General features: G+C 50.2%; 1 protein-coding gene across 6 annotated transcripts; it reads right to left on the bottom strand.

Moving 5' to 3' along the window:
* Window positions 1–20,771: 20,771 nt before the first annotated feature.
* Window positions 20,772–239,653, bottom strand: SNTG2 (syntrophin gamma 2). 6 transcript variants are annotated; one of them, XM_036081595.2, is made up of 21 exons: window positions 236,882–236,894; window positions 235,643–235,675; window positions 190,263–190,400; window positions 182,084–182,140; window positions 181,943–182,000; window positions 169,132–169,175; window positions 168,994–169,035; window positions 153,836–153,923; window positions 148,428–148,519; window positions 118,852–118,979; window positions 99,563–99,692; window positions 97,417–97,455; window positions 94,122–94,238; window positions 81,235–81,306; window positions 73,036–73,236; window positions 50,820–50,912; window positions 43,538–43,648; window positions 28,704–29,516; window positions 27,441–27,662; window positions 26,417–26,564; window positions 20,772–22,968 (listed from the first exon to the last, which is right to left on the bottom strand). In XM_036081595.2, the coding sequence occupies exons 2-18, from the start codon at window positions 235,643–235,645 to the stop codon at window positions 29,376–29,378; spliced, it is 1,554 nt and encodes a 517-aa protein (XP_035937488.1). In that variant the 5' UTR covers window positions 235,646–235,675; window positions 236,882–236,894; the 3' UTR covers window positions 20,772–22,968; window positions 26,417–26,564; window positions 27,441–27,662; window positions 28,704–29,375. The 6 variants fall into 6 exon arrangements, with proteins under 6 accessions (XP_035937488.1, XP_077912009.1, XP_077912011.1 ...); XM_078055883.1 differs by lacking the exons at window positions 235,643–235,675; window positions 236,882–236,894 and adding an exon at window positions 239,487–239,653; XM_078055885.1 differs by lacking the exons at window positions 148,428–148,519; window positions 153,836–153,923; window positions 235,643–235,675; window positions 236,882–236,894 and adding an exon at window positions 239,487–239,653.
* Between the last annotated feature and the right edge of the window lie 11,394 nt (window positions 239,654–251,047).

The following is a 251,047-nucleotide window of genomic DNA, read 5'->3' as shown; positions in this document are numbered from 1 at the left end:
CCTGTGCTTCGGTGTCCACTCGAGCGTCAGGAGCCGGGGCGGCGCCCATCTCCTTGGGTTTGTGCCAGGCTTCCGTGAGCCGTCACAAGCAAGCAGGTCCTCGTGAGGCGGAGCCCTGGCCCCCAGCTAGAAAGAAGGAGAAGGAGGTGTGCTTGTTGAGGAAGAAAAAGCCAGCTACAGTCACCCCTCGTGATGCTGGCCTTCTCTTCTGGAAAAGGACCTCGATCTTCTGAGGCCGCCAACCCCGTGCCGGTCAGGTGGGCCACTGAGGCCGGGCAGCTGTGGGCCATTACTGACTCCTGCCTAGACGGTGAACGGGTGCCTCTCCCGGCGTTGGGTGAGCAAGGAAACCCTGTGTAGGAAGCAGGGCTCCCCACTCTGACCCCGGGCGGACCTGCACCACGAGTCTGAGAGGGGCCCATGGCTCCCTTCGGAAGTTGAGGGAGGAAGGGTTTCCGAGGTTGCCCTCCTCAGAGCCTGCGCACCTCAGACGCATGTGGCCAGCCCAGCACGCATCCACAGTGGTTCCTCCGGCTAACGATGACACGGTTGCCAAGCCTTCCGTCCTGGTTGTCTTAACGGAGATGTAGACTCTGTGTCCCATCCAAGTCTCTCGGGTTTCTACTACATGAAAATGATCTTTCTCCTTCTCTCCCTTCTTCTCTTCTTCAGGATTTCCTCACACAGGACTGCATCTTCTCCAGTGGAGCCAAGATCGAGTTCTGAAACCATTAGGCAAAGTCACCTGGAGATTAGCGCATCAGGAGTTTTCAGCATAAGAATGCCATGATCAGCACAACAGAGACCCCAAAGGTCTAGGACCATCAGAGTCTTGTGAGAGGAACAACCAGATGCACCTCTTTAGGAGAGTCCTGGGCTTGCTGGGCAGAGCGGGGAGGCCAGCCGTGCTCAGCCTGCTGGCCTGATTCATGGCAATCCCCTTGCTGCCTCTGGGAGGCCGGGGAAGGAGACAGGCAGGAACCGCAGAGGACTTGTTCAGGGTTGGATGCTGAATTTGAGGTATAGAATGCACACATAGGCAGCAAGCTGGTAGGGTTTGCAAATACGCCGTTGGAGCTTGGGCTGGAGTCTGTGTGGAAGGATACACGTGGGAGCGGTGTCCGTGGATCTGCAGCTGGATGTGGTAACATGTCGTCCCGCGAGAGAACGTGGATCAGAAAGACAGGCTTTCCCAGTAGAAGGCTCCGGGCACCAGTGCCTCGAGGGGCGTGGTGGGCTGCAATCCAGCAACATCACGCCTGAATCCTGGGACCCGGGACTCTACAGACATGATTAGATGGTGAGGTGCAATCGCAGGATCCTTATGGGACGGAGGCAGGAAAGTCTTGCGGCGGGGGGGGGGGGGGGGGGGGGGGGGGGGAAGGGATGTGACCAGAAGCCAGGGAACACAGGTGCCCCAGAAGCTGGAAAGAGCAGGGGACAGACTCTCCCCCAGAGCCCCAAAAGTAACCAGCCCTGCGGCACCTTGATTTTATTCCCTGAAGGCTCCCTTTGGGCTCAGGACCTGCAGAACGATAGAGAATAGGTTTGTGTTGTTGGAAGCCACGATGTCCGTGGGAGTTTGTGGCAGCCCAGCCCAGGAGACGAGCATGGGTGCAGGAAGCGTGTGGACGGACAGTGGTGTTCGGGTATTCAAGGGGCACGAGGAAGCTGGCATTCAGAACCTGAGCAAGAATGCCCACTAGATCACAAGGTGTCCTCCCATCTGTCACAGCGACAGCAGAAAACACCCGTGTTGATGGGGACGTAGGGAAAAGGGACACAGCGTCCACGGGAGGCTCAGTCTAGACAGCAAATCTGTAGCATTTCTTTTAAGATGCCCTAGTCTTTTGACCCAACATCAAATTGCAGAAATAATCTACCATCTAGAAATGTGCATATTTAGCTATGCTACTTGGTGAGTTTCTTCCAAGATTAACTGAACACAATGAAGAGTGCGCCTAGAGAGCAAGGAAGACAATCACATAGAACAGGTCGAGAGATGCAAGGAGCAAAGACCCAGAATGACAACACATCGGTTTCTCAGAGACTTTGGCAGGAGTGTTTCCCGGGATGGAGCCTCAGAGAAGACACAAGGATGCAGCCGGCCAGGAGTGGGAGGGTAGGACGGGCAGTCCAGGCCCTGCGGGAAAGACCAGAGCTCTCTAAGGAGCAGCTTGCAAGCATCACAGGCTTGGCTAGCACTGAGCTAGCAGCCCCGGGGAGCACAGGGAGAGGGGGACGGATGCCAGGCAACAGGCTCAGAGAGGAGGAGGACGGTCGGAGGAACATGATGGGAAAGAATAGACTTCCTCTCCCCATAAGAAAAAAACCGACAAGAAGTTCCGAGGGAGACAAGGAAATTCCTGGAGGAACATGATGTAGATTCGGGGAAGTGGTGGGGGGTAATAGCAAGGATGAGTGATGAGTGACCCCGTCCTGGGATCCCACACCCATAACGAAAATCAGACCAGCATCACCTGTGACACATCATCGGGTCTAGGAGCCAATTCTTGGAGGGCTAGAACAGTAAGATGCTTTGGTCGGTATTGAGCTGTCTTTCCAAGTGGAGCCCTGAAGGGCCAGGGAGGAACGTGGGTCTGGGGGTCCCTGGAAGGTCCGGGCAAGCCCGCTGTGACAGGAATCACCCCCGTCCTTTCCTGGCTCCCAGAGGACGCCCCTTCCCCAGGGCCAGTCTCCTCCATTTGGGGGGATTCCACGGGGATTCTACGGCAGCCAGAGACACTCAGACCAGGAAAGTTATTTAGGGGAGATGAACCATGAGAGACGATGGACTCTGAGAAACAAACTGAGGGTTCTAGAGGGGAGGGGTGTGGGGGGATGGGTTAGCCTGGTGACGGGTATTAAAGAGGGCATGTACTGAATGGAGCATTGGGTGTTACGCGCAAACAATGAATCATGGAACACCACATCAAAAACTAATAATGTAATGTATGGTGATTAACATAATAATAATAATAATAAATAAAAGGAAAGTTATTTTCAGACAAAATGCAGGCACCCGGATAAATATGAATTGCAGAGAAACAGCACATTTTTTTAAAAAAAGTATGCATGTTCGATGTAGTATTTGGGACATACTGTACTTGGAATTCATCCAGTGCTTTTTAGAAATTCAGTATTAACAGAAATCCCATGCTTGTATTTGATAAACCCTACTGTCCCAGTGGGGGAGTGAGACGCAGACTCAAGATCAGCTCCACTGTCCAGCCATGCATGGACGTCACCTGCCAGTGGGTCAGGGCCTGGGACCTGTGTGACTGTCACCTGGGTCTACGATGTGGTCCCTGCTCCCCCCCAGACGTCCTGTTTGACCTCCTGAGAAGCGCTCTGCGGGGTCGCTGGGTGGAGCTGGCATCCACCCCGTGGAAGAGAGCCCTGCCGAGCTGCCCCGGGGACACTGGCGTTGTGGGTGTGACCGACGGCCCGCGGACAGCTTCTGTGCAGGTGGTTCTGCTGGTCCTTGACGGTTTCCCTCCAGCACAGCAAGGCATTTGGGGACAGGGGAAGACACGTCCTGAAACACTTGCATCCAGCGCAGAAAAGGCCAGGCCTGGGGACGTCACCGAGGAACTCACACTTAAGTTGTGGCGTTGAATGAGGAATGACATTCTCAGATGATCTAAATATCCCGGGGACTGAAATTAGGTCGAGAAAGTTGGTTTTTTGGAAGGAAGGGAAGGAAAAATCCTCCTCTACCCCCACGGTCTGCTCGTGGGACAAGGAATTATGGGGCCGTGAGACAGATTAACAGGAGAAACACAGAAGCTTCACTCCCCGTGCTCGGAGGCCCAGCAATGACCTTCTGACCTAAAAATGGCCCAAGGCAGGTGGCCTGTGTACTCTTCAGACAAATGACAAAGACTCTGAGGAACTGACGGGCAAGGGGCATCCAACCTGGGAGCTTCCGATCATGAGGAACTCTGAACCGGATTTGGGCTGGGGTGGCCGATGAGTAAGAAGTACTGGGGCCGTCCACACAGCCTTCTCAGCTCTGAACGTCCCACCCTGGTGACAAGCACGTCCCCCGCCTGCCGCGGGGAACCCCTCACCCGGGACACTTCCTGCTCCCAGGGGGACAGAGGAGCTTCCGAGGCTCCTCCCTACACAGCTGTCCCTTCGGTAACTGTTATTGAGAATAACCGACAGGCCCAGGTGGCCCGTTTTGGGGCGGCCTGCTCTCCGCCCCCTTGGTGACAAAGACAGAGTCCAGCCCAGGGAGATTATACTGGTTGAGTTGATAGAAAGTGAACAATTTGGCCAAAATCAGAGCCCACCAGGTTCTCCCCTTGTGAAGGACCAGTTCCTGTCATCGGTGTATTTAGCCAGAGTGAGGACACTGAGCAGGCCCCAAAGTAAACGTGCTGGAAGCGCACGCGCCCTGGGGTCGCCTCCATCCTCTCCCACTGGAGGCCCAGCTGTGGGTGCTGGGGGGCCTTGTTTTCAAGGAGCAGGAAGTACTTTGTGACAAAATCCAGAAAGAGCCCAGGGGCCACATGGCTGGTAGCCGTGGGGGTGGGTTCTGGGCAGGGGCCGTGCCCTCAGGGGATCGGATGGGGGGGGGGACACGGGGTCCCGGAGTTTAGTAGTGGGCTCAAGTGGGGCGAGGGGACCAGGGGTTTACCCCTGAGTTGGGTTACGCTAGAAATGCCCGCGACTCTCTTAGCAAAAATAAATTTCAGTCTGTTTCTCTGAAGCTACAGGACATGACGAAGCCGGCTGTAAGTGGAGACGAGACACGTACATACACCGTTCTGTGACAGACAGAAGGTGACAGATGCCGGGGAGGCGGTCAGAGCGGAGCTCCGGAGCCCACATGCCTTTGTTCTGCCAGTGGCTCTGACCCGTGGTGAGGCCCGGCCGGAAGCCGCGGGGCTGTGTGGCCTCCGGGTGTGGGCGGCCGGTGGGAAGGATCTGGGAAGCCGGCCTTCTTGTCGTCATCAGCAGCAGCGGCACCACTGCCTGGGTGTGGAGGTGGGACTGAGGTCTTCGGGGCTCACGCAGGAACGAGGGTCTGCGCCCCTCTGCCCCGGGCGTCTGTGCTCCCCAGCTGCCAGGAGGGCTGCCTGGTGGACAAGCCCGACGGGGCACAGTTAGTGCTAAAATGGAGTTTGGAACTCTGGCTTTGTACCCACCTCTTCCTAGCTGTGGTCCTCCAAGGTCACTGCTGAGACTCTGTGATTATGCATTTTTAAATACAGTGAATGCCTTGTGCATTTGGTGTGCACACACATGCACACACACATGCGTGTGCATGTAAACACGTGCATGCACACACACCTAGATGCGCACACGCCTGCATGCTCATGCACACACGCCCTGCACCCACACACACCTGCACACGTGTGCGTGCACACACACCTAGATGCGCACACGCCTGCATGCTCATGCACACACGCCCTGCACCCACACACACCTGCACACGTGTGCGTGCACACACCCCTGCACCCACACACACCAGCACACGTGTGCGTGCACACACACCTAGATCCACACACGCCTGCATGCTCATGCGTAACATCCCTGCACCCACACACACCAGCGCACGTATGTGTGCACACACCCCTGCATGCTCATGCACACACCCCTGCACCCCCACACAGGCACTTAGCCAGCAGTGCTGTACCTGGCACAGTACACATTCAAGAGGAGGGAAAATGGTTGCAGACACCCTCCCTCCGCATCTCCATGCTCCTCCCCAGGTCCTGCATGCCGTGTGACGTCCCTGACATTCCCGGTGCAGGCGTGGTCTGCCCCAGCCTGTGTCCGCGTCTGTCCCACTGAGGGTGCCCTCGTGCCCAGCAGGAAGACACTCGTGACAGAGGCGCACACTCGTGAGGTCTGTAGCACAGGCTGTGCGGCAGCCTTCTTAGAAGAGAGGGCTGTGGACTTTGTCATCAAAGAACTCATGTCCTGAGAAAGCTCACGTACGAGTTCATTCACTTGTGCTGGGGTGATTGTTTTGCAAGTTGGGTGTCAATAAACTATTCAACAGAGTGGAGAGCTCTGATTCACCAAATACTTTGGTGAATGCGTGATCACTAATTTCCAAAGAATCAGGGTGGTGAAGATCATCTTCGCCTCAGCCCTGCAGTCCTCTGCCTGCCCGTCCGCTGAGCTCTGCCGGCAGGTGTCATGCCTCCTCTGTGGGGGACACAGGGCCTGGGGCTGGGTTCAGAGCCCGCCCATCCCAACGCGGCTTGGTGTCGGGGCCGGACGCGCGGCCACACAAGGCCGCCGAGGGAAGCCGGGCAGCAGGGCGGCGCGGGGCTCAGTCGGGAGGATGCACCGGCGCCTGCCCATGAGCCGATAGTCCGTGGTCAGTGAGTCCCAGCGGGCTGGCAGGAGGGGCACGGGGACCTCTGACTGCCATCTGACTCTGATGTCAACCTACAGTCACCTTAAAAATAGCTCCTTTTTAAAAAGAAAATAAAATCCTGTGATTCAAACTTGGTTAACTTTCCTTATAAAATCGGAGTCAGAGTCAGGCGTAGGTCAGCAGGTCACCTGACAATTTGTGGAAGTCAGCCCAAACCAGATGCCCGCAGGAGGCTTTCAGTGCCGAGAAATTCAACAGACACCCTGGCGCGGCGCGGGCTCTGAGCGGGAGGCGGGAGGCTGAGGCCTGTGCTCCTGGGCCGGCTCTCAGGCGGGAGCGTCATGCGGTGGCATTAATGGAATGTGGGGTTCCTCATGCCCGTGCGCTCCGGGCACCGTCCGCCCTCTGGCTGCCTCCCTGGAAGGGACAGTGGGAGCAGGAGAGGCTGGGGCTCACTTACGTACTCGTTACTTCGGTGAACAGCTCGCTCAGGCCATGGGCAGGGTGTGTGTCCGCAGGGAGGGCATCTCACGCTCCAAGCACAGGCAGGGCAGGTCCTGCCCGTCGGGCACTCCAGTGACCTCTGTGGTATGGCAGGAGGCCTAGTGTTTGCACGGATGCCCCATGGAGGGAGGAGGAGAGTCCCTGGCCGGCTGAGCCTTCTAGTAGTTTCCAGTTCACGGTCATTCCCCTCAACTCTCCTAAGAGGATTCGGAATGTCACCAGATTAAACAAAACATCAGAATTTTGTGGACCGGGACCTGCACTCTCCATGTTTCAGAAGCTCGCCCTGACTGTCCCGGGGGGTGACTTTCCAAGAGATACGACCTTCCTGGAGATGAGACTCAGGAAAGGTCCATAATTGCTCTTACTCTTTTAGTGAATTTAAATTGCTTCGAGGGCTCAGAGAAACACTAGTGGACGTGAAGAGGGATTGCTAAATGTTCCGTGGACCGTGGTTTTATATTGTGCATGAGCACTGATGTACGGCGAGTTTAAACGGAAGGCCGTGGCTTCCCTGGGAGGCTCTATCATTCAACTCACTGCATAAAGGCAACCTAGAAAGGGAATTGTTTGGAAGATTAAAAAAAATAAATGTGTCATTTTAAAGAAGAAATCAAGAAAACATTTTGGTGTTTGTCAAAGCAACACGACACGCAGAAGCCTCTCTGAGGTCAGTCTGCAACAAGCCAAGAGTGGCTCCTGGGAAAGGCATCCAGCCTGTTTTCAGTGGTCTTTGGAAGCCCCAGGGCTACTGTCTGTTGTCAGTGTTCAGATGGAATATTCTAGAATGTCAGTAATGAGACGTGGCACCCCCACTTTCCCACCGAGTTCAGGCCCCAGTCGGCTTGGGGAGTACGTGAGGACCACTGGAATCTGGAAACGCACTTGTTGGCATGCTGTCTTTCTGAAGGTATTCAAAGGTAATAGTACACATGCGATACGCCAACAGATGGAAGTCAGAGCCCCACGAGGACAGGTCCAGTGCAAACACGCATCCTAAAGTCCCTAAGGCTGTGTGGCTCGTTACGACGTTAATAACTGCATGGCTGATCTCCATGGCCTGCGCTTGCTGCAGGTCTCCCCACCTCCCCTCCTGGAGCACGGCGGGTTTGTCCCTGTTGCACACTTAGGGCATTTATTCAAATGTGGGCGACAGCTAAATGCATCCCAGGGTCCTCCCAGGTCCCGGACCTTCCAAATGATGATCTCGGAATAATTCGGTCCTGAGAAGATGTCCTGTCACCACAGTGGGTGAGAGGCAGCTCACCTGAGCCAGGACCCTGGGGTCTCCGACGGTCACACCTTCCCCTTGCTAATGGAGCAGAGGGTGACTCGGTTTCTCTTCCAACACCTGCGCTTGCCAGAGGTTGCTAGGAGGGTGACCTACAAAATGACTCGCGGCCTCTGCTTCACAGCCTGTCCTTACCCTATCAGAGGTGACGGATGGACGACGTCCTTGTGTTGATAACGCGACAGCACGCGGGGCAGCGCTGTGATGAGCGGGGCAGATCGGGTCTCCTGTCATTGCCATTCTCGGGAATGCCGGGCCCGCGGGAAAGGTGGCAAATGCAGGCCACGTCATGTCTGAAGGCAGAGAAGGACATGGCTGGGAGACTATCAGGTGTGGCTCGTTCTCTTGTTGGGCTGAGTTCTTCACATGCTCTAAGAGAGACGGAAATAGAAAACTTCCCCCGAGAAGGAAAAGAAAAATATTGGGATTTTAAAGCATTGTTATGTTGGTAAATGCAACAGCTCAGCCAGGCTCAGAATTATGAGTGAATATGAAGCGCTCTGGAATCCATGTACATTAAAATGCACAGCTTCTCTCTCCAAGAGAGAATTTCTCTAATCTGAGCCGTGAAGGTCAGTAAACGCACTTGAATGATTTCCTGAGGACGATGTAAATATCACCAGCTAACTCCGGATTTGCCAGCACATGGCATTTTCTCAGGAACAGTGATGTGGTGCTTGTTCCTTCTGAACTAGACGCAGGCTCACGTGAGGGCAAATCCGTCAATTCAATCAATTTAGGGAAACAACAAAACAGAACAAAAATTGTATATTCAATGTCATTTTGACTAAATTTCTGTCTGAGAGAATATATGTCCTCCTTCTAGCTAGTTTTGCAGTGTGTGTGATGACAGTAAAAACAAAACAAAACAAAACAAAAAACCCTGAAAAGGTCATAAAAACAAAGGCCTAACGATCCTGTTGAATTTTTTATGTTGACTCAGTAAAATGAAGGACACATTTGTTCTTGGATTCGACCAGCAATCATTGCACATGCCTTTAGGCCCAAGGTCTGTGCTCGACAGATAGGAACAGAAGTAAGGTGTTCTCCCCGCGCTTAGCAATCGTGTCATCTCGTTAGGGAGACAAATGAGAAAGTCATTTCTGTGGCGTGTGGTACATTCCCTGTGAAAATCCTGGACGTGAATCGTGGGAACACAGAAGAGGGTGCTTGACTGCGGGTGTGACAAGGAAAACTTGTGCGAGAAGGAAGCCATGTGGGTCAGAAAGAGAGACTTCTGGTTAAAGGGGGCAGCAGGACAGCTCCGAGACAAGTTAATTTTGTTTCCTGTTCTGTCCATGGTGCCGAGAAATGCCTGGCATATATGAGCACTGGATGAATGTAAATGAGTGGAGGGAGGGATGGAGGGAGGGAGGGATGGGTGATGGAGGGAGGGAGGGATGGGTGATGGAGGGAGGGAGGGAGGGATGGGTGATGGAGGGAGGGAGGGAGGGATGGGTGATGGAGGGAGGGAGGGAGAGAGGGAGGGATGGGTGATGGAGGGAGGGAGGGAGAGAGGGAGGGATGGGTGATGGAGGGAGGGAGGGAGGGAGGGATGGGTGATGGAGGGAGGGAGGGAGGGAGGATGGGTGATGGAGGGAGGGAGGGAGGGAGGATGGGTGATGGAGAGAGGGAGGGAGGGATGGGTGATGGAGAGAGGGATGGAGGGAGGGAGGGATGGGTGATGGAGGGAGGGATGGAGGGAGGGAGGGATGGGTGATGGAGAGAGGGATGGAGGGAGGGAGAGAGGGATGGGTGATGGAGAGAGGGATGGAGGGAGGGAGAGAGGGATGGGTGATGGAGAGAGGGATGGAGGGAGGGGTGGGTGATGGAGGGAGGGAGGGAGGGAGGGATGGGTGATGGAGAGAGGGATGGAGGGAGGGAGGGGTGGGTGATGGAGGGAAGGATGGAGGGAGGGGGGGTGGGTGACAGAGGGAGGGAGGGAGGGAGGGAGGGGGGGTGGGTGACAGAGGGAGGGAGGGAGGGAGGGAGGATGGGTGATGGATGAGTGGAATTAATGAATGTGTGGATGAACAAGTGAATGAAAGAATGACAAATCTAAAGAACTGATTGGATTGTTCAGAGAATGGACCACAGGGAATGACCAGGAGACTAGTCACGTAAAATTAATCTTGAAGGGTAAATTAGGAGCAGACTGTAAAGGATCCTACATCTTTTCATGATAAAATCAATAGAAGGGTTCAATATAGCAGCAAGTGTGAAGCCTAGGAGGAAGGAAAGTCTGATGTAGTTTCCCCGGGCCGTGAGAATAAATCAGCACAGATGAGGGGCTTGAACAATAGAGACATGGTGGCAGGATGTCTGAGATGCGGGGCAGCCGAGATCCCGGTGTCTCCAGGCGCGGGCAGGTGGGTGTCCCCAGAGGCCTCTCTGTGGGGTCGAGCCGGCACCTCCCGATCTCGCGCGGCCGTCCCCCCCGCATGTCTGTGTCCTAGTCAGGGTATGCTGTCAGCACACCGGCCCCACTGGAATGTGGCCCATTCTAAAGACCTCACAGAAGTCCCTCTTGAAGGACCTTGTCTCTAAGTGCGTTTGAAGGACGGGGTTAGGACTCTAGCAGGTGAATTTTGAGGGCACACGGTTTAGTGCACAGCAGGCCGCAGGAAGCAGGCGGCAAACCTGTCCCTCCCCTGGGTCGCAGGCCCCTGTCTCCTGGCAGCCCTCCGACTCACGGCTGGCCACGAGAAGGCGCACCCACTGTTAGAGCGCGCGAGGTGGGTAGGAGAGACCGGGAGCCGCCCGGCAGGTCTGTGCACCGGCGTTCCCGGGGGGAGGAGACGCACACCCTCCCCCTCATTTCAGAAGCACACAGAACCCGCATTTCACCTGTGAATATGGTCCGTGCTTGGAATGTGGGGCTTCTTGTGACTCACAGGCAGAGGAGATTCTCCTGTCGGTGAGACGTCCACACACCAATTACACGTGTCCAAGCAGGGCAGCAGGAAGCAATCGGATTAGGGTGAGCCACCCGCATTTCAACTGCTTTAAACACATGCTCCGTGGCACCTGTCGTGGGCTCTGCTTCTGTCACCCAGGGACCCGGGCTGCGAGGACAGGCACTTTGGAGTCCTGCCACTTCCTCTTGCAAGCGAGGCACCCCCGGCCCCCTCAGGGCCGGTCCCGTGAACACCCCGCCCCCTCCAGCTGTCAGAGAGCCGAGGCCCCAGGACTTTGTCGTCCAACATCAAGAGAGGAAGCTGGTGCCCCGGGACGTGAAGCACGGCTGTGGGCCCTCACGTGGTTTCGGAGGGCTGGACCCTGTGGTTTGTGTGTTCCCACTCTTTCCCGGAGCTTTGGCGTCTTCAAGGATACACCTGCTTGCAGCAAGCCAGGGGTAGCCGAGACACCCGTCCACAGTCAGGCAGCTCCCCACTCAGGCCTCTGGGGGGCCTCCCTGCTGGCGAGCGGACACCCGGCTAAGCTGTCCCTGCAGGGCTAACAGCTGGCGGGGGACAGAGCCCCTGCCCAGAGTCGCCCCTTCCTCCTGCGGAGCTGCCACTTTGCAAAAAGCAAGTGAGACACACAATGAGGCTTCGCTTCAGCTTGCACGGGGAACGGGGGACTAAAGAAGCGGGGAAACAGCCACTCACACGCGGGTCAGAATGCAGAGGGGCACACATTTCTGGAGAAAGGAGGTGGCTGCACGTTGGTAAATGGAGGCGTGCACGCAGCTGGGGACAGGAGGGCACTCCCCAGCTTGCTCACTGGCTCTCTGCTTCTGGAGGCAGGCGGCTGGTACAGCCGGTCCAGGCTGGGCACTGGCCCCGTCTCCCGACCCACCGTCAGCTAGGCCGACCTCTGCTAGCCGCGCCGGGTGCTCTGATGTCCTCCGGGGCTGAGGAGCTGCCCGGCCTCTTTCTCCACCAGAGCGCAGGGGCAGTGTATGCTCTGCCCGATCCCAGCCCCACGCAGGCCCCGTGGAACCAGGCTTTAGGGGGGACATCCCTGTGTCTCTGTTCCAGGTGAGGCTGGGGCCTGCACACCCCGGGGTCCCGTTAGGCGAAAGTGCCCAGTGCCCATTTAGTGCATACAGGAGTGCACGGGTGGAGATGGGGCTGGGCCTTCTCATGTCCCCCCGGGCTCCTTGAGTCACAGGAGGAGTATGTGAGGTGCCCGCACCTGAGGCCCTCGCTGCCTGCCTGTGGACGTGAGCGGCTGTATCTGTCTCGTGGCGCTCTTCCTCAGTGGAATCCCTGGGCCAGTGGTTGGCTTGGGGCTCCCAGCTCCCTCCCTCCCCCACGCACAGGGGTGGACCCGCAGTCCCAGCTCTGGAATTTGTCCTGATGGCAAATGCTCAGAGGTGCGTGTGAGAAATCCACCGCAGTCTGGCTGTGAGGACCTGAGTGGTGGTCGGGGGGATGTGGGTTCCGGGCGGGGGTGCAGCCGTGCCCTCAGGCGGCAGGCCCCCCAGGCGGGGTGCTGGGTGCTGGCAGGGAGGGGCAGAGGGGGAAGGACCGCTATGCAGGCTCAGCTCTGGGGGAGACCCGCGGCCTGGACTCGGGGTGCACACTGCCTGGGGAAGACCACTCCCGACCAGCCCCATGCCCCGCTCCCTGCACGGCCCGGACGCGCTGCTCTCAGCCCTTCAAACCAGGAGGAGGATGGCATTTGCAGACCAGCAGGGAGAGAAGCCAAAGTCATTTCAAGATGTGCAAGTTGGTGGGGTTGGGGCGAGGGGGCAGGAAAAGGATTCTTTCCAAAGGGCTTTTCTTTTTACTTGTATTGCTTAAAATTTTAGCCACGAGCCATGTATTAGTAAACAATCTATATTTTTGTAAAAGATAAAAGGAGTTTTAGAAAGATCTCCTGTAGGTTTAGCCATTAATGATTGACTTGCCAGGACATGAAGACTCGATGTGGAATTAATACTCAATTCTTGCTCAAAATCCTGAGTAAATTCACACCTATCATCAAAGCACACGTCGGTTCCACCGCAACGTGTGAGGAGACTGCATTTCACTTGCTCTGCTTGGGTGATTTCACACCTCGTGATGGAGAGGTTCTTTCTCTGAGACACATGCAAACTGGGGTCATGGATAGTTTGGGTTTTTACGTAATAGCCAATCACACATCGCATGTGTTCTGTAACCCCGGAGTTTCCCTGCCGATTTTTAATAATATTTCAAAAATGAGTTTTCTGAGTGTGCGAGGCGTAGGACACAGTGTGGAGCGACTGAAAGTCTGCGCGTCCGGCGGGGAGGGCGCCCTGCCGACCCCCGCAGGTCAGGTGCGTATTTCCTCGTGCTGTCCTTGCGCAAACATGCGGTGGGCTCTCCCGGGGGGCACTGTGCAGCCCCTCGCAAGAGAATTCACAGGGACAACATGCTGTAGAAAATATGAGGGCAGTGGGGTTCTCTCCACGATCAGGTGCCCCAGACGCAACCCATAAGCATCCGCGGGTATTGGGAACACATGGGATGCACACTGTGTGACACAGGCATTCCTCGGGCACCTTCGCGGGCACCTGACACTATCTCTACTTGCAGATGAGGGACTGAGGCTCGGGAACGTGGGAGTTCCTGCCGGCGGCCGGGTCCTGGTCTGGGTCAGGTCCTGAACATATGACAGATTTCACCTGGGAACCAGCTTGTATTTGAAAATGCTGTAAACAAATATGCAAATGTTTGACATACCATAGAAATATTTAGTTCATGTTCTATGCCTTACTCCTAAATAACGCTTGCATTATTTAATTTATCCATTTAACTTTCATGGCCTAATTCACATTTAAATGACATGTTTTACCCAATCACAATCAGAAAGTGCACGGATTTGTTTGCTCGGATGTAAGTTTCTAGAAGGTGCCGTCGGGTCTCACTTAGCGGGTGGGACACACAGTGCAGGCTCAGGCTCTGTACACGTCTGTCCTGGGGCCTCTGCGGAACACAGAGGGTCACCACGCCGTCGGGCCACGTATGAGGGCCATCCATACGGCCCTGTCCTTACCAGCTTACAGAACACAGAGGGTCACCACGCCGTCGGGCCACGTATGAGGGCCATCCATACGGCCCTGTCCTTACCAGCTTACAGAACACAGAGGGTCACCACGCCGTCGGCCCACGTATGAGGGCCATCCATACGGCCCTGTCCTTACCAGCTTACAGAACACAGAGGGTCACCACGCCGTCGGCCCACGTATGAGGGCCATCCATACGGCCCTGTCCTTACCAGCTTACAGAACACAGAGGGTCACCACGCCGTCGGCCCACGTATGAGGGCCATCCATACGGCCCTGTCCTTACCAGCTTACAGAACACAGAGGGTCACCACGCCGTCGGCCCACGTATGAGGGCCATCCATACGGCCCTGTCCTTACCAGCTTACAGAACACAGAGGGTCACCACGCCGTCGGCCCACGTATGAGGGCCATCCATACGGCCCTGTCCTTACCAGCTTACAGAACACAGAGGGTCACCACGCCGTCGGGCCCACGTATGAGGGCTATCCATACGGCCCTGTCCTTACCAGCTTACAAAATCAGCGGGTCCCTCAGGGTGGAAAGCCTTTCTACTGCTGAACAAACATGTATTCTAACATCGCGGAATCCGTAGATGGCAACACGTGCAGGCCTCCATGGGTTCCTCGTAGCTGGGAGGAGCACTGCTAGTAAACCGTGGGTGGTCACGCAGAGCGCCGCACGTCCGGGCCCCGGGGCTCACCCTGCCTGGGAGACGGGGGCTTGCTCGTGCACCTGTCACTCACGGAATTCATGGGCTACCTTCAGTGTTCCAGAATGTTAACTTTCACTCCCATTCCTGGTGAATCTCAGCAAGCCGCCATCACCTGGTTTTGGAGGATTCCATCCAATCATCTTTGGGATTCCCGGGATGCTGGCTTCCCTCCCAACCCCTCCTCCGTCAGGTGTCGCGGCCACTGTCCGTCTGGCTGGAGAGCTGGTGGGGAGCACACTGGCCATGCAGACTCCCATGGGCTTCTCTCTTACTGACTGTGATTTTTCTAATTAGTGAACGTATTTTTTATCAAGAAGAACTCAAAAGCAGTTAACACAAAATGTTCGGATTACAGATGAATTCAATCTCTTCTCACTTCCCAATGACATATGATTAATCCTGCTCAAAATCATACTTCTCTATTATGTTTTGTACTTCATTACAATGAAAATCATCACATTTATTTCTTAAGTCTATCAAAAATATACATCATTATTTACTTAAAATCCTTTCATGCTAGACATTGCATAAGAAATGGTTTTCCAGATGCCTTGCTTCATTTCATTTTTGCACTGGAGGTTTTCCATCATCTTTAAATGCAGGTTTTTTCATAATCCAAAATGAACTTTATTCTTTTAAGAAGGAAGGAATAGTCTGCATTGTGTGCTCGAAGCAAATGGCCGCGAGTGAACAACACTTACACGGTTGTGTGCTCGTGTGTGTGTGTGGCTGGGTACGGGCCGTGTCACGAGGTCGCGGAGGTCAGGGAGCAGGGCGCGGGAAGGAGTGGCCACAGTGACAGAATGTAAACTGAGAAGGAAGGACGTGAGCACACCAGGGCATCGGGGGGAGTGTGGGGTGCAGTTGGCGTGACGGTGAGGAACGCGGGGCGGACCAGGGAGCAGGGAAGATGGGAAAGGATGGATAAACGAGAAATAATGAGAGAGAGATTCTTATTCAGATAATAACCGCTTGTCTTTCATAGGAACTCCAAGAGTGTTCTCGGGAAGCTGTTTTCCCTTGCTTGCTTATGGTCTGTTTGTCCTTCATGTGTAGTATCATCCCTATAAAGGACACACCACCATCACCACCATCCCAAGGCCACGGAAATAGCAGAGAGCAGAAGGGCTCCTGGCATTTGAGAACACAAGAGTCACTGGTCCAACAGAAGCCTGCCCTCCAGGGGCCCCCCCACCTAACGGCACTGCCATCCACAGGGCACACTGAGCTGAGAAGGCGGAGACATCTGGGAGAACTCCCGCTCTCTTACACATGGCGGGCAACAGCATGGCACCTCCTCCGACAACTACAAAATAGAAGGAAGGGCTGTGCAGTCCGACTGTTCCACTCGTGGGTGTAGATCCCGGAGAGCTGAACTACCTGCATGCCCTTGTTCACAGAAGCGCTGCTCACAAGAACCCAAGCGCCCATCAACAAAGGCGGTCCATCCACACCCTGCAGTACTCAGCCTGACCTCGCCCGCGCCGTGGAATAAGCCGCTCACAACAAGACAAATCCCGGTGCTTCCACTCATACGAGGCAACGTGAAATATGTATGTAATGTCTCTGCCCCATTCCTGCTAATATTTAGCCTTGTCCCCTCCATCCTCAGGCCTGTTCACCAAGTGTGTTCTTGACGCCTGCGCTCGGACGCCTAAGGGGTGGTGCACATTCGTTCCGCACCTGCTTTCTGGAACCTGCTTCCCGTTACTCTCCCCTCTGCAGGTGGATACCGTCCTCCCTGGGGCTGTGGATGCATCCAGGGCCCCTGGCCCCGTTTCACACCACACATCACACCCACCCCAGAGGCCTCCCCACACTCAGCGGCCGCTGTGTTGGTCCCTGCACACCCGCGTTGAGGTGCCCAGAGGGCCTCTCTTCTGCCTTTGCCTCAGTCTCCCCCCACAGCAGCCTGGCTGAGCACCGGAAATCTCTCCTGACTCAGACACCAGCAGCGGCCTGCCCTCCTGCAGGGCAGTTCTCGCACCTCTCAGACCTGCGCTGCCTCCCAAATCCAAGACATCACCGTCCTCAGTTCCACATGGCTCTTCCTGGGGCAGGTGATGCCCACTTGCCTGGCTGCTTGACTGCGTGGCCCAGAGCGGCACCTGCCGCCCCTCGGATGCCCCACGTCACTGTTTCTCCATCACCCTCCCCTAGCACCACCTGCCACACTATGGGTTTCTTCCATTCTTTGCTGATCGTCTGCTCTCCTGGACTCAAACGGTCACAGAGTGTTTGCAGGCCCGCTCGCCAGCGGGGTGGGGTAGCGCATTATCCTCACTTCCCTCTTCGTACTTAATCCCCCATCCTGTGCACATATTACCTAATAATGAATAATAAAGTAAGGGGTCAAGTGTGCATTTCCTTTTATTCAAATAATAAAAATGTACTGAGCACTTTCTGTGTGCTAAACTGTTTGCAGGTAAAATAAGCTCGGTTGTCAACGTATAAAGGAGATGTGTGTTTTCCTAGCACGGGTGGGCACAACACTCTGTCCTCGCAGACTTGTGACACAGCTGGTGAAGACCGGAGCAGGGAACCGGTTACTTACCGGTTCTAAGCAGCGCACGTAGCAGTCTCGTGGCTGGGGGCCCCGGCTCCCACGAGTCAGGTGCGGTTTTCCTGGTTGGAAGGTGTGGCTGTCCCGTTTCCCACCAGTGAGGCTTGTTCCACAGCGGGGGGGAGGCACGCGCTGCCGGCCCCGGACTGGTTTGAGGTAGGCCTTCCTTCCGGGGCTGGGGGCGGTGTTCTCGCCTCAGGAGCACAGCTAAGAGCCGCCGGGGTGCCGGGTCCTCCCGAACCCACACACTCTGTCAGAGGTGCTGGAAGCTTCCGAAGCTTCCATCACGAGAGCCACTCACAGGCTCCCTGAGGTTAAGTGCCCCCCAGGGTTGGCTTGCATCCACCTGCAAAGTGGCACACACACTCTTCTTTCCATGCCGTCACTGTGTTCCGGAACATTCTGTTTCTTCTAAGAAAACCTCTCCAAGGTCATCGACCTTTCCACTGGCATATTGCCAATGTTGAGAGAGAAAATAATAACTTTTGAGGGTTGATCCAAGGTGCTCCTTGCAGGAGCTCTGGAAGCGCGTTTTTGGGTTGCTTCGCACACCCTTCAGGACAGGCATTGGTGTGTTTTACAGGGCAGGCCAGGGTGGGGCGGGGACGGGGTGAGCCTGGATCTCTCCAAATCGGGGCTGCTTCCCAGCGCGCCTTGTCAATAAGCAGGCCGACGACGGGACCTCCCAACCCTGGTGAAGTCCGCATATTCTCATCTTCACTGAGTGCGATTTCTCCAATCTCCTCCAAAATCCTGCGGGGCCGGAGCTGCCGTTACTCCCGGGTGTAGGGAGGTCGTCCGCCCCAGGCTGTGCACACCCTGAACCATGCATCAGCTAGCTCAGAAAAGGACACGAGTTTCCAAATTAGAGCCTTCATGCATCTCGTGGTGTATCGTCGTGTTGGCATCAGTGAGCGTAAAACTTGACCGGTGCGCATCAGATTTTTACACAAAATCACTAATTTACCAAAAAAGCTATCTGTCTAGATACGTTTGTTTTTTTCCAGGTGAGATCTGTTCTCAGACGACCATCGACTCTGACTAAGTATGAGACGGTCCGTTCTGATCCCGTTGGGGGGTGGCAGCTGCGGTACCTGGGTTCTCAGGTAAATTCTGAAGCTTGCACAGTATCTAACTAGAAGGATCAGCCCAATGTCCCTTAACGCTGCGCTCTGGTGCATGGACGGCATCCTGGTCACAACCAAGATTGTGGGGCTGGAGTCATGGTCTGTGGGTGACGACCAACACGGCCATTTGCTCTTGTCTCCTGTTAGACCAGGAGGCCATCTTAAGGAAATCATGGAAGAAATCAGGCTTTCATTAGAAAAATCACTTTTGAGTGTTCTCAAATAAAATGGAGAACAAGCAGATTTTTTCTTGACCTTTTGTAAAGCCACATTCGACATCTTTACAGAATCAGTTCGTCGACAAACTACAAGCCCAGGCTGTTCGTTCAACTCTTGACTCCCAAGATTCTGTTCCTGGAAGACACGGTGCCTGAAGGTTCACGAAGCGTGTGATTGCCCCCAAATTGCCCCTTACAAGAGTTTCATGATGCCCGGTATTTCCACTTTTAAAGTTACTCTTTTAGGCTGATTTAAGAAACTGTGGCAAAAGACTCTGTATCAAATGCAAGTTTCTTGGCAGGAAAGTTGTAACATTAAAGCATCATCGGGATGCGTATAAAAACAGATCTGTGGGGTTAGGTGTGGGCAGGCAGGTGCTGACGGGGAGGAAGCCTGAGGCCACTGAGCTGTAGACACAACCCAGGGAAGATGGGAGTGGTGGGGGTCCCCTGCACGCTCACGCCTACAGGAGTGTCTGAGCCTAGTGCGGAGCCCCAGCGAGGGTGTCGCCCGGGCAGGTGTCACTCACAGCATCCATGGACAGTGCTCTCAGCGTCAGCACTATATAGTGAAGGCGTCTAAATCCCTCTTTTCCGGCTCAGATTTGCCCCAGACCCACCTGGTAGATGGAGAGCCTGTGTGGGACTCACTGCCGGCCAAGGCGCAGGGGGACGCCAACATACCCAGGCAGGGCTGGGCTCCCACCTGCTGAGGTCCAAGCTCCCTGACTCTGCTTAGTCTCCTTGCCTTCACTCTTTGAAGAAAATCGAATACATAGGAGTTTATTTGAATTATCCCAGATATTTTGGATTTCCAGAGTCAATATCAGGTGTCTCAACAGAGTCACGCCAGGGGTCCCAGCTTGTCGGCTCTCAGGGTGCGGCCCTCACAGGAGGACCCATCCCACTGAAGTCCTGCAGTCCCCCAGCTGGGGCAGACAGCTTGTACTCAGTCTCCTCCTTTCCGATGGCCTTATGGTCCCTCAGCCTCTCCAGAGACCCAGGATTCATACAGAGGTGTCCCTCACTGTGTTAGCAAACAGGCTCACGAGCTGCCTCTGGTGCCCAGAACTCCATTTATCTTTCTTTCTCCTAGATTTACTTCTGCAGCTCGTATTTCAGAAGAGGAGTTATATTGTCTCTGCCACTTGTGAGGTTTGGGGAGATTTATAAAGTCCCTTCCCTAGGAAGGCCCAGCCGGCCCTGCTCCGAGCTCTGGGGCATTCTGCCCGAGGGAGTGTGACGGCCCTGCTCCCACCATGTCTCTGTGGCTGGGGGGCCAGCCCCCGAAGGAAAGACTTGGTTACCTGAGTTCTGTGCTCTCCAACTCTCACAGCAGAATCATGCTGAATGAACTGGTGGATGAATGACGGGTCCCATGGCGTCATGATACCCAAATGCTCGGCAGCTGGCCCTTGCTCCCTGACCCCCGGGGCCTCTCCCTTGCTTCCCTGCTGGTCTGGGATCTGCAGACACTGAGCCACTTGCAGGCCCTTACATGCTTCCTGCCCTTCTCAACATCTGTGCTCTCCTGGTTTGCTCCCCTGGTGGCCCTGGGCCTCCTTGTCCACCTGCCCACCATGCGGGGCACAGCGCAGCGCACCCTCTCTGGGCTAGCAGGGCCCGTGGGTGCTGGGCTGCCTTCTGCAAGGCACGCTGTTGGTAAGGACCAGGTGTGGGTGGGTGCCGAGGTGGAAGCCAGGTCTCAGGCCCCCCTGCGGCCCCAGCCCCTAGCATGTCTGCGCACAGCACGTGCTCGGGAAATGTCTTCTGCGTGAAACATGAACTCTACAGCTGGAAGGCAGAATACTACAGTGTGTAAGCCCTCAGCCCACGGTGTCAGTTACCGAGGTCCCAGTGAATGAACGCAGTCGTGTTCTAATTTACAAAAACCATCCCTGGATCTGATGTGGCCCTGGGTCTGTGGCTTGCTGACCCCTGCTTTCGAATAACTTAAACATACCCATTAATTAAAACAAAAACAAAAACAAAAAACAGAGAGAGCCACTCAAATTATTTATATCCTGAGTTTGAAATTAGAGGGTATAAGTCAAGAGTGACTTTTATTTTATTTTCTGAACAAAATATACATAAGTGGACACCCGCAATTGCCCCAAAATGCTCAACGGTGGGTCCAGCTCCACCTTCTGGGCATCTTCGTGTTTAAGCCAGCTTCCGGAACTTTCCCTTTACGGCAGGAGAGAGGCTCTGGGGGCTAAGCTGGCCTTAATTTCAACAGTCCTGAGGATGTAGGATCTGATCCAATAAGGCGGAGCCGTGGCCCAGGCCTGTGGCCCAACCTTGTCCTTTTTAAATGTGTCTGGGTTCACTCTGAGCTCTTATGAAGGCCCAGGAAATCCTTCCCTCATGAAAGAAGAGGCCACGTGATGTTCCATAAAGCCGCCAGCGAGTCTCTCAGCTCCAGAGCTTCAGCGGCAGACAGCTTTGCACGGAAATCCCCGGATCACCTTGAAGCTGTCTCACCAACTATGACGGGCGGTGGTTCTCACACGTTAATCTGCAGGGCTCACGTTATTACCCACCCCCAAATCTATGAGGATAAGACTCTGTCCCAGGGTGTACGTCAAGGGTAGACACAGCCAGAGCGGTCTACCTGAAGGACACAGCAACGCTGGTTTCCCAAGGGAAACATTCTGGAGATTTTTGTTTTGCATTTGCCTTGATTCCAGTTTTATTTTACTTATTTTATATTTTATTTATTTATTTGACAGAGAGAGATCACAAGTAGGCAGAGGGGCAGGCAGAGGGAGAGGGAGAAGCAGGGTCCCCATTGAGCAGGGAGCCCGATGCAGGGCTCGATCCCAGGACCCTGGGATCATGACCTGAGCTGAAGGCAGACGCTTAACAACTGAGCCACCGAGCTGTCCCGCCTTGATTCCAGGTTTAAAGGAAAAGTTTATTGCAGGGGAAAAGTTTTTCTCAGAATGAACATGTATTATTTAATATTCTCATCTCTAGTGTATATTTACTGTTAGGGACACATGAAAAAGTGCTCAACATTGCTCAGCATCAGGGAAATCCAAATCAAAACCTCAATGAGATACCACCTCACACCAGTCAGAATGGCTAAAATTAACAAGTCAGGAAATGACAGATGTCGGTGAGGATGCGGAAAAAAGGGAACCCTCCTACACTGTTGGTGGGAATGCAAGCTGGCGCAGCCACTCTGGAAAACAGTGTGGAGGTTCCTCAAAAAGTTGAAAATAGAGCTACCATACGATCCAGCAATTGCAGTACTGGGTATTTACCCCAAAGACACAGATGTAGTGAAAAGAAGGGCCATATGCACCCCAATGTTTATAGCAGCAATGTCCGCAATAGCCAAACTGTGGAAAGAGCCAAGATGCTCGTCAACAGATGAATGGATAAAGATGTGGTCCATATATACAATGGAATATTACTCAGCCATCAGAAAGGATGAATACCCAACTTTTACATCAACATGGATGGGACTGGAGGAGATTATGCTAAGTGAAATAAGTCAAGCAGAGAAAGTCAATTATCATATATGGAACGTAAGGAATAGCATGGAGGGCCACAGGGGAAAGGAGGGAAAACTGAAGAGGAAGAAATCAGAGAGGGAGACAAACCATGAGAGACTCTGGACTCCAGGAAACAAACTGAGGGTTACAGAAGGGAGGGGGTGGGAGGATGGGGTAACTGGGTGATGGGCATTAAGGAGGGCACATGTGATGAGCACTGGGTGTTATATGCAACTGATGAATTCCTAAACTCTACCTCTGAAACTAATAATACTCTATATGTTAATTAATTTAAATTAAAAAATAATACATTCATTACAATAAAAAAATTACTGTCAAGTACCAATAAAATATCTATCCTTTTTCCCAACCAAATTCTGTATATTTTGTCATTGCCAAAATATAAAATAAAAATTTTAGGAAAGGACTCACTAAAAGCTGCCTGTAGTATTTCTACACCCCTGTCTGCTGCCAAAGCCCTTGGGAGATATTTTTAGAAATGTGAATTTGGTTTTCCTTTTGCCAGAAGCATTTCAGTTTGTTCTGCTTTAACAACAATAGCATTAAGTTCATATGAGAATGTTATATGTTTTTGTGATAAATGTCTTTACTCTTACTTCATGGGGGAAAGGCTGGGCCATGAGCTCAGGAGTCAGATGATGAGGCGTCAATCAGCTTATGGTCCTCTTGGTCTCGGTGATGTCTTTTTGTCTGCGCTGTGGCCCCTCATCTGCAGGTAGAGAAGAGAAAGGTCTGGTCGGGGGCAGGACCCTTTGGTCTTTCAGAGGACGGCCTGGTTGGGGGCAGGACCCAGGGGCCTCTCAGAGGATGGCCCGGTCAGGGGCAGGACACAGCGGGCTCTCAGAGGACGGCCCGGTCGGGGGCAGGACCCAGGGGCCTCTCAGAGGATGGCCCGGTCAGGGGCAGGACACAGCGGGCTCTCAGAGGACGGCCCGGTCGGGCGCAGGACCCTTCGGTCTCTCCGAGGACGGCCCGGTCGGGGGCAGGACCCAGTGGGCTCTCCGAGGACGGCCTGGTCGGGGGCAGGACCCTTCGGTCTCTCCGAGGACGGCCTGGTCAGGGGCAGGACCCGCGGGCTCGGAGAGCTTATAGCTGTGCCGTCCCCACCAGGAATAAATAACATCACCCCACTAAGTGCACCCGTGACGCTTCAGCGTTCTGAATGCTCAGTGAAGAATGTGAAGACCGCGTCTAGCTTTGGAGGATTGCTGTTTTGTGGTAAGAGGTAGTCTTGGATCAAGTTCTAAGCAAAAAATAAAAACCAAAAAAATCTCTGGGGACACAGCTGACTAGCTCCTTAATGACCTATTTGAGCAAATCAAGCAAACTTGCAAGAGCCCCCTAATGGACCACGTAGAAGAGCCGAAGACCAGCCAGCACTGCATCCGTGTGTGCGGTGCCTTCACTGGAAAGGAATCAACGGGAGGGGGTTTTCTTCTCCTCCTCATCCATGCGTGCGGTGCCTTCACTGGAAAGGAATCAACGGGAGGGGGTTTTCTTCTCCTCCTCATCCTTCTTTTCCTTTTCCTGCTTTTTCTTTTCTTTTTTTTTTTTTTTATAAAAGCTCTTGGCACTGACTACCATTTTGAAAGGTAGACCTGACCTTTTCTCCCTGACTCAGTCTCTTTTTAAGTATGTATTTTAATTTCAGCATAGTTAGCACACCATGTAATATCAGTGTCAGGAGGCACACGATAGTGACTCAACACTTCCTACAGCGCTCGGTGCTCATCGTGATGAGTGTGCTCTTCATCCATGTCCCCCCAGCCCCGCCCCCACCCCCTGCCCGGTGACGTCAGTGTGCTCTCTGTAGTTAAGAGTCTGTTTCCTGTTTTCTCTCTCTCCCTCTCTGTTTGTTTTTCCCCTTTGCTCATTTGTTTCTTAAATTCCAGCCGAGTTTGTTTCTCTGACTTATTTCTCTCCTCATTATACCCTCTAGCTCCATCCCCATTGTTGCAAATGGCAAGATTTCATTCTTTTTGATGGCTAATATTCCATTATATACACCACATCTTCTTTATCCATCCATCAGTCAATGGCCACTTGGGCTGCTTCCGTATCTTGGCTACTGTGGATAATGCTGCTCTAAACACTGGGATGCTTGTATCCCTTTGAATTAGTGTTTTTGTATCCTTTGGGTAGATACCCAGTAGTGTGATTGCTGGATCGTAGGGTAGCTCTATTGTTAACTTGTTTGCTATCCCGGACACTTAGGGTCACTGTGGTATGAGGTGCATTGTTACCCTGAAAGGAGAAACACAGACTCTCTTGTGTTTCTATTTCAGGGTTTGGGAAGACGTCTGAGCTGAGGTATGCGGGATACGCCCAGTGAGAGCCCGTTCCATACCAAACACAAGCACAAAGGCCTCAGCTGAAACGCTGTCTGACCTTATATTCCAGAACGCGAGGAATATTCATTATGGGGAACTGAAAAAACCCTGTTTTCTCCTCTATATATCTCAGAATGGATATTTTCCTCATCTTCTGTAGGGGCAAACAAGTACACATTTGGCCAAATATTTTACATAATTTTTACTCATTCTGCATTTTGGAACTGAGGTATATTTATTAAAACAAGGGAATCGTGTGCTTAGCACGTGGCTTCACCAAAAAGCAGGAATAGTGTTTAGAATCAGAAGCCTGAGGAACGTGCATAGGACATATGGAGTAATCCCTGATTCTGAGTGTGTTTTCATGTGAATGACGTAGATTCTTTCTTTAGTTGTCAAGCTAAGTTTCTTGATTTGCTGATTTACGAGGCTCATGCAGATCTAAGTGGAGTCTAGTATCTTCCATCCATCTTCTATATGTTTTATCAGCCTTAAGGTCCAACCTGCTGAGTAGTTCAATGCACTTTTCTTCATGATAAGTTTTCGTTTTTAAAATTTGAAATTAGGAAAAAAGGATTAAAAACTAATTTTTTGTTTGAATTTTTAAAATTCATTAATGTCTATTTCAAAGATATATCTACAAATTAAAGGTCTCACCTTTTTAGGTGTGATGTTCTTTTTTAAAGAATTCCTTTGTCAACATGTTTTCATAAACGGTTTCAAATTTTCTGTTAAAACTTTGACCTCAAAAAGGGCCAACATAGGGTGTTAATAGAAGAAACTGAACAAAGCAAAAGTCGTGTCCTTGACACACTGTGGGTAAGTCTGTAACAACGGAAGATTCATGATCTGTGTCTGAATATCAACAGCAGATCAGCTCAGCCCAAAATCCAGCCCCAAAGAAAAACAGAAAGTAAAACAAAAAAGCCCAGAGTCGTATTTCATACAAAGCATCTTATATGATGAGGCGATTATCTGTCTGGAACCAGTATGTCCGTGTCCTTCTGAAACATGGAGCAGGGCCGGAAGTCCACACCCCACACTCACCGACCCAGGGCGGGCCTGCCTGCCACCTTCGTGCACGCACCCTGACCCCGAGCTCCCTCCAGTCGTGGGCGCGTTGGCTCCTGGAGGTGCGTGAGCTGCGCCGGAGCAGGCTTCCGGCTCCTCATTGCCTGGCACCCACCGATCCTTCCACAAATATTTGTCGAATGAAGGAATCCAGTACATTCACCTCGAACTTCCACATTTTGCTCATAGAAGCCACCACTGAGCCTGGCTTGTGTCTCCTCGAATCTACAGAGTGGGCTCCTAAGTGACGTAGCATCCTCTAAAACAGACACTGTTCATCCCAGGGCTGTCGCCCGGTGAGAGCTTCACGGAGTTTTTACTGGGCGTTTCTACCAACTATTTCTCTGTTTTGCTCAGCTGTGTGTTTCCTGTGAGGCTTGTGCCCCCGTCCCCCGACGGCCAGCCTGCAGTGCTGGGGTTTGTCCGGCTTGGTGCTAGGACGCGCTGGAAAACGCCTCTCTAACACAAAGACCTCGTGGGCCCGTGGCACTCTCACGTCTGTCGGGGACTTTGACACAAACAGAATGTGCTTTTCGTCAGTGGCCTCCCACTGTCTGTCAGCACTGCTATAGTTTATAATGCGGTGTGTGGATTTCGTGCATGAACCCAGGAGGCACATGGTTTGCAGGGCAAGGGCAGACAGAGCGCGGCGGGCACTGGGTTGAATGCGTCCTGCCTCGTGGGGTTCACGGAGCGCTCCCTCCACCACCCCAGCTGGTGCTCGGGATGAGGGGTCAGGGCTGTTCCTCTCCGTACCTGGAACACGGTGGCAAATTCTCTCACGGGATCAAGCCTTGCTTGTTGTGAAGTCAGAGCTGGGGCGGGGCTTCCAAGAGCACGATGGCGGTGTCCGGGGATGTCCTCAGCGAGCACGGCATGTCCAGCCACTTTGTTGTGATTATACCTGAAACAAACGTAACATCGTGTGTGAGCTGTGCCCCGATTAAAAATAAATTATAGATAAATAAATCATTTGCCTGTCAAACCATGAGAAAATAGAGTCTGGATCCAGAGCTGAATCAATCAGTTTTACTTCCAAAAAATGTCATGTTGAAAACAGGGAGGGATGGGTTAGGAACTATCTCTGTTTGTTCTCTTGCTCCAAACTCTGAATAAAGTAAAATAATAATAGTAATAATCAGAACCGGCACGAGCTGCCAGACTCACACCTGCTCGGAAAGAACCTAGCCTCCTCTGTGTGTCTGGGTGGGTGAAGACCAGGTGGCGAAGACCAGGTGCTGTGCCGTCACCCAGCGGCAGGTAAGAAATTACAGATGGGTTTTCGTTACAGACCCCAGTGAACTAGAGGTTTTAAAAATCAGTTCCCACAAATTGTCCACAGGGATAGAGAAATAAGTCTAGCGCCTTTGCTTAGTGTTTTGGGTTTCACGGACACGTCTGGGGTATCCTGAGTGTTGGGTTAGGTCCTGGCGAGAGTCAGGAGTTTGCTGGTTAGTCAAAGGCCTTCGTGGGCTGGAACCACGTGTCTACACACACGGAGCTCAGCTCCGTACAGTAAGAGGCTCTCAGGAACTTGCTTGTGTGGCCAGGTCATTCATTTTAACTTCAAAGACCGAACGTAAATAGATCGCCTTCCTTTGATATGGAAATGTTTGAGCTCAGGAAGATTCAGACCTGGAGATGAAAAAAGTTTATGTGCACCATGTAAAGCTGTTCCTGATGTTCAAAACCATTCCCTGTAGACGTCCTTCCCGTTAGTGCAGGACGCGGCCGGGCGGCGTCCTGCCTCCTGTTCTCACACCAAGCTCGGCTCGCTCACCTCCGTTCGCACCCAGGGCTCGTCCAGCGCCAGGTGCAGCCCGGCCTCAGGCCTGGGCAGAGAGGCTCGTCGGCTTGTTTCCTCACCTGCACAGTGAGAACAAGGATGCCCCTGTGCCAGGTAGGAGGCGAGCTGAAAGGGGTCACGTGTGCGTAGCTCTCAGCAGAGTCTCCAGCACCGAGTTTCCAATCAAAGAGATCTGCAGGTGGTTCCTACTGATACCTAATTAAAATGCAAAACAGATTTAGGATTAACCACATCTCCTGAATGAAAATAATTTCCCACCCAGCACCCTGACAGCCTGGCGGGAGGCACAGTCCATGCCCTTAACAGGTCCTACTTCCAAACTAGGGCAGTAATTGTCATTTTACCGCCCCCCCCCCCCCCGCCGTCTGCCCGGGGGCCTGACGGGTGCAGCCTGACCTGTGGGGGCAGGACAGGTGCAGCAGGAATGCAAAAGGAAGGACAAGGGGCGTGTGGCCACCGTTCATTTCATACAAAAAGACTCTTGCTGTTTTTTAATTTACAAAAGTTGTGCGTCTTTTCAAAAAATTGTATGTTTGAAAAGATGCACAACTTTTTTAAAATGCACAACTTTTTGATGCTAAACTTTAGCATCAAATCTTCCTGGGAAAATATTCTTTTCGTTATGATCCAGTGAAGGTACACTTTTAAAATCTACAGTTTTCATGAAAATAAACAAAATATCTTCACGGTTTCTTCACTCTTCAGTGCAGAAGAATACCTCCTACGTTTGAGTGAGTTTGGGCCCTTTGGCAAAGGTGACGAAACCGGGAACCCATTGAATCTGGAGATGAGGACAGCCACACCCGAGAGACGCCGCAGCAGGGGGGGCGCCAACCTGGTGTCTGGCTGTACACGCGCTCCTAATACTGACGTTGGCATCTACAGAGAAACCCGTTGCCTCACGCTCCGTGAGCACCATTCTCTTGGAACATTATTTAAGATCCACTCTAAATACTCTGCCTGGGTGAGTCTTCCACAGAAGCCATTACGATGTAAACAGGAATCCTACATATAACGCACACATGTCATATGTAGATATCATCTACATGTTATCATGTGTCTAATACATGATTATAAACACTTGATGTATTACAAACCCAAACAGCTCCTTCTTCCAGACACCAACCGACAGGGGTGGGTGGGCCGTAGGGAGCGGGCAGTTTTCACTGAAGCCGCCCCTGGAGGGATGCCGGGCGGTCAGTGCCGTGCACCTGCTTTCCTGAAGGAACCATCTACCTGTTCTCCGGACGGTTCCGTGCTTCCTGTCCTCGAAGCCGTGAGACCTGAGGATGTGATCTAGGACCACAGTCCGTCTCCGTAAAAGAAGATTCAGGAGTCCGTGAGTCGCTTTTAATGACAAAAATAGAAAGGGGACCTTCTTAGAAGTAGTAAACAGTACAAAAAACAAGGAAACTACAATAAAGGCTGTATTTCACGAATTAGGAAAGTAAATTAGCACTTAAATGATGTGTTATTTAATTATATGTTTATAAAAATTTAGTAAAATTAAAAAATTGAAATTAATTTTCTTTCTGACATATTTCTCCTACTGATTTCTCAAATTAACACCTTTACTCAGCCCCTCCTTGAGAAAAAGGGGAAGTTAATGACCCAAATGCAGAAGAAACCCTTCTCTTCCAGAGAAGAATCCAAGTGGTGGGCTCTCAGGATTTTCTATTACATATTCTATGGACACACAATCTGGCTGTTAGCAATGGGAGCAGAGCGTGCTTCCGTGTGTGACTCAGAGAGACGCCCGAGCGGCACCCTGGCCCATCAGATCTAAGAAGAACGACCCGTCTCTGCAAACTAGTGATGTATTTTATTGGTATCACAACTATAGGCTCGTTATAAAATCACACAAAGTTGCAATATTTGCAGGAAAAAGTCATTTCTTAAGAAAATAATTTAACGTTCAGTGCTCAACAGAAGCACTTTCCTCGCGATGCTCTGGCGGTCCATGAATGCGGGGTCCACGGAGGCCACCTTTGCTGCTAGGAAGGCGTGAATGCAGTGCAGGACAGCCGTCAGGTCCGGGAATTCAAGTTCCTGCAAGAAAAAATAAAATGAAATGCTGTAAATCTTAGAAAAGCACGTTACAGAACATTTAACAGATTTGCTTTTTGAGCTCCAAGAAAGCCAGGTACAAACATGCATGAAATAAGGAAGGTTTAGGGTGGGAGGCAGAGTGTGATCAACACGACCACAGACACAAAGATACTGCTTCTGCTCGGACAGTCCGACAGGCCAGCCTGTTTCCTCACGTCTCACAGAGGTAATGCTCCCGCCTTCCATTTGGGCCCTGACTCCATCTGTGCGGGGTCGGGGGTCACATGACCTCAGTCTTGTCCTACTGACACTGGCCGGTCGGCGCCCTGGTGACGCTGTGATACGGATTTCATGCCAAAGATGGTCTTCCCTCTCTCCGCAAACCCCACGCAGGTCCCCACTACGTCCAGAGCAGGTCGGCATGGACCCGCAGCTGATGCAGGCGTGAGTACACCGTCTCAGGGTGCCGCGGGTCATCAGCGTCCTAACGCTTCTGAGGGTGAACACGAAGCTTCTCCAGCTGTCACCCCGCTCTACCCATGGGGCAGGAGCTTTACACATCTTGTTCTGAGTTTTCTCTTCTACTTTGGCATAATAAAATTCCAAAATAATCGAAAACATCAAAATTCCTTTTAAGAGAACTGCTACCTAATTAACACCTTAACTAAATTTTGTCAAAACCGTCTTGTGCTCTCAACTGTTGAGGCGATATCAGAAGGAAAGTTCCAACAATGCGAGGACAGCAAGGACAGCAAGCTGGCTCGTCTAGTCCCAGATGTGCTCCTTTCCCCACCTGTAAAGGCAGGATCTCTGATATTTTAATTTGGGGGCGGGACCTCCGGGGCACGAGGGAGCAGTCGTCCCCCCCGCCCCCCCGGGTAAGGACATCCTTCCCCACCACCCATCTTAGCTTTTCTGAGCTGCTCCTCTTTGTGATTCAAGATCTGACATCTCAAAAATGACTTCACGCTTCCCTTAAACGTGACGTCCACCTCGGTCCCCTCCTGGGACTGTGTATGCCTGTGCCTTCCTTCGGGAAGCTGCTCCTTTCATGGGATGGGGCCAGGATGCAGGTGGACAGCCAGTGTCCTGGGGAGGCCGACATGGGCCTGGGGAGCGGGAGCAGGGTCTCCACGCGGGTGCGTCCGGGTGCGGGAACGGCGGACCTGCCAGCACGTGGAGAGGGTCAGCAGGAAGGTGCAGCTGGCACAGAGGACTCCTGCTCATGGAGGGGTGCACCAGGGACCCTCGCGACCTGCGTGACCCCGGCCCGTGCTCCCAGCCAGCCCGACTCCAGCTATAGGAACCACAGGAGCCCCGTTACTGCTTTCCACTTTGAATTAAGTTCCTCTTTTGCATGCGAGTGAATCTTAACCTTGACAGCTACGGGACTGATTGATTATTGACCGATCACTGTTTATTTTCACTTTGAGTAATGAGTAACGTTCAAGAAACTGAGGTGCATTCTCCTTTGAAAGTGTCCTAATATTCACACGGTTACTGCAGAATTACCTTACCCAGCGGCCCTGCCGTCCCTGGCAGAATCCAGGAGCTGCCCAAACCCCGTGCCGAACTTCAACGCTAGCTGACCCCCTAGTGATGCCCACACCGAGACTCCACTCAAATCCCTTAGTCATGGTGACTTATTCCTGGAGGAAAGGAAAGCCAAGTTACATGATACAAGAACATGAGGTTCTTGCAAAGTTCACACATACTTAATTCAATTTATGTGTTTCCAAGTCATAATTACTGAGCTTCTGGAAGGGACATTTTGAAAAAAGAGCTATAATGTCCACATCATTTATGCTTCAGGATCTTGCAAATTGGAAATTGCTTCTCAGGTTCCCCACAGACTTACCAATAGGAGCACCTGGACCGGAACAAGGAGCCAACACCACCAGCCCGAAGGCCAAATCCAAACCTGACGTCCATGGTTTCTGATCCCACATGTTGAAGCCACACACAAAATCTCCAAAAGAGTCAGGGACAAAGTGAAATCACACCACTGAACTCCACACAAAACCTCAGTCCATGGTGTTGAAATCCAGGCGATTTGATTTAAAGCCTCAATTCTGACTTTTCCAGATGCTGAGTGAGGCTCCCTGTGAACAACTCACACAACAGGGGCGATTCAGGCCGAGACCAAGGTGTCTGTGGCGCGCTGGCTTCCTAGCCATGTGTCACCGCAAGGCTCTCTGGACGACACGTCTGCAGCTAGACCTGGGCGGCCCTGCTGACTTCTGACCGCACGCCCACCGGGCAGCCGAGGCCCGACACGGAGAGCCCCCACGCGGGGGAGAGTGACGTGGGAGAGTGATGGAATCCACAGAGCCGCGCTTCCCTGAAGGGCCTGATGGTGACAGGCGCCGTGAAGTAGGAGTTCTCTGTTCACGGTTCGGAGACAGATCAAAGAAGGTGCAGGTTACTGGGGGCTTTGCACGGCCCCACCGACTCAATCGTGTTGTCTCTGAGTGTGATGCCGGCGGCTTTGTCCCTCAGACTGGTCTGACTCTGTGAAGACAGGGCGTCTTGGAGGCCCGTTCGGCTGATGAACGGATAAAGGACATATGGCCCATCCGTACAGGGGGGCGCCATCCTGCCTTACGAAGGAAGGGATCCCGCAGGGACGAGCTTTGAGGACACTGTGCCGGTGGAGCGAGCCAGTCTCAGGAGGACACGCTCTGCATGATCCCCGCACGAAGCACTGAGATTCCCGGGCATGGACACAGAGGGAGTGCGCCCCCCGCACGCCGTCTCCCCGACAACCACACCAGCGCTCGGGGCTTAAGGGATCCTGAAGGCACACCGTCGTCTGGAAGAAGGAGGCGCTTCTCCGCGCCGTGTGCTCACCCTCGAAACCCGCAGCCTCCCGCGTGTTCTCTTCTCATGCACGGTCCAGTCAATCCCGTTTACAGCCCGCAGCTGCGCCAGGTGGAGACAGTGCGCCTTACAGACCAGAGGGCTGAGGGCCAGAGCGCCGGCCGCTCGCGCCTGGGACAGACACGCCTGCCTTCCACCCTAGGTCCGCCCGCTGCGCCCGGCCCTTTCCTCTGCGGCGTGTTTGTCCTAATGACCTAGATTTTTATAAAATGTTTTTAAGTATTTCATGGTGGCCGAAATAATGACTTGGAATTTGAGTCATAGCTTGCATGATTATCAACTTTTGAGTGTTTTAAGACCTAGAACTTTTCTGTAATGAGGTAAAACTTTTAGGAAGCCATGAGGATCTATACTGGGCTCCTCAAACCATGAATCATGAGGTCACCCAGACCTGAGAAAACATTTCTTCTTCCTCAGTCCGCGCTCCGGGTCTGCGCCATCGCTCACAAGACGACACTTCCCATCAGCGTACCGACATTGAAATCCCCCGTGTGTCCTCAGTAAATCTTCTCCGCTAGAAATCACATCTCCATCCACAGCCCATCGTGGTGCACAAAGTGCCTGGCATTTGTCAGAAAGTGTCTGAGCCGACGGACAATTTTCTGATGAGCGGCGGTGAGCCGCAGGTGCCGGTTTGCCTAACTGCTCCCCAGGGGACTCTGCGGGTGCGGGAGCCGCAGATGGAGCATGAACCAGGGAGACGGGGAACGGCGCTTCCGGGGACAAAGATCAGGACCTGCGCAAGGACAAGACTGGGGTGGTGACGGCCGGCAGGAGGGACGGTGACAGACACCACAGAACTCCTAGTGAGCGGTCAACCGGCAGAGTGTGGGAAAACCAAAATCCCAAACGCCCAGAGGAGCAGGTTATGGTTGGAAAGAGGGAGTCTCCCTGAGGTCCTGCTTCCCCGGGACGGCAGGGCCCCAGCAGGGGACAATCCAGCCTGTCCGCCCTCCGGTAAGAAGGAAACCTGTTCAAAGTGCCCTCCTGACACCCGCGGCTCGCGGCCCAATCCCGTGTGGAGTTTGCCAGGCCCCCTGCGCCCTCTCTGTCCAGTGAAGGTCACTCACTTGGCTTCCGATCTGATTTCCTTGAAGAAAGTGCTCATCCACGACCTCTGCGCGCCCCTGTGACTCACTTCTCCTGCTGCTGCGTCTCCAGGCCGTGAAACCTCCTCGCTCCGTTCTCTGGCTCACATTTAAACCACTTCCCCCTTCAGCAGACGAGGCAGTTATAACGTCATAAATCTTATTTATATGGAAGCTCAGCGGTATTATCTCGCCAGGATGTTAAAAAGTCTGACTTCCCCAAACAGCTCTGACGATCGCTTCTGCCTGCGTCCTCTCCCCAGAGACACCGATCTTAAAGCCGGGTGCCTGCTAGTCCAGGGCCGTCTGCACAAAGTGCAGCCTGGAGAGATCGCCCGCACCGTGGGGAGGCTGCCAGGGCACGAGGGGCACCCGGGCCTTTTCTCTGCTCCGTTCCCCGGCCGGCCGGCCCACCACTCCCTCCTTCTGGGCAGCTTGCTCTGGGTGTGGACAAGGGCCACGGTCACTGCCCCCATCACCAGGTCACCGAGAAACCCTGTGCAACTCGCCCACCCCTTCTCATGGAGGAAACGCCTCTGCCTCTGGTGTTCGCCTGCCCGACATCAGGGTCAACTGGCTGCCACGCGGTTTTGTCCTTTCTGGAAATCAGGACGTGCAGGCCCGGTCTTCAGACCACTGACTGGAGCACCCGGGGCAGCCTTTTTTGCTCCCCGTTCCATGTGGCCAAGTTTCCACAACAAGCCCAGAAAAGGCACCGTGAATGGAGATCCGTGTCTGAGGTGGGGCTGCCGAGGCCTGACTCTCGTTCCACATCCCGTTGTCTGGGACCCTCAGCAAGTCACGAGCGCGAACCGGCGCTTCCCGCGACCGCGGCATTTACACCTGGGCCGCGGTGAGGAAGCTGCAGGTGTGCACGGGGAGACTGTGTGCTTCCACCTGTCGGAGGCACTGCGTGGCTCCGGCGGCCGCGGGTGATGCCCCCAGCGAGGCAGCTTGGCGCACGGACGTTAGTTTAAGGTGGTTTCCATCTGACTACACAGCAGCGGCCACCACTCTTAAAGAAGGCCTGCGCTTCCTGAGGGCGGCCACGTTCAGGGTCGGGGAGAGGAGCTGGAGCTCCAGCCCCGCGAGGTCCCCAGGGGACCGAGTCCACACGGACGGGGGCGAGGGCCCGACAGTGTCCTCTGAAGGCTCAGAGGAGGGACGGGTCAGCGGTGTGTGCCACGCTGAATGACACTGTGTTTCAGGGAGAACCCATGGGTGTAGGCCATCCTTCTCAAAACCACATTTGTCCCAGTTAAATTACATTCCTGCTAACTGAGCAGACGCGTGGCCATCCGCGCACTCCTGAGTCTGTGGGCTCCGTTCGGACACGTCCTCACACACCTGGAAGCCACGCGACCACTGTGGCCTCTACCCGGGCCCCGCCGGCCATCCCGACCTTTGCCCTCAAGCCCCATCCCTAGCCAGGGTGGATTCCTGTGGGCCCCTGCCCCTCCTGCGCAGACGCCCTCTCATTCCTTCCTTTCCTGCTGGCACAGGTCTGCGCGTGGGGACGGCAACTAACAACCCTGTCCACACCGCTGACGACGTAGCACCAGAAATAAACTAATCCCTCTCATGACAGAAAGCCGTCCGTGCCTCAGCAGGGGCCTCACAGGGAGCCCCGGGGCGGAAGGAGGTGAACCCCAACCTGATCCAGCTGGGATGCCGCATTCAGAGGATGGTGTGTGGCCTTCAGCGGATTCCGGCCCCGTGCACTGAGAATTCTCTGACGTATTCCAGAGCACTTCTGTCCGAACTCACACATCCTCATCCCTGTCTGTGTGCCGGGGTCTGTCCGGCATCCACCCCACCTGCCTTGCACACAGCAGGCCCCCAGAGAAGGACAGGGTGGAGGAGGAAGTCCCTGTGCGAGGCGCGGGGTCTGCCTCTGCAACACTGTCATTCCCCTCCTGCCCTGAGCAGCGGGCCTGCGGTCAGAGGGAGACAACACTGTCCTCCGTTGCGCTGGGACGGCTGGGCCGTGCCCGGGATGGGGAGAGGAGGCTCCGGTTCTCGTAGCCGGTGGTGTGGAGATGTCCACCTCCCCGTAGGCCACGGTGCCTTGACGGTCAGGACCGTGGGGTCCACGCTGCCTTTGTTGCCGGCGGCAGATGGCGGGGTGTCACAGGAACTGGGCTCCGGGGGCACCGGGCTCTGCCCACTGCCTGCACCACCTGCCACACACGTCTGGGTGCGACGTACCTGTCCAGGTGTCGACAGCATGTCTGAGTGCGCGACCTGCTGGCGGCGAAGCAGGAACCTGTAAGAAGTCCATCCTTCAGCCCAGGGGCTCAGGCAAGTGCGGCCAGATTAAATTCTGTCCCCAAGTAACGGCTCCTTGTCAAATGAGATGGAAGCGCAAAGTCTGAGCTTGAAGGCAAATTGGTTTCACCTTGTTTATTTTTTACACTAAGGCCTCACAAAGGAAGTGTCTGGAAATGCAGAAGGCAGCTGAGGTTTCCCGCCCTGTGACGGGCGGCCCGCACCTCCCCAGCTGTGCTCGCAGCACGTCAGATGCCATGGCTGCTTAGAAATCCACGCAGACTCCTGGGAAGAGGGAAGCCAGCAGCGGTCACTGAACACGCCCGTGGGCCGCAGTGCTGTCGTCCCTGTGATTCTGGGCAGCTCTCGCTAGGCAGGCGGCCTGCAGCTCTGCTCAGGTTGAAGCCCTCGAACCGCCGTCTGGACAAGCGCACAACCAGCTGCGCACCGTTCACGCAGCCTTGCAGGCTCAGTCGAGAACGGGGTCCCTGGGGGCCGCCGCACCCGAGCTGCCGTGAACCACCACACTCGGTTGTCTGGCAGCAAGAAAACGGATATGCTGGATTCACCAAAATTAAAAACTTCTGGCCATCGGGACATTTTCAAGGGAATAAAGTAAAGACAGCCTACAGACTGGGAGAAAATATTTGCAAATCGTATTTCTAATAAGGGGGTTAACACCGAGACCATACAGAGATGGAACTCCTTACACTCAACCACAGAGACAAACAACCTTCTTAAAAAGTGGGAAGAGACTTGAACTGACATTTCTCCAGAGATGATACACAAATGGCCAATAGCCACGTGAAAACAAGCTGCACACCACTAATCACCAGGGAAATCCATCTACGAGCGTGGCTGCAATCTTCAACAAGAGGAAAATGACCAGTCGGCGGGGATGGTAGGCCTGGGAACGCTCCCGGGGTGCAAGTGGGAAGCCGGGTGAGCAGCCCAGGACCCCGCAGTCCCACTCCTGGGGACACGCCCAGGACCACTGAGCACACACTTGTGCACCTGTGCCCGCGGCGGCCAGAAGGTGGAGCCACCCACGAGCTCGTGGACGGGCGAGAGGTGAGTCCAAGGACGGAGCACTGTGCAGCCTGAACAGAGTGAAGTGCGACAAGTGTGTCACAGGGATGAACACTGGACAGCGCGCGTCGGACCCACTTGGGCGTGGTGCCCGGACAGACGCGTCCTCGGGGTCGGGACGTGGACTCAGGGCTGGGGGGAGGGAGGATGGGAAGGGCTGGGGATGGCAGTGGGGGTGCCAGCACTTGATGCCAAGGTTCTTAATACCACCGAGCCGTGCACTGGAAAGTAGTTAAAATGGAAATTTTATGCTGTATATATTTTACCACAGTTTTTAAACATGAAGGAAAGAAACCCAAGGGGGTCATCCATGAGGCCAGCCTGGCCACGCGTACCCTTCATTCCATTGCACAGAAGCCGGGGGATGCGGGCATGCCATGAAGCGCCCAGGCCTCAGTTTCCCCATCTGTGCAGCTGTGATGAGAGTGGCAGGGAGAAGGTGAGGCTGTCTGACCGCGGTCACAGCGATAAATCACAAAAAAACCCCGAGTTATTGCTTCTCTTGTGAAGTTTGGTTAAAGAAGGCATATTTACATCTATTTCTTTACCCACATCTTTGAATTGAAATATCATCTTTTAATTACAAAACTGATATTATTTCGATGTCCAGAATAGAGAGCCTAACAGAGACGGTCTATCAAAAAAAATAAAAGAGACAGTCACAAGAATATGATTTGGCCGACAGGGTGATAAAAACTATGACCGTAATTACCGGGAAGAAAAATAAAACCACCCGGCTCCCCGAGGCCCCCCCATAGCAAGCGTGTTGGCTGCATTTGCAGCTCACAGGGTCAAACCCGCGCCTGGGGCCGCTCCCCATGGCAGCCTTCACCACACCCGCCCAAAATCTTCCCCGGGAAATAGTCCGCAAAATAAAATCACACACAAGCAAAGACCCCTGAAATCCTGGGATAGCGGGTTACTGAATCTGCTCGGACAGAAACTGAGCATGTCTAACACGGCTTCTAAACGTCCCGTAAATTCCAAAGTGTGTCTCGGTATGCGTCTGGGTTTTCTATAACTCTCCTGGGAAAATGAAGTTCCCCCATAGGACCTGAGGCTCATTTTCAGTTCGTCTGAAAGCTGAGTGGTTAGACATCAGGTAAGTAGACTTTTCTCCTGAAGGACCCGGGCACGTATGGACCTTGGCCCGGACAGGCCACTGTTCTAAAGCCCTTTCTCTCCCACCTGTGAATGCCCAAGCCCAGCGGTCCGAGAGGGGAACGAGTCCGACCCATCCACAGGCCAGCCCTGAGGCTTATCTCCCGGGCCGACGGCACTAACGAATGTCTCCAAGCCCCTGACAGCCTGAGGCCCGAGACCTGACGTCTGCTTGAGCAGCTGCGGGGCAGGTGCGAGGCTCGGAGAACCAGCAGGTGCACCCAGGGAACCCCCTCTACTGGGTGGCCTCGAAAACAACGTGTACGAGGGGCGCCTGGCTGGCTCCATCAGCGGAACAAGTGACTCTCAAGCTCAGGGTCGTGAGTTCAAGCCCCGTGTTGGGTGTAGAGCGTACTTAATAAAAAAGAAAAGAAGAAGAACGTGCACAACAACGCTTTCCAAGGAACAGCTACCTGCAGGGAGCATCTGAACGTGGGCCGCATGGACACCAGAGGGTGGTGGGGAGACAACAGGCAGATGGACCAGGCTTCCCAGCACCAGGAGCCCACGTTTAGTGTTGTTCCAGCCATTGGAGTGGCACATCCGCAGTCCTATCCCGGCTCTGAGTCCCATCCCATCACGTCACCGTGGTGGAATCCTAACCGAGAGGAGAAAATCCATTCAACAGAAGGTCATTAAGAAATAGTAACTCAGCTTCTCGGGGACGTGTGCCTTCTTTCACGGCAGGATTGTGTCTTACGGGTTTCATCTCTGTCCCTGGTTCTGAACGTCTCCTTCACCCCACGTCCCAACACTAGCAGAGGCCCTGGACACAGCCGACGCTGGACGGTGTCTTCCCAGTGAAAGTCTACAGGAAGGCGACAACCTCACAGGCAGAGGAGTTGACTCGAAATCAGGCCGAGGCCAGCAGATGAGAAGCTGCAAGGCCGCTGGGGGTGGCTTCGTGGGGACCAGGCAGGGTCCTGTTGGCCTTCGATCTGGAAACAGGTGGAACCGTGGCTGGCACGCCCGTGTGCCCCGTGCTGGGGAGTGGGAGTTTCACGGAACGCAAAGGGAGCCTTGGCGGTTGCTGGGCTAGCTGCCTGTGCTCTACGGGCGGGCTGGCCTTAGTCTTTCTCCTGAAAATGGGGACATGATGACTTCCCAGCCAGAAGGAGGCCAGGCTGAGCTAGAGACCCACATGCTATTAACTGAGCTGCGGCGGCCACATGGCGGGGCGCTGAGGGTGTTCCATGCTGAAGCTTCCGGCACCTGTGCACAGGGTTCCAGTGAGTGGGCCGCGGACTCACGGACCTCACGGAGCCTCCCCGACGGCTGGGCCGCACGAAGTGAGAGCCGGCCGGCACATGACTACCATCTCCGCCCTGGGAACCTCCTCTCCTCGGTGCTGGTAACTCAAGGACAAGGCTTGTGCTCAGAGTCGGTTCCATGGCGTCTGTTAGTGTGAACACTGTAGTTCTGTGCCTTCAGCCACACGGGCTCCAAACCAAGACAAAGACGTCACCTAGAGCTCCAAAGTCCAACGTGGCTACTTCATTTCTGGGATTAGCCACTTAGGAGCCTGGTACAGGAGCAGAGAGAGAGACAGAGATGCTGAATGGCAGAGAGACAGAGACACAGAGAGACAGAGACATAGAGACAGAGAGAGCGAGACAGAGACACACAGAGACAAAGACACAGAGAGACAGAGACACACAGAGAGAGACAGAAAAGGAGACAGAGAGATAGAGACAGAGACAGAGAGACAGGGGGAGCGCGCTAGCCCTGTTGTTGTTCCAGCTCCATGAGAACGGGTTAGGAGACAACCCCACAGACACTCTGGAAGGGGCCACGCTCGCAGGCACCGCTCCTGCTCACACCCACTGTCACGTGGAACGCCCAGTGGCCCACCCGCGTGTCTCCACGTGGTGGCGCTGCCTCGCTGTGCCCCCCTCCCTGCACCACCTGCTTCCCAACTCCTCCAGGTCGGCCGCATCGATGACGAGTGCCGTGGTACCAACGCTCTCGGCCACAGAAGCTCAGCAGCCTCGCTTCAGGCTCAGAAACACAACTTCCTTTACTCGCCCGAGCGCTCGGACGTTTCACATACAAGCGTGCGCCCCCGCCCAGGCTCCGAAGCCCTGTCAGCACGCTGGGCCGACTCCCTGAGAGCCGAGCAGCAGGTGTTGGTGGAGTTTACCTGCTCGGTCACTTGCGGGTGACAATCACACTCCACTGCTCCTCCCGGAGACACACTCATCCTTCATTAACAGCGCGCTGCCTTCAACAAGCACGACCGGCTTCCTGCACGCGCACAGGCGATCACCCACACGTAGCATCGAAAGTCTCGGACTTTAAAGGCAATTGGAACAATTTCCTCCTTGGAAACTGATAAAAATTTTTGTGCGTGTATCTAATTTGCTCTTTCTTTGTTCATTAATCTATTCGTTTAAACACGCTTGTTAAATGCTGAAGTCAAAAAGCTAAAATCAAGCTGCCCTTCGGTGGCTCGGTCTGTTGGGAGAAGTGAAATCCTAGAGAAGCATGCACGATGCCCACACGGCTCCCGGAGCTAGGTTGGGGGACATAGGAGCTGGGGGCGCTGGGAAGGGCACTGCTGCCCCGAGGCTCAGTCCTTCTGGTCCACAGTTCATGGCAGCAACACGCGGCCAACACGCGGAACAGGAGGAAAGCAGATCCTTCGCTTCACAATTCCTTTAGGAGAAAGAGATGAGAAGAAGAACACCAAATATTTTCTTTAAAAACTGCTGCACCCCCTGCCCTGCAGCCACGGGAAGCGGCCTGGAGTCAGCGCCAATCTCTGCACACGTCCCAGGCTCGTGAGTGGTGTCCTGGGGCCTCCGAGCCCCTCAGATTCCGGGGACCCTGCGTTCTCACAACGCACTCATCACCGAGGCACTGCTCGGGCCAGACAGTCCAGAGAGTTTTCAATAAATATTAGGAGGAAAATCGTTCCACGGTTATCACTCCTTGAACCAGGAAATGCAGGTAACAGGAACACCGTCTTCTCTGAGGCAATAACCCGTTCCTGAGTGACATACCACGCCCACCCAGTACCTGCAAAAGCTGGGGTTCCCCACTCAGACGTCCGTCCCGAGGGCTGTTTGTTTAAACGGAGCCTCAAACCTGAGGGTTCTCACGGGGTCCAGAGTCCCCTTCTGTCTTTTCCAATTTTCCTGTCCCTCACAAGCTGTAGTACACGTGGATGTCGGCTCAAGGTGGCTTCTGGAAACAGCCGTTGTGTGCCCGGTTCTGCTCCTGGAGGCCCACCACATACACGTTCTCTCCTCGGCCGGGGAGCGCGGCCAGCTCTTGTCATTTGCATCACCACCTGCCCAGACCCCGCAAGGCCCTGCCAGGGCTCCAGGCAGCATGCCCACCGGCACCTCACTGCACCTCTGTCTGTCTGTGTATAGCTGGGTTCTTGTAGTCCCAACTGTACTTTTTTTATAGAGACATCACAGCAAACTATTTAAGCTTCAAGCCCTTCAAATCTTGTGTCCATCCCTGTGGCCCCACAACTTTCTAGGGCTCTGTCTTCACCAATTGAAAACAGAACCGGTCCAGTCTACAAATGCCACAAGGAAATTAAGATGTTTCAAACACATGCCCCAAATTCACATACTGTATCTCTCACACTGTCCAGTTTAGATTACCCAGGTCCCACTCTTCTCATGAATACAGATCACCAAAAGTTCACTAAACCTTAAAAAAATCAAAATAAATGCCTTTCAACCTAGTGAAACCTGTGTTGCCTGTCAAAAGGACCCTCTGATATCACAGAAGGTGCTGGATATTCCCAAAGCATGCGCCCTGGGTCAGCAGGTGCCCTGCCGGAAGCTGCTAGAATACCCACAAGCATGAAACCCTTCAGACCCACTGCGAACTGACTTCCAAAGTGTCGCCCATGCTCCCAAAGGATGCACTGGAATAAGAGGTTTGCAGGATTTTAGCAGGAAACCTGTTACCAGCTCCTCCAAAGGCCAATCAAGTACCAACCAGGTTACCCGTGGTCGCCGTGTTAATGCAGAGAAAATGCCAAATACAGAATCATCTCAAGTCTCCCCACTCCCTCCCACGCTGCTGGTGGCGGGTCTCCCCTGGACTCCGTGTGCCCCCCTCACCGCCGTGTCCTGCATCCGGACGAGGTCTGCTGTCTCACCTGCTGCCCCATCACCCCCCCTCATGACCTAAGTGCCCTGAGAGCATTTACGTTCAGGCTTTGATTTTATCCATTCCCCAAAAGTAAGAATATCAACAGTTTCTGTATAATTGCAGTTGTGCTTAAAAAGTAGATATGGCAGGTGCCTGGTGGCTCAGTCGGTGAAGCGTCTGCCTTCGGCTCAGGTCATGATCTCAGGGTCCTGGGATCGAGCCCCTCATGGGGCTCCCTGCTCTGCAGGGAGTCTGCTTCTCCTGCTCTCCCCACTCTTGCTCTCTCAAATAAATAAAAATCTTTTAAAAAAACATAGATACGGAACATTATTTCATTACACTCAATAAAAAGATGTTAAAAACTGACATCTGGCTATAACCACGTCCTCTGTGATGTGTCTTCTGATTTCATCGTAACAATGCAGGAAAGAGTTGGATCTGTTTACAAACCGTACGTGTTCGTGGGTCTCACACGTTTGGTTTTTTCTTTCTTTTTTTAGTGCCCTGGATTTATCCTTTGATTTGTCTTTAGTTATATTAAAACTGGGTTGTTGACAACACGTGTACATAAAACACGGAAAAAATCCTTTGTTGGCAGTAAAACAGCTCAGTGCCATGAACTTGTAAGTTGTGCCTGAGCTCCTTTCGTTAACGGCAGTTTGGTCTCAGTATTACAGACAACACATCAGCTGAATTGTGCATAATGCAGTTTGTAAAACTCTTCCTTTCAATTCTGGCTTCTCATGTGTCTTTTTTTTTTTTTTTTTAAAGATTTTATTTATTTGAGAGAGAGGGAGAGAGAAAGAGCATGAGAGGAGAGAGGGTCAGAGGGAGAAGCAGACTCCCTGCTGAGCAGGGAGCCTGATTTGGGACTTGATCCTGGGACTCCGAGATCATGACCTGAGCTGAAGGCAGTCACTTAACCAACTGAGCCACCCAGGCACCCTCATGTGTCTTCTTGTTGTTTTTTGGGTTTTGTTTTTGTTTTTGAGAGAGAGAGAAAGGGAGAGAGAGAATGTGTGCGGGGGGTGAGGGGCAGAGAGAAAGAATCTCAGACTCCGTGCGTCCACACAGGGCTTGATCTCACCCCTGAGATCATGACCTGAGATGAAACCAGGAGTCAGATGCTTAACTGACTGAGCCACCCAGATGCCCCATCTCATGTATTTTTAAATATCGATCTCCTGTTAACGTTTGGTAATGAACTTGTGATTTTTAGTAGAATCAATTAATATGTTTCAGTGATCCTGGTCTTAGGCTGTAAGCATCTCTATAGGAGACAGACTACCGGCTCTTCTGATGTCCCGGCCATCTGAGCTCTGAGGTGGGTCGTCCGCATGCAGGGGGAACAAAAACATGATCTGACCATTAGGTCTTACTCCACATGTGGCTGGCAGCAGCGTAAACCAGGTTCCCTACCTTCACCTCTATCTGTTTGGTGTCCAGATGCTGGAACAGCAGCTTCACTCGAGTGTTTCCGTCATCTGAAGATCCCTTAAGCTGAGAAAATTTAAATCTCCAGAGCACATTCTGCAAAAGAATGAAATTATGATTTAGAAATAGCTCACTTACGTCATTAATATCTATTCATATATTAAATACTCCATTTTTAAAAATGCAGACATCTGCTTCATTTTTTTTATCTACCCTGAGCATGTGATAAGAGCGTCCACCTTCCCCTTCTTCAGTCTGTGTGAAGTGACCTCCTCAGACTGCCCGCATCCTCTCTGTCCCTGCACTGGGCTCCAGGTGTCCCATAGTCCCGGACCCCGACCCGGCAGCACGCTTCCCGCCACCCCACCCACCCTCCCTGGCTTTCTCCTTCCTGTACGCGGCTACCAGCATCATATGATCACTGCTCCTTCTTCTGCTCGCAAGACTTTTTATTTATTTATTTATTTATTTATTTATTTATTTATTTTAAATTTTATTATGTTATGTTAGTCACCATACAATACATCATTGGTTTTTGATGTAGTGTTCCACGATCCATTGTTTTCATATTACACCCAGTGCTCCATGCAATACGTGCCCTCCTTAATACCCATCACCAGGCTAACCAACCCCCCCCCCAAAACCCTGTTTGTTTCTCAGAGTCCATAGTCTCTCATGGTTCATCTCTTCCTCCAATTCTGTTAAAATCCACTAGGAGGCCCACTTCTTGCTATAGAGCATGAGACTTGGTCCCCGGTGCAGACAGAAGGGAAACTTCATTCCCACTGACGGCCCCACCTGGGGCTCGTCCAAATCACCCCACGTCGGTTTCTCCTGCACCAAAGCTGAGAAAGGCAGTGATCACATCTTCGTACCGCTGCAAAAATAATGGGCTGTTTACTAAGGTACTTCAGAGATGAAATGTGCTTCATAAATTCTCACTGTTTAATAAAAAAGAAAGTCTGCAGCAAATAAAGACTTAGTGGTTTCTACAAAAGTTAGTCTGTGCTTACAGACGCTTCATGAGAAACGTCTTCATCTCCCAGAAGAATCCAGTGCAAGCTGCAGTTTCTAGTATATAAAAGTGCTTGTTTTTAAAGAGTGAACCATCTTTCTCTAAGCGTCACAAACGGCAAAGAGGCAGTGACAGTGGGGGGGGGGGATTCAAAGGCACTTTTGCCCTGGCAACCCCTGACCCCTCACCCCCACTGACCTCAGGGTCTTGTACTTCTTTCTTTTTTTTGAATCCAGGCTCCGTGTTTCAGGGCAAAGTGTCCAAACAAGCTCCATAAGGTGCTGGGACTCCGGAACTCCATCAGGGTCTCAGGGAACAATATCCGGGTCTTTCCTTTCAGGATGAGGAAGGTGGGTCTACACCAGCCTCAGCGGGGTTGGGTGTTCTCACTCCCAGCCGGAGGGCCTCCTCATGTTGGAATTAGGAGGTTCTGCCCAGAACTCACACTGCAGGCGCCGCTTCCTCGGAAGCAGCCCCTGGCCCACTGCCATCAGCCACCAAGCAAAAACCACAGCACAGTTAACCAGAAGGTGCACTGAGGACGGTGAGCAGAGCGCTGGCCAAGCTGCCTGGCTCCCAGGGCTCCTGTGCCTGCCGGCGTGCCCGCCTCTGAGACTCAGACAGAATGGCCCAAATCTTGTCTGCCTTGGACGTTAACACTCCCCCGCTTTCACGCGGGAACCTGTCATCAAGGGAAGCCAGGGGCATCCTGGGCATCATGGTTTTGCCAAATTCCTTGGCAAAGCCCAGACGGCTCTGTGATGAACAACAGAACCACATGTGGTTCAAATCTGATTATGAGGAAGAGCCTAATAGTGGTCGACCCTCATCAGGATAACACTTAGGAATTACCTCAAAAATTAACATCTCACGTGGTGTCAGCTGTTGAGATATTACAGACAAAAGACCTCCGCGAAAGCGCCGCTGCTGATCCTCACAACGGAGTCCTGCAAGTTTATTACTGTTACCTTCCAGCACATTCTCTCCACACTGACCCTGTCCTGAACCTGTCTTGCTTTCAAAGGAACACTGCCTTTGGAGAGCACACACCCACAGTTCACTGGTGTTCAGTTATGTCCGATTTTCTCCCACAGCCGCACTTCATCAGGGACGAGGGCGCTTTCATCAGCCACTGTGCAGGGAGCCGGGTGCAGGGCTGTCAGACTGACCGTGGGCGCACCCGCACCACACCCACAAGCAATTCTGCAGGACAAGATGGTGGGGCGGGGGAGCAGGAGGTGGGGGGCAGGAGGTGGGGGGGTTGGGGGCCGGGGGGCAGGAGGTGGGGGGGTTGGGAGGCCGGGGGGGCGGGAGGCGGCTCCAGTGCAGTGGAACTTCCTCTGCTGGTGGGCTCTTTCCGAGTCACTTCCAACTCCTTCTGAAATCTTTCTTGTACCTAAAACAGAACTTTTCCTGAAGAAACCGAACATGCTATTTCCGTGAAGGATGCCGTGTCTGCACATGTCACCTGAAAGAGGTACCAGGCCAGTAGCTGAGTTTTGGGATTGTAAGCTCTTCTGCAAAACACGTGTGGGCTCCCCAGGTGGGATCATAATGGCTGTCCGCCTGGACCTCAAGTGCTGCCCCCACCCCACACACAGGCGGAAGACGCATCTGGACACAGGGTGAGGTGGGAGGGAATCCTGGGTTTCCGGTCTCGATCTTGGAAGACGAAAGCATTTGCTGAGGTTGTAGTGATTCAACAACAGTCCCCCAGTCAAGCGCATGTTACAGGAAACACCCTGCTAGGTCGTGGGTGGTGACCGTCATGGCTCGAGTCCTTCCTGACACACCTGCCTTGTTAACTACTGACAATGAAAGCAGGGCCCCCAGGGGCCGGGTGGACAGCCCTGTGTTGGGTTCGCGGTGCCTGTGGCATCGCTCATCCTGCATGGCCACGCGGTGGGGCTCTTCCTGCCAGTCAGGCCAGACCCAAACTGACATTTCCTCTCCGACAAGAAAGTCATTCCTTTCCAGTTTTTTCAAATCTAATCTTTCTGTTCTTCCTTGTGGGATTATTGGGTTCCAGCCCAGCGGGGAATCAGGCGAGAGGACTTCCACAAGGACCACCATGCATCACCCTCAACGGAGACGTGTTACTTCTCTGCTGTGTGGAATGTCTCATCGGCAAGAAGACATTCTGGAATGCAAGCTCACGTTACAGACAAGGTCACTTCCCAACACGACCCCAGGCAGAAAGCAAATTGGGGAAAGTTCACTCTGGTCCTAGATCTCAAGCGACACTTGATGGCTCGTCTGTGGGCTGTCTCGCTTCTCTGCTGCCCGATGGCCCACAATCTGTTCCCTGCTTCTTGCTGATGTCCTCTCCGGCTTCCGATCTGGTACACCAGAAATGGGACGTCGGTTACCACCAAACCAGAGGGATCAAGAGCGAACAGTCATGGCCGCCCAGCGGGCCTCCGAGTGAGCTGGGCATGTGCAGGAACCCGTGGCTTCTGCGCAGAGACCCATGTCAGCCCCAGCAAGAAGGCGGGATGCATGCGCACAGAGAGGTCTGGTTTATTCTGGCTTAAATGGTTTGAAGATAATTTGTCTAGAAATTTAAATATATTGGACAACACGGTTCCCATTTGTTTTGTAAGAGCAGGAAAAATGTGCACAGCCAAGCATGTTTGCTTCCCGGTGATGGCAGGTCTCGCGTTTCACTCCCTTCCCATGGTGCAGAGGAACAGCTGATGTGAGCGGTTCACGTGTGGAGACAACCATTCACCTTTCCTCTGGCAAACACAGAAGTGGGGAGCTAAGGAATCTGACCACACGTTTACTTCTGAGGCTCATGTCCATGCGGGTGCCCAGCATTCAAACTGAGACCCCTACCAAAACCTCGTCTTTGTTCTTATGAACATTTGGTGAATAATACCGCCACCACATTGTGGGGCTACTTCTGACCCAGAAGTAACTCAAAATGGTCTGATCTAAAGCATATTATAGCATGGAAATATGAACTATCTTGTGAATATAGGCGTGGTCAATCTCAATCTAAATGTTTCTAAGGCCAAAAAAATCTATGTGATTTTTCCCTAATAACTTATATTAACGACATATTGAGAAAACACCATTTTCATAATTATTCACAATTATTCATATCAATCTAGAAATAATGGAAAACCTATGTATACTGAATTTACAAATGTTATCGTACATTAAAAGAATAAAGATGTGTCAAATGGAGAAGAGTTCTAAGTATTTCATAGATTTACAACCCACTGGTATACTCTTCACAGTTAAGCCGCAAAAGCTTTTTTTTTGAAAATTAATTCAAATATTGTAAATTTAAAAATTTAAAAAAGGCATACACAAAACAAGGCTCTAGAACAATTTTCTTTTTATGTTGTCACATGTTCTTTAAAATTTCCAGTTACTGTCTTAAATCACGACAAATACATAAGTATTAGGCCAAAACTTCTTACAATCAAGAAGTAAACAAAAGGAAAATGTGAAGACTTCACTTTCACGGGGAATAGGTCGGGAGAAGGCCCTAGGTCTGATCTCAGGCTCAGATGACCGAAAAGACTTCACCGGAACATTATGAAAACTGGACTTGAAGACCGTGAACTTGACGTTAAGTGGCTGAAAGGACCAGGCGGGGAAGGTGGCAGGTTCCCCCAAAGGCAGAGCTGAGTGCTCCTGGGGCTCCTGCAGGGCCAGGGAGGGAGGGAGGGGTTTCTCCAGGCCCCGACCCCTCCCCCAGGCACACAGCTCATGGAGCTGGGGGGCTCCTGGAAGGCTGGCTCCAGCACACGGAGGGCAGGGTGGTGGAGGGACGCCCTGCTGTGTTCAGGAGAGCGAGGTGATCAAGGGTCCTCGATAAACAGCCAGTGACGGTAAAAGCTTAGTCTAGTTCTGCAGCTCGTTGTCAGGACGTTTCAAGCAGCTCAGCTGCTCGCTGCACTAAGGATCGTATTCTAGCTCTCTGAACTTGTATTTGATTGATTTTAGGGCCAGCCAGGGAGATGCTGGGTGCACAGGTAGGAAGGGCCCCTCAAGGGCCACACCTGCCCCACCGCGCGGGCGTGAAATACAGCAGGGACACGGAGGGGTGTGACAAGAAGGGAGTGATGCCCTGGAGAGGGACACGGAGCAGCCGAGGAAGAGGAAGTTCACGGGATAAACAGAAGCAAGAATGTGCTGCTGAGGAGCCTGTGGGTACCAGAGCTCAGCTACTTCACTCCGTCTCCACTCCCCGGGAAGCTGCCCTTCAGCCCTGATCGGAGTGCGTGAAAGGCTAGGGGCCTGATCAGGGTTTGGTGTCGAGAGGTTCTTTCTCATCTGCTATGAGTCAGATCTTCCCGTGACACCATCCAGGGTTCCTTCGTTCACTGAGTGGCCCTGTGGTCCTGTGAACGGAAGGCACCTCTTAGGATCTCACAGCCATGCGCACCCCTGGATGGCCCTTGTGAGGGTGGAGGAGACACGGGGCTCTCGCATCACATAGAGCAGGAACATCGGGGATGGGGGGGAGGCTCCACCAGGGCCACCAGAAGGACACAGTGAGCTCTGTCAGCTCGCGGGGCACCTGGCGCTGTGCAAGCCTTGACCCTGGGAACCAGCCCTGCCGGGTGTGGACAGCCCACCCCAGGCGGGCCGGCCCAGACACATGCGCTGGGCGGCACTCGGCTCCTGGGATGGACAGAGAGCTGGTGGGCTCCCTCCAGATCGGCCTTGTCCCCCCAGGCCCCAGACGACACCGCCACATGCAGCCAGAGAGGGGGTACGCAGGTCCTCGTGGGGGGCGGTCCGGATGGCTTGTAACCTGCTCTTCACTTGACATCTGGAAAATCTCGGTTAGATTTGGTGAAACGCAGATTTTCTTGGAACACCAAGCTCTATGTCAGGCCTAATAGTTGAGAGACGGTGTAGAAGCTGCTTCCTTGTGCCTGGATGGCTGCTGCTTCGCTCATCGCAGAGGCTGGTGCCGTAGGTGACGCAGACCTCAGGCCCAGCAGCACGGCCAGCGGCGCCCGGAGCCCGTCCGGCAGGACCTGTGCTGCGTCAGGGACCATGCCCTCTCCGTGGCCTCGATGCTGACAGAGCACACGGATCCTTCCCAGTGTTCAATGTGCCTGCAAATGGGCCCCGCTGTCGTTCTAAACACTAGGTAGAGGGGCGCCCGGGTGGCACAGTTGGTTAAGTGTCTGACTCTTGGTTTCAGCTCAGGTCGTGATCTCAAGGTCATGGGATTGAGCCCTGCATCAGGCTCCACACTCAGCATGGAGTCTGCTTGAGATTCTCTCTCCCTCTGCCCCTCCCTCCTCCCTCTCCCCCTTCCCTGAAAAGTAAATAAACAAATAAACAAACACTAGGTAAAGCCCTACTGTGAAACCTCCTACCCTTTTCCTGGGAGGGAATAAAGTAAGAGCGCAGTGAGTTTTCTAGTGGAGAATTCTGTTAAGGAGGCAGCCCCTCCTCAGAACGGAGCTCCCGGCTCTGCACCTTGTTGCTGGCCATTCCGTGCACGGCAGGGCACTTACAGTGTCTGTGATCTCCCCCCGACTAGATGCCAGCAGAAACACCCCTTCAAATGCCCCCAGGGGCAAACTCGCCCCCGCGGGAGCCACTGTCTAGAAGAATGGGGAAGACATGGGCCAGACCTCTGAAAAGCTAGGGTGCGATTTCACAGGGGATCCCGAGTTGGCTGCGATGATTAACTCGTAGAAGAGAGTATCCAAAGGTTTTACAGGGAGGTCTGGAAATAAACACTGGTGAGACTGCCACTTGAGATGCGGTGTCCCCAGCTCCTTGCCGACCCACGGCCGGGCACAGGCTAAGCCAGCGGGCTCTGCGCCCCTGCCGTGTGACGCACCTGTCCTGCCCACGCGTCCCCATCCTGCATTCTGAACGAGCCCCATGGGATGACATACTATGGGCTGCGGTGAACGCTCGGGCTCACAGAGATGCTGGTGGAAATGGTGGTCACCTGTGCGGTAAGGGGAAGTCAACCACAGCTGAGCACCTGATGAGACCTGCCGGGAACGGCTGCCGTTCTCTCACCAAGATGCTCAGGTTTGAGGCCAGGCAGTAGATAACATTTCTTTCCAAAGTGTTCCTTCGGGCTGGAGGTCTTTCCCTTGAGCAGGACCCAGGAGACCCTCCCCGTGCCGGCGCGGACGGTGGTGGCCGGCACCGCTGTGCACACAGCAAACTGGCTGGGCTGGTGGCATCCCGTCCGCTCCACTGAAATGTAACAGTGCGCGTCCCTGGGCACCGCGCCGTGCCTGCTGGGCAGCTTACCTTTGTCTTACTGTCAGAACAGGTGAATCCCAACGCGAAATCCACCGTGAAACACAGCGTCTCTCCTTGCCAGCTACACGTGTATGTTCTGGACTAGAAAAGAGCATTCATTTTGAGAAAACATTCTTTAGCAAGAGTTCAACATTAACCAGGTGGTTGCAGTATCCCCCCACGATCAGAAACCAAGTTTTTAAAAGTCCTGACGTTTTGCATACGGGCAGTGCTTTCTGGGATTTTGTCTACAGGCAAACATCTCGAACCACGCAGGAGCTGGACGTGGGGCCTGCGCACCACTCTCACCACAAACAAGCAAACAGGGCCCAGCAAGTCCTCAGTCAGCAAAGCGGTTTGGAAACACCGGGATTCCTAGTTCTGCTTGCTAATGCGTTTGGAAGGACCTGGGGCGTGAGGCGCTCACTCTCCTCTCCTTGTTCAGGGCCCACTGGACTGAAGGCCAGGGCCGCAGGCCTGCTCCCCGGGAACCTGGACGTGCTTTGGGGAAAAAGATTCTGAAGAGCAGCAACACCAAAACCAAAGCACAGACCCCCGCAGGGGAGAGGCTGTGGCCGCGTGGCTCCTGTATCACCCCCCTGGCAGGTTTGGGTGAGGTCACCTCTGCCATCAAACTCAATATGAACGCCCCGTCTGCTGGGCGTGAGCGCACGGATGCTCAGGGCCGGCTTTCTCTCCTGGGCGGGTGGCCGCACACACACACAGCCCCAGGCACACAGCTCCATGCATCCAGCCACGTGGGACAGAAGCACCACAATGCCGAGACCAGGGCTAATATCTGCACGGCACTCTCAACAGAAGGAACAAACACAGGAAGAGGAACATTAAGATCTTGGGAAGCATTACTTTTCACAACCTGTGTGACGAGGCTGCAGGTAAAACCTCCCAGCCTCAGTGCAGAGGGGAGCTGAAGGCGGCGCTCGGGCCTCACCGCAGTGGGCAGTGTCTTCCATCCCGTCAAATCGGGGGACTTCCGTCAGGATGCCTTCCGGACTTTTCAGCCCCCCTCCTCCTCCTCTAGGGTTCCACCTCAGCACACAGGTCAGCTCCCTTCAGCCTCGCAGGCCGGCCATGTCCAGCCTGCGGTGACTGCTCCGTCCTCCGTTCCCAGGTCCAGCTCAGCTGCTGAGCCTTTTCTTTGTTATGGTGACCTTCATCTCAAACTGTGTGACTTATCTCCTCGTGTGGCTTCAGATCTCCCCGCTGAGGCTTTTCTGTCTTCTCATCAGTTTCCAAGGTTTGTGCTTTACTTCCTTTCTGAAGCACATCGATCACCGCTGCTTGAACACGGTTGTCAGATATTCTAACGCCCAACATCTTCGTGCTGGAAGCTATTGTCTTTTCACTCAGTTTGAGATCTTCCCGGTTTACTAAAGTCTGGATATTTTTGTATTATGAGATCCTTGAGCTCATTTAAGTCGTTCTACCTGAATATCTCTGGCTCATCTTCCATAGGGGAGGGGCTGTCCAGGGACCGCCAGGGCAGGCAGAAGTTGAGGTCCCCCTCTTGGTGTTGGACCCTTACTGCTGATGGACGGGACGAGAGTTCCAGCCCCATGAGGTGGTCCATGCTTCTGCTCCCTGACATCACCTGGCGGGCGGGGGGGGGGGGGGCGGCTATCGTTCCTGCCTGGCGGGGCAGAGGCATTTGCTGAGGGTGGGGTGGGTCCGTGGGGACGTCTGCGTGTTTGGCTGGCGTCGATCACTTACTGTGTAAAATGTTTCTGTCCCACCAGGCTGCCCTTCCTGGTCCTGGGCTGCAGGGAGCAGGCCATGGTGGGTTTTGGGGTCTGCACCTGTTGGTATTTCTGGATGGCCCCTTCTTCTGTGCCAAGTCTAGGACACACACGGGAAAGAACACGCAGGCCCTCTGCACCATACGGTCCTCGCGCCCTGAGGCCACTCACTGGCCCTCCCGAGTCACTAATTCTTTTAAAAAGGTTGTTGAGTTAGTGGCCACCACCTTATTCATTAATTTAATAAACTAACACTTAAAAATTACCTTGTTTACTACTGAGATTCCCCCCCAGGGCTCTGCGGGATGCGGTGCTGTTAGATCTGTATTTGGAGCAGATGTATGCTGGAGCCAGGCAGGGTGTGGACAGCGTGTGGACAGTGGGAGGCTTTCTGTCACCGCTCATGGCCAGAAGCACAGCCCACGTGGGGCGGTGGCACGGTGGGCGCCGTGGGCCCCTTGCAGAAGGCTGAGGCTCACACCTGTTCAGGCTGTGCAGACCACGGGCCCTAGTCCCTCCTGCGTCTCAGGTGAGGCTGTGCAAAGCCCGGCTATGTTCCCAGCGAGCCTGCGCCGGGCACCGGGCACATGTGGGGGATGAGTCCACGTGCACCTGGTCACCCTGGCTGGGAGGCTGGGGAGGCCATGCTGTTTAAGAAACAATCTTTAGAGGGAAATCGAGGCAGGCGTTGACGTGGACAGCACAGCTGTGGGTCTGAGCTGCCTTGGACCACGTAGCTTGTGGCCCCATTTGTGAGTGTGCCCGAAACCACAGGGTCTGTGGGGCGCTAGGATGGCATGACCGAGGCCTAATGCCTTTTACTCCACCTGTAAACACCACGGCCACAAACTCAATGTGCCACAGCCACGGAAAAATCAAGCTAATAAAGACCAAATAGCTCCTCACAGGAGAGTAGGCTGAACTAAATTAGGCTGTCATAAATACGGTGTCAAATAGCGCATTCAAGTTCATTTTCAAGTGTGTTAAAAAATTCACACTCTGGTACCATTAATCAAAGGCATGGAAATTAGCCTCCGAGATATTCTAGAGAGCGCGCAGCCAGGGCGTAAGCGAAGGGGAGAGCGAATGAGAAAGTGGAGGAAGGGATTCTGTTCCTCAGCATGATGAGAAGCGACTGCATGTGAGGCCGAGAACAGGTGTCTGCAGGTGCAGGAGTCCCGCGGGAGGAGGCACTTCTGACCACGGGGACAGACGGACGGCGCCCTCGGGACGAGGGGAGAGGCCCGCAGGAAGGGTCTGGTCGGCAGGTGACAGAGGGACTCGGGCCGGGACTCCCGGTCCTGTGGAGATGCAGAGCTGTGTCCTCCATGTGACTGACGACCCGCGACCACGGCGTGGCCTTACACGCACCCTGAGTGAGCAGTGACAGCCTTCACCTGCCCTGCACCACGTACCACGCGACATCCTCAAACAACTCTGGGGAACCAGCTCTCTCACGAACCCTGCTTTACAGAAGAGGAAAACTGAGGCAAATGCATTTTTGGAAGCTTCCCCAGGGTCCTGTGGCTGCAGGTGGAGAAGCCAGGCCCAGGAGCGCTGCCGCTGGGACAGAGAAGTGCGGTGTGCCGGGCAGCGTGGCCAAGTTATAAGCACAGAAGCCACGGCGCCAGGGTGGGGACAGCGGGCTGTGTGTGGCTCTGCTCTCCATGACCTGGGCCGCAGATGACATGTTTTAGCGCTCTGTAAGGATGGTGCAATTTCCATCCCCTCGGGAGCCTTCTCTGCTTAGTGGCCACCCGGCCTGGCTGCTCTGTCCACCACCGCAGAGCACGCGGCGTCGTGGGAACACACGGGAAGGGCGAGCATCCGTGAATAAAAGGCCAGTGTCCAGTGCGCCAGGAGATGCGGCCGACATATTTACTGACACTCCACCTGGTCCGCAGTGGGAGGCGGGGGCGGGCGGGGAGGCGCACGTTGCTTGTGCTCCGTGCCACGGCGGCTTTGCTCTGATCAAATTTAATTGTTTACAAAGTCCACAACCTGTAACTCTTTCCAGTGTTCGTCACTGAGGACAGTAACTTGGCGTTCAGGACCTGTGATCCCGCGCCGCGGCGAGCACGTGGTGAGGGCAGGTGCTCTCCTCTCCCTCTCCCCGACTCGTGCGCTCTCCTGGCTTCCCCGTAAACGGCCCTGTTCCCCGGACTCCCTCGCCCAGCGCACTCCGGGCGGATCCACAGGGAGGCCCCGCGGAGCAACGCGCTGCGCAGCATCAGCTGGGAAATGACCGAATTCTGTGGAAACCCCTCCGTTCTCCTCCATGGATGATTTGAATGGTGACTAGACGTCCAGAACATGTGACATGTGGAGCACAAGTCCCACGCCTGTCCCCAAAGCAATCCTTGGAGAGACCGGGACTCTCGTCCCCGGGAAGATGGCTGCGCCCAGGGTCAGGCCAGCAGGCGCGTCTCCCGTGCGCTACCCACACCTGTGGGAGGAGAGGCCGCTGCGATCAGCCCCAAGCATCCTGGACTCATCAGGTCACCTACCACCTACGTCCACAGGCCCCTTACCCTGAGAGAGCAGAGGCTGCTGGGGACGCGACATACGCACGCGGCTCCTTCTGGGAGCAAGGAACAGAGAGGCCGTGTGGGGAAAACTCTTCCTCGGAGAAGCTAACGAGCACACCGCAAATGTCCAGGAGGTGTTTGACCCACGTGACTTACAAATAAAACAGAACACTTTAGTCACAAACACAAATGTCACAATGTGGATACAGTTTTTGGAATTGGTGGTTTTGTGGACAAGGCTTTCATTTTCTGCTTGTTCATGAAATACACTTTTAAGTGAAATTTTGAAAGATAAACCCAGTTTAGCATTGCCTTCCTCAAAAATATTTAACATTCTTTTTTTGGGATCCACACATAAACTCAGAAACTGGTTTGGAGTCTTTGGCCAGAAGTAAATTGATGAGCATGTGTCCTATTTTTGGGTCCTGTGCAGGTTTTCTGGAAGATGTCTGGCCAATGGTGCTATGTATGGGAGACTGGGGTCACAGTGAGAAACCGGGGCAGGAGCTCACCGTCCCTGAGTGTTAACTCTCCAAAGCAGCATGGACGCCAGATGCTGGGGTGCGTTCCTGGTCACACCCTCTACTGCCCTCCGTCTGCACAAGGGGGGCACCGGCTGGGAAGAGCAAATGTCAAAATGCCCACAGTCCATAAAGCTGGTGTGGCTCTTCCCTCACTGGGAATGCTGCTCCGGGAAGGGCTGCTTGAAGCCCTGTAACAAATCCAGGGGCAGAAACAGAAATGAGCAGGCATAGTTCTGAGCTCCACTTAATTAAATTTAGCTGTAAGGAATTTTAGAGAAATGAAGTGCCAGGTCCTAGTCCAATATGTACGCTGGCATCTTTCTGCAAAATATTCAGAAAAGCTCATTTGTACCAAGAAAATGCTAAGTAGCACCCCTCAAAATCACATTATGTTGGCGATTCACTTTGGAGACTTGCAAACATTTACCATGGGAATGACTTGGTTCAGAGTTTTAAAACACAATTTCCACCGAAAGCATAGCCCCGATGGGTCTCACCGTGTGACTGTGCCTCAGCTCTCTGTGTTCAAACAGCCAGTGACGGGAAAACGCATGTAGAGTGGGCACACTGGGCGGGGTCTGGGCCATGCAGGGACAGCCGTGCAGGGGCGGATGGGTGGGAACCCTGACCCCAGCCTGCTCTCGGAGCTGGAGGACCCTGGATGCGGGGATCAGTGCGGCAGGTCTGCCCTCCCCCAGGGACGAGCAGGTGTGGTGGCTCGGGCAGGGGTCACAAGAGCCGTCCAGGACACTCGGCTGGCGTCCCGCGAGGCCCACCACTCTGCCTCCTTCTCTGCAGCAGTGCTCATGGGCCACATTCAGAGGTTCTGAGTTTGAGACCCGGAGCTCCTTGTAGCTTAGCTACCAGCCCCTGTGGCCACTTCCATCTTCACATCAGTATTCTGTGCCTCTCGGGTATATTCTAAGCTTAATTTGGAAAGTAGATGTGCAGTCTCTTTGTAGTAAAGGGCACCTGTATGAATGAGTAAAGGGAGCTCAATTTACGTCAATAAACAACAATACCACTAACACCAGGACATGTCGGCATCTGTTTTGACTTTGTCCCCTGCATCAGTAATGGGAAATCCACTTCGCAGTACAGACTGCTGGAGGATGTCCCGGTGAGTGATGTGCTGAAGGCGGGAGGCTTATGCTGAGTCACGCTGGACCAGAGTTTGCAGACACAGAAGCCGGCTTCTTGTGTTGGGTGCAACTGGGGGGTGTTCATGTAGTCCAGCTCGAAGCCTGGCATTCTAAATATGCTGCGTGCATTTCTGATCAAAAACAACCAGCAGCATTTACTCAGATCGGCCATGGTCCTGACTGAAAGAGTGAGGAAGCTGATAAATCATAACTGAGGTGAACACACAGGTTGTGGTGCATGTAGTAATGATGCCACACCTGTACCCATAGTAACGATGCTGCACCTGAAACTGTAGTAATGATACCACACTGGTACCCACAGTAACAATGCTACACCTGTACCTCTAGTAATGATCCTACACCAGTACCTGTAGTAACAATGCCACACCAGTACCTGTAGTAATGATGCCACACCTATACCCATAGTAACAATGCCACACCTGAAACTGTAGTAATGATGCCACACCTGTACCTATAGCAATGATACTACACCAGTACCTGTAGTAACGATGCTACACCTGTACCTGTAGTAATGATGCTACACCAGTACCTGTACTAATGATGCCACACCGGTACCCACAGTAACGATGCTGCACCTGAAACTGTACTAATGATGCTATACCGGTACCTGTAGTAATGATACCACACTGGTACCCACAGTAACGATGCCACATCTGTACCTGTAGTAATGATCCTACACCAGTACCTGTAGTAAGGATGCCATACCAGTACCTGTAGTAATGATACCACACCGGTACCCGTAGCAACGATGCCACACCAGTACCTTTAGTAACGATGCCACACTGGTACCCATAGTAATGATCCTACACCAGTACACATAGCAATGCCACCACACCAGTACCTGTAGTAATGATGTCACACCTGTACCCGTAGTAACGATGCTATACCTGTACCTGTAGTAACGATCCTACACCCATACCCATAGCAATGATGCTACACTGGTACCCACAGCAATGATGCTACACCTGTACCTGTAGTAACAATCCTACACCCATACCCATAGTAATGATGTTACACCTGTACCCATAGTAATGATGCTACACCTGTACCTGTAGTAACGATCCTACACCCATACCCATAGCAATGATGCTACGCTGGTACCCGTAGTAACGATGCTACACCTGTACCTGTAGTAACGACCCTACACCCATACCCATAGTAATGTTGTTACACCTGTACCCGTAGTAACGATGCTACACCTGTGCCTGTAGTAACGATCCTACACCCATACCCATAGTAATGTTGTTACACCTGTACCCGTAGTAACGATACTACACCTGTGCCTGTAGTAACGATCCTACACCCATACCCATAGCAATGATGCTATGCTGGTACCCACAGTAATGATGCTACACCTGTACCTGTAGTAACGATCCTACACCCATACCCATAGCAATGATGCTACACTGGTACCCACAGTAATGATGCTACACCTGTACCTGCGGCAACAATGTCACACCAGTACACGCAGCAATGATGCCACGCCAGTAACTAATGGAAATGTGTTTGTTACAGCTGCCCATACCTCGGAGGTTCCTGGGAAACCATCTGTGTTTGTATATGTTCTCTTTGGAAAAGAGAATGACATGCTCCCTTCTCATGTCTCAAAAAGGTCTACGGGAAGGTCAGCATTTCCTGTAGTCCTATGAAGTCCAACGGATGAGTTTGGTATCCATTGATAAATGCATCTATTTTAATAGTTAATGTATTTCTGGTCATTTGGGAATGCGTAGTCCCAAACAGACCAGAAGTTAATATGTCAGATTTTTAGAGTTTGGAAAATGTTTTTCTTTGAGAACAGTAGCCACGCGCTGAGCCACAAAGGCCCGTTCCCGTACTACAGGCCTGAGGGAGAGTAGTAACAGTCCTGCGGTGGGTGGGACTGCGGCCGATGCTGGGCAGGCCTGGTAACTTCCCATCTCTCTCCAGAGGCTGACTGTCACCCAGCTGGGCCCCCCGGGCCCTGGGTCAGCATTCCCAGCACTCCATTCTGAGGTGTGACCACGCAGGACACTTGGACCCAGGAACATGCCTGACCCTTCCTGGCAGCCATGGGGGCCAGCAGAACAGGTGTATGGGGATTCTGAGCTCCTGTGACGCACACAGTGACCACCTCACACACTCCCTGCGCACACGCTACGGTGATCAGCGGGGTGCCTGACATGGATCAGGAACACCTGTGACTCCACCCAAAGAAGAGCACTGGGAATCGGCTGATTTCATCTTTCCTTTTCAGGTGGGAACACTGGGCCTCAGAGATTCTGGGCCAATTCCCCAAGGTCATGGCCAGTCCAGGGACGATTCCAACACTGATCCTCCTGACGTTAAAGGGAAATTCACCATCTTCCCAGCACAGGACGCAGACTCCCACACCTGAGACTGTGCCTTCTGTCTGCTGTCATTCTTACTATTATTATTACTCACAAACAAGCATGCTGCCCCAAAGGGAAGTATGTTCCATTAAAATACAGGTTTTCATCATCTCTTAAAAAAAGGTATAAAATACTAAAAAATATTTTATAAAAATTTGTAAATTTCAGGAAAAAGTCTAAAAAACAATTGGAAGAAGAACTTATTTTTAAACAACGCAGAGATGAGGTGTCACCAGACCTGGTCCATCCTTGTCAACAGGATTCTGTGGCCGCCCACACCATCTCCCCGCTCAGCATCCTCATTGAGCTCTGGTCACCTGCAGCCCTGGGGGCTCGCCGGCTGTTTCGCGTTGTCTCCTGCTGAGGTACTGGAAGCCATGGCCACCGTCAGCACACTTGCCCGGATGCCACCTCTTCTTGTCCCCATATCCCCTGAGACATGCAGGAGGTGCATCCCCCGCGTCCCTGCTTCCATTCCCCAGACCCTCACTGTCTGCGTGGGGACAGCGTATGGCACACACGCACGGGCTGGCTGCCATCAAACACAGACACGCACACTGATATGAGGACGGTGGGACACACTGACATGGGACGGACGCTGTGGCGGGCGGGGTGAAGGCCCCCAGCACCGGTGAACAAATTTCCTTAGGTGGCAGAAGGGACGTTGTAGATGGGATGAAGGAAGGACCCAGCGATGCAAGATGATCCTGGATCGCCCTCATCAAGCTGCGTGAGTCCTGGAAGTGGAGGGCTTCTTCCCGCCTGGTCTGAGCGCCGTGCCTCGGAGGAAGGGCACCAGAGAGGGAGGCCGGCTCTGAGGTTGGGGGGCGGCGGGCTCTGAGGACAGGGTCCGGGCTGGGGGGACGGCGGACTCTGAGGACAGGGTCCCGGCCAGGGAGCAGCCGGCTCTGGGGACGGGGTCAGGGCTGGGGACAGCGGGCTCTGAGGACGGGACCCCAGCACATGCTGGTCCCTGCGCTGGAAGCCGATGTCCCTGAGCCTCCAGAGACAGTTGCTGTGTCAGCAGCTGGATCTTTGCCCCAGGAGACCCCGCAGGGCCGTGGGCTGGTCACCCCGCTAAGGCTGAAAGGCTCCATCTCTGCAGGAGCATGGGGCTGATGCGGACACTCCAGGTGTTTCGCTGCATTTGACTGGATACTTCGCATCCAATGTTTCTGTGACTTTCAGCAAATTCACTACCTTCTCCTCTCCCAAGGTCGGCTGAAAATAAACTGTTTTCTCGAATTCATCCTTGAACAGATGTGTTCTGCTCCATTTCACACCTGCCTTTCCCAAACCGTTTCTCAGGAGCGGTACCCCGGGAAGCTCCCACGGCAGCTCAAGCCGTGAAATCCAAGTGGCCATCGGTGTAGATGGACGCTGGCATCTGCCAAGTTACTCTGCCCGACTGGGAGGTGGCGCTGGCTGGGCGCTCTGGTGCGCTCACGGGCCCGGGACGCATCAGCATCTGCCAGGCTCAGGGACGTGACCCTTGGTGAGGGGCGAGCACGGCCGGACAGGAAGTGCTCACAGACGCTGGAGGTCAGGCTCCGCACCCTTCCCTCCAGCCCTCACGGGCGTCTGTGTCTCCATGCACACCCCAGGAGCTCAGAGCAGTTACTCACGCGTATCTGGGTTTGAAGACACAAAATGATACGCATCACACTTGCAGAGTTTGTGTAACAGAAATAAGCCTAAGAGAAACGAAATGTTAGTATTAGAGTAATGATCAGTTAGATCTTTCTAGAAAGTCTGTACATGAATGTATCAAGTTCAATTGTGAGGTCATTTGTGAGTCTAGTACAAAGATTGTTCAACCAAATGAATTACAATTTAAAGGAAAAACTCAATTTTAACATGAGTTCAGATGGGGCTTGAAAGTGGCATGAGTCCCATGTGACCACCCTGGGGCTTCTTGTAAGGAGAGGTGGAAAGATGCTTGACAGGAGGCATGGAGGGCTTCCCACCAGAGGCCAGACCCCTCCGGGTCATTTGTGGGAATGCTGTACATTTAAGGAAAGTAAAACGTTTAAAGAGTAATTGATGGTTTTCACTGAAATCTGGCTGCAAAACCACCAGGTGAATTGGAATTGCAATAAGCTTCCTGGGCGTAATGAAAACAATCTGAAACTTAATTGTTTAATTAAACTGGTGCTTCTGGTAATGAACCAATAATTATCTTTCAATGATCCCATAAATCTATTCTAATCCAGGTGTTAATTAATATTTCACTTGATTGTCTCTTAGGTCCTCTGGGTTTACTTTTTCCAGGAGAAATGATAAAGCATATTTGTAGTATTCCACATGGTGTTCCAAAACTCTCACTGATGTTAGTGTTTTGTTTTTAGTAACTCAAGCCTGGGATTTCTTAAAAATGTATCTGGAAGATTAATTTAAGCACTTAAGGAAATTATGTTGTGCATATTTCAATGTCAAGTGCTTTACAAACATCAATTAATTAGATTTCGTAACACCATTCCAAAAGAAAATGGTAATCATGTTAGGAAGAAGGAAACCAATAATTAAGAAAGTTACATGACTTATTCAAGGTTACTTCTTAGTCTCCTACAAATGCAAAAAGTATTAAGAAGGCAGCACATCTCTCTCGTGTGGGTGCACACACACCACTTAGGGCTAGCGAGAACGCCTTCGTAATGTCACGTTCCCTGGGCTGCCCAGCGAACAGCACCTCTGAAACCCTGCATTGCAGCTACCAGCGAGGTGGGAGGGAAGTTGGGACCGGCCGGGGGGTGGGGGAGAGCACCTTCCTGTGTCTCAGTCCCCCAGCTGAGGACATCCGGGAGAGTATGTGGCACGTGGGGGACGCTCCACAGATGGAGGGAACAGAAAAGCCTCACCTGGTGACAGGAATAACGCAACCACAGCCAGAAACTGAGAGAAGCAAACGGGCTTCGGAACAACGACAGCAGCCCGTGTGTAGGTCACATTTATGGAAAGGCTCTTAAATACTTCCTTGGTGTTGTTTGCTCTTATTTGATGACATCCTTATCCGCCTGGCCTTGTTTTCTGGGCGCCCAACCAGGAAGAAGAGGAAGCAACAAGAGAGGAGTGATGCTCTTTGGGGTGACAAATGAGAACATCTAAAACGAGATCAAACGGGGGCCCTGGGGTTGGGGGCCATGTGGGGCCCCAGAGTCCTGTGGTAAGGAAGGCAGAATGCCTGATTATGGTGCCCAGTTGCCCCAATATGACGTTAAGTGGGTGAAGGGCAGGTGATGTTTTGAAATTTACACACCTGAAAGTAATTCCAGATTTGGCTGGAACTAAAAGGGACATCTCTAGGTTTTCTCAAAAATGTGCTGATTAATGACATTTGATGAGTGAAATCATCATGGTTTTTAATAATGTCATCTGTAAATCAAATTCATGTCACAAAGTGTCAGAGGGAGTGTTACTGATTGGAAACCATTTCACCCCGTTTCTGACTGGGTGGTCGTGTGGGGGGCCAGACACTGTCCAGCCCGATCTGCTCTGCGCTTCCTTCTCTGAGGACAGCCCCAGCCTTGCCCTTCCCCACCTCACAGCCGGACCCGCCTCGAAGAAAGTCCTGCCACCGCGGACAGGAGCATCAGCAGCCCTTCCTTTCCTTGTTTTCCGGTGCAGGCCTGCTCACCGCGGAGCCGAGCGTGCACGGGGCTCACAGACGGGGTGGACCCACCTTCCATCCGGCTGGCGCTCCTGCACGGGCTTTCAGAAGACGACACAGGACAGAACCTCCCCGATCTGGAACTCTCAAGATCTTAGCACCGACACCAAAAACACAGCCATAAAAGAAGAAATCCATAAATCGGACCTCATCAGAATTAAAACGTTTGCTACATGAATCACACAGAATGTACTCTCAGACCCTCACGCTGATGTCTTCCACGCTGCTCATTCTTCTCCCCGACGGAGGGCATCCCACTGTGCTGACATACCAAATATTTCCCCAGTCCCAGGCTGATGGACGGTTGGGTTGTTTTAGGATTTGGGTATTAGCAGGTACGAAGGCTTTTGTGCACAACAAGGCGAGGAGTGGAATGGTCGCGTCTTCTGGCAGGTGCTTTTCAATACCAGGACTTGCCAGACCGCCCGTGCCAGCGGCGTGCCACCGTGCCCATTCCTCCACATTCGCACCTACATGTGGTACCGACCGCTGGTCTTTGAAATTTTCGTCGTGCTAAGAGGCGTGCTGTGGTAGTTCACTGTTTCAGTTTGCGCTTCCCTACTAATGATTCTGAGGGTATTATCATGGGGTTATTTCCTGTCTATATACCTTCTCTCATGAAGAGTTTATTCAAAAATTTTGCCCAATTTTTGTGTTGGCTTGGTGGTTTTTCTTATTGAGCTTTGAAATCTCTTTACACATTATAGATACAGGCCCTTTATGAGATGTATGCCTTGCCAATATTTCCTCCCACACTTTGGCATCGTTTTCATGTTTCTTAACAGTTGTCTTGCAAATGAGAGCAGGTTTTTTATTTGGATGAAGTGTCCAAATTGCCTTCTTAAGTATCTTTTTATATAGATTGTGGTTTGGTTTTTGTATCTGAGAAATTTTTGCATCATTAAAGGTCATAAAGACTTTACCTAATATTTTCTTCTTGAATTTTTATAGTTTTGCATTTATACTTCTATGACCCATTTTGAGTTAACATTTGTAGGTGGTGTGAGGTATGAAGCCCATTTTTTGGCATAAATATCCGATTATTCCAGCATGACTTGTTCCAGAGACTATTCATTCCCCACTGAATTATCATCCATGTCTGTCAAACAACATTGTCTATGTATGTGTAGATCTACTTCTGGATTCTGCCCCTTAAAACCTCCTTGTCCGTCTTTATGCCAACAGCACACAGTCATGACTACTCCAGATTTTCCATCATTTTTGAAATCAGGTGGTGTTGGTCATTCAATTTTGTTCTTCTTTTCCAAAGTTATTTAGGAGATACTGAGTCCTTTGCATTTCTAATATGAATTTGAGGATCATCCTGTCCATTTCCACATGGAAGCCTGCTGGGATGTTACTGGCATCTGATGTAGAGATCAATGACAGTAGACAGTGACATTATTATGTCTTCGGGCCCGTGAACAAAGTCCGGCTCTCCACCTACCCAGCTTTCCTTTACTCTCCCTCAAGCAATGTTTTGTAGTTTTCTGTTACAAGTCTTTTGCATCTTTTCAGGTTTATCCAAATTATCTCATGTTTTTGATGCTGTTATAAATATTTTTAATTGTTCCTTGAATCAGGAAATAGAACTGATTTTTCTATATTGATCTTCTATCTTGCAACCTTTTCCTGTAGCTGAACTGACTTTTCTTGCAGATTCCATCTGAGTTTGTATTGAGAACATCATGGAATCTGTGGATAAAGATGGTTTTATTTTTTCCTTTCCAATGTGGACGTCTCTTATTACTTCTTCTTGACTGGTGGCCCTGGCTAGAGCCTTTAGTCAAGTGTTAGCCAAAGTGATGAGAGGGCAATCTTTGCCTTATGCTCAGTCTTGGGGGAAAAGTGTTCAGTCTCTCGCCATTAAGTCGGATGTTACCGGTGGGCAATTTTGTAAATGATGAATGCCTTTTTATCAGGTTAGGGAAAATTTCTTCCACACCTACTTTGCTGGTATGATGCTGGATTTTGTCACATATTTTCCTGGGTCTATTGAAATGATGACATGATTTCTTTCTTTTAAATTGTTAGCCTGATAGATTAAATTGACTGATTATAAGACCAACTGTATTTTCCTAGGATAATTTTTACTTGATATATTCTTCCTCTTATAGAAGTTATTGGATTTTATCAAGTAAAATTGTGTTTAGAGTATTTATGTACATAAATATAAAGGACAACGGTCTGTAAGTGCATTTTTGTTTCCGTGTCCTTGTCTAATACTGGTATCGGGGGATGCTGGCCTCTCAGATGCCTGAAAACACTGCCCCCCACTCCCAGTTTTCTGGGTTAGTTTGTGTGGAATTATTTTTTTTTAATGTTTAGTACAGTTCACCAATGACTCTATTTGGGACTGGAATGTCCTTCACGGGAAGGGATTTAAGCAAAAATTCAGTTCTTAAACCACATAGCGCTCTTTGGGTTATTTATCTCCCCTTGAGGGAGCTCTGGTGGTTTGTGTCTCACAAGGCGTTTGTCCCCCTCGTCTGGGCTGTCAGATTTAGCGCCAATTTTTAGAAGTTGTGCATATAATGTTCCCCTACTGTCTTCCTAAGTATCTGTGTAACTGGTAGTGATATTACCTTGTTCTTAATGCTGTAAGTTGTGTCTCTCTCATCAGTCTGACAAGACCTTCATTCATTTTTTTTTTTTCTTTTTTTTTTTTAATTTTTTTTATTGTTATGTTAATCCCCATACATTACATCATTAGTTTTAGATATAGTGTTCCATGATTCATTGTTTGTGCATAACACCCAGTGCTCCATGCAGAACGTGCCCTCCTCAATACCCATCACCAGGCTAACCCATCCTCCCAACCCCCTCCCCTCTAGAACCCCCAGTTTGTTTTTCAGAGTCCATCGTCTCTCATGGTTCTTCTCCCCCTCCGATTTCCCCCCCTTCATTCTTCCCCTCCTGCTACATTCTTCTTCTTCTTTTTTTCTTTCTTAACATATATTGCATTATTTGTTTCAGAGGTACAGATCTGAGATTCAACAGTCCTGCACAATTCACAGCGCTTACCAGAACACATACCCTCCCCAGTGTCCATCACCCAGTCACCCCATCCCTCCCACCCCACCCCCCACTCCAGCAACCCTCAGTTTGTTTCCTGAGATTAAGAATTCCTCATATCAGTGAGGTCATTATCTTCATTCATTTTTATTTTATTTTATTTTATTTTATTTTTTTAAAGATTTTATTTATTTATTTGACAGAGAGATAGAGAGAGAACACAAGTAGGCAGAGAAGCAGGCAGAGGGAGAGGGAGAAGCAGGCTTCCCGCAGAGTAGGGAGCCCGTTGCAGGGCTCAATCCCAGGACCCTAGGATCATGACCTGAGCTGAAGGCAGCCGCTTAACCAACTGAGCCACCCAGGCGCCCCTTCATTTTTATTTTATAGAATCTTATTTTAGTTCACTGATTTTCTCTGTTTTTCTTGGGTTTTCTAGTTCACTGATTTTTTTGTCTGATTTATTTCCTTTGCTTACTTTGGTTTAGGCCGCCTGCTGCTGGTTTCAGGTTTAACAGAAGAGGTTAGTCCTCTGGCTTCGGCGGTGGCTCAGCACTCCGGGACTTAAGGCTGCAGAGCGCCCCAGGCTGGCCCCAGATCCGTCAGTGCTCCGGCCTCTCCTAACGTCTCCCCTCAGGACAGGCAGGAGAACAAGGGTGTGTGTGCAGCAACGGTCTTTGGAGATTCTTTAGGAGCAAAAAGGAGAAATGATCAGAGACCTTTTCTGAAACTCAAGGTACTCTGTGGAGGTGACCAGGTCCGCAGGGGCAGTCCTGACCCGGTTTTCCACGGAAGGGGCAATGCTCAGCTCCACAGAGGCGGAAGTTAACTTGGTTATCTTCGTCTGCTAGAGATGGAAGCTGCCATCTGGTGGAACAGACAAGCTCCAAGGTCGGTCCATGAGGCCGCTGGAGGTCATCGAGTGCGTGTTCTGTCTACCCAGCAATGGCATCCAGAAGCATCCTGGATGCAGTGCCTACGCTCGGGGACTTTCTTCTCAAGGGCTCTTTGGACAGCTCAAACCGCCTCTGACTTCCCTCATTAATGGAGGAGTTAAATTAAATAAAATCTTTGAGCACATGTTCGTTTTACATTTTCTTGAGAGTCACGATCTTACCTTTCACGTGTTCATTTGTAAGAACTATGCTGGCTCCAGGGGAGGAAGTGGACAGGTGGGAGCACCTGCTCTCATGCTCTCTGGAGCGCTTTCGAGGGCAGATGAGCTAGGTGCCGCACACCTGGTCTGCCTGAACAGATCCCCCTCTGGCCACACACCCAGTTCACTTGTCCCCGTCACTGGCCGTGCTCTCAAGCCTCAGCTTACCGAGAAGATGGGGGTTAAAACACCAAGCTGACCACAGCACGGTGTAGTCTGCATGGATGAGGGAATGGGAAAGGAAATGCTGGGGACTGACTCGGGGACCTGGGACCAAAACACTGACTTTCAGGGCTGCCTCCAGGCCTCGGCACTGCTGGACCCCGCGCCAACCCCAGGGGCTCTGGGACCTCACCTCCTGCTGGCAGAGGCCAGTCTCCTCCACTGGCCCGCCAAGTTGGTCTGCAGGGAGTGCAGGGAGGGCAGCTCGTTGGGTGTAAACGGGCGTGGGTGCTCTCGGACAAAGGCTGTGACTAGGGGACCCACAAGCTCCCAGTATTTCCCTGGAAAACTAGATTCCTGGACCCATTACCGTCCCCTTAGGTCTGTCTTTGCTGTGATTTGAAGTATTCCAGAAAATATCTGCAGCAATTCATTCCCATCTCCAAAAAACTAAAATGTTTATGATTGTCCAAATGCTTTTTATCTGTACAGAGAGGATAATGAAGCAAAAATGGTTTGGGGTCACGTGACAGAAAAAAATGGTGGTTAACAGTGTGAATCCAGAGAGAAACATTCATGAACATGCACAGGCTTGCCCTCTTGAGCGCCCACTCATGCAGCTCCTGGGGTGGCATGGGGGCCCCAGCTGAGCCCCAGCCGCTAACTGCCATCAGAATCAACTTCCCACCTGTGTCCCGAGCGACACCCAGGCAGAGGCCAAGAGCACACGCTCCCTGATTTCTTGTTTCTTATCATAAAATCACCACACATAATAATGACCTCTGGAACACAGGCTGAATTACAAGACTGCCCTGAATCACCCGTCTGAACGGGGCCGTAGGGGCCATTACTATGAAAGTGTGTACGACAGGCCGTGCGGTCAACGGAGAAATGCCGGAACCAAGCCATAGGAGCTGCTGGCTCTGGTCTCAGCCCTGATCCCGGAAAACCCCGCACGCCCCCTCATGTCAGCAGCTCTGATCTGGCTCCTGGTTTGCTAGCTCAGTGCGTGGAGAGGTATCGGGAATCAGCCTGCACCTGTGTGGAGGGGAGCAAAGCCCACAGACAAAGGCCCTGCGGCAGGGTGCGTGCGCAGATGCCCACCCAGAGGGGCTCCCTTCAGCGTGGGTGGGCGTGGGGCGCGCGGGCAGACGCCCACAGAGGACAGGACGGCGCGTGAGGGGCCACAGACACCATCAGGCATCGTGACGCCCCCCAGGAGGCGGTGCTGACAGAAGCGGCGGCTGCAGGCCTGTCCTCCAGTCATCCGCAGAATCCTCCACAGCGCTTCCTTCCCGCGGCACATGGCTCTTCGTCCGAACGGCAGACCCATGCTCCGTATGCCTGTTGCCATTTCAAAACCCTCAAACGAGGAGCTTGCTGACTTGAGAAGTAAATATGTGAGCAATTCCTTAAGTTCGGCTCCCTGCTTCACCAGCCCACTCAGGTGGGTCACATTTCTCAGCATGTTTCCTTGTGCTTGTAATGTTTTATGGACACGCTCGGTTGCCAATATCCTAGGCAATCTGCTCTCATATTAGAGGTTGTGTAGTCCAGCCTGTGGGCAGCATTTTCCTCTCTGCAAAGTCCCTGAGAAGCAAGACTCTGTTTGGATGCCTCTGATGACAGGGCACTCACTACTCCCCAGAATGGTCCATCCTACTTTTAAACAGCTCTGGGGGTCAGAACATCCTGGCCTTCTTTCTCTGTGGCTTCTGTTTCTGACTCAGCTCCGGACGCAGGTGCCTTGCACAGGATGGACGAGAGGGAGCCCCAAACCCACATGCTCTCACTCACCCCGACTTGGGAAAGTCTCTCTGCTTCGCGGGCTGGGTGCACCTGAGGTCTGAAGACAGCTTGGCTGGAAGAGAGACTTTAACTCCTTGCAAAGTGCATTTCCTCCCAGCTGTGCGAGTTCTATCTGGAGGAGCTAACCTTGCGTGGACCCCACGTGGTGACAGTCCCCAGCTCACAGCGGGCGGGGGGCGCTCACATGTTGCCCCACCTGCAGGTGACAGCGCGGGACAAGTGACCCCTAAATGCGGCTGGAATCAGAAGCTCTCCTGTTGGAAGGACACGATGTCTGGAACACAGGGAGTCGTGACTGAGGTAAACCTCCATGGACGGGTCACACTCCTGCGACTCAGGCTGCCTACGTAGATGTCACTTCCATTTCTTATATGGCACCAGCGAGAATGGCTGAGTCATCTTGAAATAAGCCAGCCACCAACCCCCTGTGGCCGGCTGGTAATCGCTTCCTCTAACTGAGCTTAAGGTGTCCACCCCTCTTCTACCCTGGAGGGAGGCTAACCGCACCCCTGGCCCCAGAGTGGACACTGGTCAGCAGACAGCGTTCCCCGACAAGCATGTTAATCCACGGGTTTCATGACCTAATCTGGCAAAATCAGACCCAAGGGGGGACGCTACGGTCATCCCACTGCTGGGGGAGAAGCGCCCTCCTCCAGGGAAGGTGAACAGAAGGCCGCTGCATCCACAACCAGGAGGAGAGGTGTTCTAAGCAAACACCTGAAACTCCAAGCTCAGTGGGGTGGACACGGGAAGAGCTGGTGCATCTGCGGGAAGCCCTGTTATCAGGACGGTTACAGCCCCAGTGCGTCGTAGCGCAAGGCGGGGGATTCCCGCCACTGTGGCCACAGGCAGCCGGCCGGATGCAGAGACTTGATACCGCATGTTGCGATGAAGAAAGAGATTTTCTGTTTTTCTTAAATTCTAAGAGCATATTGCTGGGATAAGTAAAAAAAAATTAGATGGATTGATGTGGACAAAATGTACAACATTTTGCACTTACAAAGCATTATGCGCACATGATGAATACATTTTTAGTAAGAAAGAAAAAACGGTGCTGACGTCCGTGTAAAACCATCTGAAGAATGTACAACATGACACCCGCCCTTGCACCTGAGCCCGGGGGGTGGTACAGCACACACAACCAGGGAAATTCTTCTGTTATTTTTGAAAGAGAGAGAGCAAGAGCGCGAGTGGTGGAGGGGGTGCAGCAGGAGAGAGAGAGAGAGAGAGAGAGAATCCCAAGCAGACTCCGCTGAGCGTGGAGCCCGACTCAGGGCTCAATCTCACACCCTTGAGATCAAGACCTGAGCCCAAACCAAGAGTTAGATTCTTAACCGCCTGAGCCCCCCACACGCCCCAACCAGGGAAGTTCTCCATTCAGTCGTGCGTGTGTAGGACACCTGGATTTCAGATGCCTGCGGGAGATTTGTAATATAAGTATGACTTAAAATATTATTAGTTTAAGAATGTCATTGAGCTAGAGCTGGGCAGGAGGCAAGCACCCAGCTTCTACAGCACTGAGCCCAGATAAGGTGCACTGAGAAACTACTGGGGAGAAACGTACCCTGAGTGTAAATCCAGACCTCTCTTTCAGAAATCCTTACAGAGAAGCACAAATAAGGAGATTAATGCAGGAAACCATCGGCCTGCAGCCTGCTGAACACAGAGAAGGAAACCAATGTCGTCCAAATCATAAACATGTAAACCTTGTCGAGCTTTAAAGCTGGGATCTGGGCTGGGGTCAAATCAAAGTCTGAACACAGGAGAGAAGCTGCTGAATCAGGCAGACACAGGACGGGGGTGGCAGCACTGACCAGTCGAGAAGCCCGCCTGCCCTGGGCCGCCTCTCGCACACGCCCCCCTCCTCTGCGCTGGAGGCAGCGTGTTGCAGGGGAGAACACGCTTCGGCACAGAGACACGGGGGGGGCTGGTCACTGGTCATGTGGCTCATCTCCGAGTGACATTGGAGGGGCCACTCAGTCCTTGCAAACGGAGTCTTCTCATCAGTGAAGGGAAAAAGAAAACAGTATCACATCTTGTTACTTTAAAAGATTAACAGTGCGTACAAACGGCACACTGCTTGGCACAGGGCACACATTAAAATTAACACAGTTTCCATAATGGCTCTGGTGTGCATACTCTAATCCTTAATTTACAGATTAAGTAAAGGTGTTTGGAGAACTATTTTGCCCACATTCACGGAGGGAGAAACAGGTCAGGCCAAGACTTGATCCACCACCTTCCAAAGGATATCCTCCTTCCTTCCCACCTCCGAGTCCAGAAAACCAAGGCTCTGGCACTGGACATCAGGACCTGGGGGCGAGGAAACCCCGTGGGATCGTGTCTTGGAAAGGCTCAAGTGGGTATGAGGATTCTCAGATTTGGGAGGCCTTGGGAGACCTTTCCCTCCTGCACAAGGAGATCCCACTCTCTCCAGGAGCACCCGTGGCACAATCTGGCCCATTATTCACAACACTGGATGGTCACCGTCACAACCACACTCATCCTCGCCCCCTCTACCCACGAAGAGATCCTCGTTGTCTTGATCCTGGATAATTGAAAATGCCTCCCCCAGAGCTTGCCGGGCACACTGCCCGCCATGTCCTAATCCAGACTTCACGTCCTCTCTTCTACAGACTGCCCCCTGGCCTTCTCCCTCCTTCCTACTTGCCCCAAGTACCAAGGACTCTGCAAAGGGAGAAGCCACTTCCTCTGGAGGGATTTCCGGCTATGAAAGCACAGTGCCCCCGAGCCCTGACCCCTTGCTCTGGACACAAGGAAGGGAGAAGAGAGAATGGAATCCACCCAGGATGGTTGGGACCCTCATTGTGTTATGACGGGCATGGGATGAGCGGGTCCTGCAGCCTCCCTCTACTGCGGAACATCATGGTGTGTCTCCTGGAGGGTGTCTCCCCCAGGGGCTCAGACGGCCCCCTGCCTGCAGCACAGCCGTGGACGCCGTGGACGCCGTGGAGTGATGCTTGCCTGAGGTAAGAACGTAAAGTTCACCTGGGCCAACAGGGGCTGTCACTCGCGCTCTGAGACTTCAGCTGCGTTCAAGGGGTCTGAGCTGCTCACAGCTGCTACGAGTCCGAGCAGGTCCCCGAGATCAGGGAGTCGGCGTTTGGTGCCTCAGGACCCTCCCACATCCGCCTGCAGCAAGCGGGTTACCGTGAGCTTCAGAACCGAATTCCAGGATGCCCAGCTCCACTCAAGAGGAGGGTCGCAGAAGAAACTGTGACGTTTGGTCTCCACAAAACATCTGAGTGTGACCTCACCACGCAGACCCACGGGTGGCGGTGACGCTTAGACACTCACAGGGAGGCCCCTGGGCCTGTGGCAGCCAGTGCACCAACCAGGAGAGCAGATGGCAACCCGGGATCTTCCCACTCCAAACACACGTGTCTGAGGGAGGGGCGGTCTTCCGCGGCTGAGCTCACAGCCTTAGGGTTACGGACATGAGGCCGGATGAGCCCAGCGCTGTCGGGTGGCTAAGTCCCCTCCCTGATGCATCACGTCACTGATTTCTTGCCTCTGGTTTGTAGGGTGGCCTCCCCGTGAAGGGGATCCTACTGTTCATGATGGTAAGGATTGAAATACCTTCTTCCTGACGCTTTCCATCGACACACATCCAAGCGTGTGAGTGATTCACCTGCTGTCCTGAGAAGGCCCAGTCTATATTCTCCTCTGGATCACTAAGACACAGAGGAGGGGCCACTGCGTGCTGTAACGTGACCATCATCTGGGTTTCTTTACAGCAAATTACTCACGCGCCGTCTGCCGAGAACAGTCTGTCGGAGCCTCGCTAAACAGGAACGTGGGTGTGCTGTCCCTTGAGCCCCGCGGAGGGAAGCAAGTGGCTCTCCCTGCACATTACATGTAGAGATGCAAAACCCCCTCACTCCTCCCCGTTGTGACCCCGTCAGCAGCCAAACACACTCACTTGGACCTGGTGACCCAGGGGAGCACCCTCGACTTTAAAAGATTCATTTCCTTCTGGAACAAATGCCGGAGCACCGAACTGCAAGGTGAGGCATCCACACAGGTTTCCCCTTAAAAGCCGGGAGTCGCTTACCCCGCTTCTCTGAACTTCCATGGAAGTAGCTCTTTGGAAAGACCTCTCCCACGCAGCCAGCTCACTTCCCAGCTCCACACTGAACAGGTGACTCTGGCCGTGGCCGACCAGGACACTGAAGCAGTAGGGCTGCGTGTCCTCAAGGCCATGAGGCCCCAGGCCGAAGTCCGCGTGCAGCCAGTAATCCTCAGCGAGCCAGAACTGGAAAGCAGAGTGGGTAGTGTGTTAGCGGGGGACGGGGGTCCCCACCAAGGGCTGGGACCCAACACTGCAGATGTCCCGGAGCCGCCAGGACTGGGACCTGGCTGCCAGCCCGCGGGGGACGGCTGTGACCCCGGCCAGCCACACCTGGGGGCACACTCAGGAGCAGGTTGTCCTCCAACATGGCTGCTGGGGAAACCAGCCCCAAATAAACACGACTTTAAGTAAATTACAGTCAAAAGCACCTTTCACTTAAAATTCTGGTAACCACAGCTGCTTCTTCAATGTTTCACTTGAAAAACAGAGATAAAGTCAGGAGACCTTCGTGCTCCAGTTCGGCATAAAGCCAGTGAACAATGAAAAGAACACGAACGCTAACCCCAAGTGACTGTGAGCTCCCAGGGCACCGCAGCGCCCCCCACCACCTAGCTCTGTCCCGAGGAAGAGGACCCCCTGCTCACGATACTTCAGAGGCTGCAGGACCAGGACCCTCACTCAGGATTGACAAATGTTAACCCAGCGCTCCTGACCACGCAGAATGAACGCTTTAGAGACACCTTCAAGAGCAAAGGTCAGAGCAGAGTGACCCTGAGGCTGCACTTCCTTCCTGAGTCCTTTCTGGACACAGGAGACGCCGCCAGCGGCTCGAGGCCGCGCTGGTCTCAGAGATCCGGTGCGCAGAGCTGTGGGCGGCAGGGCGGTGCCTGGCCGGTGTCTGCTCTCCCTGCCCATGTGGGCTGCCTGCCGGCCAGCAGCCACCCCTCCGACACGCCTTCCACGTGCACACAGGTGCACACTCACGCACACACACACAGGTGCACACACGTGCACGCACACTGGAGGACACACGAGCACACACACACAGGTGCACACGTGCACACACACTGGAGGACACGCGCACGCACACACAGGTGCACACATGCACACGCACACAGCACACTCGCGCGCACACACTGGAGGACACACGCACACGCACACACAAGTGCACACACATGCACACGCACACAGGACCACACACGAGTACACAGGTACACACTCACACACACACACACTGGAGGACAGACACACATGCACACGCAGCTGCACACACATGCACACGCACACAGGAGCACACACGTACACAGGTGCACACTCGCGCACACACACATTGGAGGACAGGTGCACGCACACACACTGGAGGACACGCGCATGCGTGCACAGCACACACACACACACTGGAGGACGCGCGCGCGCACAGGTGCACACTCGCGCACACACACACTGGAGATAACACGTGCATGCACACTGGAGGACACATGCACACGCGCACACAGGTGCACACATGCGCGCCCAGGTGCACACACGTGCACACACACTGGAGGACACGCGCCCGTGTGCACAGGTGCACACACGCGCACACACACACTGGAGGACACACGTGCACGTGCACACAGAAGCGCACGCCCCGACGTGCCCACATTGCCCTGCGCTGTTCCTCTGCGCGGGCTCAGCCAGAACCACCTTGTCCAGCGAAGGGGACGGAGGGCAGATGTCCTTGCCAGGGATGCCGGGCGGCCGGCGGGTCCGTGTTTACTGCCACTCAGGTGTGGGGGCGGGAATGACCCCAGCTGCCCAGGTGTGGGGGCTTCTCACTGTGATTTTGAGATATTTTGATCCAGGTGGGCCATCCAGCCAAACCAGACACACCCCATTCACACGCATGTTCAGTTAATTCCCCAAATGCACATGAACATGGTCGTTGGCCACATGCTTCTTATGCTCTCTGGGCACCTGTCTGCAGATCAGAGTGAGGGCTGATATGCGCAGGTGGCTCGTGGGCTCTGGGTCCGACTTCCTGCTGGCCGTGTGGACGTCTCTGTCTGTGCAGGACTGCCCGCCGTGCTGTCCGCCCGCGGCTGGTTCCCAGCAGCACGGATTCCTGCACAAGGCCAGACACCTCCTGCCTCAGGGGTTTGCGTGTGTGGGTGTGTGTGCGTGCGCATGGGTATGCGTGTGTGCGCATGTGCGTGTGCATGGGTGTGCACGTGGGCGTGCACATGGACGTGCATGTGCATGGGCGTGCGTGCACATGGGTGTGGGTGTGTGCGTGTGCATGGTTGTGCGTGTGTGCACGCACATGGGTGTGCATGCATGCGTGTGCATGGGTGTGCATGTGGACGGTGTGGCCTGTGCACCGTGCCTGCATTCCTCATTCGAAATGAACCTGGGAACACAGACTGCACCTGGATTTTGGAGCCCCTCCCGGGTCCTTCACTTCAGCCTGGGAAACAAGCCATTCAGTAAATAAAATGACATGTCATAAGCCAGGAATAGCAAGCACACTTTCAGAAATTCTGTCTGTAACTACTGAGTGTAACCATCAAAGACTGCTGACCAAACACGACACCCTCAGGAAGCGTCCGTCCAGCGAGGAGGTCAGTGGGACGGCCAGTCCCGTTCTCTCCTGTCGCTGGGATAACTGGGGAGCCCGTAGTTTCATAGGCTTGAGATCCGTCAAGACCTGAAACCTTCCTCTGCCAACTATTAGCTGTTGACCTCGGCCATTTACTTCTCTCTGAGCCTGTTTTTGAACTTTCAAATGCAGACCCGAGGAGGAGGCTGCACACACATCCTCAGCTCACACTACGTCATTACGGGTTTGCACAAAAGCACATTGTCTTTAAGGCAATGGTGAGCAGTGGGACGGTCAGTGTGAGCTAAGATCCAGCTCACATTAAATATTTTCACCCACATAGCAATTTGACTCTTTTGAATTACTTATTTAGAGCAATTCTGAGGAATTTCGAGGAGTAACGTGTTTACGACTCAAACCAGTGAGCTGAGCTCTGTATGTAAGAAATGGGAGGAACTAAAAATAGCTTTTGAACAACCTGAGATAGCCCACGACAGAACACGAAAGGATTTCAGAGATGTCTTTACTTTCTGTAACACAAACTGTTCAGCCTCACAACAAATAGTGTGCTATTAATGTGATGTAAGTGACCTTAATTCTCCATGTGTGGCTCATTCCCAGTGTTTTAGTAGCGCCTTTTTGAAATAATAACTCAGTCAATGTGAGGTCAGTGATTTGCTATGACACAGTTCAGGCTCCCCTAGACCCCTTCCCAGTCTCCTATCCACAGAGCATCTACATTAGAAAACCTAATTATAAATCCCTTTGAGATGCAAACCCTGTTAAGAGCCTGCTGCCAAGTCCACAGCCCAGGTTTCTTTCTTGGGGACCTGAAGCCTTCTCCTGGCAATGCAGACATCAAGGAACATGGTGCCCCTGACTTCAGGCCTCCATGCCAGGCAGGAGCCCCACATCCCACATCTCTGGGTCTGCTTCCACTTGCAAAACTAAAGCCTACCCAAAGAGAGAGACAGCTCACTTTTACTTTGGGTCCCACAGTTGGCCCAGGGTTCCTCTCCTGACCTGCCCCCCAGCTCTTAGAGACCCCCTGCCCTTTGCTGAAATGCAGCTGAGCCAACTGCAAAGTCTTCCCTGCTGTTCCCTGGAAGCTCTCCTCTGACAGGAGGGACTTCAGGACATTTACTCAGGACCCCCTTCCCTGGAAATCCCAACTACAGAAACCCACTGCTTTGCCGGTGATGGAGAGCAGGTTAGAAAACTCTTAAGACTTCAGAGAGATTCCTGAACATGATGCTTCCAACAAGTGAAATACAATAGGATATAAGATCAGCTGGAAGCCAAGCAAACCTGGGTCCTATCCAGCCTCCAGTGAGGTTCCGGGGAGTTACTTACCCTATGCTTCTGAGCTCTGAGCTGTGGGGGAAGATAATGAGGATCAGCTCAGAAGTAAATGGGGTGTTCAGCAAGGTTCCCGGAGGCATTCCCCAACAGCAGACATTACTATCTAGATCCTCTGCCAAACATATGAGTAAGCTTAAGTTTACTGAAAATTTTAAACTGAATATTCTTATGTTGAGAGGAAAATCCATCTACTTTCCTGCAGGATGATCCTCACTGTTGGACGGCACCTTTATTAGCCGCTCTCCAGGAGCTGTGCACAGTTTATGTCTCTTCTGCAACCAAAGCTGACCGATGCAATTTTCTCATCTATTTTCTAATGAGAGTTGAAATAGAGAACAAGAATCAGAAGAAGTAATCTAAGAAGTAATCTAAGAATCACTAATCAGTAATCTAAGAATCAGAAAAAGTAATCTTTAGAGAGAAAAAAGTCAGAAAAACAAAACTACAACTATGAAACTTAATTCCTGGACTGCATACTGATGACTGTCCTTGGAAATGGTCATTTTAAAACACTGTGCCCTGCATGCCAGTTCTTGGAATAATCATTCACTTACTTTACTCTTTGAAAGATTAATTAAATGCTTATGGATAATTTTAAGTGTATGTGTGCAGGATGATCTTCCACAACAATTAAAGGTGTGCACAAAAGGAGATACCATTTTTTGAGATCACTATTTAAGACTTCCAAATACATCACTTGACCTACAGAATACAACCTCCTTTTTAAAACTGTTAAGTGCTATAAAGTTGTCTTTACTGTTACCACTTGCACCCTGTAGGTTTGACCTCGTGCTGTAGCCGGTCTCCTGGCTAATTTAATGGTTTCATAATCGCTTCATAACAAGTGTACTGACGAAGACTTTCCCTCAGTCTTCCTGGGAAACAAGCTGGATAAAAACAGAAACGGTTGTCTGGTTTATTAATGAAGAACATCCACACAAAAGGATGATCCTCCGGAGATATCCCAATACCAAAACCACACCTCCGACATGTGGGAAGCCATATAAACAAGGTGATAAAAAGGCCAAAATGGGACAGTGAGGAGCCTTTATAAAAAAAAGATAAAAGACATTAGATCTTCCTATAAAATTCTTTTTTTGGAATATCGATGAATAAAAGTCTACACATAAGAATTGTCATGAGAACAGCTTCAACATAACATTAATTTTTTAGCATTTTGATGATGGTATTATGGGAATGTGTTTCTCTTGTGTGTATTACTACTACATGCAGCCTAAAATCCCAGATCTAAATTTAAAATTCTTTTTGAGGATATTTAAGGAGGCCAACCAAAATTTAAAACATTAAATTTTCATTCAAAACTTCTAATTTTTGATTAATGACTCCTTAGGGTCAACTTCTCAGACAAACACACTAACAATTCCATCAGGTATGTTTTTAACTTTTGACCTAGACACAGACTTCCTATTTGGATTTGCAGAGTTGAGAAGGAAACGGGGGGTTCTATGCAGGGGTCATAGCCCTCCTGCACTGGGACACAGGACAAACCCTTCCTGGCTTGTATTTCAGGCCTGTGCCTCATTTACCGTGGAGTCAAAGCTCTCCATCTGGGCTTCTTGCTGCTGGAAGAAATCAGTCCTTGATGGATATATCCCCAAATGAAGGGAGCTCCTAGCTGGTTGGACACAACTCCCAAACTCATGCCCCTGATAACGTGGTCAAGGCTTGCTGTTGGTCTTTTCAGAGGAAGTCTAGAGCTAGCCTTAATCACAGTGTATATGACTCACTTCTGAGAGCTCAGTGAAGCCCACAGGTCGACCAGACATCCCCACCCTGCACACGGGCCTCGGCAGCAACAAGCACAGTCCGGCCAGTGCAGTCCGCTCCCTGTCACGTATGGTGGGCATCGCCTGGTCTCCGCCCGCATGTATACGTCTACATATCATATATATGCTATCATGTATGTCACGTGTCATATGTTATACATACGTTTAGTGCCCTGCTCTAACCACAGAATACGGCAGAAATGATGGGTTGTCTCTGATGGAGCGCGCCAGCAGGCTAGGGTCAGAGGGCAGCCTCCAGCAAGGCGCCGCGCCCTCCAGTCCAACATCTTCCAGCAACCAAATTCCCCTGTGCTGCGTTTGGCCAGGACCACAGAGCATAGGCTGAAATCCTGATTCACCTTGTGCGCAACAGTGAGACGGATGACGCCTGGCCCCCAGGGGCTGGGATAATGCGTGTCGTTCTATACATCTAAGTGTTTGGGTTGTTTGTTTCCCAGAAATAGATCACCAACCCAGAGGCAGTTCTCTCTCTCTGGGACTTTAATTTTCATGCATGAACTAATAATTGAGCGAATGAGTTTCAACTACTGCAGAAAGGTAAGTGAAGAGGAAACATGTGAAGGCGATATAAGTAAATATTAGGATCACTAGTGGCATTATAACCAATTAATACTCTCACGGCTTTGTTAAGAGTGTTAGTCCAACAACACCTCTGATCACTGAGGTTCTATCTAGCTTAATATCTAATGACTCAAAGGGATGTGTTAGTGCAATAAAATGGTGTTTATTTACAAGTACTTGTCAAGCCGCAAACACTGCCTGGCACGCACTAGTAGTTTTGAGATTTAGATGCATATTAACATCACCATGGAAGCCTAAAGAATGAAGACAGATGTCTGGGCCACATCTCATACAAAATGGAATCTTTAGCTCTGTGTTAAAGCTCCCGCCAGGTGACTTCTGTAGGACAGGACGGAGTCACCGGCAGCACACTGCCCCGGACTGCGGTGCTGGTGAGTCCCAGCTCCTAGGACGCACTGGACTGGAAGGGACCTCACATATGCCCGGGAGGCTGTGCTGAGTGAGGACTTCACTACGGCCAGAGCGACAGCATCACACTGAATTAACACAACCCTGCAGAGAGGATCGTACAATAGAGAATACCAGTACTGCTTTCATTCTGCAGATGACGTAACTGAGGCGTAAAGAAATCAAATAAAATTTCAAGGGGTGGAGTCAGCCCGTCGAACTCTAGAGCACGCGCTTCACACACAACCACAAACCCTTGGTGGTACTCAACCATCCCCCCGCTGCCTGTATGCTGTGGGCCGGCCTGATCTCAGTGGTCTGCACGTGGGGGGCTGAGGACAGTTGCCTGCGACTCTGCCCCCACGACCTGTGGTGACAGCCCTGGGTTCTCCCTGAGCAGCAACCGGAGGCCAGACACACGGCCTCCCAACCAGCCTGGGCACAAGCCACAGCTGGGAGCAGGCCTGGGCCCACCGCAACTGCCCCCAGGCCACCAGGGAGGGGTGGGACTGACTCCCCCAGGGACCATCTGCCTTCACCTGAGCCGGCTCAGTGACCAGGACTGACTTTCTTCCCCTCATTTTCCATCTCAGGTTCCACTTCCCAACCTTTTTGTATAATTTAGTGTTTTAAAGAATTCTCTACTAGCCTGAGATCTGCTAAAAGTCCACCAGTGGGATAACTGTGTCTCTGAGGCTTGTGCAACTTGATGGAATCCACATTCACCCAGTTGCCTTCATCTCCAATCTAGCAACACATGACCACTGCAAGCAAGCAGGAGTCCCACCAGGACTCACGGGAAGCCCTGACCCTCGCCCCCAACCCCACATGCCCCGGGGGAGGCGTCAGCCCAGCAGAAACTGAGAACTGATTCTGCTGCAATGGATTCACTACTTTGGAAGTATTCAACTAAACTGGATGATACAAAAGCTTGGGATGCATGTTACAGGTAACACTTTGCCCTTCCTTAGCCAGTGAGTGCTTTCCCTATAATAGCAGGCAACTATTTGATTAGCCATTCTGGCCAGCTCAGTGGCTGATAAGAAAGCTGTTAGGACTCAGGTTTTTATCTGATATATTAAAAACAATGACAAGGACAATAATAACCAAAGATTCTGGAACACCTTACTGTAAGTGGAGGCAACTAAAATACCCTCTCTCCAGCACACGTGCACATACACACTTGTGCACACACCATCCATCCACCCACCCACCCATCTGCCCGCCCACCCATCCACTCACCCATCTACCCACCCACCCATCCACTCTTCCATCCATCCACCCATCCATCCATCTGCCTACCGACCCACCCATCCACCTTCATGAACAACAGGATGGCAACTGTGAGGATGCGAAAATGGGATGAATACAGAAGATTTTCAGGTTATCTTACTACTCCAGTGGACTCTTTGAACCCAAAGGCACATCTTATTTATATGAAAGCACTCATGTGCAAAGAACACCTACCTTGTGAAGTTTAAATAGTACCTCACAGAGGTTGTAGGTTTTTTCTGCTTGTACCCAGTCTAATGTGCTAACCTGTAAGAAATATAAAACATACACATAAACCACAAGCGTTCTCCTACTATGTGAGATAATGGGCATGTCACTTCAGTGTAGGGTGTACGCACACATCAAACTACCTCGTTGTACACTTTAGAGGTACTGCGGTTTTGTCAATCATACCTCAGGAAAGATGGAAAGATTGTTAAGTATACATGGAAACAAACATGCTACTTTTAATTGGAAAATTGTAAACATTTACAGCAATGGAGTGAGTCTTTACCTTAATTAAATTCGAAGCCGTGAGTAGGATGGTAGGAACACTAAACCTTCACGTGGCCGTGGATTTGAGTCACCTGTGCTCACCTCCGTTGGGGCACAGCACAAGCTGGTAAGGTAGGGGCTCATCTATCACACGCATTCAGGTACAGCTGCAGAATTCATTTTGGATTCTACACTGACTCAGACTGACACTGAATTCAGGAGGAATTTTAGGTCAAATTTAGAGAACTTAGGAGGGTGACCAGTTTGTGTGTGAGCGTGCGTGAGTCTGTGTGTTTGCTGGAATGTGACCTGAAGTGTGTGTGTCCAGTCTTGTGATTTAGGACTAAACTCACTAGTCTGTTCCATTCCAGGAATAATACAAACTTATTAGCTCATCAATTTAACTGAACATGTTTTTGATTGGCCTGACATTGCGTTTTACAACTATTTTAATGATAATAATGATCAAATCATCTGATTTTTTTTAAAGATTTTATTTATTTGACAGAAAGAAAGAGAGAGAGTGTGTGCATACACAAGCAGGGGGAGCAGCAGAGGGAGAGGGAGAAGCAGACTCCCCATGAGCAGGGAGCCGGATGTGGGACTCGATCCCAGGACCCTGAGATCATGACCTGAGCCGAAGGCAGAGGCTTCACCGACTGAGCCACCCAGGTGTCCCAAATCATCTGATTTTTGAGTGCTGTTTTATGGCTGACAATTCACGTTCGCATGTATGATCTCTACACTAGAATATTTCACACATAAAATCTGAAATGGTCAACACTGTAACAAATTTGGTTTTTATTGCTCACCCTGCACTTACTTTCCAGCCATTAAACATACAAATAAAAAATGAAACTAATCACGGTTCACGGTGTCTTTGAAATGTTGGAAGTACCTGATGTACTAAGTGGTGACCTTCTTGAAATCGTTCCGCTATAGAAACACCGGGAGGCAACCAGGCATTTCAAACCCATCACCTCGGAACATTTCACCGAAGAGTTAATGACACAAGAATCACAGGGACATGTGGCCACTTAGTATCAACTGACCCAGAGTAAGTCCTTACTCCTGTGATTAAAAATGCGAAAGGTAGAATACAACAGCTACAACGGCAAGAAGGTCAGTTAGAGTGATAACTGGAAGGTGATTTGGGGTACAGTGGAGCTTGGAGGCTGCAGGATGCATGTGGACACAATTTTTAACTTTTCCAGTTACAACAATGCTGCTTATTTTTGAAGAATCATGAAAATACAAAGAAAAAAATTACATTATTCAGAACGTTCCCCCTTATTAGCTTCCTCGCTGCTGGGACCTGGCACCATAGAGGCTCACGTCAGTGTGTGGGTTTGCCGTCCTCAAGCTTTGCCACATGAACGCTTCTCTGATTCAGAAAAAGCACAAAGTATTCCTGCTTTTGTTTGACGCAAATTACCTCCAAAATATCCATGATGCCCTTCGGGCTCCTTTCACCTTTTTTAAATTAGTTATAACTCTGGAAACTGTCTGGGCTGTGCCAACCCAACACTAAACCCAACCATCTCACAGGCTGGAATGATTTAGGACACGGTTGTTCCCGGGACAACAAGATCAGCATCTACTAAATTAGTAAAGTGAAAAATTATATACCAGTGTGTGTATCCACATATATACGTGTAATTAGAAGGTAAATATAAAGTTCAAAATTAGAGGTTTGGAGGACAGCGGTCAGTGATGGGATGAAATTTCTGAAGCAGACATTCCTAGAGTTTTGAACTAAACCTGAGCACAGCCAGGAATCCCCTGCGAAGCCCGTTACAAGGCATGTTCCTGGCACCACCTGATTCAGATTTAGCAAGTGTGGCGTGGGGCTCAGAGATCTTGACTTTCAAGTAAATTTATTATTGATGTATTAAAAAGGGCTCTTGAATTATGAGGCCATGTGACCCAGCAGCATCAGCATTACCTGGGAGCTTGCTAGAAATGCAGAATCTCAGGTCCCACCCCAGCCCGACCTGATCAGAACTTTGTCTTAAAAATATGCGCCGGTGATGACTCTGTTGTGGTGAGGTCTTAAGAGAACAATCCAAGGGTAAAAAGCCTGACCCCTTTTACAAGGAAAGGCAGACAGACAGACGGTAGGGGGGAGGAAGGATGGAGAGTGAACTAGGAAAACCTTATTTACACAGAGATGCATATTCAGTCAGAACTCCTTGCTTTGCAAACTAGATGCTCCCTGACGTAACCTCCTTACATCAGAGGTCCTCAGATGCAGCCAGCGTGAGCAATGTGCACGGTTTCTCAGGAGGGCTAAGATCTCCTGATAGTGAGAGAGGGATGCAGACTGGCATTCGGAGCCATCACCACACCTGCCTGTCTCTGGATAAATGCTTCCAGGGGACGGGGATGGGATGTGATCCCTTGATCCTTACACTCATTCCTGATGACTCAGAAATCAGGAAAAGGAAAAACGATCCATGCTGACACCTCAATTTTTCCAGCCAGCTGGCAACGAAAAGGGGATGATCAGAGTGAACATTTGTAACCACATGCCACTGCTACTTTTCCCAAGTCATGAGAGTTAACAGTTTCTATTTTATGCGACCATATTTGACTTGAAATGTTGCAGAAATTTTAGACTATAAGATGTAATATCTTGGCGTCTTTTGATATTATTGTGGAACACTTTCAGTGCAGCCCCAGAGGTGACACAGAATAATTCTGTATTTGATATACAACTGTCTAATATTTCTTCAGTCTACAAATCTTCAATTAAATTATTTCTTTTCAGGTAAAAAAATTAAATGATAGAATATATTTGCCTAATTGACATTCTTAAAATTGCCTCTAGTATTTCCTGCATGTCCACAGGTAACGGCTACATAATTTATATGTTAGTGCTGTAAGATGCTATAAAATTGACTGTTATTAACACATTTTAATGATGTTTGAAAACATGAGTAGCTCACGTTTTCTCAGATTCCAATTTGCAAGTCAGAAATAACAGGCTGGCAGGAAGAAGAGCAGAATGATGAGAATTATCCTGGCTTTAATCCACACTTGGGAGCACCTCCCAGAGCCTGGGAGTCCTGGGCCAGCCCCCACCTCTGGGTTCTGCTTCCTCTGCACCGGACGCCCACCCGAGATGGAAAATGCTGATGGCCCTCCCCTCCCCCGTCTCTCTTCCAGCCCTCTGTCCTTCTTTTCCCTCTTTTGCTTCAATGTCATCCCTTTGCCTCGTCTTGATGGAGCTCAGAAACCATCCTGGAGTATAGGACTTTCTCTTTCAGCTCTTCCTAAATTATTTGTCAGAGAATCTTTGGACCTTCTGAAAATGTATTCAAGTATTCTGACTTGAAGTGTTGAGACACAGGCTCTGTGAGTGTGGTCAGGCTTTCTGAGCAAAATCCCCTGGGAGGAAGGTTGGATAAGTGGGTACAGAGATAGTGACTGGTCAGGGACATTTGCCTTCTGGAGCGATCTGGTCTCATTCCACAGGGTGATGAGCAGCAGCCTCTCCTCTCCCAAGAGAGCCCTTGTTTATACGGCCAGTGAGGTACAGTCTCTCTCTTGTGCCACGGGTGCCCTCCCTTCTCAAACCTCTGTCCGTGCAGAGCACGTCGGTGCTCGCTGCACCGCCTGGGGGGTCCGCGCCCAGAAACGGGCCCGAAGATGTGCGGTGAGTCACTAGTAGTCTGTCTCAGATTCAGAAACCTCATGTTTTATGTCACCATAGCATAAATAAATACACAGACATTAAAAACTTCACATATGGTTGTTACAGATTTGGGCAAAGTAGAAATTGTTATTGGCAAATTGTCACCAGCTCCAGGATACAACGTCCAAGGTCTGACTCAAATTATCTGTAAATATTTAGGAATAAATTCACTTGCCATATTTCGTGTATTGCTTTTAAAAGGAGAAGTTGCTAAATACTAATAGCAAAATTCCATGTTAAATTTAAATGTTTCAGAGTTTTCAAACATAGTTATGAATATACAGATGCATTGATTTCCATTGATTTCCATGTAGACCAACGGAGCAGAGTAGAGAGCCCAGGTGTGGACCCTCAGCTCTACGGTCAAATAATCTTGGACAAGCAGGAAAAAACATGCAGCGGAAAAAAGACAGTCTCTTCAATAAATGGTGCTGGGAAAGTTGGACAGCCACATGCAGAAGAATGACACTCGACCATTCTCTAACACCATTCACAAAGATAAACTCAAAGTGGATGAAAGACCTCAATGTGAGGCAGGAATCCATCAGAATCCTAGAGGAGAACATAGGCAGTAACCTCTTTGTCATCGGCCACAGCAACTTCTTTCAAGATACATCTCCAAAAGCTGGTGAAACAAAAGCAAAAATGAACTTTTGGGACTTCATCAAGATAAAAAGCTTCTGCACAGCAAAGGAAACAGTCAACACAACAAAGAGGCAACCCACAGAATGGGAGAAGATATTTGCAAATGACACTACAGATAAAGGGCTGGTATCCAAGATCTATAAAGAACTTCTCAAACTCAACACCCAAAAAACAAATAATCAAGTCAAAAAGTGGGCAGAAGATATGAAAAGACACTTCTCTGAAGAAGACATACAAATGGCTAACAGACACATGAAAAAGTGTTCATCATCATTGGCCATCAGGGAAATCCAAATCAAAACCACACTGAGATACCACCTTACACCAGTTAGAATGGCCAAAATGGACAAGGAGAGAAACAACAAATGTTGGAGAGGTTGTGGAGACAGGGGAACCCTCTTACACTGTTGGTGGGAATGCAAGTTGGTACAGCCACTTTGGAAAACAGTGTGGAGGTTCCTCAAAAATTTAAAAATAGAGCTGCCCTGTGACCCAGCAATTGCACTCCTGGGTATTTACCCCAAAGACACAGATGTAGTGAAAAGAAGGGCCATATGCACCCCAATGTTCACAGCAGCAATGTCCGCAATAGCCAAACTGTGGAAAGAGCCGAGATGCCCTTCAACAGATGAATGGATAAAGAAGATGTGGTCCATATATACAATGGAATATTACTCAGCCATCAGAAAGGATGAACACCCAACTTTTACATCAACATGGGTGGGCCTGGAGGAGATTATGCTAAGTGAAATAAGTCAGCAGAGAAAGTCAATTATCACATGGTTTCACTTATCTGTGGAACATAAGGAATAGCGTGGAGGACACTAGGAGAAGGAAGGGAGAAATGAGGGGAGGGGGTGGGGGACGGGTTGGCCCGGTGGTGGGCATGAGGGAGGGCACGTGCTGCGTGGAGCGCTGGGTGTTACACGAGAACGTGGATGGTGGATCCCCACATCAAACACCAGTGATGTGCTGTACGGTGACCGACATAATAAAATAAAACAAAAAGAATATACAGACGCAGGTCCGCAGTGTTTACCATGAGCCTGTGGGACGTGCCCCTGTCCCCACGGAGGACACTGTGGACTCGAGGGTGACCAGCACTCCCCCAGTTGCCCAGACAGCACAGGCAGGCTCAGCTTACCGCCTACAGCTCATGAGAAGCAGTTCACAGCTTATTCCACAAAACCACTCTTTCCCTAGTGTTTTCAGAGTGAAACTTCTTCCTTGTCTTATAAAAGCTCTCCAGTCCCCTTTTAAAAGTACGCCTTTGTTATTTTGAATAATGCATGAAAATGATTCGTTTAAACTGGCATCATAATGTTAAGTAATGGTAAAGTTTGCTTTTTTTTTTATTTAAAAAGTTAGCATGTTTCTCATTGTGCATAAGGAGCTTGGAAGTCACTGCTCTTATGTAACAAGGGAAAACCTGAACAGACGCTTCCCGGATCCATAAGGGAGGACACAGGGCACACCGTGGCCCCAAGACAGGTCAGCACAGCCTCCCAGAGCAGAGCCTGGGTAGTGGAGTCCACTGCGGGGATCCACACTAGCAGGAAAACCACTGTCATTAGCAGACTGCTGGGGGCTCAGTGTGGGCCACCCCAAGTTAAAAACTGCAGGGCGACCCAATCACGGGGTCGGGGAGGCCCCACGACACTGTGAGATTTACCTCCAGGAGCTCAACCAGGTCCCACAGAAAACACTGGGGAAAAGTCCCGTTGGAGCCTTCTGAAATACCCCAGAGCACCGTTCTTCCCAAGAACCTCGGGGAGGCGGGTTAGCCAGAGCCACCCCTGCTGGGGTTTCATCAGAGCCTCGCTGCCCCGGAGAAGAACAATACCAAGTCCAGCCCCTCAGCCAGCCTGTCCCACAGAAGGGGGGAGAAAACCCTGAGGGCCTTTCGTGAGGTCCAGAGTGCAGGGGCTCAGGCTCACGAAGGACAGAGACGTCATCACGGGACCACAGAAGGACTACACACACCCGCTGTTTCTACCCAGAGCATCGTGTCCGGCGGCCAAGAAAATCAGCTGCCAAGAGAACTACGCCCTGGCCTATCACTTCCCAGGAAATTACTGTGTGGACTCTGACGTGCGGATTCCAACGTATGTTTGGAAATGGGTGTGAAACTCTGTCCTACAGCATCACATACACACGGAATGGCAGAAAGAGCCATGAAGGTTTGCTTTCATTTTCTGACTTTGACATTTTTGTGTTCCAGATTTTTTCTTGGTCTCTACCTAACTCCTGGACACGCAAACCCAACAGGGACACAAAAGTTTTCAAAATACTCAATTTTAATGGTAAAATATTTACATACCTGTTTTTTGCATCTAATTAAAGTAGAAAGGGAGCTGCTACCATTTCTACCTTAAAAGATGTGAACTCTTGAAAATCTTTCCAAAGGTCTGGGAATGGAGCATCCACATCCCATGGAGAAATCACAGTGCAGAACTGTGGGCAGGGAGTGCGCCACAGGCCATGCCTTCTCTCTGCACCTGGATCCAGCCTGCTACACCTGCTGTCACCCCTTCCCTTTGAACCACAAAGGACTGAACACTCCTAAGTAGACTGTCTTTGCTGTCTTGTGGAATTTGCTCTTTGTTATTTACGGGTTTCAGCCAGGAAACACTTCGAGATTTCTTGGCTTACTCTCCCCATCCCCCAAAAAACCTAAAGTGTTGATTTTTCCTTTATATTCTCTTTAGAGAGAATTTGATGGCATTTCCAAACACACAGCACAACCACTAGGCTTTACTACCTGCCAATACTTATATTATGGATTATTCAACCAATAGTCAAAGAGCATCTTCTTTGTGATCACAGAAAATACCGAGTGCGCTTCTAGCATTTCATCAGTACAGACAACTCCCACATAAATCACCTTATTTTAACCTCACTACAACCCTCTTCAGGGAGCATTTACTTTATTCTGATTTTATAGGTGATATTTAGCACCGACAGTTTAGGTCACCAGGAATTTTTAAATTACATGAAGACATTAAGAAGCATGCAAATGAATCAAGTGAACTCACTCTAATTTGGGGATGGAATATTTATAAATACCACCGCCTTCGCCGTTTCATTTCTCCGTGTGGGTGACTAGGACCGACTGCCACTGGGAAAGGGATATAGGTGGCTTCTCCCTCTTGCAACATGAAGAACCCACTGAGAAGGGTATCAGGGCTCATGTGGCCTCAGCCCCAGGGACATCCATGCACGGATGCTGCCCGCCAGATCTCTTCCCAGAACCGGACACAGGTGATTCCATCTCTACTCGAGCATCTCCTTTGGACATTGTCGGGTGTTTCAAGCTGAGGAACACCCAGCCCTCACCCATACACCCCCCATCATGCTCCGTCTCAGGAAACGGGGGCATTTTCCTCTCACGGCTGTGGGGTGGGTGTGCTTCCCAAATTCCCTGGATTCTGCAGCTTCACAGCCTGCCCAGAGATGCCATATTATGTAATGAACCATTTTATTTTTACATTTAAGGATTCAGAGGGTTGCACTCCCTGCTTTTTCGAGGGTGACTGCAACTTCATATTTCAGTTTTTGGAGAGATGCACACAAAGTTCGTTAACATCCGGCTTCGTTAAACCCGAGGCTACTGGTGAACACGTGCGGGGCTCACTCTGCCTCCCAGCGCCCCGCATCCTGGAAACTACTTCCTAGACTCATCTTCCTAGACCCGGGCTGTGCCGTCTCTTTTTAAGTAACAGCGAGAACCAAATTAGCTCCAAGGGGCCTCACGCTTCTCTTTCCATCAACAAAACCCTCTTGATCACAGGAAGTCGCTGCTGGTGACCCTGAGATGGGCACGGGGACCTGGGTGGTCACCTTCTGCAGAGATCCTGAATGAGGAGGGGCCACAAAAGAAACAGCAGCTAGGAAGTACCTTTGTTTCAAAGAGACCTGGACACCAGGGCAACCCTAGGAGGGGTCCGGGAGGGAGGCTCCCTGCGACTAAGGCAGGGCTCTGTCTCTGGGGAACCCGAAGTCAGGTCACGGCAGAGACGCTGGTCAGAGAGACACAGAGACAGGGAGACAGAGACCGAGAGAGACAGAGAGAGACAGGGAGACCAGGGGAGGGTGGAGAGGCCCCGTGCGGGCATGGCGCCGTGTTGTGGTAACCAGTCTGCGAGTGTTAGTTCTGTCCTAAGACAACACAAAGGGGGCCGGTCTCAGCAGACGAGGCTGTGCTCATGGGGCAGTGCCCCCGGCCCGGCCCGGCCCCCGCCTGCACCTCCGGCCCCAGCCGCACGGCGGCCTGCAGGGACGCCATGCACCGTGCTGCGGCAGAAGTCACCCACGTCTGAGATACCAGCTGGATTCCATACCTGCAACTGAGCCTCGTAAACCCAGGTATGAGGAAAAAGCAGCAGGTTTAACTCGAGAGTCAGACGCATCAGGATCTCCTGGAACGATTGGTCTCATCCGCGTGCCATCCTGTGCAGGCGCCGTGCTCATCTTCTGTGAGCTGCCCAAGCGAGCACAGAATGAATGGCTCCGAACTCATGTGTCAACAGATCTCCTGACTCAGCCAGCCATGAAGGAGCCGTGAGGGAGGCTGTGTCCTTGCTTCGTTACGTCTTCCCAGGTAGGTCAGCACATTTAAAACAGGTTTTGGAGGCCCACTCTAGGACACGAATCTAGACACAATACCCGGGGGGACACTCACTTCAAGCCGAGCCCCCCGCCCCCCTGCACAGGGATAGGTGGGTCTACGCAGGGCCAGGTGCCCGCCTGCGTGGGGCGTTGTGAACAGCTGGAGCTCTCCGGTCTGAGAGGGACTCAGGCATCCCGGCAGAGCTCGGCGGCCGGCCGACGCCACCAGACTCCTTCCAGAGATGACGTGGGGCCTCCTAAGCACCATGCTAGAACCAAATGTCTAGAAAATTGAATTTCCCCTTCAGTTCAGGGTCATTAATGCAGAGATCCACCCACAAGGCCTGTCCTTGCAGCTTTTAGATGCTTTTTAAGAATGTTCCAGTAGTAAATACAGTGAATGCGTGATCTCTAAGGAGCCGATTTTGACTAAAATTATCAAAAATAGCCCCCTCAGTTATACTTATTTACTATTTACCCATGAATTTCATTCAAGCAAGACTCAAATGAGGAAACAGATGAATGTACAGGTAAAAATTAGACTAGATTCTTCTATTTCCTCTGTTTATATCAAATAAATACCCCCAAAGAAATCGTGACCGTGGACTAAAGCGGTGTGGGGACCACGCACCTCACCCACACCTGCAGGACCAGAGTCTCAGGCTCTGACGACTGGACGCACAGAAGCATACTTGGGGAGCTTCGAGGGGACTTACAGACCCGTGACTTTCCTGGCATGTATCTCTGGGAGGCTGGGATTAAGTTCACGCATGCCTTGCTGGGTCACGTGTGGTAACGCGAGCTGTACCCCCTTGGGGAGCAATACAACTTGGGAGAACCCCCCAGAAAGACGCCTAACGGGTTTACCTAGTTTTCCAACAGTTGTTGACAAGGCCCTTTCCTGTGCACACCTCCTGGGTGCAGGAACCCAGGTCCCATGGAGGCCCGCTGGTGACCACGGCTACAGGTGAAATGGACGGCCCAGCCCTTCCCTGAGTCGGTGCTGGGGGTCTCCTCCGCCCCCCACCCGGGGGGCCCCTGGCCAGTACGTCAGTGTCTTCCAAGCCTCACATTCCCTGGCGCAGACAGGGGTCCCTGCCCTCAAGGACCGTGCCAGCCAGTCAGACGTGCCCCTCTGGGGCTTGAATGTGAAAACACACCACAAGTTCAGCAGAGGCCAGCAGGAATGGAAGCTGCCAGGACAGGAGAAGAGTGGTGCAGCCTCTACGGGCCCGTTCTTCCAGCGGGTGCCGGACTTGACTCCGACTTGATGTGTGGGGCGCGAGCAGACCAGAGAGGGTTGGTGACCTGCCCAAGATCACACAGCTTTATCCCCGAATCCTGGACCAGATCGCAGTCTGCTGGACGACAGTCCATAAGGCGGCAGCCGTGCTGCCCGGCCAAGGCAGCCACAGACAAGGGCCCCGCAGTAGGTAAGGAGCAAGCAGAGACCAAGAGCGAGCAGAAAGAGTGCATGAGCCTGAGACAGTGCGACTTGGGGGCTGGACAGGGCAGCAGGTGCATGCGTGCAGGAGCAAGCATTCAGGGCAAGTCCCAGGTGGCACAAGGGCCGATGCTCCAGGTCCCCGCAGCTGAGGACGGGATAAGCCGGGTCATGTTCATGCCGGGCTGGCCAGGACAGGCCGAGCTGTGCGAGCACTCTGCACGTGTGCATGCACTCCTCAGCCGTGTGTGCGAGGTGCTGCGCCATACACTCCATCTGAGCCCGGGAGCGGCCCCCCACCCGCCCCGGTCTCCAGGCATGCCGCAGCCTGCTGCCTCCCAACGACACGTCGAGCTGTGAGATTCAGGTCCGCTCACTGGAAAGATCAGCACGGACTCCCTGGAGGAGAACCCGGGGCGGACCAGCCGTGTCCGGAGAGACGGCTCTGCTCAGCGCCCCCTCTGCGGGCACAGGCGGGCAGGTCTCAGCACCCCGACACGGACTTGTGCCTGCAGGCACAGAGATGCACGGGGAGACCAAGCCCCCACGTTTCCAGCCAACAGCACGGCCACAGGCCCTCTGTCCCGGGCAGAGGCACTTCCTGCAGCTCGGGCGTCTGCTTCTCTGGAGCCCTGGCGGTGACGGAGCCATGATCCCCAGCCCAGGTACCCCTGCATTTCCTAAACATCACGTACAGGTCGTGAAGTACAGTTTGAAAAATACCGCTTTGCGAATGGGTCTTACAGACTCTGCCCTGGAATTCCACGCCAGGCCACACACTGGGAGCCACGGTGGGGGTACCATCCGCCTTCACGGGGCCCTCCCCAGTGGGAGGGAGCAGCCTGCTCTGCGTCCACACTCTCCGGCCCTTCCTGCACATGCCATAACCATCGCGGCGGAGCACAGCCTGCCGACCCGGTCCCAGCTCAGACCTGGGGCCCAAGTGACTGCTAACAGTAATTATGCCAGGACAGCACTGAGATCAGGAGGGGCCGTGCCGCTGGGACCACGGTCACCTCGGGGCTCCCCGACCCGGCCGTGCCCCAAACCCCAGGGTGCCCGGGACAGTGGTCATCCCCGGGGTCCTCAGAAAGTGGGACGAGAAATGTCACAGAGAACCTCAACTATCAGCGGGAAAAATAACTGGGAACAACCTGCGGTCCTGCGAGGGGCACCTCTGGTCTCAGGCGCTGAGCTGACCGTGCTAAACCGGGTGGAGGCGAGGCTCTTCCTCCTGCGCATCAGGGCCTGAGCCTGCCCTGAGTCTCCCTCTGTAACAGGGACCTGTGAGCATCTCTGTTAGGACTGCGGACGGACGGCCCCTCCCCTGGGTTCACCAGCCTCACTCCCCACTCCTGCAGAGCCCGAAGTGAGCCCCATGGTTAGTGCGGTTCGTTTCTGTGTTAGGTTTCAAGTGCTCTCCTACTTGTCTTTGTCAGGCAAAAACACCTAATATTACATTAGCAACAAATGTTAAAAAATATCATACATTTGTGTGAAGAGAATTCTATGATTGTTTTTTAAAAAAAATTTAGATGACTCTTTAACCTCAGTAAATTCACAGCACTAGCTTATCAAAACCCATACAACCCGGTGCCCTGGTTGTTCCAGGGACAGAAGGAGAGTGTCAGGTACGTGGGGAGGACTGGTGGTCTATGATGTTGTTATTAGGGACACCCGCTCCTGAGCTTCTAGTTTCCACAAATGTCCTAGGGTCACACTCAGTGTCAACCTCTGGGGAAACTGGGACACAGGAATTCTCTATACTGGAGGAGCAACTGCTTTAACTCCTCACTGGGTGGGGCACATGTTATATTTGGTCCCTTCTGGGAAGTGGTGTCCGTGATGACGATACAATTGTAAACTACGGCATTTAGCATCGGGTCTACATGATGGGCGCTGCTGAATCAGGCTGTTTGGTTATTTTAATAAAACAGAGGGATGTGAAGGAAAGAGTGACTTTTTAAATTTCATTTTCTGGCCATTAACTCAGAATGTGTGAAGAGAAGGGTTTTGTTCTGTTTTGTGTGTGACGCTCCGAGAAAAGCGTTCTGCACCCCTCTTCCCAGCCAGCTGGTGTGTGAGCAGGAGAGCGGCGGGGTCTGGCCCCTCTGTGTCTGGCCTCCGGCAGACACCACGTCCCAAGCTGCTTCTCTGCAGCAGCCCCTCCCCAGGGAGTCCGGGCATCCTTACCGGAGGGGTGCTGAACACGTGGAGGGACGAGCCCTTCAGGGCCAGGAACTTGGATCGGAAGGTGTGACAGGAGCTGGTGCCTTCGAGTCTCTCGCTGACCCATCCCATATGCACAACCTGCAGAGGAAAACCCTTGAAATTAAACCCAAGCCGCAGTGAGTGTGCACTGGGGGCTAGAAGGAACAGACAATGGGCACTCAGAACCAGCGGGTTTCCTAATGCCCAAACCACACAGACGGCTGGGAGCACGAGCGTATGAGAGGAACACCCACAGTTCCACACGGGCCAGGAGCGTCTCTGGGAGCGTCTGCGCCCCACAGGGCCCTCGGCTGCAGTAGAGTTGTGCCCCCCGTGTATATTTAAAACACAGCATTAAATTACACTCTATTTGAGGCTAGTATCGCAGATTTGTCTACGAGGTTGTAGCTGCCGACAGCTGTATCCTCCATCGCTACAGTAAACACAGAGTTGACCTACGTGGAAAACCTGATTTTCTTTACAGTCCAACTTCCTAATACAAAGGCACAAAACGCAAGTTGTAACAAATCAGAATAGGATTCAAAAAGTTAATGAAAACAGTAACATAACTGAAGTGTTCAGGCATGAATTCAAATGAATGTCAGTCCCCGTGTCTTACCTGAAACATTAATGTTGCACACACAGTAGGGAGTAAGGCTTTAAAATAACTTGTGCATTTCAGTAAAATTAAAAGGGAATCTTCACAGACATGCCAGCCACCTTGCACAATACACCTGTCCTAGGAGCTGCTTCAAGGTGGGGACACCTGGCGGGGGGAGGGGGGCGCTAACCCAGCCCGGGCTCAGGTGGGCCGTCCCCACCACTGCGGTCTGCAGGACAACCCCCTGACAGCTTTCACTCCAACTCCTGGTGAAAGATGTCCTGGGTCAAGATGCCAGATGGAATTTTACAGAAAGAAATTTTATAAAAATCAGATTGTTCATAATCCAAAACATCTATAAATTGCATGTGAACTTAATGACATTTCATATGTAATTTAATTCTCCCTAGATCAATTAGCGAAGAGATAAGTTATAGCTTAGCTATTAATGGAAACATTACCTGCTTTATGAATCTTTTTTAGGTATTTGTAGTTCATAAATAATTTTAAGGTTAGCTAATTTTATCTTTTACATTATGAATTTTCTAATGGCTTATTACGTGTTCCAAAAAACGTATAATTTTATGAACACCTACCTAATTATATCACTGTAATTAAATTAAGAGGACATAACCATTATAATAAATGAGCATCTTTTCATTTATCTTTTCTGATGCCATTTCTATAGGAAAGTCTTTTTTTTTCCCACTTGAGTGAGTTGAGATAATTAGCTAAGTGTCCATCAGATGATACTGTACAGCTCATCCTTTATACAGAAAAAGCCCACATTCCTGAGATTTAGGTTTCTTTTGGATTTGGTGAGTAAGGTATTCATATTTCGCTTTAATTCAGGTTTTCCAGGTGAATTTTCGTTTGGAAATGTACAGAGCTACTTGCTATCTTAGAAGGGAACAAGTGTTTCGGTTTGCCCAGGACAATTTCAAATGCATGCCTGTCACTTTTAGGCTGGCCATCATCCCAGAAGGACAGGCCTCTGTTTGGATGGCAAATTACACAATCATCTTATTCACTAAATATAAGAGTCTAAAAAAATCTATACTCCAGACCTTTTGTATGATCTTCTAATTCTGTTTTATATTTGTTTTTTCCAATGTCAGTAGTTCCCAAATACATGTATTTTTTTCAAATATTTATCCAAATATTATGACTTTGCTACATGCCAGAACCAGGAAAGAACTGTTTAGAATGAGAAAATCATTGCCTCTCATTCTTAAAGGGCCCAATGTCACAAATCTAAACTCCTTCAATATACACAAAATGTTTAGTTTTGGGGAAAAATGTGAGATAATCCTCTACCAAAAGCACAATGAGACACGTCAGGCACAGTTCTTCAATAAGCCCATGCAGTAAAACTCATCTCTAATATTTCTCCCCAAATATACTAATTTGAGCCCCTGACAAAAAAAGTTCAAAGTAATACAGAAATTTTCAGGTTAGAAAAAAGTCTTTAGATTACCCATTACAGTTCTCTTATTTTACGAAAGAAGAAAGTGTGGCTCAGATGTTAATCTGGCCAAATTATGTCACCAGGAAAGAGATTACTTGGGATCAGAAAGCAGCTGTTACTCAAACAGGGCCACAGAGACCGGCATCACACAAACATGGTTTAATGTGCGATAAAACTTCTCTGAGATAACCTGAGAGCACCATTACCCCACTGCCTCCAGGTCTCCGAACCCTAATTACTTCGTGTTCTCAGTATCAGGAGTTTTATTTCTTTGACCCTGTTTCCGGACTCTCTTTGACTCAAACTAAAACAAAGCAGGCTTTGATTTCCTGATGTGCCAGGCAATCCGAGTATGCCCTGAAATGCCGAGGCATTCCCCCACCTACGAGAAGGTCCAACCCAGTGGCTGTGTTCTAACCCTCTAGTCAACATTCTGTAATTAGGAAAGAAACTCTCAGGAAAGTTATTCTGAATGTAACTTTTATTTCTTGTAACATTTTTCTAAATTTATGATCAGCTCATCCCTACCCACTTACAGACCCAATGACCAGTGATCAGGAGCCCCGGATTGGGAGTCAGCTCATCCCTACCCACTTAAAGACCCAGTGACCAGGAGCCCCCGGATTGGGAGTCAGCTCATCCCTACGCACTTACAGACCCAGTGACTGGGAGCCCCGAACTGGGGAGTCAGCTCATCCCTACACATTTACAGACCCAGTGACCGGGAGCCCCGATCGGGTGTCAGCTCATCAGTGGCTGGCTCTGCCCTGAGAAGGAATGAGCTGTGGATTCCCCATGAGGCAGCCCCGTCCGCAGGTCTGGGTCAATGTGCGCATGCTGCCTGCACCGGGGCACGGGCTCCCACCCATGTGCTGGACAGCAGTCTCTCCAGGGCAAAGCTCTCCAAATGAGGGTGTTCTTAAGGAAATTACACAGTGCTTAAATTTCAGATCATACAGTCGTGTCTCCAAAGTAAAACACCTCTCAGCTTAAACAATCACAACTACACTATCGTTTAACCACATTTCCTCAGAAAACCCAGGTGCCGAGAGCTCAGTTATAACCTGGACAGAGGACCAGAGCAATTCCTCCTGCACCGAGGACAAGGACCCTGACTTCTACCAAAATTCCCAAATCAAGTTCCAAGACCAGGAGAAACTACTTTTAGAGACTTGTCGTATGATCGACAAGAAAAACGCAGGACCTACCTGGTCACAAGGGGAAGAGCACTTATTCTCCGTCCTCACCTGTAGAGAGAGGGAAGCAAGAGAGTCAGTAGGACAAGAATATTAATGCGATCATTTTTCAACCTGTCGAATCAGCAACTGAAATTAATTAGCCGCAGGACATGTCCTTGGGAACAAGCTTCTTCTACGATGCATTTCTTACCTAAAAACCAAATCATGTACCACAGCAATGGTACAGTAGAGAAAAACCCCACTATTTTTTTTTAATATTCTTTTTTTTTTTAAGATTATATTTATTTGACAGAGAGAGACACAGCGAGAGGCAACACAAGCAGGGGGAGTGGGAGAGGGAGAAGCAGGCTTCCCGCTGAGCAGGGAGCCCGATGTGAGGCTTGATCCCAGGACCCTGGGATCATGACCTGAGCTGAAGGCAGTCACCCAACAACTGAGCCACCCAGGCGCCCAAAAAACCTCACTATTAACATACTTATTCATTTTAAATATCAGCATTTTGTGTGAGTGAAGCTATGGGACAGGAGATGCTTAAATTTCAACATCTGTAAAAATGGGAAACGATTTCTGCTCTAGTAATCTTAGAGTTTCCCATCCCACGTGTGCTCCTTTACTTGCCTCTCCCAGAAATCCTGCACAGCAGCACTATTTCCAAAATTTTACCAGGGAGGAAGTGGAGGTCCAGAAGCGTAACACGCAGAGTTGGAGTGCGGCTTTGAATCCACACAGCTGGTTCCCTTCTCTCGGCTCTGCCTGCCAGCTAGAATGTGTAAAATCACCCAGACCTGAGGGGCTCCCTGGTCACACGCACTCTTGAAATACCAAACTCCCACCACAGGCTAGTTCTTTCTTTTCCTTTAATCCATCCAGATACCTTTGGAATTCAAACTATCACATCTGAAAACTAAGGTCTGAGAGAGGTTCTGCTCTATAGGAATCGAGCACATTGCTGCTTTCCCAAATATTTTAATGCGCTCAGTCAACCTCTGTTTCGCAGCTTCCAGGAACAAGGCAGTGCATGGGGAAGAAGAGAGGTGGCGGGGTGGCGAATGGGTGGTGGGGTGGGGACGGGCAGCGGGGTGTGGGGGGGACAGGTGGCGGGCTGGGGAACCGGGTGGCAGGAGCTGCTCCAGGGTGGGGACAGGCAGTGGAGTGGGGACGGGTGGGCAGGGCGGGGGATGGGCAGCAGGGTGGGAAGGGGTGCAGGGCTGCTGCAGGGTGGGGATGGGCAGTGGGGTGGGCGGACAGGTGGCAGGGTGGCGAATGGGCCGTGGAGTAAGGGCTGGGCAGTGGGGTGGGGGACTGGGTGGCAGGTGCTGCTGCAGGGTGGGGACAGGCAGCAGGGTGCGGGGACCGGGCGGTGGGGCAGGGGATGGGCAGGAGGGTGGGAAGGGGTGCAGGGCTGCTGCAGGGTGGGCCTGTGCTCGGCTGGGCAGTGGGGTCCAAAGGCTGGTCTCAGGACTTCCTGCTACCTGCCTCCCTGGAACAGAAGCCTCAGGACACAAACACAGTCCGTGGGCAGGTCACCTGGGAAGGAACTGATCAAAGGCCATTTTGGCCACGAGCGAGTCCTTCTGGGGGCCTACAGCTCATTGGCAGCATACAGTGGTTCCTTTGGGAAGTTACTCTTAATTTGACTTCAACTCCCAGCCAGCTACCTTTATTTTGTATTGACTTTGAACATCAAACAGATCCCTCAAGGAGACAGGGCACTTTCTCCTTCCTGGATACTTGCACTGAAAATTTGGGAAGACATCTTGCTGGGTGGATATGTGTCTTGTTTTCATAAAGTTACAGGGCATTCTGTCTTCAACCTCACTGGGGTCCCCCCGTTCTGTCGATGCATTTGGGTAAAGTGTACGTGGTATTACACGTACATGAAAGGGTCTGTGCTTGTGCGGGGACAGGAAGAGAGAGAGGAAGGGACGGGGTGAGCATCCACATGTCTGATCGGGCACAGACTCACTCAGGAGACATCTGCAGGACTTAATTTTGAACATGTTTTAATCAGAGATGTGGTATTTTGAAAAAAGTACGTATTTCCTTGTTTAACCTTGTAACTAATTATTTTAGGGTTAATTATAAATAACAAAAAATATCAAATCATTTCTGTGGATTAAGTGCAAAAGCAGAAAGCCCTGGGAAGTCTGCTCACCCTCTGTCTTGTCAGGTCACTGATGTTCGCGGACACTGCTCTCAGCCAGTCGGCGCTCTCCTGGGCCGTGTGAAACCGCAGGATCCCCGTGCTGATCCCGTCCAGAGCCAGCACCTCGAACGCGCTGGACCTGCGGAAGAGGGGAGCCGCCCTGTGCACCAGCCCGAGCGGTTCGTGCACGCCCACAGAGCCTCCAGCGCTGCCCAGAGCCACACGGGGAGACGCGGCAGAGGCTGTGGTCACACACCCAACCTGCTCCACTATGTACGTCCCCCAAAAGTAAGTTCAGAACTTTGAAATCCATCACGAATAGCTGTTTCTAATTCAGTAAAAAAATATGACAGTCAATTTGTGTAGGAAATGACTCTTGCTCTTTCAGGAATTTTGGAGTTCTTGTTTTATAGGGTCCTCAGTAATAATTCTTTCCGAGACCACTTATTGTGGTATTAAAGCTCTTGACACAATGAGGATGGGCACTCAGGCATCATCGTTACTCAACATCAACGCTATTTTATGACACACACATATTTCCGATTTACATTGAGCTTTCTAAGAAGTTGGTTCTTTCTTTTTTTCATAAAAATCAACGTGCCATAGACCTTCCCGTGGCAAATTATTTGTAACAGCAGGATGATCGTCTCTAATTCAGTAGTTCTTCCTTATCATGAAAGCCTTTTTCAAAGCTACTTCACATATAACTCTTGTGATCAACTGACTTGTGTCCCCGGATTCACGTCCCCAGAGTGGATGTCTCGGGAGATGGGGGGCCTCTGAGAAGGAGGTGAGGTCCAGGTCGAGCCCTGATCCCACAAGACCCGTGTCTTTACGGGAAGAGACGCCAGAGCTCTGTCCCCACCTGGGGAGGACACGATGACACGGCTGTCTGTCAGCCGGAAGAGGCTCTGACCAGCACCGGACCCATGTGGGGACCGACGGGGACATCCAGGCTGCGAAGCGTGAGAAACTAAGTGTCTGCTGCTTACGTCCCCGAAGGTGGCACTTGGCTGTGCGGCCCCGGCTGACTGATAACCACTATTATAAAACAGAATGTCATTTATGCTCCTGTTCCTTTTTCCTTAAGAAAACAGTGTGTATTAATCCATGTAGCCTATATCTTCATGTCCTTAAGCAAATAATGAAAAGTTTAAAAAATGAATGACAAAACAGGCATATTACTTTAAGAAACAAGGTCCACACTACGTTACGTATTAATAACCTTTCAGCTGTGAATTTATTCATGGTTTTGTTAAGGACGGGAGGAGGGGACAGTGGGGACAGTGGGGTGTTACAGAGCCTCCCGCAGGCTCTCGAGCAGAGTCCTCCTTCCCTGGTACACGCAGACACCCTCGACCACTTGTCGGCCCACAACCCTCGACCTCGCATCCGCCCCTGACCCTCAACCTCGTGTCCACCCCTGCGGCCCCCTGGACCTCACGTCTGCCCCGGGGTCCCCCAGACCTCACGTCCACCCCTGACCCTGACCTCACATCCGCCCCTGGGCCCCCCCCCGACCTCGTGTCCACTCTGCCACCAGCCTCACCTCGCATCCGCCCCCTGCCCCCCCACCTCACATCTGCGCCCCCCGACCTCCGACCTCACCCCCCCGCCCCATCATCACTGCCTGCCTCTGAGCACAAGGCTCACTGACAGACAGCGTCACCGTCCCTACCTCCTGCTCAGAGATTTGTCTGGGGGGAGACAAGGCACAAAACCTCTGGTTCCTGATCTATTTGCAAAGACGCTGACCTCGTCTGCAGTACAGCGTGGAGACGTTCACAGTTACGGGCGCCTGCAAAAGCCGTGGATGCCCTAGTGAGAACGAATCCCAAACACTGACCCCGGAACTGTCCCTTCAAAGGAACCTGGATTTGACTGGATTATTCTGTGGAGCCATTTACGCCAAAAAGCTTGGTTGAGAACAACAGACCAATCACCTGAAAATCAGTGAAGTTTGACAGCTGGGTGGGGTCAGGGAAAGAGAGAAACGCCTGTCATCCCAGGGTGACCGAGAGCACGGCCCAGCGGCTTGTCCCTGAGCACGGCAGACCAGCATGGACAGACGCACACACAAGTAACAGTGACAAGCCCTGGGTGGGGGTGGGGACCCAGGGTGCTGGACATGGGACGGTGTGACCGGTGCATGTGGCTGGAGGTCACCTCGCACAGGAAGGTGTGCAAACAGCCATCACAGGGACGTTCCAGGGACTAAGGAATCCATGTCTGAAGAAGCCCAGGCAACATCGATCCCCCACGAAGGGACAGATGTGCGGGCAGAACCAGTGGGTCCACTGGAGGTAACGAGTGTTAAGAACCGCGATGGAAGATTTACTGGATAGGCTGGAGTGGGTTCATCCTGACGGAAGGATTAGTGAGCCAGGCAGGTTGGCGGGGTCTGTGCAGCCCACAGAACAGGCAGAAGAAAGATGGAAGAAGCCCCGTTGGGGGCTCTGAGAAGCAGGAGACATCGCTGGGGGCACCAGCAGGAGCAGAGACCGAGGGCAGACCAAACGTCCCTAGGAGCGGCGGACGGAGCCTTCCCAAGGGTTCTGAGAATCGCTGGTTTGCACACCGGGCCAGGTCTGGTGATCCAAACAGGATCCACACTCACATCCACAAACAGACGCCTCAGGTCAACACGCTGAGAATCAAAGACAGGAGACATGTCTCAAAGCGGCAAGAGAAAAACAACTTGTCACTTACAAGGGAGCCGCAAACCTCCAGCCGACCTCCCGCAGAGGCAGCGGCATCCGGAAGGCAGGAGGAGGATGGCACGTACCCAGCGCTCAGCGCATGAGCAGGTCCACCAAGCACCGAGCTGCCACACCACGGCCCCTGTCCAGCATGAAGATGAAACAAGGAAACAGAGTCTGGGGCTCCTGAAACCCTCTTCGGGGTAGGGATGGAGATCAGGAGCTGAGGCAGGTCCTGTCTGGAAAGTGAGCGCCCAGGAAAGCACGCACCAGGACGGTGACAACGTAATTACAAAGGACAGGATACACACATTTCCTCTTACTGTAAATAACACAAAAATCCACTGTACAGCGCAGCATGTCTATGGCGTGTTGCTGGACCCATGTGATGGAGACACGGACATAATCCAGGCTCGTGAGCATGAGACACGTCATGTACTTGCTAGTAACAAGCCAGAGGATGTGTGATGCGCTAAGGAATTGGTAACGAGGGGTGAATTAGCAATTAGCTAAATAACTTTCGTATGTGATGTGTATACACAGAGTGTTGGTTGCCCTAGGACTCACCGTGTGCACCTTCACTGATCACAGTCTGCTTCCGCCGCGTCCTGTTTAACCCCGGAAACACAGGGGAGAGCCACCCGGCTTTCTCCGCCCTTCCTCGCGGCCAGGACCCCGGGGAGCATCCTCAGTCTGACAAAGCCTTCCACAAAGCCCATGCGCAGAGCTGGTTCGGCTACGGAAAGCCGTGCATTCTGAGTCCGTGTTTTAGGCACTGAGGCATGCTGGACCCCTAACCTCTGAGGTCTGTCCTCCTTGTCCTCGTGAGGGGCTTCAAAATGCCAACCGTGCCACAGCACACCAGCGCGGGAGAAGCAAGTAGGGAGCCGTCGGGAAGGCTACTGTAAACCCAGTCACTGTGCAAACATCGTCACTCAGAACACTTACCTGTGGAACAAACGACGCAGACTGAATGTTGCAGACAGAAACAGTGTGGACGTCAGTGCCGATGATACGTACCGGTAGTAATGTACGGAGAGGGAATTTACACTTGGGCTTACTGCTACAAAAGCACTATTAACTAGAGGCAATTATATGAATTTTCAGGCATGCATAACAGATTTCCATGCATTTCTTCCAGACTGAGGATTTACTTTCTCAGCATTTCATGGGCAGCGTGTTTGGGCTCGTCAACGTATCCCTCCCACGGCGCCCAGGAGGAAGCTGACCACGTGGCTCTGGAGTCAGAGCATCTGCTCGGCCTTTGCGGTATTTTGTCACCGTCAGAGCTAAATCACAGATCCCAGCGCGTGGGCTCAGCGTGCTCTGTGACCGCCCTGCGTCAGGTTTTAGGAAGCAGCAGGAAAAGCGTCCCCGAGGAGAAACCAAGCCACGGCCAGACGGCGCTACCAATGAGGAGGTCGAGAGCCAGCCACGCCAAGGCTCCTGGAGAGACACATCGCCATCTCCCCCCGCACCTGGGCGGGAACCCGGGGGGGGCGGCACACATGCACCCACGTCCTTTGTGTAACTCGAGGCCCCCACACTTTGGAGCTGGGAGCAGGGCGTGTGTTTATTTTGCTCATGACGGAGAGTTACTGCCAAATGAGAAGAAAATGTGTGTACGTCTCAGACTTAATAAAATCTTCAAATTTGCTTTCACATATTGTATTTCAAGACTGTGTCTGTAGCGTGGGCATAATTTTTTCATGGGAGCCAGAGAAATATTTTCTTCCTACTCTCCTCATCCAGCAGCAGCATTTCTAAGTATTCCGTGTTAAATACTGACATAGACACAAAAATTTGAGTCTGGGCACCATTTTCCCTACATCGGTTTGTTCATGGTAAGTCACCGTTCCTGGAAAACTCAGGGCACAAATAAAGTGCTCACTTGAGCAGACCAAAGCTGAGCAGGTCTGGAAGAGAAAGCGAACTTCTCCCTTGTGGTACCTAAAGGAGCAACTTGGCATCCTCTTGTGTCACCTCTGCCACTTCCTGAGACCAGGCCTGTGTCCTCCCAGCCCCTGGTCCTGCAGCGGTGTGAGCGGCAGAGGGTCCCACACGGGCACAATGCACCTGACGGTTGGGCACCTGCAGGGGACCCCACGGAAGGAGGAACAGAGATAAAACAGCACCTCGAGGACCCAAGGGACACTTAGGATGTCGGCCTGCCTCCTGCCTGTGTCTCCTAGCAGACGCTCAGCTTCATGAGAACACAGGTCCCGGGCTTTGTTCACCACCGCCAGCACCCCCAAGACTGCCTGCACGTGGTAGGGGTCGAGACTATGCGTTGCCTGAGAACATGCAGCGTGACGCGAGGTGCACCCAGCTGCAGGGCCCCCTGCTCCTCAATTCCAGCCAAGCTGCGGCTCCCACACGTGAAAACAGGCGTGCCGGCAGGCAGCGGGGCCACGCTGTGCGGATCCGTTAGGCCAGGCCGGTGAGGAGCCGGCCCTGCGTCTGGCAGACGGCAAGCACAGGAGGACTACAATTATCCTTGCTTCTGGGGAGAACCCACCAGCGGGGCACCGGCACTGCATTGGGTGGTGTGGGCCTCTTTCAACACATCTATTCCCGGGGATGTTTGCTGCTTTCTAGGGGGAGGAGGACACCCCAGAGCACGAGCAGTTCATGCTCGGCGTTCTGTAACTAGAAGAGCAGTGGCAATAACAAGACCCAGAGGTTATCATTTATTCAGGCCTGGCTTCCTGCCAGGCACTGTGCTACGTGATTTACACTTTAATTTTAATGTATTTTTCCTCTCAGCAATCTTACAAAACAGGTGTTACTGTTTCTGTTTCCCAGAGTGGCATCAAGAGGCCATGTCCCCTGCCCAGGTGGGCAGCTAACAAGGTTGGAGACTCATTCAACTCCACCCAGCTCCCCACAGATCCCGTGCTCTGGTCAGCGAACCACTTGACCTACAAAAACAAAATTATTATCCACATTTTACTCCAAAAACCATGAGCAGCTGCATCATGGGCTTCTGGGTCTGGACCACCCAAAGTCATCACAACGGTGACCAACTGTCACCAAAATAGCCTGGCACCCACCCCACGGCCACCCACGTGAGCACAGCCCACACAGAGTCCCTCTGAACGCGCAGCCCCAGCATGAGCCTGTCCTCTGTAAATGTCCCCTGAACCCTCCAGCCGCCAACACCAAAGATGCCGCCGCACTTCCCGTCTGTCTGTCTGTCCGCTGAATTCAATGTGCTAACTGCATAACCACACACCAGGTGCGCAAGCTGATCTCGCTTTGTGTCCTCCTTCCATTTCAAAGAGTAAAACCTCACAATTAAAACAGAACACGTGGGTCACATAGCCTAGCATGAATCAAGCAGTGAAAGTCATCCAAGATATCACATGGAACGTGGATAGAAAGTTGCATTTTCTGATTGTAGACAGTGAAGCAATGAGCAGTGGGCACCTCACACCAGGGGCTAAGTGAGCTCTTGTGTCTTGTTTCTTCTACCCTAAAACAAGGTGGGAGGGGGCAGGACACAGTAGCAAGCCCAGGTATCGAGGTGCCACATGACAAATTTATGAGTCTGTTCAATTAAAAAATGGGCAGACCCAAATAGACATCTCTCCAAAGACATCCAGATGGCCAACAGACACATGAAAAGATGCTCAACATCTCTTATCATCAGGGAAATGCAAATTGAAACTATGATTATATATCACCTCACACCTGTCAGGATGGCTAAAATCAACAAGACAGGAAGTCACAGATGTTGGCGAGGATGCGGAGAAAGGGGAACCCTCCTACAATGTTGGTGGGAATGAAAACTGGTGCAGCCACTGTGGAAAAACAGTAGGGAGATTCTTCAAAAAGTTAAAAATAGAGCTACTCTGTGACCAGCAATTGCACTACTAGGTATTTATCCAAAGAAGACAAAAACACTAATTTGAAGGGATACATGCACACCGATTTCACTGCAGCATTGTTCACATCTGCTGAGACATAAAAAGTGTCCAAAGGTAGATGAATGGATAAAGAAGATGCATTACATACACACAATGGACTACTACTCAGCCATAAAAGTAGTGAGAGCTTGCCATTTGTGATAACATAGAAAACCCTGAGAACATTACGTCCACTGAAATCAGAGAAAGACAAACACTGTGTGATCTCACTTATTTGTGGAATCTAAAACACAAAACAGAAACCGACTCATAGATACAGAAAACAATCTGGTGGTGGCTGGAGGGAGGGGATGAGGGATGGCAAAGCAGGTGAAGAGACTAGGAGGTGGAAACTTCCAGCTGTGAGTAAGCAGGTGACAGGGATGAAGGTACGCATACGGAGCTCAGTCAATGGCATGGTGGCAGATGGTAACTGGACTTGGGAGGACCATCCTGTAATGCATAAAAACATCAGATTGCTGCCATCTATGTCTGAAGGTAGAAGGATATTGTACGTCAGCCACGCTTCAGTGGAAACAATCTTGTGGCTTTATGGCTAAAAAGGAAGCACTGAGGAAGCCTCCCAAACCGGCCCAGGTTCCTGAAATGTCAGCTTTGGCAGAAGACATGAGGCCGAAGGGTCCCGAGGGTGTTGGCAGATGTGGAGGTGCAAGCAGGCCCGGCAGGGAGTCCAGGACCTGTCTGTACCTGGGACGGCTCCACCAAGGATGACACGGAATAGGACTTGTGGGAAAAACAGGCAGCGTGAACATCGGTTGGACTATAGTCTTGTTCTCCCTGAAACCCGGGGCCCCATGTATTTATCCCCAATATGATCTCTGTCTCCCAGGAAGTCTAGACCAATGCATGTCAAAACGGTAGTACTGCGAAGCTCATGGCAAAACCATACAGCATTCACCTACTGTCCCCACACATTTGCATTTTCTGAGTTTCCCAGAATTAGTATTTTCAGCTGTGTGTACCTATGGGTATATGCATGGATACCTGTGTCAGAGACACCCAACAGCGGCCAATCCTCACCCCTGTCAGATGCTCCACAGCCTTCCTAGTGGCCCCCTGTTCTCCAAATACTTATGACCCTCTCTCCCTTGAACACTGATACGTTACAGTTTTTGGAGGCTGAAACCTTAAATTTCTAATTTAACTGTTGTTCCATGGAGTATACACACTTGGGGTGTAGACAAGTGTTCCCCAGTGAGTGCATGACACTGAGTGGCATCAAGAAATGATTCCTGAGGGGTGCCTGCGTGGCTAGGTCGTTAAGCGTCTGCCTTCAGCTCAGGTCATGATCCCAGGGTCCTGGGATCGAGCCCCGCATGGGGCTCCCTGTTCGGCGGGGAGTCTGCTTCTCCCTCTCCCACTCCCCCTGCTTGTGTTCCCTCTCTCGCTGTGTCTCTTTCTGTCAAATAAACAAATAAAATTAAAAAAAAAAAAAAAGAAATGATTCCTGAGCAAAACTCCATCATGGAGATTCACTGCCTCAAGTCCTCAGGGTGGGGCAGGGAGGGGCTCGGGCTCCAGGCAGAGGTGCGGGACCCATGCTGCGGCCCTAGTGATTCCTCCTCAGCCCTGGCTGGCAATGTAGGCAGGAAGCTGAGGACACACAGGGACGGCTCGTGTCAGGGAGAAGGGGAGGCTGAACCCGTTTCTTGAAGGTGGCTCAGCAAGCCTACAGTAAACACGCCGGTGACAGGGATGTGCCCCGTTCAGTGGCCGGCACGGATGCAACTTTGCTCACCCTGAACGTGGACATCCCACAGGTGTGCCTGGCATGCGTCGTGGGCTGCATCCCGAGGTGGAAAGAAAAACATTCCCAAGAGCAGCACGTTTCTCAGGACCACCGTACTCTCCACTCTGTCTGTCAGCACACTGTCTTTGCAATAATTTCTTAGTCCACATGGTGCTTAAGCTCTACCCCCAAAGAGCCTTTGTCAATGATTTCCGGCTAATAGTACATTATTGATTTTATGGAAGCACAAAAAAGAGTAAAGAGGAATCTCAAGAGAGTGTAAAACAGAAGAATATAGCACTTCGTACCCATCTCCTCTGCTTCAGTTCTAACACAGGCCAATGACGGGTAATGACTTCTTACGTCCTTTCCACAAAAGTGCTGGGTTCTCTTCATAACCCCATGTAAATCATTAAACAACTAACAAATTTTAGAGAAGAAAAAAGAAACCACAACAATGACGTAACTCAAGATAAAAACAGCCACCTGATGCTTATTGATTGTGACTTTGTAATAATGTGCAAAATACTGCATGTATTGCTCTGGTTCTAGTCTTCGCTCCACTCCCTGCAGAAGGTCCTGCTACAGTCACCGATAGAGCCGAGGATGTGGGCGCTCAGAGATCAATCAATGCGCCCAAGGTCACAAGAAACTGGAAAGGTGCATGCACACAAGTGCACACACACACAGGCATGCACACAGGAGCCCACACATGCACACAGGCGTGCACATGCACACACATGCACACAGGTGCACACATGCACACACACAGGAGCCCACACACGTACACAGGCATGCACATGCACACACACGCACACACACAGGCCCACGCATGCACGTAGGAGCCCATGCACACACACAGGTACACACACGCACACACACACAGGCATGCACACAGGAGCCCATGTATACACACAGGCATGCACATGCACACACACACAGGAGCCCATGCACGCACACAAGTGTGCACCCGCAAATACGCACACACGCAGGAGCCCACACATGCACACAGGCACGCACACACGCACACAGGAGCCCACACACGCACAGCTGCACACAGGCGTGCACACACGCACACACACGCGCACACAGGAGCCCACACGCACACAGCTGCACACAGGCGCGCACACACGCACACACACGCGCACACAGGAGCCCACACATGCACAGTTGCTCACAGGTACACACACACACACGCACACAGGAGCCCACACGCACACAGCTGCACACAGGCGCGCACACACGCACACACACGCGCACACAGGAGCCCACACATGCACAGCTGCTCACAGGTGCACACACACACGCACACAGGAGCCCACACGCACACAGCTGCACACAGGCGCGCACACACGCACACACACGCGCACACAGGAGCCCACACATGCACAGCTGCTCACAGGTGCACACACACACGCACACAGGAGCCCACACGCACACAGCTGCACACAGGCGCGCACACACGCACACACACGCGCACACAGGAGCCCACACATGCACAGCTGCTCACAGGTGCACACACACACGCACACAGGAGCCCACACGCACACAGCTGCACACAGGCGCGCACACACGCACACACACGCGCACACAGGAGCCCACACATGCACAGTTGCTCACAGGTGCACACACACACACGCACACAGGAGCCCACACATGCACAGTTGCTCACAGGTGCACACACACACACGCACACAGGAGCCCACACGCACACAGCTGCACACAGGCGCGCACACACGCACACACACGCGCACACAGGAGCCCACACATGCACAGTTGCTCACAGGTGCACACACACGCGCACACAGGAGCCCACACATGCACAGCTGCACACACGCACACACACACGCACACAGGAGCCCACATGCACACAGCTGCACACACGCACACACACACGCACACACACGCGCACACAGGAGCCCACACATGCACAGCTGCTCACAGGTGCACACACACACGCACACAGGAGCCCACACGCACACAGCTGCACACAGGCGCGCACACACGCACACACACACGAGCAGACGCACACAGGACGCAGTCTCTGCTTCTCCAGCCTCAGTTCTCATGACAGTGGCCCAAGGTGTGGGCAGTGTCGGGTTAGGTTTGTTACCACCACGCAGCCATCTGGTTTGCACATATACGTGTTTGGTTGTCAGCGTCACCGACTCACCGGGCGGTCCCGGGCGCCAGGCATGTGAATGAGCACCGCGTGTTCCCCCCTGGGATGCAGACGCCGCCTCGGGCCTGGTGCTGGTTGGAGCAGCTGCGAAGTTCCAGGCCAGGCAGGCTTCTGTCCGAGGGGTTCTTCCCTTCCCGAGCAGGGACGAGGAGAAGCCCTGCCAGCACCACCTGAGGACCCCACTGCAGCCTCTCCACAAACTGGCAGACGTGACGCTTCGGAAAGCAGGTCGGGACACCTCTGACCTTGGGTCTCGGGGAGAAGTTGTGCTTTGGAGAGGTCGGGTCTCTGGTGAGTGGGGCGAGCATCCAGCGGGCAGGAGGCAGCCCACAGGGTCTGCGGAGGCACGGGGTCAGGCCTGCCCACCAGGCGGAGGTGGGAATGGAAACCCAGCTGAATCTAAGTCACTGGGTTTGGTCTCAAAAGTAATTAGAAAGCTGGGCCAATTTGTCCTGCGGCCCCAGCCCCAGGGTCAGGGCCCACAGCAAGAGATGACTGTGGGAGGCCTGCCCACCAGAGCTGCTCAGAAGCCTGTGGACCCTCCGCCCACACCCCTGCAGCCAGGCCCCACGCAAGCTGCTCTGGGCGCTGGGTGGGAATTGGGTCATTCGGGGCACGGCTCCATTCCTGCCGGTGAAGGTCCTGTCCCTCCAGTTCCCATGTTTCCCTGTAAGGATGGGACGCTGAGGACAGAGGCATGAGGACAGCCTGCAGCTAGAGGGGCAGGCCGGGGGCTCTGGCTGACGGACCAGCACCGTGGGAGGAGGGCCAGGATGAGGCACCAGCTGCCGGAAGGGCCGGAAAAGCAGGCATGCAGGTCTCCAAAGACCCCTTCCTTCTGACTTTAAAACCCGTCCTGTTTGTTTTCATCTCAAACTCTAGGAGAGGGGAGCCTGCGGGATGTGTCCTGCGTGGAGAACAAGGCCTGATGTCGGGGACGTGAGGCTGCACGGTGTCGCCTGCACACAGGGTGCTAAACCCTGGGGGCACCACCACTGGGCCTCAGAGGCAGCGAGGACAGACACCATTTTGAGGAACCGCCATCTGATATGCGGACACAGAGACAGGAGTGCTTCTGAGTCGGCAGGCACAGCGGAGGGGAGAGGCGCCCCCAGGATCAGTGTGACGGTGTCCCCAAAAGGAGCCGCAGGAAGGTGCGAGTGCCGGCCACTGGCACTGTTTACATCAGTTACTGCTCAGAGTGGTTCTGAATTTCCGGGATGCCCAGTGCAGGCGGCTGTCCAGCCTCATGGTCCGTGCTTTGGAAAAGTGTATAGAGAAAGCACGCAGACTCATTTTAAGAGATGAAGCCAGTAATTATAGACCAAGAACACATGATGAAGATTTACAGAGTTCCCCTCTCTGTGCAGGGTCCTCGTTTCTGTGTTGAGTAAGCATGGGCTCCGAGGCAGGCTCTTGTCCCCCCAGGCTGGTCAGTGACCTCTGGAATTACCCGGCTGAAGCCCTGGCCTGCTGCAGTGTCAAGATCCCTGCTCTCTGGTGGCTGGGCTTACGTGGCTGACCCAGAAGCATGGCTATGCACGAGTGGCCTCCTAGACCTCCGTGTACCTGGACACGCTCCACGTCTGTAGAAACGCTTCTAGAATGGCATCATTCTCTTTCAACAAACATGAGGACCCAACCTTCTCTCCCCAAAATGAAATTTCCAGAAAGTTCAGAGCCAGAGTGTTGAGAAAGACAGCAGCAGCCTGACGTGTGGGGGCTGCCAGTCTGTGGGGGCCGGGGCTCCCTGCGGGCCGCACGGGGGCAGGCAGGGCAAGGGCTCTTCATGATCACACCTGAGCAGAGACGACAAAGACCGCACACTTACACACCTCACTGCCGACGATGCTTCTCCCGCCACACGTCTGGCCCATCCTTCCCACTGTCCACCACCATCCTCCTGGACAAACACGAAGCCTAACGACGACCACAGGAGCCCACTCTCCGAGCACCCATGCAGACCAGACCCTGAGTTCCTGACCGTCCCTCTCGCCGCCAACCCCACCCACGTCCTGTACAAGCCGCTCCCTTACTGAGATGCCTGCCCACGTCCCTCTCCCCAGCTCTGCCCAGCCACAGCTCAGGCACCACGAGGCCGCGCCTTTAGGGTTCTCAACCACAGAAAATTACCACAGACAGTCCTCTTCTGGTATGAATATTTAAACATGACCATCCTTTGCAAAATAAGTCAGAGTCTTTAGCGGGGTAATTTTGACAGGTAGTATTACTTTTCAGAATGTTGGTATCTACAATGTGTCAGCTCCAGCAGGACCATGGTGAAGCCCATCTGGCCCCTGATGGGCTCTTTCTTCTAAAATAAGGTAATCTCCTACAAAGAACAATGGAATCTTGCTGTACGAGGTAAGACATCACTTCACTGGTTTCCTTTTTTTTGTTGTTAAGATTTTATTTGAGAGAGAGAGCGTGTGAGAGAATGCAGGGGGAGGGACAAAGGGAGAGAGAATCTCCAGCAGATTCCCTGCTGAGTGTGGAGCCCCACACGGGGCTCAATCCCACGACCCTGAGATCATGACCTGAGCTGAAATCAAGAGTTGAACGCTTAACCTACTGAGCCACCCAGGCGTCCCTTCACTGTTATTTTCAAAAACTCGACAGAAGTGGGACAGAAAACCTAAAGTTATAGTTTTGTTCCTTTCCTCCCTCCTCCTGCCCCTCCTCCCTTGTTTCCGTGTTTCAGAAAGATAAACAAGATCAACAACTCTTTACTCTTTTAGAGGCCAACATCAAACGAGGGGTACGGAAAAGGCCTGAGTGGGACCCCAGGAAGTTGCGTCCTGGAAGAGCCCCCCTGCAGACTGAACCACAGCGGGACCCCAGGAAGCTGCGCCCTGGGAGAGCCCCCCTGCACACTGAGCCAGAGTGGGACCCCAGGAAGCCGCACCCTGGGAGAGCCCCCCTGCAGACTGAGCCAGAGTGGGACCCCAGGAAGCCACGCCCTGGGAGAGCCCCCCCTGCAGACTGAACCACAGCAGGACCCCAGGAAGCCATGTCCTGGGAGAGCCCCCCACTGCACACTGAGCCAGAGTGGGACCCCAGGAAGCCGTGCCCTGGGAGAGCCCCCCTGCACACTGAGCCAGCGTGGGACCCCAGGAAGCCACGTCCTGGGAGAGCCCCTCCTGCAGAATGAACCACAGCAGGACCCCAGGAAGCCACGTCCTGGGAGAGCCCCCCACTGCACACTGAGCCAGAGTGGGACTCCAGGAAGCCGTGCCCTGGGAGAGCCCCCTGCAGACTGAGCCAGAGTGGGACCCCAGGAAGCCAAGCCCTGGGAGAGCCCCCCTGCAGACTGAGCCAGAGTGGGACCCCAGGAAGCCAAGCCCTGGGAGAGCCCCCCTGCACACTGAGCCAGCGTGGGACCCCAGGAAGCCGCACCCTGGGAGAGCCCCCCTGCACACTGAGCCACAGCGGGACCCCAGGAAGCCACGTCCTGGGAGAGCCCCCCTCTGAACACTGAGCCAGAGTGGGACCCCAGGAAGCCATGCCCTGGGAGAGCCCCCCCTGCAGACTGAACCACAGCGGGACCCCAGGAAGCCACGTCCTGGGAGAGCCCCCCACTGCACACTGAGCCAGAGTGGGACCCCAGGAAGCCGTGCCCTGGGAGAGCCCCCCTGCACACTGAGCCAGCGTGGGACCCCAGGAAGCCACGTCCTGGGAGAGCCCCCCCTGCAGAATGAACCACAGCAGGACCCCAGGAAGCCACGTCCTGGGAGAGCCCCCCACTGCACACTGAGCCAGAGTGGGACTCCAGGAAGCCGTGCCCTGGGAGAGCCCCCTGCAGACTGAGCCAGAGTGGGACCCCAGGAAGCCAAGCCCTGGGAGAGCCCCCTCCTGCAGACTGAGCCAGAGTGGGACCCCAGGAAGCCATGCCCTGGGAGAGCCCCCAACTGCAGACTAAGCCAGAGTTGGACCCCAGGAAGCCGCATCCTGGGAGAGCCCAGCCATGCAGACTGAGCGCGGGACACAGACTTGGACTGTCTGATGCTCTTCTTCGGTGATAATCACTCAAATTGTGAACTTCTTCCTTCAGGTTAGGCATTCGTATTCCAAAAAATTAGGAACTGCTGTAACCCTACATTAGGTATACTTCAAAGCTTCTTTAAACCTACAACTTTATTTTATGTTACCTGCACAAAATCTCAGGAAGCAGTGAAGTGTTAACATCTTCTCCTGCCGAACCTGTTCAAACAGACAAGGACGAGATCAGAAACAGCCTCGCTGGGTGAAGCTGCGGGGCCCTGGAAAGGCACAGGCAAAGGGCACTATCTTGATTCCAGACCCAGGGCTCTTTCCCATGCACAGTGTTCCTCCCTGGCGGTCAGACGGCTTCTCCTCGTCCTGGAGAGCCCGTGCTCTACGGTGCCTTATCCACAGTGATCTCAGGAAGCTTCCTCACATTGGGATGATTTTGGACATTTTGCAAGCATGCGGCTTCTCTTGTTCTCTGCATTTTCTCTCTACACCCCCCCACCACACACACACCTCAAGTCCGGGTGCTGGGAACCTAAACCAGCATCCTTCCCAAGGTACTGGGGGAAAGCACAACCAAGCCAATGGCATGTTTAGAGGATACACACCTAAGGTGTATCCGGACATGTGTATGCTGCCAGGGTGACAGGCTGGTGGGGCAGCCGCTGCAGGCAGATTCTAGAACAGCACCCAAGGGTCACACAGCTTCCTCAGACACAGATCGAGGTGCCGCTGGAAGGGGTCTGAAATCAGTGGGCCCAACCGATCCCTTCACACTGGGGTCTGGAGGTCAGCAACCAGAAGTCAGGGTTCCACGCACTGAAAACTTGGTGCTGCCTGGTAGGTGCGGGGACACATGGCATGGAACGTGGGTGGGCTTCAGCAGTGACAGCAGCCCTGGCCCCGGGGTCCTACAAACTCAACAACTGAATTCTGCCAACCATCCGAACAAGGCTTAAAGAGGCTCCCAACCACAGAAGAGAGCAGCCGGCCTCTAGCTGGATTTCAGCCCAGTGAGGCCGGACAGAGCATGCGCGGCCAGCCCCTCTGCCAGGCGCCGGCATGTGGGAGCCCTGACAGAACAGGACCGTGCTGGTGGGTGCACTCACCGGTCACAGGAGAGCAGAAGTGACTCAAAGTCCTCTTCATAACCATCGGCCCACCAGCGGCCATGCTCTTCTCCACGTGATGTTGGGGAAACATGTCAACAACTAACCCAGCGGCCAAACCACATGATTCTCTGTGAGACTCTGAACCATGCTTTACTGTGCAGCCCACGATTCAGTCTTCACCAATGGGGACGATAACCCATGATTCAGTCTTCACCGATGGGGACAATAACCCATGATTCAGTCTTCACAAATGGGGACGATAACCCACGATTCAGTCTTCACCAATGGGGACGATGCCAATGATTCAGTCTTCACTAGTGGGGACAAAAACCCACGATTCAGTCTTCACTAATGGGGACAATGGGGACAATAACCCACAATTCAGTCTTCACCAATGGGGATGATGCCAACGATTCAGTCCTCACCAATGGGGACAATAACCCATGATTCAGTCTTCACAAATGGGGACAATAACCCACAATTTGGTCTTCACCAATGGGAACGATAACCAATGATTCAGTCTTCACCAATGGGGACGATGCAAACGATTCAGTCTTCACTAATGGGTACAATAACCCACAATTCAGTCTTCACTAATGGGGACAATAACCCATGACTCAGTATTCACTAATGGGGATGATAACCCTCAATTCAGTCCTCACCAATGGGGACAATAACCCACAATTCAGTCTTCACCAATGGGGACAATAACCCACGATTCGGTCTTCACCAATGGGGATGATAACCAATGATTCAGTCTTCACCAATGGGGATGATAACCAACAATTCAGTCTTCACTAATGGGGACAATAACCCACAATTCAGTCTTCACTAATGGGGATAATAACCCACGATTCAGTCTTCACCAATGGGGATGATGCCAACGATTCAGTCCTTACCAATGGGTACAATTACCCATGATTCAGTCTTCACAAATGGGGACAATAACCCACAATTCAGTCTTCACCAATGGGGACGATAACCAATGATTCAGTCTTCACCAATGGGGACGATAACCCACGATTCAGTCTTCACCAGTGGGGACAATAACCCACGATTCAGTCTTCACTAATGGGGATGATAACCCATGATTCAGTCTTCACCAATGGGGACAATAATCTACCTATGAGCACGGCTCCCGCTTGGCCTCTGACCCACGCTGCCGCCACTGTCCCGACCGTGAGCAGAGCAGAGCTTCCGGCGGAGCCGTCCTGCAGGCTATGGGGGCCACAGGGAATGAAAGCAGTCTCCCTGTGACAGCTGGTGTTTTATCCTCAAATACTTCAAATGACTTAGGTTTATATTGGCATCTACTCATTAAAGAATCTTCCAAAAAAATTTCAGGAAATTCAGGAACCTCAACCATTACTGAGCCAATTACTTTGGGGAAATCCTGGAGGAAGAGATCCCGGGGGGTTCCCCACCAAAGATGGCAGCAGGGCCCCCAGCCACGGACTTCCTACCTCCTCACCCCGTGTTTCTGATCCGCTCTGAGACACGTCCTGAACACCCTTCCCAGGCTACCTTTGTTCAAGATTTAAAAAACTGCTCAACTTGAAATTATTTTTTATAGGAAGAATACAGTTTGATTTAGAATTGGTGTTTTCTGAACGTGTTCCTTATACTCCCCACTTTCTCCTTTGAGAGAAAATACAGCGGAGCTGTTGGATTCTGTCTGTTTGGGTCAAAATGGGACCAGAGGGTCTTCCAGGGAAGACGGGCCTCGTGGCTCCTCTCAGCCCCCAAATACAGGTGTTAATGTCAGCAGTGTCAGGACAAACAGGTTTTATCAAATGCAGTTTGAGTCCCGATTCAATATTTTGCTATTTTGCACCTTCTTGCCCATATTAACACCTTGCTTAAAATCATGAAGATGTCAGCAGAGCTAAAAGACCCAGAGCCTTCATAAAACACATGCTCTTGTCTCATGAGGCGTCCCAGGGCTTCCAGTGTGCTGGCGGGCTCAGCAGCATTCCCACCGAACAGGGCGGAGCGGCAGGCCCTGGCCGCATGCCATCCCGTAGGCGCATCATGCTCATCCCCATGGGCGCCGGCCCGTGGCCTGATGGGCGGGCTCTTTGTTGCCAAGAAGGAGACCCGTCTCAGCACCTCAGGCAGCACCTGGCTGGTAAGACACGGGCAGGTATCGTCCCTGGCGACGTCACCCTGTGCTCTGTGAAGGGGCATTTTGTTGCACACCCTGCAGACGTCACTGGGGGCACCGCCTGTGAGAAACAAGCGCGCTGACCCTCCGACCAGAAGCTGGTCCGCGTCTTCCCTTCCTCGAGAGAGACAGCAGAGTGGCCGGCCAGCATGTGCTTGGTGACATTCAGCGGCCCTAATTTTCCAAGAGCCATTTATTCAAACACAGGGGTAGGCAGAGATCAAAGAGCATAAGCCCCAGTCCCTACTCACCTCCTAAATAAACCAGCTCCAACCAAGAAACAGGTTGTCAGAAAACCACACACAGGCACATTTTACCAGGGATCTGTGGCCATAAGAACACTGGCTGCTTCTGTTACTATTAACTCTACACGTGGGGCCTACCTGTCAATCTCTCTCTACCCACCTACCTACTTCTGTGTCTCTCCTTCTACCTACCTACCTACCTACTTACCTATCAACCTATTGATCACCTATCTGTCATCTATCTACCCATATTTCCATCTGTCTCTTCCCACCTTTTGACTTTTCACGGCTACTGACCTTTTCCAAAGATAGCCACACATGTAAAACTCAAACTTAGAGGTGCCGTTCATGCTATTGTGTCATAAGCACCCCGTCACGGGTGTGCACGTTCACTGTAAGAGGCTGTGCAGCTAAGGTCAGTTAATACTGAAAATCCAATTATAACCATTCATCAAAAGCATTATTAGACAGACTTTCCTTTCACTGAAGGAAGAGACCCCAGGCCTCTCCCCTCCCCCACCCCACACATGAGCACACACAGGCACACATCTAGAGCGGGTGCACACACAGGCGCACACACGCGGGGGCACATTCTGGCAGGCGCACACCCATGCGGGCATGCACGCACATCTAATCAAACACAATGCTCGATTTCAAAACAGTAAACTCTTCCCTTGCTCACAGATCCATGGCTCACACAGTTCCCTGCACGCCTGTCTTACAACTGGAAATAACTGCACCATCTACTTACTCGCTGGCCTTTGCATGGTACCCTGGCAGCCACAGATGACATGCTTTGGATCTCTGAAGCTGATTAATTAACCACGCTCAAAAACTAGCAAGCGTCATGTAACATGGATGCTGGTCTAGCCTCTCATTTTATTAACGACAACAATGAGGCCCCACAGAGTTTAAATGACTTTTCTGAAACCACTTGCACCTCGGACAAGAATGCAGTCTTGTTTCCAATCTAATTCTGTGAATGTTTATAAGTGAATACACAATTTCTTATAATCACTATGTTTCAAAAGGACTAATGAGAGTCACGTCGCCACTGGACAGAATGCTTGCTAATAATTAACCCACTGCTGCTCCCATCACTGTTTTCTTCTAATGCCCGACTTACATCATATTCATCAATCTACCCAAAGACAACCGCACTCAGATACTCCGGAGCACCCCGTGACTAAGAACTGGTTCGTGAATGGGGTTCATGAGCTTTCGCCCTTTCAGACAGTGGTCACACACCTTAATTTCTCCGCTCCAGCCTTGTACCTTGAGATTCGAGCCATAGACAGCGGAACTGACAGGGTGTCTAGCCAGCGCTTCTCATACTTTGGTTCGTTAGCTACGGGCGAGGAAGGTGATGATGGAGCCTGTACAAAATAAAGGAGAGCCAACAGTCACAGAGTCAGTGAGAAGGCACTGAGTACAGGGCAGGACCAACACCGTGCCCCATCCAATTCACATCAGATACATTTCAACTGTTAAGAAAGCATGTAGTAATTTCCTCAAAGACCTAGAAAGAAATAAGTGCACTTCTATGTGAATTTAAACTATTTCTTTTTTTAAACAAAATATGGCACAAAAGAGAGGAAGGTCAAAGGGGAAGCGATGGGGAGAGAGGTGCTGAGTCCAGGAAGCCGGAGGGGCTACCCCAACTTCCAATGTCAAAGCAGAGCGACTCTGGGTCCAAGAGACAGTATCTACTAGTACTGATCACATTCACAATGTCCAGGTCACAAGGCCACACTGTCTGGTGGGTGCGGGCACAGTGTGAGGCTGGTGGGCACGGAGAGCGGGCCACTCCTGTGCAGAGCCTGCAGACGACAGGAAGGGGCGTGGAAAGTGCAGAACCCACGCACACAGGTTTGTGACCCGACCCCACGTGGCGGGTGTCCACCAGCAGCAGACTCAGCAGAGGGCTCTAGGCAAGAGGACCCCCGAAGTTCCTGTCTGAGTTCTGGGGGTGGGGGGAGGGCGACAGCCGCCTGATCCATTTCACTGTGGAGCCCACAGTGAGGACGAAGAAAGCAGCCCTGGGCAGGGGTGAGGGCATCGGCCAGGTGACAGCAGCGCCTGACTCAGCACCACTGGCTCCAAATGTCCAGTTTCACGTAAGAAGCAGACATCAGGTCTCCACGAGGCTCCCTTTATAGAATCAGTGGGCTTTTCTGGGGTGTCCCAACGCCCTCTCCTAAACCAGGGCAGGGGCCCCAGCAGAGAAGGGGCACGCCAGGGAGTCCCCCATGGCACCTGTGCCTTGCTCTCCACTCCGGATGTCCAGCTCCTCGCCCTCTTGCTAAGAGAGAGTCAAGGTCCCCGCCCTGCAGGGAAGCCTGCACCTGCCCTCCTACGAGAACAACATGCAGAGTGAGTCCAGGTGGACCTTCTGGAGCCTCATCTCCTCAGGAAGCTCAAGTGCCCAGTGTAAGCTTCACACTTGGGAGCGAATGCCCACCTGAGGGAAGTGCCTCCTGCAGAGAGCAGAAGTTCTCAATTCTAATTTCTGCCCCCAATTTAGTATCAGCTTAGTAGCTTGCAGAAGCAACGAGGCATGTTTCCACCCGCCGAACTGAGCGCCGTGGGCTGTACCTGTCAGCGCTCCGCGACCTACACAGGTAAGGCCGGGGTTACAGGCCAGCTGCCCCCGGCCGCGGGCGACGCCGACTTCAGAGCAGGGAGACACGAAACATGCCCTCCTCCTTTGATTCCCTGAAGAAGAAAAGGCCGCTCTGAAACCCTGATGTGTGACTGACCAAGTCCCAGGACCCTCCCCGTGAGCGGCCTCAGTGACCGTGAGACAGACTCTGAGCTGAGGTGGCACCGCGGAGGTGTGTGGCCAAGGCGTGGGGCCGGGGGAGGTGACACCGCGTCAGGGCTGGGGCCGCAGGGCAGGGCATATCCCCGCTGTACGGAGTCCCCGCGGTGACGCCCTCACAGACCTCCCTTCTGTTTCCCCAAAATGCCACGAAGGAGACGTTTAAGAAACTCAAGGAAAACTAAGTACTTATAATACAAGATTTATAAAATTGGGGGAAATGAATAAAAGTAGATGAAAGAAGATACCTTCAAATATCTCACTCGCCACACACAGGCACAGTGCATGTGTTTCTGTTCTCTGCACGCACGTACACACGAGTGTGACAAACAGCGCCTCAGGCTACATTCTCTGAGTACGGCAGAGATAGGACTGCACCCCAAATGCTCGGGAAATACAAAATTCAAAAAGAGAAAAAAATCGGTCCAAACTTCATCATTCATTTTGTATATTCCCTGATGATCTTTTCCCTATTCTCTCTTTAAAACCTAGTTGGGGTCCTACTGCCAATAATCATCAAGGGTAGATCAGAAAAGAATGTCTACTGGTCACAGTTGATACAAAGGGACTTGAAGGCAGACATCCGCGCCCAGATGCAGAGCACTTTCTGGTAATAGAAACTCTGCTTCTGGAAAGTGACTAAGATTTGTTCTACTTATTCTTTGTGTGGGGAGAACTCTCTCTTGCTCAGTAACTCCCTTGGAATGATGTCTATATCTGAATGTCACTTAGCAATTATTAGCATTTGCTGGAAGAGAACACAGTGTCCCCACGCTTTACAGGATTACCTAACACGACTGAGGCTCCACCCGAAAAGCAGAGTAAAGCCTGGCCCGAGAAGCTGGTGGCCCCGTGGGAACGAGTGGCAGCTGCGAGGGAATAAAGGACGATTCTGCAGGAATGAGCATCAGCGGAGGCTGCGGCCTGACAGCGGCATCCATAATTCCCCCAAGTGCAGAGGCCGGAGCTGAGAATGAGGGAAGGCGGGCCTCCCGTGCGCTCCTGAGCCAAAAACACCAATGCCACGTCCTCACCTCTGCTGGACGCCTGAATATGTCAAGTCATTTTTTAAGAAAAAATATTATTTTAATACTTTATGTTTAAATAAGAGATTTGAAAGCAACTTTTTAGGTATTGCTGTCGTATTTCTACTTTGGATAATTGTGGATTTTGCAATTCATCCTTTAATTTTTAACTGAAATACATTGAGGCATAAATTTCCTACATGTACTGATAGACGCACAGTTTGATGAGTTTTGACATTTAGATATACCCCAAGCCTCCAGAACCTAATTCCCTATGCCCATTTGAAGACAATTCTGCCCTCCAGCTGAGGCAGTCGCCGATCTGATTTCTGTCAGATCAGGTACTGTAGGTTCGGACTCTTTCAGAACTTCTATAAATAGAACCACACGGGAAATATTTGCATTCAGCTCCATCCAGCAGGAAGTCTGTGAGATGTATCTGCAGATCATCCATCTTCCATCAGGGAGCAGTATTCTGTTTGCATTCACCTGCTGAAGCATCTGGGTTGCCTCCAGTTTGAGGATATTATAAACACATTCCTTGTGCTGTCAGTTAAGTTTGGGGTTTGACTACTGGGCCAGGCTTGCATTGCTGGGATACCTGACCTGCTCAGGACGATTTATCCTTTTGACTTTTTCATGTTGTTGACCATTTTTGTACCTACATTGATGAGGGTTGTTGTCTGTGATGTTCATTACTTACCATATCATTGAAAGGTTCTGGCATCAGTATTATCCTGGCCTCGTAGAATTAGTGGGATGTGGGTCATCTTCCTCTATCCTCTGAAAGACTTTGTGAAGGTCACATATTATTTCTTTGACAGAATTCACCAATTACAGAATTGTTGTGTTTATCATCCTAAACAGCCCATCATAACCCCGCATGTGATCTTGGTGAATGCTCCATGTTCATCCTATAAGCTTTGGGTGTAGTTCCATCTAAAATCAGTTAGGTTCCAGTTGATTTATAAGGTTGGCTGTGTCCTTTATGTCCTTACTGATGTTCTGTCTACATGTCCTATCAACTTCTGCACAAAGAGTATTAAAAGCTCCAAATATGATGATGGGTTTATTTCTCATTTCTGCCAGTTTTGAGTTCATGTATTTGGAAGCTCTGTTATTATTAGGTGCATGTCATATTTAGGATTATAATGTTTTCCTGATGAGTTGATACTTTAACCATAATGAAACACTCCTCTTTGGTTTTGTACATTCTTGTCTTGAAGACTACTTTGTCAGACATTAACAAAGCCACCTTTTTATGGTTACTGTGTATAAGACATATATTCTCCACTCTTAATCCCCACCTGTCTGTACCTTTATATTTAAATAATATTTTCAGTAGTAAGGGTCTTTCTAATTCGGTCTGATAATTTCTATGTTTTTTTTGTTTTTGTTTTTGTTTTAATTTTATTATGTTAGTCACCATACAATACATCATTAGTTTTTTATGTAGTGATCCACGATCCATTATTTTCGTATAACACCCAGTGCTCCATGCAGTACGTGCCCTCCTTAATACCCATCACCGGGCTAACCAATCCCCCCTCCCCCCTCCCCTCTAAAACCCTGTTTGTTTCTCAGGTCCATAGTCTCTCATGGTTCATCTCTCCCTCCAATTCCCCCCGCCCATTTTTCCCTTCCTTCTCCTAATGTCCTCCATGTTATTCCTTATGTTCCACAAATAAGTGAAACCATATGATAATTGACTTTCGCTGCTTGACTTATTTCACTTAGCCTAATCTCCTCCAGGCCCACCCATGTTGATGTAAAAGTTGGGTATTCATCTTTTCTGATGGCTGAGTAATATTCCATTGTATATATGGACCACATCTTCTTTATCCATTCATCTGTTGAAGGGCATCTCGGCTCTTTCCACAGTTTGGCTATTGTGGACATTGCTGCTATGAACATTGGGGTGCATATGGCCCTTCTTTTCACTACATCTGTGTCTTTGGGGTAAATACCCAGGAGTGCAATTGCTGGGTCACAGGGCAGCTCTATTTTTAAATTTTTGAGGAACCTCCACACTGTTTTCCAAAGTGGCTGTACCAACTTGCATTCCCACCAACAGTGTAAGAGGGTTCCCCTTTCTCCACAACCTCTCCAACATTTGTTGTTTCTTTCCCTATCCATTTTTGCCATTCTAACTGGTGTAAGGTGGTATCTCAGTGTGGTTTTGATTTGGATTTCCCTGATGGCTAATGATGATGAACATTTTTTCATGTGTCTGTTAGCCATTTCTATGTCTTCTTCAGAGAAGTGTCTTTTCGTATCTTCTGCCCACTTTTTTGACTTGATTATTTGTTTTTTGGGTGTTGAGTTTGAGAAGTTCTTTATAGATTTTGGATACCAGCCCTTTATCTGTAGTGTCATTTGCAAATATCTTCTCCCATTCTGTGGGTTGCCTCTTTGTTTTATTGATTGTTTCCTTTGCTGTGCAGAAGCTTTTTATCTTGATGAAGTCCCAAAAGTTCATTTTTGCTTTTGTTTAACGAGCTTTTGGAGATGTATCTTGAAAGAAGTTGCTGTGGCTGATGTCAAAGAGGTTACTGCCTATGTTCTCCTCTAGGATTTTGATGGATTCCTGTCTCACGTTGAGGTCTTTCATCCACTTTATCTTTGTGAATAGTGTTAGAGAATGGTCGAGTTTCATTCTTCTGCATGTGGCTGTCCAACTTTCCCAGCACCATTTATTGAAGAGACTGTCTTTTTTCCATTGCATGTTTTTTCCTGCTTTGTCAAAGATTATTTGACCATAGAGTTGAGGGTCCATATCTGGGTTCTCTACTCTGTTCCATTGGTCTGTATGTCTGTTTTTGTGCCAGCACCATGCTGTCTTGGTGATCACTGTTTGTAATATAGCTTGAAATCGGGCAACGTGACGCCCCCAGCTTTGTTTTTCTTTTTCAACATCTCCTTGGCGATTCGGGGTCTTTTCTGATTCCATACAAATTTTAGGATTGTTTGTTCCAGCACTTTGAAAAATGTCATTGGAATTTTGATCGGGATGGCACTGAAGGTATAGATTGCTCTGGGGAGCACAGACATTTTAACAATGTTTATTCTTCCGATCCATGAGCATGGAATATTTTTCCATCTTTTTGTGTCTTCTTCAATTTCTTTGATGAGTGTTTTGTAGTTTCTAGAGTATGGATCCTTTACCTCTTTGGTTAGGTTTATTCTGAGGTATCTTACGGTTTTTGGTGCTATTGTAAATGGAATCGTTTCTTTAATTTCTCTTTCTACAGTTGCGTTGTTAGTGTATAAGAAAGCAACTGATTTCTGTGCATTGATTTTGTATCCTGCCACATTACTGAATTGCTGGATGAGTTCTAGTAATTTGGGGGTGGAGTCTTTTGGGTTTTCCACATAAAGTATCATGTCTGCGAAAAAAGAGAGTTTGACTTCTTCTTTGCCAATTTGAATACCTTTTATTTCTTTTTGTTGTCTGATTGCTATTGCTAGGACTTCTAGTACTATGTTGAACAACAGTGGTGAGAATGGGCACCCTTGACGTGTTCCTGATCTTCAGGGAAAGTCTCTCAGCTTCTCCCCATTGAGGATGATATTTGCTGTGGGTTTTTCATAGATGGATTTTATGAGCTTGAGGAATGTTCCCTCTATCCCTATACTCTGGAGAGTTTTAATCAGGAAAGGATGTTGTATTTTGTCAAATGCTTTTTCTGCATCAATTGAGAGGACCATATGGTTCTTCTCCCTCCTCTTATTAATGTGTTCTATCACATTGATTGATTTGCGAATGTTGAACCACCCTTGCATCCCGGGGATAAATCCCACTTGGTCGTGGTGGATGATCCTTTTAATGTATTGTTGGATCCTATTAGCTAGGATTTTGTTGAGGATTTTGGAATCCATATTCATCAGGGATATCGGTCTGAAATTCTTTTTGATGGGGTCTTTGCCTGGTTTGGGGATTAAGGTAATGCTGGCCTCATAGAATGAGTTTGGAAGTTTTCCTTGAAATATACATTTTTTGAAACAGCTTCGGTAGGATCGGTATTATTTCATCTTTGAATGTTTGGTAGAATTCCCCAGGGAATCCATCAGGCCCTGGACTCTTGTTTTTTGGGAGGTTTTTGATCACTGCTTCAATCTCGTTACTGGTTATTGGCCTATTCAGGTTGTCAATTTCTTCCTGTTTCAGTCTTGGCAGCTTATAGGAAGGAAGCTTATAGGAAGGCCTCCATTTCATCCAGATTGTTCAGTTTATTGGCATATAGTTGTTGATAATAATTTCTAATAATTGTTTCTATTTCCTTGGTGTTAGTTGTGATCTCTCCCCTTTCATTCATAATTTTATTAATTTGGGTCCTTTCTCTCTTCTTTTGGATAAGTCTGGCCAGTGGTTTATCAATCTTATTAATTCTTTCAAAGAACCAACTTCTAGTTTCATTGATCTGATCTACTGTGTTTCTGGTTTCTAATTCATTGATTTCTGCTCTAATTTTAATTATTTCTCTTCTAATGTGTGGCTTAGGCATCATTTGTTGCTTTTTCTCTAGTTCTTTAAGGTGTAGAGTTAGTTGGTGAATTCGGGATTTTTCTGTTTTTTTTGAGTGAGGCTTGGATGGCTATGTATTTCCCCCTTAGGACTGCCTTTGCAGTATCCCATAGGTTTTGGACTGATGTATTTTCGTTCTCATTGGTTTCCAGGAATTGTTTAAGTTCTTCTTTGATTTCTGGGTTGACCCAAACATTCTTGAGCAGAGTGGTCTTTAGCTTCCAAGTGTTTGAATTTCTGCCAAATTTTTTCTTGTGATTGAGTTCCAGTTTTAGAGCATTGTGGTCTGAGAATATGCAGGGAATAATCTCAATCTTTTGGTATCGGTTGAGACCTGATTTGTAACCCAGTATGTGCTCTATTCTGGAGAAAGTTCCATGTGCGCTTGAGAAGAATGAGTATTCTGTTGTTTTAGGGTGGAATGTTCTGTAAATATCTATGAGGTCCATCTGGTCCAATGTATCATTCAAAGCTCTTCTTTCCTTGTTGATTTTCTGCTTAGATGATCTGTCCATTGCTGAGAGTGGAGTATTGAGGTCTCCTACAATTAATGTATTGTTATCAATATGACTCTTTATCTTGGTTAACAGTTGGCTTATGTAGATGGCTGCTCCCATGTTGGGGGCATAGATATTTACAATTGTTAGATCTTCTTGTTGGATAGACCCTTTAAGAATGATATAGTGTCCTTCTGTGTCTCTTATTACAGACTTTAGTTTAAAATCTAATTTGTCTGATATAAAAATTGCTACCCCAGCTTTCTTTTGAGGTCCGCTGTCATGGAAGATGGATCTCCATCCCTTCACTTTGTCTGGATGTCTCTTTAGGTTCAAAATGAGTCTCCTGTAGACAGCATATGGATGGGTCCTGTCTTTTTATCCAATCTGCAACCCTGTGCCATTTTATGGGAGCATTTAGGCCATTCACGTTGAGAGTGATTATTGAAAGATATGAATTAATTGTCATCATGTTGCCTGTGAAGACGTTGTTTTTATAGACTGTCCCTGTAAATTTCTGTTGTAGATCACTCTTGGGGTCTTTTTCCTTTCATAGAACCCCCCTTAATATTTCTTGCAGGGCCGGCTTAGTGGTCACATATTCTTTCAGCTTCTGCCAGTCATGGAAGCTCTGTATCTCTCCATCCATTCTAAATGAAAGCCTTGCCGGATAAAGTATTCTTGGCTGCATGTTCTTCTCATTTAGTACTCTGAATATGTCTTGCCAGGCCTTTCTGGCTTGCCAGGTCTCTGTGGATAGGTCTGACGTTATTCTGATGTTCCTCCCTCTGTACGTTAGGAATCTCTTCCCCCTAACTGCCCTTAAGATGGTTTCCTTGGTTCTAAGATTTGTAAGTTTTACTATTACATGCTGGGGTGTTGGCCTGTTTTCCTTGATCTTAGGAGGGGTCCTCTCTGCCTCTAGGACTCGAATGTTTGTTTCATTCCCCAGATTAGGGAAGTTCTCAGCTACGATTTGCTCAAATACATCTTCTAGCCCTCTCTCTCTCTCCACTCCCTCCGGGATTCCAATTATTCTGACATTGGAATGCCTCATGGTGTCACTTATTTCTCTGATTCTATTTTCATGGATTCTGAGTTGTTTTTCCCTGGCCTCCTCTTTTCCCTTTTTATTATACTGTCTTCCAGATCGCTTATTCTCTCTTCTGTCTCAGTTACCCTAGCTGTTAGATTATCTAGATTGGATTGGATCTCATTGATAGCATTTTTAAGTTCTGCCAATTCACCTTTTATTTCTGCCCTTAGAGACTCTATGTTGCCATTAATTGATTTCTCCATTCTAGCCATTGTCTTCACAATTGCTAGCCTGAATTCCATCTCCGACATCTTGGTTATATCTGCATCCATTTGTAAATCTGCAGCAGAAGTCATAATCTCTGAGTCTTTTCTGTTTTGGGGGCTCCTCCTCCTAGTCATTCTGTTGATGGGTGTTTGAGGGAATGTATAGAGTCCAAATTATTGACCAGAACCCAAGCAAGATGCACCTGTTTTCTTGGGACCTTAGAGTTGCTGGTGTCTTGTTTTCCCAGCCTGTCTTCTGGGGGAGGGGCCTGCTGTGCTGTTACTCAGGCAACCCTGTTGGGGCGGAGTTGCCCTGCGCCCCTGTGGCAGGGGATGGGCTCAGTGGGAATCAGTCTTTGGGGCTTTTGTTCTCTGGCGCCTTTCCCTGGGGGCTTTCCGCGTCTCTTCCGCGAGTCAGAGCAGAAGAGACCGTTTCCAACCATCTGCCTCAGAGCAGAGAGACCGCAGTCTGTTCTTCAGCGAGCTCTCCAGGCCACACTGTCTCCGTTGCTGTCCGTGCTGCTATAAACTGCAGTGTCCTGGGTTGTGCGGCCCTCCGCAGCGCTCCCAGTCCTGCCTCCAGGTTGGGGCACATCTCTGCCCTTTGTGCTTCTAAAACCGCCAGCTGCTCCCAGTTCGCACGCGCGCGCGACTCCACCGCTTGGGGTTCTGTCCCGGGGACTGCAGTGCGCGTACGCGCCACTCCGCCACTCGGGGATTCCACCCAGGGGGTTGCAGTTCACCGGCGGGACCCCGGCGCACCGGGTTTCCGTCTCGGAGGCTGCAGTACACGTGTGTGCGACTGTTGCTCCGGGTTTCTGTCTGGGTGGCTGCGGTTCACGTGCGCGCGACCCCCCCCCCCCCCCCCCCGGTCTGGTTTTCCATCCCGGGGGCTGCCCTAAAGTCCTTTCCCGGCGCTACCGGTATGCGAGTCTGTGCCCCGTCCGCAGCACGCGAGGCTGTCACTCACCGGTGGTGTAGGATCCCCACGGTCAGGCCCCCTCCCGCTGTCGTTTATCCTCCGATATCTGCCCGCAGAATCACGGCTCTCCGCTTCGAACCTCAAAACCAACCGCCTGCGATATTCTGTTTGTAGAGATCCAGATCTTCTTACATCTCAGGCTGGTTTCGTGGGTGCTCAGAGTGGTCTGGTAGATATCCAGCTCAATTCCGGGGACCAGTTGAAATAGGGTCCCCTACTCCTCTGCCATCTTTCCCCCCTCCCAATTTCTATGTTTTAATTGGAATGTTTGGTTCACTTACATTTAATGTAATTCTCATGTCCCTAGGTTTAATTACATATTGCTAATTTGTTATTTGTTCCTCTTAGGTTTTCTTCTACTTTGTTGATCATATTCTTCTTTTTTGGGGTTAATTTTTTCCATTATTTTTTATCTCCTCATTGGCTAAAGGAATCATAATACACATTCTGACTTTACCAGTGTTCACTCTGAGTCAATATACTGCATCACTTCAAACCTCGTATCTGATACGTTTCCCTTCCCACAGCTCACTTCACAAGTGTAAGAATTTACAACAGATCAGCTCAGTGTGCCTGGTCCTTACCCTGTGTGCTGTTGTTTTTTTTTTAAAGATTGATTGATTGATTGATTTTAGAGAGAAAGCATGCACATGAGCAGAAGGAGCAGCAGAGGGAGAGGGAGAGAGAGAATCTTGAGCAGACTCCTAGCTGAGCACGTAGCCTAATGCAGGGCATGATCATGACCTGATATCATGACCTGAACAGAAATCAAGAGTCAGACACTCCACCTACTGAGCCACCTAGGCTGCCTACACTTTGTGCTATTCTTGCTGTGTCTCTTACTTCCACATACATCATCACCTCCACTTGATTTGCTATCATTCTATCATTTAAAAGAAATTCAGAGAAGAAAAAATAGGTATTTTATAAACACAAACACATATTTACCACTTATGGTGCTCCTTACTCCTTCCTGTATATGCGCATCTCCATCTGGCATCCTGTCCTTTCATCTGGAAGACCCTCTCTTAGGATTTCTTTTAGTCCAGCTCTGCTGGTCACATTTTCTGATCTTAAGTTTACTTTAAAATATCTGTATCTTGTCATTTTTTGAAGAATATTTTCCCTTGCATGTAAAATTCTTAATAAACATTCACTTATATCATTGTTCCTGGGTAAGAAATGCCTTTTTAAAATCTGGCTGCTGCCTAAATTTCCTCCTCTTTGGTTTTCCACAGTTTAATGGGGATATGCCTGCAGATAGTTTTCTTCGTATGCATCCAGCTTGTGTTCATTCCCATTCTCCTTCTGGGACTCGTCCCCTTGATGTGTCCCACACGTCACTGGTGCTCATTTGTCAGTCTTTTTCTCTGTGTTCTTAAGATTGGCAACTTCTCTGTTTGTCCCCAGTCTCCTGACCAGTCCTAGTGCCATCGTCAATCTGCGGGAAGCCAAACTAGCAGGTGTTTAGTTCAGTTATTATGGTTACCATTTATTTTCTGAAGTTTCAGTTTCTTCACTGAGAATCCCTATCTGTTTAATCATTAAGACCATGTTTTCCTCTAAGGCCTTAAACATATTTGAAAGTGTTGTGTTAAGTCCTTTGTCTGCTAAATTCGACATTTTCACATGGGGTCTATTTTTACTGATTACATTTTTTCTTAGTTTCCTATCACTTTTTCTTATTTCTTTGCATCACTAGTAATTTCTGATTGCACACTGGACATTGTCAGTGACACAAGGTAGTGGTTGTATCTTCCTCCTGTGGATTTTTGTTCAACACATTTACTATAATCACCTTAAACATAGGGGTGGTGGGTTTGTGGAAAACGAAGGTGTTTATTAAACCCCTGTAACTTTAAAGCATTCCGCCTCCCAAGCTGTCTCGTCTGCAGGTGTTCCCGAAGCTTGGTTTTAGGCTCTGTTAGGACAGTTTTATGGTGACCTTCGTGCCTGTGGTGTAGCCCTTCTGGATTCACAGCTGCATGTCTGGGAGTTAACAGTTTCTCCACCCCAGGTGCGGTGGACTTGCAGTGTTATCAGCACTGTTAAACCTCTAGTATCTTTGTTTGCTCATGCCCCTCAGTGCCTTTCCAGAGGGGCACCGAAAAGTCTTTCCCTGTGCACTGGTATCCTGGCATTCAACCAAGGACTTCTGGAAAACCTACATACACAAACTTCTAACTCACCCCCACCACCTCCTTCAGGGGACTCTGTTGCCTTGCCCCACAGGTTCGGGCTGATTCAGAGGCCCTGCATTCTTGTCTTTGTCTCCTCACTGCAGCAGGACTACATGCTATGCTTGAGTTCCACTGTCCCAGGTGGTGCTCACCTTGTGATGTCCCTTCTCTCAGGGCTCATGGGCTTAGACTGCCAGCCGCCCAGTGCCTGAGAACAAGTGTGCCTTGTTGTTTTGAGTGTAGTGGTTCTACTGCAGAAGATATGCTGTGTGGGCTTCTAATGCCCCTTGTTCTTTCTGTGCTCGCTGATCTCAGAACCTGTGTTGGATAGGAGATTTATGCCACCAGCTGCTTAGTCTTGTTTCCTGTGTCCAATGTCTCGTGTAAGGACTTGAAAATTTCACTGTGCACATAAATCATAAAGGGAATCCTGCTGGAGGTATGGGCCCATTTTTAACGTCATTTCATGCTGTACTATAACACGATCATAATGGTGCAGAACACAGCACCTCAGTATTGCGCATGGTGACACAGAGCACTGCGTGGCTGGGGGTAGAGGGGCCAAAGCTGCGCACACGGTCACACTGACCTGGCCAACAAGGACCCTGTGGGGCCCTCACAACTCAGAGGAGACTGAAGGAAGAGTCACAATTATCCCTATACTTTCAAGCTGTGAAGTGTATGTGACTCTCCCAGGCTGACACGGTCACAGGGAGAAGCTGTCGGGGTCACCAGGGGTCTGGGCGTGACACCAAGAGCAGGTGGGCTGCACTGTGAGGGGACAGCCCCAGATGTGTCCCCAGCATGCTGCTTCTCCCCTCGCCGCACAGCCCTGAGGAGACAGGCTTTGAAAATACTCCTTGGGGCGCCCGGGTGGCTCAGTCGTTAAGCGTCTGCCTTCGGCTCAGGTCATGGTCCCAGGGTCCTGGGATCGAGCCCCGCATCGGACTCCCTACTCCGTGGGAAGCCTGCTTCTCCCTCTCCCTCTCCCCCTGCTTGTGTTCCCTCTCTCGCTGTGTCTCTCTCTGTGAAATAAATAAAATCTTAAAGAAAAAAATACTCCTTGCCTTACTCAGATGTTATGACCTTGTATCATAAAATTCATGCTTTTAGAAATGAAACTGATTAGAACAAAATGCATGTAAGACTTTTATAAACACTTCTTTTTTTGTGGAAAACAAGATGCAATTCACTTATACTCCTAAAAAATAAATGGAAAAAAATAAAGAAATCTAACACAGTCTGAATAAACTGGTTTGCCCTACGAGACCTACAACTGGGTATGAGGCAGTCATCTGCATTTTGGATCTTGGCCCACATACCAGCATGGAATTCTAAATCTGTTACGAACACGAGAAACTACTTTTTCAGGATCAGAGATTCAGCAACAAGAGGCAAAGAAGCCACGCTGAACTGTCACCTCTGAGTTCCGCATCACTGCTCTGAAAAGTTTTTAAGGGAAGGATTTTTTAATAATTATGTAATTAATTTCACTGTCAGTATCTACTTTAAGGTAAGTACGTGGAGTCTCTGATGACGGATTATTTTGACTGCAGTATCACAGGCCCTTCTAAACAGTATTCACGTTCAGCGTTCTCGTCTTTTTTACTTTAAAAAACTGTAATCACCTTGACACAGGGCGGGCTTCATGTTCATTTCAGGGAAAGCGTTGGTGATTATGCTGTGTCTATATTGTAATTTTTCCTTCAGCTTTCTTTAGTGACTTTGACGTGGTAATTTTGCTTCAGAAACTGTTCTCCTCACGGGTTGGTCTCTGTGGTGCATGACGGCCCAGGCCTCCATGGCTTCCTCCTCGTGCCTACAGGGCAGCTTCTGCCTCAGCTGCACATGCACGTGCAGGCGGGAGGCGGTTCAGCTGGAGTGCCACTGTCCACACGTCCTGCGGGTGACGGGGCCACAGCATAGGTGCACCATGCACCAGGTCCTCGGGTGCACCCTGAGAAGCAGGACACCACGCCACTACCCATACGTAAGGTTCCGACCGCTGGGAAAGCCATTCTCCAGCCACAGCGAAAGCAAGTGCCAGAGCTGCCTCTAATGCGCCATGAGCCCGTCCTGGTGACACCAGGATGACCACCCAGGCCAGGCCAGACCGCTCTGTGTCCCCACGGGCTGCTTGCCCCGTGGACACGCTCCAGAGGAGCAGGTAGGCAGACAGGCGCCAGCTCCATATCACTGACCTGCCTCCGCACAAGGTCCCGACCCACCCAGCCCAGAGGGCTCGCGGCCCAGGACAGCCCACCACCCAAAGTCCCTGCGAGAGAATGCGCCTGAGCAGTGCCACCTTGCCTCTTGAGTAAGGAGCGAATCCAGCCCGGCGCTTTCCTCTGGGCACTGAGTATGGTCACACCCTTCGAAATACAAAATAACAAAACAAATATTTATTTAATGTAACAATATTTTAAGACAGCAGCGGAAGTACTTTTTGCTCCTTTTTTACACAAAAAGAATCTACAGCTAAAACAGGCCACACAAAGGGACCTGGAACCCACACAAGGTTTGACTCTTACCAGAACGTATCATTTACTAAGTTAAATAAATTCTTAGTCAGTGATTCTACAGGAGTTTAAAATTATGTAGCTTTTTAAAAGTCACATATTTCCTAGTTTTCTAGCTGTGTGTCACTTAATTTCCTTGGAATGTCTTCAGTTGTCTGTCGATATTTGAAGGTCTCTGAAATGAAGGAAACTGTCTTTTGTGCAGAGGGTTTTCTTCCTTCCGAATCCTTCCCTGTGGTTTGTGCTGAGCTCCTCCCTGGAACGGCTGCCCGGCTCACGCGGACACGGTTTTCCCGCCGCCTGGGACACGGCCGTGCCAGTGGAGACACAGGCAGAGGAGAAGCACGATGGCCCCCTCTGCCCTTCACTCCTCGCGACACGCCAGACATTTTAAAGGAAACCATGGAGCCTATCTTCTTACACAGGATATACCTCGCTGAGTCATTTTGTGCTTTTGACATAAAAGCAAATCCACTATATGAGATAGAAAAGCAGAAATATTGAATATAAATTATAGTTAATGCAAGAACAGTAATTCACTATTTCCACATTTTCAGTACAAAAGAACTCTGAGTTTTAGCTGCTGCTCATACAAAACTATAAAATTAAAATAGTATAATATAATTAAATGTGATTTTAGTAGAAATCTATTACAGACAGAAAGATTTCTCTGAAACTTCAGGTGTGGGAGGGAATGTCGTTGCTACCACATCCACGGAAGCCGTTTGCCGCAAGCAAGGGTGAGGAATGCCTGCATCTCGTTCTGCAGTTCTTTCCCAGGGGCCACAGGGGCTGCCCACGGAGGCCCGGCCCCTTCCAACCCCCACCTGGAAGCGGCTCCTGGTGCCCTCTTCCTGACGGCCTCCCCACCTGCTGGGCACATCCCTCACCTCCTCACTTCTGACACCAGAGGGTCCCCGCCGAGCGGTGAGGGATGCAGCAGGTGGTCACATGTGCTACCGGGGGGGTGGGGGGGGGCGGCGTGGACAGCGGCACGAGCTTCCCTGTGACAGGTGCTTACTTCTCCTGCAACAGTGCAAACAGCTCTGGTCTGGTCTCTATGCTCTTCACTAGGTCCCTGGACACAAAAGAACGGGGGATGCAGACCACAAACGCTGTTCTGTGCATAGTCGTCCCAGGGACAGCACATGCGATGTCATCAGATATGGGGCAGGGGCTCAGAGTTGGGGGGCTCCAGGCAAAGCCAGGCTTCCAGGGGTCTGAAGATGTCGGTCGTGCTGATTCCTGAACCAGAGCTCAGACCCACACACGCCCAAATCACAGCTTGGAAGGAAGAACTTGTCAGTTAGAATTTACTACTCAACGCTTTCAGGGTCTGAATTTAAATCAGCAAATTTACCAACAAACCTGTCATATTTACACACTCAGTGGAACTTTGGAGAAGACCTATATGGAATATACTCTGTACATTCTTAGGCCGTCCACGGTCTCAGGTCCTGTGTCTCAGCACAACTGCCTGCAAAGCCAGCACATGTGTGGTGGGCAAACCCAGACCAGAACTGTAATTTAATGCCCTACCAGGAGGCCCGAATTGCCAAGTACTTCTCAGGCCTGGACTTCTGTTTCTGAGCGTCACTGTCTCTGCTGGGTCCCCAACACCTGCTGTTGCCTTACACCATCCTGGGCTCATCCTGTTCTGTCTCTGGATCAACTCAGCCTTCCAAATAAATACTTATATGCATTATATAAACATACATACTTAATATGTATAACATAAGTAAACGAGAAACAAATACTGTGTTATTATAATTACATACAAATGTGTATTTTATACAAATATATCCCCTCAATGAGAAACGCTGTTTAACCCAAACACAGACCCTGCTCCAACCTTGCTACTTATTTTTGCTACTCATTACCTGGGGCCCTGGATGTAACCCTGTGATCCTCACTTTCCTAATTTATAACTAGAGTTAACGTGGCCACCTTTGGGAGACTGGAAAGGGTGACATATGATGATACGGCGCTGTGCCTGAAATACAGGTGTGCGGTTACTGATGAGCACAACACAGACGTGAGAGCCTGTTCTCCATCATCAGGTTTCACGTCCACTCCAGCACCTGCTTATACTAAATTTTCTCAGCAGCTCATTTTTCACGGATGTTGAACTTCGGTCTTAGCCAAGATTATCTCAAACATTACAGATGCCAATTTAGGGGGATGCACCCTCATTAGTGCACTTTTTAAATTTCTGTTTAGTGTCTGGAAGCACGGAGAGGAGACTATGTGAAAGTGTCCGTGTGAACAGCTCTGCTCGAATCCCTGCAAGGCGCCTGCCTCACAGATTCCCACCATTACCCTCAGAACGGCAAAATTCTCACCACCAACACCCAGTGCCAGACTGACGTTTTTATCAAGATATTTTTCAGGAAAAAAAAAGCAACACCTGAGAAATTACCCTGGAAGTTTTCCTTCATGCCTATGGCTTCCCATCATTCAAACAGCGAAGAATCCGTGTTCGGGAGGCCACAGCGGAGAGTGGGGAGCACCTGCCTGATGACGCCTTGCAGCCTTCTCCTCCGGGAAATAATGGCACTGCACTGGCACTGAGCTGCTGGGCTGGTGGCAGGTACGAGGTCCCCACAGCCTTGGCAGTCTGCGTCCTGCTCTCCTCCCCTCTGCCTGACCCTACCTCCTTTCATTCCGAGAAGGCTCCTGAATCAGTGAGAAGACCCATTGTGCTGAGGCCGACCGCGCTGTCATGGACAGCTTGCTGGAATCCTACTGACAATCTTCAGGGAGGAACAACTCCTAAATGGACCATCATGGGGACATGAGCACTTTCATTTGCGAAAGTGTGGGCTTCCCCGAAACCAATGTGACTGAGTAGTTCAGCTGCAGTGTGTCTTAGTTCTAGGGAGGCACCAGGAGAGGAGCCAAGTAACGGGCACCCACCGTGAGCCTGCTTCTGCAGTCCTGAGTTTGGAGGATGTTGGCCGTCCTTCCTCCCCCCACGGACACAGGAGGTTGCTTCCCTTGCACCTGTTGGGTGCTGTGGGGGTGTCTGGACATGCGGGGCTTCATGTCCTCAGGAGCTCAGAGCACGAAGGCGGTAAGCAGCTTGCACAGGAGGTCTCGGGGGGACGTCTGCCAGGGGCCCCCAGGGAGAAGCCTTGCCCACACGGAGGGACCAGGCACATGGGACGAGCTTCCCCGGGTGGCCTCCAGGGAAACCATGAAGCTCCTCACAGAGCAAGTCATGCGCTTGTTCGTCTGTCCCATGGCAGGCAGGCCTTGTAGCCGTGACCACTGAGCTGGCCCCATGACCCCCCGGACCAGCTGCTTGGCCCAATGTGGTTCATGTGGGCTTGAGCTACGACCCGTTTCTGCTTCTGCTTTTCACCGGTCAACTGTCGTGGGCAGCTCTTCCCTCTGGGGCAGAGAAGAAGGGCCATGGGCCCCACACGGTGGGGGCTTGCCTAATTCTCTTTAAATAGACCCAGAATTAGGATAGTTTCTTAACAGCTTCAGCTCTTCCTGCCGTTCCTGTCCTCATTTACTTTGAGAGCACCGCGTGTCCAGAAAATGGGCACTGTGTGCCTCAGCCCTGACCCTCCCCGCCGGAGTGCCCTGAGGCCAGGCACCCCCCAGCAGGCCTCGCGAGCCCGTGGCGCATGCAGAAAGGAGCCCGCAGTGGCTCCCTGGTGAGGCCACCCCTGCTGCTGGGAACCAGCTCCACATGCGCTTCAGGAGAAGAGCCCCAGCAAACGGAGGCAGCTTCTCCCCAGCTGCTTGGCTGTCTCCACAGTGGGGTGGCTGTTTTAATCCAGTGGGTTTCCCCCTGAAATAATATTTCTCATTTGTTTTCTCTCCAAGGAGCAACTCTTAAAGGCACAAGTAGCCATCAAATATTAATTATTATTGAGGGAAAAGGTTTATTCTGAAATTGTTTTCCACAGCTAAATTAAGACATACACCTCAGGAACGAACAGCAAGTGCCACACAGTATGGTCTTAGCATTTCATAAGAAATATGTAAATAATTTTTCTATTTAAATTTGACATATTTTGAGTGGAAACATTTAGTCTGTTATTCTAAAATATAAATTCATTAATTTTGTGAAGACAGCTATCTAAATTACTTACACTGTATAAATTTTTAAATATCACAATACAATTATTAAAAGCAAATGAATTTTACTGACAACAGATTGTTGCCATATTCTTCAAACTGAAATCGTTATTATCATAAGATGAAAAATCTCTTATGAAACATGAATAATGGAGAAAAAACAGGACCTGACTCTTCCTACTCTTCATGGGTGTTTGGAAGCCAGCGGGCTTGCCACCATTACCCAATCTACTTAAGATAAGGATCAATAAAATACTGAAGCACATGATGAAAAGGAGAGGGGGATGGGAAAATATTATTTCTAGAAAAATATGATATTAAGTAGGCTTGCGGGCTTCGAAGGAGAGCCAGCGCCCCAGCATAATCCCGTAACCAATGCAGCCACGCATCAATGTGACGAAGCCACGTCTTGCATAAAGCTTGTTAGACACAGCTTGGGTCCGTGTGACAAAGATCAATGAAGGATGAAGAAAGTTCTAAGAGACAGTCATTTCTGATTTACAAGGGGAAAAGCCAACATTTTGTGAACTAATAATAACGGGGAAAAACAAACCCATCTCAAACAGGGATATGAGAGCTTCTGAGTCTTGCCGCAGTTGTGTAAAAATGTGGCTCCATTCTGACTTCAGCGTCAGCGTCCTAACTGCCATGCAACAAGTTAGCCCTGAGCTCAGTGGCTTAAACGACACAAACACTGCTTATCACTGCGGGAGGGCAGGACTCTGAGGGTGTGAGCAGGGCTGGTCCTCAGGGTCGCCGGTGGCGAGTCTGGTCCTCGCTGTCCCACACCCCCTCTCGCACAGGGACCAGCGAGTACACGGCCACGTGGCAGCCCAGGATCCCCTCCCCATCTCGGATCTCAGACACACCTGCAAGGTCCCTTCTGCATGGTAGTAACATACGCTTTCACGGGCTCCAGAGATCGGGCCGTGGGCATCTTTGAGGTTGTTGGCTACCACAATCCCCAGGGACTAGAAAATACACTTATATACGTGAATATTCAATCATGGTTGTTTAACAGATGAATGGCTGACTGACGGAAAAAGTATTTTCCTAATGCTAAATCACCCAGTCTCTTCTCTCAGCCTCTGCAGCCAGCCTGCCTGGTCCACACTCTGGTCTACACCCTGGCACCATTTATACCCCTTGGCGAGCTACTAATTTCCCGAGAATCAGTTCCTCACCTGTAAAATGGCAGTAATCAAGGGCTTGCCTGAACGGGGTGATGAGGACTGCATGAATAGAGAGGAGGTGCTCAAGCATACTGAGTACACAGTAAACGCTACAAAGCTGTTCATTACAGAAGGCAGAGTTCTAGGCCCAGAGCATGCAGTGGTTCAAATTCTGACTCAGGCATGCACTAGCTGCGTTTCCTTGGTAAATGAATTAACACCTTGTGTGCCATGTTTACCCCTTTCTGCACAAAGCAGGTAATCACGATAAATACACAGCATTTAGGAGGATTCCTGCCATAGAAAACCTGCTCTGTAAATCGTGGCTGTCATTGCGGTTATCATCACAATTACTATTCCTTTCTGACCACGTCCACCTAGTTCCCCTCCTCCCAGCCTACCTCTGGCAGCCACTAATCTGTCACTGTTTCTAGGAGGATGTTTCTCTCTTTTTTTTTTAGATTCTACATATCGGTAAAATCATAGAGTATTTGTCTTTCTCTGATTCACTCCACTTAGTATGATCCCATCAAGGTCCATCCAAGCTGTCACAAATGGTAGGATTTCCCATTTTCCTAAGGCCATACATGATTCCATTATAGATGTAGATGTAGGTGCACCTATATTCTTGCTCCATGCATCCATCAGTAGACACTGAGGGTGCTTCCTATCTTGGTGCTTGTGAATAGGCTGCAGTGAACATGGGAATACAGGGATCTCTCGCAGACAGTGATTTCATTGCCTTTGGATATATTCCCAGAAATGGAATTGTGGGGCCATATGATGGTTCTATTTTTAACGTCTTGAGGAACCTCCATACTGTTCTCCAGAGTGGCTGCACCAGTTTGCATTCCCACTGGGAGTGCACGAGGTTCCCCTTTCTCCACATCATCCCAACACCTGTTGTTTCTTGTGTTGTTGATTCTAGTCATTCTGACAGGTGTGAGATGATACCTCACTGTGTTTTTTTTTCTTAGAAAGGGAGTGTGGGGGAGGAACAGAGGGAAAGAATCTCAAGCAGACTCCCTGCTGAGCACAGAGCCTGCTGTGGGGCTCAATTTCACAACCCTGAGATCATGACCTGAGTAGAAATCCAGAGTTGGCCACTTAACCGACTGAGCCACCCAGGTGCCCCTGTGCAGAAGCCTTTTTGTGTGATGTTCCACTTGTTTATTTTTGCTTTTGTTGTCTTTGCATTTGGGGTCAAATTTCAAAAATCATCATCAAGACTAATATATCAAGGCACTTATACCCTACATTTTCTTCTAGAAGTTTATGGTTTGGGGTCTTACATCCAAGTCTTTCATCCATTTTGAGTTCATTTTTGTGTATGGTGTAAGAAAGTGGTCCAATTTCATTCTTTTGCAAGTAACTGCCCAGCTTTCCAAATACCATTATTGAAGAGCCTCTCTTTTTTCCATTGTATATTCTCAGCTCTTTTGTAATAAACTAATTGACCACGTAAGCATAGGTTTATTTCTGGGCTCACTGATCTATGTGTCTGTTTTTATGCCAATACCAGATCGTTTTGATTACTATAACTTTGTAATATAGTTTGAAATCACGGAGCATGATGCCTTCAGCTTTGTTCTTTTCAAGATTGCTCTGGCTTTTCTTGTTTTTTCTTGGCTTCATACAAATTTCAGGATTGTTCTATTTCTGTGAAAAATGCTATAGGAATTTTGATAGGGAGTGCACTGAATCTGGAGATTGCTTTGGGTAGTATGGACATTTCAATGATATTAATTCTTGCAATCCATGATCGTAAGTTATCTTTTCATTTATTTGTGCCTTCTTCAGTTTCTTTCATTTATGTCTTATAGTTTTCAGTATACAGGTCTTTCAACTCCTTGGTTAAATTTATCCCTAGGTATTTCATTCTTTTTCATGCAATTTCAAATGGGATTTTCTTAAATTTTCACTTTGATAGTTGTTATTAGTGTACAGAAATACAATTGATTTTTGTGTATTTGTATATTTGTATATCTGCAAATTTGCTCAATTTATTACTTCTAACAGTTTTTGATAGAGTTTTTAGGGTTTTCTTTATATAATACCATGTCACTGCAAATAAAGACAGTTTCACTTCTTCCTTTCCAATCTCGATGCCTTATTATTTCCTATTCTTGCCTAATTCCTCTGGCTGGGACTTTGAGTCCTATGCTGAATAGGACCAGGAAGGGTGGCATCCTTGTCCTGCATCTGACCTTCGATGAAAACCTTTCAGCTTCTCACCACCGAGTACGCTGCTAGCTGTGGACTTATCATATATGGTGGGCTTTACTGCGTTGAGGTACATTCCCTCTGTACACAGTCTGTTGAGCATTTTCATCATGAAGAGATGTTGAATTTTATGAATGACATTTTTCTGCACCTATTGAGATGATGGTATGATTTCTGTCCTTTGTTTTGTTAATGCAGGGTAGCACAGTGACTGAACTATGGATAGTGAAACCTCTGTGCATCCTTGGGACAAATACCCTTGACCAAGGTGTACGATCCTTGTACTGTACTGTTGAATTCAGTCTGCGAATATTTTCTTGAGGATCTTTGCACCGATGTTCATCAGGAATATTGGCCTGTAATTTCTTTTCTTGCCTGATTTTGGAGTTAGTTTGATGCTGACCTCCCAGAGTAAGTTTGGAATTCTCCCCTCCTCTTCAATTTTTTAGGAGGATTTGAGAAGATTGGTGTTAATTCTTTAAATGTTTGATAGAATTCACTGTTGAAGTGATCTGGTCCTGGACTTTTCTCTGTTGGGAGTTTCTGCTTACTGATTCAGTCACCTCACCAGTAAAGGGTCTGTTCAAATATTCCCTTTCTTCATGATTCAGTTCCAGTTAGTCATATATTTCTGGGAATGTATCCATTTCGGCTGGGTCCTCTGATTGTTGGCATGTTATTGTTCACAGTGGTCTTGTGATTCTTTGTATTTCTGTAATATCAGTCATTTCTTCTTTTGAGTCCCCTCTCTTTTTTCATGGTGCGTATAGGTAAAATTTTGTCTATTTTGTTTATCTTTTCAAAAAACTAGCTCTTGGTTTCACTGATCTATTGTCTGTTTAGTTCTTATTTCATTTATATCCACCCTGCTCTTTGTTATTTCCTTCCTTCTACCAGCTTTGGGCTTTGTCTGTTCTTCTGTTTCTAGTTCCTAGAGTTATAATGTTGGGTTGTTTATTTGAGCTCTCTCTTTTCTCCTAATGCAGGTATTCATCGCTATCAATGTCCCTCTAAGGATTACTTTGGCTGCATCCCATATACTTTGGCATGTTGCATTTCTATTTTCATTTGTCTAACGATATTTTTGGATTTCTATTTTGATTTCTTCACTGACCCATTAGTTGCTCAGCAGCATGTGTTTTAATCTCTACATATTTGTGAATTTTTCAGTTTTCTCCTTGTAGTGGATTTCTAGTTTCATATCACTGTGATTGGAAAAGATTTCTGATATAATTTCAATCTTCTTAAAGGTTGAAATCATCTGTGGCTCTTAAGTAGTAAACTTAGCCTATTTATACATATTTTATTACTACTATATTTGTATTCATATTGAGCTTCTTACTTTGGCTCTTTTGTTACCTTATTTTTCTATTATTTTTTTCTTTGTGCATTTTTAACTAAGAGTTTTTTGCAATTTGCTCTTTCTCGTCTGATCTTTAATTTTACTGGTAGTTTTACAATTTGTGAAGCAGTTTAACAACAGAGAGACTTCCACACATTCAATCCAGTCCTCTGACTCTGAGTAATACACACTGTGTTCACTAGTCTGTATCTCTGCTCTCTTCAGCTGCTAGTACTTTCCACAGACTATGTTTGTGTAGATTCACATACATATTTGCCTCTTTTAATCTCCAACTGCCCTTCTGAGATCACTTTAATTTCTCTTCCTGAAATATGTTCCTTAGAAAATCTGTTAGTGAAACTCTCTGGTGACACAGTCTTTCAAATTCTCTTAATATGACCACGTCTGTGTTTCTACCTTGTTCTAGAGAGATGGCTTTATGAGGAACACAAAGATATATCAATAGTTATTTCTGTCTCCGTAGTTTTGAAACTGGACTGTTATATGTCTTCCTCTGTTACTGTTGAGAAATCAGCTGTCAATAAAATTGTCATTTTTCATAAGTGATCTACGATTTCTCTAGTTGAGTATAAGATTGATTTTTGGCAACAAATCAAACAAAGTATATGATTCCATCAATCTGAAATTCAAAAATTTTTAAATTAGTCTATGTTGACTGAGGTCAAAGTGGTGATGATTTTTCCTTGTCAGGGGAGGGGTAGCTTTGAGAACCTGTGATGGGCTACAGGTTGACCAGGGTGTTTTAAATTTCTTGAGCTGTTGCTTCCGAATTGTGTACTTCCCTGTATGTGCCTCATCCTTCAATTAAACAGTTAACTATCATTCACTCAGTATCTCTGCCTGGAAGCCCAGCTGTTCTTTCATCCAGAAAACTTCATTCCTTGTTTATGTATTTAATATTTGTTAAATTGTTTTATTGGTTTAATTATTTTTTTTATTATGTCTGCTTTTTCTTTTTCACAATTATTTACTAGTTTTTATCTGTTCTCATATAATTTCTGTAAAATTTTATTTTGTGTTTTGATACATTTTTCCTATACATTTCTTGAATCATTCAGTTCTTTGAAATGACCTCAGTCTTTTTGAGTTTTCTGGGTTTTTGTTTTGTTTTGTTTTTGTTTTGAAATTTGTAACTTGGAAAACCAGGTATTTACTATGAGGTATTTTTTCTTTAATTGCAGCTCCTTATTCATTTTTGGTAAGGTTTTCTTACGAGGGGAAGTACTCAGAGCAGTGTTATTCTGCCTCTGCCACAGGTGCAGCAGGAGACAGGCAAGGGTCTGGTGTCTCAGGATCCGGTGGGCGCCCAAGAACCCGAGTGAGAACACACAGTGAAAGCACCCACTCTCAACTCAAGACAATGGAAACCTTCCTGACATGAAAGTCAAGGAGTGGTCCACTCTGTGCCCTCCCTGAAGGCCTGCGTGAGCACCAACCAGGTATGTAGGGAGCCAGGGGGGCTTGTAAGTGGGAGGTCAAGGGGACAGAGGAGAAATCACCTCAATAGATGATATGACGTGAATGGGACTTTCTTTGTTGTAAACATTCAGTGAGGATTTCTGATAGAGAAATAGTGTAGCAAATAGATGAGGTCAGAATTTTAAACTGTGTGAGGCACACCCAAGGGCTAACCCTCGTCTTATGGGAGGGGGTGGGGAGAAAATGTCACGTCTGGGAAGGGGAAGGGGTGATTAAAAGGTTAGTTCAGAATAAACAAGGCAGCACAGGAAACCCGTCCAGTGATGGCGGACAGGAGAATGCGCATTCCACGAGGCTCAGCCACGTCTGCACAGAGAGGCTGCAGATGCAGCGGGGTCAGCGGCATAGGTTTTAAGAGCCGGAAACCCAGCCCTGAGGGATCCTGTGATTACAGAGCTGCTCTGAACTCTGTCTCTTGCTCAGTTGGGTTCAGTTCTGGGAGAATGAAAGTGATCTGAGCAATTCTGAAAATGTCACCATTAGAAATGGTCTAAATCCTGAGAGTCTAAGAATGATTCCAACTCACTTTTTCCATAAAACAAAGTGCAGGGCAGAGCCTGTTTATTCTCTGACCCACAGATGCATGACCACTTCGCTGTGTTTGACATAATCCACTGTTGAGTGCAAAGGATGACTGCAGTGCTAAATAGCATTTAGAAGAGAAAAAGCCCAACAGCTAAGAATGTGGAGCAAGCCAGCTGCTGGATTATTAATGGGATGATTAGTGTTTCCATCTGGAGAACCAAGTAGATGGTCTTTAAAATTTTTATAGGATTTTGAGTCTTGATATCTTTTAAAAAATGACGATTTTCTGACTCTCTGAGATTCAGATTCTCTGGACTGTGTTTTGAACAACTCTGACATTTTGTTTTGAAGGTAAACTGTTTGACTAGTTAGAGAGATTGATAAGCTGTGCATCCCTCTTTCCCCCTTTTGTGACACGGATGAGGAAGATGGCTGAGGACATGCATTCACAGCACCTCGCGCTGGGCACTGTGCCCACGCCAGTGTAAGGATCGTGTCCACTGAGCCCAAGAACAGAGATGGCTCGAGGCCGTGAGAGAGAGGTGCTGGGGAGACAGTGGGTAGGCTCTCCCCAACCCGTCTGCTCCTTTCTCAAGTGCGCACCCCACCTCCCACGGACTGCGTCACCTTTCCTGAGTGACTCCTGGGCATGTGTCCCATGCTCTGTGCAACTCTCTCATTTAAGAGGAATCACATTAACGTGATCCTTGATGGTTTTAAAAAAACAGCCCTCAGCAGGCAGTTCAACCAGGGTACTGTACAAAGGTGAAAAAAGCAATGAAATAAAAATCTTAGGAAATTTCCTAGAAAGTAGCCGAATGAGAAACAAAAGGAAATGTGGAGAAGTAAGGGCTCTGACTGACAGAAGGAGGTGCTCGAGCACGCACGGATTCCGAGTTCCAGGGTGGGGGCCGGAGGGAGGCCCGCAGGGTGCCGTGTGCCCTGATGAAGGCCGAGGACGCAGCCTCAGCAAACATGAGATGTCAGAGACAAAGAAGAGGCCGTATCCGGTCACCACGTTGGAAGCTGTCTGAGCAAATGCCCCCAGACCCTCAGCCACGTGAAGAGAAAACTTCCTGGCATTGCCACTAGAAACCACAGACAGTGGAAATAGGCTCAAGTTTAGAGAAAATAACCCATTTTAAAATAACTTGAAACAGACTGGCCACCCACAGGCCTTGACTTCCAGTCAGAGTCCTTGAGGAGAAAGGATGCTGATTCTGTAAGAGCATCAAATGCAGGAGTCCTGATGAGGACAGGAGGCCGCAAACTTCTCCATGTGGAGCGACCCTAGAACTCATGACTTGTGTGGGGTGAGAGTGGGCTCACACACGTGACAGCAGCAGGGAAGTTACAAGGACAGAGTTATAAGGTCCTTGCATCCTTCCAGAAGGAGTGAAAGACATATGTTTCTATGTTGCAAACAAAGTAGATATACGGCAAAAAACCAAGGGCAAGCTCTAAATAAATGCAAATGAAGTATATACATTTCAAACATGCAAAGGAGAATTTTAGAAAAAAGACACATGAAAAACTTAACCAAAAGAATATAAAGATCAAGAAGAAGAGAAGGAGTATAGGAAAAAGGGACCAATAAAAATTCAAAGTCCGTGATCAGAAACAAGCTAGAATACACATCAGTCATCACCACACACTCCACCAAGGGGCACAGACTGTCAGATTGGAGCGTAAGAAATAAGAAAGCACAAAAATGCAAATAAAATGAAAGGAATAAGGGAACAAAAATGAGTAGAAACTGTGGTATGTGGATCCATGGAGCCAAAATGTGGTAAAATGAACAATCTTCTGTTGAAATTTATCAAAAAGGAAAAAAAATAAACCCGATTGAAAAATATTAAAGAAGACCTAAGATTCTTTCAGCAATAGGAAAGATGACCCCCGCTATAGATCTACATTTCATACAGTTACAATAAAAATCCGAAGACTTCTGTGGAATCTGATCAGAGGTTTTAAAAATTCCCAAGAAAAACAGGGAGAGAGAGGATGGGAACAACAGAGTGAATTAAAAGGAGGTAAGGCTTTGGCCTGCAGATAAAAATGCATTATAAACACGTAGCGATTAATGTGGTACTGGCTTTGACACTGACAAAGAGAGTATAAGCGGGGCTCAGTGGTAAACCTGCGGCCAGGACACGTGGCTGAGGATCCAGGTGGCACCACGGCCCCTGAGGAACAGGTCACGACAAGTCATTACACAAGAAAATGAATCTGATCCCTATTTTTCACGTTTTACAAAAATAAATCTCATATGCTTTAGAGACATGAAGTGAAAAGCAAACAAGAAAATATTTAGAAAAAATACAAGCAAGTTATCTTTTATGAACAAAGGATAAGAAAAGTTTCCCTGAACCAGATTCTAAACCCACGCAGGAAGACGTGGATGTGTTTAGCTGTGCTGAAATTAACTTCTATTTACCAGAAAATAGTGTAAGTACAACAAAACACTAGCTGTAAACTGTGAGAGGTTTGTGACCGACAATCAGCAGAGTATTAGCTCCAAGCATATGTGAAGAATCCTGATGGGTCAGAAAGGGAAAGACAGACAACCTCATGTCCACATGCAAGCACGCTGGACAGCATTTCACCGATGACGAGAAACCAAAGGTAAACACAGAGGAGGAAGCAAACAGACCTCCTCTGTGATGGCAGAAATGAAAATAAATCCTCAGAGAAACAGCCATTTTACACACACTGTATTTCAAAGCATTAAGCCCCAAAAGATACCTAGCAGTGCGGGAGCCGCGGGCCAGCAGGGACTCCCCAGTGCTGCTGGGAGGGGGAGCAGGTGCACGCATGCACGCGTGTGGAGAGAAGGAGGCGTTACTTTGGAAACCAAACACTGGCATACTCGACCTCTGCCTGTGGCAGCCCGATTTCAACAACACACTGAGAAAAGCCCACAGAACAAGTCAAATGTCCATTGCGGATCAATAATCGATAAATAAATTGCAGTATATTCAGAGAATTAACATCACATAGCAACGAGCAAACAAAACACTAGACCCATATGCCACAACATTTGTGGATCTTAAAAACATAACAGTAATTAAAAGTGTAAATCCCAGAATGTTATAATAGAGTAAAATTTTATAAGGCTCAAAATGAAATGGCACCTTTTTAGGGATACACGTATATACATATACACAGACAAAAACATATACATATATATACACACACACACAGATAAAGCTATTTTCTATTAAAGGGATGACAACACAAGATTCAGGATGCTGTTTCTTTCTGGGTGGGCCAGAAAATGGTACAGAGATGTGACACATAGATTAAAAAGCTAGCGACAATATTCTAATTATTGATCTGAGTTGAGTTTGTGGCCTTTTGTGTATTTTGCTTCACAGCTCACAAAGATGCTAAATGCAATCTTTAAATATCAAGAGCTACATTAAAAAGTTAAAACGAAAAACAATGCTATTTTCAGAATGTTATGTCTGAACACAGACCTTGTTCTCAGGTCCCACTGCAGGCCCAGCATCCGGTGGTGTTAGGAGTGCAACTGGGTATGATTTCCGATAAAACATTCTCAGACTGTTTACGGGATTCTGATTTGCATCCACTGATGCCCGTGGACGAGGAGCCTGCATCCTGGAAGGAGGCTGCAGCAGGCCCTCTGTGTGGGGATTGGGGTTGGGCCCCTGTGGGGGGAGGCCCCGCGGCCAGGCCACTGCCCTGCTCTGGCCCAGCTGCGCAGTTCTCCGGGCGGGGAGGGGACTTGGGAGCATGATGAACACTCACTGCAAGTACACAGTATCGTGTTTGCTTGGGGGGCTTCTACTGATTCGGGAACAAACCCTGTGTAGCGTCCCTGTCAAAGGAGCCTGACAGAGGTGTCCTGAAAACAAGGTCAGCCTTCGGGCAAATCAGAGCAGGACTGTGAGATCTGCCTCAGAGCTGAGCATGCCCACCTGCTTGCTGAGATATAACGAATCACGAGTACAACGTACTACAATGTGGTGCCGAGGCCTCCCCCATCCTGTCCTACGTCTGTCCTCTGCATCTGTCACCGTGCGTGACCTCTCCATCTTGGGGCGTCTGTGCTGACCGATACCCCCGCTAAGTTAGAGGAAGAGAAGCCGCGCTTACTGTGCTGGTGGGGTTGCCGTTCAAATGCAAGCCGCTGTCAAACAGTGGAGAGCAGGCCCGGCTGCCGTGGTCGCTGGCTGGCCCTGGGGACCCTGCGAACAAGCAGAGACGTTCACTCAGACAGAGCACGGGCAGCCCTGGACTAGAGCGCCTGCCGTTTCCTGAAGCACCAGGAAGGCACTCAGGACCCCACACCCACCCCGCACACGGAGTGGGCGGTTATAGGAGAGCCGCCAACACCTGCCTTGCTCTGGGGCCCTGTGGCCTCCCCCGCCACCAATCCGGCCTCACACAGGAAATGGGGCAGACGGCGGACGACAGGCCACCTGACCGGAGGCTGCAGCACCGGGGTCCAGAGCCTGCGTCCACAGGGCACAGGGGACTGTTAGCGCGGGTCCTGGGGACTCTACCCTGTCCTTTCCAGCACTAGCATCACATCGGCTAATTTTTTAAACACTAGTCCTGATTTTCTGTTCTTAATCTTCAAATTACTTATCTGTTTGACATTTTCTGACTATGTTGGCACTGCAAAGTGCTTTAGTAGAAAACACAAAGATGAAACGTATAGATTTGTGGACAGTGGTATTTAAAAACAAACACCTTGTGATCGGGCCAGGAGCAGAGGTCCAGGGCCAGGAAATGCCCGCACCTCACCTGCAGTCAGCCAGTCACCACTCTGAGCTAAGGGTTTCTCTTCTCAGTCACCTCCACCCGCCCCTCTGAACGAGGCCCCCTGCTGGGGAGCCATGGTCACCTGCAGCAGCTCCCTGTAGGGCAATGAATCCCATTTGGTGGGGCCACCCAACTGGCAAGGGGAAGCGGACTCTGATCTGTAAATCTGTTTGTTTATTGTGAGAGGGGAAGAAGAGAGAAAGGAGGAGTCGGGGAGGGCAGAGGGAGAGAGAGAATCTCAAGCAGACTCCACCCGCAGTACAAAGCCCGATGCGGGACTCGATCTCAGGACCCCAAAATCATGACCTGAACTAAAACCAAGAGTCAGAAGCTTAACCGACAGAGCCACCCTGGCACCTCTACAAATCTGTTTTGTGTGAGAAAAGCCAAGGCATTGCATTAAAAATCCAGATTTCTGACTTTCCACCAGCCTTGCTCACTGCAGACAGAAATGTGTGCTGAGCTACGCGGAGCTCGGCAGCCAGCCTTCCCTGCCTCCAATCCTGCCCCGTCGCTGTGTGACGCATGGGGCACCCGCTGATACACCCCTGTGGCATCCCTCTCCCATCTATATAAAATCTGTGAGGACCTCACATTCCCACTGAACGCCACGTTCCTGTGTGCATGGCGAAGTGCATAGCCCCAAGAACTCGGGGGAAATGCACACGGTCCTCCTTTGCTCCAACAGCGGTGCTCGCTTGTGTCTGACAACCACGCTTCTTTCTTGCTTTCGACCAGCTGCCAACTGCACAGTGCTGCCCCAGGCCAGCACCCAGTCTGCCTCTCAGCGTCTCCCCCTGGGCTCTCCATACTGGCTTAACATTGACTCGAGAGCAGAGTCAACACCTCCCTAATTCCCTGCACCCTCCACAACTCCCAAGGACATGGACTGATGGTTCCAGATACAGACACGGATGGGGCGTGAGGACAGAGCTGCAGCTGCAGAGGACACGGGACTGACGGTTCCAGATACAGACATGGATGGGGTATGAGGTCAGGGCTGCAGCTGCAGAGGACACGGGACTGATGATTCCAGATACAGACACGAATGGGGTATGAGGTCAGGGCTGCAGATGCAGAGGACGCTGGATGGACAGACGGTTCCAGATACAGACACGGATGGGGTGTGAGGACAGGGCTGCAGCTGCAGAGGACACAGGACTGATGGTTCCAGATACAGACATGGATGGGGCATGAGGTCAGAGCTGCAGAGGACACGGGACTGACGGTTCCAGATACAGACCATGGATGGGGCGTGAAGACAGAGCTGCAGCTGCAGAGGACACGGGACTGATGGTTCCAGATACAGACACGGATGGGGTGTGAGGTCAGGGCTGCAGATGCAGAGGACGCTGGATGGACTGACGGTTCCAGATACAGACACGGATGGGGTGTGAGGACAGAGCTGCAGCTGCACAGGACACGGGACTGACGGTTCCAGATACAGACACGGATGGGGCGTGAGGTCAGGGCTGCAGCTGCAGAGGACACGGGACTGACGGTTCCAGATACAGACACGGATGGGGTGTGAGGACAGAGCTGCAGCTGCAGAGGACACGGGATGGACGGGTCCCAGGCTCGTTCCCTGCTCTAGTGTGTGGCTGGCTCCCACCAGCAATGACCTATTGTAGGATCGAGGGTTGAGCAGGCAAGAGCGAGTTTGCCTTCGCTGTGGCTTCACCAGAGGAAACTGCTTGAATTTTGGGAGAGATTATGACCACTATAATTAAATTTTTTAGGATACTAGAGTTTTAACTCTTGTAGATTATAAAGAACCAAATAAAAGCAAAATAGACATTTATACTGAATGGATAGAGAATTCAATGTCCCTGCCACGTGGGAAGCCTGGGAGGCAGAGCTCACATGGCTCAGGTGGCAGGCCACGTCTGACTCCCCATGGGAACCGTGAGCACCTTTACAGGAATGCTGACCCGTGTGCCCAGCTGAGCTCACCATGCAGGTCCCAAGGACTCAGCCAGGTGGTGCCAGGACATCAGCAGCAACACGGGGCAAGTGACGAGGCTGCTGGCTACACATCATTGCGATCCGTCTCTCAACAGAACAGCCTCCAGGAGCTCCGGCTGACGCGTCAGAGTTCCACAACCATCCCGTGACCACGGGGGCATGGCCACCTCAGGCCGGGGGTGGCTCCCTGTTGACAGGCTTCGGTGAGGGGCATCCCTCTCCGACCACAGCTTCAGGATGCTACTGTGGTTGTTTGAATTCTGCGCTGTCAGTCACGTTAGTGAAAGGTGGCCTGGAAACCCCACCCATCCCACTCTGCCACGGAAGTCACCTCCCCTAGAAGACACGGCAGATGAAGCCAGCACGTGAACATCTTCAGTGTCGATGTGCCAGCCCCTGCCCGTCCCCCCGTGCCTTCTGCTGCAACGTTACGTGATAAGCTTTCTAGCCACGCACGAGGACACCAAGCGGATAGAAGCACAGGTAGACAGACTGATAGAGAGGCGGACACACAGACCACCTGGTGGCACCACCCTCCGTGGACACACTGCCACACGCGTGATATCCACATGCACGCCCAACGCTCACCAGCCTTTACATTCTTCTGGAAAGAATCACCGTGAAGCCCTTGCTCACAGAGTCTAAACCCAGACCCAGAGGGTCAGGAGGCCACTAAGCCCTGTGTGCAATCAGCTTCTTCCAGCCATGTTTCTTTACAACACTCTGAGATTTAGAAGAAAGAGGACAGACAATTCTGCAGCCCTCTTGCTGTCAGGGAAGGAAGCTTCCGCTGCACTTTCCCCACCTCCACTAACCCCCATGTCTCACCCGAACCTCTCCTCTGTCGTGAACTGAACGTCCGTGTCCCCAGCCCCCCAACGTGAAGGCGCTGGGTGCCTGTGGGAGGTGACGAGGTCACCTTGTAAAAAGCCCCCGCGGCCTCCCTTGCTCCTCCTCACAGGACACGGCCAGGAGAGGCGTGTACGAACCAGGTCCTCACCCGACGTCCAGCCTCCAGAACCTGGAGCGAGAAGCCTGTGCTGTCCAAGCCGCCCAGCTGTGGTGCCTTATTACCGCAGCCGAGCAGGCCGACCCACACCAGCCTGCCTCCTCACTCAAACTGCGGGACGTGCCCGCGGGCTCCAGTCCCTGCGCCCCAGGACCCGGTGCAGCTTGCCACGGGCAGGAGCTACTAGCGTCACCTGCAGGCCTGAGGCGCCTCCTCTCCCGTGAGCCGGTGGGCAGGCCAGGGGCGAGCCGGGTGGACAGTCCACCCAGGACTGGACCCCCCGGCTCTCAGGACCTGCACACATCCTGCACGGGCTGCTCCCCTTGCGGTCCATACTCCCCCAAACCCCTGCACGCGGCTGCTCCCCTTGCGGTCCATACTCCCCCAAACCCCTGCACGCGGCTGCTCCCCTTGCGGTCCATACTCCCCCAAACCCCTGCACGCGGCTGCTCCCCTTGCGGTCCATACTCCCCCAAACCCCTGCACGGGCTGCTCCCCTTGCAGTCCATACTCCCCCAAACCCCACAGGACGAGACGCGGTGCTACCTATGTTCTTTGCTCGTCTTTGGATGGCTGGCCCGACGGCTAAACTCCCACTTCCGCTACTCTGGGCACGCTGCCTTCCGCCTCTCCAGCCCCTCGGGCCGTTCTCCTGACCCCGGAACCCTCTGAGCACTTTCATCGAAGGCCCCAGTCACAACGGGCAGGCTTGTAGGAAGGTAGGCCATGCGGTAAACCTTACTGACGTGTTTGTACAGCAACAAGAGGGATGGCCATTTTCCCAAGTCAGTGAATACAGGTGAGGTTACCCCACCGGGGTCTGATGGGAAAACATGCAGTTTCTGAAACTGATCTGCTCAGGTTCTCCGGGAGGGAAAGCAGAAAGCTGAATGAGTTAAACAACCTGCTGTCAAACGAGGATCCTCCTGCCACCAATGTGCCCAGGGAGCTGCACCTGGGCCCACGGATGGCAGCAGATGGCGGGCTCCACTGTAGGGGAGCAGAGGAAGAGGGACAGGAAATGAGGCAAACGGGGTGAGCCCAGGGTGAGGGCTGCTCTTCCACGTGAGGGAAAGGGGGGCAGCGCCCACGCCTGGTGAGCCAGAGACTTGACCGCGAGGGGCCCCCAGCAGAGCCGCAGCCCCCGCGAGCATGAAGGTGCCTAACGCCCATTCTGGCTGCCGAGGACAGCACCCCAACCCCTGGAAGGAAGACAAACTCACACATGTTGTAAAAACATGGCGGCCGCGTAGAGTCAGTAAAGGTCATGGTGACTGCCTGGAGTAAAACATCCTCATGGATGTGTGGTTCATCACTTACAACTGGATCACAGCTTAGGCACGAGAGAGAATTAAATCCCGGCGTGAGCGTGGCGCAGGCACTTCACAGCATAGACTTACTATAATCCTTTCTCAGCATAAATTCCTCAAGTCAACACTGATATTTTAAGAGCAAACTTAGTTTCTCTGTATGTACGTGTGTGTAGGTGACTATAACCAGCGAGCCGACCTAAAGAAGGAGCTTTACGGCTAATCAATCGACACAGCAGTCTGAGGGCGCCTTCTCTAGAAAGGCCTGGGGGGGTGTGAAAATGCAGGGTCTCAGGGACATGTACGGCTGAGGTGTCTATCCATGTCCTTCATCCCCCTGAGCACGAGCTCGGGCCCTGAGTCACACCCATCAGCCACTGCCGTCCGTGTGGATAAACAGCGTGGGGAGAAGGAAACGCCACTGGGCCCCTGAAGATCTCGCCACCCCTTACCTAACGGGAGCTTCAGAAATGACGGCGCATCCCTGAGATACTCAACAGTGATGGTCACTTCGTCGCCAGCATTTCTCAAAAGATGCACCTGTCAATGTGACAAAAAACAGCTACTTTACCATCACAAAAGGACCAGACACAGAGTTAAAAAAAACAAGATTCCTATGCACCTGGCCTATTTCTCAACAACTCTAGGTTGGCGATTACCCGAGACACTGAGACCCCGCGGGCTCCAGAAGAAGCTGCACGCCCCGCAGTCCACCACACCAGTGTGCCATCTACACAGACACTCACACGCAGCAGTGGGGGCGTGCCACCATTCAACCACGGACCGGGCTCACTGCAACCTCCAGGGTGATCTACCAGAAAGTCATGTCAGGTGAGGAGTTGGTTTATTGGCACAAACAGCCAACTTTCAGACACTGGCAGAACCCAGGTGAGCTGGGTAATGAAGACACAGCAGATCACAAGCACAAGCTTCGGGGTTTCAATGACATTTGAATCCTGGAGACGTGAATGGGCGTCCCTTCAACGTGCCCACACTTCTCTGCTGAGTGTCACATTATCTTCAGGGTTCGGTCACTTCATCCACCATCGCTGGGCTTCCATTTCTCGTCACATCTCCGCACACTCACTGACATGGAAGCAAGCGTGATGTCGCCGCTCCAGAGCCCAGAGGGGACTGGAATTTGCCAGAGTCCGGCTGGTGCGCGGCCAGCCCGCCCTCAGCAGTGTGGCCCTCCCCCACTCCTCCCTCTCCTGGCTCCCGCTTCCTTATTTGTCCCGTCACCCCGGGGCCAGCGTCTTACATGGATACCACAGCTTTCTCAGACACCTGCTATCATCCCCTCCGCGGCCCAGAGAGCCACACACATGCTCTCCTCTATCATCACACACAACCTCATGGGTACCAGTATCTCCGCCCCATGGACTGTGCCTGTCCATGGCCCGTGTCCCCTCGACCTTGACCTCACACCTAGGGACCCAAGCCCTGAATTCCCCTCAAATACGCCAGGCTGGAGTCAGAGAAACTGCAGACGCACCTCCCTGGGGTCCTACTCCTTCTTCCCCCTGGCGGTGCACGGACAGCCTCCTGCCTCCCGCACGCCAGCCTGCGCTTCATGAGGATTAAACTGCACGATCCTGTGGCCTCACCCCCATCGCACACGTGGCCAAGGCAGCCGGGGCCATGCCTTCCGTGCAGCCACCTCATCCCCCCAGGGTCTGGATGCAGGTGCACACAGGACACACAGGCCGCTGTCGGCCCACTGTCATGGACGAGGTGCAAACCCGCCTTCAAACACGCAAGAGACCCACTCACTCAGAAACGGACGCACTTCTCCAAGGAACTCATGGGAGAGGGCACAGCCCCCGGACCAGGAGGCGCGTCGGGAGCATCCCAGGCCCGCAGCCGCCTGTCCGCACCAGCCTCTCCTCGCTGACAGGACGCAGCAGGACCTGACCATCGCTGTGGTGCCCGGGATCCACGTGCACCCCGTGGGAAGCTCAGTGCAACTGGGTTCTCTCCATCTGACCCAAGAGACCCCAACCAGCCGCACAGGCCGTGAGCAGCCCTCCTCTCTGGATGGGGTGGGATCCTGCGACTCAGCACTTCTGAGGAAGGGGACGGCACTGAAGCGTCCGAAACATCCTGAGCTCACGCAGATTTAAACTTCGAAGGGCAAGTGTCCCCTGGACAGCAAGTCCCGGACCTTGACCCCGCCGCAGCAGGCAGACATGCTCCCGCCAGCCTGCTCCAAATGCTTCCTGAAATGAGACACGCACGCCCCACCTGCCAAAGCATCTGGAGCAGTTTCACGTTTAGTAACTTTCACACGCCTTTCTGAAGACGAAATTACTTTGAAGCTTAAAATCTCCTACCCATTTAGTAAAGGCTGACTGACCCCAACGGGACCCGCTGCATCTTTCCACGACGTCCTCGAGCTCGGTGTGCTGGGTCCTCACGGAGGGACCACTGCGGACACGCTGCTTTTGTCCGAGTGACCGTGAAGTGTGCGGCGAGCGGCCTGGAGCATCAGGCATTTTTACCGGAGGCGGGTCCCGCTCAGCCGCTGTGCCCCCGTGATGCTCGCGGCGCCCACGCGCGGGCACGAGGGCTCCGCTTCATCGCGCACCGTCCCCGATTCAGGGCAGTGTGTACGCGCTCAGACACACCTGCGAGCGCTGATCGCTGGTGCCTCCAAACTCGCCGAACGAGCGCCTGCAAGCGCGCTCCCCCACGCCACCCCTGAAGAGTGACAGCTGCGGGAGGGACCCCGACCCCAGGTCCAGGCCCGGCGGCTCCTTTCCGCCCGGAGCCACACGGACCCGCCTCTGCCTCTAACACCCGTCTTCACGCCCGTCCGCCCGCACTGCTGACCCCGGGGCACATCCGTTCCGACCCCGCCGGGAAAGCGGGAGGGAGTCCAGCCTCTGATTCGCAGCCGTGCCCTCAGAGCCCACAGGGACGCCCACGACCTTCCCCTCCAAAGGACTCGGCTTCCACAGGCGCTCTCCCGAGCCCCCAACAAACGCCCCTCCAGGCTTCCAAGAGCCGGGCGTCTTCGCGGCTGGGCGGGGAGGTCATCGGCCAGGGTTCCGAGGCCGCGGCCGAAGGTCGGGGGCCGGTGGCTCGACGCCGGGGAGCCGCTCCCGGGCCGCAGACGCGCACGGGGCCGCGCAAGCCGTGAGGTCCTCCCTGCAGGGACACCGATCCCGCCCGGGGACCCCGACCTCACTGAACTGATCCCCTCCCGACACCACTCACTGGGGCACAAGCCCTGTGTCCACGTCGGGGGCTGGACACGCGCGGGGCAAGTGCGCCACGCCGTCGGCACAATTTTTCCACAACGCCTTACAAACTCACCTCAATTCACGAGGCCTCTGAGGCGAAGAAACCACTCGGTGTGGACATGCACGCCGCTGATGCGCACGCAGGCGCGCGCGCACGCACGCACGCACGCGCACAGGCGCAGGCTCGCACACATGCGCAGGCTCCCACACAGGCGCATGCTCTCACACACGCATGCACGCACGCACACGGGTGCACGCTCGCACACGGGTGCACGCTCGCACGCATGCGCAGGCTCCCACACAGGCGCATGCTCTCTCTCACACGCGCATGCACGCACGCACGCACACGGGTGCACGCTCGCACGCATGCGCAGGCTCCCACACAGGCGCATGCTCTCTCTCACACGCGCATGCACGCACGCACGCACACGGGTGCACGCTCACACGCATGCGCAGGCTCCTACACAGGCGCATGCTCTCTCTCACACGCGCCTGCACGCACGCACGCACACAGGCACACGCTCCCACACAGGTGCATGCCCGGCCCATGGGCTCCCCGGCCTTCTCTCCCTGGGGTCGGATCGCTCACCCGACCATACGAACGAGGTCATACGTCCGACCTTGCTGTGTGTCCACATCTGCACCACCGCGTCTGTCCTCCAGCTTGTTCCCGAGGCTGACCCCACTAACACTGTCGTCCCTGGGACCATCCGCCCCAAGCTAGCACCTGACACCCTCCTTGTTCAGCGTGAATTCCAAGATCCGTCACCCTCCCCCTCACCCCCCGGCAGCGCTGCACCAGCCACGCTCACCAGACCCCCCACCAGCCCACCGCTAAGTCCCTGGAAACGCACAGCTCGGACGGGCTCGGTGCGTGTCACGTGCTCACGCTGTCGGCCCTGCGGGCCCAGCACGTCTCCCTTATGGAAGCTGAGCCCAGGACCAAGCACACGTGCGTGCCATCCTGAACCTCCCCCGCCGGCAAACAGAACGGTTGGTGTGCACGGTGGGAGCCCGACGTGTAAATCCTCCTTCCCTCAACTGCCTGGCATGCTAAACGCACCCAGCTACAGTCTGTTGAAACAACCTGCCTGTTCGCCGTGTGACTTCCTAAGTGCTTCATTCCCATGCACCTAAGGGAATAAAAGGTTAGTTTATGAGCGCTCCCCTTAAGCTCAGGTGTAGAACCAGCACACTGAACAAAGAAGCTACGTTATTGTAAATGATTAGTGCCACAGTCAGCAGCAGGGTATCCTAAGTCAGAAACAGTTCACGCAGCGGGCCCTGGGAGCCACATCAGATCTGCTGGATCTGGGAGCCGCAGCCGGGACCGGTGCATCCGTGCACCTGATGGACCAGGTACCAGCCTAGTTGGCAAGGTGACCTTGACGCACGACCTTCTGTGCGGAGAGGAGACCGTGTAGGGCCAACTACCTTGCCTTATAAATCTCTGCAGGGACGGGAAGCTCAGCATCTGTCTCCAGCCTCGGGAAGCACCGCTGCACGGGGTCCCACTGCCCTTAGTCACAGCCAGCGCCCACACCTCACACTCCTCTTATGTGTGCATGACGGAGCTGTTTCAAGAGTCCAGAAAAAGGGTTTTGCCCAGAGACAGAACTGCACTGTGCTTCCCAAAGGAACATGATGTTAGTTGTTTCTACCTGAATCGCTGCCTTATCCCCAAACAGAACTTACGTGTTAATGCCTCCTCACTGATAACTTCCCTCTCGTTGCTCCTTCCACATGTGAGCCTGGCGCGTGGGTCCACGTGGCACCTGCCTGAGCACCGAGAGTCTGCATGGGACCCAGAGTCAATCCTGTGAAATCCTCTTTGCGGGATCTCCGCTCTTATCTGTGTCTTTGCAAACCATAACAACCACAAACCGCCAACCTATGACCTAAGTGACCCCACTGTCCACTCTCAGCGTCTTGAACTCCTTCAGTCCATGAGGAAAAAATGCTGGACACTGTGCAGAGACTGGCAGTAAAAGTCACTTGCTCCAGGAATCGCAAGGACGCCCGTGCGCGAGTCCAGTGGCGCATCACACCCTTGGGCCTACCCAGCACACATGGGTCACTATTTACCAAAACCAGATAAAGCTTGGCCGCCTCCCTGCTTGGCCCCTTGTGACTATTCGTTTGCTGATGTGTCATCACTTCATGCCCCAGCAAGGGGCCAGTGATTCGGACAGTGGGTTCCTGGCCCTAATGCCCTCGGGGGTCCCTCTGAAGCTTGCATTTAAAGAGGCACTGGAGGTGTGGTTCACAACAAGGTAAGTCCCCGGGAAACAGTGGCTTCGCCCTGAGCCTGGGCTCCCCGCACACCCAGTGGCCTCCGCATCTGTCCTTCACCAAGTCTGTCCGCAGGGAACCTCACATCAGACACTGCTGTGGACGTCCCCACACGACGTCCCAGCTTCCAGGCGTGCCCCTTCCCAAGCTCCCAGACACCTGCTGTCATGGGTAACACCTGCTTCATGCTCACATTCTCCTTGTGTCCCTCGAGCTCTTGCCCTATGCAGCCGGGAGGTATCGTGAGAAGCCCATTCCTCACAGCCTGCTCCAGCTGCCCAGCCTGGCCCACGTGTCTGTGCCCCTTCTCCTCCCACACTCCCGTGCTCCCTAATCACGACCTCTCTGAGAGAATGCCTCAGCCGCCGGGCTCCCCACTGACGTGACTTCACGCCCACCCTCCTGCCTTCTCCCCTACAGGACCTCACGCTCCCCCCACCGCAGCCCCACACCCCAGAGACTAAGAACGCCTCCCTCTTCACCAGCGACGCCCGCCGGGGTCTCCAGTCCTGGCCGCGGCGCCGGGTGTCCCGCTAAGCAGCTGCCCACCGCCCACACACCAGGCAGGACAGTGGGGCTGGAGAAGAACAATGTCTGGCTGAGGAGTCTCACGCCACACTCATGGCCGCTATTCTCAGGGGCGTCAGGGGGTGTTCTTATCCACGCTCCTGCAGGGGACCTTCTTCCTGGTCTTCTCCCCTCAGCTGAAACCCCGGCGTCGCCTCCTCTTCCCACAGCTGGTCCTCGCGGGTCACAGGGCGTGACTCCCTAGAAATAAGACCACCTGCGCTGCCATCGTGACGGGTGTCACAGCGCGTAGTGGCCCTGCCTCCCCTCTCGCAGAGGGAGGCCCCTCGGACCGTGAGTCCACCTGCGCTGGCGACCTGCTCCCCTCGGAGCAGGAACAGACCCCCTCCCACCCCAGACGTCCCTTCCTGCACATCCGTGTGCACAGCTGCGGCGGCAGAAAAACCCTGAAAGACTGTCTGTTCCTCCGCCAGCCCCTCACTTCCCCAAGCCGGCCCCCGACCATCAAACTGCAAGGCCGGTCCTCAGCCTGCGCCTCTGCCGGCCTCCCCACGCTCTGCCCTGTGTCCACTCCCCTTGGCCTCGGGATCGACGCCATCCTCACCTCCCTGCTCCCCCCGGGGTTTCTTTCCTGGTCTCCCAGAACTTGGAATGGCGGAGCTGTAAGGGGCAGTCCCTGGGCCCTCCCCCCACACGTATAACCGCCATTCTTAGCTATGACATAACGATTTGTATTTATTCCATTATTTATATTCCTTTTTTAAATTTTATTTTATTATGTTATGTTAGTCACCATATATTACATCATTAGTTTTTGATGTAGTGTTCCACGATTCATTATTTTCGTGTAACACCCAGTGCTCCATGCAGAACGTGCCCTCCCTAATACCCATCACCAGGCTAACCATCCTCCCACCCCCTCCCCTCTAGAACCCTCAGTTTGTTTCTCAGAGTCCATCGTCTCTCATGGTTCATCTCTCCCTCCAATCCCCCCCCCTCATTTTTCCCTTCCTTCTCCTAATGTCCTCCATGTTATTCCTTATGTTCCACAAATAAGTGAAACCATATGATAATTGACTTTCTCTGCTGACTTATTTCACTTAGCATAATCTCCTCCAGTCCCATCCATGTTGATGTAAAAGATGGGTGTTCATCCTTTCTAATGGCTGAGTAATATTCCATTGTATATATGGACCACATCTTCTTTATCCATTCATCTTTTGAGGGCATCTCGGCTCTTTCCACAGTTTGGCTATTGCGGACATTGCTGCTATGAACATTGGGGTGCATATGGCCCTTCTTTTCCCTACATCTGTGTCTTTGGGGTAAATACCCAGTAGTGCAATTGCTGGGTCACAGGGTAGCTCTATTTTTAATATTTTGAGGCACCTCCACACTGTTTTCCAAAGTGGCTGTACCAACTTGCATTCCCACCAACAGTGTAAGAGGGTTCCCCTTTCTCCACAACCTCTCCAACATTTGTTGTTTCTTTCCCTGTCCATTTTTGCCATTCTAACTGGTGTAAGGTGGTATCTCAATGTGGTTTTGATTTGAATTTCCCTGATGGCTAATGATGATGAACATTTTTTCATGTGTCTGTTAGCCATTTGTATGTCTTCTTTGGAGAAGTGTCTGTTCATATCTTCTGCCCATTCTTTGTCTTATTTATTTTTTGGGTGTTGAGTTTGAGAAGTTCTTTACAGATCTTGAATACCAGCCCTTTGTCTGTAATGTCATTTGCAAGTATCTTCTCCCATTCTGTGGGTTGCCTCTTTGTTTTGTTGACTGCTTCCTTTGCTTGATGAAGTGCCAGAAGTTCATTTTTGCTTTTGTTTCACTAGTCTTTGGAGATGTATCTTGAAAGAAGTTGATGATGGGTGATGTATTAGGGTTCTACTAGAGAAACAGAGCCATAGAGGGAGATACTGGATTTGTGTGCAAGACCGAGAGAGAGAGAGAGAGAGAGAAATCTGTAGGTCGGAATTCAGACTGGAAACCTGCAGCAGAATTTGTGGCTTCAGCTGATAGTGAGAGTTTTTTCTTCCTCAGAGAAATCTCAATTTTTTTTAATCTTAAGGCTTTCAACTGGTTAGATGAGGCCCACCCACATTATGGAGGGTGACCTGCTCGACTCTAAGTCACTGACTGTGGACATCAGCCACATCTACCGAATACCTTCACAGCAACACCTAGCTTAACGTTTGACTAGGGAGCTGGGTGCTGTAGCCTAGCCACATGGACAGATAAAACTGTTAATAAACTGACATATTGATATATGATGGTTATTTAAAAATATGTAAAGGAAAAGAGCCACATTTTAAAAATTGGATTATCTTTGTTTGAATGACACATGGAAAGGATCTACTCCTTTGAGTTATAAAGACAATATGTTATTAGGAATATAAATATCTGGAAGAATAAATGATCTAAATATAAGCGGAAAGCATGTGACCGTCCCTCGGATGGATGTGGTGCACAGAGGCTACTAGCCAGGACGCAAACCTGACTGGTCTTCCCAGAGCCAAACATCTCAGCTCCACTCCAGTGAGCAGAGGCCGCTGGGGGTTCTGCCGAGGATGGGCTGGACTTGGAAAAAGATCAAATGAGGAGCAATGATGAGTCGAAGGCCCCACATTGGCATCGCAGGCGGCACAGGGACAATGCAGGTTGGATGTAGCAGGCCTCCTGGAGGGACGGTACACACGCGGTGACGAGAGCAGAGGGCTGGCGCAGGTGGGATTCCAGGCCATTCCAGCTCAGTGCCGTGCGTTTGGACAGAACCTGGAACATGCTGGTTTCCTGGGACATGAAGATGGGGCAGGGAATCTCTAAGTGTCCTGTCAATGCCTGGCTTCCTTCAAAGGGATGCAGGATGGCAGATATTTTCCACATGATCACAGAACACGGTCGATCATGTTCTATCTCAGAAGGAAGTAGAAGTGTTTGTCAAACACATGACAACCAATCAGGCCCCCAGTCCATGACCTCAAACCACGACCAATCAGTGAGCGCACTCTGTAACTCCACCCTGACACCCACCGGCTATGGGTCACACTCTTCGAGTCCGTGGATGTTGGTAAGGAAGCCCTTAGGACGCCCACTGACTTTCCCCAGCAAGGCAGGGTTCTCGCTCAGACAGCAGGAAAAGGGTTTGCTCCGATTCTCACCGTGATACTCCCAATTCCAGCTGGGCCTCCTCCTGGCTGATGCACCCTCATGTGGGAGTCTCATGACCAACATGGGAGTTTGATGAGCAACACATCCCACACCCAAGAAAGGGCATTACTCTGCACGACGACGTGCACCCAAGGAAGCTGGGGCAGGCAGGCCAGAGACTGTGTCACAAACTGCTGTCTTCCTTTCCGACATGCTAACCCCACAGGGACATGCACAGCCCGGGGGGGGGGGGTCCCAGGAGAGGCATGAATGGGTCTCCGTGTTTTATGAAGCAAGATGCTCATTGGCATTCCCTGCAACCGTCTGCCAGGCAAGTGCTTGCTTGGTAAGCATCAGAAATATGAGCTCAGGTGTCCCACTGACCCCTTTCGACTGTTCCCTGAAAACCATCCACGTCAAAACAGCATCTGAAACTAGTTCTCCAAACCTTCAAGTACAGGCTGTTAACTGTGATTCACTATTTATTACGGGACTTGTGATTATGCAGTCTTTCCCAAGGAAACATTATGACATCAGTGAGCAACATTTTAATAATGGAGAAATGTCAGATAAAAAGTCAAGATCAAACTTTACCCCTCAGTTCAGGATGGGCATAGATAATTTTGTCACCAGCACCTAAGTAGATAGATTCTTCTGGCCTGCTGGTTCCCCACATCTCAGAGCCGTAGACTTCTAAGGGCATGAGAGTGGCCACAATGTGCAGATCCGCGGATGGGGGTCTACCGATGGGAACAAGGCAGAGCTGTGATCCTCTCTACCGCCTGGGTTTCCTTCCTGTTGGAGTTGACTGGTTTAGAGTGACCCTGTTTGCTTCCAGTCCTATTAACACCAGGTCCCTGGTCGCCTCAAAATCCTCCTGCGTGAAATGAGGGGCTGGACCAGGTATCCATGAGGTCTCTTCATATTTCATGTTTTTAAAACACCCCCAGGTCCACATGACAGGACAGTTCGCTCTGCGATGACCATGGAGGTCACGCCTCAAGCTGTGCTTGCTCCTGAAATCTTAGCTGAGGAGCTGCTCTTACTCAATCCAGTAACAGAGATGAAAGACCCAAACAGAATGCACAATGAGTTTATTCATTTCAACCCCTCCCTTTAAAAACACAGCTACTACTTTAGTTCCTTTAAATGTAAACTTAAAATGTAAGACACTTCCAACTATTGATTCTCTTCCTTCAAGAAAGACCACAGTCAGGCCTGTATCGCCTTCCACTGCCTCGGCAAATTTCACATTCTTGACTCTCCCAGAATAGTATTTGTGAAGGTAATGGGCGCTGCCACGTGGTGCTACCATATCCGAGCCACTCAGGGTCTTACGCCAGGCGGCTGCAACTCAGAGTTCCCTTCTGTGGTAACTTGCACTGTTTTGGGTAAATCATCTAAAATTTCCTTGGCTGTATGTGATCCTTGACACCGTCCTTGGATTACTGCTTGGTGGCTCTTACGCCTGAAGTCCCGGCACAGCAGGAAAAACACCATGGGATACCACGGACGAACCACGTCATTTTCTCTCTGTCGGGATGTTGGCCTTCCGCCAACAGAAGCCACCGTGAGAAAGAATTGAGAACTTACGGAATGAACTGAAAGTTGAGAATAAATCAGTTTCAAAGAAGGAAAACACTTTCTTCAGCATGTCTGCTCTGGGGGCTGGGGCAGGACGGCTTAGGGGGACACGGGAGGTGATCTGGGGTCACCACACCTGGTGAGCGCAGATTCCGTCCCACAGCAACTCACAGACGCGGCAGCCGCTCGCCTTCCCGAGACTCCCCTTCCTGAGCTCTCGTGGGACAGACCTGACTTCTCACAGCAGAGCCACGGAGCCTCATCAGCCTCCAGAACCGAGTCGACTCAAGGACCGCTGCCCTCGAATCCGGGACAGAGTCCTCGGGGGGAACGTTTGTACCGCCCGCCTCCCCACTGGCTCCCACAGAAGGACGTGCGGCATCGGTGCTGGATCCGAACTGAGGCCGCCTCCCAGGGACCCAAGCCCACGATGGTGGGCCAGGCGACAGCCGCCTTTCCTTCGTCTTGAGCCTACCGCACACGCGTCCTGGGGCTGTAGACGCAGCCTGCGGTGATTCTTCCCTTTTCTGAATAGAGGTAAAGAGACGTATTCACTAACCGGCGGCATCTCCACGCTGGCTTCCTGACTCACGGTCAGAAGGGGCCTGTGGAAGCCCTCAGAACCGCTTCTCCTGGCGCAACAGAAGCCCAGCCGCCGGGCCACAGGAAGGACGGGAAGGATGGCGGTTCGTCCTACGCCCCCAGTCCGCGTGCCTCTCCGGCCCAGGCGGAGCAGGTGAGTCAGCCGTGACGACGGCGCTCCACTGTGAACATGAACACACGGACCCCGGCGACGACTACAGCGCTGCCCCCGACGTGCCCTGCTCCTGCTCCCTCGGGTGCGACCGCTCACGCGGCCGTCTCGCCTTCTCCATCCTTGCCGGCTGGAAGCACTGTGTCCTTCCTCTCCTGCCTCAGGGCTACGCCGGCCATCTGTCCGCCTGTCCTTCTGTCGTCTACAGGAAATGGGGCCTCTGCCAGTGCCGTCTGCTGGTTCGCTACCTCGGTGGCATCATGCTTATTCCACTTGGGGAAAATGAGGTAACACCTCGGAGAATTTGGTAATGTGCCAGGGGGAGCGAGACACGGCCCCACGGCAGACGCGAGCCCGCAACCTCCGTGCGTTTGCTGTTTGCTGGTGGCCTGGGGCACGTCAGGCATTCCAGGCTGAAGGACGAGTCGCTGCAGGTCGGACCTCTGGCCAGGAAGACAGCAAAACTCCCAGCGGTCTCTGTGGGTTCTGACGGGAACAGAAACCACATCTGGCCGTGCTGCTCTGCCCACTTACCCGACAACCCATCAGGCAGCCCAGTTTTGAGAAGCAGCATATCCACGCTACCATCATGCAAGGGTTCCACCACGTGGGCAGCACAACTCCAGACCCAAGGTGCTGGAGCGTCCACGTAGACGGGACTGCTAGGCGGCGTCTGGGGGAGGCTAACAGGACAGCCACATGCATACCCTTGGGTTTGGGGATAAAGCCATGTCAATAAAACCATATCTGCTAGTAAATGCTCTCTTCTTGGAGAAGCTCGTTGGGATAGTGAGCTGTTGCTGGGCTCTGGCAGGGTCTGAATGCTTGACCACAGGTCCACGAGCCACAACACAAAGCAACTGTCCACCAAGGCTCAAACGTCACCTGCCCTGCAAAGCCACACAAGCTGGACGTGGGCAGCGACCTTACCAAGGGGGACTGGTCTATACAAGACTGGGCTGGACCAGGTCTCGGCGGAAGAGGTGAGCACATGAGCAGGAGTCTCAACCCCCTACTGCTGCCACATGACACCTGTGTCCCATAAACCACACCCGCGACCTTACAACAAGTTGTGTTCCCCATTCCTGTGATTTTGAACACTACTAATTAAGAGGTCTGGAAATTATGGAGACATCGTGCTGAAACTAAGGTATCTCCTGAAATCTCTGTGTGGTGCTGATTCTAATGTGCCCCGGGGTGGAGAACCACCTCCCCCAGCAATTTCCCAGCTCATGAGTAAGAAAATATTGTCAGTTAGTTATCTTTACATGTCTCTGTACCCATTGGTCATCTAATTTTCTATCTATAATCCACCTGCCCACCCATCAGTCTAATCCATGCTTTTTGGCTCATGTCTGATCCAGCTCCAAGACTCCTTTTCATGAGATGGAAAGGCTTCTGGAGCCACCTGTCTGTTCATAGTGATGGAGCTTCTGGGCACATTCTCACCTGAGCAGAGACGCAGGGAATGATAACACCTGATCCCAAAAGAGAGGATGTAGGGAGGCGGTGGGAGGAGACAGAGGGGGACTCCACCGGGACAGGGTGAGGGGCGTCTCTGCCAGGAGCCGAGCTGAGAGCAGAGGGTGGCTCTCCTCCAACGTGAATGCAGCACATTGCTCCGCATCAGACCACACTCACCCTTGAGGGCAAGGCCTGGCTTATGCACGATTCGATGCCCTTAGTTCCAACATAAGACATGTTCCATAAATATCTGTCAAGTGAGAATGGCCTGGGGAAAGCAAGCCCCCCTTCTAACAGACGGAGCGAACCTCGGTGAGGGGCGCCGGGTGAGTGGTGGTGCTCAGCCTGGGACACGCAGCTGCTCTGAGCTCCACACCATCCTCTGTTCTGTGTTTAACACACGTGACTGACTTTATTTCTGCCCTGAGGCCTTACTGAGGCTGGATGGGTATGGAAACATGTGAAAAAGGACAGATTTTGACTCAACTAGGAGACTCATGAATTTTTACTGATCAGGGCAGTTCTCACCAATGTGTTCATAGTACCCAAGAACTCGGTCTGCTACATCAGACTAGAAGTAACTTTCTACCACGATGCTCTCATATCTGAAAGGTCTTTTTAAAAGTTCTGACCATATTGCAGGGAAAATGAAATCTGTCAGGTGGGCCATTCTGAGGTCCTGTCAGCCCGGCCCACTCAGCCTAGCCTGCCTGTGAGCCCCGCCTGCAGACCCGCCCCGGTCCCTGCTCCTCCCCGCACACGTCAGACTCAGTGACTTTCCTTTGTCTCGGATGACGTGTCTCAGAATTTGCCCAAGACACAAACTTGCCCATGGACAGTCTGACCCTGCCGCGGCTGCTGTAACAACAGACACCGATGTGGAGAAAAACCCGCGTGTATTAAACAGGGAAGCTGTAGGCTTGTCCCCACATATGTATTACATGCAAATAAGCAGATTTCTGTCCCTGTCATGTAGCAAAACTATTCCGAAGCTTGGGACGGTATGTGCGTGAGGAAGATTCATTTTGTGGATCCTTTGTGTTCAAGCAGAGCTGACATTCTTCCTTTTAGAATTAACTGAAACTAGGATTTACTCTGAAAAATGAGGATGTGAGGCTATGTGATTTATGAGGCCTTCAGAAACTTAATATTTTTATGAACTTTATGAATCTGAAAAACGGAATCTGTCTCATTAGTAGTGCTAAAACCACATCTTTTCTGTCACATAAGAATCTAGACATATCATTTGATAATGTGATTTACAGGTACATCTGTACCCAATATTGGAGTAGCTCTGTTTACAAGGTTTGCCCATCATTCACTCAAGGATGAGCATTTGGGTGAACACTGCCTGCTTTCTCTGGGCTGGGGCGGGGTGCACGGGGCCCTCTGAGTCCTGTCTTCCTTCACCCTAAGAAAGCAAACCTGCAGAGAAAACACAGACGTGCAGCTTAGAACGTGGACAGTTGGAAACACTCCATGCATGTGCACATACACCCCAAACTGTGTGTCCCTTGAGAGCCAGGACGTGTTTATGCTGACTGCGAGTGCCTTCTCCAGGCCCGGCGCAGATCAGGAGCCATGCGTCGGCCCCACAGGAAGAGGTGGGGGTGCATACGGATTCTTCGCAGGTGAGCAAACAAGATGGGCTGTGAGCAGGTGTCCTGGAAGCTCAGGGTGCTTCATCTCGGGGACCTTCCCGCACAGCGGCTGTCTGCCCTCACCTGGAGCTAATGGTTGGTTTCCTGGGAAAACAAACCCTGAGGCAGGGATGTCCACACGCCAACCCTTCAGGGGATGTTCACAGACTGAAAGTGTGCTGGGAACCCTGTAACCCTCAGAACAAGCTCCCTGTGAGAGGCGTCCACACCGGTGCCTCCGGGACCAGGCGTTCCTCCTGGTCTCACCCCCTCTCCCCCAGGTGCCACCCCTGCACTGAGCTGCACCTGTGGCTGTCCCCGTCGCCCTCCCTCATCGACGTCACCCTCCTTCATCGACGGCACCTGCGACCTTGACCCCACCGCTCCGTGGTGCCATCCTGGCATCAGCCATGCCCTGTGCACGGACGTCAGAGCTTCTCTGTGCCCAGCATCCCGTGGGGTGTTTATCCATCCTTCCTTGCATCCTGCGGTCTGACCTGACCACAGAAGGAAGTCCAGGGCAAATGCATGTTGATGAGCCCTCGTCCCAGGTATCACCGGGTGTGTGCATCACGAGACGTCCTGCAAGGTGTCTGCCCACATTACACACAAGCATGTGAGAGCAAGCCAGCAAGGGGACACCTGACAGACATGTCTCACCACCGGCCGGGCAGCATCCACACTCCCCAAGGCTCAGTCTTCCCAGTTAGAATGGGAGCAGCACCGTTCACCCTGCACAGCTTGTGAAGGCCCATCACGGTGTCCATGATGCACCTCCCCGCACACGGGCATCTCACAGGGCCTCCGGCAAGGCACCTGCTGAGCCTTTCTAGCGTTCTTTCCAGTTCACAAATACACTCAGTGAAATATGATTTACAGAGAAAAGTAATCACAACAAAAGAATATACAACAAGCAGAACAAAAGTTACAAAAGGAGGCACACTCACCACTTCTTCATGGGTTGCATCTTCTACGTTAATGCCGTTAACCTGAAAGGACGACAAATTGAAAAGTTTGAGGATGATATTGGTCACTAGAAGTTTAAAGTAACAACAGAGCCAAGGGCCAACGTTTGCAATACTGACCTGCAGCACGGCATCTCCTACGAACAACATCCCTGTCTGGTCAGCTGCAGGGTTGCAAAAGGGGCACAAGTGTTAAGAAACATTCAGGGACGTCATGCTTTGTTAGGGCACTTGTCCAAGCTTAGTGTCAGCAGCAACTGGAATGGCTTGTGTGTGGGCACATGCGCGTGCATGAGTGGGAACGTGCGTGTGTGCACGTCTGTGGGTGAATGTGTGCATGGGAACACGCATGCATGAGTGTGCACGTGTGGGGAATGTGTGTGCCCATGAGTGTATACACACGTGCATGTATTGGGAATGTGTGTGTGTGTGGGTGAGCGTGTGTGAGCACGTGCACACTTGTGTGGGTGAACATGTGTGTGAATGAGTGCACACATGCGTGGGGAATGTGCGTGTTTGTGAGTGTGCACACATGCATGTGTGTGTGATTGTGTCGCACATGTGTGTGGGTGACCGTGTGCACTCATGTTGGTGAATGTGTGTGAACATGTGCATGTGAGCACGTGTGTCAGTGTGCATGGGGCGTGCAAATGTGAGTGCACTTGGGCGTGCATGGATGTGTGTGGACTGCATGGGTGCACACGCGCGTGCATGGGCCCGTGTAGGTGTGGGAAAACGTCAGCAGCCAAGCAGCAGGCACCCCACCCATCAGGCTGAACAGCCAATTTGAAGCTCATTAAGAGAGTTACTTCGCAGACATGTAAGTGTTGTTTAATATGGAACACGAATGTCACCTCCTCCTAGTGAAGAATTTCACCACCTTATGTGTAAAGTCTGATTCCCAGTTTTCATTAAGTCGGCACAGACAACGGAACAGGAATCCCAAAAGCTGTTCAGCATTTCTGCACTTTCTCGGGAACAAATTTACACAGACAGTTGTAATTAAGGAGACGGTGTGGAGAACACAGATGGGAACATGCCCTGGGGAGCCCGACAGAGGCTCACGGCACCGTCCCCACCGCCCCTCCAGTCCTCAGGGGCGGGGACAGCTGCTTCCAGTAGATGAGCACATCTGCCCAAAATGTAAAGCATCTTGAATTCCCACCCTCCTATGAATTTGTTTCAATTTTTTAGTCTTCGGTTAAATATTGGAGACCAAATAATAAGGTATTCTTTTAACACTGCAATTCTCTATGTTCCCTGAATGCATTTAATGCTAATTGTTAATATTATTTCTGGTCATTGACAAATATTAAACTTTTTTGAAAATACAGTACAGCCTTTATTTGACTAAATGTAATGGTACTGAATTTAGGTAATTAGCAATGTTCTCATTTACACGGCAACCTTGCCCAGAAAGCCTGCATGGCCTGGCGGTGTGACCTGTCTCTCTCCGTGTCTATCTCTGGGTCTCTCTCCGCTCTCCCCACCCTTCTGTTTTTCCGAACCCTGTCCAGCTCTGAGCTGGGGGCAGGGAACAGGACAATGCTGATTTCAGGGGCTCCAAGTCTACCAGGTGACAATCCACACACGGCAACAGAAGGATTATTGACTACTGCCTATACAAATATTTTGTAAAATTATGCACGGTAGCATCCACATCCACATATAGCTCTGACAAGCACGAGAGGTGCAGACGGGCTGGTGAACCCCAGGTGCAGGACTTAATTGTGCAGGACCTCGGGAAAACCTAGAACACAGACACAGTTCTGCCCTGAAGCTGAACAGAAACAAGGGGGGTCCACACCAGGCTTGGTCAGGTGGAACGGGGGGAGGCAGGATGGGCAAGGTACGGAGCACTAAGGACAGGTAGTCACGGGTCACGGTGTGAGGCGCTAGACACCACGTCACAGGAAGGGACTTCATTTCACTGCTATCATGCATCCTTCAGGGCGGGGCTACCCCTCTCAAACCCTCCCTTAGTGACCTGCACGTACTTGCCATGCAGTGAACGTCAGTGAAGGACACTTTTATCCCCCGAGTCTTTCTGGGAAAATGTCATCTATATGAACAGTGAACTCAGGCAGTGAGAAGTTCAACATTATCTGAAAAAATATTTTTTTTTGTTTCCAGACATTCAGATATGAAGTCTTAAGAGTTTGAATAGTGAGGTTCTTATTTGCAAAATTATACAAATCTACTCAATAAATATTAACATATTTGTATATGGACATGTAATTGTTTCAAGTGTATATGTGATCTATCCCTTTGACGTGTCTGTGCCTAGAACCCACTGACTCCCAGCCCTACCTGACTTGTCCGAACCCCAAGTTCTCAGCTCTCTGGCCTTGGGACCAGCCCCTCTCTGGCCGTGGGACCACCCACTCTCCAGCCATGGGACCAGCCCCGCTCCAGCCGTAGAACCAGCCCCTCTCTGGCCGTGGGGATCAGCCTTATAACTGAGGCAACCCCTTGACTCTTCCTGGGGCCGTGTTCTCACGGTGTGATCGAACTGACTTCCCCCCTGTGCACCACGTGGCAGCGCTCCCACAGGAAGCCTCTGCCAGCTCTCAGGGGTCTCTGTCTTGCTCCTTCCCACAGAACGCTGACCAAGGAAAAGCCTCAGGCGGTGGCCAGTTTGTGGTCAGCCCTCCCCGAAGACGCTGCACAGCCCCCGCCCTTCCCCACGGTCTGCGTCCCCGTCCCTGCCGTGCACCGACCACCTCAAGTCACTGCTCCTTCGCAGAGCGAATCTATGGCCTTTGAGACTGACCTCTGCTCAGGTATTTAAAACCAATATTCTTGTCTTCGCTTTTGTGAGAAAGAAAAGGACAAAAGTAAGTTTTTTCTATTAAAATTAAACAATAACAAAAATGTGATGGTGTTAGGGATCTGTTAAAAATAATCATTTGATATCTTTTTGAGACCGATGTCTCAAGAAGAACCCACCCAAGGCTCTGCAAAACCAGAATTATCAGAGAGAGACTCATCATCTTCCGTGGTCTTGGTCTAACTTTCTGAAAACAAGCCCACGTCCAGGGCATCCCCCGTTCTCGGCAATTCTGCCTAAAGCACAGGTCCACATCAGCACTGGGGCTCCACGTGATTCCTGGCGCCGTGTTCAGCCCGACTTCAAGGGCAGCCTTGCTTACGGATCCTCCCAGCGCTGTGAGGCAGGCGAGATGCAGAGGGAGGCCACCACCCACGCGGTCTCCACCATCTCCGCAGGTACGGGACACGCACCAGCCCTGGTGCTCAGCAAGGAAGCCCTAAAAGCTCATGACCACAACCTCAGTTCCACACCCTGAGCCCCACAAGATACCCGGTCCAAGCGCATGCCAGTCCGCTGGCCATGTGTGCGGCGACCTCGTGTTGTGGTCATACGTGTTGCACCTGATACTTCACGTCAGGTGAAGCCAACCGGTGGCGTCTGCAGTAGCTAGTCAGAAGACGGGCCCCATAGAGCGACGGCCCTCGGGTCTGAGCACAGTCCCGGCGGCGCTTGGCAGGGACTGTGCACCACAATGAGCTCATTTCCCAAACAGCACCCTTGTTCACCATCTAGACTCTCCCAGATGCCATTATTCCATGTGCACGAGGGAGACTGAGTGCACCTGCCTCGAAGGCCTGCAAGGGCTGCAAGGGCTGCACGTCAGTCCTCGAAAGTGTTCACAGAGGACCTCTCCCCTGCTTCCTAGGAGCCCCGGGGAGATGTGCTTTTGACAATGGGAACACCTAAATTTTTGAAGTAATTTAAGGGATTTCAGACATTTTGAAGTAAATAAAAAGGTATTTCCATCTTCCAGGACGGCCCTCAGCAGCGGTAGCCGACGCAGTCAACGGAATTGGCAGAATGTAAGGAGTGACAGCCAAGCAGGTCCCAGGCTGGTGCGTCTGGGGCAGACGGCACCATGGGGCACGCGCCGGGGGACGCGCCAGGGGACAGCCGCAGCCCAGCCAACTGGGTCCTTGGTGCAAACCTGCTTCCCTTGATCTTCACACGCAGCGACCGTCAGAAGCAGGAATGCCGGCAGCCTCCAGTCCCCTGCTCTGCTTCGGTCGAGCTCTCTGCCGTGGGCTGCTGAAGATGAAGACTCTCCCCACACAGGAGTCACGTCCCACCCATCCTTCAGAGCCTGGGATCCACCAGAACATCGAGGTTTCAGCATTTCTCTTCAGCGCTGAAGTTCTCTTTTATTCTGTTTAAGTTGTTTATTTTGATGGCTATAAAAACATACCTTTCATTGATTCGTCTACAATAAAGAAGAAGGAACGTTGAAATACTCCTCATTCAATTTTCTCCAGCTCTAACCAGGCCCAGGGCGAGACCCTGGGACCCTCTCCCTCATACGGCCTGCGCACTGGAGATGAAGAGTAGAACGTGGTTGGTTACAGAAGCAGGGGGAGGTAGTTTGGCCTCAAAATTCCAAATCCAGCTCCACACTCACCCACCCCAAGGTGAAAGGACTTTCTCAGGCTACATCTACACAAATCCGGTCAGGTCCAGGTTAACCCATCTCAAAGAGAAGGAGTCTACCAAGATGCACAGACCCCCAGGAAGAGTTAGGGGAAGGGACCCCTCTACCCGTGTGGGCACACGGGCCTGCATGTCTAGCCTACATTCTGCACTCCTCTACTGAACGGACGGGAAGGTGAGGAGCTCTGCGGGCAGCAAGACCAGAACCCGGGACACAGGCCCCCAGGTCTGAGCAGTGACACCCCAAGGACGCGGTGCTGTGAAATGTTCAAGTCTACAAAAAGGCAGCTCAGACTCTCCCATCCGCTCCCTGAGGCTGGCCCTCTGCTCTCCTGGTACCTGTCGTACACTTACCAGGGTGTGCAAGACGGCAGGGGTCGCAAAGACCTCAACGTGGGCTACACATACAGGAGTTCTGTCAAATGGAACAGGGGTCAGACGGGAAAAGCTGTAACATGCATTTGTTAAACTGACGAAATATCATGGACATGAAAATAAATCAATCACCAATCCTATATTGTGACACATGTTCATGGCAGCAAGATGCTAAATACAAGTGAGAATACCAAAGCAAAACAGAGGGGCGCCTCGGTGGCTCAGTCGGTTAAGCATCTCACTCTTGATTTCAGCTCAGGTCATGATCTCAGGGTCGTGAGGTGGAGCCCATGTCGGGCTCCTCTCTCAGCGGGGAGTCTGCTTGAGATTCTCGCTCTTTCTCCCTCTGCTCCTCCCCCTGCTCATGCTCACTCTCTCTCTAATAAATAATTTAAAAAAAAAAAAGTAAAATAGAAATCAGGGGTCCAGGAGACCCACAGCTGCACCCCACACAGCTCAGACACTGGAGGAGGTCTGATAAGCACAAGATTACAACTGCGGGAGCTCGGCCCCTTGCAGGCCGGAGAGCAGGGCACACCCAGAATTTTCTGCGATCAACAACTGAATCAGAGAAGCTTATGATGTTCCTTTTGCTTTTTAAAAACATAAATATCATTAAGAAGGTACGTGTGTGACTCAAGACACTCCCTTCATGGGGACCCTGTTTGTGACCGAGCACTGGGGGCGAGTGGGGGAGTCCGCATCCCGAGAGGGTGCGGGGAAGCCAGGCAAGGTGGAGCTTCTGCAGGTGGGCATGCGCCTCAGGAGACCTGCGGGTCAGCGGGTGACCATGGCCAGCAACACTCGAAGGGCTGGATGTCCACCTGAGCATTTACGGTTTTCTGAGTGGAGAGGGTCACGGGAGATTTCTAGAGCTACCACACAGAGTGTTAAGTAGTAAGTTCAAAGGATGTGGACACACACAACACACGTGTGTTCTCAGTGTGAGTGCTACACTCACACAAAACTCCTCTCGGGCTCTGATGAAATCTTCGTAGTAACCTTTATGGAAGGGGCCAAATCCTACTGCCTATGGCCATTTCAGGGCTTTAAGTGAGGTTTGGGGTGATCACATCGCCAGCAACCCACGAGCCACCCCAATGAGCCTGCACTTGCAAATCCTGAGCAGGTGGGCCTGGGCAGGTACACTCAACACCTGGCGGAAGCAGGGAGCGCACGTCTGAGACCGATCTCATCCCAAACAGCGGGCTGGCTGGGCTCAAGGCACACAACACGGCATGGCGCACCTCTCCACTAGTCTGTGAGGGGAATGCCACATGCACTGAGCAAGTTCTGTGGGGCCCCTCTCGCCTCCCAGGTGTTGCCAAGACCTAGAAAGACTTCCCCACTCACTAAATACCACTCTCCTCACTGGCAGAATCAACAGGATCCGCTTGAGCTGCACGAGGTGGGGATGCCAGGAAAAAGCTCTGTGCACCCCTGGATTCTGAGAAACCAGTGAGGGGCCCTGACCGTCAGCATTGTGGGGGCAGAGGCCGCCGGTCAGAGTGCAGCTCCCCAGAGCTGTGGCACCCTCCTGAAGAGAAGAGGGAGTGAAGGCCCAGTCACAGCACCCGCCCGGGGGGGCTGTGATGCCCCCCATGGCCTCGGTGGTCACCCAAGGACTCAGCTGGTCCAGCCTCCCGCTGTCGTGTGGAATCTCAGCGTGCCCGCTGAGAGAAGCTTGACTTCCAGAGCCAGGCAAGATCTCCACACTGATGACTTCACAGCAAGGACAGTGAAGCCCAACCAGGACAAGTGAGCTCCTCGGGAATACGCTTCAAGGCTCCAGGGCCGGCTCTTCTGAAAGGCCATCCAAAGTCCACCAGCCACAAAGCCCCAGGATCGTGAAATTTAATTACATCCTCAGACAGACCTGAGCGCAGCTTATCCTGCTTACTGGCAACAGCACATCTGCTCTACACACCTTAAGAGGTAATTAACCTTCAACTATGAAGCTTAATCTCTTGTTGGTTATGTACATATTCTGTCCATGATCACACATACAGTGTACACATGATACATAGAACAGGCTCCGACCTAGGCATCCACATGTGCACATGCACATACACTCACACAAACACGGCAACTTGCATGCATGCATTCAGGGACTGGTCTACAGTTCTCCTCCAAGCAAAGGTCCTGTGCATCCCGTCTCTGTGTCCGGGGGACTGGAAAGGAAACAGGCATCCAGGATGTATTTAGGAGATAGAGAAAGTTGTAAGAGAAGGGCGGAGGTACCAGACAGAGGGGAACCATACGCAGATTGGCAGAAAGGTGGCACTGGACCCTAGGTGTCCTGGGTCTAAGTTCTTCACTATTTCATTTGACCCCATATTCCTTCGTATTATCATTAAAAAAAAAAAAGCCCATAAGTATATAGGCATTTCCTGTATACATTTTAGACATTTCTTCACAAGGTAAATGCAGCATCATCTCAGATGCACATTTGGGAGACACTGAAATAAACAAGAGACTTGAGGAATAAGTGCTCACTGACTAGTCGCCACTATCCAGAGGGTGGACTGGTATGAAATGCTGGAGTTTTCTAATTTTAGTAAAGATAATTTTACTACATTATTTCTAAGATTTTTTTTCTAGTTGGTAACCACTTATGGCTCATTAATTATTAACAAATGGAGTAAAAAGTCATATAGTTAAAACCACATATTTTAGGAAATTTATGCATAGAATACAGTAAATTAGGAAAAATTTCAGTGTGAACTTGGAGCCTGTAAAAGGAAGTGTTTTCTAGCTCACTACATTAAATGTTCCGACAGCTGCCATACCTGCTTCTCTACTTGTCACCACGTCCTCGTGTCCCTGGCTCCCAGACCTTGTGCACCAGCAAGAAAGGGCTCCCCAGCAGGTGCCGATTACACGCTTGGCACAGAAGCAAGCACACAGGTTGGGAAGCCAGTCGTGAGCTTAATTAACAGAAGAACGAAAGAGAAGCAGCACGAGAAAGTGGGATACAGCTAGAAAGGTAAGGACCAAGTAGGGACTTTGTCATCACAATGTGAAGAACTGGTCATAAGTATTAAGAAAAAGCATCCAATGGTGTGCCCCAAAATAAGGATTAGTCGAAGTTTTGAAAAGCAGAGCTAATGGACACACGAGATCCTTTGTCTCCAAGGAAATGAAGCTGCTGAAGGCACAGTTGCTGACAAAATGCAAGTGAGGGCCCCCCATGCTTGCCCAGGCCCCCCCCCAAGCCACCTCTCCCATGACAGGTGCATCTCCTCGTACTGTTTCAGCAGAGGGTGGGTCTCCTCCTAGTGAAAGGAGGTCCTGCCCTGCCCTAAACCCAAGCTGGAAAGAGCTGTCCCAACAACACGGGGCATGCTCATTCCCTCGGCCTTTCTGGGGGTGGATTTGGGGTCCAGTTCCAGTTACTGAGGTGGAAAAGATGCTTGAAGGCCTTCTTCTTGAAAGAAAAGATGGCCCTTCCTAGGGGTGGCCTCCCCCATTTCTCTTCTGCCCTGCATCTTAAACCGCAAGTGCTATTTTGCAAACGTGAAACAGGTAACTCGAGGAGAAGGCCTAGTTGCTAAGGATGACTCTGCAGAAGGACGGGAAGAAGCTGGGGCCTGGACAGCTGACTTCTTGTTGAGTGAGAACAACAGACCCGCATTCCTTTAGGCTGCTGTACATTTAGGTTACTTCACAGCCAAACACATCCCTACCTGGACCTGAATCCGGATTTTCATGATGCTAATTTATCAGGGCAATACCCACCGAGGACCTCAGAGACGGGCCGGCTTGGCTGTTTGCCGGCCGTGTATCTGTGCCTCGGTGTTCTCATTGTACAGGGACGGTGGCCACGAGAGTCCCTATCCAACAGGGTCCTGAAAGGTCCTAGGGTTCATGGCTGGGCACAGAAAGCATTAGCTTAAGTTTGTATCACATTAGGTATGGGTACCTGACTGGAGGCGTGTGCCTCAGCCTGGCTCGGGCCAGGTGCACGGGGTCGGCCCGCGGGCTCCCCACGGAGCTGGCGAGGGACAGTGCCTGAAGTGTGCCGGCAGAAGCTCTGGCTGTGTCCTGCGTGCAGGCCCCGGAGGGACTTCAGATGCTCGCTGGAGGTGGAAAAACTGTTGCGGAAGAATCAGAGGTGCAGAGGCCAGCCCAGCCCACGGCCTCCCTCTGTGCCTCTGCACCCCGCTAGACCCCCACTCCTTTCACAGCCCAGGGGGTCAGCTGCTCCTGTTCTCCGTGGACATTGCGTCCTTAGGACATCACCCATTAATTCAGGTGCTTCTCCTGTTTATTCCCCTGAGCCTCACACAGGTAACTGGGCCCAGTATGCCTGCACCTGCCACTGCACGGATCCCCACCCCCGCCCTCATTTCCAGCATTCACCTGACCCCCAATATCCACTGTGTCATTTTACCAAATGCCACTGGATGCAGCTGAAGCTAAAGATACAGGGACTCCAGCAGGAGTCCTGTGGAGTCTCAGTAAAACCGCGCCCGGGGTCCCCTTCAAAGCACAGGAGAGTCTGGTGGCCGGTGTCCACATCCCCGAGCCGCTAGCACGGCCACTTCCTACAGCAGCCAGGTGATTGCTCGTTAATGGAAAACAGATCTTACCACCCCGCATTTGGGAAGTCCTCAAACCACGCTCTCACTCACAGACACAACCCAGGCTCCTTGCAGGGGCTTCGGAGCCCTGAAAGCCTGGCCACGGGCTTCTCCCTGCCCTGAGCTGCTGTGCGTCCTCTTGTCCATGTGCAGAATGCTCCCGCCGAGGGCCGACTTCCCCTGACCATGTCACACGATCCCCCTCACAACCACCACCACACGGTTTAGTCTCATAAACAGTGGTGGTCACCACCTTCTCCAATTCTCTGTAACGGCAGGCTCACCACTGAATGCCCAGAACAGAACCTCTTCTAAAGAGGTTATCTGTTGAATGTGGTTGCACAAATTCGCAGATGAATGAGTGGACAACCCAATTTCCCCTCTGACCTTCCAGTTTATAGCCCCCTGGTTCCTGAACACAAAGCGAGGTAGACGTCAGGTTCCCACGGTAAGAGACTGAAGCTGCAGAGAATCCCTCAACATCTAGGCCTTTCTTCTGGGGACAATGACACCTGCCCCCAACAGGGAGGGTGTCCAAGCTACGGAGGGTGCTGGCCATCTCCCTGGGGACAGGCAGTATCCCCACTTGCCACTGCTCACCCGGAGTCTCCGGTCTCCACAGCAAATCCTGACTCGTCAAGTTGCTGGACTGGGTACCAGTCTTCGATGACGTGTGATGGCGGCCACGCTGCGTCCCCGGGGCTCCGGCACACGGAGGCCCCACACCGCTTGCACCAGGCACCAGATGCAACGGCAGCTCTGCGTGGATTCACGGCAGCCAGAGCCGCCCTGCCCGCGAGACACCCGCCCTGAGCCGTACTCGGAAGAGGTGAACCACACCAGGCCAAGCCCCGGTCTCTCAAGCTCCCAGGTCACTGAGCAGTTTATGCTGACTCTCCAAGTGCTTAGGGTGTAGAACATGCAGTCGGTGGAAAAGGGAAGCGAGGGTTCTGGATGGCAGGCAGACCCTGGCAGCAGCAGGGTGGGGGACACCAGCCATCGCGTCCAAGAGTGGCCTGAGCTGGGGGGGCCGACGGAGCAGAGGGATAGGTGGCCACGGGGTGGGGACAGGGCCCTGGCTCTCAGCTCGCAGGCCACCGACGCTGGAGACAGAGGCAGCCTGAGAAGACAGGACAGCTCCATTCTGAGACCAGCCGGGCTTGCGTCCCTCGTGAAACTCCCACCAGCGCAGGCGGAAATCTCGGCTCAAGAGGGAGACCTCAGCGTGTTCTGGCTCCAGGACTGGTAAGAAGTCTGGGAATCCACTGGGTCCCAGGTCCCCCGGGGAGCCCCCAGCTCACAGCGGATGAGATGCATTCGGGTGACTTGGCGTCTTTCTTAAAACTGCAGCTTGGTTTCTCACTGGAGCTGTCCACACGTGGCCCACGGTGACCTGTTCATCCCTCCACAGATGTAGGAGGTCTTCTCTCCAAATTAAGCATGAAATCCCTTTCTGCTTTTTATCTGCTGGTTAATCTTACTTCCTTGTCGTTGTTCTTTTCTGACACTTACATTCATATCCATAAGTCAGAAACTTCACTAATGCAAAATAACTGTGAATGTTCACAAGATTACAGAAACAAATACCTCTGAGCCACCTTCCTTCAATTACCAGCCAGCCAAGCAGCTGGGCCCCAGGGCGCAGAAGTAACCAGATGCCCTCATTCAGGAACGAACTGATTTCTTTGCACCTGGCCAATTCTCACTTTAAAGGCACTGGAGAAGTGTGCTCTGCAAAGCCTCAGCCCCACAGTGGTGCTCCGGGTGGTGCACAACAGAAACACTTCAGTGCCGTGGAAGGTCTGTTTGGAGATGCTTTTTTTTTTTTTAAAGATTTTTTATTTATTTGTCAGAGAGAGACATAGCGAGAGAGAGAACACAAGCAGGGGGAGTGGGAGAGGGAGAAGCAGGCTTCCCGCGGAGCAGGGAGCCGGACGCGGGGCTCGATCCCAGGACCCTGGGACCATGACCTGAGCCGAAGGCAGACGCTTAATGACTGAGCCACACAGGCGCCCCGGAGATGCTTTAAAAATGTCAACGAGAACGACCATCTGATGCAGAGACCAGTGCAGCTCCGTCCTGCCGTACATAGTTCTAATAAAACCGTATTTTCTTACAAAACTGAAACTCTTTTGTGTCACCAGGAAAAGCAGACTCAGGAGTATCGTGCTCTGGCTTCGCCTCGTAACCTGGTCTCCTTGGAGGCCCCGCTTCCCGGCAAGGACGGGGCTGGTGTCTTCACAGGCTCATTGGCCTCGGTCTCTTGAGTAAACAGGATCCCATCTGCCGCAAACTTCAAAGGCTGGTTTGCAACTTTGCTCAACAAGGGGAAAAATGTGTATTGTTGAGCCAATTCCACAATGTCCTTTTGGTGAAAATGAGTGTTTCTGCAGATGCAAATGTGGTGATTAAAATCTTTCTTTGCACCAATGAGTCAAAGTTGGTGTGTGGAAATTCACATTCCTCGTAAACAGAACTCCAGCCACTGACCGTCACCGCCGCCCTGTGCACGCACACCTCCAGAGCACACAGTGTGGGGGCCCAGGCCTGCACCACCTCTCCCGCAATCGCTGGGCTGCCGTGTGCTCTGACATCAGGCTGTGGTTGGGCGGACGGGGTGAACCGTATGAGTGTGCTGAGTAAAAGCATGAGCTTATTCTCCACTCTTCACCCACACAGGAACGATTCTAACGTGTGGGCTGCCAGTCCACGGTGGGTCACCACATCCCTTACCCCTGTTTTCAGGGTCAGGGACCTGAAATGGCCCCTTCCCACGTCCTGTCCAATCCTAGCTTGGGGACAGGAGTCAGTCCCCCTGCACACACCGGCCGCGTGCCCCCCTGGCTCCCACACCAGGCAGGGGACGTGGTCCCTGAGCTGCAGGGACCAGGCTCCTACAGGCAGGGTAGAGGTCCCAGTAAGAAGCCGAGCTGGTCTGTGCCATCCATTAAAGTGATCTTATTAGAAAGATCTCCCAGCTTATGAACAACAGCCCCCCAACACTGGAGGTGACCAGAAGTCCCACGTCCCCTTTCCGCTTCTGCACACAGTGACCTCAGTCAGTGGCAGCTGTGGTCCGATCATCCCTCCCGAGGCCCAGCGGTCCAGCCATTCCGGCCTCCCCGCCGAGCCGCTCCTGGAGGGTGGGATGCGATTTTCACCGCAGACCTCCAGGAGCACCGCTGACGGCCAGCAGTGGGGGCAGGTCTCCTCTGCTGTCACCCCGCTGCAAACACCCAGCGTCCCAGCCTCGGCATGTGTCCCCAGAGCACTGCTCCCATCGGCCACACAGGGAATCGGTACCTCTCTTAAGGGCTTGCAGTGTCAGCGGAAATGAAATAGGCACAGTCGTGTCGAGGGGAGGAGAGATGAGGCAAAAATAAAATGTCAGCTAAACGATGAAGTAAATGAACAGCAACTGATCTCCATCATTTTCAAACACGTGTTATCTTACAAACTGCCGCAAGGCGTACTCGGGACGTCCTGGCCGTGTTACCTGCGTGGCCTCTGAATATCCTCGATATGACGACAGGGACCCTGTGCTCGGCACCTCCCTGGAAGACAGGCAGAGAGAGGGGTCAGGCTCAGCGCAGACCCACACACAGAAAGAACGTCACACAGAAGAATGCATTCATACCTTTATACTCAGGCCCAAGCCACCAACGGGCTCTCTGCGAAGCGTAACAGTTCTGTGCTTTAAAAAATTTTAGAAAACAAAGCAAGTTGAGGTTAAAATGCATGATCAGAGAGTGAATGCAAAATGCAGATATAAATTCATAATTTAAACTTAAGTAACTGTTTAAAATACATTTGCAAAGGGGACACTGCTTAAATTCAGCAAGACACCATTTCACATCCTCAGTCTGTGGTATTACCTAGAGGAACAAAGACCTTGATTAAAAAAACAGGCAAACAAACGACAAACCAGGCCCTACTGCAGCCGTATTTAAAATCCGCGGGCAATCCCGGCACGTTGGCCCTGCCTTCCCGTTCCATGTCAGAGGACCGCAGGCCCCTGAGAAATGGCCCACACTCTCCCAGGGAGGGACCAGAGAAGCTGCAACCCATACTCAACCCGCCTTCAAAACCTGCTCTTCCCGCCAACCCCCAGCCTGGCTCCCTCCCACCGTGCCTCTTGCCCAGACCAACCACTTTTAGGCCCATTTTTAAGTAGTCAGTGTTGACCCATGCGTGCTGGGCATCACCCTGTCCTCTGACCACGGGGCCGGTGGTGATGAAAAGCTGGAAGTCGAGCAACGCCCGTAACCAACAACGCCCCCAAACCTCTCACTCCAGTAAATCAGCAGTGCGCATTCTGCTTGGTTTAAAGTGACCAATCCTTAACCAGATGCACCAGATCTGCGGCTGAGGGTGAGAAACGGGCCCAGGGGCGGAGGAAGCGGAGGGTCAAGCATGTTCGTGCCTCAGAAGGATTCCATGGGAACATCAAGAATGACTTGCGCTATCTGCTTTCTAAGTGACGGCGCAGACACTTTCGGCCTGAACGGTGGCCAAGAGTGTGCTTGCAGAGCAGGGCGACCAGGGACAAGCCGAGGTCAGCAGGGCCCCGAGGGCTTCCGCACGAGCGCGAGGCCTGCCTGCCGCCAGCAGCGAGCCAGTGGGAACTGTCTGGCCGAGGAGGACGCCGGGTCTGCAGCGCGTCTCAGGTGTGACTCAGGTGTGACTCTGTTCTTGGGAATGAATTCACCATAAGCTCAAAGTAAAGAAACCAAAAATTGGAACAAATACAGCTCCTTTAAAGTGCTCAGATAGGCATCCATTAGGTAACACTTTAATAGAAAATTTTATATTTTGAGCTTCCCTGTGGCTGTAACATTCTCAGCTGTTGACAGTTTATGCAATCACAGTTCCAGGACGTGACCTCACGGCGATGGCTCGTTTTCTCCTCGTCTCCGGGCGCACCCGAGTGACGGTGAGGAGCGGGCCCAGTGCACACCCGGGACACACTCATGGGGCTCCTACTGGGTCCTTTCCAAGTACTGAAACACCAGCAACCTGTCCCCCGACTCCACACAAAGGGCAGCAGGAGCAGAGGTGATTTAAATCCCGTGGCGGGAAGACAGAGATGCTCCTGCGTGTGGGGAGCTTCCCTCCACAAACTCCCAGAGCAGACTCCCGAGTCATCCAGCGTCTCGGGGAGCGTGAACAAGTGAACAAAGCAGAGGGATATCATTTATTCACGCTCTCACTCATTTCATAAGTGCCGAGTTTCTACTGTGTTTGGGGTGACACAGGAATGTGTCTCAGGCTTTCCCAGGAAATACTCTGGGCAAGAGAAGACTGGAAAATTGGGTCATCCAGTATTACACTAATCAAAAATCTCTACTATAGGGAATTTGTCAAAATATTCAACAATGGTTTTCAACTTTGCCCATTAACAGAAGCATTTGAACCTCACTGAGAGCAAGCAAATATACATCAGAGAAAAGAAACAAGAGTGTTTCTGTTTTGACAGACTTTGTCACATGACATTATAAATCTGTCGTTTTATTCACACATAGATCTCAAGAGGATCATTCAAAGAAAACATCAGAAAATGGATCACCTGTGGCAAAATGGGTTAACGCACACCAAAACTCTGGACTAAGATTCCCAAATTCCCAACAGGTGAAAGATGAAAACATTATGTCATCAACTTCTTTAACATCTGGTTAACAGAACAGAATTATCTGTTATTAAGCCAGAGTAGTATTTATTCAAATATTTGCTCGATGCAATCTGTCAAAATTCCCTTTCCGAGCAAATGTGTCTCAGTCACATAACCCTCTGCAAAACTGAATTTCTGCATCTGGAAAATGAGGGTTATGTGTCCTACCATAGGATGTCACCGTGGACTGAACTGTGTCCCCCCAAATCCCTATGTCGAAGTCCCATCCCCATGGGACCGCATCTAGAGGTAATTGAGGTTAGAGGGGGTCACAGGCTGGGCCCCATACACAGGGCTGCTGTCCCCATAGGAGCAGGACGAGGGGGACCCCAGAGCCCTCTCTGTGCGCTCAGAGTAAGGCCGTGGAGGGCACAGCGGGAGGATGCTGTCAGGGAGAGAGCACCTGACCTGTCCTGTGTGGGCAGCTGGGCCCACAAAGACGAGCCAGCCGAGGGAATTACGGGAAACCACCAAATTTCACAGAAACCTCCGGATGGCAAGTCTCTGGGTGAAATGTTCTTCTTCCCGATCTTCCAACTCCCTCAAGGAGCGTGGAGGAATCTCGCATTTCACCGTTGGGAGGAAAGTTCAGCCAGTCTGTGTTCTCACAAATGAAGAGCATGTAACTACTAGGGCTCTAGAATGATTGTGGTGTTGTCGTATTTAAGAATTTTGTTTTTCAAAACAAGATTTGTAAAAATCGGTTCATGGTGATGAAACCGTCCACAGGGTGGCCTGGCTCAGGCCCCTCCTTCGGGTCCCGATGTCTCAGGACCTCACAACCAAGTGAGAGATGGACACATTAACTTAAAGTCCTGGGAGAAGTTTCCAAAGCGGTTCTGCTAACATATGCAGATGCTAATGTCATCACAAGGCATTTTCTAATTCAACCAGCCTGTCGTTCTTCACCGAGCACACTCTGCGGAGTCCGTTTTCCCGAGCAGAGGGACCGCCTCCGGCGAGACGCACCTGCCCCATAAATATGCTTCTCTTCGGTGTCTGGGGGCTGCTCTCACTTACTGGAGGGATGAATTATGAATTCAATCAAATGTATAATGAGACTTCTGGAGAATGAAGTTTGGAATCTAAAGTAACTATTCAATAAACTCATTTCCAACCCAATCCAGCTGTGTTTTTCAAAAACATAAGAGATAAGGTCCTAAAGAAAATATTCTGTTTTATCCTTTAATCCCAAACTATGTTTTGACATTTACCGACTCCTGATTTATGGAGCAAAGAATAGGATGCAAAAAGGAACTAGAGAAAGGATATAAACTTAGGTGGATAAAGGTGGTAATAATGTTTATTTTATCACAAACAACAACAATGGAGTCGTGTGCGCTGAACACAGAATTTATCAGTGGGGCCAGCACCCCGGCAGGCGAGACGACAAATTCATCTGTCTCGGGAAGTTTAATACAAGTTTAATTCTTTACTCCAAACTAAAGTATCAGTTTGTTGATAGTCCTCACAGTACTTGTTACGTAAGAAATGAGCCTAATTTTTGAAAATGATTTTATTAAGTTCATTCGTTCTGATATACCTGAACGATCTGTAGGAATTGCTGAAGGAACGGCCGGGCAACCGCCAATCACTCTATTACTAGATGTTCTTCCGCATCTTAATTTACATGTTCCTTATCGCTTTTTCTAAAACTTTTGACTTTTTAAAAACTTTAAGCCTTTTTTTCAGCAAAAAAGGGGGGGACTGACGATTTTTCTGGAAGGCATTGTAAGCTGAGCTGACCATCGGTGCCGCTCTGTGGCCCCCTCACAGGGTTTCACAGATCCGTTTCTAGGGAAGGGGTTTTGTGCTCAAAACTGATCAACTCTTTGTCCTTTCTACCAAGATAAGTGACACCCAGGACCCAGGAAATAAATATTCCAAAACGCATCTTCTGGTATGTATAAACATACGTGCGGGAAAGTGAAAACAGGCATGGTCTTGGATGTGAAGTCTACAGGGTGGCAAAGCCAACCTACAAATACCCGGAACGTCAGAGTGTGGGCCATGACCTAACATACTTATAGGGGAAAAGCTGAAAAGCCAGCACACGAGGAGCCTAGAATATGGAGCCAAAATGTCCCGGACCTAATCTAGATCCCCAGTCGGTATATAGATCTGTGACCCTCGCCAGACAAAACCTGCCCATGAGGAAGACAAGAGCGAAGCCGCCCCAACGCATGCAGAGGGGAGAGGGGAGAGCGAGCACCTGACAGCAAAGCGAGGAGAGACTGCAAGTTCGCCCTCTCCGCCCAGAATCTGCTAGGCTCCTGCAGCCAGAGCCGGACGCCTTTCATCCACCGGGTGAAATCGGCTGTTCTGCCTCACGCGGCGGCGGCGCCTGCTCATTCCAGGGGTCCCCCCTTCACCTGCGCTCAGCACCCACCACCCCGGGGTCTCTCGTCTGTGCTCACATGGGATTCTTCAGACGCTTCCCGGACTGTGACTTTCGTGTCTAATGTGTTGTTTGTCCGACACACAGAGATTCTGGTTCCGTGCATGGTTCTCATCTTTATTTCAAGACGTTCCCTGCTTGCAGGTCTGCTGGGTCCTCTTCTCCCCCGTCGCACTCCCATAACCTCTCATGTCTGGAGGCATGGTAAACACCCACGCTGCAAACCTGGCCGTTTTAGGTCAACGTCTGCACGGGTCTCCCAGTCCGCTCGTGAAGATGTGGCTTCCCAGTGCTTGTGCAGAGCAGGGGAGAGAGTCGGGGCTCCCGTGCCCGCCCAGCCCCTAGACTGTCTCCCAAGGTGTCAGGCAGGCACCAAACCAGGCCGTGTGCGGGCAGACGCCAGCTCCCCGTTCACGCCAAGTTGGCAGTCCTCCTCCTCTGCGGCGGACATTCCGCTGGCTCATCCCCCTGCCTCTCATGCTCCCCCTGCGGCGCTCCCAGGAGCCTCCCCTGGGCCCCATGCGAGCAGAGGAGCGGCTGAGATCCTGCCTGACCTCTGCCACTAACTGGGAGCTGAGCTCAGACACTCCTGAACCTTCGTGTCCGAAACAGTAAAACGAGGACACGGAACCCTCTCAGGTACATTCACTGTCACTAAAAGTAGTGAATACAACACAGATTTATTACAATGTTGTCTTTGTGTGCATCTTCCCGCCACATTCATTCAAACCACAAGCATAAACTCACAATTAAGGAAAATGTAATGTGTCACATGTGCAGTGAGGATTATAAAAATAAAACAATCTAAACAAAAACTCTGAAACATGAGAAAAAGCTAGTTCTTTCCCCCAACAATGCACACACTTTCTTTAGAAGATAATTAGAAAATCCTCAGATTTTCAACATTCAAAATGCCCTGTTGCTATGGATAGAAATATAAATGAAATAGGAGTTTGTGGATTTGAAACTCTGGTGCTGCCCTGGCAGATTTTAAAAATCCACTAAATTTAGTTTTGCCTTCTCTCTTTTGTGACGAGAAGAACACCTGTCCTTAACTGACACTTGAGTTATTTTTCAGCAGGTTCAAATTCCCTGCCCAGCGGTGTCCTCTGGAACGGGCAGCCTGAGAAGTGGATGCGGCTGGAGGAATGGAGTTCGCGCAGACTCTGCCTTCCGTCCCCAGAGAACCGAGCTCCCGCCGGGCGAATCCCCGGGGCCAGTGCCGAATCACAAAGCTCACGGACGTTGACGCGAGCACGGACCGTGATGTCGGGCCTGGCGAGCAGGGCGGGCGCTCTCGGGCTCGGGCCGTGTGACTGGCGTGACCCCGTGCCCTAACCCTGTCGCCTGTGATGTGGGGGTCAAGGTGCACCTGCTGCGTAACCACGCCGTGTGTTTTTGGTGAATTAGGGTATAGAACACACTCAGAAATGTCCTGGCACCGGGGGCAGAATCATGCACATCAGCAATGACTGTTCACAGTAGGTTTAGCATCCAATCTTGGGGTCCGACTGATAAGCTAATCAATGTCTGCTAGAATTTAATATCTATATTGTGTACCCAGTAAATATGTGTTGCACCAAATCTGACAATTTTCATCTCCCAGGACCCACACGGAGACTCCAGTTTCGGCGAGGCATGAGGCTCCCTCATTCCTTCTGTTGATCCACTGTGGATGGATCAGACCTTCCACACCTGCCCTTCAGAATAATTTTAAGTGGAAAACAGTCATGCTCAGCCAGGTTCCCAGTGCAGGTGCCTTGGACACACTCAACACTATAATGCGGGGAGCTGCCACTCCGAGACTCCCCAGAGGTGCTCTGACTCCAACTCTAAAAACCATTGTGACCTTTGTTAGAAAGAGTTCTTCCTGTTCTTCCAACACATGATGAATTCTCACGGCGAGATGGTGTTATTCTTATCAACTGCAGAATTCAGGGTTCCGGTTCAGGTTCTGATCTCAGGAGTGGATCGTGTCTTCCTGCAAACAAAACCCTCTCCAAATTGCCTCCGAAACCATCCAACCCAGGGACGCGTGTTCCGGCAGAGATCGCTGGAAGGGGCCTGGCCGATGCGGAACACAAGTCCGCGTGCCCCGCGGCTCTCCTCGGAGCAGGGCGGTTTGCGGGCATCCAGGAATCACTGGAAATTATAAACACAACTCTGCAGCTGTGAACACACACTCCTAGGAGGGAGAACTTAACCTTCGGTAGAGAATCTGACATTATGAATAAAACAACGTAATTTACTTTTCCTGGACAATTTAGCATAGAAACATCGAATGTTTTTTGCTATAAGCTGCGTGGGATTCTCTACAGGTTATGGACTCACTGTGAAGAAGGATAATTTTTTAAAACAGTTACAAACTCTTCTCTGACGCTGCTCTCCCCAAACCCACCGCTGCTGGGTATTCAGAACAAGTGGGGGGACAGTAGGTCGAACGAGGGGTTAGTGACCCTCGACCTCCGACCCTGCTGGGGGCCCCAGGGAATAGCAGCAGGAAAGGCAGCCCCTGTCCTCTGCCCTCCGTTGTGGTGACTTCACCCGTCCTGGACCCACAGGGAGTGTCCAGAACGGGACCAAAGACCCAAAAAGGGCACAAGAGGGGCAGACATGGGTCTGGGGCAACATGGGGGGGGTTCAAGTGGAATACAGGAGCACTTCTGTTCTCCACGCATGTGGGAGGGGCTGCGCGTGTGTAAGACATGCACATGAGGCCGGCATTGCTTCTGTGGGGGCGAGGGGGGCCACATCGGGCCCGCCCAGGAAAGACGTCACACTCTGCAAGGACCTGCACCTACCGAGGAAACACCGATTTGGGGATTACAGATGGGGAGCAAGTGCCCTGTTCACTTTGTTTCCAAGGTGAAGGTCATGAGGACCCAGAAAATCATGGAGTAAGGGGTCTCCAGGGCCCAAGCTCTACGAGACCCAGCCGTGAACCGGGGAATGGGAACGCTTCGGGGATATTTTCAAAAACACACTACAAACAACTTATTTTCAGCGACATGATTTCTTGAATATCAGTTTTTGTAGGTCCTGGGTAGGGATATTCGAAGGACAGAGCAGTGAAATGTTGATTCTGTAGAAATATATATATATATTTATTTATTTATTTATATTTATACCTGCAATTATTTGAGCTCACAAGAAGGAAAATAGGAAACCGACTATGGTTTTAATAGAGTATACTTCATATACTACAATGCATATTTCCTCTATCACTTACAGTCGTCCTGTTTGACCTAAACTGAAGTAACACTGGCCAAAATTATTTTTCCTAATCTTTACTCGATATTTAACTGTATCTGCTCAGTACGTTTCTTACCCTTCAGGAAAGTTCACTGTGACTGAAGCCAAAAGAAGGACGGAGCTTTAGCGTGGAAGCGCCTGTTCACGTCCCAGAGACGGGGACAGAGCTGACACCTGACGCGGGCGAGTGCCCGCTCTGTCTGCCGCTGCTCGTGGTTTCAGATGTGAGGAAGCCCTCGGCAAGTACGGTACTCTCACGTTCCGTCTTCACTTCCAACACAGTGTGTCCCATGGCACACCGTGGTGTGTGGGGAGAGCTCCTCCCGGAAAACACACCAACGAGGAAATTACGGAAGGCAGGGAGACAGAGACCTGGTCTTGTTTTGTGGCTGGGGATGTTTAAATAACGGGAGCAAACAGTCCTGAGGCCGTAAGCGGCCTCCCCGAGTGGGCCTCCCCAGCGCGTCTACGCGGAGCCCGGCGCCGCAGGGCACTTACGTGTGTGCCGTGACTGCTCCCACCGACACAGACCACGTCTCGTTTCTGGATCGTGAGGACCTCCTTTGTCAGCTTCAGGCGGACGTCACAGGTGCTTCCAGACGCCTCGCGGTGCAGCAAGGCAATGCCAGTTCTGGCCTGGGGGGCAAAGCGGAGACACAGGCAGAGGGTGTGAGCGCAGGGGGCGCGGGTGCAGTGGCAGGACCACGGCTCGCTCGGCACAACCCCCAGAACACGCACCCGGACGGACCCTGTGGGGACCGCACGGCGGCATCCATCTGGCCACGGCTTCATTAATTGAACACACAGTAAGTGTGAATCCTGAGTAACTGTTTCTGAACAGCTTTTACAGGATTTAAATAAACATGTTTTTAAAAGAAAATTAGGGTTTTCTTTAAAAGCTTGAAAATATTAGTATTTTGTTCAAATCAACTTTTCTACCTTTAGAAAGGCTTTAGTTCCTACTTTTACCAAAGCTCTTTGAATGATAACCACCCCTTTCGGAAGATTCAGATAGTAACCGTTTGAAGATTTATTGGTCTGGAGCAGGAAATGCTGAAAATCAGCAAAACGTGTATCAGAGTTCTCATCAATACACGGAAACAAACTTTATCAGAAGTACCCAGTGGGGCCCACACACTGGGTCCCGGCGGGCTGGGGCCCGCGGGCTTCCCTCCCCCGCCGCCCGGCAAAGCAAACTGGGTTGTCAGCAAGCGCGGACCAGGAGGGGACGTCCGCAGGTAAAGGCCTTCTCAGCAGATGAAGAAAGGAAGGTCAGACAAACACCTCTGGACAAACTAGAGGTGGCCTCCTGGTGTGTGCAAGTCACGGTCAACGGCGTCTAAAGGTGCCCTGCTTCACGCGGGCGCCCCCCGCCAGGCCCAAGGAGGTGGGTCTCAGGGGTGGAGCAGGCCGGTATTTCCGTCCGTCTGGAGCCCCAGGTGCCGTATGCAGAGTGCTGCCTGCACAGCCTTAGGTGGTCACCCTGCCGGCCGGCCGGGAGGAAGGGAGGAAGGAGGGAGGCGGGATGCTTAGTGAGGTGGTGGGAGCTGCACCCTCAGGACAGGACCATGAGACGGGCCCACGCAGGGGCATGTGAACCAGGGACGCTTCGAGGCTGGCAACCAACCACAGAAACAGAAAAAGAAGAAACTTACAAGATCACTGGTAAATTCCAAAGATGGCATTTGATAAAGTTAAATATTAATTAAATATTTAATTAATAGCTTCATAAATTAATAGTTAAATATAAAAGGTTAGCCTTCGGGAAAATAGCTAAAAAAGACTAAGAGCACTTGTCATTCACCATGTTGAATTACTGAAAGATTTCCTCCGGGGACAGAGGCTGAGAAAAAGATGTGCGTTCACCTTTGCCATTTCTCTACCACACTGTGCTCCTGACCAGTGCAATTATATATATAATATATACTTTAAATATTTATGGTGCATAAAGGAAAGAAGAAAAATGAAGCAGTTCACAGATGGAATCTCTGAGCATGGAGATAGTTCAAAAGGATCTATATCTACGTCTGTCACATGAACATTTGGATGTTTAGTCTATGGCCTTAACATCATTACCAGTTAATGGTGTATTACGACAATACTGTGAAAGTATGTTTCAATATATCAGCAACAAATAATAACAGCTGAAATAAAAGGATATAACTCGCAGAGCATTAACAACTGCCATATCCAGAAACCAACTAATGAAAACTGACACACTAGGTCTCTACACTAAAAATTTGAAAGTGTTACTGAGAGGAAAATAGTAAGACCTAAATAAGTTACAGATCATGTTCATGAACTGGATGAATTCATACTGTGAAGTCGTCATTTCTCTCCAAATTAATCTACAAATTAATCTCTGAATTAATCTGTTGTTGATTCAAAACAACAGAAAATCATAAACCCCAGCAAGTTTTTAGAAACTGACAAAATAATTCTAAATTTCAAACAGAAATGCAGTCACGTACAGTCAAGGCAATCCTGAAGAACACCCAAGCTGAAGACTTATAATGCCAAGTATCAAGAACTATTTTGAGGTTATAGCAATTAAAATATGGGGTATTTACTCAAGAAAAATAGCTCAGTGGAGAAGAGAGAATACACAGTCCAGAAAAAAATCCACGTATGTGTGATCTCCTCGCTTGTGATAAGTGCAGCATGACAGTCAAGTCCGGAAAGAATCTAGGAAAAAAATGAGTTCACCGCCCCACTGCAGAGCATGGGAAACAATCAAATCTAGCTGGACTTCAGAGCTACATGTGAACAGTAAATCAAAACGTTTAAAAGAAAACAGGTGAAAATATCTCTATGGACTCAGAGTAAAGTTGACTTGAACAGCATGCAAAACAGTTCTAGCCTGGAAATGTTCTAATCTTGAAGTTCTAATCCAGAAAGGGACTAATTGTTCGACATAAAAATTGAGAAATTCTGTTCAATAAAAGATACTATGAAGAGATCAAAAAGTTACCCACAGAGTGAGTGATCTTGGCATTACATATATTTGATAGAGACTCACACACAGAACATACAAAGTGCTCCTAAAATCAGCAGGAATAAGAGTAATTTTGTGAATCTGTAGAAGAGTGACCAGTTAAACCCCTCCAAAAACCTCACACGGAATGGTGAGAATCCCCACCTCACTGCTGTTATTCAGCATTTTTCTGTACAACTTTGTCTCCCATGAGACAGGAAAAAAGAGTTTAAAGGTATAAAAATTCAACAGCATTTACAATATTTACAGGTGATACTTAGGTCCACAAATAAAACCAGGAAGTATGCAAAGGTTAGAAATCACTTATATGGCTGGATAAAATCACGCTCGATCAATGTAATCTGCAAATACAGTTGCATATTTATACAATAATTTATATACAATAATATAAATACACAGTTATTTTGCAAATATAATTTGTATATTTACATAATAAAACCAAGAGAAGAAAATTAAGAATTTCCTCCAAAAATCCATCAGGTACCCAGAAATATATATACCAAAACAACTTGAAGCCTTCAAGGGAGAAAACTGAATCCTTTATTGAAAACATTAAAGGAATACTAATTAAAAAGAGAAATATCTGTACACGGGAAAATTAAAGAAAAGTGTGTCAACTGTCCCAGAACTGATCTATTTGGTCACCGCAGCTCCGGTCAGAATGTGCATCAGCTGGACCTCGACAGAAAGACCTGGAATGCCTAGAGTGGAGGGGTCCTGGGGGCCAGGAAGGGCAGAGGAGGGGTGAGGGTCTTGCTCTGGTAGGGATCAGTGTCTGCAGTCATCCACGGGTCCCCACAGGACTCCTCTCTGGGACTTGGCGCCCACGCCGTCAGGATGCCAACTACAAGACATTCTCTCCCCATTTCCTTGGCTGCTTTCCCTGCCCTTTGTAGCGCTACAGAAAACAACGGTTTTTAATGTTATTGTTGATGGCACCCCAGAATTGAACAACTCTGGCATCGTCAATCTGTAAGAGCTACAACTGTGGGTAAAAATGGCCCAGGGTGAGAAAAACGGCCCAAGAGCCCAGCCAGGGTCCCCTGTGAGCACGGATGCTTGCAGCAGCGCGGACGCCCGCCAGGAACGAGATGAAATGCCACGGGGGCAGCAACTGAGCAATATGGGAGTCAGAGTCCCGCAGACCCTCCCGCGTTCCAGGGATGCTGAGATTAAGCTGGAAACTCGTGCAGCCAGAATCTCTCGGACTGTCAAGCTTTTCTAACAAGGCGCACAAAGCAGAACCACGGGGCCAAGACTGGGCACCTGCACCACAGCCAGACGTTGTTCTGCCCGAGGACCCACCAGGGCGGCCCCAGCACACACCTGGGAGGAGGACCCACCGCTCAGGCCGCCGGCATGAGGCCACAGGCCAGGAGCTCACTTGCTCTCGGCCCAGCCAGGTGCACACACTTCAGGATCTGCATCGACAGAAGACATGGCTTTTTCGGCAAGCCTCTAAATGCAAATTAACATTAGCTTCCAGTGAAAATCCATCCACTTCACTTGATTCAGAGTTGACAGGAAAAGCAAAGTGAACAGCAAGCAAACTCAGAAACCGAACAGCTCCTCTGACAGACAGCAGGCCCTGCTTGTCACGCGCCGTGTTTCTGAATCATAATTAGCATCAAAGTCACGGTGGCAGAAGGAGGAGCCCTCCGCTACCTACACCTGCCATTATGCTTTCAACCGCATGAGAAACAGTGTTTCCATCACTTTGAAATGATTCATGCCATCAAGTATGATATGAATTTTATAGAAAAAAACCCAAGTCATTTTTAATTTGGAACACAAAAAAGGGAAATTCGTACCTTAGGAGACGGTTCCCTACCAGCAAGAGACTAACAAGATCGGTAGATCCTCGTGGATTTTGAGAAGGCAGGTAGAGACCCCACCTCTGTCCCCGAGCTTCTCCAGGGACCTGGAGGCCAGGAAAGGGCAGCCACCCCAGAGCCGCGGTGGGCTGGGTAGGAGCGATGGGGGCGGGCGCACAGGTACTGAACAAGAAAAAGGAGAGGGAAAAGTTGAGGCCGGAAGCTCAGGGCTGGGCAAGGGGTTCTAAACTGGGCTGCCCCCTGAGATCATCTGCTGAGCATCCAAAGCCCCGGGCAGAAAGGTTGAGAACAACCATGGGGAGCCTGGCTGGTTAGAAATGAAAGAAGGGAGCCCAGATCCACACAAAGGGAAGCCCTGGGGGGCAGATCTGGGATGAGAATCAGGACCTGGGGATGCAAGTGCCCTCACTTCTTCGAAGACCAACATCCTTCCTCAGGTGGCTCGAGTCCAGACAGGGCAGCCATCTGTTATAGCCAGGAGGATCTCAGAACCGGACCCTCACTAACCACCCCAGCCATGGAAAGACACAGATGCAAACGTGCGCCCAAACCTCCTGGGACAGCATCGGCTTCGATTCTCAGAGACATGGCTGCCCGGTGGTGTGATGAAGCGGGACATATACTTTCCCACAATCCAGGAAAGTGCCACAGATTAGGTCTCTTAAATGTCTGTTTTAAAAGTTGTTTCAAATCAAATCTTAATCAGTAACACTGACCAGGTAACTGCCATTCAGCCGTCTGATACAAAGTGATTGGCTCCCCATCCCAGCAAGTTTAGAGCTATCAAAGAAAACAAGCAAGGTCTGTCAGTAATGACCTACTTATAATGTATTTTTAGGGGAAAGAAGGTAGGGCTTCATGCTGCTAACTGATTTCTATTTCTGCAAAAAAAGAATGCTATAAAAGTCACAAAGATCAGAAGACTCTAACAAAATGGCATAACATTCGAATAACTTGGATTTGATAACACACACACACAAATAGCATTTCAATGTTATTTAAAATAGATATCCACCTGCTTAAACTATATTTTAAAATGCAACCAATTGTGAGTAAAATATTGGGAAAAAAGTCCTATAGTATACACATTTGATAGCCATAAAAGACATTAAAACAATCAAAGCAAAATAAATGAATTACCATTTATCGTTACTAGAATTCAACTGTCAGTCACTCAGATACTACTGTTGAAGTTGTCAAAACAATTCCTTTTTTTTTAAAGATTTTATTTATTTATTCATGAGAGACAGAGAGAGAGAGAGAGAGAGGCAGAGGGAGAAGCAGGCTCCCAAGGAGCAGAGAGCCTGATGCGGGACTCCATCCCAGGACCCTGGGATCATGACCTGAGCCGAAGGAAGACACTTAACCATCTGAGCCACCCAGGTGCCCCAAAACAATTCTTTATAGATATATTTTTTTAAAAATTTATTTATTTTAGAGAGGGAGAGAGAGACAGATAAAAGCGTGGGAGGGAGGGGCAGAGAAAGCAGACTCCCCGCTCATTGCAGAGCCCGACACGGGGCTCGATCTCATGACCCTGAGATCTCGACCTGAGCCGAAACCAAGAGTTGGATGCTAAAGTGACTGCACCACCTGGGTGCCCCTAATATATATATATTTTTTAAACAGTTCTTTATATATTTTAAGTGAGAATTTATCACCCCTTTCAAAAAGCAAAATTAAGGACAAACCCTCATTCCTGCATAAGAGGTACCGCTGCTTTTAGAAGCAGAGTCTGCAGGGCGCCTGGGTGGCTCAGATGGTTAAGCGTCTGCCTTTGGCTCAGGTCATGATCCCAGGGTCCTGGGATCGAGTCCCGCATCGGGCTCCCTGCTCAGCGGGGAGCCTGCTTCTCCCTCTGCCTCTCTCTCTCATGAATAAATAAATAAAATAAAAAATCTTTAAAAAAAAAAAAAAAAGAAGTGGGCGCCTGGGTGGCTCAGTTGGTTGGGCGACTGCCTTCAGCTCAGGTCATGATCCTGGAGTCCCTGGATCGAGTCCCGCATCGGGCTCCCTGCTTGGCAGGGAGTCTGCTTCTCCCTCTGACCCTCCCCCCTCTCATGTGCTTGCTCTCTCTCATTCTCTCTCTCTCAAATAAATAAATAAAAAATCTTTAAAAAAAAAAAAATAAAAAATAAAAAAATAAAAAATAAAAAAAAAAAGAAGCAGAGTCTGCAGGTGCTTCACACATTCTCCACACGCACGTGGATCTGCAGAGGAATAGACTGTCCAGGTGTGTACTGGTGAATACAGATGTCATCCCTCCAGAAAACATGGACCCATTTGGGAAGAACGAGCTGCACTTGGAAAACAGATGACGTACTAGCAATATACCTAAATTTTACTGATGTAGCACACATTTCACCGGGGAGACCTATCACATCGGACTCTGACTCCATCAGGCATAAGCTTCTGACCTGTTTAACGACGACGGCCCGAGTTCCTGAATCCAGCATGTCCGCTGGCATCAACTGGAACATTCACAGACCGCACGTGCACCTGCCTGGACACGTCAGGACGATCCTACCGTGGGCGGTGCTTTATAACCATGTTCTTCAGAAGACAGTTTCGTCATAAACACACTGAATTCCTTTACAGTTGGACTCATTGTATTAAAAAAGAAAATGGCACAAGTGGCTCATCTGGACGCTATTAAAACGAGCGGGAGCCTGGCTGATGGAGCCCACGACCTCAGGAAGACGCGGTCCCCAAGGTCGAGGGCACTGCGGCTGCTACCTGTTCCACAAGGGGCTTCTCCAGAAGGTACTCTGAGAAGTCACTGTGCGTTTCATAAGCAGATCTAGCTACGCCATGCCTGAATTCTTTTTCCACAATAATCTATTTTTTTATTTTTTTTTCAATCTGGTAGCAGAAACAGATAGATTCATTCTATCAGGCTGTAGTTAGAGAAGAAGCAACTGGCTAAAAATTATTATGGAAATGAATAATGCACAAATATCCTAACAATTAAAGATAATAATAGTTCATTTTAAATATTCTGACCACTGAATCAATCCTGGTTTAATTATATCTATATAGATATAGATATATATAAATATATAATATATATATGATATTATATATATAATCAAGCTGAGGCACTTGAGTATTTTTTTAATAAAGATGGTAAAGTGGCACCAAGGATGAGGAAGCAACTCTGACCAAAAATGAGGGAAAATTTGACCAATGGTAAATAATTCCTCAGCTTGAGGAAGGGCATATATTTCTCTAAAATCATGTATATATGCACAAGTGGTACACATTTCACAGTCTCCTGATGAACAGTTTAAATGCTCACAAATGTTGACTCAATAACTTAATGCTTGCCTTTATTTTAAGGGACCAACAATAATTATATTCAAAAATACTTATCAGATAAATGTGTTGCAAAATCATTCACAATAGTGAGACATATGAAACCACCTAAGTGCTCAATGTAAGTGATTAAAGAAATGATTTTGCAACACATTTATCCGATAATATATTTTTGAGTAATTGTATTCAGAAGAATATGAAGTGAGGTAGTAAATACTGGCATTAGGCTTGCGTGGCAAAGCAGAGAACAGCTACTGAATTACCTATCAGGACAGTAGGGGCGTCTTCTGGGGAAGAACGTCACAGACACACACCCATGCGTAGAAAAAAGCCTGGGGAGTGTACCCTGAAATGCTGAGTAGTTTTTTGTCTGTGCTGGAATGGGTACTTTTTATATTCTCCATTAGGCTTTTCATTCATTCAAACTTTGTCATTTTTGAACACAAGACGTATGTCTAAAATACAGGTTTCTCGTCACTTCAACCCCTCGGGTGGCCGTCTTCACAAGGTGGAGATGAGCAGGTGCTGGTGAAGCCCAGGAGCTGAGGACCCCCTGGGCACCTGCAGAAAAGCTGCCCCTTCCTCCCAGGGACCGAACACTGAGCACCCACACCACCCACCAAATCCACTGCCACGTACGGAACTGACAGAATCAAACACGTGTCCACAGCAGTGTCACTCAGAATAGGCGAAAACCACCCGAATGTCCATCAAGTGACGAATGGAATAACACCCAGTCACACAGAAATGAAGTTCCGACAGACACGATGACGTAGATGAGCCTCGCGGACACCGCGCCGGTGAAAGCAGGCAGCCACCAAAGGCCACAAAAGCTCCGGGACAGGCAAATCCACAGAGCACAGACTTGCGGCTGCCGGGGCGGGGATGGGGCAGGTGCAAGGACCCGTCGGCCAGGGCGTGGCGTTTCCCTCTGGTCGACAGAAGTGCTCTGGCACAGCTCCCTAAGTGTAATTAAAACCACTGAATCGCACACGTTCAATGTACGACTTGTATGGTCTGTGAATTACGCCTCATTGAAGGTATTATGTATAAAATATATTTTAGGTTTTCTGAGTTAGATAGCAAGTTTGATCTCAGCTCAGATCCACAGAATTAATAAAAAAAATACTGTTGAGATAACCCTCACAATCCTGATACCAAGGGAACGGAGACATTCACGCACCAGAAACCATGTGAAATATCTTCTAAACAACAACAATCATGTGGGTGTCGTGCAGCCACGTGCCATCCAGTCTGGGAAGGAAGAGGGAGAGCCTAGGAGGAACCAGGTATACACACGTGTGTTTTCTGTGCATCCTGTGTACATATGAAGCGTGGGCCGGCCAAGGGGTAGCCCGTGGGCACAAGCGGAAGACACATGCCACGAATCAGGGGTGTGTCCCATGGGAGTGTGCCCACATGTGGACACAAGGACAGGATGTGACTGGGCTGGTGCTGCAGACACACAAACCAAGCCTGTGAATTTGCCACGGCTGAGAAGTGGGAAAACCAGTGGGGCTAAGCAGTGCGTATTTTAAGAACATACAGTTGCTAACAATAGAGATCAGCTGGGAAAACCAGAGGAAAGTTATGCCAAATAAAAGTATCACAGGAATCAGGAGACAATTTATTAAATTTTGAATTCAATGTTTGCAGTGCCACTTGAGAAAACTCAACGTCTATAAGCCAAAGTAGAAAAGAATGTGGATGAAAGAGGCTGATGTAGGAAACGAAGCCACACCGGGAGAGGTGCAGCGCCGCACAATCTTCCTGAAGTCACAACCTTCTGTAGAAATTAACTTATCAGAACTCAAGATTTCAGACAATGAACAAACTCAGAATTTAATCAGCGCCTTCTTTATAAAGGACTCAAAGCTTAGATGGGTAATGGGTACAGACTTTTGAACTTTCAAGGAAAGAAATCCTATGCTGCATAAAGGATTTCAAAGTACAGGGAAGAGGGAATTACTCTCACCACATCCGACGGAAAAATTAAAAACCTGACAAACACAGAGAAACAACAGAAATAAATGAAGAATGAATCTCACTTCTGAATATAAATAGACTGTCTTTAGCTCTCCAATCAGTTCAGAAGTAGAATAAAAGAATAATATGCCAAATACATGGAGACAGTTACATGTCAGCAAAAGAATATCCTAATAATCCACATGTAATAAATCACCTAAATAAACCGGAGGAAAAATCTGATAATCTTGCTAACAGGTGTCAAAAATTATTATAAAACACCAACTACCATCACTACTGTCTGACGTTGTTCTGAAAAATCCCTAGCTCAATTAATAAGGCAGGAAATAGAAGTATGGTGTTTAATGACTGGGAAAGAAGAGGAAAAAAATTACCATTTTTGGCAGACAATGCAACTGTTTATCATGGAAAAGAACAGATTTCCCACAGACAGAAGGGAAGTGGTTGTTTCAAGTATGAAAGCTTTTCACGTGAGATCTGCAGACAACAAAATAATGACAAGAAATAAACTGAAGACACATGAAAATATGCAAAAAAGTTGAGAAGGAAAGGACAGTGATACATGAACTAAGGAAATATGAATTTCCCAAAGGGGGGTCAAACCAATTTAAACCCATTCATGAAAAAGAAAAAAAAGAACAGATATTCCGGCAACAACAATAAGGAAAACATGACAACAAAACACTGATAAAAGGAACAATAAATCAAGGGGCACCTGGGTGGCTCAGTTGGTTGAGCATCTGACTCTTGATTTCGGCTCAGGCCATAGATCTCAGGGTTGTGAGATTGAGCCCCACGTCGGGCTTCACACTCAGTGAGGAGTCTGCTTGAGATTCTCTCTCGCTCTGCCCCTCCCCCTGCTCGCTCTCTCTCTAAAATACTAAATAAAGAAAGAAAAGAACAATAAATCAAGAAGATTCAACAGTCAAGATCACACACATTTCCAACAACTATTCTAAATATAAAACCAATACCCAAATAATGCAGACAAACATAATTAAAACTGCAGTTGGAGATTTGGGTAAATCCTTTTAGACCATCTGCTGTTAGAATAAGAGGAAAATAATCCAAGGTACAGAAGATTCGAAACATGATTATGAATCCGGAAAGAAAAAGCTGTGAATTTTAAAAATACTCGTTTTAGGAGCGTCTGGCTGGCTCAGCTGGTGGGGCCTGTGACTTGTGACGTCAGGTTCCTGAGCTCGAGCCCCACGGAGGGGGCGGAGCATGGAGGTTACTTTCAGAACAAAACAAAACAAATTTCGGAGCCCCCCTGGGATGCCGCCCCAAATCAACCACAAAGAATCACTGTCGGTCAGAATGTAGTCTCTGATCATAACCAGATGGAATTCCAAATCGCTGACGATGAACAATCAGAAATCCTGCAGAACATAATACCGGCTTACAGGGAAAAGACAGGATGTTACGAACTGAATGAAAATAATTACCTCAAAACGCTTATGAAGTTTCTTAGCATACCCAACAGATTGGTACAAACAACAAAACCAAAAGTTTAGGCGAGGATCAGAGGAAACTAGAACCCTCTCGTATCTGCAGGGTGTTCAGACCCGAGCAGCACCTCTACCACGCGCTCCTGAGTCTCTTACTGAAAGATGCATGGGTGCATCCTAACCCAGCAAGCCCAAGAAGCCTGTTCCAGGTGCACAGAGAACATCTACACAGGACACAATCCCAAAGAAACATTTCTGGAATGGCCACCTAAGAACATCCGAAAATCCAGACCTCCATGATAGCTGGAGAATATTGGCAAAAATCATCAAGTTCAGCCATTCACAACTTACAAGATTAACCAAAGGTCAAGATAAGAAGGAAGGTCAAGGGGAGAAAAAAGTTGAAGGGCAGAGGGAAAGTCACAGGAAGGAGGAGGTCAAGGGTACAAGGAAGGTCACAGGCAGAAGCGGGTCAAGGATGAAAGAAGGTGAAGGCAGAAGGAGGTTGCTGCCCTCACCCAGTGGGTGAGGACGGGGGTCCCGATGGGCTGGGTGTGGGGGTGGCAAGCACAGGACTCCAGCAGGGGGAAGGGAGAGGGGGGTCATGCAGGGTCGTCAAAGGCGTCATGCCCCGGAAACACGAGGGGCCGACAGTGCCTTTTCGCTCGAAACACAGAGTCTCCCTCACTCATTTATTTGTGTTTTTGGATGTTGGCAAAAGCCAATCTACAGTTTCCTAACCTACTTCCTGGGGGATGTCCTTGTACTGTGACCTCTACTGAGTTCTCTGTGTATCCAGGAGCAGGCATGGAGCGAATGCCAAGGAGCACCTGAAATTTGGAAGGGGGAGGACTAATTTCCTGTCCTCTATTCTATTCAGTATTCACATAATAGTGCCTGAAGAGGGACACCACTCGAGAGTCTGATTAATAATCCTGAAATTCCACAAAACAACGCTAGAGCGGTTTTCAATTAAAAACCATGTGTCTGCATCTGGCACTGAATGCTGGGAAGAACTTTCAGAAATTAACTGTCCAGTAATGACCGATAGCTATTTGCGTTTCCAGACATTGAGTAACACGTCATATTGAAATGATTTATTGCTCTTGGACTGGTTTTAAAAGATATATTTTAAACTCTAGAAATATGAAGCAAAACAAAATAAAATAACAAACCCATTTGTGGTGCTGACGTGGACATCGGAACTTCTGGGTTTGAGATCTAGTCTAGCAAATCCATGATCTCGTGGGACCCAAACTTCCAAATCTCCCAAATGCAGTCAGTCTGTCCCAGGGTCTCATGAATGAATGCACACATGAATGAATGACACTGCCCATGGTATCAGGCGCCGACCCTTCCTAGGAGCTCCAGGGGAGCGTGAATGTGCACAGCGTTCCCACGGCACCCGCCCAGCCCGGCCCTGCACGCTCCGTGCCGACCCGCACCCACCTTGCAGTTGGCTCTCCATCACCAGGCACTCCAGGTCCCCGGGGCCCCCTGGTTGCTCCAAGCTGGAACTTCCTTCCCACCCAGATGCTGTCCAGTTACCAGCACCGCCGAAGCCCCAAAAGGGAAACCTCAGGTTGATCCCCTGTGATTTCCTCCCATTTTATTAGACTCTGCAAGACTCTTGTCAATGATTTGACAGAAACACAGTCTGATATCTGTTTTGAGTGGGAATGTAGTTTTTTACACCAATTACTTAATCTATTTGGAATGCATGTAGCAGATCTTAATTTTTTTTTCAAAATAACTACAATTATATCAGTGCCATCTACTACTCCCACGGATTTATTTAACAAACTTCCATGCTATTCGCTCCCAACGGGCTGCAGACACCGATCTGCGTGACCTGTCTCACACCCCGTGCCACACACTCTTTCCATTACAACAGCGTTTGACAACCTGCTCAAGTTTGCTAGGGCAGGTCAGTGTCTTTTTATTTTTCAAAAATGGCTTGTCCATTCATTCTTACCTGTTCATTATTCCATATGAACTTCAGAATTAATTTCTTCTATTTAAAAGTACCCTTGGCATTTTGACTGGTGTTATAGTTAAACTATAAATTCATTTATAGAGAAAATACAAGCAATCTCCTATATCACATCATGGTGTAACCTTAGTCAAGTCACATATATATTTAAATATTTAAATCTTTCAGTTTTCTTCATGTTGGTCCTCACTTTACTTGGGATTTTCCAAATAGATATTTTCTTCTACTTTACTTTCTAAATCAGGGATCGGCAGACTGGCCCTCACACCAAACCTGGCCTGGCCCACGGCGCCCCGAGCCTTCACTCCCCGATCAGGGCTGACGGGGTCGTGCGCCAGAACCCACAAAGGCAGGCCCTCCACTGAAGTGGGTACTGTGGGTGCAAAACTGCTTTTCCCACATCACCAGCCACTCTGCGTCACTTCCCTCATCCGTACCAGCCTAGGCTTTCGAGTGCATTTTCTTCCGTGTGGTCATGGGACGAGAGGTCCTGGAGCCACACCTGAACCGACTACAGCCTCACCTGAGCCACACCTGAGCCACCCTGCAGCCTCACCTGAGCCACACCTGAGCCACACCAGCAGACTCACCTGACCTGCACCAGCAGCCTCACCTGAGCCACACCAGCAGCTGCATCTGAGCCACACCTGACCCGCACCAGCAGCCACACCTGAGCCACACCAGCAGCCTCACCTGAGCCACACCTGAGCCACACCTGACCCGCACCAGGAGCCACACCTGAGCCACACCAGCAGCCTCACCTGAGCCACACCTGACCCGCACCAGCAGCCTCACCTGAGCCACACCAGCAGACTCACCTGAGCCACACCTGAGCCACCTTGCAGCCTCACCTGAGCCACACCAGCAGACTCACCTGAGCCACACCTGAGCCACACCAGCAGACTCACCTGAGCCACACCAGCAGCTGCATGTGAGCCACACCTGAGCCACACCTGAGCCACACCAGCAGACTCACCTGAGCCACACCAGCAGCTGCATGTGAGCCACACCTGAGCCACACCAGCAGCCTCACCTGAGCCACACCTGACCCGCACCAGCAGCCACACCTGAGCCACCCTGCAGCCTCACCTGAGCCACACCTGAGCCACCCTGCAGCCTCACCTGACCCGCACCAGCAGCCTCACCTGACCCGCACCAGCAGCCTCACCTGAGCCACACCTGAGCCACCCTGCAGCCTCACCTGAGCCATACCTGAGCCACCCTGCAGCCTCACCTGAGCCACACCTGAGCCACACCAGCAGACTCACCTGAGCCACACCTGAGCCACCCTGCAGCCTCACCTGAGCCACACCTGAGCCACACCAGCAGCCTCACCTGAGCCACACCTGAGCCACCCTGCAGCCTCACCTGAGCCACACCTGAGCCACCCTGCAGCCTCACCTGAGCCACACCTGAGCCACACCAGCAGCCTCACCTGAGCCACACCAGCAGCCTCACCTGAGCCACACCTGAGCCACCCTGCAGCCTCACCTGAGCCACACCTGAGCCACCCTGCAGCCTCACCTGAGCCACACCTGAGCCACACCAGCAGCCTCACCTGAGCCACACCTGAGCCACCCTGCAGCCTCACCTGAGCCACACCTGAGCCACCCTGCAGCCTCACCTGAGCCACACCTGAGCCACACCAGCAGCCTCACCTGAGCCACCCTGCAGCCTCACCTGAGCCACACCTGAGCCACACCAGCAGACTCACCTGACCCGCACCAGCAGCCTCACCTGAGCCACACCAGCAGCTGCATCTGAGCCACACCTGAGCCGCCCTACAGCTGCACCTGAACTGTACCTGCAGCGCCTGGATGTGAGCAGTGAACAGCTCTCCTTGGAAATGGCTAAAGGCTGAATCCACTTGTCCTGGCAACACAATCTACCTAATCCTGACTGAATACCCATGCCACAGCTGTCCTGGCAGGTGGGACGGTCACTGGGGCCAAGGCCAGTCGACCTGTCCTTCCAGACTGACCCTCTGCTCCAAGGGGGCCAGCAGTGCAGAGAACTGAGACGACCCAGCACAAGAACATTCAGATTTGTGCTGCCGCCAACTATTCTCATCACAGCGATCACTACCTGTCTTACGCACACGGCTGTCCTCCTGCTTTAACAGAACCCTGCATTTAACAGAAAGTTTAAAGTCTTTTTATCTCTGCTATCCAAAACAAAGTCTCAACACCATCTGTTTGCACATTCTGACTGCAGAGAATTGCTTTAAAAACAGGTTTCCCACCACCCAGACTCAAATACAGCGTGTCTGAACAATTCCACCCCATTTTATGGACCCTAACCTCACGCTGCATAAAGGGAGAAAAACACCCTAGGAGCTATATCCACCTGCTCCTACCAAGAGAAGACACCGCCACACAAGCAGAGTGACCACCCAGGCCAGGCTCTGAGGCTGTAATTCACTCCCCTCCAGTTCAAGCAGGATAAACCCTGTGGCTCCAGCCCAGTTCCCAGCTGAAGGAAGTCCAGGGGCCAACAGTAAACAAAAACTACTTGTTACTCATAGTGGCTTAAAGATCAAGTCAACAAGGATTCATTTCAACGCATCACCACGGCGTACAGAATCCTCTCTCTTCAGTCGCCTAGTCGGAGCTCATGAGCTTGAACTTGGCTACAGACTCGTCTGTGACCCCCACACCCTCCTGGGCCACCGGCTGCATCCTGGATCCGGGATCTTGTCCCTGGGCTTGTCCCTCCTCCTTGTTCTCTTGTCTCTTCTCTTCCTGAAATAAATCTTAACTTGTCAGATACCCTAGCCCTTCCCTAGCCCTTGTTCTTCATGGTCTACAGATGCATCTCCGCCGTGAAGACCGCACTCTCACCGCGAACCCCAGAGACCTGGCCAGCCGGGGAGGTCTTCCCCGGGGTGGAAACGTGCAAGGTCAGCGGGAAAAGGCCACTTCTCTTTCTTGGATGGTGGCGTGGAGAAATCCTATGTGGTCCTCACACATTGGGAATACTGAGTATCACATGCATACATCACATGTTTACAAATATGCTTGAGCACCATCTCATGCGCCAGGCCTATGGCGGGCACACACGGCCAAGAACAGCCTGCCCCTCCGAAGGCCTCTGAAGCGCATTCCCTCCAGGGCCCAAGGCCAGTGGACACACGCCCTTCTTCTGCCCTTCAGCTACTTAGGAGCTTCGTTGGACCCCCCAGTCCTGGAAGAACAAGCCATCATGATTAGAGCAGAGCATCATGCAGGTGAGTCCCTTCATCCCTGACTGAGGGCGTGGTGACAGGTGCATCTCCCTGAGGCGCTGGGTACCTGACGTTCACTGAACACCAGAACTGCTCCTGGAAAAACACCATCTGACAATGACCTACTCGCTCTGACTCAACACTGTTTTACTGACGTTCTTCCACTGAACTGGCTGGTTGTTTTGGCACTTGGTCTGCTCATTTGAAAAATCAGAACGGAGAAAGAAAATCCAATGTGTGTTCTTAAAGAAAGGGAATAACATTTCCCGAATTAAAGTCATTATAATTCCCAACTCAAAGAACTGATAATGTAAGCTAACACAGCATCATGAAAAACAGCCTTCTTTCTTTTGAAGACAGTGTTATATCTAAGAGCCTTTTCTATACGTAGAAGCAAGCACTTGACAGTGAATTTCTATACAGCTTTCTTAATATCTTTGGGTAAATCTATATGAAATAATCCAGCTAATCTTCAAACCTAATTTCATGAAACCTCTCACAGCACTGAACTCAGGAACCGCAGGTCATTTTTCCCCTTAACGTCCAAGAACTTTTCGAATACTTCAGTATGCCCATTACGGTGCCAACCCCAGTACTTCATTCCATGATTTTACATTTAAAAATAAAATTCAGTCCTCCAGTGTACTGAATGTAACACTCAGTCTTGGACTTTTCCTTCATATAACATCATGTTTCTTACTAGAAAACTCTTTCTTAACAAAAAAACATGGATGTTAATCAGATATAAGATAAGAAATGAACATAGTTTTTATTCTTTGAATAAACAGTGATTCAAATACTAAGTAAAAATGCAGAATCCATGCCGGAATCCTTCCAGAATCCACTGAAAAGTGGATTCCATTCCAGAATCTAAAATCATCCTTATATAAATGCAGGGGACAGGCATGTGGGTATCCCCAAACTCCCCGTGTCCTAGAAATGATTGTCCCGATCATTCCCAAAACCCCGAAAGGTTGTTTTGTGTGACATAAATAAAACTCCTATGCAGAAAATACACACTGAACAATAATGTGGTCAGAATTCAAAGGAATTTACTAATTATGCATGACCGTGTGTCAGCAAATCATCATAATTTTGAATTACAAAAATGGTCTTTGTTTTGTTAATTACCATTTAGTATTAAAACAAATGATTTAGTAGCATTTGGAAGAGAAGCCTTTGGACATTTTTAAGTGGAGACATATAGCTACCTAATGCAAATCGGAGTTCTAATGGAAAGTTCTGGAATCACTTTATTGCACTTAAATATCCTTAATGGTTGTAATGTTACCATAATAAGCTGAATAGCTATTCAACCAACTGTCTGGAGGTAATCCTGTAATAAAATATCTTCATTTCGTAATTGTACACTAAGTATAATCTGAAATGTCTATTTCGATTTGATGGCATACAGCAGACTTTTCACATGGGAGCAAACGCAGTTGAAGAGCAAAACGACAGCCTTGTTGGGGATATCATTTTAGAGATGCCCTGGAAGGCAGACTGACTCCCACCATCTGTGCAGCCCATCTCCCGCACACCAGCCCCGCGGAGGAGATGCTCCCTGGTGTCTAGGAGAACCAACGTGAAATAGCCATCAGGCGGCTCAGTCAACACTTCATACAATGACGTGTATAATCAAACCATGTCTGGTCAATATATAATTAAGAGTATCTCAGCAATACCACTATAAAGGAAAAATACTTTGCACAACTAAGTTAGAGAGTTAATTTCAGGTTCTCATTAGAAAACTGTAGCTTTTTAAATTTAAATTCCTAGACATCTTTCAAAAAACCTTGCAGACCCCAGGAAAGCAGGTGAAACAGCCCACAGCGTGTGTCTGAGGTATGACCAGGGGACAGATGACACTATACATTTGTGTCTGCTTGAAGACGTGAAAATACACATTTTTGACCAGAAGCACAGGTCCTAAGTCGTCACCTGAGAAGCGATTTATCAGTGATCTCACCCATAAACAAACAAACATGTGAAAACACCCTCCACTGGTCAACATCTGAAGGAAACTGCAGTCTCCTGAATCGTTCAGCTAAGTGCAAAACAGTCCTACCCCAGAAAGAGAAGTATGCATCACCTAATAAATCATGCATTTACTTGACATATTCAAAAATTAAATGAAGTCCAAGAAAAATATTAAAACCCAAATATTAGAAACTAATTTAAATATCCAAGCTAACTATATGTAAAACTGATAATATGACCACAAACAGAAAATAACAACTTCAAAAAACTTGTGCACATCGTACTGGTTTGTCCATTTATAATTGATTACATTCTAAAGATCAAAGGTGATCAATAAATAAACCTTCAGTCAATCATTTTAGTGCTGAGATTTTGATATTATAACCTGGAAAGTATTTGATGTACACACAGGACTAATAAGTATGTAAACATGGTAAGATTAGTATAATTCAAGATTTTCACTGAAGACATAAAGGACGGAAAAGAAAAACCAAATCTAGGCAAAAGTCCTGTAATGTGAAATTTGAAAGTCTCGACAGTTTAAAGGTACTTTTTCTTGCTCTGTCCAGTGAATAGTCTTGGAAGCTTTGTTTCTACATATTCAATTAAGCTCAACAAAAAGAGCAACCGCAACTCCTCGGGAGACGGGGGACCACATTTCTGGGCCCAGCAAAGTGACGAGGGTGAGCCTGAGCTCATTTCGTGTCAGAACAAAAGGACCCAAAGACGGGGTGCATGTCGAGACTAGGAGGCGGGCTGCAGAGCCTCCGAATTGGGGCGTGGGGGACCTCACCACCATGGCCGGGTGACGGTAACCGGCTGGAACACACTGAAAAAACATGCGGCCCAGCGCGTGTAAGGAGACTCAGAAAGTTAAGGAGCAAGAGAAGTCGAGAAGCAGACGGAAAAGCTGTCCTGCCTGCCACCACCGGAGTGCAGGGTTCCAGACACAGCGAGAAGCACTGACCTTGCCTTTCTGAGAGGAACCATAGCACACCTCCAGCGCAAGAGGGAAGGCCCTGCATCCAGGGACTAGGAAGTCACCACTTTGCCAGATCCGACGGGCTAACAGACTCAGAAGGATTCCCAATAAATGCAAAAGCTGTCAGGCAAAACCCTGTTGCTAACCAGCGTGTTTTCACGGTGCCAGCCACCCACCATGAGTGAGTAGGTGACAGAGATGCATGAGTTACTCCCTTAACCGAGTGAGAAACTCAGATCATGATAATGGACAGCCTGACGTGCTGGGCAGGCTGATGGGTCTGCGGTTGAAATTCATGACTCTCAAGATCTGTTGCTGTCCAGTGGCCTCAGTCTCCTCCCTGTCACCATCCGGCCATTGAGGGCCAGGCACGGAGAAAAGGCACAGACGCTGGGCAGGGGAGAGCCAGCCCCAAACCCCAGACCTGCTGGTTGCTGACCATGCCTTAGAGTTTGGCCCCACCACTCGCCAGTGTGGCCCAAGTGAGAGCTGGGGGTCACCCTGCAGCCCCTCACCCCGTCTCTGTGTCATCAGCCAGGCTCAGGGGCTCCGATCTTTCCACTTTCTGAATCTCATGGCCACCTCCCTGATTCAAAGCATCACCTCTCACCTAAATTGCTCTAATGAACACTTCATCCACCTCTCAGGTTCCAGGACTGGAATATCTACAACATTGTCTGTAACATGACCAAACCTATAGGTATTTGGAAAATGAATTCAAACACATTAAAATAACCAATAACCCCACATTCTATAGGAAGTTCTCTGTTGTACTGAGCAAAGTCTGAATTTCTTAACAGATCCTAAAAAGCCTCATCTCTGGCCCCCAATTACCAATCGCCATGCAAATCAACAGACTAAACCCTATCAGTTCCTCCACACGTCATCTGCTCTTGCCTCTGAGCATTCGCACACACTATTCCATCTGCTTGAGAAACCCTTCCCTCCCCACCTTTCCTATCCTGTCTTGGCTCTCACATCCTCACCTGCAGGGAGCCTTCCCTGACCTCCAGGTGCTCTGGGGTGTCCTGTCTTCCCATGGAAGTACCTGACCACTGCAGCAAACTCGGCTTGCCTCTTTATTCCCAGAGACCAACTCACATACTTCATTTGGCCCCTGTGATGGTTCATTTTGTGTGCAACTTGACTGGGCCATGGTGCCCAGGTATTTGGTCAAACATTTGGGATTTTTCTGTGAAAGTGGTTTTTTTTTAGAGAGATTTTATTTATTTATTTTGAGAGAGAGAGAACATGCACAAGTAGGGGGAGAGGCAGAGGGAGAGGAAGAAGCAGACTCCCTGCTGAGCAGGGAGCCCGACATGGGGCTCGATCCCAGGACCCTGAGATCATGACCTGAGCCAAAGGCAGACACTTCACTGACTGAGCCACCCAGGCGCCCCTGTGAACGTGGTTTTGAATGAGAGTAACTTTTAAATCAGTGGACTTAGAGTAAAGCAGATTGCTCTCCGTGATGTGGGTGGGCCTCGTCCAATCAGCTGATGGCCTGATAGAACAAAGAAGCGGATGCTCTCTAAAACAAGAGAATTCCTCTGCCAGATGGTCTTCAAACTGGGATGTCAGTTCTTCCTGCCTTTAGACTTGAGCCAGATCATGAGCTCCCCTGGTTCTCAGGCCTCCCGACGCAGCCCAGAACCTACACCCGGGTCCTCCTGGGTCTCCAGCTGGTCAGGGGCAGATCTTGGGGAACTTCTCAGCCTCCGTAACTACACGAGCCTGTTCCTTATAATAAACCCCTTCCCATATCTGCATCTGTCCATCTCGTGCACCTACTGGTTCTGTTTCTGTGGGGGACGCTGAGGAGGGCAGTCCTCCCCGCTCCACGACACCAGCCTCGCGAGATGTGGCCAGGGCTGTGTCTGCAGGTGTGTGATGAGGAAACCCGCCCTTGTTCATCTCGGTTAGCTGCTGCTTCTCTGTGGACGGACTGACACCTGGACTGCTACCAGACAACGCCCATCGACGGCTCCGTGTCTCGGTGCTGACGACTCTACAGTCATCGCTCATCTGACACCTGCAGCCCCGCCGTGCGCACACATCCCATTCCCGGAGATGAAGCTGGGAGAGCCTGAACAACCTGCTGCTACGGCATTTTTAAGTCACTGCCCCTTCTCTCCCCTCTCCCCAGAGCCACTACGCAAGCTCCAGGGCTTGGCGCCTCCAACGCTGACCCCTCCAACCTCACATTCGGTAGGAACGACGCCCTCACCACCTTCTGTGACTTCAGCTCATGCACGCCCTTCCCACTGCACTCCCTTCACAAAGGGCTCACACCTGTCACCGGCTCTGGCTTGCCTCCTACCCACTCACCCCTGCACACCACCACCAGGGTAACGGTCACAAGATATCAGAGTAGGACCAGCGACCGCCTCCCACCGGGAACATATTCATGGACCCTGCTCCGCACGTCCTCCGTGGCGCTGGCGTCAGGACGCCGCTCTGACATGCGGGCTTCTGCTCCGTCCCCGTCCCCTGGTGGAAGGTGGGTCGGGTGGACGGCTCGGCGCACAGCACTCAGTCTGACCCTCGTCACCCTGCAGGCCCAGTTTAGACGGCCTCCACCACTACTCCCCTGAAACTCATCCGCCGAGAGCTGCCACGCTTGGCGGTGCTCTCACGGAACGTGAAGCCCCTCAGAACGAGCGCGCAGTGTGTCTCCCTGCGCCTGCGGCCCCTGACCTGGCTGGAGGCGAACAGTAGGCCAGCTCGGAGGTCCCACCCGCGGGCTTGGTGAGGGTCAGTGGTGACGTCACGGACACCGTCCTCAGCAGCCAGCACGATGATGCAGGGGCCCTGCCCCCACGCGGCAGAACCGTGGTGACCTCGCTGGGCCGTGATCAGACTGTCACCCACCCCGGGCCGTGCATCCCCTCGTGACGTCGCTGCCAGCGCACGGCCCACTTGGAGCCACTCGGAGCCACTCGGAACGGGCAGGGCTGCCCAGCCTCCCCCGGGGTCAGCCTCTCCTCTCCCGCGCCCCCTGCTGCTGCTGGGCTTCCCCAGGCTGCTCCCAGCACGGCCGTCCCGGCCACCGTGAGGACCTCTGTGTTCGCCCCAGAAAGCAGGTGTTCCGGCCGGGCGAGCCCTGACCTGCAGCAAACCCAGCGGCGGCAGCCGGGAGACCAAGTCACCGTCCAGTCCCCACTGCTGCCTGCCCCCACTTCTCTCCTGCAGGATGGACGGCCCCTCCCCTGTAGGGCCTAAGAGCTACTTCAGAAATCGGCCGCTTTGATGGGATTCTGAACACCACTGTGAACTCATCATCTTTGAATTATTACATTCCTACCGGTCGTAAGTGGCCATCAACAGAGGCTCCTAACTGTGCTCAAATCCACACATTTTGCTAAGTAACTCGTTGGCCAAAGCATGTCTATGTATGTGTTATGCGTGGATGCCAGGCACACGCCAGAGAATACAGGAGAGCCGGAGGGTCAGCGGGCAGCCCGGGGGGGCAGCCTGGGTCATTCTCTTCAGCCGCTCCGAGTCTGAGGGAAAATTTGAAAGCTCCAACTGACCAGATGCAGGATACCGTTTCCTTGAACATCTGCCATTCCTAGAACACCTGCTTTGTGTCCTCAAGCCGAGTGCTCGGTGCACCCACCTGCCCAGGACGGAGTTAGCCAGGAAGGAGCCTGCCGTGGTTAGGAACAAAACGCACTAACCTGAGAGCCACTGGCCGTTTTCTTCTGTGTAAGCTCATGGGCAAAATTTAAAATATTTTGTGTATCTAACTACACTGGAATTAAAATTAAAAACTTAATAAAAATGAAATATTTTTTGTGTCTATATGTTCAATACAAGATGTATATGACCTTAATTTATACCAAAATATTTATATATTTTTGTATATTTTTATGTACTTGTATGTGTGTACATACTTATGTTTACATGTCTGCGTGTGTATTTATGCCTATATATGGGTATGTGTATATATTTATATTTACATATGTGTACATGCATTTATATTTATGTATTTCTATGTATGCTTATATACACATATTTATACGTATGTACATATTTACACTTACGTGTGTATATGTATTTACATATCTGTGTGTTTATCCTCACATATTTGTGTCTATATATTTGTATATCTGTGTGTATATGCTCACATATCTGTGTGTGTACTTACATATGTGTGTGCATGCATATATACTTTTTATTTTTTTATTTTTTTAAATTTGTTTTATCTTATTTTTTGGGAAAGAGAGAGTGTGGGTGCACATGAGTGGGGGGGCAAAGGGAGAGAGGGAGAGAATCTCATGCAGGCTCCGTGCTCAGCACAGGGCCCCACGTGGGACTTGAGCTCACGACCCTGGGATCATGACCTGAGCCGAAATCAAGAGCCAGACGCTCAACTGACTGAGTCACCCAGGCGGCCCCGCATATATACTTTTTAAAAAATGCATTTGAGGAGCCCACCTCCCTTTTCCTCTTCAGAGCTAACCACAATAATAAATTTTCCATCCAATGGAAGTTTCTATACTTTTACTTCATATTTATGCACAAATAAATATTCGACAGTAGTTAATAGTTCTTAAAATTTCAGGAAGGATACTGTACTGTAGCTTCCTTTGCCATCCACGTTGCTATCTCAGTGTAGACATGCGCAGAGAGCGAGACCCACTTCATTTATTCTCACGTCCATGTGGTACCCCATCCTCACGGGGTAGGGTCGTGCCATCCCCATGGGTTATGGACGGGCCATCTGCATGGTATCCCACTGCATGAACCGAAACAACATGCACAGTCTCCTGGACTGTAATCCTGAGCTATTTCTATCAGGAAGTACTCTACTCTGATCCTTGATAAACAAGCACTGTCTGGCATCCAGGCCATTTACAGTGTTTTGCTCTTTAAATGATGTGATCATAAGCAATCTGACATGTGTCCTTGCTGAGAGTGGGGACTTGTCAGGTACCCGCCTAGAAATGCACCGTCTGCAGCATAAAGCATGAGCATTTTCAAGCCTTTAGCCAGACTGCTCCTCACAACACTTGTAAAGATTTACAAAGTTGCGTCTGAGTCTCTGGCAATCCACTGAAGAGGCAACATTTGGGATTAACATGTTTTTATTTTTCAATCTCATAGGGTGGAGCAATTTATCCTTAACGAGAATTTACATTTCCCTGATCACTGGTGAGCCACCTGAGCCTCACTTACGTTTACTGCCCTTAGAGATTTCCATGTGTTGGATTTCCTGTTTATACCACTGGGCTTTTTAAAAATTTCTTTATTAATTTTTAATTATTTCCCTAATATGGAAATATATCCTTTGTATATTAATTGGAAACATGCTTTTCCAGCATATGGTCTGTCAGTTAATCTTAGCTATGCTGTCTTTTTGGGGGAAAAAAAAGGCAAAAATATATCTATGTATATGTAGAGATTTTCACTGTAATGTAGTCAAATTTTCATTCTGATTCTTTACAGTTTGTTTTATAATCTGCTCTAAAAGTCTGTTCTACAAGCCTTTACATAATCCTTTTAAGTTTTGTTCTGAACACTTTTTGAACATTTGAGTGCAAGAGAGATGTCACGTCTAGAAGTGTGAGTACAGAAGTCAGTTTCCCGGGGATAACCCACCGCACAGCATTTGTGCATGGCGGAGGCCCACTAGGCCATGCAGATGGAGGTTCTGTTCCAAGTGTTTCTCCTCTGCCTCTCATCCCCTTGAGCAAGGGGCCCTCGGCCACACTGCAGCCCATCCAGCACCAGCACCTGCAAACAGGATCTCCCAAAGCCTGGAGGGCCTTTACTTCTCGGCAGCGTGGCCCTGGTCCAGGGCGTCCACATCGCCGGTCTGCACGGGTCTGCTGAGCCGCTGCCTGGGCCCCTGCAGCTAGCTGAGTCCTCCTCCATCCCTCCTCCACAGGCACCCAAATGATTTTAAAACACAGACATGATCAAGTCCTGCCAAGTCCCGCTCTGCACACCTCTCACCGCTTCCTCTCTTTTTGGGCTCCAGGCCTCCTGACCACGTGCAGCCTCCACTGCCCCAGCTCACCTGCCTTCTCCACCTGCCCGTCCCAGCGCACTGGCTTCCTGGGGTTCCTCACGCTCCCCTCCGGGGATGAGTGCAGGGATGAACAGGCACACCACGGCAGATTTTCAGGGAAGTGAAACTATTCTGTATGATACTATAACAATGAACACATTTCATGATCTGTTTGCCCAAACTCAGAATTTACAACACCACAAGTGGACCCTAAGGTGAACTATGGGCTTTGGGTGATGATGACATAGCCTTAAACAGCAATTGTAACAGACGTCCCCTCTGGTGGGGGATGTTGATTGTCGGGGAGGTTGTACACATGTGAGGGGCAGAGGTACATGAGGAATCTCTGTACCTTCCCCTCAATTTTGCTGTGAGCCTTAAACGTCTCTAAAAAAAGCCTTAATAATTAAAAAAGAACTAGTGAGCATCTATATTAAAAATTAAGACTCTATTTGCAGATGATATCATCTTACAAACAAAAAATCCTAAGGAATCCACCCAAAGATTATTTGAACCAATAAATGAGTTGAGAAATGTGGCAAGATGCAAGATCAATACATAATCAATTGTATCTCTATACACTTGCAATGAGTAATCTAAAAACGAAATTAAGAAACTAAGTTGATAGAAAGAATCCATGCTCATGGATCGGAAGGCTTAAGATGGCAACAATCACCTGATTGAATCTACAGACTCAATGCAACCTCTATCAAGATCCCAGGTGGCTTCTTTGCAAAAATTGACAAGCTGATCCTAAAATTACGTGGAAATTCAAGGGACCCAGGATAGCCAAAACAATCCTGACAAAGAACAAAACTGGAGAACTCACATTTCCCAATTTCAAAATTTCCTGCAAGGAACAATAATCAAGACAGTGTGGTGCTAGCAAAAGGATGAGGATATATATAAAGGTCTCCAAGGGCAGACATATAGATCAATGGAATAAAACTGAGAATCCAAAAATAAACCCTCACATACGTGACCAATTCATTTTCAACAAGACTGACAGGACAATCCAATGGGGGAAAGAATAGACTTTTTGGCCAATGCTGCTGGGACACCTGGTATCCACATCTAGAAAAATGAATTTGTATTCCTTCCTTACACCATACACAAAACTTAACTCAAAATGGATCCTTTACACAAAAAGTAACAACTGAAATTATAGAAGTGTTAGAGGAAAACAGGAGTAAGTCTTCAGGACCTTGGAAAAGCACTGGTTTATCAGATAAAACACCAAAGAATATGTGACAAAAGAAAAAGCAGACCAAAATAAAAACTGTCATGGATACCATGAAGAAAATAAAGACAACCCACAGAAAGGCAGAAAATTTCTGCAAACCATACATCTATATCTACAAAGGATTTACATGCAAAATATTTTTTAAAAACCTTATAACTGAATAAAGCAAATAACTCAATTAAAATATGAGTAAAGGATCTGAATATACAACTCTCCTAAGAAAATATACAAATGGCCAATGAACACATGGGAAGATATTTAACATTTTTATTAACTGGGGAAATGAAAACCAAAGCCACTTACGATACTACATCCCCTCTGCTGACTACAATTTCTTCAGCAGGAATACCAGTAAGTTTTAGCAAGGATGTGCAGAAGCTGGAACTCTCTCATCCTGCTCGGGGGGATGTGAATGGCTCAACCTTCATGATACGCTTTTCGTTACGAGCTCTCAGAGATACAGAACTGACTGTAGGGACTTTAAAACTAATCAAACAGAGCTGGAAATCTTTGGAAAACAGCTGAGCAGTCCCTCAAACAGGCTAAACACAAAGTGTCCATGACACCCAGCAATTCCACCCCAAGGTCCACTCAACAACCTGCCCACGAATGTTCACAGCAGCATTATTCATGGTAGCCCCAAAGGGGAGAAACCCAAACATCCAAGAACAGGATGTGATACGATAGAATATATTTTGCAATAACAAAAACTGAAGTCTGAAACTTGCTACAGGGTGGACGAACGTTGAGGTCATGACGATAAGGGAAAGAAGCCAGTCACAAACACCACTATGTGATCCTATTAATGCACAATGTCCACCACAGGCAGATCCATATCGGAAGTAGGTTAGTGTTGCCATGGACCTGTGGAGACGGATAATGGGGAGTGACTGCTCAGTGGCTGGGGCCCCTTTTGTTGGGCGTGAAAAGTTCTTAAAGCAGATTATAGTGATGAGTGCACAACTCTGAATATCCTAAAACCACCGAACTGCGCATTGTGGGTGAAGAGTATGGTGTGTGAATTACACATTTGCTATAAAGAAAATAAAGAGCAGTAGGAATAAAGACTTGGCCAGGCTCTGCCCAAATGCCAGGCGCAGTGAAGCTCATTAAACTAACCTGGCAATATCTCCAGGCCCAGACGCAGGAAATACAACGTGGCTGGTGGACACTTCCAGGTCACAATCTCTTTCCAAAGTGTCACTTGGTGGCTCAGAGTTGAATTCTGAGCAAAGGTGAATACTGTTCAGTTAACCATCATCATCGTTTTAATTTTATTTTACTGATTTACTTACTTTGCTCTGCAGGAATTCCTGAAGTTTTTATATTCATTTACTTTTGAAATTCCTAATGTCAATAGTATATTTCTGAGGATGCCAGAAATAAATACTGTACCAAAAAAGTTTTGTAATTGTACTTTGATTACTGTTTCTGTTCCATTTCTTTGATTTCTTCTATAGAAATATCTAGAATTCGTCCTGTCTTCCTTATCTCTTATCCTCTTTATCATATTTGTCTTTTTTTTTGGCTCTGTATTCTTAGAAATCATAGTTTTCTTAATATCACTAATTCAATTTCTACATCTGTTTTCTGTTTCTTATTTCTGCTAATGCATTTTAAGATATTTTGTTCTATAAAACAGTCCAATGTTTGCTTTTCAGTTTGGCACATGATGCTGGTAATTTATACAAAAATATGTTGTGTTCTACATGAAACCCTAATGAATGTCCTTTTCTTCATCTGCACAGTGTGCCTTACCACAGACACTCACCCCCTGGCTAAGTAATGTTACCGCTGTTCCAGTCCCCCACGAGCAGCAGGGACCTCCTGGTCTTCTCCCTGCCGTCTGAGAGCACAACTAATCCACCCCCCAAATTAATCTCCAGGCAACGAGATGTGTACGGTCTCCCGGGAAACTTCTCATTATTTGTTTCTTGATGGTTATCATGAACTGTGAGGGGATCCATCCTTATCACTGATGCCGGGTCTCATGATGACAACAAAGAAACTCATTTCTGGGAAAGCAGCTGGGTCTTCTCACTGGAAGGAGTCATGTCCTAAAGCAGCCCTGGGCCCACCCAGTGGAACTGGCTGGTTTTGAATTACATATGGCGGATGCCTTTTCTCAGCTACACATTAATTTCTATGGTTAGTCCACATTACTACCGGGCATTATTTTGGGGGGAAAAAAATTGCCTCACATCCCAACACATGATTATGAAGTCAAAAGCTTTAAGAGGATTATGGCAAATAAAATAAACCAAAAGGACTCCAGTGAGTTAGTGAATATAAGCATCCTAATACAAGAAGGCAGGTACTTTTGGGGAGGAAAATGTAACTACAGTATACACTGTTAATTTTGGAATTAGAGTCATAGTTTTGTTCTTGCACATGTTATAGAACTTATAACTTCTCTTCTACCTCCTTCTCCCTCAGAGCTGTGATTTACATAGACTATATTTAATAGTCACACATGACTTAGAAAACTAAATCATTTATTTGAGGGACTGGCATTCATCCTTGAAATTCATTAGACATTAATACCTGCAACAGACTTCCAGGAAACTTAGCTATAATCCCTGAAGTTATGGAACAATGAAGATGCCATCTGGTTTTCTCTGTCTTCAGTATTAAATTATCTGATTACTAGCAGAAACATACAGATTTCTGTAAGCAGTTACTTTTGCACAGCACAGGGGCGAGGAGCATGAATCCCAGCACAGTCAAAAATCCACGCACAACTTTTGACCCCCCTAAAAATTAACCACTGATAGCCTACTGCCGACCAAAGCCTTACCCAAAACATAAACAGTAGGTTAACATCTACTTTGTAGACATATCGTATTCCGTGCTCTTACAATAAAGTAAGCAAGAGAAAAGAAAACGTTATTAAGAAATTAATAAGAAAGACAAAATACATTCACAGCACTATCCTGTATTTATCAAAAAAAACAAAAACAAAAACAAAAACAAACAAATCCACATGTAAGTGGGTCCACGCAGCTCAAACCTGTGTGGTCCAAGGGTCGACTGCAGTGTGGCGGGAGACGGAGGCGATCGCGAGCTTCCTGAAAGCTATGGCAATCGGCAGTGTGGTGCTGGTATAGGAGGAATGCATGTACTCGCATGCACACGTATATGTGTGCACATATGTACGCATGAGCGTCGTCCAGAGATACACCCAGAGATGGGGCCTGCAGAGTTTTACTAAAATGGCCAAAGAAGTTTAATGAGGAAAGGGTAGACTTTCAAAAAACACTGCTGGAACCATCAGAGAACTATCTGTGAAAGAAATGAACCCCAATCCGTACACTTCACGACTTCCACAGAAAGTACCCCAAATGGATCCCAGACTTACATGTAAGAGTAAGATGTATAAAGCTTCAAGAACAAAACAGAAACTTACGGCGGCAGGTTCAGCACAAGAAAGAGGAGCCAGAGCAGTAAAAAAACAAAAAGAAGAAAGAAAACTGGTAAACTGGAGTTCAGTGAAATGAACAGCGTGTGCATTATGACAGGCAGGGCTAAGGAAGGGAGAAGACAAAACAGCTTGGAAAAAAACTTGCGCAAAATACATGTCTTAGGTCTGATAACTTGTAGTCATCACTCCGAAGTATACAACTTGTACCACTCAAATTTATGAGGAAAGACAACTCAGTAAAAAACAGATAAAATATAATCAAAAGGCTTTCATCCTGAATATAAAAAGAAACCTTACAGCTTAATTTATAACAAGACAAACAATGCAAAAAAGGGCAAGCCCTTCATGAAAGCTTCATGAAAGACTATCCACACGGGAAACACGTACGTGGAAGAGATTCAGGGCACCCGTCCCGTGTCCCCAAGCACCGCGAGGACCCGGAGTGCCAGGACCCTCGTTCACTGCTGGTGGGAATACAGAACAGCACAGCCCTTTGGAAAACGATTTAAAGTAAGACCCAGCAATCAGGATTCCTAGGTGTTTGCTCAAGAGACGTGAACATATACGCCCACAGCAAGTGTGTGCACGAGCCCTTCCTGCAATGAGAGTGTGCACGAGCCCTTCCTGCAGTGAGTGTGTGCACGAGCCCTTCCTGCAATGAGTGTGTGCACGAGCCCTTCCTGCGGCGAGAGTGTGCATGAGCCCTTCCTGCAATTAGAGTGTGCACGAGCCCTTCTTGCAGTGAGTGTGTGCACGAGCCCTTCCCGCTGTGCCTGCAGCAATGTGTGCACAAGCCCTTCCTGCAATGAGAGTGTGCACGAGCCCTTCCTGCAATGAGAGTGTGCACGAGCCCTTCCTGCAATTAGAGTGTGCACGAGCCCTTCCTGCAATTAGAGTGTGCACGAGCCCTTCCTGCGGCGAGAGTGTGCACGAGCCCTTCCTGCGGCGAGTGTGTGCACGAGCCCTTCCTGCGGCGAGTGCGTGCACGAGCCCTTCCTGCGGCGAGAGTGTGCACGAGCCCTTCCTGCAATGAGAGTGTGCACGAGCCCTTCCTGCGGCGAGTGTGTGCACGAGCCCTTCCTGGTGTGGTATCAGTGGCCGCCCAGAGCCAGGAGCAGCTGAAGAGCCTGAACCCCCAAGATGCATCCACTCCACGAACCCTAACAAGGAACAAGCCCCTGGTGCCTGCAGTCTCAAGCTGTTTCAAAAGCATCATGTTAGGTGAAAGAAGCCTGCCTAAAGTAAGTCAAGGAGCACGCTGTACGATTCCCTGCACAAGACATCCGGAAACAGGCCGCACTGTGGGTAGGAGAGCAGCCAGCAGAGGCCAGGGTTGGGAGTCGGGGGGGTCGGGAGAGGCTTCGCTGCAAGGAGACCAGCAGAATGCCAGCTTCTGGAAGTGGGGCACCATCCTATTTGTCAAAACTGGTAAAACTACATGACTCCGTGCCAGTGTTACTTCACACGAAGCCCACCTCAACACCCCTGCCCCGCAGAAGACGAGCATCACGCTCAGGTTCCCAGGTGCTTTCTAGAGACAGAAGTCGGGGACGAGGACACACGGAAGCTGAGACTCCCTCGTCAGCACTGACCGTGTCTCAGCACTCTGCTGCGAGGCTCGGCTGGGAGACGGGTGATAGCTGGTCCCTGCCGTGGCTGAGATGGCAGGATGGCCGTCCCACGCGGGTCCCCATCTCTAGGTGATGTGGGCGTGAATGTCAGCAGCAGACTTTAAACTGAAGACATTTCAAGACGTGTAAGCACCCACAGACTGCCTGTGGGGCAGCGCGGGATGCTGGTCTGCAAGGAAATGGCTTCATTCCTGGGAGGACGACCGTCCTCTGCACCTCCCATCCTGCCAGGTAGACCGAGCCAGCACAGCCATGACCACCCCTTTCCAGGCTATTTCTCAGGGATGACTGTCCTGCTGACGCTGTCCCCCTGTCCCTGCGCCCAGGGGCCCCCTAAGACCAGCCCTCCGTCCTTGCCACAGAATCCCTAGCGTGGCTTCCCAGTGTTGGGCAGGGGGCCCCCTGTGCCCCTGGCTGGCGGCAGCTTCCCTCTGAGCCCCCTTCCCTCACACCTCTCTCCGGAGACCCTCCCACCACCGTTTACAGGCCCGGGGTTGACCCTCTCCCATCTCATGGTCCCGAAGCGCTTCACAATGGCCAACACTGGCTACCCGAAGGGACATGTCCCGGGTTCTGGGATGAGGACGCACACCTGCCCACCACGCCTGCCTACATCCAGTTCTGAGGGCTTCAAACACATAGGCTGACCTTCCTTCCCAGACTATCCTCATGCAGCGGCTCCAGGCCCCGCAGACCTCCACCTCCCCGGGCTCCCCACGGAGCACACCCAGCTCTGTCTGCTGCGGACGCGCTTCCCCTGCTCACAAAACCGCTGCCTCCTGCAGACGCGCTCCGTCTCCCGCAATGCCCGCGCTTCCCCGACGCTCCCGGCTCAAGGTCAAGCACGTAATCGGCGTTTCAAAAATTTGTGCCAAAAAATTATTTGTTAAATACATGTACATAAACCATAACAATAAAATACTTCACTCATTTATGGAGTAGATAAAAGTAATATTTCAATTTTAATTTAAAGCTATTAATGAGAGAAAACTATTATATTTTAAGAATATTCTTAAATAGGCACTCTAAAAATGCTAAGCATTTACTGGTTTCTCTAACATGTTTTACCTTTCAGGAATTCGGAGGACATTTTCTTTAAACAACACAACCTGTGCTTTAATTAGAACAGGGCTACATTTTGTCTTTTCTACCAAATGATCGAGTCCTCTATTTAAGGAAGAAAACAATGTCCTGCACGCTAACAGAGCAATCCTCCCTGGCTCTTCCACAGAATCCCGGACACTTGAAGGGCGGGGGTCAGCTATTTTAAAAGATGTCAGTGTGAGGGTGCATCCCTGCCTCACCCTGAGCTGTCCAGACCCTCCCTCGGTATTTTATCTGCTTTCCTTTCTTTTACCTAACCAGGGCAATCTCAGTCACAGCATTTACTAAATAGGGCTTCTCCACGGAAAGCACAATTTAATTATTTAAATTTACATGATCTTGTTGAGTGTAGGTCAATTCACATAAAGGGGCATCTTTGCCAACATTAAAAAATGGAAACAGAGGGACACCTGGGTTGCTCAGTCATTAAGCGTCTGCCTTCAGCTCAGGTCATGATCTAGGGGTCCTGGGATCGAGCCCCACATCGGGCTCCCTGCTCTGTGGGAGGCCTGCTTCTCCCTCTCCCACTCCCCCTGCTTGTGTTTCCTCTCTCGCTGTCAAATAAATAAATAAAATCTTTTTAAAAAATGGAAACAGAACGCTGATCCCGTAGAGATTTTGGAAGCACCCCTCACAGAGCCTGGGGCGGGGGGCGCTCAGACACACCCCCAAGGGCGGCTGGCTTCCCTGTCCCCACTCCTCCGCCTGAAGCCACCAGAAAAAGGACATTTGGCAAACACAGTCTCACCCCAATGTCCTCACCACATGCACACACGGAGATGCGTGTATACGTTCTACGGTTATTCTCAGGGAGAATCCACAGATATTATAGGAAATGCGTATTACACAGTGATACGCACCCCAGAAATAATAAGAACAAATAAACCAAAAGGCACTCCCCCCCTTCTCCCTTCTGAGCTTCGATTCCCAGAAAAAAAATAAACATGTTGGATCTCTGAACACAATAATTTCCTCTATTTTCTTTCTTATGTATGAAACTGTGATGATGTTCACTGACCTTACTATTTACAACCCCTGTGAGAAAATTAAGGCAAGTAGCTATGAGGGTTCATGATAAAGCAGCAACGCTTATATTAATCCAAAGAATGGCGGAGGAGGCAGGCAGCCTGGGACTCTGTCAGGGGAGGTGCTCCCGGGGGCCCTGCACTGGAGGGGTCACTCCACCTGCGGGGAGCAAGCATTCACACAGAATCAACCAGAGAAAAAGCCGAATTTCCGACCGCAGTTCTGAGGAACCAATTTCTCACAAGTCAGTTTCTCTTTTAAAATAAGATTATTCTATAGATATCCTCTGATGTTAAAATCAACACCACCTTGGTTGGGAGATTTGAAACCTTTTGGGATCTCTCTGCCTGGACCAGCACATGACAGCACAGGCAAGCTCCCCAAAACAGGTGTGTAGTGGTTATCACCTCTACTGGCCCCAAAATTCAAGTCAAGGAGCTAGTTTTCCACTTCTTAGAAAAGAAAAGGCCAACTGAGAGAGAAGGAAAGGAGTACTGTCAGCCAACAAACCATCCTATTTAGGAGGAAGGAAATATCTTCGTTACAGAAGTTGTTCTAGCATAAAATGCATTCTTGCCAGTTTCAACGTTTGCCAAAAAGGAAAAACACCACCTAGTCTTTACATTTAATGGAAGCAGGCACATATGTTCTGGTAGATTTTCTTTTCTGGAAGCCAGTACACAGTAACTGAAGAAAAGGCAGTTCCTCTGGGGGCTGGACCCATTTCTGTCAGGAGATACAATTTTTTTTCTTCAGAAGCCAGATTGTGTCTAAGAATGAATGTGATTTATATATATTTGGCTTTCTGGCAACACTTGATGATTGGATTTTGTATCTTCACAAATTGAGGTGATTGCTTTCCAAAAAAAAAAAAAAAATGAAAAGTTTCCTGGGAAGAAAAATGACATATAATGTACTTCTGCCCAGAAGTCTCTCCTGGCAAATTGTGTGGAGTGTATTATCTCTATTCTAGTGCTGTTGAGGAAAACTCCTTAAAAGGAACAAATAGGCTCACGTCAATCCTTGTTAAATCCCGCTAATAAACTTCCGGCTCTGCTATTACACAATCAGCTCTGGACCTGTGGACATGAGGTCCGAGTGCAGCAACTGAGAACCATGGGCTCCATTCCCGGTCGAATAGGTAGCGTCTGTGGGTTTTCTGTCACCATAACCTCAACTTCAACAGTGGTCTACTCTCCCTCTCCTTGCCTTGCTCAGATAGACGGACAGTTCGGCGATGTCCTCCTGACACTGCGCACTCCTGCCAGATGCCCACATGGAAGAGGCAATTCCAGGAGGACAAAATGCAGGATGTAAACACGATGTTTAGGAGATGTGTGTATGCATGCATGTGTGTATGTAGACATGTGTACATGCATGTGCACATGTGTGCATGTACATAGATGTGCACACATGCAGAGGTTTGTGTGTGTGCACATGTGTACACAGACAAGTGTACATGCATGTGCATGTATGCACATGTGTGTGCACGCACAGCCGTATATATGTGTACATGCATGTGTGTATACGCACAAGCGTGTATGTGTGCTGTGTTCAAGTGTGTACATATGCAAACATGTACAAACATGTGCAGGTGTGTATTGTGCACGCCCACATATCTGTGTAAATGTGCAGGTATGTATTGCACATGTGTGCATGCCTGTGTGTGCATGTGTATGTATGCATGTGTGTGTTTATATGCACACATGTGCATGCGTGTTCCTTTCAAGGAAAACTAAGAGTATTTTCTTTTTGTGACACCAAATATTAAAACAAGGTTTTACTATATCCATTTATTTTTTATTCATTAAAACATAAAAATATTGCATCTGTCCATTTAATTACACTTTTATCAAGTAGTTCATGGAGCTAAAATAATTCAGGTTAACATCTGGCAGAATATATGAGCTTTGTAGAAACCACTATATTCTTGGTAAATAGATGATAAACCAAAATTTCACTTTATGTTCACCTTAAATATAAAACAGGATGGGAAGGTAGATATTATCATCCAGATTTTTTTTCTCTATTTTGGCACTGTCCCCATGACTCAGGAATACTCCGTGTCCTTAGGATACTACCTTTCACCCAGATCTGCAGGAAATAGAAATTTTTCCATGATCATGGAATGTTTTTAAGTCTACTATGAAAATCATCTCCTGTTGACCTATAAAGAAGACTCCTAAGACTGAGTTGTAACGTGAAAACACAATCTGACACATTTAATGCAGTAAGACTTGGTCAGACTGGTGTGTGTGTGTGTGTGTGTGTGTCTGTGTGTGTGTGTGTGTGTGTGTGTGTCTGTGTGTGGTTAAGAATTAAGTATAAATAAAAAGAGGCTAATATGATTATTCTGGATTTGAGATAGGTTTTATTTCAAGCATACAAGTCAGGAGAAGTCACAGATGCTCTACAGAAAGCAAAAAATTATAAAATAATCGGACTTGTAAAAATTTGTTCCACTAGAAATTTTGAATGGTGATTATATCTACTTCATTCATAACCAAAAAAGTGGCATGATTCTCTCCCAAGCTATTTTCTCTAATGTAATATCAATCAAATTACTGTTTTCTGTAAATTTCAGCAATGACTTTGTTCAAAGGTGTCCACATTGTGACCTTCGACAGATTCAGAGGTTGCAAAAAGGACATTAAGAGTGACAAGCTCTTTGAGTGTAAAATCACCTGGTTGGCTGTTGAAAGTAACCCACGCATCTGCATTACAAGTGGGAATGATTTGCTCCTAGTCCTGCGGTTTCGAGAAAGGGAAATATCTTCAAAAAGGAGATTAGAAAAAGACCACAGTTTCTCCTAAAACCGTTTTCTGAGGAAGATATTCCTAGGCAACAAAACAACTGAGTGTGTTAAAGACACCTTCCACCTTCCCAGGAGGCCCCTGACGGATCATATGACACTTAACACACAATCCCAAAGACACAGCGGTCACAAAGAGGCGCTCGGTGAGCCAGGACAGGTAAGTGCATCCCTGCCCGTCCTCGCGAGCCGCCGAGGCACACACCAGCTCTGCTTCCCCAAGAGCTATCCCAGCATCCTGACTGATCCACCTGGAGTCTGCGGACCTTCTGTATTTGATCACGGCATGGAATTCAGCCCTGTGCCAGCACAGGAGAGCAGACTGTTAAGTATTCGGGAATGTCACCAACTGGTAATTAACCATCAGCCGCCTGAAATCAGCCACTGTAGTATTTACACCCCAGCAATCAGCGCGTACCCGAAGTCAGGCTTACTTTCCTCCCCGACCTCCCCCAGAGCACCAGTGTACCAGCCAACCATCCAGCTTATGGTAATATTTTAATTACATTTCATTTTTTCCCATGAAACTGAGTTAATGAGAGTGGGGCCCCTGCTTTATGCATTTTTGAGCCCCCAATGCCTTGTCCTGAGCCTGCGACATACCAAGGACTCAATGTTCAAAAATGAGCACATGATGTTGAATAATCAACCAACATCATCAACCAAGTGTATCCTTATAAATGATTTCATAGATGAGGAAACTTTACCCTAAATGACATAAGGGGTTGACTCACTCGTGAGAGCATAAAGAAAGAGTCAGGGTCCTTACCCCTCCAGCTGCTTACGTGCATTCAGAAGTTCAGGATAATTTTACTGGTATGTGTTACATGTGTTGCACAATAAATATATTCAGCTGGGCCAAAATATCTCTATTTTAGAAGTTGTTTTCCAATGACCTTCAGCTCCAGCCTGTGGACTGTGTATCTCTGAGAGTCGCCCACTTTGTAGTGACTTATCATCCCACAAAGAAAGCCCGAGCTCCAAGCATTCAGTGTGGATTGTACCCAGAAGAGAAATAAAACATGCCACAGACAGTCTCTGAGAACGTGGAAGGACGCTCCCCAGCTCATGGGATTACACTGACACCAAAACCAGAAGAAGGCATTACATGAAAAGAACAGCATAAACCAACATCCAACATGAACACAGACACAAATACCCATTGACAAAATATTAGCAAATTGAATCTAGTCATATATGAAATGATAACACTCTGTGGCCACGTGGGGTTGATCCCTAGGATATAAGGTGGGATCATTTAATGTAATTCAAAATCATTTAATGTAATTCACCGCATCAACAGCCTAATCATTAATAATAAGAACAATGTTATCTCAATAGATGTAAAAACATCCCATAAAATTCAACACGTACGTCTGATAAAAACCTCCCAGAGGTTTTGTTTTGTTTTGTTTTGTTTGATGAGTTATTCAGTGCACAGGCCACCAGAAAAGTGCATCTGGGCAGTGTGGGATTTGAACCCATGCCTCCAAAGAGACTGGAACCTAAACCCAGCCCTGTAGACTGCCCAGTCACACCACCTGCATGTCTTCTGATAAAAATCTCAATAAACTAAGAGATGGGAATGCCCTCAACCTGAAAAAGCATCTACAACAGACATGCATTCACATGCACAATGATGAATGACAATGCTTTCCCCTTAGGATGAGAGAACAGGGCGACCTCAATGTCGTACGGGCAGCCTGCCCACCGCGATAGGGAAAAGCAGGTAATACAGGACTAGAGATTGCTAACAGAGAAAGAACAGCATCCTTATTTGCAGACAACACGATCATTTCAGTATTCTGTCACTTAATCTGCCATGTTACGTATTTTCATACCAAATTCATTTTAAAATACAATATTATCCAATTTAGAAATGAATTTTTTTAAATATAATTAAATCTTATCCACTAAGCATTGTCTCTCTCGCTATGTCATTAGCTACTTTGTCCCATTTCATCTCAGTCGCTAGGATGATGTATTCTCTACACAGAGAAGAAGTCTTACATGTGTGTCATTTCTCTTTTAGTTCGTTATTAGTGTTTCATAGTTAGGTTCCAATTTCTTAAATCTTAGAGAAACACAATGGTTTTAGGTGAATGTTATTCCAACATCCTAGTGTCCGTTAAGAATGTTTGACGTTATAACTATATTAACATCAAAATATAAAATACTATCTTTTACTTGTATTACATCCAGAAAGTTAAAAGAGGAAAAATTCTTGAAGCTCAAATGATTTTTTAAATATCCCCCTGGATTTTACATGAACCAATTTCTTTTTTAAATGCCATTTATTTGGATTACAACAGATTTTAGTTGTAAACCCTGGTTCCCATTGCATTTCAGATCCTAAACACAAATTTGGATAATGGTAACTCTAGAGATTTTTCTAGAACAACTGTAGGAAGTTCACAAAGCTTCAGTTGTTCAACTTTACCAATATGTCTTATTTTTGCAGAATTAAACAATACGCCACATTTACAGCCAAACCCTGCATTCTGTACTTACCACAGTCACCACTGTGATAAAATACAGAATAAAAGTTAAACAACGAAATACTTTATTTACAAATATTTATACGGAAAATGAAGGAATCTCTCCAAGAAATGAAATATGCTATTTTTCCAAATTTATTAAACCACATATTTTAGCGTTTTAAACTGAAAATTGAAAATGTTTGAATCTTCAATACTGAAAAAACGGTACCTCAGAAATACAGCTCTGAGCAAACTCAGAAGAGAAAAAAATTCTTTAAAAACCTTAGTCTTCAAGAGTTAACTGATAATCATTTTCTAGATATATAGGTATCTTCCCATATTTAAAACTCAATTTATACCTGTAAAGTTTTTAAGCAAAACCCAGCTTCGGGTGCAGAATTTGGAAATTTGACACACCACTCGACTGCATTATCCCTGCACCTCCAGGCCGTGCGTGTCCACGCGTGCCCGGGGCACGGCTGCCCCCCATCTGGCCCAGGAACTGTCCCCAGCTTGCAGTGGCGACCCAAGTTTAAAACAGGTGATTTAAGGAGATCCCCATGATTCCCTCCTGATTTCTGATTTTCTGTTTCCTATTGTTTCCTTTCGTTTCATGAGACATGGCCATTCAAAGGTCCCGCATGGAGCGGCATTTCCGAGGGGTGCGCACAGGAGGGAGGCCGATGCCGAGGGCACCAGAGTGTGGGGTCCAGGACAGACGCCAGGACCGTGGCCAGCGCCGGGTGGCGAGGGACCCCTGAGGAGCGCCCGCCCAGAACACTCAGCCAGTGTCAGCAGCTGTGTGTTTCTAACGCTGCCCTCGGGTCTGTGCTCAATCCCTTGCAAACTGTGTTCTTTACTAAAGACGCATGTTTCCCAGGGCTGCCGTGACAGCGCTTCCACGAACCCGGTGGCTGAAAACAAGAAGCCTGTCCTGGAGGCCATCCGTACAAAATGAAAGCTCCCCTCTCTCCCCGCTCCCAGGCTTGTGGCCGCATCACCCCGTCTCTGCCTCCCTGTTCACCTGCCCTCTGCTCTGTGTGTTTGCCCCCAAACTCCCCTGCTCCCTCCATTGAACACACGTCCTCATACTTGGGGTCCGCTCAGGTAATTCAGAACAAGCTTCTCCTCTCAGCGCCCTTCACTTAATCCCACCTGTGGCCACGTAACTTTCCAGCGATTCTTAGGGTGTGGGTGTATCTTCTTGGGAACCACTGCTCAACCGACTACGGAAGACACATTTGACAACTGGAAAATCACAAGCAAAAACCCATCTGTGTCGGGTGACCTCCTAAGGAAACTCTCTTACTGAGAAAAATCCATTGCAATTAGTTGTAACACAGCTAACTCCTGGGGCAAAATCCCAGCAGAAACAGGGACTCAGGAGTGTGCGTTTTTAGAGCCATGTGGCACCACATTGCTCCTCTAGCCAGTAAAGGACTGTGTGCTGTACCAGCGACGGCAGGTGACGCTACATGGAAATGCCACATGTTACCGTGTGTTCCACAGCCAAAGGGCCCCATGAGGGCAAAACCCCACAAACCACGCAAGATCAAAGTTTGGGCCCTATGCTCTTAAGATAGCGACTTATTAAAAAAATTAGGAATACAAATTGTAGAAGGCATCATAGTCTTACTCTGATAATGACTCACCTTTAATGAAACCTGCCTAATAACGGTAGTGAACACGTGTGTGCAGATGTTATTAACACCCCCTGTTACACACTTACTAACACACTTGTTTACAAATGGGGCCATGACTAGAACCCTCTAATGGAGGTACTGTGATTCTGCCCACCTAACCGTGAGTCACAGGAAAGTTCAGTAACCCACCCACGGTCACACAGCAATTCACACCTGAGCTTTGGGCCCTTAGTCCTTCTGCTATGCTGGCCAAGAACACAAAATAGACCAGAATATGTGGACCAGGAGAGACGCTGAAAAGGCACACGTAAAAGAACAGTTAGCAACCTAAAACAACGTGAGCTAGACGAGGTTAGCATGAAAACAAACCGCAGGTCCCAAGGATGCTAACGTGTGAGGTTGTGAATGACAGAAGCACAGCTGGGAGGGAGGTGAGGAGTAGTCACACTCCAGAGAGCACATTTCGCACATTTAGGGAAAAGTTCTCACTTAAATTCTGACACTTGGACCTCATCTCTCACTCTGCTCACGAGGAAGAAGCAGGAGTCTTGCTAAGATCCCACGTGCCCTTACAGGCCTCCACGTGCGCTCTGCCTCATTCACTTAGAGGTGAAGTGAAGGTTCTGCTCGACCTCCCCGAACCTAATATTCAAGCAGGTAAAACACACTGCTCGTTTGATCCATAAACAACTGGCTCTGGAAGGGGAACCTGCTCTCCTCACACAAGCAGCTGCTTGTCCGTATGAAAATCTTCAGACCCTGGGTCTGGATTTTGTCCCTTCACACTGGCTGTGGAGAAAAGCAAATGTCGGCTCTAACAGACACCCCCTAAAGAGCCCTGAAACCCAGTGTGCATGTGTGTGGGGGGATCCCTGCGCATGCAGTGTGTGCACATGTGTGCATGTGCATGTAGGGTGCGCATGTTGTGTGTGCACGCCAAGTCTGCTGGGTGTACACATGTGTGCAGTGTGTCTGCCACGTGTGCATGTGTGTGCAGTGTATGTCCGCCGTGCGTACATGTGTGTGCAGTGTGTCAGCGTGCATGCATGTGTGCAGTGTGTGTCTGCTGTACATGCATGTGTGTGCAGTGTGTCAGCGTGTGTGCACGCGTGTGCAGTGTGTCTGCTGTGTGCGCATGCACGTACATGTGTGTGCACACGCGTGTGTGGTATCTGCCTGCACACACTCCTGGAATTCCTGCTCCTCCTTCGAGAACCCCACAGACACAGCTGCTCCTCTGTCCCTGAGTCCAAGACGCTCCGTGTCCCTCCTCTGCAGCTCCCAACTTCGCTGACTCAAAGGCTCTCCCGGACAGACAGTCTAACGTGTCTGCACCACTGCTCTGTGACTCGTCTGGCAATGCTGATAATAACTAAACCGGTTAACACACATGTTACTCCCTACGATAGCATATTTCTCTCTTCCTTTCAACAACCATAAAAGTCTGCAGTCGCGTTTTCTGTGTTTACTCTCTGCAAACCCTGACCTCTCTGGACAGTCTGTGAACACATTCCCAACCGTATCCCCAGGGACAGGCCCCAGGAAGGACTCGCGTCCCATGTGGCACTGCGGGCTTGCACGGGGCTGCCTGTCTGGACCACTCTGCTCTGTTTCTGCCTCTCAATTCCCAGCTCAGACACTGGTCTGTAAACGATGTATGTACGTGCACGTGCAGAACATTAATAACCACAGAGACCTGCTCCAAATGGCACTCAATTTTGCCATCACCGAGCCTATTCTTCAGGAAAACCCTTGAGGCTGAGAAAACCCCCGTGTGCTGCTAGCTTCCGCGGCCCGCTCTGCCTCTCCATCCCACTGCGGGCGGCCAGGGGCGTTCCTGGCATTTCTAGTGACATATGGGCAGAAGCTGGCATTTCTCTACCTTGTTACACAAACCATGATAATTTCAGGAATAAAACCAGAGTTGGCTTTCTTTCATCAAGATAACAACAACTGTGTCAATGCTGCACGCTTTCTGAAGGGATGCTTCTAACTCACCGGTTCTGAATGTCCTCAGGTTTATGGTACGAGAAGTAATTTTATATTCCCCGGTACATAAAGAAAACTTAAGATAATTATAAGAGCCATTTGGTAAAGTATAATTATCTGAAGAGAAATCACTAAGGGTAACATTTCGCAGGACAGAGATGAGAAATAGAATAAATGATATTTCACCATTAACAGTTCTGCTTGTTCATAAAAATGATATTAGAATGTAGCTATAACAAAAATAAAAAGGTGCAATTTTATTCAAAGCCAAAATAGTTAATGATAAATATAAGCTCTCAATATAAAAGCCAGAAACAGAACTTCCTCCCTCTGCTTCACAAAATTACATCCTTAAAAGCAGATAAATACGTATTGACTTGGCTGGTACATTATGTGTCAGCTGTTATGCACCATGTGTATGATTCGCCAAGTCTGTGTCTCTTTCTAAAAGGAAGGGAAATATTCACATTCACTGATAAGCAGCAACACTGGCAAAAGTGCAAACATGTTCTTTCTAAAGGCAATCATGGGTTGGTTCAAATTTTAACCTGATGGTAGAAAGGAGGCCCATACATCCTAGGAGCACCGAACGCTGGGACAAAGCTGGGGCTCTTGCAGCGGAAGAGAAGAAGCAAGCGGCCATCGGGGAGGCAGAGAGTTGCAACAGCAGCTGGGAATTAGCAGGGCTAATGGGAGGGAGGCTGGGACTGAGGCAACATGGGGATGTATGTCAGGAAGAGAAAACAGCACGAGGCAACCAGAAGGATCACCAGTGCATCAGAAGTCTAAGGAAAGCAGGGGGCACCTGGGTGGCTCAGTCGTTAAGCGTCTGCCTTCGGCTCAGGTCATGATCCCAGCGTCCTGGGATCGAGCCCCACATCGGGCTCCCCGCTCTGCGGGAAGCCTGCTTCTCCCTCTCCCACTCCCCCTGCTTGTGTTCCCCCTCTCGCTGTGTCTCTCTCTCTCAAATAAATAAAAAAAAAAAAAAAAAAAAAGAAGAAGTCTAAGGAAAGCAGGGCTTGGATAATGCCGTGAGCTCTGTGGGCAGTGCTGTTATTCTCGACATGTAAACACAGAAAGAGAGCCAGGTTTCAGGATTGAGATTATGAGACTGGTTTTAGAAATGTTAACTGAACAGCCAAGCAGGGGGCAGACACAGAAGTCTGAGCTCAGCGGCTGAAGGCACAGCGTGGGAGGCCGTGTGGCGCTTTCCTGGAGGAGGGGGAGGTTACCGGGAAGTAACCGAGGGCTGGTTCCCCAAAGATCCTGAGGCGGAAGGGATGAGGCTGTGGCACTGGAGAGAGGTGTGCTGGGGGGAGCAAACAGTGGTTCCAACCTGCTGCCCGAAGGAGACAGGCGGACTGCGGTCTGGGGACACACGGGGCCCTCGTGACTCACGGACGGAGGCTGAGGACAGGTGGCAGCTCTAGGCAGTGACCAGGCAGAGGCAGCTCAGGGAGCATCGGACTCAGGGGAAGACTTGGGAAAGGGGCTCAGCCTCCCTTTTCATCTTGTAGGTTCTGTTTCAGAAAGGGAAGCTGGTTTCCCCTCTCTGGAATACTCTAGATCCCTGGTATTTTGTTTCTGAAAGCTTTCTCCTCCGAGGTTTTGTGTGAACATTGCTAAACACAAACTACTTATTTTCCATAGAAGATGTTACAATTTTTGATAGGAATAACTGACAGTTATGTCACACTTTATAAGTACAGATTATTTTCCTAAACACTAGCTCAATGAACAAAAACATTCTAATACAGAATTTGGGTGCATTTGTGTGGTTGTATTTTTACTTATAATAATTCATAAAGTAGACAACAAAATATCTGCCCGCTAAGAGCATTCATTCTAGATGGAATTTGATTCTTACTACGACTTGTCATTCAAACTACTTTTGAATAAAATATAAATAACTACGGTCACTTCCTTATGAGTTAATTCCTCAGTGCAATTACTAACCCTCTGGATACCAGAGGGGTGTCTGTGTTCCCGAGCTGGAGTCTAACAAAAGTTCAGGAAAAATAAATAATGGGTGTTAATGAGCACAGTGATATTTACAACACTGAACTTTAATATGTTGGTGACTGTATCTGTAATAGTACAATATTCATCCAAATTTCTTTTTTTTTTTTTAAGATTTTATTTATTTATTCGACAGAGGGAGAGACAGCGAGAGAGGGAACACAAGCAGGGGGAGTGGGAGAGGGAGAAGCAGGCTTCCCGCGGAGTGGGGAGCCCGATGCGGGGCTCGATCCCAGGACCCCGGGACCATGACCTGAGCCGAAGGCAGACGCTTAACGACTGAGCCACCCAGGCGCCCCGGTATTTGTCCAAATTTCAAATGAGTTTTGGTGCCTATCAAAACTAAGGAGAGTCGATGTCAAATGTCAACATGATAGAGTCCCGTTTATTCATTCACAACAACAAATATGGCCGTAACCAATCACCAGACACTGTACCAGGTTCCTAGGAAAGGAATGAAGGAGCCCACCTGCTTCGGAGACCCTGACAGGAAGAGCAGGGTCAGAGCCCAGCAGGAGGGTCCGGGAGGGGCTAAAATATTTTTCCACCTGTCCTCATCCTTTCCAACAGTATCTTCCACGACTGTCCTCTAAGTCGACATGTTTATTTTTCTAAATCTTAATTCTTTGTTTAATTAAACATAACTCATTAATAATAACATTTATAGGATCTAAAACTGCAGACGTTTTAGAAAACACAACTATTTTACCCGATCATTTAGTTGAAAACTCACCATATCACAGTATCCCCAGCACTTCTTCGGCGTCTAAGACAATGTGGGAGAGAAAACGGTTCTGCGGCAGAGTGGGAAGCAGCGTGGTGGGGAGGCAGCAGGTTTCAGGGGTGGGGGGGGTCAGGCCTCGCAGGGTCTGGGGCAGGGCGAGTGGGGAGGCTTAGTCTTCGGTAGAGAAATAGAAGAGGGCAAACTGGCCCCTGTGTCAGCACACACTGGGCAGAAGTGACATCTAGTGTTCACTGAAAATAATCCAAAGTCTTCCATCCAGAACTACAACCTGAACGACAATCGGGATGACCAGCCGGATGATAACCAAAAGTCCACGCCAGTTGAAAGTGCAAATACATTTTTCCATGAAATTCTCATGCATTTTTCCTCCAAAAGCATTAGCCTTCCTTATTTCATCTCATTAAAATACCCGCAGATTCTATTTAAATAGCAAATGCTGGAATCGGAGATTCAAAACCACCTTAGGAACCCAAACCGCACATTCTCCAGGCCATTCACTCCCCCTCCCATGACCACTTAGGGCCAGTGACCTGCCCCTGCCACCACCGCACTGAGACCCTGGCGAGCCCCTCCCCTTCCAGAGGCTGCCCCGGGGACAGGTGAGCTTCACCGATCTGTAGCAAAAACACCTGCGCGAGAGTTAAGGCAACAGGGATGTGAGTCTATTCCTCCTCACAGGACAACACGGACTCTCCTCCCTCCTTCCCATTCAAAAGGAGCTCGGCGTCTCAGTATGTAACTCGCTTCCTGGATGGAGCATACCGTCATGCCATCGCCACGGCAGCCTCTGCCAAAGCTGAACTACGCTAAAGTCGGAATTCAAGCAGCCGTATTTGTGCTTACATGTCGGTACAGACATGCTGCTCTCGAAAGATGCCATTCCACATGCACTGTTGGGAAACAAGGCAATTTTAACATCTGGTATTCTCAATAAGTAGGCATTCCTCTAACCTTGATCTTGTGAAAGTGTTCACTAGCAAACCTCCTGATTAAACCAGGTGGTTGCCCATTTTAAAATACATCAATCTCGCTTATGATGTCATAGACCCCACCAGAAATTCCACAGTTGAAATCAAAGGTGAGTCAGCAAGGATAAGAAACGTGGAACAAAAGCATAAAACAAAGGGACAGCCTTCCTTAGAGGTGACATGCTTAAATTATCTTGCACAGTATGATTAAGTGGTTCCATTACTAACCGCACATTCAAGGGACCTGACCTGTTCTCACCTTGCAATGGGCAAGCTCCTCACAGAGAACAGCAAGCACACTGCCAGCTCTCACTGCTTCGCGCTTCCAGCCCCTTGGACCGAGGCGATGTTATTTAGAAACTGAAAATGTGCTGTCGATAGTAATCAACAGCTGCAGCGTCTGACCGTAAGAAGCAGAATACACTCATCACATTGTCCTGCGGCTCCTCCACCACTGGACTTTAGCAGGGGACATGGGGGAGTAGGGGCTCAGGTTCACGCACTGGCTGAAGCGAGAAAGAGCAGACAACACAGAACAGCTATGGAAAAGGGCTAGAAAGCAGGCTCCAACCCTGAATGAGATGTTCACGTTTGGCCAGATTCCCATGATTCAAGCAAGCAGTCATTACAAAGAATGTGTTGCATTTTTGACTTCAGAAAACAGAGACTGGAAACATAATGGGATTAAAACCAGTCTCTTTTTTTGTCATTGTTTTTCTAATTAGAAAAACTAAGTTCCTTCCTTAACAGAAATGACTAAATAACTATGCAAATTCAATGACATTACACAGAGTTATTGATACAAAAATTAGTACTTCTGCATGGTTGTCTGGACACCAACCATTCCAGTAAAAATTAATGGCCGACCAGGTCCAAGGTATTTAAACCATGACTGCATGCTCTGAATGTTCATGTTTTTAAAGACTTCCTGTGAAAACCGGATACTTAGATTCAGTTTAAATAAATAAGAAGCTGAGCCTTTTCACACACTGCAGTTCAACTGAGCACTGAGCACAGCTTGCTATTTAATAATACAAGGTTAGTATTCTTGCCTTACTATGCTCTCCATTATTATCCTAATATTTGGCCTCCAATCCTGACAAAAGCTTACTTGCAGGTACAATTCACATATTATCGAGGCTCTTATTACAAAGAAAGCACTAAACACATCATGTGCAAACTGGTGAACAGAACCCATCTCCACCAGCACACCCATGTTTAGTGCCTTAAAGTGGTCAACACTTAACACACTGGAGACTATTTAGTGGAGGACTTGCAGTTGATGTAATTTTTAAAACCCAAAGTCACTGCCAATAATTCATCACCTGGGTGGATTATGCAGTGTGATAAACCCCCTCCAACTCTTCCACGACAAGTACAACGGTTCTAAGCCGACTTGGTGCAAGAATACCTCAGGAAAATGTGTAATTCTAACCATGGGGGGAATCGTTTCAAAATTCAAAGCTGTAATAAAGTGGAAACCCTATCACTCCCGAGCTTCTCTATTTTCTTAAGCAGTTTACTGCCAATTACTCCAAGCACATCTTGTAGGGTTTAATTACCATCTGCAATGGCTGGAAAACTATTCATATCACAAAGTACTTTAAAAAATAAACACAGAATGTTACCTGGGTCTGAATTTTAAAATTTTGTGATAATATCCCAGAAATGCATAACATGATGGAAAAAGCATCTATCTTTACACAGATTATATATTAAAAAAAAAAAAAAAAAGAATTATAGTTACTGCTACTCCCTTAGTTTAGAAGCATTATGACCAGTAGGAATCTGTGAAAGCCTTCCACCCATCGTCTTTCAAAACATTTCTGTTATCCTAAGAAGGATGGTCAATATATCCGTTTTTTACTGGCATTCATGGGATGAGGGGGTCAGTGGGGAAGGATCCCACTGAAGCCGCGGCAGAGCACCTGCAAACCACTTCAGTGAGTCTCTCGGTCCAGAGCCTCCGGAGGCCTGGGTAATCAGCTGCTTTCTCAGACTGTTTCCAGAACACTCGGTTATGCTGTGGGTGACAACTTGAAGGCTTCCAAGAACTTTTCGTTTTTTGTTTGAGCCAACATTTCTGTTTTTTGTCAATCAATAGTTTAGCTATTCCAAAATAAGAAGGTGGAATGGAGTTGTTTGGGGCCAGGACTGGAATAAGTGTCAAAACAGCATCAGTATTAGGAATTCTGCTCATAGCTGTCCCCAAGTCCAGAGTATTCCGTGGGAGCCTGCCCCACCCAGCACCAGGGAGGGACAAAGAGGTCCTGGGGAGGGGGGACAGGCTGGGACGACCCCCTACCTGGCCCCATGGGGGGGGGGGGAATCACCTCCGAAACTCTGGGACCCAGGAGCCGCTCACACGAAGGAATTAGGGCCAACCCCCAAACGCCCAATTCTGGAAAACCCCAGTTCCCACGGACCATAAAGCCCCTGCGCTTCCCTCCAGCCCCTCAGGACATTAAACAGCAAATCCACAGTTTCCAGTGCTGATATTGGGGTGGGGTAGAGAGGGGCGGTCAGGGGGCGTGCGCCCACTGTACCCAAGGTCCCAGCGCCCACCCACCGGCACAAGCCGCCCCAGTTAACAGGGAAGGAAGTGGGGGTGCGGGAAGCAGAGGGGGACGCGCTGAGGCGAAGTGGCGCGCAGAGGGGAAGGGGCGTGAGGGGCGGAGGGGCGAGCTGGGGGGAAGGGGCGTGAGGGGTGGAGGGGGCGCGCAGAGGGGAAGGGGCGTGAGGGGCGGAGGGGCGAGCTGGGGGGAAAGGGTGAGGGAAGCGGTGGCCGAGGCGCTGAGGGGAGGCGGCGAGGAGAGGGCGACGGGGCCCGGGGAGAGGAGGGCGCACGGAGGGGCCGCACTCACCCGCGCGGGCTCCAGCAGGCGGCCGGGGCGCCCGCTGGGGGCGGCGGGGGGCGGCGGAGCCTCAGCGCTCATGGCCGCCCAGCGGCGGGGCCCGCGCTCCGGGCCGGGCGAGCTCAGCGCCGGCGCCCCGCGCGAGCACCCAGGGGCCCCGCCGGCTCCAGGTCGGCGCCCCGCTCGGGCTCGGGTTCCGGCTCGGCGGGCAGTGGGAGGGGCGCTCCGCCCCGCGCCCGCGAGCACCGCCCACGCTGACCCGCCCCCGGGAGGAGGGGCGCGCTGCGCTCCAGTGGGTGGGGGCGCGCGCACCGGTCCGGGCACGGGCGCCGGGAGCTCCCAGGGCGGGGACGGACACACGGGTTCGCTGGGGTTCGCTCACACGGGCAGGGGGGCGAGCGCACCGGCCAGGTGGGGGGCACGGGGCGCTCCCAGGGCGGGGGCCGGGGTGCTGATCGCAACCACGGCAGGGGAAGGCGCTTAGGGGCGGAGGGCTCGGGGAGCGCACCAACGTGAAGTGGGGGCCCGAGCGCAGAGGCCGGCGGAGGCAGGCGGCTCTCCGGCTGGGCGGGCGGGAGCGCTCGGATGCGTGGTTCTCTCGGGCGCGAGTAGAGCGCCCCACCCCGGGCTGGGGGCCCCCTCCGCATCCTTTCCCCTGGCTGTCTGATTGGAGGGCTCCGCTCGGCCCTCCCCGCCTTTGCACGGACCCAGTCCCTCTGCCTTTCGGGGCCTTGGAGACCGACACGGCCCCCCGCCCCGTCGCGGGTCACACCGCAGCTGACGCGGGACCCTGGGGACTGCCCGGCAAAGGAAAGCAAGCAGAAGCCTCGTTTTTTTTTTTTTTTTTCCCGCGCACTCGCCCCAAAGCGTGGTGGCTCCGGCTCTGGCGCCCCAACCTTCGGGGACCCACCAATCCTAGGTCAGCCCCGAGCCCCCACCTGACCTCCACGCCCTGCGGCAGACCGAGTCAGGAGTCGGGCACCAGCCCCCCACCCCCAGGCTAGCGCGGAAATGGCCCTCTGGACGGTAATCCGGCGGTGTAGACTCGGACCATCCTAATTTAAATGTAAATGTAAGTTAGTTTGTGATGAATTTCAGGAAAACACACACACACACACGCACACACACGGCTACCAACCTAAGAAGAAGTAGGCATGTGCCTTCCTCCTTCTCTAAACCCGGCGTTCCCCAGCCTCACCGCACTGCTGGGCATGAGCTTGCGCACGTCGGGCTCCTCCACGGGGAGCCCGTGTCCTTAGGGAACCAAGGCCGGAAGAGCCCCAAAGCTAGGGTCCTGGAATGCCGGACGGATGACGGGGTAATAATACATTGAACAAACTCTAAAGACGCTACCTTTCAGACTCCAGCCTGGTTTTTTGCGGCTTTACTGAGGTGTGACTGGCGTGGCATCCTGTAAGTTTAAGAAGTGCCGCGGGTGGATTTGAGGCACTTCTGTGTCTCAGTATGATCACCACCCAAGCAGTAGCTAAGCGCTCCAGGTCACGAAATCCCCGTCTCTACTCTCTTACCAACTTTCAAGTACAGAATATGGTATTAATAACTATAGCCACCATGCTGTTCTTTAGCTCCCTGGAACTTACTCCCCTTGTAACAGAGTTTGTACCCTCTGACCACCGACTGCCCATCTCCCCCACCCTCCCAACCCACTCTCCTTTCACTTCTTTTTAGATTCCACTTGTAAGTGAGATTAGACAGTATTTCTTTTTCTCTGTCTGACTTGTTTCATTGAGTATCATGTCTTCAAGGTCCATCCACCTTGCGGCAAATGGCAGGATTTCCTTCTTTCTCATGGCTGAATATTTCATTATATATATTCATGTATATATGCACATACATGTCTCTACATGTTTATTATCATAGGTATGACATATACACACACACCCTACATCTTCTTTACCCATTCAACCATTGATGTTACTGTTGAGGGATCTTGACTATTGTGAGTGTTGGTGCTGTGAACACGAGTGCAGGTATCTTTTCAATATCCTGTTTGCATTTCCTTTGGATATATACCCAGTAGTGGGGTTGCTGGATAGTATGATAGTTCCATTTTTAATCTTTTGAGGAACTGTCACACTGTTTTCCATAGTGGCTGCACCAATTTACAACCTGATTTGACTGTGAGCAGGCTTCTAACCCAGATGCACAAAAAGAGTTAGGCTTTCCAGATTTCTCTCTCCTCTGTAACCCCATCTATCCTGTACAGAATCTATTGGACTAGAATGTAAGCTCTTGAAATGCAAACATTCGGTCTTTTTATCCCAGTCATGGTATGCCCCAAACAAAATACATTTCTTGGATAAATTTGTAAGGAATATTGTACTACTTGTTGTTTATAGCAAAACATAGAATCAGGAAAAGGCAGTATGAGAGAGCATTATTATGGAAGTTGCATTTTAAGAAAGCGTGTGAGTGCAGAGTTTTCCTGGCTGCCCCCTTCATAGGTCTGTCCTCCTTCTCCATCAGGGGCTCCATTATCTGCAACTGCATTGACAATTTACTCAATCCCCCTATGTCTAACCAAGCTCTTAAAAGGCGTCTCCTCCACTGGACATCAGCTCAGCTGGCGCCAAACTCACAGGCCCTTGTCAGCCCCGCCTGACCTCACACAGCCAGTGCCAGCCCCCTGCTGGTCTTTGCCTTCTTCATGGGGCCATGTTCTGCCAGGACCACTACCCACCTGGTGGCTGGAGGACCAGGTGCAGAGCCACACGCACAGGACACCTCGCTTCCACCTCTGCTGTGGTTTCACTTCTCCGTGGCCTCTGTCCCTCAAGTCCTGGCGGCTGCTGGCATGGAACTCCAGTCCTTATTTCCCCAGATCCACTGGACTTCTTCTTGGGTCTGCACGGTTTATAAATGGGCAGAGCCCTTGATCAGAAACCACGGGACGTGAGGCTCACCTCAGAACTCCTCCTCCTCTCCGGCGTCTCCAGACAGCTGCTTCTGGTGCCGTTGGTTCATCTCCGAGTTCAAAATGTACGTTGTTTTATATCCGGCTTTTATAGTTGCTCATTTTCAGAGAGATGGTCAAATACAGGTTTCTCCAATCTTAGCTACAAGCAGCACAATCTTGTGTGGTTTTAAAACTGTATTTGCTACAAAAGAAGTATGTTTGTATACGACATCATTTCTTGGTGTTGTTTAAACTGTGAAAATTCACTGAACAGTAAAAAAAATCTATTAATTATTTTAAGAAAAGAACATCATTTATGATCATTTATGATATTCCTAGCTTTATAAAAACTAATATTTATATGAATCATATCTGAAACTGACACATTGTTGTTGAAATTTGTTGATATTTATATGCGAAGGAGTTGAAGTGAGTATTATTTGTGAAACTCTTTTGGAAAGATGATGTTGTCACATTATAAAGAATGGTGTGAGGTAATCCACACTAACATGCTACTCTGAGAACAGAAAAAGGGAAAGAAGGGGAGGAGGATTATCACAGGGAAACCTCTCCTAGGGAGGGCTGGGGGCTTCTTGGTGGCAAGCTCAGAGGACTTAGCAACTGGCCGGTACTGGCAGGAGTGAATGCCTAAAACTGTGTGAACATTGGCATCTTTTACCATTTTTAATTTGCAGTATTTTTTCATTCATTCACAAGTTTCAGCCACTATTAATTGAGTGCTGATGTTGTCCAGATGCTTTAGTAGATCCTGGAAATATGATTAATACAAGAGCAGCAGGTCCTCATGGAGCTCAGAGTCAAGTGGATCACTTACATAAAATTACTACCTTCCTTACTAGATGGATTGCAGACACTTTATTACCCATGGAATAAAAATGTCCACAAATTAGATTCTTAACACACATGTGTTAAATATTTCTGAAAATGAATAAATGAACTCATAACTGATTATGCCACTGTATCCTTACCTGAGTAAGATATTTGGAGAAGATACTAAAAAATATCTGGTGGGCACTGGAATATTCAATTTTTAGAAGGGTCTCCAAATAGAAATAAACCATGAATACATTAAGGCTTGACTCATAACCAAGTACTCAAACCTTATTTTCAGTTATGTAAGTGTGCAGAGGCTGAGGAGAGAATTAGTTTCTGTACGCAGAGATACTTAGATTTTCACAGGCTTAAGTAAAATGAGTATAAGTATTTGAGCAATGTTATAGGGCTCTCCTCAACTTTTGCTGTGATAAAAAAATTATAAGGTTATCTTCTCACTTAATACTTTCATTTTCTTAATAAGTACATTAGAAATGTATAAAGTATATGAATTTTGAGGAGTCTGAATTTCTGATTTATTTACTTGTTCTTACAGAAAATTTCTTGTAATTGACAGATTATTCTTTATAAGAAAACGCTTTCATGGGCGCCTGGGTGGCTCAGTCGTTAAGCGTCTGCCTTCGGCTCAGGTCATGGTCCCAGGGTCCTGGGATCGAGCCCCGCATCGGGCTCCCTGCTCAGCGGGAAGCCTGCTCCTCCCTCTCCCACTCCCCCTGCTTGTGTTCCCTCTCTCGCTCTCTCTCTCTGTCAAATAAATAAATAAAATCTTTAAAAAAAAAGAAAAGAAAAAGAAAACGCTTTCATAAAACACCCAGCCGTAACCAAGGCATATGTGTTCCTTTGTTTCATAATTTAATCAGATGACCATTCATTTATCTCATACATTCATTATTTATTCAAAAATACGGGCTGAACTTGTGTTGTACACCAGGCGCTGTGCTCCCTGGGACAAAGGATGGGAAGGCCAAGTCCCTGTTCTTCAGTCAAATGCACCAGTAGGGGAATCCAGGGGACTTGGCACTGATCAGGAAACCAATATGGAGGCTTAGTAGCAAGACCCGAGCCCCTCCCAGCCCCCAAGCCCCGCCCCCAGCCCCGCCACCCCAGAACCCCAAGTCCCTGGCCCCCTGAGCTCCTCCACCCCAGTCCCTGGACCCCTGAGCCCCTGCCCCCCACCTCCCGAGCCCCCTGCTTCCTGGCCCCCCAACCCCCCAGCCCCCTGTTCCTGGCGCCCTAGCAAGGGCCCCAGGGTTTCAGAGTCACTGGGTGGTCAACTGGGCCACTGCCCCAGCAACCACATGAGATGGGACCTGCATCCCCACAGCGCCGCCTTACCTTCCAGACCCTCCTCTTTCCTGCCCTCGGGCTCCCTGACTTCCTAAGGTCCTAGGGGTCTCACTCTGCATGTCCAGTCAAGTAATGGGCCCTGTCTTCCGGTCACCCACTGACCCCTCCCTCAAAAAGATCTCCAATTCTCCCTTATTCTGCTTGAATGGTAAGATCCACCCGGACTGGTCCCTTACATCCATTCTTATTCACACCTGCCCAGTGAAGCCGCAGACTGCTTAGGCCCAGCTGCCCACCAATTGCACACCTGTGCCCGAACACCTGGGCGAAAGGAAATCACAGAGCTAGCTGCTCTCAGCTTCCACCCTGTCCTCCCAGCTTAGGCAGGCCCTCACACTCCCCTGCTCGGCCACCTGTGCTGGTGTTTGATGTCCAGGGTCCTAAAGCAGCTTCCCCCTGCCCTCTCTCCCCCTCCCCTGCCTTCCCTGCCCTCCCTGCCCTCCCCTGCCCTCTCTCCCCCCTCCCCTGCCTTCCCCGCCCTCCCTGCCCTCCCCTGCCCTCTCTCCCCCCTCCCCTGCCTTCCCCGCCCTCCCTGCCCTCCCCTGCCCTCTCTCCCCCTCCCCTGCCTTCCCTGCCCTCCCTGCCCTCCCCTGCCCTCTCTCCCCCCTCCCCTGCCTTCCCTGCCCTCCCTGCCCTCCCCTGCCCTCTCTCCCCCCTCCCCTGCCTTCCCCGCCCTCCCTGCCCTCCCCTGCCCTCTCTCCCCCCTCCCCTGCCTTCCCCGCCCTCCCTGCCCTCCCCTGCCCTCTCTCCCCCTCCCCTGCCTTCCCTGCCCTCCCTGCCCTCCCCTGCCCTCTCTCCCCCCTCCCCTGCCTTCCCCGCCCTCCCTGCCCTCCCCTGCCCTCTCTCCGCCCTCCCCTGCCTTCCCTGCCCTCCCTGCCCTCCCCTGCCCCCTCACCCCCTCCCCTCCCCTCTCTCTCCCTCTCTCCCCCTCCTCTTCCCCACCCTCCCTTGCTCTCCCCCTCCCCTCCTCACACCTCCCCTGCCTTCCCCTTCCTTTTCCTCCCCTCTCTCCCATTATGATTATGTGATAAGCCCTCATTGTGCTATGGAACCTATCACTTTGCTTTTTCCTGCAAGTATTTATTCTCTCTCCTGCTTTGTGCACTCTACTAGAATATTCCCACTCACTTAGGAATGTGTCCTTACTGAGAAGAGTAAAGGATTCCCTTCCCTTGTCCTCCTTCTCCAGGACAGTTGCCCCAAGCTCAGCCCCATCCCCTCCGGCCTCTGCAGGCAGGCTGCACCTCACCTCCACCTCACCCTCCCAGACCTCTCCAGGGGCTGCATCCCACTTCAGTGAAGTCCCAATGACCACATATCCAGCTCACCACCACAGGGTCTGTGTGTATCAGGTCAGCCTTCAGTGACTACCAAATTGAAGCACTAATTAGTGAAAAAGGACGAGGTCCTTTGTAATTACCTGGAGGCCTAGTTGCAAGTCGAGCCTTGAAAAATTAAAACCATAATTACTTTTCCTGGAAAATAAAAGAAGGGTCCCAACGGTTCTTCAGGAGGAATCTAGACAAAGCAAAAAATGTATTTTCAGAGGGCAGTTCTGTGGACCCTAGACCAGGTCTGTGGGATCTCCCTGTTCCTTTTTGAAGATAAAAGCAGGGTCTCAGAGTCTTTGGAAAGCAGAGTCAAAAAAGTGTGACTCACACAGGACAGCTCTGGAGGGCAGCCTTTCACTTATCCAATTATCCGAATAACGTTTAACATCCACAGCGAAGTTCACAGCGTGAGGGAACAGAAAATGCAGCTGTCAGCTTTTTGACTCAGCCACGCTACATCTAAAAATTCATCATAGTCCATGAGGAAAACAATTGTGGGCACATTTATTAAGGCCCCATTAATAGCAGAAAGCACCACCTTTGTGCATGAAAAGAGATTAGTTAAATAAAATGCAGTCCGTACCCACTGTTTATGCAGCTGTTACTGAGAACGAGGTGGGCGTAGATTCACGCACTTTATGAAAAGCAGAAATTAAGACCTTTATATAAAAATGTATATGTCTAAATGAAGTGTGTTACATGTCTTCCCAGCCCCAGAGGATGAGGCATGTCACATTGGTGGCGTGAAATTGGCTGCGGTCAGGGGGTTTACACCTGAGAAATTGGCAATTTTTTTAAAAGGGAACCAATTTAGCAACATATCTGATATATGCCTGTGTGCATTTGATTCATGCATCTATAAACATGGTAATAGTGGCTGTCTTAGAAGTAGATGTGATTATGTGATTATTTTATCTCCTTAATAAAGTTTGTATTTTTTACTTCCTAAGGAAGAAAATGATGCCTGTATTAGCAATACAGTTTTACGTTATCCATACTATATAGCATATGCATAGCATATACTCTACACTGTAAGATCAATATTATATAGAAATAAATTTTTCCTTTTGAAAAAAATACACACTAGTTCACATTCAGTGAAACTGTATAGCAGATTTCCAAAAATAATTTCGTCTGCATAGTTGTTTCCCCAGGGATTACTACTTACAGTTCCTTATGAAGTTTTATGTAAAATACGAATTCTTTATTTCAAAGAATCTGTTTTCCTTTAACTTCCATTATATACCATTATTCTATAAGCCAGTATAACGTATTATATATATATAGTACACATATATGTAAGACGTGTGTACATATAAGTGTATGTGTATATATATGTATAGACATACACACGCAGTATACAGGGGAAAATGTCATTTCTAGCAGACAACGAATGTTCCTGCATAGAGAGTGTTTGAGGTTGAGTGGCATTTTCTCACACACCGAGATTTTGGAGCATGCAGGTCGGCCAGGAGGGTCTGCTAGGCTTCCATGAGCACTGACCCTGAGAACCTCGGAAGGCTCACTTACCCCTAAATCTACTCAGTCAGATGAATATCCGTGAGACCAGGACACACTGCGTTCGTCACCACGGGGTTAAGTCCCCCGTCCTGAGCACTAAGCACAGAGGCCTTGCCCCTGGTGCGTCACCTCGTGGCCCTCTGGCAGGCGGTTCCGAGACCCAGCACGGCCGGGTGGGCCCCCAGCACCGGCAGGATCTACCCTCGGGGACACACGGTTCTAAACACTGGACTGTGAGGCTCAACAGAGGCGATTTCCTTTCTTGTTTGAAATGACGATGGGGAGAGCAGATTTATTTTTCTTTTAAGGGTCCTGCCTGGTAAAGTGATACTTGCTTTTATTCACCGTCATAAAATGTATGTCCAAATACACCCAGTGCGAATACTCGGTTGTGTTGCTCTCCCATAAAAAATAAAACCATTTCAATGTCAAATCTTATTTTGCTCTTTAGCCCCTTTATCCTTGTAATTTTTTTAAAAGATTTTATTTACCTGACAGAGAGAAACAGAGAGCGTGTGCGTGAGAGAGACACAGAGAGAGAGAGGGAGGGAGGGAGGGTGCAGGCATGAGCAGGGGCAGCAGGGGAGGGAGAAGCAGGCCTCCCGCTGAGCAGGGAGCCCGATTCGGGGCTCGATCCCAGGACCCTGGGATCAGGACCTGAGCAGAAGGCAGACGCTTCACCGACTGAGCCCCCCAGATGCTCCCCCCACTTTATCCTTTTAAACACAAGCAGCAGTACCCCCACATGCCCCCGCAGGCTGCTTTCCCTCTGCCGGGGCTTCAGGCCCAGCCTGCGGGGGTCACACTTCCTTCTTGGAAGGCTTGGCACCTTGACCAGCCACGTGGAGGGCACTGTTTCTGCCATCAGTGGTCATGGGATCTATTCATTACTGTAATTCTCCTTGTTTCGTAGTTGGTTTTCCTGAGCGGTTCTTCCCTGTGATCTCCCGCGGCCCTTGCCGTCTCTCCTGCCATTTGTGTTCATCCCACACCGAGCCTTCTCTCCTGTACTTCTGAGTCTAAAATATTTCGATAACTGTGCTTTTATTCTTAATTGATAGTTTTGATGGTTAAGGAAATCTTAGTTGAGCACCATTTCCCCTCAAAATCTAAACATCCTGCAAGGCTGTGTGTGGGCCCCTGACTCGTGGGGAGTCCGTCCGGCACCTTCTCCCTCTGGGAGGCTTCAGGACACCGTGTGCTGGAATCCCTCATTACTGGTCACGTTCTGAGCCCCTCGCTTCGTCGTCTGGGGCATAGAGTCTGTCTCTGTTACCTCCACCCCAAGGACAGTTTGGGTTTATATTTCCTTTATCCACCTTTGCTCATGTCATACCTATTTCTTCTTTCTACAAGTCCGGTCACTTGGATCTGATGCTGTTTCTTTCATATTTTTCTTCTGTTTGTCTGATTTACATCTTGGGAGATTTACTGGCCTTAGTTTACTGATATGTACATCACTGTATCTTTATTACTTTATTTCCATAACCACATCTTTCTCTATTCCACTTATAATTCTGTTTCAGTGGGGTTTCCCAAGGATGGGAAATAAAGGTGAGTGCTCAGGTGCCATATTCCAGCAGTTCTTTCATTCCGTAGGCTCTTCAGTGACGGGATGGGGCTGCTGACACCAGCTCTGTTCCATGTTCACCACCGGCTGGTCCTCCTCAGCACTCCCTTGTCCCCCCCAAGCCCGTTCTGCCTTCCACGGATGTTGTCTTGTGCGGTGTGTTCTTGGAGGTACGGCGGTGCGGTGTGTGGTGTGTGGGGTATTCTGCTGTAGAAATCACTCAGTTTCTAACACTGTTCTCTTCCCTAGGCTTTTGAGATTTATTTTAATATGACAGGTAAGCTTAATGCATTACCTCAAGTGCTTTATAGAATCCCGTCCTTTCACTTATCTATTTTCCAGATAAATACAGGAGGAATCTTTGGCTTATCTCCAACTTTTTGCTGCTGTCAGCAACATTTCGATGACATTCTTTCACCTCATGTGCTTGTGGATGCATGGGAGTGTCTTTGAAGCAGACAAATTATTTAATATTTACAAATTACACAGTCAGTCCTACACAAAGTTCATCGCTGTTGCTCATCCTTCCTGGTTTTATCATGTTAAAAAAATCCAAATACAGTCTTCAAATGTGTGTCCCAAACAACCCTGTGGCTAGCCCTGGGGATCTGCCCGTCTGCCATCCTTCCGTATGCCTACACTTCACAGTTGCCCATTCCGGAAACCAGTCATGCAAGGAGGCAGGGCAACTCGCAAGGAAGGATGAAAAGCTCTTGGCCAACTTATTTCTAAAGAAGGAGGAAATGAAGTTTTAATTTTGAGACGTATTTAGAGCTGTTTGTGAAAGGGCTTCCGAACATTGAACCACTGTACTTATTATTCACTGTACTTATTACCCATTTCCTTGGTTCAGATGGTGGGAAACACAGAATGGACTGGGCTGTATTTTCTTGAGCTAGAACTTGACGAGCAGCCTGCGTCTTCGGATGGCGGATGACTAGGAAGCAAGGTTGTTCTCACGTGCTTTCTACACGCCGAGTCCGAAAGGCCTGAGGTCAGGGTTTCAAGGCAGCCCCAGATGTGTTTTGTGTGTTTGCTTCATTTTGTGGTGATTTGATAATGGCCCAAGTCCAGCTGAAAGAATATAAAATATGCGGCTGTGGATTATAACACACAGCTCTTGTCTTATAGGCAAATATTGCCCAATCTATACAGGAATGAAAAGGAAGGTCTTTTATTTGAAAAATAGGTAAATGTGAAATGTCCAATCCATTTGCTCTGTAAATTGACAATAGAAAATGTGGGGTAAACTGAGGCTGGCTTTGAGAAACAAAGTCTCACTCTTGCAGCCTCTCCTTCCCACAGACATTTGTAAACACTGCTTATTAAGAACGATTTTGCATTAGTGTAAATGGCGCACACACACACACGTGCACACGTGCACAGACACACGTCTCTGTCTTCCCATCTGGACTTCAGACTCGAGGAACACAAGTGCTCTGTCCTGGGTGGCCCTGGTACTTGAGGGCCCTCATTCCTGAGGGCTGAACTAGTCAGCTGGCATGGAGATGAGCCCCGCCACTGACAATCACTGAGCCAGGGTCTTTTCCAGGGTCTGCCAGGGGCCTGAGGCTCTGTGTGGGCCCTGAGACAGACTGGCCCTCCCAAAGCACAATTATCCCAAAGGACCCGTCTTCCCAAAGCACTATTATCCCAAAGGTCACGTCTTCCCAAAGCACTATTATCCCAAAGGACCCATCTTCCCAAAAAGCACTATTATCCCAAAGGACCCGTCTTCCCAAAAAGCACTATTATCCCAAAGGACCCGTCTTCTCAAAGCACTATTATCCCAAAGGACCCGTCTTCCCAAAAAGCACTATTATCCCAAAGGACCCATTTTGCCAAAGCACTATTATCCCAAAGGATCCGTCTTCCCAAAAAGCACTATTATCCCAAAGGACCCATCTTCCCAAAAAGCACTATTATCCCAAAGGACACATCTTCCCAAAGCACTATTATCCCAAAGGACCTGTCTTCCCAAATCACTATTATCCCAAAGGACCCGTCTTTCCAAAGCACTATTATCCCA

This window comes from Halichoerus grypus, chromosome 10 (genome assembly GCF_964656455.1).
Source record: "Halichoerus grypus chromosome 10, mHalGry1.hap1.1, whole genome shotgun sequence".
Lineage (NCBI taxonomy): Eukaryota > Metazoa > Chordata > Mammalia > Carnivora > Phocidae > Halichoerus > Halichoerus grypus.
Note: the sequence above shows the minus strand (reverse complement) of the source record. Positions and strands in the feature narration are given on the sequence as shown.

Coding starts and splice junctions, on each gene's coding strand:
- SNTG2 (XM_078055883.1), bottom strand. CDS start 239,558: ATGAGCGCTGAGGCTCCGCCGCCCCCCGCCGCCCCCAGCGGGCGCCCC. Junction 190,401..239,486: donor GCCTGCTGGAGCCCGCGCGG/GTGAGTGCGGCC, acceptor TTTGCCCCCCAG/GCCAGAACTGGCATTGCCTT. Junction 97,456..99,562: donor GTGACCTGACAAGACAGAGG/GTGAGCAGACTT, acceptor CTCTCTCTACAG/GTGAGGACGGAGAATAAGTG.